The following is a 288,358-nucleotide window of genomic DNA, read 5'->3' on the forward strand; positions in this document are numbered from 1 at the left end:
CGGTCCTGCAGTTGGCATGGCGGGAGCTTGCTGCAAAGTGTAGCCCGTTGGCTTTGGAAATTTGGTCAGGCAACCCTGCAGGTCATGTCAAAACTTAATATATTGGTGTGTAATTGCGCTTTGTTGGCCAACGGGGACTCAAGTATTATTTTTTAAGTGATCGCTTCCCAAAGGATCACAATAAGAGACTGAACTATTCCGTTAAACTCCAGCTGGACTCCCACGTTCCTTTTAAACATAACCTTTTGCTCACTGATGTCTATTGGCCACCAGTTAAGAAACTCCTCAATTTTGAAATTTCTAAGCTTGTTTTTGAATCCCTCCATAGTCTTGCTCACCCCCTATCTTTGTAATCTCTCTTAGCGTCTGCAACATATCTGTGCCCCTCCAACAATTCTGTGGATCGATCCTGATTTTAATTGTTCCACCAATGATGGTCACGCTTTCAGCTGATTAGGTGCTAAATGTTGAAATTCCCTCCCTAAATCTCTTCACCTTTCTCTTTTTCCACCTTTAAGATAGTTCTTAAATCTAACTTCTTTTAAGAAAGTTTTTACAATTTGCCCTAATGTCATCTTTTCTAGCTCATTGTCAAATTTTGCTTGCCAGCACACCTGTGAATCAGTCTGGGATGTTTCATGACATCAGAGGTGCTATATAAATGCAAGTTGGTGTTTTCATTTTTGTTACAGTGTTTCTATTTTTAGCACTACAGCTTATCTCTTTAAAAATGAGTGCTAACACAATAATTTGCATGAAACATCTTCACTTTCTGAAGGTTTGATTGTAGTTAACTTTGTACCAGGTTCAGTTTTGGTTAGCCCTTTGTAAAATCAGACTTTGTATGAGGTTTTGTTTAACTAACACTGGCCTTCCTGATTCAGATAGTTCCAGATCTAGTGAAGGCTGCTTGAAGCATCACCCAAAACATTTAACCTGAACAAGAAAGGAAATGATTCACAAAATTACAGATATTTTGTCAGAGCTTCATTTTGTTTTAAAGTAATGCATGTGGTGGAGCACTGAACAGCTGAGTGTATTTTCTGCTTTAATTTCATTAATGATTGTTTAACTTCACGTAACAATTTAGTTCTTTTAAAAAAACAATGTATTTTAAGGAAGAACAGACCAGGATAAGCCAGCAATAACAGGCCAATCAATTTAATCTTGATGGCATGAATTTGGGAGAAAATTAACAGTCAGTTGGGAAAACGCAAATTGGTTGAACAAAATCAGCAGAGATTTACCAAGGGCAAATCATATCTACCTAATTTGTTTGAGTTTTTGATGAAGTAACAGAAGGATTAAGGAGGGTAACGTTGTTGGTGTGGTGGATGTGAACTTGCGAAGGCATTTGACACATTTGTTGCGTAGCAGACAGACTGCAGAGTATTGGCTGGATGACAGGAAACTCAAAGTACTGGTTAACAGATGTGTCTTCGACAGGAGAAAGGTTTATCACGGAGTTCCCTCAGGGCCAGTGTTAAGACAACTTCTTTTGTTCTATATTAATAACTTTGATTCTTGTTACAATGCACAATGCCAAAATGATACAAAATTAGTTTGTATTGTGAACTGTGAGAAGAGTCTAGATGAACTAGATAGGGAGGATCGAACAACAGTGGATAGCAATTTAAATGATCATGCAACGTATAACGACATGAGGAAAGATCTTTGTGTACTGTAAGTGGTTAGGATCTGAAATGCATTACTTTGAAGTGTAGGGAAAACAAATTCAATGGATGCTTTCAAGACAGATTTGGAAGGACCATACGATCGTAAGGTATTGGAACAGAATTACGCCATTCGGCCCATTGGGTCTACTCCACTATTTGATAATGTCTAATATGTTTCTCAATTCCACTCTCCCCTTAGCCCATAGTCCCTTTCCTAATCAAAAACCTATCCATCTCTCTCTTAAATACACACAGTGGCTTGGCCTCCACAGCCCTCTGTGGCAATGAGTTCCACAGATTCACCACCATCTGGCTAAAGGACTTCCTCCTCATCTCAGTTCTAAAGGGTCATCTCTTCATTCTCCTTGTCTACTCTATCCAGGCCTCTCAGTATTCTGTACAGTTCAATGAGAACCCCTTCATCTTTCTATATTCCATCAAGTACAGACCCAGATTCGTCGACTTCTCTCAGATGACTAGGCTTTCATTTTCGGGATCATTCTTCTCAACCTCCTCTAGACCTCTCCAATGCCAGCACATTCTTCCTTAGTTACTGGGCCCAAAACTGTTCATGATATTCCAAATGCAGTCTGACCAGAGCCTTTTACAGCCTCGGTAGTACATCTCTGCTCTTGTATTCTAGCCATCTTGAAAGAAATGCTGACATTGCATTTGCATTCCTAACTGCCAAATGAATCTGCATGTTAACCTTAAGAAGAATCTTGAACTCAGACTCCTTAGTCCCTTTATGCTTCAGATTTCTGCAACCTTCACCATTTAGAAAATAGTCTACATCTCTAATCTTTCTACCAAGGTGCATAATCTCACTTTCCCGTATTGTTTTCCATCTGCCACACTTTTGCCCATTTTCCTAGGCTGAAGAGGAAATGAAGCTGCAGACCTATGGGGAAAAGGCAGGGAATGGGCATTGGGAGAAATACTCTTACATAGAACTGTCACAGAGATGACAAGCCAATGGCCTTTTTCTGCCCCATGATTTGTGCAGAACATTGGAAGAAGTCGTAACGAGGATGCTACAAGAATTGAAACATTTAGTGCGGCATCCTATCAGACACAGTGACTTTCAATGTTGACAAATAAAACTTATGTCAACTTCATGCAAGTGTAAACAAAGAATGAAAATGCCATTCAGCTAAATGAAGCCCAGCTGTCAGTAACCAATATCATGATAGGCCAATAAAAGTATACAGCAGAGAAGGTGACTTTTCAAAGCAAGTTGGATCAATCCAGACAAACATACTATCTGGATGTGAGTTTGCTCGCTGAGCTGGAAGGTTAGTTTTCAGACGTTGCGTCACCATTCTAGGTAACATCATCATTGAGCCTCTGACGAAGCGCTGGTGTTATGTCCCGCTTTCTATTTATCTGGTTAGGTTTCCATGGGTTGGTGATGTCATTTCCTGTTCTTTTTCTCAGGGGATGGTAGATTGAAGTAGATCTACAGGAAAACAACACATACGGACCAAATACTGAACTACAGGAGCAACCATCCCGACACCCACAAACAAAGCTGCATTAGAACATTATTCCAACGAGGCACCACTCACTGCAGCACAGAGGAACTACGCAGAGCAGAGGAAAATCACCTATACAGCGTATTCAAAAAGAATGGGTACCCTATGAACACAGTCCGCCGATTTCTCAGCAACAAACCCAAACACACAGACAAAACGGGCTCAGAAACCATAACCACTCTCCCCTACATCAAAGACATTTCCGAAATGACTGCCAGACTATTCAGACCCCTTGGCATCAGGGTAGCCCACAAACTCACCAACACACTAAAACAGCAGCTAATGAACTTAAAAGACCCTATACAGACAACAAATAAAACGAACGTCATCTACAAAATACCTTGCAAGAACTGTGACAAACACTACATTGGACAAACTGGCAGGAAGCTAGCCACCAGGATACATGAACATCAACTAGCCACAAAACGACATGACCCACTATCGCTGGTATCCTTACATACAGATAAGGAAGGACACCACTTTGATTGGGACAACACATCCATCCTAGGACAAGCCAAACAGAGACATGCACGAGAATTCCTAGAAGCATGGCATTCCAACCGGAATTCCATCAACAAACACATTGACTTGGAGCCAATCTACCATCCCCTGAGAAAAAGAACAGGAAATGACATCACCAACCCAAGGAAACCTAACCAGATGAATAGAAAGTGGGACATAACACCAGCGCTTCGTCGGAGGCTCACTGATGATGTTACCTAGAATGGTGACGAAACGTCTGAAAACTAACCTTCCAGCTCAGCAGGCAAACTCACATCCAGAACCTTAACCTGAGCTACAAATCTTCTCAAAACTCGCAAACATACTATCGTTGAGTCTCAGTCATTAGCTGCACCTTTGAGACATAGACTTGGGTACAAAACCCTATGCTGTCGCTCCAATGCAGCACTGCCAGCGATGTTGTATTATGGATGTGACCTTAATCAGAGGCTTGTCAGCCTCTAAGGTGATGTAAAAGATCCTGTAGCCACATTTGGAAGAAAGAAGTGTAATTTTTGGTGCAAAAGCAGAAATTACTGGAGAAACTCAACAGGTCTGGCAGACTTTTTTTAATGTTCATTCAGCAGTGCTAGCCAGGCCAGCATTTATTGCCCATCCCTAACTGCCCAGATGGTAGTTAAGAGTCAACTACATTGCTATGAGTCTAGAGTCACATGCAGCCCAGACCAGGTAAGGATAGTAGTTTCCTTCCCTAAAGGACATTAGTGAATCAGATGGGTTTTTCTCTTGACAATCAATTCATGGTCATCATTATATTCTTAATTCCAGATTTTTATTGATTTCAAATTCCACCATCTGTAGCTGTGGGATTTAAACCCAGGTCCCAAAAACATTACCTGGGTCTCTGGATTAACAGTGCAGCAACAATATCTCTAGGCCATTGCCTCCCCCTCGGAAGACAAGCTGCAGGGCTCTCTAGGATATGATCTTGGGACGTCTCACATGTCTGCAATTAGCAGGCCCCTAAATGAGAATCACACCCCTAGACCCATGAGCCATTGCTGCATTTGTGGAGACAGTTAACATTTCAGGTGCAGTGATCCTTCTTCAGAAATAATTTTAGGTGTCCTGGTCAACATTTCATTCCTCACTTCAAAGATGTTGGAGTTCCAGCTTTCTGGCTTTGATCTGCTCAATTTATTCTCAACCCACGCATGGGCAGGATGTCCTACGAGGTGGTGGGATCTGCAGTGTAGGCTTGGCTTGCTTTTACTTCCTTCTCTGCTGCCACTCTAACTCATCATGAAGGCATTTTGACTCATTAAAAACAGGTTATTTGGTCATTGGTGCGTTGTTTCTTTTAGGAGTTTGCTGGGTGCAAATTGATACCATGTTTCCTATGTTTCAAAAGTGATTACAGATCAAAAGTATTTCTTTAGTTGCAAAACATTTGGCATGTCATGAAAGATGTTATATAAATCTAAAGACTTTTATTCTTTTAAACAAGGATGTAGTGTGTTGATAATGCTATGCGCGCTGGGATTTTGAATGGGAGGTAGTACTTGAAACAGATCATGTAAGTTGTCCTCTGCTTGAATTTGCACTTGATAGAAAGTAAATAGCCAGGTCAGATATAATAGATGATTTATTCAATACCATCTATTTTGCACTATTGCTTAAGATTGAAGTTACTCCTCCTCCCACCCACCATGTCCTGCTTCTAAAGACTTTTGGTGGATGGGCAAATTAAGGGCTGATCTCTTTCTGGCTTCTGACTTCTGATGGCAAACCACAAAGATCTTTTCAGGGGTGTTGCCTGGGACGATGCAGTGTGAGGTGTCAAATTTCAAATTCCCGAGATCTCCTTGTCTTAACCCTTATTTCACAGATTCCTTTTGAATCCTTTGTGTGGATACAAACCTCAGTAGTGAACACATGAACAGATTTACAGTAGAGAAAGAGGCCGTTTAGCCCATCCTCTCTGCCCTAGCACTTCGAAACAGCAACTCACTTTGTGTCATTCTTCCACGTTCTCCCCATGACCCTGCGCATTCTTCCTTTTCAACTGAACCTGCCTCCACCATTATTGCCAGGAAGTGTGCTCCAGACCTCAACTACTTGTTCCAAGCGGATGTTTTCCTTCTTGTTGTTTTTTTGCTTCTTTTACCAATTATTTCCTATCTGTGTACATTTGTTTGCAATCCTTTCATGAATCAGAATATTTTCGTCTACTTCCTCTGCCCAAACCTGCATGAAGTTATGGGGAGGTGGTGGCATAGTGTTAATATCAGTGGGCTAGTAATCCAAAACCCTAGCTCTAGAAGAGTCTTCATGAGAGGTGGTAAAATTTGAATTTAATTCAATTGAAAAAAATCTGAAATTAAAAACCAGCATTAAGTTGACTATATAACCATTGCCAATTGTTATGCCTTTTCTAAAAAAGAAATTGCTCTTTGGGAGGGAATATGTGTCATTCTTACCTGGCCTGGCCTACATCTGACTCAGACAGCAACTTTCTGACTATTCAGTTCAAGGGGTGATTGGAAATGGGTAATAAACACAGGCACAGCCAGAGAAGCCCACATCCCCTCCACAAATAGCAATAAAATCTGAATACTTCAATCAAGTTTCTTCTCAACCTTCTCATATCCAAGGAAGATATTGAATAAAATAATTGTAAAGGCTTCTGCTGTGTGATGTGCTTTGCAGTGGAGAGAATGATAATGAGATTGAAAGAGGGTGTTTCCTTGACACGCAACATACAGCAAAATGCCAGCATCAACCAAAACAAAGATTTAAAATTTTACATACATAGAGCAGAATAAATCTCCTACCTTTATGTTGTTAAATGCTATGCATTGGCAACAACACTATGCTGGATAAAATGAGTGACAACAAATTACTTCTTTAACAATTAGTAAGATGGTGTAACCTCTTAAAGACACAGAATAGCCATGTTGGCAGTGTCAGAGAGCCATTCAGATAGCCATTACCTCCCTGTGATGATGGGTAGAAAAATGGACAATGACTGAACAATTTGGCTGTCATTAATACTTGGACATCAACGTTATTATATCCACCTGGCTTTAGTATGTAAATGAATTTGTAAGCGCTTTACTTTTCCTGATGGTTATTAACAAAATAAAAATAACCAATTAGTGTATTTCTGTCTGCTGAAAGCATTTAGAATGAAGGACTGCCAGACAGCAGAATTACTGGAAACATCAGATAATGAACAACTACCAGTAAGGATGTAATTTAATCAAACCATTCTGATTATGTCATAGACTGTGAGAGAAAAGCCCTTTCCCATACAAAGTTTGAAACTCAATGTGACTACTTTATGCACAATACAATGCATTCTAAACAGCGTATTCGTTTTGCAGTAGTTTCAGGTTTGACTTAGAATTGTATGGTACGCTTACATCTAAGCAGATATATACAGGAGGAGTGATTTGAAAAGTTAAGAACTTGACCAGGGCTATAGAAGCTTTCGCTAGTTGGCTCGGGAGGGGAAGATGGGGCAGACATTAGGAATAACTGAAAGGGAAAGATAGAGCAAGAGATCAGATGAAACATCAAGAATTGAAAAGTGAGAAATGGGGTTGAGACTGTGAGAGTAGTAAATGGTAAAACAATTGAGATGGAGCGTAACTATGAAACTTTAGCTGTTGGTGCCATGACTGAACACCCTGTACATTGTAAACACATTATGTTCTTCTGTCAAGCAGGTCTTCACCTTGATGGTGGAATCTTGCATTTTTTGATTTATACAGTTTTAGTTGCCTTGGTAGGAATACAGATGCATTTAAAATGGGCTCAGAGGTCGGTGATAAACGAACTGTAGAAACCCTAAAATGCAAATAGAGCCCATTCAGTCTGCACCAACCCTCCTAATAGCATCCCAGCACACTGCCCCATCATCTCACTTACCGTGTAAAATTCAATTAGCCTGTACATCCCTGGACCCTGTGGACCAATCCACCTGAGCTATGCATCTTTGGATGTGGGAGGAAATCAGAGCACCCAGTGGGAACCTTCAGATTTCAGACTCTGAGATAATGTGCAAACTCCACACAGACAATTATGTGAGGGTAGAATTGAACCTGGGTCCCTGGCGCTGTGAGGTAGCAGTGCAGGATTCCAAAAACTAGATGGACTAAATTCTTGGAATCATTTACACTTATTTCAGTGGCTGACCATTAGGTTAAGTAAACTAAAGTCTTTATTTGTTGAAAAGTAGGATTGAAGGTGCTAATGATATATTCAGCAACAGTACATCATTACTTTCTACTTATGGAAGGAAACGAATGTCCCTTAAAATAGAAAAGTGTTATATGAAAGAAGAACACAATAAAATAATTGTACATATATTTGGGATGCAGCAAGTTTCAACAAATTTTGTTGCTGACAAAAGCTTGATGTCACAATCTCACTGTAGTTATAATCTTTTTCTTTGAAGTCAACAGAAAATTCTGATTGATGGGGAGTGTGTTAACTGTATATCTAACTTTAATAATAACTATTGCAGGCATTTGGACAGTGTCATGATCCTTGAAGTATGAACCTGAAATAGGTTCAGAACATCTTCTGGACTGACTAATATGGTTTCAGTCCACAGTCATATAGAAAGATGGTTAAAAATATATAATTATTGTACAGATGGAAGATCTTTAGAATCTATTTTCAGTCTTGAGATGACAGTTAAGGTTGGGATCTGTTAATAGTATATTTTTGAATATCATCACCAAGTATGAGCACTTTTTTTGCTGTTTGTGTTATTTCATGCAACCATGCTTTGTTCTTTAAATAGGTTTTAACGTCACATGACAATTTTACTTACCTAGATTTTACTGTGAAAATAGCAATGAGACTGATGGTCCTTGCTGTTACTTATGTGCAAATGTTACAAGTTCAGGCAAGGAGCAGATATCCAGTTAAAAAGAGAAATTTTAAATTTGCTGTCTTGCCCTTATTCTCTCATGGGCAGTGGACATCACTGGTTGGGCCAATGTTTATTGCCCATCTCTAGTTGCCCTTGAGAAGGTGGTGGTGAGTTGCCTTGTACCACTTGAGGTTCATGTGCTTTAGGTAAATGCACAATGTCATTAGGAAGGGAATTCTGAGCCGCAACACTTTGCTGTTTACACCATGAATGTGGCATCTCACTGTTTGCTTCACAATTAAAATGCATTGAACGCCATACATTTATTGTATTTGCTCATCAAATATGTATTAGACTCCCCAGAGAAAATTCAGACTTTTCTCTGCCACACGGTTTAACTACTAGATCAACGTTAATTACTAGAATTCAACTTCTCTGGCACTAAGAGTTGACTATTATCCCAATATGAAGTGTCGCACTTTTAGGTTTATCAGAACAACTGGAAGTTTTTAAAATGCACTTTCTTTTCTTTTCCTTTTTTACCCTCCTATTTTTCTTTTTTAATCTAAGCCTTTTGCTCTTTCAATTTGACATCAAATTCACATGCTCAAATTCTTACCTTTCTTCTGCACTTTTATTTCACAATCCTTCCATCTGATTTCAGAAATGAGTAGTTACTTGCTCTGAGATAATAAAATGTGAGGCTGGATGAACACAGCAGGCCAAGCAGCATCTCAGGAGCACAAAAGCTGACGTTTCGGGCCTAGGCCCTTTATCAGAAAGGGGGATGGGGAGAGGGAACTGGAATAAATAGGGAGAGAGGGGGAGGCCGACCGAAGATGGAGAGTAAAGAAGATAGGTGGAGAGAGTGTAGGTGGGGAGGTAGGGAGGGGATAGGTCAGTCCAGGGAAGACGGACAGGTCAAGGAGGTGGGATGAGGTTAGTAGGTAGATGGGGGTGCGGCTTGGGGTGGGAGGAAGGGATGGGTGAGAGGAAGAACCGATTAGGGAGGCAGAGACAGGTTGGACTGGTTTTGGGATGCAGTGGGTTGGGGGGAAGAGCTGGGCTTGTTGTGTGGTGCAGTGGGGGGAGGGGACGAACTGGGCTGGTTTAGGGATGCAGTAGGGGAAGGGGAGATTTTGAAACTGGTGAAGTCCACATTGATACCATATGGCTGCAGGGTTCCCAGGCGGAATATGAGTTGCTGTTCCTGCAACCTTCGGGTGGCATCATTGTGGCAGTGCAGGAGGCCCATGATGGACATGTCATCTAGAGAATGGGAGGGGGAGTGGAAATGGTTTGCGACTGGGAGGTGCAGTTGTTTGTTGCGAACTGAGCGGAGGTGTTCTGCAAGCGGTCTCCAAGCCTCCGCTTGGTTTCCCCAATGTAGAGGAAGCCGCACCGGGTACAATGGATGCAGTATACCACATTGGCAGATGTGCAGGTGAACCTCTGCTTAATGTGGAATGTCATCTTGGGGCCTGGGATGGGGGTGAGGGAGGAGGTGTGGGGGCAAGTGTAGCACTTCCTGCGGTTGCAGGGGAAGGTGCCGGGTGTGGTGGGGTTGGAGGGCAGTGTGGAGCGAACAAGGGAGTCACGGAGAGAGTGGTCTCTCCGGAAAGCAGACAGGGGTGGGGATGGAAAAATGTCTTGGGTGGTGGGGTCGGATTGTAAATGGCGAAAGTGTCGGAGGATGATGCGTTGTATCCGGAGGTTGGTAGGGTGGTGTGTGAGAACGAGGGGAATCCTCTTAGGGCGGTTGTGGCGGGGGCGGGGTGTGAGGGATGTGTTGCGGGAAATATGGGAGACGCAGTCAAGGGCGTTCTCGATCACTGTGGGGGGAAAGTTGCGATCCTTAAAGAACTTGGACATCTGGGATGTGCGGGAGTGGAATGTCTTATCGTGGGAGCAGATGCGGCGGAGGCGGAGGAATTGGGAATAGGGGATGGAATTTTTGCAGGAGGGTGGGTGGGAGGAGGTGTATTCTCGGTAGCTGTGAGAGTTGGTGGGCTTGAAATGGACATCAGTGACAAGCTGGTTGCCTGAGCCTCCTGCACTGCCACAATGATGCCACCCGAAGGTTGCAGGAACAGCAACTCATATTCCGCCTGGGAACCCTGCAGCCTAATGGTATCAATGTGGACTTCACCAGTTTCAAAATCTCCCCTTCCCCTACTGCATCCCTAAACCAGCCCAGTTCGTCCCCTCCCCCCACTGCACCACACAACAAGCCCAGCTCTTCCCCCCCACCCACTGCATCCCAAAACCAGTCCAACCTGTCTCTGCCTCCCTAACCGGTTCTTCCTCTCACCCATCCCTTCTTCCCACCCCAAGCCGCACCCCCATCTACCTACTAACCTCATCCCACCTCCTTGACCTGTCCGTCTTCCCTGGACTGACCTATCCCCTCCCTACCTCCCCACCTATACTCTCTCCACCTGTCTTCTTTACTCTCCATCTTCGGTCCGCCTCCCCCTCTCTCCCTATTTATTCCAGTTCCCTCTCCCCATCCCCCTTTCTGATGAAGGGTCTAGGCCCGAAACGTCAGCTTTTGTGCTCCTGAGATGCTGCTTGGCCTGCTGTGCTCATCCAGCCTCACATTTTATTATCTTGGAATTCTCCAGCATCTGCAGTTCCCATTATCTCTTAGTTACTTGCTCTTTTCATTTAGATCAGAAGTGCCTTATAGGGCTCATTATGCCATTACCAGTTCACATTTTTAGCAACTTGCCGCACAGAAAAATTAAAACCTGATCAGGTGACTTCTAGTCTAATTCAGGACAGAAACAATTAGGAACCCTGTTATGGCTCGGTATCACCTGGCTGGGTGATATAATTAAGAAGAGCTAATTTGACTGATCCTACCTTTGTTTCACAGACTGGATGCTTCTGTCTTATCACAAGTTCTACCAAACTATCCAACATACAGATGGAGTCAAACCAGATTAGGTTAAAGTTACAGATAAATCTCCTTGAACATTGCATTCAACAAATTCTTCTGGGTAATTGAATAAACTCCAGGACACCATAGTAACATGTTAGCTTTAAACTATTCAACCCAGACCAGTTGCATTCCTTGCATGACATTTCTGTAGCATTCATTACGCAGAATAAATCTTGTCCCAAAATATATGATAACACAATGCCTTTGGAAATGTCAATCCCATTGTTAGTCAAATGGTTCAATTCAGCATATAAAAGACTTTGATTTGCATAACACTCTTCATACCTCCATTGTATCCCAAAATACTGCATGTCTAATTAATTACTTTTGAAGTTTAGATTCTATTCTTTTGTGAGCAATGAAAACAGAAAATTTTATCTGCTTCCAGATCATGTTGATTGAGGGATAAATGTTAGCAAGCACCTGATACCGCCCTTCTTCAAATGATGCCATGGGATTTGTTTTACAACTATCTGAACACTTCAGTTTAACTTCCTCATGCCCAAGCTTAAGCAAAGTGTATAAAATGTGAGGCTGGATGAACACAGCAGGCCAAGCAGCATCTCAGGAGCTTTTGTGCTCCTGAGATGCTGCTTGGCCTGCTGTGTTCATCCAGCCTCACATTTTATTATCTTGGAATCTCCAGCATCTGCAGTTCCCATTATCTCTTAAGCAAAGTGTGTTGCATTTAAATAGAAATTGAAACAGAACGACAGGCCATTCAGCTCTTCCAGGTCATGCTAAAGTTTATCTTCAATGTCGGTAGTAGGCCTGTTCCAAAGAGCTTACTTTAGGAATTTGAGTGCAAACTCGTGAAATTCTCAGACCTGGAGACAAAACCTTTCGTGTAAATGTCATTCTAAACATTGAGCTCCTCTTGCACTCCGTTAAATGTGAAAGTAACTTCCAGTTGTTCCAGATTTAGGAAGCTAGGTAGGAAATTAGAGAGCAGGACCACAAAAATTATAATCTCAGGATTACTCCCACTATCATTGGAGAGTATAGAAAGAGGAAGCCAAAACAGAATGGTGGTGTTGAGGAGAGCGTTTTGGACAATAGGACTGGCGTAGGGGGAGATTGAACCCCACAGGCTAATTGCACCTCAATAGAGTGGGACTAAGTTCATGGCAGGTTGTTTTGTGAGTGCTATTGGGAAGGCTTTAAGGTAATTTGGCAGGGGTGAGAGAATCTGGAAATAGTATGACAAAGAAATATCACAATAAACAAATTCAAATACATAGCATTAGGACAGAGAATAAGAAGTGAATCAGTGGGGTCAGGGTAAGGAAGTAAGGTAACTGTGCATGTGAATGTGTGAATGCAATGTATATATCAACATTTTTCTAGCTACCATCAGATCTGAGGAAGGGTCACTCGACCCAAAACGTTAAATCTGATTCTCACTCCACAAAAGCTGCTAGTCCTCCTGTGTTTTTCTAGCAATTTCTATTTTTATGTGAATGCAGAGAGTGTGACAAATAAAATTAGTTAACGGTCAAAAGTTTCCATCATGTTCAGGAAAATGGCCCACAGCAATAGACCAATCAGAAAGGAATGAGGTGTCAATGAGCTGTACCAAATCACTCAAATGCCAATGGAAGAACATTGAGGCAATAGTGATAATTTAGACATAATCTTTAGGCTGCCTATGGAAAAGAACAAAAAAAAACATTATGAGTAAAACATAATTAACTGGAGAAAGGGCAACATCAATGGGATAAGAACAGGTCTGGTTTGATTAAATTAAAGTCAAAGTTTGATAGGAAAATGGCAGCTCGACCTTAAAAGAAGTGACAATTTAAGTCAGCAACTCATATTCCGCTTGGGAACCCTGCAGCCCAATGGTATCAATGTGGACTTCACAAGCTTCCAAATCTCCCCTCCCCACCACCGCATCCCAAAACCAGCCCAGTTCTTCCCCTCCCCCCACTGCATCACAAAACTAGCCCAGCTCATCCCCTCCCCCCACTGCATCCCAAAACCAGCCCAGCCTGTCTCTGCCTCCCTAACCTGTTCTTCCTCTCACCCATCCCTTCCTCCCACCTCAAGCCCCACCTCCATTTCTGATTTACCACCTCATCCCGCCTCCTTGATCTGTCCGTCTTCCCTGGACTGACCTATCCCCTCCCTACCTCCTCATCTATACTCTCCTTTCCACCTATCTTCTTTTATCTCCATCTTCGGTCCGCCTCCCCCTCTCTCCCTATTTATTCCAGTTCCCTCTCCCCATCCCTCTCTCTGATGAAGGGTCTAGGCCCGAAACGTCAGCTTTTGTGCTCCTGAGGTGCTACTTGGCCTGCTGTGTTCATCCAGCTCCACACTTTGTTATCTTGGATTCTCCAGCATCTGCAGTTCCCATTATCACTGAGACAAGTTAAGTACAGTTAAGGAATGATCTTTCAAAGGAAAGGTAGCTTAAAACAATCCAGACTTCCCTGGATTGCAAAAGAGGCAGAAAGTGAGAAATAGAAGAAAAACTACTTGTGACAGATATCAAATAGAGATTCAATTGAGGACCAGGCTGAATACAGAAAATGCAGGGGAGATATGGAAAAAAAGCAAGAGAGGATCAAAGAGAGATTATGAGAAGCGACTGGGAATCAACATAACAGTGAATTCCAGAGTCTACTATCGCTATATAAGTAGTAAAAAGACGTGGTTAAAAAGAAGAGGATAGCCAATTAGAGCTCTAAACAGGGATATTGAAATGGAGGTGGAAGGCATAGCTGAGGTATTAAATGAATAGTTTACATCTGTGTTTCCCAAGGAAGAATGTACTGCCCAAACAATGGATCAAGCGGCAAGCCAGATACCTTTCTCTGATTCCCATTTTGGGTTTTCTTGACATCTAGCTTGTTAGGTGAGATTATTGGAATAACAAGCTGAATATTAATGAGGCATGTTGGACCATTAACAAGGTGTATAACAATCAAGGGTAGCAGGAACAACAGATGCTGGAGATTCTGAAATAACAAGGTATCGAGCTGCATGAACATAGCAGGCCAAGCAGCATCAGAGGAGCAGGAAAGCTGACGTTTCAGGCCTGGACCTTTCTGAATAAGGGTCCAAGGTGGAAATGTCAGCTTTCCTGCTCCTCCGATGCTACTTAGCCTGCTGTGTTCATCCAGCTCTGCACCTTGTTATCTATGTATAATAATCAATACTGCCTCTTAACTGGCAATACTTCTTGGTCTATCAAAAAATTTGCTGTACCACTTCTGAAAAGCTAAAATGATGGAACGAGAAGATCTCGATGTCAGGATCATCCTCACTAGACACCTCACCTCAATCTGCCATGATTCTCACCATAGCACACAGCACTCAGGCTCTGCCCTTGGTGTCCAGCCTCAAATTGCTGTATCTCTGCATACCATCCAAATATACAAATAAATGGTGACATGCTGAGATTTAAACATATATGTCAAATATTGTTTTTATGTTTATAGGGAGGTTATTGTTTTACCTGCAATCATAATAGAATAGAGCATTACTGCATGTTACAATTATCTGTTTATTTGTTTAATTATTTATTTTTGGCACAGTACAGCCAATTATCCAAGTACATGCTGCTGGCATGGAGCCTGGCTAATTAGCCACACATATCAGAAAATTACCAACGTGCTGTTTGGAATTTTCCCAAGATAGGCAAGTGGCCATTTGGGCTCCCTAACTGTGATGCATACTCAGAAAATCAACACTTGCATTTACTCTGCTTGTCTCAGTAACATTGGTTCTCAGGGATATTGAGTCAGTTTGTGTACAAGGGTTGTTACTGCTGAAAAATGAAGCATTTTTCTACTCCGACTGCACAATATTAGCATCAAGCAGCAGCAAGCCAAGCATACTGTGATATAATAGAGATGGAGATAGAGATTAAAGCTCTCACCAGCCGGTCCTGTGTTGCACCTTATGTGAGATTAAGGTGGTGAAACTAATTTTAAATAAGTTCTTTCCAGAGTCAGCTTAGTGGTAGCATTCTTAAATCTGAGTTCAACATCTGTCAACCCAAGTCCCATGTCAGGGCCATCAGCGCATAATCTGAACTGACACCTCTCTGCAGTATTAAGGGGATGCTTCATTATCAGAAGTGTTGACTTTTGCTTGAGACCTTAACCATAGCTCCATCTGCCTATTCCAGAAGTCACTAAAATCCCGATGATACAATTTTAAGATGAATAGGTGAGTTATCCCACTGTCATGAACAATATTAATTTCCTCAACCAATACCATTAACAAAGAGATTAAACTGATATTTATCACATTTCCGTTCCGAACCAGATAGGGTCTAGCATGTTAGCCTAATAAAAGTGCAGCAACACTTCAAACATAATGCATTGCCTTTGCTTTGGGTCACCCTGAGGTGCGAAAGACGTTGTAGAAATGCAAGTTCTGTCCTTCTTCGGGGCAGGGTGCAATTGGCCAAGCCTGCAATTTTGTTGACAATGTAATCAGCTCATCATCAAAACTCTCAAAAGATGTCTGGTGCAACTTCAGTTCAAATGCCACTGGATCAATGAATCTAATCACCAATGTCATTAGATTTTACGTGACATAGTGCTGGAGTAATCTATAGCAAAGGCATGTTCAAGTCTATGGCCAAACATTGAGACCCTGAGAAACAGATGTGGTTTCTATATGATTTAAAATCTTTGAAGTGGAAACTTTGACAACAATAAAGTTGATGAAGGGCCAGGGAAGTTTGAATCTCATAGCAGTTTTTTTTTCTTTCATTTCCTCTTTTCACTTACTTTCTCTCTATTAGAATTTCTGACACCAGTGTCCTTATTTTTCTCTGTTATTGGGAAAACTGGACATCTTCCCAACAGATGTTTCTTTCCATTGTGTGGAGAAATCGACACATTCACAGAAGGCCAAGTATGGGCTGTCTGCATACATCCTTATTCATGAAATACATGTGAACGTAAGCGTCTTTATACGGATGTTGTTTTTTAAGGTATTGACAAAAATGCAGGCCAAAGTCAATTTCCAGTTTGGAAATAAATAAATGAATGAACCAATAGGTCAGCACAGCCGTGTCAAGAGATTGGACTGAAGACAGGAAGTTAGATCCCACATTATACCAGAATTACCATTGGATTTGATTGTTGCTCTTGGAAACGCACAACTCTGTCTACTATCCACATTTGAAAGTTCAATTTGAGGATAGTCAGGCCCATAGAGGTTACCCACATTAACTACATGAATTTCAGTCAATATCTTAAATAAAAAAAACCCCAAGGAACTGAGGATGCTGGAAATCAGAAACAAAAACAGATTGCTGGGAAAAAAAACTCTACAGACCTGGCAGCATTTGTGCAGAGAAATCAGAATTAACGTTCCGAGTGCAGTGACCCTTCTTAAGAACACTGAACGGCACAGATAAACAAATCATCTTCTTCAGTGCCTCATTTATAAATGGAACAATCTCTGTTACTAACCAGTTGAGTTCTTCCTCAGCCACTGTTTAAAGCCAGGAATTCATGATAGCTTCACAAACAACATTGGCCATCATCTGATGTAAAATACACAGAGTGGAGCGGAGGCCTCTTCAATGGAGACTGAATCCTCACCATCCCCACTGGTCCTCACTGTGATAAAACCTGCCAGATTAAGCACAAATGAGGCATTCAAGTACTGACCAAGTGCCTATCAGGTGCCTCATGCGTGACATCATCTCCTCCCCTACTTGAAGCTACCAGCCAACCATTGGCCGTAGCCATCAGGAGCTGGACAGCATCAGTGGAGGCCCAGGATAGAAATCTATGGAGGTTTGTACTGGTGAGAAGGCAGGTGACTTTTGGGGAGAGGTGGAGATGGGGGGAGAGGAGTCACAGGTTGGAACCATGGGGGCATTCAGGTGGTCCGAAGCAAGAGCAGGATGTGGCTTTCTGCAGCCATACCCTGGCCTTCATCTATGACCCTAATTGCCTATAGGTTGAGCCGTGGGGAGATCCTCCATCGCCCAGCAAAGAAAGCAAGTAATCAGGTTGGTCGTGGGCCGGAAATGGCTGTTATTGACATTTTTTACTTCCAGAAGTGCTCTTATACACAACTGAATAACCCTGGTCCCCAACCACCCAATTATCTGTGGTATTTTTATTTTCATCTGTTAACAACCATCAGTAAATTATCCTTGTTTTCTAATTGATTAATTTACATACAAAGCCCATTTAGGGACATGCATGCCATCAAAGGTAATGAGGAGGTTGGGAGACAGGTAGGGGCTAAATTGAAATGGAATTGGAGGGGAGATAAAGCACTGTGCCTCCTATGGTGCCCACCTCTCTACGGGCCTTGAGAACATTTATGGGCAATGTTTGCTACATCTCCAAGGACACCCCAGGCAGGAATTTAGATATGAAAGAGGGGCATTAGCTAATAGTTATCAGCTCTGGCCCTCTCAACAGCCTACTGCTTGGAAATTAGTCAATCACTCAGGCACGTAATTGGCCAGAAGGTGTTCCATGGACCTTTCCAACCTGAACAGTACTGTTAAGGTGGCAGGAAGTAGCTGAAGACATCTCCAATACCAACCCACTGCACTTTTGCCCATCTCTCAACTTATACCAACATTTCCAGGAAAGGGAGAATTCTACTCAATGTCTTGTTAAGTGAATAGGTTTACATTAGAATTTCCATTTATTTTTAACTGTTTTTCATGTCACATAAATCTAACAGGTTATAATGGATGATGACCTAATATTGAATGTATCCAATCAGAGCACATCTTGTCACAGATCACAGAGTCAAGAGTTTTATGGCAGAGAGGAGACTATTTGGCCCATTGTATCCCCAATGGCTTTCCAAGTGGGCATTTTCATTTAGTGTTACTCTCCTACCTTTTCCTTATAATTTTCCACATTGGTTCTGGAAAACAATTGACCAATGCACTCTTGAATACCTCAATTTCTCACATCACGTTTGCTAGTTTTGCAAATCACTTTCAATCTGCGCTCTCTCATTCTCGATCTTCTAATGAGCGGGAATAGTTTCTGCCTATCTATTCTAAAATTTCAGTTTTTATTATAAATGAAACTATCTATTGGCAACTGAATGAAAGCACATTCAAAACAGCATTAATATGAAAATTAAAACATATCCCTGTACAAGTTAGCATAGAATTTGTAATATTTTATTGACCGCTTTACCCTTTTTAAAGGCATTAATAGTGTCTGTAAAACAATAAGTAAATTTTATTATGAGTGTAACAACTCCTTTGTAATTTCATACAATCCAGCAGACTCTAGTCTTAAAACCTCAGAATTAACTTCATTGCTTACCTAAATCTTTTCACCATATTTTGGTGAAGTATATAGTTTATATACCTATAAATATGTATAGGTTTATACAGATTTAAAGAAACAAGTTTTGCTAAGCTATTAAATTATTCAAATTGCATCTTAATTAGGAACAAAATCAGAAGTTGCTGATAAAGCTCATCAGGTCTGACAGCACCCATAAGGAAAAAATCAGAGTTAACATTTCATATCCAGTGACCCTTCCTCAGAATTGTTCTGAGCTTTTCCAGCAATTTCTGTGACTGTTCCTGACTTACAGGATCTGCAGTTCTTTCCGATTATATTTTGCATCTTAATTAGGCTCAGTTCTAAACAACTCACCATAAAACCAAGTTTATTATCAATAAACAGTTACCTCATCAAAATCAGATCTGTCTTCTTTCTCTAATTTGTACAGTTCGCACATAGCTTCTGAATCCTGGTTCCATCACTCTTTTCCAAGCGTCAGAAAGTACTTGCATTTACAGAATGTGTTTGATGACCTCAGTGTAACATGGGATTTGAATGAATGGATGGCCCAAAGACCATGAAGCAGGGCTTCTTTTTTACATTGGAATAAGGTTAAATAGGGAAGACATTATGTTTATATGGAATTAAGCCTGTGGTTTACATCTGATGAAGAAACCTTTTGTATCTCAGATCCCTTTTCCCATGAGGCCATCTTCTCCCAAAGACACCCTTTTCTCTGGGGGAACAGTCAGATCAACTGCTCCACCAGTTCCTGATTGGTGCCCTCCCACACTGTAGCTACCTTTTGCAAGATGCCCCAATATATCAAGATGTCCTAATGCACTTTTCAGTTAATTAAATAATTTTGAAGTGTTGTCAGTCATGCACAGCAAGATCCCAAAACTAGGATTAACACAGATGATCAGATCCTCAGTTTTATCTGTTGGTTGAGGGCTTTTGGTGAGGACATTGCATCCCTGCTCTTCAAATTGTGCACTGATATCTTTTACATCCATCTAAGGGTGCAAACTGAGCCCCACTCTAACACCATTCACTCAGGACTGCACTGAAGTGCCAGCCATGGTTAAGTCGTTAAGTCTCTGCAATGTGATTTCAGTCAACATCTTTCTGGCCTAGCTGAGTATATTACCACCGAGCCAAGGATGCACATACGTTATCCACTTTTAAAGACATATGTCATTCCTTAGAGTCATAATTTGTGGAGATTCCTCTGGGTGTAGTAACATATGTACTTTGGTGCTGAGCTAAACTAAACCCATGGGCTTGGTTTCTGTTAGCTCTGATCCAATACTCATAATCTCAGTGCATTACCTTGGGCGCTGGAGGTGTAATTCTGGCTGATTTTAAAGATTTCACACTCTATTAGCCAGAATAACTGAGATTTTAGGCAGAATGCTTAAAGCGGCTGTGGGAATTAAATTCCTTATTAAAAATATAAAGCAATCTCTGTTAAATGGATAATTTTGACCTCAAAATTCAGGATAATTGTTGGAAGGTCTTCAGAATTGCAGAGGTCTGAGTAGTTTCTGTGGGCAGCAATTTGCAGAATAATCAAATAGGCTTGAATAGAAGAGGCCATTTGATACCGAATAAAGAAGTTATTACCCTTGCACCACTTCCTCCCCATATCCCTGCAATACGTTTCCTTCAAATGTTCATCCAGGCCTGACTTGAAGGTTATCATTGAAACTATATTCTCCTTTAAAGAAGTGCATTTCAAATCCTAACTATGTAAATATATTTATTTCCTCATGTTGTGTCTAGTTTTTTTGCCAGCTCCTTAAATCTGTGCAGAACGATTGTCAAACCTTCAGCTATTGGAAACAACTTCACTTTATTCACATTAAGTATTTCATGATTTGATACATCAGTGTCAGCTTTCTTGTAAGTAATCTCCTCTCCTTGCAGAGAAGTAAGACTAACTTCTCCAGACTACTGATAGAATTGTGATCCCTCAAAACCTGGAAGAATCCTAGTTATTTTTGTGTCATCCCCAAAGGCTTCACATCCTTCCCAAGAGTGGTCCCAGAATTGGACACAGTAATTCAGCTACAACAGAACTAAATCTTTTACGTGTTTTGCAAAGCTTCCTGGCTATTGTATTTAATGGCTCTAATCATTAAGCCCTGATTATTTGTTAACCTATCTTGTCATCTTCAAGGATTTGTGTACAAACCTTCTCCAGGTCTCTCTTCCTGCGTCCCTTAAAAAAATTGTACTTCATATACATTATCTCAAAAAGAAGAAGCTATTTCAGCTACCCATTAGACTTCTGAATGATCCTCTCAAATTTCAAATCTAATGTTGATTTTGCTTTTTGTGCATCTTCTTTGCAGCCATAACTTCACTTTGTTCAATCACCCGATTGAATCATCTGAACTTTATATGGTATGATCTGCCTGTACTGCATGCAAAACAAAACTTTACGCTGTAACTAGATGCATGTGACAATAATAACTCAAATAATGACCCAGTGATTTTCCTTTTCATAGAATCCCTACAATGTGGAAGCTGGCCATTCAGCCCACTGAGTCCACACCAACCCTCTGAAGGGCAGCCCAGCCCCTATCCTATCCCTGCAATCCCCATAGCTAACCCACCCAGCCTGCTCATCCCTGGCCACTATGGTCAACTTAATGTCGCGAATACACCTAATCTGCACATCTATGGACCGTGGGAGGAAACCAGAGCACCCAGAGGAAACCCTTGCAGACATGGGGAGAATGTATTAACTCCACACAGACAGTTGTCTGAGTGGGTGGAATTGAACCTGGTTTCCTGGCATAGTAGTATTAATCATTGTGCTAGCGTTTTGCCCAAATGTCTTTTAAATACAAGTTCCCTTAATTCCTTAGTGCAAATGATCCTAATTGGAAATGCTCAAGAGGAATTACATAAACTGCAAAGATGAGCAAAATAAATAGAGTATAACTCTGGCATATAGAAACAACCAATAAAACTTTCTCCTGGATAGACAGAATTAACAGAAGCCTAGAGGAACTTGTAACTGTCTTTGAAGCATACACTATGTCTGATGGTAAACTGAAAGGCAAAAAAGTCATATATAGTCTTGCTTTGAACAAATTTCCATGAGGCTTGTCAAGATCCCTTGCTACCTCTTACAAAAATTACGGGAATAACCATTTATGTCATTACCTCGAGCCAATCTTCTGGTAAAGTTGCATCAGGAAAATGAGACAGCCCCTGCAGAAATTTATGGTGAATGTTTTTGTTCTGAAGCTGCTTGTAATTCACCATTCAAACATTACTGCATTGATTGTAAAAGTAGCTAATGATACCGTAGGTTAATAAGACCACTCTACTGAAATGAAGAAAAAGAGTCTCAATTGTGATGACAGGGTGATTGAATGCATTTTGTTGTTGCAGTGAATGATACCATCAGGAATTGGGGTCTTTACCCTGCTGTCCTTTGTAACAAAGCCAGAAAACATTGTATGTATTATGGATGGGCTCTGATAGGATTTAAATCATCCTCTGCATGGATTTATTACTAGGATAATGACTTACTTTTGCACAACATCCCATGAGAAATCATGGAAAGTTCTACACTTAACTGTGTCTAGATCAGATCACTGAATATTACCAATTTGCAGAATTTGCAGCGAGAAAAGGCAGCTTGAGTGGATTATAGCAATCCAGAAAACAAAGACCACAGTACCTTTTACTATTGTGGTAGTCGAATACGGCAATAGCTGAGCTGTTGACTAATCATGACAAATGATTAGAACAGAAACAGAAATTGCCGGGAAAGCTCAACGGTCTTGCAGCATCTGTCAAGAGAAATCAGAGTTAACATTTCATGGCTAGTGACCCTTCTTCAAAACAAGTCATTAATCTACAACAAGCTAGAAGTGGCACAGGAGAAACACCACTGATGAGAACTTCAGGAATCGTAAAAACCAAAGTGAGCTTGTTCTTCACAAGCATATGTAACATTTTACATTACTTGTATATCGAATTTCAATATGTTCTTTTCTGAGAGACTGCATCTAATTTCATTTGCTCCTACCAGCTCTTAAGGAGTATGTTCCATCAATAGACAACTCGCTCACTGAGTATTTCCAACTGTTGGTTTTTAAGTAATTCCCTCATTAAATGAAAGCTGTGTCTTGAGGTTCTTCTATTTTGCACAAGGTGGAACATCTAGTCCTGTTGACATCAGACATTTCAGAACTTAAAAAATAGTAATCACCTGTACCTTTCAAACACCTTATTTTTAATTTGCTCACAGAAGTACTGCAGAAGACAATATTTTGCAACTTGTGATCAGAGATAATGGGAACTACAGATGCTGGAGACGCCAAGATAATAAAGTGTGGAGCTGGATGAACACAGCAGGCCAAGCAGCATCTCAAGAGCACAAAAGCTGATGTTTCGGGCCTAGACCATTCATCAGAGTCTGGCCTGCTGTGTTCATCCAGCTACACACTTTGTTACTTTGCAACTTGACCCTTTTGTCCTATTCAGTACAGACAGTTATTTTTAGCTATTGGTAAGGAAAAAGGGCTTGAACATATGAGGGCTGATTTAGCAATTGACTGTGGTAGCAAATTGCAGCAGCACATTAATTGCTTATCACATGTGGAAATCAATGGAATGGGGCAGCATGAACAACTTTCTCCTCCTTGATCTAAGGCATGCTGAATCACTTGGCATCAGTCTACTTCACAAATTGCCATGCTTTAAAAACCAAGATTAACTTATAAGGAAGGAGGAAGCCATACCTATACCTATCCAATTAGGGCTGTGTGTTGTTGAGGTATAGTGTTGTCATTTTTCCTCCAGATACAACTTAGATTTAGCTTTCCAAGCATGATAAAAACTTCCAACAATACAGGATTTCCTCAATGCTGAATGCAGCTGTCAACCTGACTTATGTGCTATGAGGCTTGGATTCATATTCAGAAGTGAGAAAACTGGAAACTGAGCCAAGCTGACATATGAGGGGGATATAATCCTTTAGCTCTGTTGATGCTTCATCACTCTATTGTAACACCCTGTGTGCAACAGGGGCACAGCAGGCTGTGGACAACCACTCTCGAGAATTTGGGGAACCAGGTTCTGGATTCCTGGAACATAGGAATGGAATGTTGGCCCATTAAAGACATAAGAGAACTATTTAAGCATTGAAGGCAGCATAGAGTCGAGCGATGGGGCTGCTTTCTATGTTGATTTTTGCGGAAGACTGGGAGAAACCTGGGCCTTTCAGCTTGGAAGGAGGATAACTGAGAGATGATCTCATCCATATATGGAAGCTAGAATACCAAATAAAAAGAGTTTAATCTAGAATTTGTTTTAACTTTTTTCATTGCTGGCATGCTAATTGTTCTTGAACGGAATGGCTTTAAAAGAGCAGATAAGGGACACCCACATTGCTGTGGGTTTGAAGTCACATGTAGATCAGACAAGGTAAATATAATAGATGTCTTTCTCTAAAGGGCATCTCTAAATTATCAAGCTGTGGATCTAGATATAATAGGTTGTGAGCTTTTTCTGGTTGCTATAGAGCGCCAGTGTCCTCATTTTAAAAGATTTGACATGCAGGTTCTGAACAAGAGTTGTCACCATTCTGAGAGATACCACACTGTTAAGAACATATAAAATATGCTTCTAATACTTGAAAACTTGAGCTCTAAAGGGGAAGAAAATGGGTTAAACCTTCTCATTTTTGTGAAGATTACATTTTAGAATGATCAGAAAGTCGTTGTGAGCATTTAGCATTTTGGGAATTTACAAGAAGTGATGTGATTTCAGCTAAATGATCAGTGAGTGACCCGGGGAGTTAGTTGCTAAGATGTTTGCTGACTTGAGTTTTACAACTACCAGAGAGAAAGTGAGAGGAGACACAGGAGACAAAAGCAGGATCACACAGAAGGAGGTGGCCCAGAACAGCACAGCTGCTCTTATTAGCAGTCACCAAGCAGTCAGGGCTTAGGAGGAGTCCTGAAAAGCTAAGAAGCCAGTGAGGAGAAAACAAAAGGCTATGGAGATGTCGGAAAGAAAGACAACCCACAAGGCTGTTGAGGTCATGTGTTTTGGGAACACATGTTGCATAGCAACATTGGAATTGGAATAGGCCATTCAGCCCATTGAGCAATTTACTTAGATCTGACTGATGTCCTACCTCAAAGCCACTCTCCCACATTTCCCCTTTATGTTCAGAAACCTTTTGATTTCTGTTTTGAACATGATCAATGATTGTGCTTCCACAGCTCTCTAGATTGCAAAGATTTACCACCCTCTGAGTTAAGAAAATACTCCTCATGTCAATCTTAACATGCACTCCTTTTAACCTGAGATTATGTTCCCTTGGATCTAAAGTCACTTTCCGGAGAAAACATCCTAACCTCCACCCTGCCACACCTTGTAAAAACATTACAAGTTTCAAAGTGTGATCAGAGATAATGAGAACTGCAGATGCTGGAGAATCCAAGATAACAAAGTGTGAAGCTGGATGAACACAGCAGGACAAGCGGGTCTAGGCACAAAACATCAGCTTTTGTGCTCCTAAGATGCTGCTTGGCCTGCTATGCTCATCCAGCTTCAAAGTGATTATTTCTCATTTTTCAAAACCCTAGGGAATACAGATCCAACTTCCACAACCTTCCATATGAAATAGTCCTATCATCCCATGGTGAACTTCCCTGAACTTCATCTATGGCAGGTATATCATTCCTTCAGTAAGGAGAACAAAACAGTACAATAGATGTGGTCCCAGGTATGGTGCATCTAATGCTCTAAACAACAGCATCAAGACATTGAGTCATTGAGATGTACAGCATGAAAACAGACTCTTCGGTCTATGCTGACCAGAAATCCTAAATTAATCTAGTCCCATTTGCCCATTTCCCTCTAAATCCTTCCTATTCATATACTCATCCAGATGCCCAATGTTGTAATTGTACCCGCCTCTGCCAATATCCCTGTCAACACATTCTTTACTTTTATACTCAAATCATTTTGAGAGGCATGACATAGCATAACATTTGACTTCCAAATGGGTTGCTGCATCTGCAGGGCAGCTTTCAGTGACTCATGGATAGGAACACCCTTTGGAGCTTTTGGAGATCTGCACTTCCCAGCATTTTCACCAGACAAGAAAGATTTTTCTTTTTTTTGCCCAACATAACTAATGTCACACTTATTCACAGATTCCATTTGCTGTGGTCTAGATGATTCACTCAGCCCGACCAAATCCTCTTGAAGCTGTCTTGCATCTTCTTCGCAACTTGTGTTCCTAAACAGTTTGGTGTCATCAGCAAATTTGAAAATATTATATTTGGTCCCCAATCCAAGTGATTGATATTCACTGTGAATATTCATGCACCTAGCACTAACCATTACAATTCCATGCTAGAAAGACTGTCCTCTTGGGAATGCTACATCATTCCTATTGTCTGCTTTCTGTCTGTTAGCTGATTCTCAATCCATACTAGCATACTCCCTCCAACCTCATGAACTCTAATTTTATTTACTAAGTTAGCACTGCTGCCTCACAGCGCCAGGGACCCAGGTTCGATTCCAGCCCGGGGCAACTGTCTCTGTGGAGTTTGCACATTCTCCCCAGGTCTGCGTGGATTTCCTCTGGGTGCTCTGGTTTCCTCCCAAGGTCCAAAGATGTGCAGGGTAGGTGCATTGGCCATGCTAAATTGCCCATAGCGTTCAGGGTGGTGCAGATTAGATGGGTGATAGGGGGATGGGTCTGAGTGGGATGCTCTGAGGTTTAGTGTGGATTTGTTGGGCCAAAGGGCCTGCTTCCACACTACAGGGATTCTATGATTCTATGAGCCTGTTGCGTGGGATCTTATTAAAATCCTTCTGAATGGTTATACACCCAGCCATTTACCACCCCATTAGTCTACTCTAGGCCATCAGTAAAGTGATAGAAGGTGTCATGAACAGAGCTATCAAACAGCACCTGCTCTGCAATAACCTACTCAATGGCACTCAGTGTGGGCTCTACCAGGGCCATTCAGCACCTGACCTCATTACAGCTTTGGTTCAAACAGGGACAAAAGAGCTGAATTCCAGAGGTGAAGTGAAAGCGACAGCCCATGACATCAACCGAATTTGGGAATAACGAGCCCTAGCAAAATTTAAATCAAGCGTCTGGTCCAAATGGAGTCCCCAGCTTTGCACACAGATCCTGCATGGACCAGCTGATAGGAGTATTCGCAAACATCTTTAATCTTTCCTTACTCCGATCAGTGGTTTTCACCTGCTTCAAGAAGATCACTATCATCCCTGTGTCAAAGAAAAATCAGGCAAACGTGACCACTGTCTGGGGTCTCTGACATTCATCTATGAATTCCTTCAAGAGGTTAGTAATGGCACACATCAACTCCAGCCTATCAGGTTGCCATAATCTGTTACAATTCGCCTACCGTTGCAGTAGGTCCATGGATAATGCCATCTTCCCAGCTTTACATTCATCCCTGAAGCATCTGGAGAACAAGGGTGCCTATGTCAGACTCCTATTTATTGACTGTAGCTCTACCTTCAACATTGTAATTCCATCCAAACTCTGAGACCCAGGACTCTCCTCCACCCTCTGCAACTGGATCCTTGACCTACTGATCTACAGACTACAATCAGTAGGGATTGGCAACAGCATTGCCTCGACGATAATCCTTGACACTGGAGCCCCACGAGGCTGCACTCTCAGCTGCTTACTATTCTCATATGTCCGCAACTGTGTGGCTAAATTCAGCTCTAACTCGATTTAAAAGTTTGCTGATGACACCACCGTGGTGGGTCAGGTCTCAAACAACAATGAAACGGAGTACAGGGAAGAGGAGAGAGCTTAGTGACTTGGTATAAAGACAACAATCTCCCCCTTAGTGTCAGCAAAATGAAGGAGCTGCTCACTGACATCAGGAAGCAGAGTGACGGATACATCCCTGTGTGCATCAATGGTGCTGAGTTGGAGATGATTCTGAGTTGGAGATGATTCAGAGCTTCAAGTGCCTACAAGTAAACATCATTAACAATCTGTCCTGTTCCACCCCCATTGACGTTATGGTCAAGAAAACACACTAATAATTCCACTTCCTCAGAAGGCTAAGGAAATTCAGCACGTAGACAATGAATCTTACCAACTTTCATAGATGAACAATAGAAAGTATCCTAACGAGATGCATCACAGTATGGCAACTGCTTTGTCCAAAACTGCACGAAATTAAAGACAGTCATGAATGTAACTCAGACCATCACACATACCAGCCTTCTATCCACGATTCCAGCTACATTTCCCATTGCTTCAGGAAAGCAGCCAACATAATTAAATACACCTCCCACAACAGTTAGAACATAGAACATAGAACTGTACAGCACAGTACATGCCCTTTGGCCCACAATGTTGTGCCGAACTTTTACCCTACACCTAAGGTCTATCTAAACCCAACCCCTATCTTATACTATCATCCATATGCCTATCTAATAGCTGCTTAAATGCCCTGAATGAGGCCAACCCCACTACCCTCACCAGCAATGCATTCCACGCCCTGAGCACTCTCTGAGTAAAGAACCTACCTCTGTCGTCTCCCCTATATCTACCTGCATTCACTTGAAAACTATGTCTCCTTGTAATAGCTACCTCCACCCTGGGAAATAGTCTCTGGTTATCCATTCTATCTATATCTCTGATCATTTTGTACACCTCTATCAAGTCACCTCTTATCCTTCGTCGTTCTAAAGAGAAAAGCCCTAGCTCTCTCAATCTTTCCTTGTAAGACCCTCCCTCCATCCCAGGCAATATCCTGGTAAATCTCCTGTGTACTTTTTCCAATGCTTCCACATCTTTCCTGTAATGAGGTGACCAGAACTGGACACAATATTCCAGATGTGGCTGAACCAGGCTTGAACTAAATCCCTCTATTAATGACAGCTATCACACTATATGCATTCTTAACAACTCTATCCAGCTGGGTGGCAACTTTCAGGGAACTGTGGACATGAACCCTAAGATCCCCTGCTCCTCCATACTGCCAAGAACCTTTCTGTTATCCCTATATTCTGCTTTCAATTTTGTCCTTCCAAAATAAATAACCGCACACTTTTCAGGGTTAAACTCCATCTGTCACTTCTCAGCCCAGCTCTGTATCCTATCAATGTCTCTTTGTGACCTAGAACAGCCCTCCGCACTGTCCACAATTTGACCCAACTTCATATCGTCCATGAACTCTTCCACTCCTTCATCCAAATCATTTACAAAAATTACAAATAGAAGAGGACCCAGAACAGATCCTTGTGGTAGGCCACTCGTAACTGAGCACCACGTTGAATATTTTCCATCCACTACCACCCTCTGTCTTCTAAGGGTCAGCCAATTCTGAATCCAACCACATTTCTCCCTATCCCAGGCCTCCTTACTTTCTGCATGAGTCCATCATTGGGAACCTTATCAAGCGCCTTACTTAAATCCATGTATATCACATCCACTGCTCTACCTTCATCCACGTGTTTGGTCACCTCTTCAAATAATTCAATAAGATTTGGGAGGCATGATCGACCCCTCATAAATCCATGCTGACTATCACAAATCAAACTGTGCCTATCCAAGTGATCATAAATCCTATCTCTGAGAGCCCTTTCTGATAATTTGCCCACCACTAATGTAAGACTAATTGGCCTGTAACCTCTGGGGTTATCCCTATTCCCTTTTTTAAACAAGGGAATGATGTTTGCCACTCTCCAACCTTCTGGCACTATACCCATGGACAGTGAGGATGAAAAGATCATTGCCAAAGGCCCTGCAATCTCTTCTCCCACTTCCCATAGAATCCTTGGATAAATCCCATCAGGCCTGGGGGACTTATCTATCTTCAAGTTCCTCAAAATTCCTAGAACATCTTCCTTACTAACATCCACCTCCTCTAGCCTACCAGCCTTTTTCACACTATCCTCCCCTAAAGCTAAGTCCCTCTCAGTTGTGAATAACAACTTATAATCTCTTCTATCCTCTTCCATTGGGCAGAAGATACAAAAGTTTGAAAACTTATATCAGATTCAAGAACAGCTTCTTCCTCATAATGATCATACTTTTCGCTGGACATCTCATACATTAAAGTTGATCTTTCACTGTCGTTGTAACATTGTAGGCATTTTGCTCTCTTACCCTGATGTATTTTTATATAAGGTATGACTTGCTTGTATAGCATGCAAAACAATACTTTTCACTGTATCTCTGTACATTTGACAGTAATAAATCAAATCAAATCAAATCAATGGGTATCAGGGTGCCGGCTCTCTGCTGATTGAAGCCATATCTGACACATAGGAAGATGGTTGTCGTTGTTGGAGGCCAGTCATCTGGACTCCAGGAAAATTCAGGCCATCTTTGGCTTTTTCATCAATGACCTCTCTTTGTACAAATAGAAAAGGGCATGTTTGCCAATGATTGCACAATATTCAGCACCATTTGTGACTGCTCAGATACTAAATCAGTCCATGTTCAAATACGACAAGATCTGGACAATAGCGAGGCATCGGCTGACGAGTGGAAAGTAACATTCATGCCACATAAATGCCTGGCAATGACGACCTTCAATAAGAGACAATCTAGCCACCACCCCTTAATATTCAGTAGTGTTCCCATCAGTAAATCCCCCACTATCAACATCCTGGGGGGGGGGCACTTACTATTGACCAGAAACTCAACAGAACTCACCATATAAACACAATGGCTCCAAAAGCAGGCCAGAGGTTAGGAATACTGTTGCAAGTAACTCACTTCCTGACTTCCCAAAGCTTATCCACCATCAAAAAGGCACAAGTCAGGATTATGATGGAATACTCCCCACTTGCCTGGATGAGTGCAGGCCCAATAACTTTCAAGAAGCTTGACACCGTCTAGGAAAAAAAATGCATTTGATTGGTAACACATCCATAAGCATCCATTCCATCCACCACCAAGACTCAGTAGCAGCGGTGTGTACTATCTACAAGATGCACTTTAGAAATTCACCAAAAACTTTAGATAGCAATTTTCATACCTATGACCACTTCCCTCTAGAAGGTCAAGGGCTGCAGTCACTTTGGAATACCATCACCTGCAAGTTCCCTTCTAAGCCACTCATCATTTTGGCTCAGAAATATATCACTGTTTCTTCAGTGTTGCTGGGTCAAAATCCTGGAATTCCCTCACTAATGGCATTGTAGGACTACCTACCGCACATAGACTGAACAGTTCAAGAAGGCAGCTTACCCCACTTTCTCAAGGGCAACTTGGGACAGGCAATAAATGACAGCCAGCCAGCGATGCTCATGTCCCATGAGGGAATAAAAATAGCACTACTCCCAACGCTTCTCTTTTAACAATGCTTCAAGTTATATTCTCAAAGGAATCCAAGAAATTTGTGAAACATTATAAAACAACATAGGAATATAGGAGTGTAGGAACAGGAGTAGGGTATTTGTCCCATTGAACCTGCCCTGCTATTCAAAATGATCATGTCTGATTAAATACTTCAATTCCTTTTACCCAACCATCCCCAAAACCTTTTAGGCCATTGATAATCATCAGCCCATAAGATATAGGAGCAGAATATAAGACCATTTGGCCAAAATAGTCTGCTCTGCCTTTTGATCATGGCTGATAAGTTTCTTTACCCTGTTCTCCTGTCATCTCCCTGTAGTTCTTGATCCCCTTTGATAGAAAGAATAAAGCAAAGAATATTTTCTAAATAAGTTTAGACCAATCAAGAACTGTTCTACGTCTGTCTTGAAGACAGTCAATGACTTGTTCTGCATAGCCCTCTATGCAGTGAGTTCTGCAGATACACCACCCAATCAATGAAGAAATTTTACCTCATCTCAGTTCTAAAGGGTTGTCCCCTTTATTTGAGGCTAATGCTTTTGGGTCTTAGTCTCTCCTACTCATGGAAGTATCTTCTCCCATGTCCATTCTGCCCAGGTCTTTCAGTATTTTGTAAGTTTCAATCAGATTCCCCCTCATCCTTCTAAACTCCATCAAGTACAGACCCAGAATCCTCATGTCCTCATGTGACAAGCCCTTCTTTCCTGGGATCATCCTTGTAAACTTCCTCTGAATTTCCTCCAAAGACAACCCATCATTCTGTAGGCACCGGCCCAAAACAGCTCACAACATTCCAAATATAGTCTGAACAGAGCCTTCTACAGCCTCAATATATCTCTGCTCTTGTATTCTAGCCCTCTTCAAATGAATGTTGAAATTGCATTTGCTTTTCTAACTGCTAACTGACCCTAGGTGTTAACCTTAAGAGAATGCTGAATAAGGACTCCTTAGTCCATTTATGCTTCAAATTTCTTAAGTCTAAACTCATTTAGAAAATATTCTATGCCCTATTCTTTCTATCAAAGTGCAAAACTCACATGTTCTCACTTTGTATTCCACCAGCTACTTGTTTGCCCAATCTTCTAGCCTGTCCAAGTCCTTCTGCAGCCTCCCTGCCTTGTCAACATTACCCGTTCCTCCACCTATCTGTGTCATCTGCAGCTTTAGCAACAATGTTCTTAGTTCCTTCATCCAGATCATTAATGTATCATGTGAACAGTTGTGATCCCAACACTGACTCCTGCGGAACTCCACTAGTCACTGGCTGTCATCCTGAAAAAGACCCATTTATCACCACTCCATGCCTTCTGTCAGTCAGCTAATCCTCTATCCATGCCAGTACCTTGCCCTCAACAGTATGGATTCTTATTTTATTTAACAACCTCCTGTGCATCACCTTATCAAAGGCCTTTGGGATTTCCAAACAGATCATGTCCACTGGTTCAGAGATAGTAGGAATTGCAGATGCTGGAGAATCTGAGATAACAAGGTGTAGAGCTGAATGAACACAGCAGGCCAAGCAGCATCAGCGGAGCAGGAAAGGCTGATGTTTCAGACCTAGACCCTTAGGCCCGAAATGTCAGCTTTCCTGCTCCTCTGATTCTGCTTGGCCTGCTATGTTCATCCAGATCTACTCCTTGTTATCTCATGTCCACTGGTTCTCCTTTGTCTAACTTGCTCATTACCTCTTCAAAAACTTCTATCAGATTTGTCAGGTATGATAGTCACTTGACGAAGCTGTGATGACTCAGCCCTATTTTACTACAATTACCAGGTAATCCACAAACTCAGCCTTAATAATGGGCTCTACAATCTCACCAATGACCGAGGTCAGGCTAACCAGCCTACAGTTTCCTGTGTTCTGCCTCCTTCCCTTCTTAAACAGAAGTGTTACAATTACCATTTTCCAGTTGCTTGGGACCCTCCCTGAGTTCAGTCATTCCTGAAAGATCACCACCAGTGCTTTCATAATCTCCTCAGCTATTCCCTTCAGAACTCTGGGATGTAGTCCATCTGGTCTGGGTGACTTATCCAACTTCAGCCTTTTCAATTTCCCCAGCACTTTCTACTTAGTGATCACCAGTACACTCACTTCTGCCCCTGACTTTCTTCAGTTCTGGTATGAATGCTGGTGCTTTCCACTGTGAAAACTGAATACCTAGACAGCTCTTTCCCCATTTCTTTGTTCCCCATTATTACTTCTTCACCCTCATTTTCCAAAGATCCAATGTCCACTCCTTCCTCTCTGTTATCTTTTATGTATGTAAAAAAAACTCGTGTAATCTACTTTTATGTTATTAGGTAGCCTACTCTCATAGTTCACCTTCTTCACCCCTACATTGATTTTTTTGGTGGCCATCTGCTGGTTTTTAAAGGTTTCCCAATCCGTTGGCTTTTCCCTAATGTTCAGTCTGTTATATGCTTTTTTTTACTCTTATGCTATTCCTGACTTCCCTTGTCAGCCCTGGATGCTTGTCCTCCCCTGAGTATGTTTGTTCTTCCTTAGGATGAATTTCTGCTGTGCCTTCCAAGTTAGCCACAGAAACTCCTGCCATCGCTGTTGACCACCTTGACCATCTAGGATTCTCTTCCAATCAACTCTGGCCAGCTCCACCCTTATGTTTTTGTAGTTATCTTTATTCAATTGTAATACTGTTCCATCTGATACTAGCTTTTCCCTCTCAATCTACAAGGTGAGTTTTATCATCTTATGGTCACAGCCTCATAGGGGTTCCTTCATCTTATTTCCCTGATCAAATCTGGCTCATTATACATCAACAAATCCAGGACTGCCTCTTCCCCATTGGACTCTCCCACAAGCTGCTACAAAATAATTATCTCGTAGACGCTACACAAACTCCTTTCCTTGGGATCTGCTACCAGCGTGATTTTACCAGTCCAGTTCCACATTGAGGTCCCTCATGATCATTGCAACAGTATGTTTCTTACATGCCTTCTCTACCTCTTGATCTATTTCCTGCTCCACAGCCTGACTGCTACTCGGAGGCTGTACATAATTTCCATCAGTGTTTTATTTTTCTTTTGCAGTTCTTCAACTCAACTCACACAGGTTCTGTGCCTTCTGACTCTATATCACTTCCTGCTTTCCATTTAATTTTATTTCTCACTAGTTAGAACGTCAATCCTTGGATGGTTAGTTCCCAGCCCTGTTCTCCTTGCAGCCATATCTCTGTGATGTCAGAGATAACAGGAACTGCAGATGCTGTAGAATCCGAGATAACAAAGTATGGAACTGGACAAACACAGCAGGCCAAGCAGCATCTCAGGAGCACAAGAGCTGATGTTTTAGGCCTGGACCTTTCATCAGGTCTACTGCTTTGTACCTACCAAATTGAAACTGCTCTACCTTATTTTGTGTGCTGCACATATTTCAGTACAGCACTCTCAGCTCTGCGTTGAGTGCCCCTTCTCTGTGCCTAAAGTTTGATTGCTGACCCATTCCATAACCTTTGTCCTATTACTTACTTATTCTGGAAACTTTAATAACATTTCCTGACCCCCACCTTTAAATAGTTTAAAGTCCTTGTGACCACCCTATTTAGCCTTTCCATTAGGCCCCTGCTCCCAGACCAGTGAGATGGTACATTTCCTTCCAGTCCCAATACTGATGCTGGAGCCCCATGAAATGACCTCTCTCTTTCCCACACAATTCTGTTAGCTACAAATTTACTTCCCTAATTTTCCTATCTCTTTGCAAATTTGCACGTGGCTCAGGTCATACTCAGAGACTACAATCTTTGTGAGGCCCTTGTTTTTAATTTTGTTCCTGATTCCTGATGTTTCCCAAACAGGACCTACTCTCACCATGTTATTTGTCCCAACGTGGACGACAAAGCCTCGATCCGCCCCGTCCCACACCAATATCCTTTAAACTGGTTCAAAATGTCCCTTATCCGGGCACCAGGCAGGCAACACACCATATGAGATTCTCGATCCTGCTTACAGAGAATGCTACCTGTACCTCTAATTATAGAATTCCCTACCACCACCACTTTTCACTTTGCTCCCACTCCCCGCTGTTTTAGTGGCCTCCTGTACCACGGTGCAATGGCCAGTTTTTCCATACTCCCCGCTATCTTTCCTCTCACCCACATAGGGAGCCAGAATCTGGTACCTTTTGGACAAGGTCAAGACTAGAGACATCTCCAAAACTAAGTTCAAGATTCCTCTACCTGCCCTGCTTGTAGTCGCATCCTCCTGCCCCAGACCACTGGCCAAAGTTAAAAATTGCATTAGATCAAAGAAAGTGGCTTATACAAATGCCAGAAAATGTGGGAAACCAAAGGATTGGGAGCAATTTAGGACACAACAAAGGAGAGCCAAGAAACTGGTAAGGAAAGAGAAAATAAAATATGAATGCAATCTATTGAGAAATATGAAGTCAATGTGTAAATGTTTTTATTGATGTGTTAAAGGGAAAGATTAGCATGGGCAAATAACAGCCCATTATAGGTGGGACAGGACAACGCAGAAAAGATTAAAAAACTACTCAATTCATGGAATCATAGAATCCTTACAGTGGGAAATCAGGCCATTTGGCCCATTGAGTTCATACCAACCCTCCAAAGAACTTCCCACCCAGACCCACTCCCCTACCCTATGCATTTCCCATGTCTAATCCAGCTAGCTTGCACATCTCTGGACACTACGGGTAATTTAACATGGCCAATCCATCTCATCTGCACATCTTAGGACTGTGGGCGGAAACCAGAGCACCCGGAGGAAACCCACGCAGACACAGTGAGAATGTGCAAACTCCACGCAGGCAATCACCCGAGGGTGGAATCAAGCCCAGGTCCCTGGCGCTGTGAGGCTGCAGTGCTAACCACTGAGCCACCGTGCTGCCCCTTACTTTGTACATTTCTTCACAGAAGGTAGGGAAAATTTCTTGGAAACACTCCCTACACAAGTTCTTGTGAAATAAGGAACTAAGCAAAATTAGTAAGACTAAAGAAGGGGTACTTGTAAACTTAGCTGGATTGTTGATAAGTTTTCTGAATGAGCTGAGCTTCATTCCAAAGTTTGGAAGGGAACAGCTTCAGTGAATGTGTGGTTGGTTATCTTCATAATCCAGTCAATTTTAGAAAGTTTCCTATTGATTGAAAGGCAGCAAGTGTAATCTCATTAGATGAAAGTGGAAAGATTGAAAACTACAAATCTCTTTGTTTGACATCATTTGTAGGGAAAATATTAGAGGTTATTATAAAGGATGTTTCCAAAAAATGGCAAAATTGAACAGAGTCAACATGGATTCATGAAAGGGAAATTTTCCAGACTTTTCCCAGATGATGGGTCTGTCCTATGAAGAGAAGTTGGGAAAATTGGGTCCGTAATTTCTAGGATTTCAAAGAATGAGAGGTGATCTCATTGAACTTACAAAATACGTAAAAAGATAAACAGGGTAAATGCAGATAAGATGTCTCTCTGGTCAGAAATCTAGAACCAGGTGGCACAATTTCAAAATAAAGAGGAAGTCACTGAGGTCTGAGATGAGGAACTTTTTTGTGAACCTTTGGAACTCCTTACTACAGAGAACAGCGGAGACTCAGTCTTGGAGTATGTTTAAGGTTTCTGAATTCTGGGGTGCTTCTTTGTTGCATTAGATTATGACTGGAATTTGGTGAAACAGATGAAATAACCACACAGAGGTCAGCATTCCGTCTCCAAGTCACCCTTATTTATATGTGAACAGTATGTGACTAGCCAACTCTGATTCAGTCCCTGAAATGAGGAGATTCTGAATCCCCTGTTTATATCTGTGAGCCAGGGCTCCCTGATTAGCCCAGGTTAACAAACCCAATTGAGGTTCCAATCACTACTATAGAGGTGATCTGTCCATCCTCTTCTCTCAATGGTGAGTACTTTTATTCATTAATATCCAAATGAGGTCTTAGGGAATTAGTGACAGATGGGGATCAAGGAGCCAGTGGGAGAGGACACTCAGACTGAACAGGAAATAATAATCAAGACCAAGGCTCAAAGCTGGGAACCCGGAGGAAGAGAGAGAAAGAAAAGAAGAAGAGCCAGCAGTGGAGGAGACTGAGGCATCAGAAACAGTTAAAAAAAAGAGTGACATCACAGAAAAAGCCCTAAGTTTGTTAACAATGATTGATTGACCCCCCACCCTTCAGGTGTTTGTCGTAGGTGTTGCAGAAATCTTTTAAATACTGGCCATTACCTGCAAAGGCCAAATATTTTAGTGCCCTTTGCCAATTTACAATCGACAACTTAGCCCGTATATTCTTACAGTTTTGGTTTTTTGGATTTAAAACCCTAGTTCCAGAACTATGTCATATTCAAACTATATGTGAAATCCTACCATTCTATATATTATGTCTCTAAGATTTTGGAGTAGATCTGTACTCAGGTTGCAGGTGTTGAGGTTGGTTAGCTCACCGAGCTGGTTTGTTGTTCCACAGATGTTTCGTTACCGTGCTTGGTAACATCCTCAGTACAGCCTCTGATGAAGCATCGGTGTGTTTTCCTGTCTGGTTTTTAAACTCTGGGGTACATTGAGATAGATTGTCTCACTTCCAGTTTTCCTTCACTGTGGTGTTTATATGATGTTGAGTTCTATGTGTTTATTGATGGCTTTTTTCGTGGAGTGCCAGGCTTCTAGGGATTCCCGTGCCTGTCTCTGCTTAGCTTGTCCCAGGATTTTGGTGTTCATGACCAATACTCACTCGTCTCTATCCTCACGACCACCAATTCGACTGGGACAGCACCAAAATCTAGTTATAACTCAATAAACACATAGAACTCAACCCCATATACACTCCACTATGGAGGCAATCCATCTCAACGGACCCCAGAGTTTAAAAACCAGGCGGGAAAACACACTGACGCTTCATCGGGGGCTGCACTGAGGATGTTACCTAGCACAGTAACGAAACGTCTGCAAAACAACAAACCAGCTCGGCGAGCTTAAGTTACCTGTTATTACTGGATTACTAACATTATACACGTACCTCTAATTTTCTAATTTATTATGTGCCCAACATGAGCACTACCAATTGGTGTTATAAACAATTCCCAACAATATTTGCTTCCCCTTGCTGATTCTTAACTCCACCCAAAACTGATTCTACATCCTTTGATCTAATTTCCTCTCCTATTAACGTACTGATTTTATCCCTTTTTATGACAGATACCCCAACTCCTTTTGCTTTTTGCCTGGCCCTTTTAAACATGGACTGTCCTTACAAATTCAATTACCAATTCTCTTCACTCTGTAGCCACATCAGTGAAATAGCATCGACTCCACTTACTTCAATTTGTGATTCTAAATCATTCACCTTTTTATAAATGCAATGTGCATTAAGATAGAGTGCTTTAATTCTGTCTTTTTGAAATCATTTTCCATTTTGATTTTGTTTAATGCTTCTCATTGCTTTGTATATATTCAATTTTTCCTTATGACTCTTCTACTTGCATGTAATAGCTTTGCTTCCCTTGAATGTGAGCTTCTTATTAGGGTCCCATTCCACTGGCAGTATAGTTTACCTGCTTCCACCCTCCTCCCACCTTTCCCCCAACTCTACCGTCCCTCCTAGCCATAGCACGTACTAAGTCTCCCTTAAGAATGTTTGTCCCAATGTTGCTAAGATACAGCCCATGCATCTTGTACAGGCCCCACTTGCCCCAGAGCTGCCCCCAGTGCCTCCGAAATCTGATGACCCCCCTGTCACATCAGTTTTCCAGACACATATTCAATCACTGAATTCTCTGATTGCTGTGTTCACCAGCATAGGAGATGATGTCTTCAGTGAGATTGTCTCTTTCAATCTCCTTCCAGGCTCCCTCAAGCCTGGCTTCAGGATGTCATCCCACATCCTACACAAGCCATTGACACTGACATAGACCGCAACCTCTGACTGTTCACCCTACCCTAGAAAACTGTCCTGCAGCTGCTCTGTGATGCCCTTGAACCCGGTACTAGGGACCAATCTCTAATCTATGTAGCTGGGCAGCCGCACTGACATTCCTCTGAGTCTCTATGCTCGCTAATCGACATAATGATGCATTGAGAGATAATGGGAACTGCAGATGCTGGAGATTCCAAGATAATAAAATGTGAGGCTGGATGAACACAGCAGGCCAAGCAGCATCTCAGGAGCACAAAAGCTGATGTTTCGGGCCTAGACCCTTCATCAGATGAAGGGTCTAGGCCCGAAACGTCAGCTTTTGTGCTCCTGAGATGCTGCTTGGCCTGCTGTGTTCATCCAGCCTCACATTTTATTATAATGATGCATTGACTCCAGTTTTGGAAGCCACAGCTACATGCAGACCTCAGAAGTCCAAGCGTGGAAAAAAAAATTGGGAATATGACAAGGGAGACACAATACCATCTTGGAATCACGTATACAGTCACAGACACTCTGGCCTGTTGAATGGAAACTGATTACAGCCATTCTGACTGAGCAAGAAGTTTTAGTGTAGAGTTAAGGGTGACTATTCACAGAGGTACAAGTGTCTGGAAGAACATTATTGGGGCTAAAGGGATGTATTTTTTTTCTGACGGTCGTAATGAAAACCTTCCAATAGTTCATGTTGAGTGCTTAAGTTAGTCTCTTGGGTAATAAACTTTTATGTTCTTTTGTCAAGAGTACTTCAGCAGCCTCTAATGAATACATTCAGTGACTGACCTCCACATAAGCAAACAAAACAATAAAACTTACGTTCTGTCAAAATTTCACTCTGGGATCTGGATTGTCCTTGAGAAACTAAGGCGCTAGGTTTGTAACACCATACACAAAAAATGATCCACATGGGGAATTAACTTCAGGTTTGGACAAAGGAAATAAAATCTGTGCTTTTTTTAAATTAAATGCTTCAAAGATATTATGGTAGTCTACTTACTTTCACTCCTGCAGTATTGCACACTTCCATTCCATCTCTGATCCATAATCATCTCTAACCTCAACTATGATAATGTTCTCCTCGCTAATCTCCTGGTTTCACTTTCTACAAACTCACCTTGTGCAAGATCTGGTGTTTTTGTCCTTGTATCTTGTCCTTTTTTTGCCATCTGTTTGAGAGATGTGGGCATCACTGGCATGGCTAGTGTTCACTGTCCATCCCTAATTGTTCTTCAGAAGGTGTGATGAGATGCATTCTGCAGAACAGCTGCAGTCCTTGAGTGATAGGAATGTTCACAGTGTTGTTACCTTTTCTTCACTAATGGGATGTGGGCATTACTGGTCTGACTAGCATATATTACCCATTTCTAGCTGTCCTTGAGAAAGTGATGGTGAACTGCCTTCTTGAAACACTGCAGTCAATATGCTGAAGATAGATGGGATTTCCAGGATTTGAATCCAGAAATCACGAAGGAATGACAGTACAATTTGCAGTCAGGATATTCTGAGACTGGGATGGGGACTCGTAGGTGGCTGTGTTCACATGTACCTGCTTGCCTTTGTTTCTTGTGGTAAATGTTGCATGTTTAGGATGTGCTGTCAAAGCAGTTTTGGTGGGTTGTGGCAATGCGTCTTGTAGATTGTCAATGTGTTTCATGGTGAAGGGAGTGACTGTTGAAAGTGAGATAGAATGCCCAACAAGTGCGCTGCTTTGTCCTGTTTGGTGTTGCATTTCTTAACTTTTGTTGGAGCTACACATTCAGGGGGAGCATTTGCAGGTGACGTGCAGACTTTAAGGAGATAGGAGGTGAGTTGGTTGCTGAGAATTTCTAGCAACTGACCGCAGTTTGTGCAATGTTGTGGCTGTGATGGCAGGAATGCACTGGTAGTCAAATCCCAATAGTCCACAAATCACACCATTCGTACAAGCGTTTTGATTCTATCATCAAAGTGGCCAATTATTTCACCAGAGATAACACGGTGTGAAGCTGGATGAATACAGTGGGCCAAGCAGCGTCAAAGGAGTAGGAAAGCTTGATGTTTTGGGTCGGGACCCTTCTTCAGAAATGGGGAGGGGGGGATTGGGGAAGGGGATTCTGAAATAAATAGGGAGATGGGAGTGGCGGAGAGAAGCTGGATAAAGGAGAAGATAGGGTGAGAGGAGACAGACAGGTCAAAGAGGCGGGGTTAGAGCCAGTGAAGGTGAATGTAGGTGGGGAGTTGGGGGGAGATAGGTTAGTCCAGGGAGGGCGGACAGGTTGGGGGGGGCAGGATGAAGTTAGTGGGTAGGGAATGGGGGTGGGGCTTGAGGTGGGAGGAATGGTTAGGGAGGCAGGGACTAGCTGGGCTGGTTTTGGCATGTGGTCGGGGGAGGGGAGATTTTGAAGCTTGTGAAGCCCACACTGATACCCTTGGGCTGCAGAGTTCCCAAGCGAGATATGTGATGCTGTTTCTGCCATCTTTCGGGTGGCGTCATTGTGGCAATGCAGGAGGCCCAGGATGGGTACGTCGTCCGAGGAGTGGGGAGGTGGAATTGAAATGGTTCGCAACAAACAACTACACCTCCCAGTCGTGAACCATTTCAATTACATCCCCCGCCACTCCTCGGACGACATGTCCATCCTGGGCATCCTGCATTGCCACAATGACACCACCCGAAACCTGCAGGATTAGCACCACATATTTTGCTTGGGAACCCTGCAGCCCAAGGGTGTCAATGTGGACTTCACAAGCTTCAAAATCTCCCCTCCCCCGACCACATACCAAAACCAGCCCAGCTAGTCCCCGCCTCCCTAACCATTCCTCCCACCTCAAGCACCACCCCCATCCACTACCCACTAACCTCATCCTGCCCCCCTGACCTGTCCATCCTCCCTGGACTGACCTTCCTCCCCAACTCCCCGCCTACATTCACCTTCAATGACTCTACTCCCTCCTCTTTGACCTGTCTGTCTCCTCTCACCCTATCTTCTCCTTTATCTATCTTCTATCCCCCTCCCCCTGTCTCCCTATTTATTTCAGAATCCCCTTCACCTCCCCCATTTCTGAAGAAAGGTCCCGGCCCAAAGCGTCAAGCTTTCCTACTCCTCTGATGCTGCTTGGCCCACTGTGTTCATCCAGCTTCACACCGTGTTATCTCAGATTCTCCAGCATCGGCAGTTCCTGCTATCTTTGTGACAATTGTTTCACCAGGCTTCTTTAGCAAATGCAATAATTCCGTAGACAGATTTTTAAACTGTAAGGAAATCAAGGAAGGAAAGTCAAGTTAAAGGTGATCAGATCTGCCATGATCTTAATGAGCAGGCTCATTGAACTCAATGGTCTACTTCTGCTCATATAGCTTATGATCACAGGATCTTACTCATTATAACTTAAACATCACTAGTGAAAACAAGTGGCAAAGGTGGTTAATGTTTAAGACATTATCCATAATTAGAACTGTATCACTTTTTAACCGCAAAATAGATGTATTCACATAGCACAAAAAACTTTGAAAAAAGTGTAACAAACTTCAGTTTCGATGGAATTCTAGTTTATTCCACATCTTTGGACAGTGATCACAATTCAGACTTTATAAAGTAATCAGTATACTGAACTGTGGAAACTTTATTAGCATCCCAAGTATTGACTTGGTTATGAGGGGCTAGAGGTACAGTTGCCACAATTTCTGATGGTACAAAGACAGGTTGGAAAGCAATTTGTGAAGACAACATAAGGAGTATACAAGAAAAAACATTAAATTGTACAGGGCAAAAGTTGTGGCAAATGAAGCATAATGTGGGAAAATGACAAATTGTCCATTTTGGCAAGAAGAATAAAAAAAGAGCATATTATCTGGATGGTGAGAGATGCTCTGAGATGCACTGAAATCTGCGTGTCCTAGGGTAGGAATCACACAAGGTTGCTTTGTGCTGGATGGTGTCGAGTTTTTTGAGTGTTGTTGGGGCTGCACTCATCCAGCGAAATGGGGAGTATTCCATCATACTCCTGACTTGTGCCTTGTAGATGGTGGGCGGGATTTGAGGAGTCAGGAGATGAGTTACTTGCTGCAGTATTCCTAGCTTCTGAACTGCTCTTGTAGCCACTGCATTTATATGGTGAGTTCAGTTGAGTTTCTGATCAATAATAACTCCGAGGATGTTGTAAATGGGGGATTCAGTGATGGCAACACTAATGAATGTCAAGGGGCGCTGGTTAGATTGATTCTTACTGGTGATGGTCATAACCTGGCATTTGTGTGGCACGAATGTTACTTGCCACTTGTCAGCCCAAACCTGGATATTGTCCAGATCTGTTTGCATTTGGACATGGGCTGCTTCAGTGCCTGAGGAGTCGCAAACGGTGCTGACCCACTGTGCAATCATCGGCGAACATCCCCACTTCGGACCTTATGATAGAGGAAAGGTCATTGATGAAGTATCTGAAGATGGTTGGGCCTAGGACACTATCCTGAGGAACTCCTGGAGCAATGTCCTAGAGCTGAGTTGACTGAGCTGTAACAACCATGACCATTTTTCTATGTTTCAGGTATGACTCCAACCACTGGAAATTTTGTCTCCTGATGCCCATTGATTCCAATTTTGTTTGGGCTCCTTGATGCCACATTTGATCGGATGTAGCCTTGACATCAAGGACTGCCACTCTCACCTCACCTCTGGAATTCAGCTCTTTTGTCCATGTTTGAACCAAGGCTTTAATGAGATCAGGAACTGAGTGGCCCTGGTAGAACCCAAACTGGGTGTCACTGAGCAGGTTATTTCTGAGTAGGTGCTGCTTAATAGCACCATTGATGGATCTTCCATCACTTTACTGATGATCGAGAGTAGACTCTTGGGGCAGTGATTGGCTGGTTTGGATTTGTCCTGCAGTTTATGCACAGGACATACTTGGGCAATTTTCCACATTCTTGGGAAGATACCAGTGTTGTAACTGTATTGGAACAGCTTGGCTAGGGGAGCGGCAAGTTCTGGGGCACAAGTCTTCAGTACTATTGCCGGGATGTGGTCAGGGTCCATAGCCTTTGTAGTATCCAGTGTCTCCAACCTTTCCTTGATACCATGTGCAGTGAATCAAATTGGCTGAAGACTGGTATCTCTAAGGCTGGGGACCACTGGAGGAGGCCAAGATGGATCATCCAATCAGCACTTCTGGCTGAAGATTGCTGTGAATGAATCAGCCTTATCTTTTTCACTGATGTGCTGGGCTCTTCCATCATTGTGGATGGGAATATTTGTGGTGCCTCCTCCTGCAGTGAGTTGTTTAATTGTCCACCACCGTTCACAATTGGATGTAACAGGACTGCAGAGCTTAGACCTGATCTGTTGGTTGTGGGATCGCTTAGCTCTGTCTATCACTTGCTGCTTTCGCTGTTTGGCATGCAGGTAGTCCTGTTTGGTGGCCTCACCAGGTTGATACTTCATCTTCAGGTATGTCTGGTGTTGCTCCTGGCATGATCTCCTGCACTCTCCATTGAACCAGGGATGATCCCCTGGCCTGATGGTAATGATTGAGTGGGGGATATGCCGGGCCATGAGGTTACAGATTGTGCTGGAGTACAATACTGCAGCTGTTGATGGCCCAAGTGCCTATGGATGCCCAGTCTTGAGTTGTTAGATCTGTGCAAAGTCTGACTCACTTAGCACAGTGATAGCGCCTCACAACACGTTGGAGGTTGTTCTCAATGTGAACGCAGGACTTCATCTCCACGAGGGCTGTACGATGGTGACCCTTACTGATACTGTCATGGACAGATGCAACTGCAGCTGGCAGATTAGTAAGGATTCCTTCTTGTTGGTTCCCTCACCACCTGCTACAGACCCAGTCTAGCAACTACATCCTTTTGGGCCTGACCAGCTGGATTAGTACTGTTGCTGCTGACATACTCTTGGTGGCAGATGTTGGAACCCCCCACCCAGAGTACATTTTGTGCCCTTGACATCCTCAGTGCTTCCAAGAAGTGTTGTTCAACATTGAGGAGTACTGATTCATCAGCTGGGGGAGGACAGTATGTGGTAATCAACAGGAGGTTTCCTTGCCCATGTTCACCCTGAAGCCATGAGAATTCATGGAATCCTGGATTCAATGTTGAGGACTCCTACAGCAACACCCTCCTCACTGTATACCACTGCACCGCCCCCTCTGCTCAGTTTGTCCTGCTGGTAGGACAGAACCAGGGATGGTGATGGTTGCATCTGGGACATTGTCTGCAAGGGATGATTCTGAGTATGACTATATCTGGCTGTTGCTTGACTTGTCTATCAGGCAGCTCTCCCAATTTTGGACTAACCCCCAGATGTCAGTGAGGAGGAATTTACAGGGTCAAATAGGCTGTTTCTACCTTTGTCTTTTCCAGTGCCTAGATTGAGGCCAGATGATCCTCCAGTTATGCGTTTCCTGTTATAGGAGGATCTAGAATTAGGGGTTGTAGCTTCAAAATGAGGAGATGCATTGTTAAAACAGGTGAGGGGAATTTCTTTCCTCCCAGAGGTCATGAGTCTTTAAAACACTTCCCAGAAAGATGGTGGAAGCAGAGTCTTTAAATATTTTTCAGGTGGGGGAGAGAGATTCTTGGCAACATTATCAGAGATCGGTGCAAATGTGGATTAGTGGCTGCAGACAACTCTGCCAATGACATCATTATATAGTGGAGAAGGCTCGAAGTGCCTCCTCCTCGCTTGAATGTTGGTATTTTGGGGCTTCAAGGTGCCACGTCCAACAAATGCTGTCTTGACGACAAGAACAGGGACCCTCATTTTTCCACCTTTGCCTATACTTGGGCCAAGGCTGGAATGAAGTTGGGGTGGAGTGGCTCTGGCAAAACCCAAACTGAGTATCAGTGAGCAGGTTGTTTCTGAGTCAGTGCTGCTTGCTAACTCTGCAGTTAACCCCTTCTCTTGCTGCAGATCGAGAGTAAACTGATAGGGTGGTAATTGGCTAGATTGGATTTGTCCTGCTTCTTCTGTACAGGATATACCTGGGCAATGTTCCTCTTGTCAGGTAGCTGATGACGTTGTAATGGTTCTTGAACAGTTTGGTGAGTTGGAGCGCAGCAAATCTTGGAGCACTAGCTTTCAGTACGATTGTCAAACTGTTGTCAGTGTGTATCCGAGATAATAGGAACTGCAGATGCTGGAGAATCCGAGATAACAAGGTGTGGAGCTGGATGAACACAGCAGGCCAAGCAGCATCTCAGGAGCAGGAAAGCTGACCCTTCATCATTATCTCTGTTGTCAGAGTGTACCACCTCTGCAGTCTCCAGAGCATTCAGCCATTTCTTGGTTTCATGTAAAGCAGTAAAACTGGCAGAAGGGTCGTGACAGTGATAGTGAGGACCTCAGGAGGAGGCTGGGATGGATTAATGGCGCAGAATGTCTGTTTGATGGTGGATGCAAAAACTTCAGCCTTGCCTTTTGTACTCATGTGATGGGCTCTCCCCTCAATAAGGATGATGTCATTTGTGAAGCCATCCCCCACTGGTGGGTTACTACTGCCTATTGTCTCACTGAATATAGCAGGACTGCAGATGTTAGATTTGATCCATATGTTGTAAATCACTTATTCCTGTCTATGACTTGTTGTTTACGCTGTTTGGCAAGTCCTGTCTTGTAGTTTCATCAAATTGATCTCATATTTTTAAGAACGCTCGATGCTGTTGCTGACGTCCTCCTGCACTCTTTATTGATCCAAGGGTGATCTCTGGTTTGGTGATAATAGTGGAATGAGGGATATTCAGGGCCATGGGGTTACAGAATGTCTTTGAATGCATTTCTGCCATCAATAGCCCTGCATGAATATCCAGCTTTGTTTGAAATCGATCCTATTTAGCATAGTGGTAGTGGCACACAAAACAATGGAATGCATCCTCAATGCAAAGCTGACACTTGGTCTCCACAAGGACAATGTGGTGTTCACTCCTAGTAATACTATCATGAACAGATGCATCCACACCTGGCAGATTGGTTAGAACAAGGTCAAATATGGATCTTCCTCTTGTTAGTTCCCGCACCACCTACCCCAGGCCTGTTCTTACAGTTATGTCTCAGCTATATTAGTCAGCGCTAGTGCTGCCGAATCACTATTGGTGACCATTTGAAGACCCCACCCCCACCCAAACTATATAAATTCTGTGCCCTCATCACCCTCAGTGCCTCCCGCAGTTGGTTTTCAATGCAAACGAAAGGTAATTTATCAGCTGGGTGAAGGTGGGGGGTGAAGTAGGGTGAAGGGCACAAATAGTAGCAATCAGCAGAAGATTTCTTGACCACACTTAACTGATGCTTGAAACTTTATGAGTGACTTCAGTATCATTACTGAGTGTTCTCAGGTCAACTCCATCTTGATTGTAAACCAGTGTGCTACCATTTCTAGTGGGTCTGCCTGTCTCTGAGGCAGGACGTATCCAGGGATTGCGATGGTGGTACCTGGGAGGTCAGGTGCAAAATATAAGTCCTTGAGTATGACTACATCAGGCTGTTACTTCACCAGTCTTTGGGACTATAATTAAATAGTTGGCTTGGTTACATCAGAGGGCAGTAAGCAGTAAACATCAGTGCTGTGTGTGTGGAGTTCACATCTAGGTTAGGCTGGCTAAGGTTAACAGTTTTTGTCTCTGAGAGGGCATTAATGAACTAAATGGGTTTTTATAATGATACTGTAACGTAAGAATTACTATAACTGATGTTGCTTTTTGTTACAGATTTATTTGGTTAACCTAATTTAAATTCCCAGGCACGTGGTGGGATTTGAACTCCTGCTTCTGGAATGTCAGTCCTGGGGCCTCTGAACTATTAGTCTACTAATGTAACCATAATGTTCTAATAATGACAAATTGCATCAATCCAATATGGGATTTTGATCAGTTTAGGCCTTTTTACATTGATGCTGCTCGTAGAAATGGCAGCTATGATAAGGGAGCTGTATGGACTGAAAACTGTTCTTCACAAGCTTGTGATTTCAGAATCCTAGAATTAGAATTTAGAATAGTGACTGGAATTTCATCCAGCTACCATTGTTCATGCACCACACTCAATATTTCAGATTAACACACTATTTACTGAGAACAGGGCAATGGTTGACAGCTTTATTTTTCTCTGGCAGAACTGTTATTCAATTCTTGCACAAATCCAACTGCAGCAAGTTCACTGTCAGATGCCACTTTTTTTGGTGACCATGACTATAGGAAGAAGATACCTAAACACATTAAACTATTTCACTAGATTACAGGATAATGTAAGGGCATTGTTGTATAAGCAGCTAATTTTTCTGCTCTTTTGCTGGACAATCTGGCAAATTAGATATTTGTTAGCTGGGATTAATCCCTGAATAGTCCAGGAAAAGTCCTTAATTTAGTTTACTTGCTAATTGCTTTTGAGATTTTCAGGATGGGTGTAGAAATAAAAGAAATAAAAAGCGGGGAAGCCATTGTGAAAACCCTTCTCTTTAATACACAGCATAGAAATATATACATATCACAGATCTTCCTTTGATAAAATACAAACAAATATGAAAATTACAAAGAAAGAGAGGACGTTCAACTTCTCTTTAAGGTGGTTTCACTGTCTTAAATCCAAACTTTCTCAGGGGTCTCTATTATTTTCATTTAAGACCTCCAGACATTATTGCCCAAACTTGAGCAGGAAAGGCTTACGGTGACAAGACAGCATTTTTATTGTTGCTTTTTTTACATTATGGAACATTATTTCAAAAGTCCTTGTTGGAATATCTAGTACTATTCGAAGGGCAATGGTTTTACATTTTCAATCCAATTTGTCATTCCAGGTGACAATAAGTGCCTTCCATTTCCAAACTTTATTGTCCAATTTTTTTGAGATTGCTGTTCCAAACAAAACGTTAATGATACTCAATGTTTGGAATATCAATGGAAATTCTTGGAGCCATTCCCTGTCCACTCACATAATGGATTTTCTCATTAACTCAATGCTCCTTGCTACCTTTCTGTTCTTCACATGTATTTCAGGTAGGGTTTTTTTTACCAAGGGCTACTTTTGAGCCTCACAGTCTGTTCTCCTCATGCTGCATTTTAGTTACACCTTTCTAGGCAATTAAAATGGCAACGAAGCACCTTCCCACAGGGACCCTTTTGACTACGTTATGGAGACTAGGTTAGCTCTGTCTCCTAATTGTATTTCGTTGATTTCACTTACTGAACTGCAAGAGAGGGAGAGACAGAGAGGAAACATTCATCACTCTCAACATTCATCAGTCAGTAAAGTCATCAATGGTGGGCCGCATATCCTGGACAGCAAGTTTTAACATGTTCCATATGCATTACTAAACAGTTTTACAAATCCAACAGAATGCTATTTGAATACTGTTTCCAGTCATAAATAATACATTATTTTCTCCATATCATTTTTTTTATTTCCCCCCTATATCTTACTTTGGATCATGCCTTTCACCCATTAAGTTAACAGTATACAGTGACATATAATGTTAAAAACCTTCCTCAGCAATACAGCAGGAATTTCAGTATAGATTCCTGTTGCAAGAATGCTGTTTGCAATCACACAAGACAAAGTGACAAATTAGTAGTTTGAATCTGCAGTGTTCCATAATAACTTGTTGAAAAAAAAGTGTTTGTTCCAGATCCTTTTAGCATCCAGTCATGTTTTAAAATTTGAAAAGATTTAAATACTGATTTGTGGCACTATTAATGGCCTCATTGTTTACTGACAATTAATATAGCAACATTTCCCACTGCTCATCGGTTTTGGAGTGACTCAGTGTTACTGTTACATATCATGAACTCTGACCCTGCTGAATGCCAGGAATAGCTAGTATGGAGATTAGCATGGTCTTAATGGTCAATTTATAGAAATTAGAGGACACTGCAGCTCACGAGTCGACTGGGCTCTGAGGTCCCACTACAACAAACCACAAATAGAGTACTGTAGGAAAAGATTAAATTTAATTGAATCTTTGGAAGGCAGTAGTCATAGATTTAAGTACAAGATACAACACAACAGTGTGAATTGTCTAGGCTTTCTGTGTGTCAAGAATACAAACATTTTCAGTTAAGGCTTTTTCTTCTCTTCAGTTTCAAAGCAACGATTTACTCAAGCAATAATGCCAATAAAATGTGTTTTTTTATAGGAAAAACAATCCAGAAGAGAAACTTTCACAGCGATACAAAACGTGAAACAATACCATACAAGAAACATGTCAACCGTATAATTATAGATATCTTTAATAACTTTTCAATAACAAAACCTTTTTTCTTTTTTTTGTTTAAACTAATATTGCATAAACAGAAACAATGTCGAATCAATCTGTCTCTAACACCGTTCTTTTAGCACACTCTCCTAACCGAGAAGGAAAAAAAAATCAACCTTGTGGCATGTATTTCAGTGCAAGCAATTGTAAATCCAGGCCACTGGCCCGAAGCCAATCACAATGTTATCAGCACACAGACAGTTGCCCTGTGTAGCATGTCACCAAATCATATCATTTACTCTTGTTATAAAGGTCACGGCCCCCTCAGTGTCCAATGAGGCTTTATGCTAATTTTTCTCAAAGTAGGAAGAGGGTGGGAAAAATCAATATACTGTATACTCAAAGTATAAAATCTGGACTAATATACAAAAACATAGGTTTTTAAAGCCCTTTGGAAACATATTTTATGAAGCTAAGTCATTATACAAATAGAATGATACAAATTTATAACTCTTTACAGAAAACGATAAATACTTGTAAAATGATCTCACTTGGTCTCAACACCAGCATTTGTTTATTTAAAACTTTAATTTAAAAATTAAAAAGCCGACTGTACATAATTCATTTTTTTTTACATAGCATCCCGTTTGATTGCTTTATCAGTTGCTCCTGAGAAAAGCTTGGCTCAGTCACAGACCAGCATTATCCAGAGCTCTTCTTGTCTTTCCTAAGACAAACAATTGTACAAATAAAAACTCAAAGAATTCCACAGTTTCAGACATTCTTCCGCAGCCACTTTAAAGCCCTCGAGTGCTTCTTTTTCACGCCTCTGAGTATGAGTTCTGTGAGTTTAGCTTATCCTTTTTCAGTTTCACTCCATCCACCAGTTCGAAATTGTAGCTCTCGAGAGCAGATAGATTCCTTTCAGCCAGAGCACTGTGCCAACAGGCACAGTATAGGACAACTCCGCAGATAGCTCCCAGAATCACACCCAGTGCACTCATAGCTATGATTGTAATAAGGATAGGGTCAAGAGTCTTCAGTACATTTCCAGAATTCTCAAAAAAGGTTTTGTCAGTGGGATCCTCAGGGTTCACAGCTGAAATTTTTAAAAGAAGTACATTAATAACAGTTCAAAAACCTAGTCTTTTGGGCTATTCGTAGAAACAGAGAAAATAGGAGCATGACTAGGCCATTCAGCCCATCATTCCTTTGCCACCATCCAACATGGTTTTATCTGATCCCCTATCTCTGCACGACCTGCTTAAGAACTATAATGCTGAACTTTTCTTTTTTTTAACTTATTCCTAAGATTTTGTACCTAGGTATCCTGTACCTAAGATGGTGTGAAAGACTTAATGCTGAACATTTTATTTCATTATTTTTCAAATTTATTCCTAAGATCCTGTACCAAGGTACTGTTTTACCAAAGACGGCACTGTAAGTGGTGACTGTGTAAACTTGTCACTACACTGATGTGAGTACATGTGACAATAAACCTCATTCCCATCCTACTCATGTTGTTTCCTCATATTCCTTACAGCCGTTAGGGAGTGGAAATCTATCTATTACTTTGTTGAATATAGTCTGTTACTTGGCCTCCAGAGCTTTATGTGATGGAGAATTCTACGTGGTCACCTTACTTCAGTCCTAAATGGTCTACCTTGTATCCTGATAATGGGATCTCTTGTTCTAAATACAGCACCCTCGCTAAGGAAAACATCATCCCTGCATTCACCCCTGTCAGAACTGTACGTGTTTCAATCTGGTCCCTCTCAAACTTCTAAACTCTAGAGAATAGAGGGAAAATTGACTGTATCTTTCATCGTACAACAAAGCTGCCACTCCAGTAATGAACGTGAATTTTCACTGAACTCCTCAAATGACAAATATGTCTTTTCTTGGGTAACAAGGCCAAATCCCCACACAGAAAATCAAAACTATGTGAGAGATACAGAACAGGAATGGCAGAGGGGGAAGGGACGGCATGAGGAGTGGCGAATGAGACGATGGAATAGGCTAAATGTACAGATTTCACTCTAACGTTTTGTGGGTATCAGCTAGTGATAGTAAATTACATGACTACATTTTTGGAGACCAGTTAAGTACAGCAAATCCTCAGGGATGTGTTTCCCTATTTGTTGTGTATGTGTGTTTTTTTTTGTAGGGATAAAGAGAAAGGATGATACTGTTGCAACCTGGACCACAACTCCTGTTCGAGCACCCAGTGTCAAGATCATACTCTTCTGGGTCAACTGTGGTACACGTTCAATGTAATGCTCCTTTTGCTCCAGAAATGTGCTTTAAATTCCAATCACAAGCAAGACACCCAATATTGCATCATTGAAATTGTTTTAATTTCCCACTCCAACCTCACTTTTTGAGTGAGATATATAATAAAGCTGATTTTTTTCAGTGACAGTCCACACCCACTAAGTTGGGGCATTCAAAGATCATTTCCTGTATGGTTATACAGCCAGCACAGGCTAAATTCCATAAACACAGTGATCACAATCAATGTCTAACTGATTACTCTAGGCTGAATTTGAAACTCATGAGAATGATTTTGCCCAGTCACTGGACATAGTCACACTGTAAGCATAGGAACCAGACAAAGCTATTAAAACCTACCCAAGTCTGTTCCATCTCTTCATTAACAATGGAAACTCTATCTTTTCCCATCATCAAACAATGTTCAAAGGGAAAGCATTAAAAATAAATACTCAAGTAAATCTGCCGATCTTTGTTTATAATGCTCATTACACATCGCAATCAGATAAAAATCCTCCCACAGTTCCCAGAAGTGTTAGAATGATGTCTAACTGCGGCATTCAAACACTCTCCAAAGAATGGTTCATTTTGTTTTAAAACATTTTAATGCAGAGCTTAACCTCAAACATTTTTCACAGTGTTTTTTCTTAAAACAGCAACATCTTAAGAGGATCAGCTGAGCTGCCTTTAAAAGAAGTTGGGAAGAATGGTGTTATGCTACAGACTCCGTATGGTTGAATTGATCAGCAGAACAGGGACCGAAGGGTCTGTTCCTGTTCCTATGACTATTCAGATGACTGATTGAGCATGTCCTTCTCTTTAACCATTGAGGACTGCTCTAATTATTGCTTCCCTGGCCAACATTGGAAAAGCTACGTTTGGGAAAAGTGTGGGAACATTAAGTGGCGAGAGTATTTGTACATACCTAATATAAATCCTAATAAAACCTGAAAGAAACAAAGTTGCTGGAAAAGCTCAGCAGATCTGGCAACATCTGTGAAGAAAAAATCTGAGTTAACGTTTCGGGTCCAGTGAACCTTCCACGGAACTGATGGTGGATGGGAAAATGTCAGTTTCCTAATTATTTTCCTTTTATCTTCTGAGCACAAATGATTTTTTTAATTTCCCTATCCGATTGACTAACTTGCCTGAAGGTCTAAAATGTATCGTTGAATGTTTTTCAGATTAATTTCTTACAACTAATGTAAAGGTTGACAAGCTAAAGAAAATGTAACTGGCCGTGCGTTCAGAAGCATTTAAAACAATTTTTTAAGCATCAGTACTGATCTTCATCTTGCAATGTCTGTGCTTTGGGTAATAAACATGTTAAAGTTCTGTTTCATTTGCTACATTCACTGTTAAAGAAACTTACCAGTGGGAAAGATTGCTACAGAACCATCCGAACCTGGAAAGACATCCCTGGGAGCTATAGAAATTTAAAACATTCCATCAGCATCAGCAATGTTTCCTGAAAGTTTCATGCTTTAAATTTCTCCTCTGCAGAGCCACCTTGTAAACATCTCTAATTAAATCTCATTTTAAATTAGATGGTACCCATTAGTGCAGATTGCTGGTTTCACAGCCAATTCTGTGCCAGTGAAGGTACAACATGTTATTCTTTATGCAGTCGAAACTGCCTACTCATGGAGTCAACTCCATTAGTTTAATCTCCAGTGTAAATACTCCCCAATCTACAAAGATTGGCCTTCAAGAATTCTCAATACTCATCCAGCCTCACATTTAAATTATTCAAGTCAGGCTTACTGTTCCCCAGACTTGCATTCTTCCACCTAATAGCTGAGAATTGCTAGATTTCAAACAACATTCAATCTCTATAACCATTTCTGATCTCAGCCAAATAACTTGGAGAGGTTAATCAACAACATCATGTTTTTGTTGGGAGTCTGTTGTACTTGAATGGAGCACATAATTTTCAGGGTCCAAGTAGTGTACTTTTTTCTTATTAAGTCAAACATTATGTTTTGTTTTTACCAATGTTTCACACAACAAATGTCATTCTTGAAGTATGGTGGGCTTGGTACATGGTTACTATATACAGTTCTATTTCTGAACATCCCCTCTTCACGTGAACATGGTGATTCTCAGGTCGAACCACCACCAGTCATCGCTCTCTATAATGAGAGAGCAGCCCTATTGTCTGGGAAGACTTTACTTTTTTATATGACAAACTTCAGATTAATCAGGAATAAAAGTCAAAATGGAACTACTCTTCTCACTATCTACGAACAACAGTGAAGGCTACTGTTGACAAATAAGAAAGTTACAAGTTGCAAGGTTACACTTAATGAAGGCTAGATATGCTGAGAATCTACTCTGACTCTGACCCTCTCATGCAGCGGGCAGCTTATTGGAAAATCACAGATTTGCTGCCCACCATTTTATTTTCCTATTGCAATTAATGAATAGACGATTGAAGGCTAAGCACACCTGTTATTGGCTACACTTACCCAATGAGTATAAGACTATGTCAGTAGTGCACAGCCTGGCAGAGGTTTTGTCTGAGTGCCTCGGTCTGTATATAAATCAGAAAGGCACATTTTGCAGAACACTTACCCATGCAATCGATCGCATTCCGGCTGCTCATTATCTCCACATCATGCACTGCCACACCTCCCTGGATTCCTCTTCCAACCATTACTTCCAGGCCCACCTTTGAAAAAAAAGTGCTTTAACCACCTGAACAAAGCATTTACCACAGCCATTTCACATAAATTAATGATTCTTTCAAAAGTCAAAAGTTCAGAGTCAAACTGAAGTGTAGATAATAATGGAAAACTTCTGCAAAATTTGTCAAGTTGATGAAGTCAAAAACATCTGGACAGCAATTCCAAATTCCACTCTACATATTCAAATCCTACTGGTGGTTTTCTAACAGTCTGACAATGGGAACCATTTTGTTGGAAATCTCCCACTTCTCTACATTTTTTTGCCCATGCCTTTTAACCTCATTCTTTTGTTCACTTGTTTCTTTTGTTAGAAAAGTTATCAAAATCATACTGAGTTAGGCATTTGTCCCACCTATCCAGTGCTCTAATCAAACAGCTACACTTCTGCTAATCCATGTTAATTTGCCACCTCAAAGTCACATTTTGACAAAATGAACTCTGATATCTGTACTCCAATGTTTAATGTGGACCATGCTTTCTCACAATTCTATTTGTACTGAATGGACCAGACCAGACCCCCTCAAAATATTTAAGAAGGAAGCCTGGACCCTAACTCCTTATTTTTAAGGCACATGTAATGTGCCATATTCCAGTTGCGTTGCGACTGGTCAAACTAAAAACACAATTTATTTAAACAATGTAGTTAAAATACAACTAAAGGAAGAAGAATTTAGAATAGCTGAACTCTATTGAGAACTTAACAGAATAACAGATGTTGTAACTTTTACTAATTGAGTGTTCAAATATAGGAATATTCCATAAACACAGCCTTTGGCAAAAAGGCAAAGTCAGACATAAGCAGATTTTGTCTCACATATAATCTGGCAGCCTAGGAAGAGAAAACCCCACCTTTTGGCTATAATAGAGAGGGTAGAAAATGACTTTCATTTCTTTAAGCTTACAGCAGCAACCGCCTAAAGTTAAACCTAAAAACTAAGGAAAAATAGAAATCCTGGTCTGAGAGAGCTGGCCACACCCAGCCAGGCTGCTTCTATTGTTCTGACTTTAAAAAAACTCACAAGCTGTTTACTCTAGTGATTTTGGTAGATGCTTGCCTGACAACCTCTCTTCAAAAAAAAGAACAAAATAACTTCTTGAAGCCATAGCACTGTCACAACGAAAGTGACAACGTCTCTGATTTTCTCCTTATGTGTGTGAAGAGATTTGAACTCATGGTAGATATATGACTGAACTAGGTGCTACTTTGGCATGTTGAAAACAGTTAAATTTCATAAACAGTTTCAGAAGGTGTGTAATGTTGTTACAAACTCTCAAAGTTACCTGAGAGTTGTCTAGCGATCGAGGAAGGAGCACCCGACCTTCTTGCCAATGGTTTCCCTGTGATCCTCTCATGGTCCAAAGGACCTCAGGCTTGACATCAACTGATAGTTTTCTCTGGATCACATTTAAACTGCTGCCATGCATTCCATGGATTTGGTACCAAAAGACCAAACAACGTCCTGAATGGATGGGTAATAATTGAGGGCTCCAGAGTCGGGCAACTTGTCCTTCTTTCTGTCCAATTGTTTCAGTATAAATAAAGTGGTCTTTCCCTGCAAGGACAAGTAAACATCAAATATTTCAAACAGCTTTCAGTTACAATGCAGAAGAATGTATAGGATGAGAGAAAATCAATTCCACTGCCTCTACTTGTATGCATTACATCTCCCATTAACTACCAGTCAATGTCTTAATCAGAAGTTCCACCTGCTCCCTGATCTCCAGATCTCCATGACTCTGAATGGTTATCAATTTCTAGTTGCTCACTGCTCAAACCTCGATCTGTTGCTTTTCACAGGGAACATTCCCGCCCTCTCCACTTCAGTTGTACAGATTGTGAAGCATTTGATCATCTCAATCAGTAACTATTTCTGGAACTATCACAGCTGCTCCTGATGAGATAGCTTGTATGGTGTTGATCTGCATTTGAGTTAAACCTCACCCAAGATCTACAAAGCCTGCTTTTCCAGGGACACTGCTGGTTGGTAATGAGCAATTTCATTCATGAACTAGGGACACTGTATGTTCCAATTACTTCCCCAAGTAAGATAGCTAACTCAGCACAGAGTTGTGGATTAAACCTGACAGCTTCATCTGTATGAACCAGCCAGTCATTTAACCAGTTGAAACACTAAAATAATTACTTTGCAGTTCAATGCTGATCTTTTTTTCCTTAAAAAAAGGAAACTTCACCTTGCAGCAAATAGCCAGTTGGAAATCTGCAGTCATCCCAATTTGGATTTTTTGAACGTGAACATTCCCATTATAAGATAGAGCATAATGTGTCCCAGGTTATTATAAATTCTGATTGATCAAGAGAAACATAAGTGTCTGATCACAAACAAAAGCAAGTACTGTGGCTATGGAGATTCAATGTAAGAACAGAAACTGCTGGAGAAACCCAGAGGGTCCTGCAACCTCTATAGAGATGGAAACAGAGTTAAGGGCTCAAGTCCAATTTAGCTCTACTTCATAACGTTTCACACTTGCTGCTAGAACTGCTCTGTTTCTCCAAAGCTTTCAGTTTTTAATTAAAGTATCTCATAGATTCTCCCAACAACATTTCATACTCAATCATCGCTTTTGTCTAAGCAATGGGCAACAACTTGAACAAGGCACTTCACAGGAAAATTACTAAACAAAATTTGATACAGTGTCACTAAGGATGATATTGGAACCAAAAGCTTGGTCAACAAGAATTTCTTAAATGAAGGAGGTGAGGTGGAGAGATGACGAGATTTACAGTGGAATTCCAAGAGTCTATAGTGCTGAAGACTCACTGTCAATGGCATACTGATGAAAATCCAGAATGTGCGAAAGGTCAGATTTGAAGTAGCACCAATATTTGGCAAAGTTGTTGGGTTGGAGGAGATGGCAGAGATAGGGAGAGGCCAGGACATGGAGGGATCAGTACATAAGGGTGAGAATTTTGCAATTGAGCTATTGCTGGATTGACAGCCAATGTAGATGAACCTGCACCACACGGACTGCGGCTTTTCAAAGGTAGCTCACCATCGCCTTCTCAAGGGAAGTCAGGGATGGGGCAAGAAATGCTGGTTTTACCAGTAAAGTTCAGATCCAACCAATAACAAAAACACAAGGAAATGGCTGAACAGAACTTAGTGCAAGTGAGGACATGGACAGGAGAAGTATGGAAGAATTCAAGTTTATACAGGATGGAAAGTGAGAAGCCAGCCAGGAGAGCATTAGAGCAATCAAGTCAGAGGTGTCAAGTACGTGGATGAGACTTTCAGCAGCAGAAGAACTGAGACAGCACTGAGGACAGTTATCTTAAGACAGTTTTCCAGTAGCGAAATAAATTGATATTGAATGGATCACGAAATGCAGAACATCACCTCGCAAGTCTTACCCATTGTATAATTCCCTGTGGGTGCTGTATTAGTGGATTCTCCTTTCCCTGAATGTACTTTCCATAGAAAGTCTGCAGATTTATCGAGGTGCCAATCACAGAAACTCTTCAGGGCTATGCTCCCAAACTTGCAGTTGAATCCGGGCACCTCATCAAAGGGGGAGAAGACTGCTGCAATACAAACAGAACATACAGTAGGAGTGGGTAGGTACACACCACTGTATATGGTGAAGCAGTGAGGAGAACCTTGGGTTAGCTCATTCTTCATCTATGTTCAATATTACATGGTCTCCTCAGGATCCAGCAATCATCAACCCGATTTTATAAATACAATTCAGTCAAGACATACAAAATTTCTGCCTACTCACAGAGAGAAGGCTGCATTGACTTTAATGTCAAGTGTAACCATGGCAACTACAAATAACTCTGCTGCACCAATTCAGTGTTATAGATTTTCAGTGCTACTGTGTTGTTTTTCTCATGAAAGTTTCAACCTGCCTTGTCCTTTTAATTACAGAATGATTACATTGCAGGGGGAGGCCATTTTGTCCATCATGTCTGTACCAGCTCTATTATCTAGTGCTAATCTCTTGCTTTTTTCCCCCATTATTATCCCAAAAAACAGCCAATGCTCTCTTGAAAAACTCAACTGAGCATGCCTCCACCACATTTCCAGGCATGTGGTACCATCTTTCAATGATGTGAGTGGGGTATTTTTAACAGTACCTTCTTCTCCCTATACCTGCGTGAATTTCCTCCAGTTGCTCTGGTTTCCTCCCACGGTTGAAAAATGTGCAGGACTGGTTATGCTAAATTGCCCACAGTGTCTTAGTGTGGAAAATGCAGGGATAGGGCAGGGGGTGGGTCTGGTTGGGATGCTTTTCGAAGGGCTGCTGTGGACTCGATGCGCTGAATGGCCTGCTTCCACGCTGTAGGGATTCTATGTTTCTGACAGGACAGGCTGGACAGCTTAATCATAATCATGAGAACATGGAGGGCTCGTTGTTATTGGCACGGTTTGAGCCAAGTGCTGCATTGTCATGTGACCAAAAACATCCACATTCAACTGAGGATAGCGTGGGAGCCATTTAAAAAGCACAATTTACGCGTTGCATACAGTGATAAATTAAAAATGTGAGGGCAGGAAGAACAACAAGAGGCTATACCAGGAAAATAATACAATTTTGAAGAGGGTGGGAAGGGCAAGTACAGAGACTGGAACTGCTTATCAACCAATAGTTGATGATGGGAGAGATAGCAGGAAGTGCAGATGCAGGAGAATCTGAGATAACAAGGTGTAGAGCTAGATGAACACAGCAGGCCAAGCAGCATCAGAGGAGCAGGAAGGCTAACGTTTCAGGCCTAGACCCTACTTCAGAAAATGGTTGAAGAAGGGTCTAGGCCCGAAACGTTGATGATGGGAGAATGGTTTAATAAGCAGTTAATAAACCATGTGGAATCTTGGCCATTATTAATAGAGGAGATGGTTAAATCTTAACTTCCGAAAATGGTGGTGTTTGGTTCAGAAGCAGAGTTAAAATTCAGAAAACCTGAAACAGAAACTGAATCCAACTACTTCCAAGTTTAATGGAGGTGAGATGATGGCAAGTGACCAAACAGCTCATGATAAGGGCGATTGGTCACTTAAATGTTAGAACATAGAACATTAAATATAGAACAGTACAGCACAGAACAGGCCCTTCAGCCCACGATGTTGTGCCGACCATTGATCCTCATGTATGCACCCTCAAATTTCTATGACCATATGCATGTCCAGCAGTTTCTTAAATGTCCCCAATGACCTTGCTTCCACAACTGCTGCTGGCAACGCATTGCATGCTCTCACAACTCTCTGTGTAAAGAACCCGCCTCTGACATCCCCTCTATACTTTCCTCCAACCAGCTTAAAACTATGACCCCTCGTGTTAGCCATTTCTGCCCTGGGAAATAGTCTCTGGCTGTCAACTCTATCTATGCCTCTCATTATCTTGTATACCTCAATTAGGTCCCCCCTCCTCCTCCTTTTCTCCAATAAAAAAAGTCCGAGCTCAGTCAACCTCTCTTCATAAGATAAGCCCTCCCGTCCAGGCAGCATCCTGATAAACCTCCTCTGAATCCTCTTCAAAGCATCCACATCTTTCCTATAACAGGGCGACCAGAACTGGATGCAGTATTCCAAGTGCGGTCTAACCAAAGCTTTATAGAGCTGCAACAAGATCTCATGACTCTTAAACTCAATCCCCCTGTTAATGAAAGCCAAAACACCATATGCTTTCTTAACAACCCTGTCCACTTGGGTGGCCATTTGAAGGGATCTATGTATCTGCACACCAAGATCCCTCTGTTCCTCCACACTGCCAAGAATCCTATCCTTAATCCTGTACTCAGTTTTCAAATTCGACCTTCCAAAATGCATCACCTCGCATTTATCCAGGTGAACTCCATCTGCCACCTCTCAGCCCATCTCTGCATCCTGTCAATGTCCCGCTGCAGCCTACGACAGCCCTCTATACTGTCAACGACACCTCCAACCTTTGTGTCATCCGCAAACTTGCTGGCCCATCCTTCAATCCCCTCATCCAAGTCATTAGTAAAAATTACAAACAGTAGAGGCCCAAGGACAGAGTCCTGTGGAACACCACTCACCACTGACTTCCAGGCAGAATATTTTCCTTCTACTACCACACGCTGTCTTCTGTTGGCCAGCCAATTCTGTATCCAGACAGCTAAGTTCCCCTGTATCCCATTCCTCCTGACCTTCTGAATGAGCCTACCATGGGGAACCTTATCAAATGCCTTGCTGAAGTCCATATACACCACATCCACAGCTCGACCCTCATCAACTTTTCTAGTCACATCATCAAAGAACTCGATAAGGTTTGTGAGGCATGACCTGCCCCTCACAAAGCCGTATTGACTGCATTTAATCAAGCCATGCTCTTCCAGATGGTCATAAATCCTATCCCTCAGAATCCTTTCTAACACCTTGCAGACGACCAGACGTCAGACTTACTGGTCTGTAATTGCCGGGGATTTCCCTATTTCCTTTCTTGAAGAGAGGAATTACATTTGCCTCTCTCCAGTCCTCAGGTACGACTCCATTGGAGAGCGAGGATGCAAAGATCTTCGCAAGTGGCGAAGCAATTGCATTTCTCGTTTCCCAAAGCAGCCGAGGACAAATCTGGTCCGGGCCTGGCGACTTGTCAATCTTAATGTTTGACAAAATTTTCAGCACATCAGCTTCCTCTATCTCTATCCATTCCACCATGCACACCTGCTCTTCAAAGGTTTCATTCACTACAAAGTTTGTTTCTTTCGTAAAGACAGAAGCAAAAAACTCATTTAGGGCTTCCCCTACCTCCTCAGACTCCACACACAAGTTCCCTATGCTATCCCTGATTGGCCCTACTCTTTCTTTGGCCATTCTCTTATTCCTCATATAAGTGTAAAATGCCTTTGTGTTCTCCCTAATCCGTTCTGCCAAGCCTTTCTCGTGCCCCCTCCTGGCTCTCCTCAGACCATTTTTGAGCTCCTTCCTCACCTGCCTGTAATCCTCTAGAGCTGAGCTTGACCCTAGCTTCCTCCACCTTATGTAAGCTACCTTCTTCCTTTTGACGAGAAGCTCCACCGCTGTCATCATCCGAGGTTCCTTTATCTTTACCCCTTCTTGCCTGTCTCAGAGGGACATATTTATTCATCACTCGCAACAACTGTTCCTTAAACAGTCTCCACATGTCTATAGTGCCTTTACCATGGAACAATTGCTCCCAGTCCATGCTTCCTAACTCATGTCTAATTGCATCATAGTTTCCTCTTCCCCAATTAAATATCGTCCCATTTTGCCTAATCCTCTCCTTCTCCATAGCTATGTAGAATGTGAGGCAGTTATGGTCACTATCATCAAAATGCTCTCCCACCACAAGATCTGTAACCTGCCCCGGCTCGTTTCCTAGCACCAAGTCTAGAATGGCCTCCCCCCTCGTCGGCCTGTCAACGTACTGAGTTAGGAAACCCTCCTGAACACACCTTACAAAAACAGCTCCATTCAAATCTTCTGCTCGAAGGAGGTTCCAACCAATATTGGGAAAGTTAAAGTCACCCATTACAACAACCCTACTACGGCGGCACGTTTCCAAAATCTGCCGACCTATGCTTTCTTCAATCTCCCTGCTGCTATTGGGGGGCCTGTAGTAAACCCCTAACGAGGTCACTACTCCCTTGCTGTTCCTAATTTCCACCCATACTGACTCAGTAGGCAGATCTTCCTCGACAATGGAAGCTTCTGTAGCTGTGATACCCTCTCTGATTAGTAGTGCTACACCCCCTCCTCTTTTTCCCCCCTCCCTATTCTTTTTAAATGCTCTAAACCCTGGAACATGTTGTAATGCAAGTGTGTAAGAAAATAAAGTGTGGAGCTGGATGAACACAGCAGGCCAGGCAGCATCTTAGGAGCACAAAAGCTGACGTTTCGGGCCTAGATCCTTCATCAGAGAGGGGGATGGGGAGAGGGAACTGGAATAAATAGGGAGAGAGGGGGAGGCGGACCGAAGATGGAGAGAGAACAAGGTAGGTGGAGAGGAGAGGATAGGTGAGGAGGTAGGGAGGGGATAGGTCAGTCCAGAGAAGACGGACAGGTGAAGGAGGCAAAATGAGGTGGTAGGTAGGAAATGGAGGTGCGGCTTGACATGGGAGGAAGGGATGGGTGAGAGGAAGAACAGGTTAGGGAAGCAGAGACAGGCTGAGCTGGTTTTGGGATGCAGTGGGGGGAGGGGACGAGCTGGGCTGGTTTTGGGATGCATTGGGGGAAAGGGAGATTTGGAAGCTTGTGAAGTCCACATTGATACCATTGGGCTGCAGGGTTCCCAAGCGGAATATGAGTTGCTGTTCCTGCAACCTTCAGGTGGCATCATTGTGGCACTGCAGGAGGCCCATGATGGACATGTTGTCTGAGGAATGGGAGGGGGAGTTGAAATGGTTCGCGACATATTCCGCTTGGGAACCCTGCAGCCCGGTGGTATCAATGTGGACTTCACACGCTTCAAAATCTCCCCTTCCCCCACTGCATCCCAAAACCAGCTCAGTTCTTCCCCTCCCCCCACTGCATCACAAAACCAGCCCAACCTGTCTCTGCTTCCCTAACCTGTTCTTCCTCTCACCCATCCCTTCCTCCCACATCAAGCCACACCTCAATTTCCTACCTACCACCTCATCCCACCTCCTTGCCCTGTCCATCTTCTCTGGACTGACCTATCCCCTCCCTACCTCCTCACCTGTACTCTCCTCTCTACCTATCTTGTTTTCTCTCCATCTTCGGTCCACCTCCCCCTCTCTCCCTATTTATTCCAGTTCCCTCTCCCCATACCCCTCTCTGATGAAGGGTATAGGCCCGAAACGTCAGCTTTTGTGCTCCTGAGATGCTGCTTGGCCTGCTGTGTTCATCCAGCTTCACACTTTATTCTCTTGGATTTTCCAGCATCTGCAGTTCCCATTATCACTAATGCAAGTGTGTACCCTTCTTTCAACCATCATTTTAAGTGTCCCACGAAACGTGGCAGATGAAAGGAGGTGAGAGGGCTACATTTGTGAGGTAAGTGAAATGGGAGAAGGTATGTTTGTCTCAGACCCAGGATCTAGCTGCTTCCCTTGTCCCTGCACATGGGACACTATTCTCATCACTGAACTATCTCTAACTCGCCTCTCATGGCAAAGCATCCTTGCAAATGGATTGCCCCTTGACCACTATCCCTGCTGTGATTGGGTTTCTGCCCTATCCAATGTGAACACACACTCCCTACACTCAATGCTGTGATTGGGCCATTCTCCAAACATCAATGCCACTGCTCCCACCCACCCTGCTACTAAACCTTCAGTTTCCAGGACAACTGAATCAAAGCCTCGTGATGTAGAATCTCTCACCTGACCAGCCTGCAGGCAGAAAAGTGACAGTGAAAAATGGCACAATATTTAAGAAAACCACACTTCTCAGTTTTCTAATCTCAGAACTGCCACCCTGCACCACCTTGGGCCCTGACTCTCATACCTGCTTCCTCCCATATTCAAGGCCACAGAAGGCAGGAAGCTACACTATAAAACTCCAATTCGAACCCAGATAGAATACCGTGTCTCAATCTGGGCTCCAGGTGTCAGTAAGGATGAGAAAGCTTAGGACGAGATTGTAAAAGAGATTTACTAGAATGGTTCCAGAGCTGTGGAGTTATAGTTACATGGATAGAATAGAGCAGCAGCTAAAGTCATTCTCCGTCTAGCAAAGAATTGCGAAGAGGAGACTTGGTAAGATTTGCTAAATTCATGAAACTTTTAGTAAATAAAATGAAATTGGTTTCAGTGACTGAGAAGATGATGACCCAGTTTAGGGAAGCAGAGAGAGCCCCAAAGAATCTAACGTAACCTGAAAACAAAACCCTGTCTAAGCAACAAGTATTTAGGATTTAGAATACACTGCCTGTTGGATGGTGGATATAAATTCAATTGCCACCTTAAAAAGTAAATGATAAATACCGGAAGGAGAAAAAAAAAATGAAGGGGTCTGAAGGCAGTGGGACTTACTGGGTTTGTCTTTGACAAAGCCAGCACAAACTTAATGGGGCCGAATGGCTTCCTTGTATGTGACACTATTTTATCAATCCACACTGCACAATCAATAAAATTCTTATATTATAATTTTAAAAACCTGTAATGAGGCCAGGGAGTAACTATTTTCATCAACTGTTTATCAAAGTGCCTCTTAAAAGGTGATGACTGACTCGTTTTCAATTTCACTGACATTCCAGGTTCTAATAACCAGTTGTATGAAACAAGAAAAAATATATACAAACCTCTCCCTTAAAGCCTTTAGCAGTAATTCTGATTTATGTCCCCACATTACTGATTTACTGATCAGTGGGAGAAAAGCTTTCACTTTTTATGTTCAGATGCTGTCAAAACTTTGATTAGATCTCCCTTGACTTTCTCTCCTGTGGTGATTGCAGCACCTCGCAGTCTCTCAGGGCTGTCAATAGTACAGTTAAAGGATGGCTTGACAGTTTCCTTTAGCATAGACCCATAAATCTAAACCAATTTGCCGAGGGACCACCAGGAAAATGGTACCTGTAAAGACTGCGACGCGAATTCTTTTGGTTAGCCTGTGTTGCAATGTTGTACACGTTGCTGAGGAGGAATTCCATTGTTCAGTGTTACTTGCACAATTACAGCCACATTCTTTGAGATTTAGAAATCGGATTACTGACAGGAAGGACTCTTTTTTTGAATTCATTTATGGAATGAGGGTGTCACTAGCTAAGCCAGCATTTATTGCCTACCCCTAATTGCCCAGATCGCAGTTAAGAGTCAACCACATTGCTGTGTGTTGGGAATCGCATGTAGGCCAGAACAGATATGGATGGCAATTCCCTTCCCTAAAGGACATTAGTGAACCAGACGGGTTTATTTTCCAGACAATCGACAATGGATTCATAGTAATCGTTAGACTCTTAATTCCAGTCTTTTGAATTCAAATTCCACCATCTGCCGAGGTGGGATTTGAACCTGCGTCCCTACAACCTTACTTGGGTCTCTGGATTAATTGTCCAGCGATAATACCACTAAGGTGATCGCCTCTCCCCTCAGGGTAGAAATGAAAATCTCAAGATTTACTCAACTATCGATTTGCAGCATCCTGCCATGCCACAAATTCTACTGAGGTATTCTTGTGACTGGAAGCTGGTTAGGCCCGATGAGTGAATTGGGACTGGGGACAACTGGACCAATTTGAGGCCCGTATCTCATGGAAATAGAACTGGCGGCCAGCCTGCCCCACACGGGCATCTTGGTGTGGCTCACTGAATTTGTGCCAGTGCAACATTATGTGACCTTGAATAGCAAAGCAGGTGGGATCTGGGGAAATTGAGAGGGATGTAGTGAGGGACGAATGTTGATCACAATCATGATGTGGTGGGAGGGTAGTGCTCAGTGATGAATGGAGCTGGAATGGTGGTGACCCAGCTTTTTTTCTTATGATCTTATTCACCATCATCCCTCAAAAATAATTATTAATAACTTAACATTGAGGCCCACCACATATTAGCTAGCAAAGCAAATGATATTCCCAGTAAACTGCAAAATAGAATTAAAGGTCATCAGCAGTAGGTAGTGTGGTGGCTCGGTGGTTGGCACTGCTTCCTCACAGCGCCAGGGACCTGAGTTCAATTCCAACCTCAGGCAAATGTCTGTGTGGAGTCTGCATGTTCTCCCTGTGTCTGTGTGAGTTTCCTCCCACAGTTCAAAGACGTACAAGTTAGGCGAGTTGGCCATGCTAAATTGTCTGCAGTGTCCAGGGGTATGCAGTCTAGGGGGAGTGGCCGTGGTAAATTCGGGATTGTGGGGATAGGATTGGGATCTGGGGGGGTGGGGGGTAATGCTGTTCAGGGCACTGGTGTGGACTCAAGGGGCCAATTGGCTTGTTTCCACCTGTAGAGGTTCTATGAGTCACTGAGCTCCTCCAGGAGATAGGACAACGCTGCACCTGTCTACTAAACCAGAGACACAATGGGTGGTGATGGGGCAGAAATCAGCATTGGGTTTATCTCATTAACACCATGCCTTGGACCAATCCTCTCACCTATACCCCAACGCATGGTATCCTGACTGGCAACTATATTATCATTCCTTCACTGTCACTGGGTCAAGAGCCTAGAATTCTCTCTGGAACAGTAGTGTGAGTCTACCTACAGAACATGGGCTGTGGTGGTTCAAGACAACAGCTCACCACCATCTTCTGAAGGGTAACTAGGAATGGGTAATAGATGCTCGCCAGCGAGTAACACCCATGTCCCTTGAATGAATGAAGAAAGAGCTCTCTCAATTCTGGCTGCGTGAAAGGAGTAATTCGCAACCAGCCCCCTGTCTTTCCTTACACTGCTTACCAGTCAGACTGTCTCCATAATCTCAAGATGATTAATTTATTTCACTCAATGAAATCTTACTCCTCCAGAAAGCTGCTGGTAAAAATTACCAGAAATTTCTGGAAACATATGTAATATTAGAGATGTATTCAACTTAAAAGGCATTAAATAAATTTCCATCAGAAGCTCTCAACTGCAAAGCTATTTAGTGTTCATTCACCTCCCACTTCAAGCTGCTAAAAAGTGAAGAAGAATCTTTGGCATTGTCTATATTTTAATAGATTTTTCCTTAAACATGTAATAGATTATTTTAATGCACTGTTAATATAATATTAAGGCTAACCTATATAAAAATCAATTTGAAAGTTAGATGTTTTTAAGCATTTTACATTTAACTTCATTTACTACTAGTCAATATATACTTCAGTGAAATACCTATCACTATATTCGTAAATCTATTACGCAGTATCTCTTCAGGACATGGTAGAACAATTAGAAAGGATTCTCTTGGACAACTAGGCTTGTTACTTCAGCCAGGAATTCTTCTCACGTGGCTACAGATTACATGGTGAACTCCTGGGCCAGGCAGTCCTTGATGGGCAAGTTGTGGGAATCTTTGTGATATCCTTTGTGTTTTGGATGATAAAGTGCACATTACCCGTAGTCACCAGATCACAGATATTGCCTAACATCATCAAATATCTTGGGGCTAAGAAACAATGGAAATTCTCTTAGGGTCCTTTGACGGTACTTTCCAAACCCATGACCACTTCCATCTGGAAGGGCAAAGGCAGCAGATACATGGGAACACCACCGCTTTCAAGCTCCCCTCATAGTCACTCACCATCCAGACTTGGAAATACATCACTGTTGCTGGGTCAAAATCTGGGAATTACTTCCCCAATAACATTGAGTGTCTACTTACACCAAGTGGAGAGCAGCAGATAGAGAAACCAGTTTCCCCAGGGTAATTAAGAACGGGCAGTGGCTGCCCCATATTCCTGACTGAATGTGAAAAGGTTTGGGACATCACATTCCCAAACAACTTGCCTTTGAAACATTGTTGGGTGGGGATCCCCTAGAAGTGTTGACACATTCCTGACTGTGCCCTGGCCTAGCTTCCAAAGGACAACATTAGCTACGCAAAAGATAACAATGCTGTCAGGGCAAATATTGTAAGATTGTAAAATGTATGATTTTCTCACTTGTTTGATTTGGAGTTTCTTAACAAACTAGTGCCTTTCTGTGAGCCAAAGAAAATAAAGTGAACTGTGAAATATATTACGCTGTTCAATGCATCAACAGTTCAGGGCTCAAGATTTTTCTTAACTTGTAACCAAAGTCTTCGGTACATCTGCCCATCTTTGATACTTAGGAACTGCCAATCTTCCTTGTGGGACACACCACTCAGTGGAATTGCAGCACTATTTAAAATGTTTCTCCCTGCTTTAAATAGAAGGCAGGAGTACATCACACATATCTGTGAATTGGGTGCCTGCTAGTATCATAGACGCTAATTTCTAGGTTTACATATATTGGCACAAAGGATATTTTCAACTCTCAATTATGATCATCATCAACACTTTTGAAGAAAATTACCATGATAATTGGGTAATTTATATTCAAAAACAGCCACTAATTGAAGGCTTGATATTCTTCTATTCGCAATGCGCTGAGAATTGCTTATATTTTGTTTAAGCCAACCCTTGTCCTTGGGGAATGGAGTCCCTCCCTCTCTTTTTCTCTCTCTCTCTCTGTACACTTGGGGGCAGTGGAGAGCTGAAATACAGGTCACTGTCCTAGTTCCTGTTGACACAATGTGAATTGACTTGAGGTCGCACTGACACATTTCACTAAGCGAATGTTTCTCCAAGTGAAACAAGAAATAAGACATATGGGGCAGCCTATTTTGCATCACTGGTAAGCTTTATTGAAATCTGAAAGTGCCTTGAGTGATGCTTTTACCTCACCAATCACAGAGCTGCTGCTTCTGGTGCAACAGATTTTAAAAAATAACTTGCAAAACATTGTACTGCACTGAAAATTAGCTCCTTGAAATACCGTGATACATTGACCTGCTGATATTCAGATTGTCACTTCACAAAGTGCAGTTCAGGCAGTCACTGGCCTCCTGTCACAAGCAAAGCCTCTGTATTTGTTGGTCCAAGCAGCTTTCAGAGGCCGCGATGCCTCCTGACCATGACCTGACCCAACATTTGAAGCCAAGACCTTAGTTCACATTGCAGCACTTTGAAAATAACTCACCACCCCCACCCAACCCATCAAAAGGTCACTTCTGGACAACATTGGGGTCATCAGCTGCATACATTTTCAGTGAATGACTTGCTTTCAGGCTGAGTCTCTGATTTTGCAGGCGATTGAAAGAACTGTTTAAAGTTGGTCAGTCATTATTTTGTCGCATTTGTGGGGAGAAGCACACAATGGGTGATGTGCTGAAAAATATATCATCCCCACGTTGTGACAGTGCATTCAGCAGCAGGCTCTGTGCATACTGTTGAATGAGGTCTTTCAGCACCCATGTAATAACTGCAATCACATTTTGCACTGGACTGCCATAGGATTAAAGCTGAAACTCCCTCATGGCTCACTGATACCCCTTTCATAAGCTGGCTTCAATTATCAAGGGAGTATTGGATACTCGGGCTTTCAAGCACATTGTCAATATTAAAGTCACAAAAAAAACAGAAATTGCTGGGAAAATTCAGCAGGTGTGGCAGCATTTGCAGAGAGAAATCAGAGTTAATGTTTTCGGTCCATTGATCATTCTTCCGACCTGTTCTGAGGAGGGGCTACTAGACCCAAAATGTTAACTCTGATTTTTTTCCACAGATACTGCCAGACCTGCTGAGTTTTACTGGCAATTTCTGCCTTTGTTTCTGATTTCCAGAATCTGCAGTTCTTTCAGTCTTTTGCTCACTGTCATGGTACTATTTTAGTAAAATGGACAAAGATTTACATTATAAAGGAGTTAACACAGGCTTTAGGATGGACAATTTGTTCCATCCTCTGTACACTTTAGGGCTGAAAGGACCAGGCTAACCAATGAATAAATATACACATTTAATTGCTCGCATGTAAAAACACACTAATCTACTAGAAGGCACTTATTACTAATACTGTGTAGCACAGTCTCAACTGATAGGTGCTAAGATCTATACATGTCTTTTATAAAGCTTTTCAATGAATTTTCATCAGCAGCTCAGAGAACATCAGATGCCTAGCCATCAGCTCAGCGTGGACCTTGACCTTATCATGTTCCCTATTAGGCTTTAAACTCTCAAAACAAATGTAGGGAATGTACTTATTAAACTTTTCACGTAACAAGAGAAACATGACATTTTAAACTTGATTGAATCTGCTGATAGAACTTTGAAGTAAATGGAATAATATAAAGCACGATCCCTCTTTCCCAGATGGAAACTTGTATCTCTGAGCACAATACAGCAGCGCAGCTTCTTGGCACAGTGTATGTGAGGTGCTCACATCAGTCTTTCAAAGACACACCTCTGCCAAGAGAGAGGTAAATTGGTCCTCTTGTGTATAGTAGATGGGGAATAAAGTATATTTATTTATCATGTCTCTTTATTGCTTTGAGAAATACAGCATCCGTTGCTCACACTTGCCTAGTATTCTCATCGAATTTTATACTGTATAAGGAGACTATTCTGCTTGTCACAGCTGTACAAGTCCCTTTTAAAAATTATTTCTGGAATCGACATTCACCATCTTTTTCAAGTATAGAGTTTCAGATCCTGATAGTGCTGAATTAGAAAGATTCTTTTTATCATCTCTTCAGGTCTTTTCTAAGTCTGGGTTTTAACACATCCAGAGGAAATAGCTTTTCTCTATCTATTCCATCTACTTTAAGACCTCTACCTTGTCACTTCTTCATCTTCTGTGGTGAAAACAGAATATTCTGTACCTTCCCAATGTCCCCTCAACACTACAAACTTCTTCCTTGGCTTTTACATGTGTTCTGACGTGCACTGTTCGGAATTGTTCACAATACTCTAGCTGAGACCTAACCAGGGACTCATAAGGTTGGAAGATTATCACTGAAATATCCCACCAAATGCCATGAGGTCTTACCTTGTGAGACACCTTATCAAATATCTTTTGGAAATCTAAATACACTATGTGTTTTGGTTCCCCTTGATCCACTTAAAATTAAGTTAAAACTGAGTTTTCTGGACCCTTTCCCTTCCTCTCTGTCAGTACAGCTTTGTTTCCAATCTTGTCCATGGACGCAAAAGTACATTGCATTGATTTTAATGACAAACTTCCAGTGCAAGCCTATTAAAAAAATAACATGCTGGTATCACACAACTTTAGGTAAATAGAATAAAATTATTAAATTTACAACTCGGATTAGGCACCAGCACCATTTTAAATGAAAACTTTAAAGAAAGCTCATTTCTTCAAATTGGCAAAACTGGTTCTAATTCTGAAGGGAATTTGGAAGACATAGGAAACAGGTGCAAAATGTAAAACAAAGCTGAATGTCTTTAAAAGAAAGGGGACATCTGTACTTACCATTTTTAAAGTAAATAGGAACAGTCATAAAACAGGGTGTTCTTTCAGTTATATTATGGGTATCAATAATTGGGTCAGGTGGCATTTAATATATTAATATTGATTTATAATGCTGATCAAGAAAGCGGCAACACTGAGGCACATCATAGATAAAATCTGTCACAAGAGCCACTTTTAAACCAGTTAGTGGGACTGACTCATTGTGAAGTGCATTCTTTTGAGTGTTCTACTATTACTGTGTCAATGTTTACTTTTCATCCCAAGGTCACCTGCGCTACCCTTGCCAGACCTTCGTAAAAAAATACTTCAGCAATGAACTGAATTGGATCGAATTACTGGCTGCATTCCGTCATGCGGCCTAGAAACGTGAGCAACAGTCACCATGAAAGGACCCGTTAGAGGAGCTTATGTAAATCATTCAAACCGCATTTAAAATGTCACAGAAAGAAAACACAGGCAGGCACTTAGGCAGCACTGTAAAACCAGACTTGTGCCTTTGCTGGTTTCTGTTCATTCATGAGCCATATTTAATGGAGCACCACCTGTCATCATTGTGTGAGATATACAAATACAGGATTGCAAAAGGAAATGATTACTTGATGTTTTATGTCTGGGGAGGTAGAGGCATAGTGGTAATATGACTGGTATAGTCATCTAGACCCCAGCCACATTCTGCAGATGGATTTGAATCCTGCTACGGTACACAGTGAAATATTTCTAAAAGGTGAGGCTATCCCAATTATTTTAAGTAATAAGTTGAGTACCACTAGGCCAGATCATATTCAAGTTTTCGAGAAGGAAATGGATATAGCTCTTCTGGCTGAAGGGATCAAAGGGTACAGGGAACAGGGGACTGAGGTGAATGTTCAGTCATGATCCTACTGAATGGTGCAGCAGGCTTGAAGGGCCAAATGGCCTACTCCTTGTCCTACTTCCTACGTTTATTTATCCAGGTGTAAGGGAGAAGATAATGGGGAGAATAATGGGACTTATTCAAATTAAGTCTCTGCCTTTGCCCTGCTGAGCTGAAATTTCCTGTGGTATTCCCTGCTAGTGTGAGGGATATAACAGACTCACTGCTGACTGGTCCAACCTCCAGGAATTTGTGACCTTCCACCTGGTCCAACCTCCAGGTATGATAGTTTGGAGGGATGGCTGAAGAAATTTGACACAATGGGTTCCTAGGCCTCGAAGCAGGACCACTAGCAGGTGAAGGAACAAACAACTGCACAAGTCATTTTCTGTACCACTTCCTCAATGAAATGTGTGAGGAGTCCTGAGACATTCTGATGGTCATTGTCCAGTTCTGTGCTGGATGTATGCTATTGCCATGAAACTGTTGTGGATGTGTCCCCTCAGAATCAGCCCATGCCCTCTTCTCTTGATCAAGGACACAACATTTTCCTGCTACGTCAGATTACCTCTACTCCTACCTTCGCTTTTGCTTTTCCTGGCTGTGTCCAGGGGAAAGAAAGCCCAAAGACACAGATGGGTATTTTACACAGGATCCTTGGATCCAGCACATGGATCAGAAGGATTCAGTTAAGATGACACACTCAACCATTTCAGTGCTGCTGCCTATTAATTGGTAGGAATGACAACCATATTGATTGATTAGCAGTAAATGTAGTCTCTTTATTTTTAAGTCAAAGCTAATTGCATCTGTCTTTCCACTTAATATGGATTTGGCAGGAAGTAACTATTAACTCACAAAAGTTGAGGAGCTTTTTTTCAATCAATGGAGTCAATATAAAGTTGGTTGAATTCTAAAGCAGACAGACAGATTTGATCCTGTTAGTTCCCATCTGAGATGGTAGCTTGCCATTAGTAAAGAAAAGCTAAGTGGGGGCAGAGGATGGATGTATGAAAGCATTTCTTTCAATTCATTCACAGGGTGTGGGTGTCACTGGCTGGGTCAGCATTTCTTGCTCATCCCTCATTGCCCAGTGGGCAGTTCAGAATCAAAAGCGAGGCAATGGCCCAGTGGTATTATCGCTGTGACTGTTACTCCAGAGACCCAGATAATGTTCTGGGACCCAGGTTCAAATCCCACCATGGCAGATGGTGGAATCTGAATTCAATAAATATCTGGAATTAAGAATTTAATGATGACCGTGAATCGTTTGCCATAAAAGCCGATCTGGTTCACTAATGCCCTTCAGGGAAGGAAACTGCCATCCTTTCCAGATCCACAGCAGTGTGGTTGACTCTTAACTGCCCTTTGGACAACTAAGGATGGGCAATAAATGCTTCCTAGCAGTGACAGCCTCATCCTGTGAATGAATAAAGAAGAATAAACCACATTGTTGTGGGTTTGGAGTCACATGTAAGGCGGACCAGAAAAGGATGGCAGATTTCCTTTCCTAAAGGGCATCAGTGAATCAAACGGATTCTTTATGACAATTAATTAACAATGGCTAATTTTTCATTCCAGATTTCTGAAAAATTCTATACAGATTTCACCATCAGCCATAATGGGATTCAAACTCATGTCCCCAGAATATTAACCTAGGCACAGTGCTTACTAGTCTAGTGACACGACTACTAAAAGCCCAACCTCCTCAAACTAGAGTGCATGTGCTTCAAGATGGTCTTCCCTTTGCCTGTGCTTAACACAGATGGGCTGACGGAATGTGTGGTGTTGAAGGAATATTATGGGCAGAATGTAACGTAGGTGAAGATAGTCTCAGCCAGAAGCTGGAGCGCTTTGCATCACCTCTTTTCGGGAAGGACTTCTGCATTGCAGAACAGCGCCTGGTCTCCCCTGGGATCAAGGACCCCAGCAACTGAGGTACCGGCCACGAGGAGACACCCTTCACCTAGTCATTGCTCTGCAGGAATACTGGCCGGGGAGCAGGGTGGGGGGCTGGCTTCCACTGTTAACTCTACCCCCACATCGTCCCCATTACCTGAGGCCCAAGATCACTGAAGGTGAGGGAGGATAGATGGAGGGAGGCTCACTGTGGGTGCTAGGGATTGGCAACAACGGCTCTCAGCAGTAACCCTGGGATTAATGTCTTTGCTAACACAGTGAAGACAGTAGCGTAGTACAAGATCAGGAAGTGTTTATGTAATCACCTCCCTGTTAGCAACCTCGACCCTTCTGTCTCTGAGTAGCCCTTTGCATCATGAAAGCACAGAAAAAAAATCATGAGGAAGTTGCTGAAGAAAATGTTGCCATGCAAGCGGACCATTGCTGGGTAGGAGATTGCCTTTATATTAGCCCAAAGAATCGGACTGCAAGTGATGTGATTTAAATTTCTACCACAAAAAGTACATCACCTTCATGCCATTTGACATAACTAAGCAGGGATCAAGATGCAGAGTTGCTGTAATAGCCAAGCTAATGGCAGAATTGTAAATTTCTTGATCTTCCCCATTTAATTGCACATCACCCACTTGGCTAAAGCTCTAGTGGTGGGCGCTATGAGTCTGGCTGCCAAGATTTCTGGGCCTAGTGGTGCTGTCAGGGTCCTGCTGCACAGCATGGAGCACCGCAACCCCCCAGGCATACTGGCAGACTCTAGCAGACCCCTGCTGCTGGAAAGACTTCTCTGATGAAGGGTCTGGGCCCGAAACGTCAGCTTTTGTGCTCCTGGGATGCTGCTTGGCCTGCTGTGTTCATCCAGCCTCACATTTTATTACCTTGGAATTCTCCAGCATCTGCAGTTCCCATTATCTCTGCTGGAAAGACTTCCTGCTTTTCAAAGAAAAAGAGATCTTCTCTGGCAGGGACTGTAAGCCGCTGGGTTTGAACAGGCTACAGGAGATCTTGTGCTGATGACCAGTGCAGTACAAAACCAACATAGTAGAAGCTAATGGAGCGCAGACCATTGTCCCATTTACATGCAATGAATTAAAGACATAGGAGTGGCTAATAAGACACTCCACATACAAGAATGTGCGATTCCACAAGTACATTGAGGAGCTTTTTCCTTTGTACAAAACCTGCTGAAGTGTAAGCCCACAGCTACTTTCTTAACATTTGTAAAATGCAGGATATTTCTTTTTCTTATTTTTCTCTGTTCTATTATGCATGCACCTCACTTCACTAACACTCAGCATCATTAGGCAGACAGGAAACTGTGTCACAGGCCTTTTCACAGCATTTCAGTTCACAGATAAACCCAGACTTATCATAGGAAACAGCCTCACTTTGATACACAGCAAATTAACGAAGCATTGTTTGGCTGTGGCTAATTTTGGATATATTCAGGAATGTTTATGCACGTAGGTATTAGATAAGTCAGTCAGACCAGCATGAAATGAAATTATTGTACGGTTAAACTCAATGCTCTTCCCTGCTCCTAAAGCAAGTCACATTTGGTTGAGCCAACATGATTTAAAGTCCACGTATCTCCTGGATGTAAATGTGGCAATTGGCAGCATGCAGGGAGCCTGACACGTTCCTGTTTGACAAACAGGAGGTGTGATTGCAAGCAATAAGAACAGAGAGGGTTTAGTTTTCCATAATTTCCCTCCTAGAAGCCTGGCTAAGGATGAGTGAAAGTCATATAATATTTTATTTTCTAAGTTTGAGTCTCCAACAACAGTTGAATCTGTTGCCTTGGTAACAAGAATCTCCTTATTCCACCAGCAGAGCACTTCAGGTCTTCTGCTCTTTCTGGTAACTATAAATAGATCTACGAAGCTGAATCACCAATCTAGTCCTTCAGGAATTGTTTTCCTGTGATTGGCATTAAGTTCGTTATTGAAGGACAGCAAGGAGAACTTAGCTCAGATCTGACCTATACTGTACCTACGCTTCAAGTGTTCAGTGCTGACAGCCAGTGCCCCTTAACTGAAAGAAATGACCCCACACTTGCACCACTTGGACTAAATTTTCCATGTTCCTCTCCCACACCGATTCTATAATCCCCACTGAAGATCAGCATGTGCACATTTTTAAACTGGCTTGGATGCGTTGGTGACAGTGGAGCGGGAGAATGACCAAGAAAATTCAACCACGTTCTTGGGGATTTTTACCTCTAAATGGTAAGGCGGAGATTTTGCTACTGAATCTTTCTTCAATCTCAAGAGGCGTTTTTGGAGCTTGTTGTTTCTGCTGTGCCCTTCCACGTTTGCTGTAATGTCCTTCAAACCATCAACATGTTTCCCCACATGCCAGCATTAACTTTGAGCAAACGTGCTCCTTACCTGGGTACCCGGGTATTTCAGGTAACGTCGGTTCTTCTGTTCCTAGGGCTGTGTTGCCACCTGTGAAAGAGGAATGAGATCAGAAATCGGTGAAGAGCATGAATATTGATGGGGTGTCACACTGTCCAGGCCTTTGTCTCCAAGCTAGTTCTAATGAACACACCATTCCCACAGCACAGAATGTGGATAAACATTGCTCTGTTTGGATAAATATCACTGCAGAATTGAGCTTTTGCAATCTCCATTTGATTACACAATAATGACCGGTATAGGTACCTATTTTGATAGGCCAGGCTCTTTGCTAGAAATAAATGCTGGCTGTTGAGAGAATAGAGGCCAGAGAGGGGAGTAAGTGAGTGCAGCGAAGATAGTAGGGAGGTGCTCTTCTGGGAGTTCAAAATGTACTTTTTAGAACCCGTAGAGACATTATTTATTGCATTGGATTACGTAAGAAGACCAAAGAAAAGGGAACATCTTTTAAATGCCTCCAGCTTCTTTATTTTACTGTTTACTTTAATACAAAGTTGGGGATAGATATTTCCAAAATTCGGTACACGTGTAGAAAAAATGCAAAACCCCTATTAGGGGCTAAAATGTCAACAGGTCACTCGCACATGATACAAAATAGCAGTTTCTCAGAGATTTCCATCTCCTACAAACATCAGCGATCCCACTGAAGAATTTTAAAATGCTCCCTTTGTTATACTGCCTTCCGTCAAAAAGAATTGATAAGAAATTTTTAAAGTGCTGGACCTTCTCAAGCAAAACAGTAACTTGTATGAATATATCTGCATAAAGAGGAATATTTATTGAACATAGAATTGCTCTGCAGTTGACTGGAGGTTATTTATCTGTAAAGCTGCCACAATAATGCCAATAAGCAGCTTCAATGGCTTGCTCTGGCTTTCACACAATACTGTTGTAAGCTGTCAGCTTGCCAACAATACAACAGCAACACTACCCCTTCAAAACTGCAGTGCTAAATAAAAATAAGTCCACCTCAGTTACTGTCACTCTGCATTTCACAGATGAAAACAATTTTTAAATCAAGAGCAGGAAAATCGCTTAAATAAAGTTGGTGCTTATTGACAAGAAGGGGGGTCATTGGGTCGATTGGAGGCACCACTGAAGGAGGGAGAAAACAGATCAGCCAGGGTTCTCACTCCTGATTTTCATCCACAAACCGCTAGCCTTTCTTTAAAAACCTGTCTGCACCCGACAGCAATAAAACAAAGACAACTTGCAGTTGCCATTCTGTAAATTCTGGAAACAGGGTACAGTCAAAGGCAACTGTAACCATGACAGATAAGATGAAAGTCTTAAGAGTTAACACGTATCCTCAGTAGGGGCACAAGCTTGGAAATGGAAAAAGAACGATCTTGTTGGTGTTAGTTAAGCTCCATGGTCGTTACTAGCTGATTCAAATCGAGATTACTTGTTGCCACAGTGGCTCAGTGGAGGGTGGCAATTAACACTGCTGCCTCACAGTGCCAGGAACCCGATTTCGATTCCACCTTCGAGTGACTCTCTGTGTGGAGTTTGCACATTCTCCCTTTGTCTGTGCAGGCTCCCTCTGGTTCATGGCTTCCTCCCACAGTCCAAAGGCATGCAGGTTAGGTGGACTGACTATGCTAAATTGCCCCATAGTGTCCGGAAATGTGTAGGCTAGGTGGGTTAGCCACGGGAAATGCAGGGTTATAGGCACAGGTTGGGGGTGGGTCTGGATGGGATGTTCTTGGGAGGATTGGTATAGGCTGAATGGCCTGCACCTGCACCAGGGATACTATGTTATCCCAAACTGGCCTTGAGAAGGAGGGCATGGTGGCTCAGTGGTTAGCACTGCTGCCTTATAGCACCAGGGATCCAGGTTCAAATTCACCCTTGGGCGACTGTGCGGAGTTTGCACATTCGCCTTGTTTCTGCTGGGTGCTCTGGTTTCCTCCCACATTCCACAGATATGCAAGCTAAGACTGGCCATGCTAAATTGCATAAAGTATTCAGGGACATGTAGGTTAGGTGTGTGAGTCAGAGGAAATGCAGGGTTACAGGAAAATGGTAATGGATGGGTCTGGGTGGGATGGTCTTTGAAGGGTCAGTGTGGACATGTTGGGCTGAATGGCCTGTTTCCATATTGTAGGGATTCTCAGAAGTTAGCGAGTTTTGAGAAGATTTGTAGCTCAGGTTGAGGTTCTGGATGTGAGTTTGCTCGCTGAGCTGGAAGGTTAGTTTTCTAACTAAAAAACTAACCTTCCAGCTCAGTGAGCAAACTCACATCCAGAATTCTAAGAAGTTGTTGCTGTGCTGCTGAAGCTCTGTAGTCTGTCACTGCAAATTAGTGTGGGATTATTCTACAACTCTTGCATTTCAAAGGAGCTTATGATTTGTTTTGGACGTGGAGGTGGGGAGTTTCGCTGTGGGGAAGCAGGTGGGATTGGGTGTGGGTTGTGGGAGTATTCACTGTCTGACTGGAAGCCAAGTCTTTCAGTCAGGCTGACCTCTGGCTGGGGACCTCCCACTGATGCCACACACACACAGGCACAGAAGTGATGGAGTTAAAGCACTCCAGTGTGTGGCGAATCCTGACTTCCAACTTTCCCGTGTGCATGCCGACCCTCCCGTGCAGCACTCCTGCCAGCTCTAAAATAAACAGTTTCCCTAAGGAGGCTGACCATGTAGGTTTCGAACAGCGATCTGAAACACAATGCTCCAAATGAGAATTTGGACTCATTCAGAAGTATTTCCTTTCCCTGAGTGTTAACAATAATTCAAGCCATACATTGATTATAAGCTTGCACCAAATGCTTCATTGCCAGTTTGTTGCTTGTTTATTTATTCTTCCGAAGTGATGCCATGGTTTCTAATAAGGAAGAATGTACACTGAAGGATTAGTGCCAATTAGTAGATGGAAAGTGTTGATAGCGACAGATTTGTAAGGATAAGCTGTTTATTAGTTGGATGAGCCACATGTGTTTTTCAGGTTTTAGGCTCATTAACAGCGGCGCACAGAGGAAGCGAGCAAGAAAGGTTACAGTGGTGGTGTGCGGAAAAGTTATGCACCTGTAAAGTCGAAGCCATCACCTGTTCCACTGTGGCAGTTCCCAAATTCTTCGTCACACTCATCTGAATCCAACGTTGGTGGGGAGGTTGGGACTGTGATTAGGAGACAAAAACATTAAGAGTTTGCAACTCTTATTTATAACTCTAAAAGTACGCATTGACCATCGTATTTGTAAACTCAAGCAACATTGGCAGGCTCTTGTGATGCAGTGGTGGTGACCACATTTCTGGACGAAGAGGTCCAGGTTCAAGTCCTACCTGCTCCACAGGTATGTAATGACATCTCTGAACAGCTTGACTGGAAATACCTGTTGGTGATGTCCTTTCTTTTGGCACAATTTTGAAAAAGAGCAGGACAGCTCTCCCCAATGTCTTGAACAATATATACTCTTCAACAAACATCACTAAATAAGCAATGATAATGGGAACTGCAGATACTGGAGAATCCAAGTTAACAAAGTGTAGAGCTGGATGAACACAGCAGGCCGAGCAGCATCTCAGGAGCACAAAAGCTGACGTTTTGGGCCTAGACCCTTCATCAGAGAGGGGGATGGGGTGAGGGAACTGGAATAAATAGGGAGAGAGGGGGAGGCGTTGTATCCGGATACAATGTATCATCCTTTGACACTTCCGCCATCTACAATCCGGCCCCACCACCCAAGCTATTTTTCCATCCCCACCCTTGTCTGCCCTCCGGAGAGACCACTCTCTCCGCGACTCCCTTGTCCGCTCCACACTCCCCTCCAACCCCACCACACCCGGCACCTTCCCCTGCAACCGCAGGAAGTGCTACACTTGCCCCCACACCTCCTCTCTCACCCCCATCCCAGGCCCCAAGATGACCTTCCATATCAAGCAGATGTTCACCTGCACATCTGCCAATGTGGTATATTGTATCCATTGCACCCGGTGTGGCTTCCTCTACATTGGGGAAACCAAGCGGAGGCTTGGGGACCGCTTTGCAGAACACCTCCGCTCGGTTCGCAATAAACACTGCACCTCCCAGTCGCGAACCACTTCAACTCCCCCTCCCATTCCTCAGACGACATGTCCATCATGGGCCTCCTGCAGTGCCACAATGATGTCACCCAAAGGTTGCAGGAATAGCAACTCATATTCCGCTTGGGAACCCTGCAGCCCAATGGTATCAATGTGGACTTCACTAGCTTCAAAATCTCCCCTTCCCCCAATGCATCCCAAAACCAGCCCAGTTCTTCCCTTCCCCCCAATGCATCACAAAACCAGCCCAGCCTGTCTCTGGTTCCCTAACCTGTTCTTCCTCTCACCCATCCCTTCCTCCCACCTCAAGCCGCACCTCCATTTCCTACCTACCACCTCATCCCGCCTCCTTGACCTGTCCATCTTCCCCGGACTGACCTATCCCCTCCCCACCTCCTCACCTATATTCTCCTCTCTACCTATCTTCTTTTCTCTCCATCTTTGGTCCGCCTCCCCCTCTCTCCCTATTTATTCCAGTTCCCACTCCCCATCCCCCTCTCTGATGAAGGGTCTAGGCCCAAAACGTCAGCTTTTGTGCTCCTGAGATGCTGCTTGGCCTGCTGTGTTCATCCAACTCCACACTTTGTTATCATTAAATAAGCAAATTGTCTGGTCATCAGCTCATAAAAGATAATGAGAGCGCATTGATTTAAAGATATACTTATCACTGTATCTCCCGAGACATATGTGACAATAAACCTACTTCTAACACAATAAATCATTGTCTTTAATTCATGAATCATTCATTCATCCATAAAGTGATGTGTAAAGGAAGCAATGGTGATTTGAGAAAAAAATCTTTTCCCCAGTGAATGGTTAGGGCATGGAATGTACTGCCTGGGAATGTGGTAGTAGCAGGTTCAACTGAGGCATTGGATGATTACTAAGAGCATGAAAGGGAAGGAATTTGGCACGAGGTAATAGAACCAGTGCAGTCAGGATGGGCTGATTGGCCTACTTCTGCATTGTAACAATTCTGTGATCATCACGACAATTTTTGCTGACTATATACTAACTGCCTGCCACAGTTCCTCAACGACAATAGGGACTGCATTTACTGGCTGCTGGATGGCCTGCGCATGTGAAAGGTGCTAGATGAATGCAGACATTTTAAAACAATTCCTTTGATGGAATGTGGCATCGCTAGCTGGCCAGCATTTCTTGCCTGCCCCTAGATGCCCTTGAGAAGGTGGTGGTGACCTGCCTTCTTGAACCATTGTAGTCCACCTGCTGTGGGTTGACCCAGAATGCCACTAGGGAGGGAATTCCAGGATTTTGACCCAGTCAGTGAAGGAACTGTGATATATTTCCAAGTCAGGATGGTGAGTGGCATGAGGGGTACTTGAAGAGGGTGGTGTTGCTATATATCTGTTGCTTTTGTCCTTCTAGATGGAAGTGTTCGGAGGCTTGGAAGGTGCTGTCTGAGGATCTTTGGTGAATTTCTGCAGTGCATCTTGTAGATAGTACACACTGCTGCTACTGAGCATTGGTGGCGGAGGGAGTGGATGCTTGTGGATGTGGTGCCTATCAAGTGGGCTGCTTTGTCCTGGATGGTGTCAAGTTTCTTGAGTGTTGTTGGGGCTGCACCCATCCAGGCAAGTGGGGAGTATTCCATCACACTCCTGAATTGTGCCTTGTAGTTGGTGGACATGGTTTGAGGCATCAGGAGGTGAGTTACCTGCCACAGCATTCCGAGCTTCTGGCCTGCTCTTGTAACCACTGCATTTATATGGTGAGTCCAATTGAGTTTTTGATCAATAATAACTCTCAGGATGTTGGTAGTGGGGGATTCAGGGATGTAACACCATTGAATGTCAAGAGGCAATGGTTAGACTGTCTCTTATTCGTGATGTTCATAGCCTGGCATTTGTGTGGCACAAATGTTACTTGCCATTTGTCAGCCCAAGCCTGGATTTTGTTTAGATCTTTGTTGTATGTGAACATGGACTGCTTCAGTGCCTGAGGAGTCGCAAACGGTGCTGAACATTGTGTAATCATTGGCGAACATCCCCACTTCGGATCTTATGATGGAGGGAAGGTCATTGATGAAGCAGCTGAAGATGGTTGGGCCTACGACACTCCCCTGAGGAACTCCTGCAGAGATGTCCCGGAGCTGAGAACACTGACTTCCAACAACCATGACCATCTTCCTATGTGTCAGTTATGACTCTAACCACTGAAGAGTTTGCCTCCGATACCCAATGATTCCAGTTTTGCTAGGGCTCCTTGATGCCACAATTGATCAAATGCAGCCTTGATATCAAGGGCTGTCATTCTCACCTCAGCTCTGGAATTCAGCTCTTTTGTCCATGTTTGAACCAAGGCTATAATGAGGTCAGGAGCTGAGTGGCCCTGGCGGAGCCCAAATGGGCATCACTGAGCAGGTTACTGGTGAGTAAGTGCTGCTTAAGAGCACTGTTGATGACACCTTCCGTCACTTTACTGATCATCGAGAGTAGACTGATTGGGCGGTAATTGGCTGGGTTGGATTTGTTCTGCTTTTTGTGTACAGGACATACTTGGGCAATTTGCCACATTGTCCGGTAGATACCAGTGTTGTAATTGTACTGGCTTGGCTAAAGGAGCAGCAAGTTGTGGAGCACAAGTCTTCAGTACTATTGCTGGAATGCTGGAGTATTCAGTGCCTCCAACCTTTCCTTGATATTATGTGGGGCAAACTGAATTGGCTGAAGACTGGTATCTATAATGCTGGGGACTACTGGAGGAGGCCGAGATACATCATCAACTTGGCACTTCTGGCTGAAGATTGTAGCAAAAGCTTCAGCCTTACTTTCTGTACTATGTGCTAGGCCCTTCCATCATTGAGGATGTGGATATTTGTAGAGTCTCCTCCTCTTCTTTCATTTGAAATGAAGATCCTGACTCACACTGGTTCACTGGAGATCATATAGGGGACCCTCCCAAGTCTCCACGGTACAAATAAATCACTGGATAAACTCTCTAAGCTGTCAGTACAGCTTCTGTGGGAGTTTTTTTCATTAATACTTTCAGTCAGGGTGGTCACCTGAATGTCCCCAAGTTTTAAGCAAATATGTTGTGTGTAAACTTGCTTTCCATTCAGAATGTCATTTCACTGAAGTGCTTGGTACTTCCAAGAATATAAATCTACTGTGGTGGTGCTGGTTAGGAGCAAGAAAACAGCAAATAACATTTGCAGTGTTTATGGATGGATTGGTATAATAGACTGTGCAGCCTAGCCGATAGATTTGACTGTTGAGGGTTAAATTATACCTGCCTGCTGAAATCAGAAATATGTTAACATGCTTTACCGTTCATAAGATTTTAGTGGAATTCACCATATGGTAAACAGATAGAGTAAATGCACTGATATCCTACTGTTATTTTACTGTTTAATGTTTTCATAATTGCCGGTGTTAATATGCTCATTAAATAGGCCAACGAACTGTGCCTGGATGACAGTCACACTATTTTCCCCAACGGACCACATTGCAACTAAACTCTCTGACACTGTTTCACTCGAGTAGGTCTCTAAAGAACAGTATCCTCAAGTGGTTTGAATTACACAATTATTTCAGCAATGCACAGCTCGGTAGAGTGAGCAGTAGAACTAAGGACATACCTCACGTAGCAGTGCGTTCTGATAGCTGATGAAGTTTGAAATGGGGAATTGATTTGTAAAATGGTGTGGATTTCACAATGCAGTATCTATACTGTTGGTGTTGAATCATTAGTGAAGTGGCTGCACCAGTTTGTCAAAATGTCCATTGAAGAGGTGCCAAACTCTCAGGTGCTGAATTTAATTGAATTAGCTTTATTGTCACATGTACTCACGAATGCAGCTTCAAATCGCCTCTTACGGCACCATCTTAGGTACAGATTCTTCAGAATGAGTTCTGATCTACTTTTATTGTTTTCTAATAGAATCGTACTGCATTTTAGCGAATCATGAAATGCTGACAGCTAGATTAATAATACCTAAGTTTAACTATTTTTGGCTCATTACTACCACTCTAGAACTACTTTTAACATTCAAGGGGCTCCAATTTAAATGACTGCCTGATTGAAGTTGCTGATAGGACCAATGTTGGGATGTTCAATTCTAAAAGATCATAATAAGTATAAACTGGACAAATGCATTGCTACAGATCCTGAGGGCTCCCAGCTCTACCCACTGCCACCCCTCTAACCTGTCCCTCACAGAGAACAGCATAAAAACACATTTGGAATTGAATCTGCATCCTATATTCTAATCTTTAAACATGTGGAAAACATTTGGGCAATTGTGGGTTGCAAATCCTAAGTCTTGCACTGACTTAACACTGTTTTCTATTGGGAATTTTGATTATACATTGTTACACTCCTGCTTTTACTTAAAATGAATTTACAAGAAAATGCACAATTTATAGTTCAGTGATATACAATGTGCCTAGTATGGCACACAACTCCTCATTTAAATAAGATCTTAGAGACATGAAGCTGGAGTGAAAATTCACAATAACATTAACATGAATTAAAGTTTAAGGAGTAAAAGAAATAAGAACATACAGGGCTTTTTGTGGCTTTAGGAAGTCCCAAGTTTCTTTATAACCAAATACATACTTCTGCAACGCTGTCACAGTTTTAAAATCAAAACTGCAGCATCTACCTGATGAAATCAATGACCAGATAAGTTGGTGATGTTCACTTAGGAATTAATCTTGACCAGGTCACTGAGAGAATCTCCCTGTTCTTTTTTGAACAGAGCAGTATAATCATCTATACCTACCTGAAGAGCTAGTCATAGACTTACTTTAAGATCTCATTCTAAAGGTAGCGCCTCTGACTGCTCCACTTCTTCAGCGCTTCAGTGCACTGACTTGTCAACCTAATATTGTTTGTTTATGACTGGATTGAGACTTGAAACTGCAGTTCCTGACTCAGGGGTGAGAATGCTATCGCTAAGCCAAGGCTGGCACAATCAAAATAGCTATAAGGGAAGATTACAGTCATCAGAGAAGGCGAAAGGAGATTTTTAAAAAGATTTTCAGAATTTGGAAAGGTTTTAGCAAAATCGTAAAACATTATTTTTGCTGTTGGCCGAAGTGTACTGAGGGGACAAGATCATTAGCAGGAGAATAAACAGTGATGTCAAAGCTTCAGTATCTGATTTTGATTGTGAATGAATAGAATCATGCCATTCATACTTCTTGGTCAGTAACAAGAACTGGAAGCAAAATACAGAAGATAAACATTGATATGTTTTGAATAGTTCTGTTGTTATCTTTTGAAACCTTGGGTCAAATAGCCGGGTTTGTGAGCACAACAACCTCTGTTTAAACCTACTGTCATCGTGCAGTCCAGCGAGGTAGGTAATTGGAATAACTACTATAATTAACTTGAACAGACTGACACTTATGTTGAAACCGCATCCATAGAAATTTCATACAAAATTCATTACCATTTTTCTAAGTTCATATTGCATAAGGGACAATGCTATCCGATACGTGGGGTCACACACAAAGAAAATAGCAATCATGTTTGACTTTACAGTCAACACACCAACATACTTTCATCAATGTTTGATACATTACATCTCCTAGTGCAAATGGGAATTTTTTCTAAAATTGTCTCATTGTTGTAAATGACTGCAGCAGTAAAAAAAGGCAAAAATATTACGTATGTATCAGACACTGCTTTTCAAATACCCCTATTTGTAAAGTTTATACAAGCTTTCGAACATCAATATTTTAACCATTAACATAAATCTACTGAACCATATATCCTCCAGGCAATCTCCTTTACAACCAATGGAACACCTGCGCTAATGAATAATGAAGGGAGATTACAAATTGCCAGCCCTTACTGACACACAAAAGTAAACGAAGATTTAACTGTGAGTGGGACTTTCAATTTCAAGCATTTCATCTTGTTTTAATCTTGCAGCCCACCCCTAAGGGCAGTTCCTGTTGATGGATACACCAAGCAAGCAAGTCATGGAGAATTTTTAGAAGTCTTGGTACCTTCAATATCACAGCCCAGCAGCTCCATACGTAGTCCCAGACCAGCTGCCGATGCTCGCTCAGGGTAGATACGAATGTATCTTGTTAACAATGGTTCAAATTTCCGAATTTCTGGCGTATCATAGTTGGTATTTCCTTCAAATGTCTAGACAATATGAAAAGAAATACATAGACATTAGCTGAATCCATTAACAGAAACACGCACCAGAGATAAAATCTGCTCATTTCTCAGACAAAAATATGAGCTGCATTGGTATTATCTGCATTATATTTTCATAACTTAGCAGCATGTGTCATTACAATGTTGCTCCCAATTTTCAAAAATTGACAGTTTGAATATAAATCTGGAATTACATACAACAGATGTTGAAATTATTCAATGAATCTTATGCAATCTGACAAGGAAACCAACACAAATTGAAAAATAAGTACTGACACTCCGTGGAAAAGCCACACATCAAGCGGTGAGCTTTTCCTGTGTTATTTCTTAACAATAACTGTAAGTCAACAAGTGTGGTCCCAGCAATTTCTCTCAAAAATTCAAACCAAACAAAGATTGCCATGAACTATCACCAACTTAGGAGCAGAACATATATTATCCTACTGTCAATGTGGCATGCATTATGCCCGAAAGAGTGACATGACCCAAAACCTTAACTCTGATGTCTCTATAAACACGCTGCCAGACCTTCTGAGCTTTCGCAGCAATTTCTGTTTTTGTTTCTGCTTTACAGCATCCACAATTCGTTTGGTTTTTATTTGATACATACCAATTTCTACCCTTATTTAAGAAAACTTTCCATGATTCAATAAATTGCCAGAAAAAGTGAACAAGAGATATTTTCACATACAGTGAATTTGGTAGACTACCATGCCTAGTATTTATAATATGGTGTAAATTTTGTTTAAACTGTCAATATTTTATTACATTCTTGGGCGATATTAGGTTACTGCAACTTCTGACTGAAATTTGTACACCTGTCCTGCAACTATTTCTCTTGTGTCATTTTCTCAAGCATTCCCTAAGCATCAATACTACCTCGAGGAAGAGTATTGTGCTCCTGAGATGCTGCTTGGCCTGCTGTGTTCATCCAGCTCCACACTTTGTTATCTAGTATTTTATTGTCATTCCCTTTGACAACTGTATGCAAGAGTCAAGCTGTGAAGCACTGAAAACTGCTCACATGCATAAAAACAAAATAAACCATACCATTTTCCTCTCACTTCAGGTCCTATTCTACCCTGATGTAGCAGTGCTGGTGTTGGACTGGGATAAGACCATAACGCCATAAGACCACAAGACATAGGAGCGGAAATTAGGCCATTCAGCCTATTGTGTCCTCTCCAACATTCAATCATGGCTGATAAGTTTCTCAACCCCATTCTCCTGCTTTCTCCCTGTAACCCTCGATCACCCTTCACAATCAAGAACCTATCTCCCTTTGTCTTAAATATATTCAATGACCTGGCCTCCATAGTCTTCTACGGCAGTGTATTCCTCAGATTTGCTACTCTTTGGCTGAAGGATAGACAAAATGAAAAGACACACAACATCAGGTTACAGACCCTCAGGTTTATGTGAAATCACAAGCTTTCGAAACGTTTCCCCTTTGTCCGGTGAACTAGGTCTGCTCTGTACGTGGTGGTGGTGTTTCCACATGTGGTGGAAAATAACCAAACCTTAAACAGACTATAATTCACAGCAAACTATCCAACCGTCAGGACAACATTGATCACAACACCACACAACCCTGCCAGGGCAGCCTCTGCAAGGTATGCCAGATCACTGATATGCACACTACCAACACACGTGGGAACATCACTCACCACAGACATGGCAGATTCTCATGCAACTCGGCCAGTGTTGCTCATCTCACACACTTCAGGCAAGGATGCCCTGAGGCATGGTACATCAATGAGACCATGCAGATGTTACGACAACAGATAAATGGACACTGCGCAACAATCGCCAGACAGGAATGTTCTCTCTCAGTCAGGGAACACTTCAGCAGTCAAGGACATTCAGCCTCCGATCTTTGGGTAAGTGTCCGCCAAGGCGGCCTTCGAGATACACAACAAAACAGAATCGCTGAGCAGAAACTGACAGCCAATTCTGTACTCATGAAGACGGCCTTAACTGTGAACTTGGGTTCATGTCACATTACATGTAACCCCAACATAGTGTTCTGAATCTGTAAAATTTTTCTTATCGTACTGTTTTGACACCATCACCTGATAATTTGTTATGATCCCTCTACCATAATTAGTTTGTACAGGTTTGGATTACATGCTACTTCGATTAAACCTGCAGCATGCGACTTTTATACCTACCATGACATTCCAGCCATTTGGTTTGTCTCCAACATCAGCTTATTTTTAATGTTTTGTACTTATCTCTTTGCCTTAATTAATTGGATTACAGATCATCCCTTCACTTTTTATTCAGCTGTTGACACTTTACTCACACTGACACTTTTGTTCACCTGCAGAGACTTAATATTCAACTTCTCAACACTCCACTCACACCATTCATACGATCTTTTGATCTTTCTGCTATAAAGTCTGTGCCTATGTGCCTCTGCACTTTACCCGGAAAAGGGGCAGTGCTTCGAAAAATTGTGATTTCAAATATAGTATTTGGATTGTAACCTGGTGTCATGTGACTTCTGACCTACTCCTCCCTAAAATCCGAATTGATACAGAGTCTTCTGTTTAACTAAAGAAGCATTTTGCATTTTCAGGTGTAATGCAAAGAACAAAGTGCTGTCTTTCTGTGGTAGCGATGTTCTGTTGTAGAGAAGTGACCTAACATATACTGAACTGGGAACAGAAAAGGACAGTAATTCTTTATAAGGTACAAAATGTTCACCATTTTATATATTGGAAACATGGCAAATGTGACACAAGGCTCTAGACATAGTGTGGCATATTGTGTCTTTGTGTATTGTATAGTGTGTCTTTATTGTAAAAGCACTTGAGGTCGCACAGTGGCTCAGTGGTTAGCACTGCTGCGTTACAGCACCAGGGACCCAGGTCTGATCCCAACCTTGGGCAACTGTCTGCATGGAGTTTACACATTCTCCCCATGTCTGTGTGGGTTTCCTGTAGGTGCTCCGGTTTCCTCCCACAGTCCAAAGATGTATAGGTTAGGTGGATTGGCCTTGCTAAATTGCTCATAATGTCTAGCGATGTGCTGGCCAGGTGGTTTCGCCATGGGAAATGTAGGGTCAGGGTAGGCGAGCGGGGTGGTGGGTCTGGATGGGATGATCCTTGAAGAGTTGATGTGAACTTAATGGGTCAACTGGGCTGCTGCTATACTCTAAGAATTCTATGTTTATTTTTGAGGCAGCATGATGGCACTCTTTAGAATTCTGTGTCTTGCTTCGACTTCTAAAAGACATATTTGTGTCTAAAGCTATGATCCCAGTTTACTTACCTTTGGTTTGGAGCTGCCAGGATTTGTTACCAACTTCCAGTCTGATCCATTTGTGCTGTAGCCGAGCTTGAACTTCCGCATGAACACCTTATTATCCCTCAGCTTGACACCCTGAATGATCAAGCTGCGCACCTCTTTCTCCATTCCCAGGTCTATCTCGATCCATTCGTTATTGTAAGATGGAAGGCTCTGTTTTAATGCCCAGCCAGCTCGGCTGGTGAGGAGCCGCGCGTGTTCAGGTCCCCAGTATCGGTCCATGGAGGATGAGGCAGTGATCTGGTTATCAGAGATCAGTCCTGAGATCATTCCTAGCATTCCAGAGCAGGGGTAATCTGCAAGACAACAATAATCAGGTATCAGAGAATGATAAGGTAAAATTTTACTATGAAGGTACACGTAGGTATGATCCCAGAATGAACAATTATGATAAAATAAATATCAAATATTTAACTGAAGCTGAGTGCAAAACCTATTAGCAAGGAGAGGAATGGCGAACGCAGCTACAAAATTCTGTGACACTTCATACCAGTTGAATGCCAAATATCAATCTCATTGTAATTGGGCGACTGTATGATTCAGTGAAGAACAAGGCCCTTTAGCCCACCATGCCTGCCCTGGCTTGATGATTCGGTCCAACTATATTGTCTAGTGCCAATGTCCTGCCTTTCACCGTATTCCGGCACATCATGGCTATCCAAAAAAAAGTCTAATGCCCTCTTGAATGCCTCAACTGAACCTGCCTCCACCATATTTCCAGGAACTGCATTTCATAGCCTAACAACTCACTGTGTGAAAAACATTTTTATCAACATCACCCTTGCTTTGTTTGCATATCATGTCAAGTCTATGCCCTTGTGTTTTTTTTATATATGCAAGCAGCTTCACCTATACACTCTGTTCAGCCTGCTCACATGTAATAGTGTTTAAGAAAGAGCCACAGCAAGTATGTTATTTTGATTTTCTTAAAAGCATCTCATCCTTCATTCTATTCTGCTCATGGATAATTTGCTTAACTTCGATGATTCTTTGCATATACACTGACTAATTCACAGCACATCTCAATTATTCAGGCATGCTGGCTGAGGTGCTCTTTTGTTATCTTTTGAGAAGGAGCAGATTCCAATAACAACCCAAGGATTCCAATAATAATAAACGTAATACCCTCCTATCTCCTCACTGTTTAAGGCCCCAAACACAGCCATTTACTTGTACTTCTATCGACTTAATCTATTGTATTCACTGTTCACAAGGGGTCTTCATTACACTGGGGAGACCAAATGCAGATTATATGACCTCTTTGACAGATATGTCAAATGAATTGGTAAGCATGATCTGAGCCTCCGGTTGCTAGCCATTTAAACTCACCACTTTGCTCTCTCTCTCACTCTCTCTCACACACACACACACACACGCACGCACACACTTCTCTAACCTAGGCCTGTTGCAGTGAAACTCAATACAAGTTTGAGTAAAGCCACCTCATCTTCCAATTGGACACTTTGCATAGCCTTCTTGACTCGACATTGAGTTCAGTAATTTGAGACAATGAATCCTCTCCCCGAAATTCATGATTTACTTTGTCACATGGAGAACTTCATTTTGTTTGTCATGATTTTGCTTTCAGACAAAGTTTTCAATTATTCACACACAGTAAAGTTTTGCTTTTCTGCAACTACCATTACCACTTCCTTTGGCCATTTGTTTCACGTCACACCACTTAATATCTCTCAGCCGTTATCCTGTCCCAGGCCTTCCCTACTGTTTCTCTTGCCCCTCAGAACAGTATTAAACATATGACCAGAGGAGTTCAGAGTTGGAGTAGGCCACTTGGGTCCCTCAAGCCAGCTTCACCATTCAATAAGATCACAGCTGACCTGATCATTCAACATTCCTAGCCCTGATTAAATTTTCACACCCTTCGCATTCAAACTGATTATATTGTTACCTTTCTTCAGCTTGTATAAAGACTTGTATGTGACTTGAAATATTAACTCTGTTTCTGTCATCACAGACGCTGTCAGACCTGCTGTGCATTTCCAACATTTTCTGTTTGCATTCCAATGATAACACATTGTTAACAGAAGAGATGCCTTATTATCTGGAGCTGCTTAGATGATTGATTACATTGTAGCTTTGCAATATAAATGGTAATTCATTATACGTCAATTATATCTTAGCCTTTTTGTAGGTATTTTTAGAATTATATATAGTTTTATCACAAACTCACATAATATTATGAGCTGTTCTGCTAATTAATGAGGCTGTACTGAAGGGTGACCATTGATCGTATGTCAGATGTGAAAATGAGAATAATTGTTGCTTGCAGGGCTTCAGTGGAGTCTTGTCTGAGCTGCTTGTCAGAACAGTACTCTTCACAAGTTCTACATCCATGCAAACAATCCAACAAGGTGGGGGGAATGACTTAATGAACACTGGACTCAGCAAAACATTGAAGCCAATCTTTTTCTATTTAATTTAACATTTAACGTTTAACATTCTGAATGGCATCAATTGGGTGGAGCGGGAATCCTGCCCCCTCAGTCAGGAGGAAATCCAGCCACAGACAGTTGATAGCCATCTGATTGGTTGGCAGCTCTGTAGGGTGTGGAAGCTGCTATCAGAGAGGTATATCGACTGCTGGAACTACAAGCCAAGGCACCAGTCTATGTGCTTGGTGGATATAGGGTCTTGCAGTGTGGGCAGGGAGGGAGGCCTGGGCAGGAAGTGGTTGGTGGTGAGGGAAAGTATGGGCTATGACGATCAGACCAGGCAGAGAGAGATAGTATCTCAGAGAGGGTTGGAATATGGGCAATGTTGGGGTATTTTCCAGTCTGAGATCAGAATGGTCTACCAGGCTTATCCACCATCCCTGAACTCCTCCAGCCAACCAAAGCATTGCGCCCTGGTGCGAAGTGCTCATTAAGTGGCTAATAGTTGGTATTTTGGGTAATGGCTATGTATACACATTCTTTGAAGTACATCATTACAACAAGAAGATCAATCATTGTGCACAAGGTTGTCTGGTCCATAAGGAAATGGCTGAAGATTCAAACGTGTCTGTTTGTTCTTTATGTACTCATGGAATGTGGAAATTGCTGGCTGGGTCAACATATATTACCCATTCCTAGCTGCCCTTGAGAAAGGTGAGCTGCCTTCTTGAACCGCCGTAGGCTACATCCTGCAGGTAGACCCACAATGCTGTTAGGGAGTAAGTTCCAGGATTTTGACTCAATATACTGAAGAAATGGTGATATGTCTCCAGGTCAGGATGGTGTGGCTTGGACAGGAACTTCTAGATGGTTGTGTTTCCATGGGTCTGCTTCCCTTATCTTTCTAGATGGAAATGGTTGTGGGTTGGAAGGTTTGGATTCTCTCTTGATGGTGATGGTCATTACCTCACACTTAGGTGGTATGAAACTCAGTCACCATTTATCAGCTCAAGCCTAAATATTGCAGCATTTGAACATGGATTAATTCAGTACCTGAGGAGTTGTGAATGGCGCTGAACATTGTGCAATCATTGGTGAGCATCCCTACTTTTGAGTTTATAATGGAGGGAAGGTCGTTGATGAAGCAACTGAACATGGATGGACCTAGAATACTAGATAACAAAGTGTGGAGCTGGATGAACACAGCAGGCCAGGCAGCATCTTAGGAACACAAAATCTGACGTTTTAGGGCTAGACCCTTCTTCAGAAAAAAGGGCCTAGAATTCTACCCTGAGGAGCTCCTGCAGAGATGACGTGGAATTGAGATGACTGACCTGCAACAACTGCAGCATCGCTTTTGTGCTAGATATGACTCCAACAGCAGAATGTTTCAGCCGTGGTTCCCACAGAGTCTAATTTTTCTCGATCTCCTGATACCATACTTGGCCTAACGTGGCCGTGTTGTCAAAGGCAGTCACTCTCACAGTACATTTAGAATACAGCTCTTTTGTCCATGTTTGAACCAAGGCTGTAATGAGGGCAGGAGCTGAGTGGCCCTGGCGGAACCCAAACTGGCTGTCACTGAGCAGGTTATTGCTGAGCAGGTGCTGCTTGGTAGCACTTTTGATGTCACCTTCCATCACTTTACTGATGATTGAGAGGAGGCTGATGGGGTAGCTATTGGCTGGGTTGGAATTGTCCTGTTTTTCTTGTGTAGAAGGCACGCCTGGACAATCTTTCACATTGTGTTGTAACTCTACTGGAAGAGCTTGGCAATGGGAGCAGCAAGTTCTGGAGCACAGCTCTTTAGTACTATTGCTGGAATTTTGTCAGGACCCATAGCTTTTGCAGTGTGTACTGCCTCCAAATGTTTCCTGACATGGCACAGAGTGAATAGAATTGGCGGAAGACTGGCACTTGTGATGCTACGGACTTCTGGAGGAAGCTCACATCAGTGACCCTGTGAGTGTCTGATAGGATTTCCAATTTGTGCCTGATGATGAGTAGCTTTACTCTGAAACCGACATGGCCCTGAAGCTGATTCAAGGCGGCTAACCCTTCAAGGATGACAACCTTGTGACAACATTTCACACGGACAATCAGTGTTACCTGTGACTTTACCTCTGCTGAGGGGAGCCATTGGGGTTGAAGTGACCTGACCATGCTATTTCTTGTTTTATCCGGTGGAAGTTCAAGGGAACCTCTAATGTCTTTCTTTAATCATGGTAAATCACTCTAGAGTTACTTTGATTCAGTTATGAGTTGTGGGTGCTGCCAGTTGAGCTAGTATTTACTGCCAATCCCAATTTGCCCTGAAACAGGTGGTAGACTGTCTCTCGAATTTGGGGTGTATGGACACCCATCATGTTATTCAGGAGAAACTTGCAGGATTGGACCCAGTGACAATTAAGCAATGGCAACATTTTTCCAAGTCAGGATGGTGTATGGTTTGAAGGGAGACCTGTAAGTTGCGGTGTTACTGTGCATCTGCTGCCCTTCCCCTTTTAGGTGGTACACATCACAGGATCAGAAGGTGTTGTCAGAGAAGCTTTGGTGAATTTCTGTAGTGCATTTTGTAAACGGTACACACTGCCTGTGCTGAGCACTGGCAGTGAATGTTGAAAGAGGTGTTGCAGAACATTACACCTTTGCTAACATTTAGCAATCTGAGGCTTATTTTGACAATTCTTTCTGAATTGCACGATTGTTTCTCTGTCAGAATTTTTTTACAAGTCTGCCAATTTCTTTGAAACTCTTTGCTCAATTTGTTATATTGGCATAGATAAGGCACAATTATAAGTGTCAGCTGGGGAAGTTATGCACACCACCAGACTCGACAGGTTTTACTCATGGAACTGAAGACAGAAACAGATTGGATTTTTACAGCATTTCTAACAGCCTCAGTATTTTACAAAATACTTACTGGCCAATGATGTATTATTGCTGCACAGGCAAGCTGCAATGTAGAGAAACATGGCAGCCAGTTTATACACAGTGAGCTCTCTCAAACAACACGGAGTAAATGTTAACTAGGACATTGGGGGAATGTTCCCCATCTGGTTGTAGATAATTCACCAAACAATCCTCCACCAAATAACTGGTCTTATTTGGACTACAGTGCGAAGTTTACCAGTACATGGCACAACAAGCTGTACATTGTCTAATCTTCCAAACTCCAGCAGTGCCCTGCACATGTTTTGGGTTCAGGCTGGCAGAGTTCTATGGGTGAGATGACAATGTCTCAATGGATTACACGGGGAGGCAGAGCAAGTTTCATCTTGCCAAACTGAAATTCTCCAATTTAGTACTGCTTCCCACACCTTCTTCCCATCATCCTACTGCGCCACGCCTCCAGAGCTGAGAGAATGAGGGAATGGTGAGGGTTGGACACTTAAAACAACAAAGAACAGCAAAGCACAGGAACAGGCCCTTCTGCCCTGCAGGTCTGCACTGACATGACACTTTCCTAAGCTAAAACCATTTTGTTTCTGTGCAGTCCTCCAGGCAATGGCCAAGTGGTGTTACTGGTAGACTTTTAAACCAGAGACCCAGGTAATGTTCTGGGGACCCAGGTTGGAATCCTGCCAAGGCAGCTGGCAGCATATGAATTTGATAATAAAAAAATTCTGGAATTAAGAATCTATTGATGACCATGAAATCATTGTCAATTCTCGGAAAAACCTATTTGGTTCACTAAATGTCCTTCAGGGAAGAAAACAGCTATCCTCACCTGGTCTAGCCTACATGTGTCTGCATACCACAGCAACGTAGTTGATTCTCAACTGTCCTTTGAAGTTCTCCAGCAAGCCACTCAGTTGTATCAATCACTACAAAGTCTCAAAGAAATGAAACCAAACTAGCATCTGGGCCTAGTGCCATATTGGGAGAGCTGACTCATAGACTAGTCAAGCAACAGCCTGACATAGTCATACTCACAGAATGTTACCTTACAGACAATGTCCCAGACAACACCGTCACCATCCTTGGATATGTCCTGTCCCACCGGCGGGGCAGACCCAGCAGAGGTGCAGGGCAGTGGTATACAGTTGAGAGGGTGTTGCTCTAGGAGTCCTCAACATTGACTCCAGATCCCATGAAGTCTCATGGCTTCAGGTTAAACATGGGCAAGGAAACCTCCTGCTGATTACCACATATCGTCCTCCGTCAGCTGATGAATCAGTACTTCTCAATGTTGAACAACACTTAGAGGAAGCACTGTATTTTGGGTGGGGGATTCTAATGATTCTAATGGCTTGGCAGTAGATTGAGTTGGTTGGGTCCTAAAGGATGCAGTGCAGGTGGTGAGGAAACCAACAAGAGGGTAAAGCATACTTGACCCCATCCTTCCAAATCTGCCAGCTGCAGTTGCATCTGTCTATGACAGTGTTGGTAAGAGTGACCATTGCACAGTCCTTGTGGAGGCAAAGTCCCACCTTCACATTCAAAACAACCTCCATCGTGTTGTGTGGCACTATCACCGTGCTAAATGGGACAGACTTCTCACAGATCTAGCAACTCAAGGCTGGGCACCCATGAGGCACCGTGGGATACTGCAAAGGCTATGGGCTCTGACAACATTCCACCAAGAGAACTGAAGACTTGTGCTCCAGAACCTGTCACTCCCTTAGCCAAGCTGTTCCAGTACAGTTACAACACTGTATCTACCTAACAATGTGGAATATTGCCCAAGTATGTCCTGTATATAAAAAGCAGGACAAATCCGACCCAGCCAATTACTGCTCCATCAGTGTACTGTCGATCATCAGTAAAGTGACAAAAACAATGTTATCAAGCAGCATCTACTCAGAAGTAGCCTGCTCAGCAACACCCAGTTTGGGTTCCGCAGGGCCACTCAGCTCCTGATCTCATTACAGCCTCGGTTTAAACATCGACAGGAGAGCTGAATTCCAGAGGTGTGGTGACAGTGGCAGCCCTTGACATTAAAGCTGCATATGACTGAGTGTGGCATTAAGGAACCCTAGCAAACTGGAATCAATGCGTATCAGGGGGCAAGCTTTCCAGTGGTTAGAGTCATACTTGACACATATGAAGATGGTTGTGGTTGTGGGTGGTTAGTCATCTCAGCTCTAGGACATCTCTGCAGGAGTTCCTCAGGGTATTGTCCCAGGCCCAACCATCTTTAGCTGCTTTATCAATGACCTTCCCTCCATCATAAGGTCAGAAGTGCGAATGTTTGCCAATGAGAACAGAATGTTTAGGACGATTTGCAACTCCTCAGATACTGAAGCAATCAATTTTTTTGGGACAGATTTCAGCCCTACAGGATTGAGCAGCTCCTCTGTGACATTGTGAACCCTGGCACTGAGGAGGAAACACACCCTCCTGCAGTCATGTTTCATTGAACTTAAATTCAATTAATAACACTGGTATAAACTGTTAGTCTTGTTAACAATGACTATTGCAAAGGCCCATCTGATTCAGTCAAATCTTTCAGGAAGAGAAATCTCTAACTTCATCCAATCTGGCCTACATTTGACTCCAGCTCCCCACTTCTGTGACTAATTCTTAAATGCCCTCTGAGATGGCCTCACAAGTCACTCAGTTGTAGGCAGCTCATTGCCTCAAGGGCAACTAATGGGGGGACAGTAGATGCTGGCCTAGTCAGTAACACTTACATCTTAAGAGTGATTTTTTTTTGTTTGATTTGCCAGTAACTTGTTTCTGGGATTTCTAAACATGGTGAACACTCCTCCTTCAGTCGAAACTCAACTGGCTAAAAATCAAGTTGTGGAAAAGATGGTTGGTATTGTAGAAAACAGTTAGTTCTTTTGTAAGTAGAGTTTATGATTTGTCTGAGTGAGCAAACTATTATTAACATTCAGATTTCTCATAAGTTGACTCTTTACCTGTAATTTTGCATCCATATAGTTCAAACCGAAGTGCAACACCACCCTGCCATGTCTGTGGCCTTATGCGAACGTATCGCGTCAAGATTGTCTGAGGAAACTGCCTTAAAGCAATGTCTTTGGGATTGGTGTTACCTTGAAATATCTGTAAACATAAAAGAGATCACAGATCAGGCAAGTTGCCTATTCTTCATATTCGTTCCACTCTGCCCCACAGTGACTCAGACTCATGTTAAGGACATGACTCTAAGGGATAGTAAGACTCTGAGCGCACTTCTTCAGCACCCAGCGACCTAGACTGTGGTGGAGTTTTTCAGTCAAATCTGTTCCTACCCGATAGTCATACTTGCCTGTAGGAATCACATGATTATAACCAGGAACAGGAATCCTAGCTGTCTTTGTTCCTCTCTACACCAAAACACGAAAGCCAAACTGCAGCATCCATACCATTGACACTGGAAACCGAGAACAACAGTAAACTGTGTGCTATAAGAACTGTCATTCCATAGGGAATGTGATATGTGACAAGGACTCGATGAGAAGAATGAACCACCCATGGTTAACAAATCAAATCGAAAACTATGACCGACAAAGCTATGAAAACCAATGGTACAGGCCAGAGGATTGGACCATTTTTACAATTATCAACGGATGATGAAAAAGCTAAGAAAAAGAGAAAAACATTGAATATGAAAATAAATCACCAAGAAATATAAAAGTAAGTAGCCAAGAGCTTCTAAGAGTATATAAAAGGAGTAGCTAAAGTGAATGAGGGATCCTTGAGGGATGCAACAGTGGAATTGATAAAGGAAAATAGGGAAATGGCAAATATTTTAAACTAATATTTTACATCAGCCATTGTCGTGAAAGACATGACAGATATCCCAAAGATAACTGATAAACAAGATACTAATGGAAGAGATATTATAACAATCTCTAGCAAGAGGAACCAAGTAGTTGAGAAACTAACAGCACTGAGGACAGACAAGACACCAGGACCTGATGGCCTCATCCAAGAGTTTTAATTTAAGTGTCTGTGGAGATGGTAGAGACATTGATCAAAATATTCCAGAGCTCATTGGATTCCGGGGTGGGAGGGGGGGGTCCACCAGATTGGAAAACTGCAAACGTGTCACCCTGTTCAAAAAGTGAGGGAGACGGAGAACTATTGTCTAGTTAGTTTAACATGTGTCATTAGGAAAATTCTGCAGTCCATTTCTAAGGGAAAAATTGCAAGGCACTTAGAAAAGCTTAACACAATCAAACACAGTCAGCATATTTCTGTGAAAAGGAAATTGTTTATTTGAATTTCTAGAAGACATTCGGTAAGGCACCACATAAAAAGGTTACTGTATCTGATAGGAGCTCCTAATATTGGGGGTAATGTATTTGCAAGAATTGAGGATTGGTCAACACACAAAAGATAGAGGGTCAGGATTAACGGGGTTTTTTCTTTCAGTTTGAAAAGACATAAGCAGTGGTGTCCCACAAGGGTCAGTCCTGGAGCCATAATTATTTATGATGTACATTAATGACTTTGTGGAAGGTCAGACTAACGTAGAGGAATCTGGGTGTTCTTGTAAATGAAACAAAAAAGTCAGTGTGCAGTTGCAGCAAGTAATTAAGAAGGTAAACTGAACTTTGGCCTTTATTGCTAGGACGTTGGAGCTTAAAAGTATGGAAGGTTTGTTACAACTGTACAGGGTGTTTTTGAAGCTGCTCCTGAACTATTGTGTACAGTTCTGTTCCCTGCTTTTAAAATATAGGGAAGTATTGGTATTGGAGGCAGTTCAAAAGAGATTTACTTGGCTAATTCATAGGATAAAGGGTTTGACTTATCAAGAATGGCTAAGGAGGCTAGGTCTTTTTCATCAGAGTTTAGAAGAATGATGGGTAATCTTATTGAGACATGTAGGTATCTAAGGAGCTTGAGAGGGTTGCTGTTGAGAAGATGTTTCCACTGGTGGGGGAGTCTTGAACAAAGGAACATGGTTTTTGAATACGGGGACACTGGTTTAATACTGAGATCATAGATCATCGAATCCCTGCAGTGTGGAAACAGGCCATTTGGCCCAACAAGTCCACACTGCCCCTCCGAAGAGCATCCCACCCCCAGACCCACTCCCCGACATTTTCCATGTTTACCCCACCTAACCTAAATATCCCTGAGCACTATGAGCAATTTAGCATGGCCAATCCACCTAACCTGCACATCTTTGGACTGTGGGAGGATACCGCAGCACCCGGAGGAAACCCACGCAGACATAGGCCTGAGGGTGGAATCGAACCCACTGAGCTACCGTGCCACTCTTGTGAAGGAATTTTTTCTCTCAGAGGGTAATGAATATCTCTACCTGGAGGGCTGTGGGTGCCAGATCACTGCAAGTATAGATAGAGGAGGTAGATAGATATTTGAGATATCAAGGAATTGAGGGCTATGAGGAAATGGCATTAAAGAGGAGTTGTGGCCTGTGGCAGATCAGTTATGGAATGACAGGACATGCTTGAGTAGCTGATTGGCCAATTCCGGCTTCTAGGTCTTGAGTTTTGCTATGTTTATGTGTGACTAAAGCACTCAGGTCTCAGCCAGCAATACTTAGTGATTCCAAACTTTTAATGAGCCAGAAAATGTAGGAGAGTGCTACTTGTAGGCTCACTACCAACAGTCTTATTCGGTGTAGTCAAATATTACCAGAAATGGGAATAAGGAAATGGATCCTCCCTGTGAATGTAAAAGTCTTCCCAAATTGGCCTAACTTTGTGAGAATCATAGTATTTTTAACCTGAGGCATTAAACAGCAACAAAGTTTAGTAGCACAGAACTTGAATATAGTTAAAAACAGAGAAATATTGCCAAAGCTTTTTGCCATCTAATCATCAGGATAAACACAAGAATGCCAAAATTCCAATGTTCATAACAACTGATGCCAAAAGAGAAAAGGGCTGCCAAATGTTTGGCAAATAGACTCTGATTGGTTGAAGCACTGCCATGGAGAAAGCATCAGGAACTACGAGCTTCCAATGCTTCTGGGTAATTACCAAGATGACGGAGTAACTCTGATGTTCTTCTTCAAAATAGCCTCACAGGATATTTTATGTTTACCTGAGAAGGTAAATGGAGGCTTGAATTAACACCTCATCCAAAAGATGGTGTCTCTGGCAGAGCAGCTCTCCTGCATTGGAGTGAGAGCCTTGATCTCTGTGGTCAAATCTCTGGAGTTGAACTTGGAACTCTGTGGCTCAGAGGCAACATGCAGCCAATTGAACCTCAGCTGATACTCACCGGATCTTAAATTATTCAAATTTAAGAGAAAAGGAACAAAAAGAGGGAGAAAACTTAGTGATAGGAAAAATTTAGAGAACATTTTAATTTTAATTTGCTGCCAGTACTAATGATTACTGTCTTTACTGTGAGGTGGTGGTTATGATAGATACTCCCGAAGTCAGTCAACTCGGCAACAGAAGCCCTTCAATGCCCCAAATAACTTTGATAATTTCAACATTTCACTTCTAATGCAGCTCAGAATGCAATTTAGCATTGCAGATAGAGATCTATTGAAGTCTAGCCTGAGGCAAAGAGACTTTTTTTGTTGACGTATTTAACAGTCAGCAGTAAAAATTAGATCTTTATCAGTCACTGCTAAAACTTATTTGGATTTTAGCCTTCAGAGGGAAGAACAGTGTTTAGGGCTAAAAGAGTTTCTTTGTACAATCAGCATTGAGGACTCTCAGCTTTTTCCACGTCTTTCGTGTGTTGTTGAAGTGTGATTACTTCAGGATATATTGTCCACTATCTTGAAGCTTTATCGGCTGTGGCGGAACTCAAATCCCAGGCTGGATAAGGATCTCTATTTATAGTTAACAGTATTGCAGCACATACGTGCACAAAACTCCAGCCGGTCAATGGTGTACTTTTACTTCTCTGTACAGCTGTTCATGGTACTGGAATGGTGAGGTTTTGCATTAATACCACAGAATGTTAGCAGTCACGTCAACAATGAGCGAGTCTTTTTTTCATTATAGCATAGTCCAAATAATCATTTGTCTTTTCTTGACAAGGGAACATTTCAATTAATGAAGTAGTCAAATATAATGTTGAAATGGGTCATTTGAAATTAATTTGAATAGTTTTTTTTTCCACTTGGTAGGACAATAATGGCAGAGTAGAAGTTAATTGACTCAGAATACACAACAACTTACACAGAAATTTTAACAATCAGTTTCTTTACACTAATTTACACCATATGTTTATATATTCCCCCAGTTTAACAGGCCAGCAATAAAACACTGTATCCCAATTTCACAATGTTATGAAATACTGTATATTCCTCTTCACAGTAGAACCTGTGATAATCAAAATCATGACATGCACATTTGACATGCATATTGATGCTGGACCTAATTTTCAATTCTATCCCTTGTTTGAGTTATGATGACAATACTCATAACATACCAACAAGAATAAAAAAAATTGATTTTCTCAATTGTGAGCAACCACAAGTCCAAACACTGAAATAATGCCAAAAGAGTTAATACATGAACAACCCTGGGGACTACATTGTTTCAATGTCAACCACATGAAATTGAAATGGTATCTCAGACTATGATGCTGCTCCTCAACAATTATGGAATAAAATCTTTAAGTGAAAATGCTGGGAAAACTCCACATTCAACTTGAAATATTAACTTGGTTTCTCTCCCCACAGCTGCTACCATATCTGCTGAGCATTTTCAGATCTTGCTGAGTTTTCAGGTCGTATTTCCAGCATCGACATTATTTTGCTTCAAAAACCTTTCACTCTGTTGTACCTTAACATGCTGAATTATAACAGTCTCAATTAGTAGCAGTGGGGTGGCAACGCAATAAATTTTATCGACTTGAACTAGTCCATTGGTCTGGAAACTGAATTCAATGCCCAGCACAGAAGCTCGGAAGTATGAACTCAGTTTAGAAAGGCAATCTGGAAACTAAAATCTGGCATCAGTAGAAGTGACCATAAAGCTATTAAATTATTGAAAATATCCAGTTAATATCTCTTAAGGGACTTGAATTTACCATCCTTTTTTGATTTAGCTAACACCATTCCACATCATCATTGTTCACTTTCAAGTGACTATCAAGCAACCCAGCATCACATTCTCAGTACAACTGGATAATAAATATTCGTCTTGACTTTAATTGACTGAAAAGTGATTACAGGACTGCAGAATGGTTACAGTCCACCAAATTACTGCCAGTGAACTGAAGACAGAAAAGACAGAGTGAGCAGAGAGAACTCATTTGGGCTTTTGCACAAAAAGGGAGGTATGGTTATGTTCGCTCAGTTGGCTGACGCTTACAGCTTGGCTCAGATGATTATATTCTCTTGTTGTAGCCAGCAGGCTGTGGGTTTTTCTCCCCTTGAGCCCTTAATTCAAACTGAAATTGGATCCAGTAGGAAGGAGGTGATTCCCCCACCCCACCCCTCCATGAACTGTCACTTTGAGATGATGGGGAGACTTGTGCACCCTGACTGATGTTGTTGAGAGCCCCTAGTTTCTGGTAGGACCACCCTTGGCAGCAGAGTCAGGGGCTGGTGCACAGTCCTTTTCCCAAAAACAAGCAAACATTGTGGTGTAGACAGGAGCAATACATTGACAAGGTGATTAATGGGGTTTCATATGTCCCTAAAATCATGTGAACCATGATGGGTTCCCAAGGTCCTTTACATTGAGCAAAGTCACGTGCAAACTTTGACCAGAGAGGTAAAGGACGTCATGTAGTGTAAAGAGAATGCCCCAAATCCAAGAATTTGCCGATGATCATGGCAAAGGTGTTTTGTAGCCATCAGGACCATCTTTAAGCAGGATAGTATTTCTCTTCCTGTAGATGGCAATGGCCTTCTTCAACATTGGAAATAACACTTTCAACACCTCTTCAGCCAGGCTATCTATCCCCGTTACCTTAGGCTTTAATCTGTTACTGAATCACCATCAACGGGAAAACTGCAATAAGCAATTAACCAAATGAAGAACAACAAAGCCTGCAGCCCTGATGTGTTCAAGCTGAGGTCTTCAGAGCTAGTGAACTTCTGCTCACATTCAGATTCCACGCATTACTACTACAGATTTCGGAGGAAGAAGAACTCCCCTTCCTACTTCAGAAATGCAACAATAACAAGTACCTTCAAGAAGGAAGATAAATCATTCCGTGGAAACAATCAAATTATTTCCCTCTTCTCTACACCAGGGAAAATCCTGACACACATTCTCCTGAATCACCTCCTTCCTGTGACTGAGGAAATCCTGCCAGAGATGTAGTGTGGCTTCAGATCTTCCAGACCAACCTCTGGTTTTTGTTGTTGGACAAATCCAACAGGAATATTGAGAACAACACCAGGAACTCTTTACAGTATTCATCAATATGCCTAAAACATTTGACCAAGTACATTTACAACCTACTTGTCGCCAATTATTCACGTCCACAATGATCGACTGTCCACTGGCTAGATGTCAGAGAGATAGAAAATGTTTTAACCTCAGGTCACCTCTGTGTGAAAAAGTAAGCTGACCAGCAATGACAACATGACCTACAGTTTGCAGATCACTGCTGAGCCCTTGCTCATCCAGAGCAGAGTTTCAAGCCAACCTCAATCTCTTCAATTCTCCAGGCAATAAACTTGGCCTGGTTTTGAATTTTTTCTTCTTTTCTCATGTAATAGGGGTGTTACTGGCTGGGCCAGCATTTATTGACCATCCCTAATTACCCCTGAAAAGGCATTAGTGAGCTGCCTTCTTGAACCGCTTTTGTCCGTGTGCTGTGGGTTCACCCACAATACCTTTGGGGAGGGAATTCCAGTTTTTTGACCCAGCGACAGAGAAGGAATGGCAGTATATTTCCGAGTCAGGATGGTGAGTGGCTTGGAGGGGACCTTGTGGGTGGTGGTGTTCTCAGGTATCTGCAGCCCACACAATGTTACCAACAGAAAATTTACATCAACACACTCCTGGTTAGTCAAATATTCAACTTGGGAATATGGTGAGCACTTCCTCTGTCTTGCCTCTCTCAAAACTCAACCATGGACAGTGAAATGCCACGGTGGGCCAGATGTGCTTTGATAAACTACTGCAGTGTGTTTGACAACAATGACTTCAGCAAGGCAACAAATGTCATAGTTTATGGACAGTTGTCATCATCACACTCATGTACTGCTGTGAAAACTAGACTGCATATCAGCGAACGATAAGAGTGCTGGTAAAGTGCCACCAGCAATATTATCACCACATTCTCCAGATTTAATGGCAGGATCAAATGCTTGGTCCTTCTTGAATCCAGCTCCATTCAGGCAAAGCTCTTGTAAAATCAACAATAATGGACTGGTTAGTGAGTCTGCCTAGTCAAAACGTTTCTTCCCCCGCTGAGTCCTCCTTTTTGAACTCTCAAATGGACTGTGTTCCAATGGGGGAATGAAGAAAACACTTCAATGATTCTCTGCAGCTCTCCTTGATGGTGGCAGCGTTGCCATTAATGACTGGAAATAATTCGCCAACAGTCTTTCAAAATGGTGACTTGTTCATCTAACTACCTCACGTTTGGAGTCACAGCATCTTAACTATAGGGCAGAGTGGTATCACAGGGCAACTACTGCACTCTAGATCCCAATACCTTGTGGGAAACCTTGGCCCACATTTCCAAAGATCTGCAGTTTGAGAATGGGCCAATGTAGTCTATTTAGTAAACTCATGACTAGGTGTAATCCTCGAATCAAAGGACAGTCACTGCTGCTGCTAATGAAGCAAGTGTTAAGTTGGTACATCCTTTGGATGACCTATTAAAATAAGGCTCAAATTGTTTCCTCTGCAGACTAAGGGAGATCCAAATATTCAACATTCAAAGAGACAATCAGCGAGTTCTTCAGCTGCCCTTTTGCCTTTGAGGTGCTCTTTCTCTGCTAACATCAATATGACAGAAGCATTTTCATATTTCACTACAGATAGAGTGAACTTCCGAAAGAGGTACTGACTCCAAACTTCGTAATTTTATAGGGATTGTTTGAAACAATTACCATTGCATAATGATTTGTTTGAAAACATTCCAAATTGATTAAAACTATTACCTTGAATCTTTCTGCACAATAAAGTGGTCCTGAAATTCCCATGAAAGCTTTCAATATCCAAGATGATACTACCAGAATTTTTAAACGATTTTAAGGCACATTTTGGTAATAACTCTTTACTTCACAGAGCAATTCAGTCGAGGCTACCCTTCATTTAATTACATCTAATTCAAGGGTTTACAGGTGGCAAGAGTTTATTCAACTGAAAGGGTTTGCAAATGATCTGTTTAATGATTCACATTAGGACTTCAGATTATTTTACATGTTAATGCGTCTGTTAGAACAGCAAACAGAGGGGGCCATGTGAATGTATTAAGCACCTGCTGACTGATATTGGAACTGTCATTTCCAAGATATGTATTGTAGAAGTGTGATCAGTTTTAAATTAGGCCACTTTTCTTCAGCAAATGTTCCTCGTTAATGTTCTCATGTGAGAAATCTGATGGATTCTTGGTTTGCAGAAAGGAAGTGTGAACAACTCTTGTGAATTAAATTGACTGAATGTTCTTTGCTGTAGATCAAAATGATAGAATTCTCTGTCTTAAAAATGAAACCCTTACATGGCCCACCAAATGAGGTAATGTTCCTACAATATACATGTATGTAACACAGTGTAACAAGGCACTGACAATTTAAAGAATTTTGGTGTGAATTCAAGACCTATCTGTACTCTTATCTCTGGAGTATAAGAAATTGTAGCTGCACAAGTCTTGCCAAAATGTATGTTTAAACTTGTTAAATTCTTCCTTGATTGTCTGACATCTGGACTCCATTCCAGGTCCCATGGGTTTGATTTTTGTTCCTTTCATGTCATGTTTGGTCTCCAGAGGCTGGTTTTGAAATCAAGTGGTGTACATGGACACAGAAAGCCTGAAGGTGATGTACTATCACAAACAGAGCAACCTTGTTTGAACTAGTCTCCATGTTAGGGATGAGTTTTGTTAAAATGTGGCTGCTAGTTCTGTGATTACAAATAAAACTGTCTTGCGTTGGCTAATACAGAGGACCAAAAGATCAGAAAATCAGAACTGTCTTTTCCCATTTTGTCTTGCGAGAACTGTTCAATTCTCAATTATTCCCGGCTTCTTAATTTGATTATAAAAGGATATTCTACCGGAGTTCTCATAGTGCAATATATATGATCAGCATTAACTGCCACATTTAATGACCAAGAAGGAGCTGAGAATCAAACCAGCTAGCAAATTCCTGGGGTTGGTTGCATGGGGGCATCAATTCAGATGAATGTGCAGACTTCACCATGGCTAAACTGCATGATTTAAAATAAAATGTTCATGGGATGTGGGCATTGTTGGCTAGGCCAGCATTTATAGCTCATCCCTAATTGTCCAGAGAGCAGTTAAGAGTTGTCTACATTGCTGTGTGTCACATTTAGGCTGGATCAGAGAATGATGGCAGATTTCTTTGACAGAAAATTTGTGAACTAGATGGATTTTAACAACAGTGATTATATAGTCGCTATTAGGCCAACTCTTTATTCCAGATTTTATCGAATTGAAATTTTGCCAATTACCGTTGTGATAATTGAACCCATTGTCTCAAGCATTAGCCTGGGGTTTGGGTAGTCCGTTGACATTACAACGACACCACATCCTCCCTTTTGAGAGTGACATTGATATAAAACTTCAAAAAAAATCTTTAATGACTGGCTAGACATGGCTTCCAACAGAAATGTAGAGCTTTTATCATTGAAGTAGTTTCAACGGAACCCTGACATCACCTAAGAACATATTAATATAGGTGACTAAATGCTTGGCCAACGATGATAAGGGGCATGTTAACAAAAAAAATAGACAGTGGTGGAGAGGATTTGGGAGGGAATTCCACAGTTTAGGACCAAGGCAGGTAAAGGCACGACTACCTGTGGTGAAGAAAACTAAGGATGCAGAAGAGGGGAGAACTGAAGCTCTTTCTTACATTCTTACATAATCAGTCTCCTCATCCTTTTCTAGATAACAACGTATGAAGCTAGATGAACACAGCAGGCCAAGCAGCATCTTCAGAGCACAAAAGCTGACGTTTCGGGGCTAGACCCTTCATCAGAAAAGGGAGATGGGGACTAAGTTACCCTCCTCCCTCCTCTCCTCTATCCATCTTTGGTCCGCCTCCCCCTCTCTCCCTATTTATTTCAGAATCCTCTCCCCATCCCCCTTTTCTGATGAAGGGTCTAGGCCTGAAACGTCAGCTGTTGTGCTCCTGAGATGCTGCTTGGCCTGCTGTGTTCATGCAGCTCCACATTTTGTTATCTTGGATTCTCCAGCATCTGCAGTTCCCATTATCTCTCCTCATCCTTTTCTAATTAGTTTATTCCAAAAATATTGGCAAAATCCAACACATAAACCCATGATCTGATGAGAGAGACCGAAAAGACTTTGCTGCAGTTTCCATGGATTTAGAGTTAGGGCTTAAGGTGAGTTAGGATTTATGATTAACATTTTCACTTGAATATTAAAGTAACAACAATTACTGATTACCTTACAGGCTGATGATTTGCGTGATTGATATTTGTTGCATATGCAAGTTTAAATATGACTGACCTTCACAAATGGAAAGAATCAAATTTAACGATGGTTTTGTGAGCAGGGGAGTGCCGAGGGGGTAACCATTGCAGATTATGGGAACGGGGGATCGTTTACCAATTGTACAAAAATTTATATGGGCCTAACATATGTACACTGACGACAAGCAGCCTGACCTCACAAACACCTCTCTCGACTACCTTTCTCTACTGAATTATTAGACTGCTTGTCTGACAACCAGAACTAGACAAAAAGGAATTTCCAACAATCAAATGTTGTGAAGCTATTGGGCAGAATTTTCCCATTTTCAGGTCAGCGTTTTGTCGAATAGGATTCATCATGCCCAGTCCGCCATGTTTTGAAGCAAATCTTCCAAACAACCTTCCACTCCTCACCTCATTTATTATGCAACATGGTACCTTTCCTGGGAATCATGAGGCTGGAGGGCCAGAAGTATTCACCGCTGTTCAGATCTTACTGGCTTTCAGGCCTCTGCTGCCATAGTTACAATCCCAGCTTCAGATTTAGCAAGGCAGGAAATGATCCTCTCGCTGTGTTGCTCAAACATCACAGAGGGCATGGCCCAGGGCTTAGGGAAGCTCAGTCCCTGCTTGGCAGACAAGGACCAAAATGTGTTGGTGGCTGGGGTGGGGAAGGGTTGGCGGGGGAGTGGTGCTCTCCTGTTTCCACCCAACTGCCACGGGAGGCCATACCACAAGTCACAGCCAGACTAGACCCAAAACAGGCTGCCTCTCGATTAAAGTGCCATGTAAATACCTGGCACTTTTAAAAGAAATTCCTTCATGAGACATAGGCATCATTGTCCAGACCAGCATTTCTCACCCATTCCAACTGCCCAGAGGTCAGCAAAAAGTGAATCACATTGCTGTGGGTCAGCAGCACACGGTTAAGATCTATGGCCTGCAAGTTTAAGTGCCACCATCTTTTCACACTCACAGGGTCAGCACTCCCTCAGATTCCGCCACGGCACACACATCCCAGCAACTCTCAAGGGCTATAGCTACCACTATGCTGCACGTCTGCTCACCACATATCCCCATACTCCTAACTCTTCCTCATCTCTGTGCTTCTACTCACTCACTTTGGCACCTCTCCTGCACATGCATCACCACAACCATGCATCTTCATCCTACTCAATTCCTTTCTTTATCTCATTTCAGGAAAAGTATCCCACCCCCAAGACTGACGTCTCAACAGTACACAAGGCACCAAAATATAATCCTCAGGCTGCTTGCACTTGACCTGCAGGACTTAACACAGACGATTTTCTAGACTGCAAGGTCTCTGATCCTTGGACTCTGGGCAGGACCAAGTCCCTGACTGATTGTGTATATAATCAGATGAGTCCTTGACTGATTGTGACGGTTGCCCTCATTAACTGTAGTCACCTTCAGCCCATGAGGAAATGCTCCCCACTAATTTTCATGTCACCATTTTCTTGAATTACATGCAGTGTATCTGCCATGTAAATACCTGGCACTTTTAAAAGAAATCCCTTCACGGGGCATAGGCACCACTGACCAGGACAGCATTTCTCGCCCAGAGGTCAGTTAAGAGTGAATCACATTGCTGTGGGTTTGGAATTAGCTGTAGGACACACTGGATAAAGACAAAAGATTTCCTTCCCTGAAAGGCCATTAGTGAACTGGGTAGGTTTTTATAACAATCAACAGCAGCCACATGGTCATCATTAAACCAACTTCTTACTCCAGATTTTATTGAATTCAAATTTCATCATCTACCATGGTGGGATTTGAACCCATGAACCCAGAACATTGGCCTCCTCTGGTGATATTACCATTAGTGGTGTGGGGAGAGAGTTGGTCCAAGAGTAGGCATGGTAAGGCTGGTGGTTTGTCAATGCCAGCTTGCCCAGAAGAAGAGTTGGTCAGATGGCGAGCATGGACCATGAAGCAGTGTTGTGGTGAAGCCACAGTTGGATGGTGAACTCCAGCGGCATTGGCAAGCTGCCACTCCAACTTATATCTCGGTACCCTCCTGTTTCTTGGTGAAGGGCAAGAGAATTGGAGGTTGGTGTATAAGTAAAACAAGGTAGGATGTTAATGAGATACAAAATGCAAGGAAATTAGCTAGGTTCATTTTATTATTTATTTTTATTCCTTTATGTAACAAAATTCTGTTTTATTAGAGAGAAGCTGCAGCTTTGAGTGCCTGTTTTTCAGGGGATGTTTCAACATTAAATTAAAAAAAAGCAGATTTTATTCTGGGATCTGATGTATCTGGTAGCAAGATCAGCTGGGATCATAGCTAGCAGCATTGGAGAAGAATGAGCTCTTATTCCTTCACCCAGAAATTGGTGACACTGTGGAATTCTCTGCTACAGGAAGCCGTTGAGTTCAACACACTGAACGCTTTCAAGAAGGGAGTCAGCTACAGTTTGTAGTGTTAGAGGGATCAAAGGGTATTGTGTGAAAGCAGGAACAGAGTACTAGATTGAATGATCAGCCATGATCATAATGAATAGGAGAGCAGGCCCGAAGGGCTGAATAGCCTACTCCTGTTCCTATTTTCTACGTTGCTACTTAGGCTGTTGTCTAATGTTATAAGGGGTGTTTTTGCGATAATTTTATGGCTAATATTTACATTTTCACGTATCTTCTATCTTAAAGTCCATACTGTAAAAGAATACAGCCACCATAAATCATAAAAATGGAGTCCATTCAACTGTGGATAATTGTGCTTAGACATTAGGCCTGCGCCGTCAGGGGATGGACTGGTGACGAAACCTAATTCACCTGCTTCATGCAAGTCCCTTATTCATATGCCATTAGCTCAAAAAAAGCCTGCATATTTGAATGATCTTTTCTGCTTGTTTAGCTCCAATATATGATCCTTTCTAACATGGGAGTCTGGAGAATCTTAGCTTTGTAGGTCAAATTTATTGGACTTTTCTAACTCTGGCAGATAACTTTAATTCAGGCCTTAAAGGAGCCACAACTCTCGCTCCCTTCAGACAAGAATCAAAAATTAGTTGTGTCTGCTAAAATTAAAGGATGTCACGTAACAAAGAGATCAAATAGCAACTTTTTAAGCATGTTGTTAATTCCCAAAAGAGCACTTTTGTTGACATATTCGCAACGTACGTTTGTTTGAAACAAAATACCTTTTGTTTACCCCTTTCTTTCACAGTTATCCAGTCTTCACCATTGGAGCTCACATCCACTTTGTACGTTTTGATGAAGTACTCCCGCTGAGTTTCTCTGGAGACAGCACCTTGCGTTGCTATGGCAGAAACGTGCTGCAAGAAACCCAGGTCCACCTGCAGCATTGAAATGCAGTCAGTCAGAGCTTGTTAGGGAGATTAATATAATGTGTTACATCACACAACAGTACTCGTCATCTGGTGAAGAAACATATTAATAAGGTGCCAGTTCTCATTAATATTTCAAGTGAAATTTTAAATATTAAAACAGAACTGTCTGGCGGTTCAGAAATAAGAATTAATTCTTTATGTATGCTTGCTGCAGCATGTGTATAACGGTCAAATATGCAGTGAACTGCTGTGCAAAGTGTATTTGTAGTTTATGTTTCTGTAATGGTATGGCTTATTCACCGGAACCCCAGGTTTATTTGTTCATGAATTCACCGTTCCCTTGTTTGTCAATTCTGAGGGTGCTCCAAGAATTTTTTTTGAATGGACATCAATGTCCCGTGGGTTAAGCCTTCTCCCAATTACATAACCAGTGAGAAGCTCCCTTCTTAACCTGTTGTCTTGCTCATCTATTGATGCAAAAGTTCATGAACTCAAAAGGGAAGGCACATTCCAACAATTTAGCTAGAAATCCCACTATTAAAGTAAACTCGTTTCATGTCTGTCTTGTTTAAATTAAAAGACTTATTTCAGTAGATGAGCAAATAAGCTCCATAATAACAACAGCTACAGAGAAGCCTAGTTCTAATCAGCCCTCCCCTTCAGTTAGGGAAGAACGATAAAGTGGATCGTGGCCATAGGGAACTCAAGAAAAGGGGATGGAAAACAAAAATGTGACATTCATATTACAGTGCAGCTACAAGTATACCAACGTGTTTACAGAGGTGCACTGTAAAGTTTTTATTTGCTTTCAGTCACTGTTCTACACTTCATCTGCCTTTCACATAACTGAAACTTATGATTCAACATAAAATTCCCATAAAAATAGTGTTAGGAAAATGCAGATTGAATTTGGCCTGTGAAGGAGTTTAGTGGGAGTCTTCGCTTCTAGCTAAGTTGTACAAGTCACACATCTGGTCATCATTTAGATTCACATACAAGGGAAATGAAACATAAATGCTACTGATTCCTTTCCTTTGCAGGGTTCAAGTTGCGACATACTGTTGACCAACTGGATTGCAAAAGGGCACGCAGCCCAAACAACAAATGCAAAAGGATGCAAGGTTTTCTTTGGAGTTCAACTTTTGTAAAGCAAAGGAACAGAAAAGTAAGTGCAGTACAATACGAACTAATAAAGATATTTATGGTTAAGCCAAGTGGATAATCCATCACTTTGACACAGTAGATACTGCGGCAAAAGCTTTTTTATATAGTGGCGCCACACGGCAGTTAAATTTTATGTAGTCACTCAGGTATGAGCAGGGGTCCGTTTTGTATTTTAATTTTTGGAATATTTCCTTCTTGCATGCTGAATTTTCTTGGTGTGGTTTGACTTTAGAGCTTTCACCTGTTCAAAAGCAGGTCACAAAATTAAAAAGAGGAAGTTCATACAAGACAATTAAATTTAAGAAGGAACGTGCTGCTTCACGTATTGTCACTGACATTGTTAACTGTTAACAACTGCATCAAAATATACAACTGCATTATTTTTTCAGCTGGGTGGGTGGACGAATAGGTCACAGGCTCTGCTTTGACTCCTGACCCGTTTTTGCCAATCCAAAATGCGATGAATTGGAGTTGCATTTACAAAACAATTTGTCCTCAAGGCCTCTTTCTATTTATTGACCAAATTATGAAGAACTTAGTGAACAGCCAGTGGGTGGATGAAAGTGGAGTTAACACCTCAGCAGGGAATCACCGACAGCGTTTGTTCTGCTTGAAGTCTCTAATGATGCACTGAAGTCTTGGAAACCATGACATCTTTTTGTTTCAAAGCATGCGCTGTATCTTCTGCACTATTTGCAACATGGTATGTCAATCTCTATTTGTGACCTTTGAAAAAGGTATTTTTCTTTTGATCTTATGAAGTTAGATCTCGCCATCTGAGCTGAACTTCAAGACCATAACTCCATACTCTTGGGTGGCTAGTGATGGACCATCACAAGGAATTGTGACAAATCCTTGTGCCAATGCTGCTACCAACCTAGGGAATTCCGGGGACGAGATCTGATGATGTTGAAGGGCTGGCAATTACGTGTTCGAGACATGATGGTGTTTTTATAGAGAGGGATACACAGCTAACGTGTTACCAGGAGCCTGACTCTCTTGCTCCTTTCAATGGTAGATGGCTTTGGACTGGGAGCTGCTGTGGAACTAATCTTTGCAAATCATTCTATTACATTCTGTAGATAGTACAGCTGCAGTATGTTGATCATGAAGTGACTGGAGTTGAAATATAACACTGAAAAGTGATCAATATATCAGGGGAGGCAATAGCTTAGTGGACTAGAAATCAAGAGACCCAGGTAACGTTCTGGGGGCCGAGGTTCAAATCCTGCTACAACACATAGTGGAATTTAATTTTAAAAATCAGGAATTGACAGTCGAATGAAAAATGTCCCAGACTATCCAGCCTCTCCCTATAACACAAAGCTTCTAGTCCCAGCAACGTCCTGAGAAATATTTTCTGACCCCTCTCCATTTAAATAATATCCGACTTATTACAGGGCAATCAGAACTGTACACAGCACTCCAATGTCCTGCATGACCTCAACATGATGTCCCAACTCCTATACTTAACAGTCTGAGCAATAAAGGTAAGTGTGCTAAATACCTTCCTAACCACCCTGTCTACCTGTGATGTAACGTTCAAACAGCATAGAACATAGAACATTACAGCACAGTACAGGCCCTTCGGCCCTCGATGTTGTGCCAACCTGTCATACCGATCTCAAGCCCATCTAACCTACACTATTCCATGTACGTCCATATGCTTATCCAATGACGACTTAAATGTACCTAAAGTTGGCAAATCTACCACCGTTGCAGGCAAAGCGTTCCATTCCCTTACTACTCTCTGAGTAAAGAAACTACCTCTGACATCTGTCCTATATCTTTCACCCCTCAATTTAAAGCTATGCCCCCTCGTGCTCGCCATCACCATCCTAGGGAAAAGGCTCTCCCTATCCACCCTATCTAACCCTCTGATTATTTTATATGTTTTAATTAAGTCACTTCTCAACCTTCTTCTCTCTAATGAAAACAACCTCAAGTCCCTCAGCCTTTCCTCGTAAGACCTTCCCTCCATACCAGGCAACATCCTAGTAAATCTCCTCTGCACCCTTTCCAAAGCTTCCACACCCTTCCTAAATGCGGTGACCAGAACTGTACGCAATACTCCAAGTGCAGCCGCACCAGAGTTTTGTACAGCTGCAGCATAACCTCTTGGTTCCGGAACTCGATCCCTCTATTAATAAAAGCTAAAACACTGTATGCCTTCTTAACAGCCCTGTCAACCTGGGTGGCAACTTTCAAGGATCTGTGTACATGGACACCGAGATCTTTCTGCTCATCTACACTACCAAGAATCTTACCATTAGCCCAGTACTTTGCCTTCCGGTTACGCCTACCAAGGTGCATCACCTCACACTTGTCTGCATTAAACTCCATTTGCCACCTCTCAGCCCAGCTCTGCAGCTTATCTATGTCTCTCTGCAACCTACAGCATCCTTCACCACTATCCACAACTCCACCGACCTTAGTGTCGTCTGCAAATTTACTAACGCATCCTTCTACGCCCTCATCCAGGTCATTTATAAAAATGACAAACAGCAGTGGACCCAACACCGACCCTTGCGGTACACCACTAGTAACTGGTCTCCAGGATGAACATTTCCCATCAACTACCACCCTCTGTCATCTTTCAGCAAGCCAATTTCCGATCCAAACTGCTATATCTCCCACAATTCCATTCCTCCGCAATTTGTACAACAGCCTACTGTGGGGAACCTTATCGAACGCCTTGCTGAAATCCATATACACCACATCAACCGGTTTACTCTCATAACTATGTACCTGAACCTCTGGACCTTTCTGTTTGACAACACTACTCAGGGCCCTACCATTAGCTGTACAAGTCCTGCCCTTGTTCGCTTTATCAAAATGCAATATCTTGTATTTATCCAAATTAAACTCTATCTGACACTCATCAGCCCATTAACCCAATTGATGACAATCCTTTTGTAATGTTAGACAACGTTCTTCATTGTCCACTATGCCATCAATTTTGGTTTCAACTGCAAACATACTAACCATGGTCTCCTACATTCCCATTCAACTTATTCATATAAATGACAAACCACAGGTGGCCCAGCACCAATGCCTGCATGCTGCATGAGAATTGCTTGCAAAATATGAAAAGCTATAATGTGCTGTAGCGAAAAGAAATAACTGGGAAAGTTTATTTCTTCCAAAATTCCACTGTTGTAGGAAACAAGATTCATCTGGATGTCAGAATATATCAGCTTGGGATTTCCTCAAACATCCAGCATCCTGCTGTCTGAAAGCATTCCAGCTGTATCAAATTCCTGCACATGTCGGGTTCACAATCCTTGAAGATATGGTGTTCCTTATGTGCAGCCTAGTTATAGAAGCTATTGGATAGCAAATTCTTAACATTGGTCTTTATCTTTCATTTATCATGAGTGGCCGCTGATGTTTGAATTTGTTTGAATAAATTCAGCCAAAGAATTCCAAAGAGATCCAATCAAAAGAGCCTTTGCACGTTATCCCAAATAATTTAGCAATTGTCTACTTCAAAAGAAAGGGATCTAAATATATTGGGTTAGCAACTGGACCTATTGCTGGGAAGAAAGCTAAAGAAAAAAAGACAATTGTAGAGAAGTTAAGTTTCAGATTCTATCAGCACTGAAGGCTCTGTGAGATCAATGCGGGTAGCCTAGCAGGCGTCTCAGGGGGCTATCAAAAATAGGTGTTAGGTCCCTGTCTTATTCTAAGTAGAGTTCCCTCTAAATGGATTTATTATCAATGCAACAGGTACCAAAGCCTGTCCTCCTCATAAGCTTTCCACGGCCCCCAAATGCCAATGGAAGGCATGCTTTATTTTATAGTTAACACAGTGTGGAGCTGAATGAACGCAGCAGGCCAGGCAGCACCAGAGGAGCAGGAAAACTGATATTTCAGGTCAGGACCCTTCTTCAGAAATTGGCTTTTAACAATGCTCAAACTAAATGCTAAATTACAGCAGATAATGGCCAAATCTAAATGCACACAGGTGCCAGGTAGGCATTAAGGAAGTTGGAAGATTTTAAATTTCTTTGTGTAAAACCTCTCTAAGATGATGTCTTGACTCCAGTGGCACCGTTATTACTAGAAGATCATATTGTTTTTGATCAATGCACAACCACCATTCTTCACCTCACAGCACCAGCTTACTTCTTTGAAGCTCCACAGCATTGATGCATTTCTAAAAAAACACTCCTTGAAATAGAAAATTTGTCACAGACATTTAGAGATATTCTTTATTCAAAGCTGTGGCGCAGACAGGCTGATAAAAGGAAAGTGATCTCTTTTAAGATCTTTTCAGATGAAAGGAAGTACATTGGATACACTGTTTTATATTTATTGATTACTTACATTAAAAGGCCACAATGCTCACGAAGAAGTGTTTGAATAACCGGAAGGGTGAGGAGCTTTAGAAGATGTTTCTAGATGATGTTACATTGTCTCTGGGTCAAAATTTTACTCTCAAACAGCATTAACGTATATATTCAGCCAATTACAGAAGTTCTAGAAGGTAGCCTCAGCCCATCTTCCCCGGGGCACCACACGCTGGTCTTTCTTGTAATACTCACAACTACCCAAGAAATATTTTATCATGTATTTGCATGTGATCTGTGTGATTGCATCAGTGGGTTTATCTGCAGTGATCATTAAAGGCAGCAGGGCAGACTGCTCAGAGGGGATTCTGGGCTTTGAGAATCAAGGCACAGACCACAAAAAGGCAAGGAAGGAGCAAGGACAAACATTTGTGAAACTCTTCAACGGTCAACATCTCAGAGCCACCACACCTGAAGACAGCCATGATGGTTTTGGAGATGGTCCCCAAAAGATTTATCAAAATGGTTCCAGGAATGAGAGACTGAGGTTACACCACAGCTTGGAGAGGCTGGCCCTGTTCACTTGGAGAAGATTGTGATGAGATTTGATGGAGGCACTCAAAATCACGATGATCTAAGCTGTGCAGACTGGGAAAATGGCTTCTATTGGCAGGGGCAGCGAGAATCAGGTGATACAGATTTGAGGTGGTTGTCGAAAGAACAGAAGCTGGCACAGGAATACTTTTCCACCCAGATGAATAAGATCTGAAATGCGAAGCCTGATACGATGATGGAGGCAAGAAATATATTTCAAGAAAGTAGTGGATGAGCATCTAACGTTAAAATGTTTTGGGGAAAATGGTGGGAGGGGGTGACACTGGCTGAGTTACACTTGCCGAGAGCTGGCATGAATGGGTCTGGCCCGATGACCTCCATCTGTGCTGTAACCATTATACAATTACCTGTGCATCTGTAGACAAATTTTAGAAAGAGATGACAAATAGTTTTTCATCAAGGCAGTATCCCTTTAAACAGTGTTGGTGCAGATGGTAAACTGTAGTCCCATAACTGCATGTTTTGCACATGTGGGAAATGAGAAAAGGCGTTACAAATTAAAAAGTGAGTTTAATGGAACACTGCATCCTTTTTTTTGCAAAGAAATGATAATCCTCTGGCATATCAAATACAGCTTCAAATTAAAATTAATGTACAATGATTCTATAATGAATTTTATGTTTAGCTTTCCTTGGGCCTCCAGTAAAGGATTAATAATAATGGTGCTTTAAATTATAAATTCAATAGAAAAAGCAGAATTGCACCTTAGAGTAAAACCAGATGTCGAACCTCTTACCCCGGCAGATGATTTGTTTTGGGCATTAGACCTGGCTGCGACATTATGACTATTATGATTCTTTGAGATATTTATATATTAAAAATACATCTATTTTTCTCTATGACATTACTTAGAGCAATGTAAAAAATAACCAATCTATTCATGGGGAGAGTAGTTGTGAGAATTGCACTATTTATGACAACAAAGCTGTTTCAGAGGGATTTAAGGGTCTGCTGCTACCCAAGATTCAGGCTGGATTTCAGGATCAGTCCAACAGCAACTTCGAACAAAACCCTCACTTCTGGACTGCCACACTGAACGCAAGATTGTTAAAAACTGACACAATCCTTTTCTCAAATATGTACAATTTCAACGGTTATTAAAATATAAATGAAGCCAGGCTATAATATCGAAAGTGATGGCGTCACTAGTTCTTGCTATGGCAGCTATAAAGGAGATTCCCTGTGCCCACGCATGTTAGATGTGAATTTTCAGAACTGTTCTCTTGATTAAGCAACATCATCTCAGCGCAGAAACTGAACGAACCCTCAGGAAAATGGCCGTATAAGACTGTCAACACCATTTTTCTGAAATTGTGTGACAATGCCATCAAGTTAGGGCAGATAATAGGAAGAACACCGCGCCCCCCCCCCCCACACTGCATCCCCCCCCACCCCCAGTAAGGAACTTCATCCTCTGAGAAAGGGCCACCAGAGCCAAAATGTTCATTCTGATTTCTCTTCACAGATACTGAGAGACCTGCTGAGCTTTTCCTGCAACTTCTGTTTCTGTTTCACCCTCACTGTGCTGTGATACTGATACCTGGAAACTTCACAGCAGCATATTGGCTTTTCTCTTTCAATCGTAAGAACTTTCACATAAAAAATTCCCAGTGGAAATAATTTCTGTTCTTCAGCAAAGGCAAAAAGTTATTATGTTATTGCCCATTATCTTTTGGATCCCTCTTCACTGCACAATTTATTAAAAGAAACTATTTAATCCTCTAACTGTGCTTGTCATGTACGTATAATCACATTTAAATCTAAGCAGTGAAACTTGTTAATTCACCTCAGGCCTCAAGCTCATTACAGCTGCTGTTCACTAATATGTGTCACTGCAAAATAGTCTCAGAAAACTACACTGTCGCCAAGTGTTGCCTTTGAAGTCAGTGTTAGTTGACAATTTACATTGCTTTGCACTTGAAGTTATAACCTAGGCATAATTGGCCGGCTAGTTTGAAAGGTGTTTACCTTGTACACCAGTCAATGATCTTATTTATTTACTCAACCTATTCTCATATCCTTTCAGCTGCTCTTCTGTTAACAAGAAATCTATCTAAGCTATCTGATTTGGACTGTAAATACCACTAACCATGGAAAGAACCTACTTAACAGAATCACACAGCACAGAAACAGGCCCTATGATCCAGATCATCAATGTCAATCAGGTTTCCCAAACTAAATTAATCCCATTTGTTTGCGTTTGGCCCATATCCCTCTAAATGTTTCCTACCTGAGTACCTGTCCAAATGTATTTGAATTATCGTAACTGTACCAGCATCTACCACTTCCTCTGGCAGCTCATTTGTGTATGTACCAACCTCTATGTGGAAAAGTCGCCCCTCAGGTCCCTTTAAACCTTACCCATGTCACCTCAAAACTATGGCCTCTAGTTTTGGACACCCCTGCCCTAGGGAAAAGATCTTTGCTATTAACCTCATCTATGCCCCCTCTGTAAGGTTTAAAAGGGGACCAAAGGGGCAATTTTTTTCATGCAGAGGATGGTGCGTGTATGGAATGAGCTGCCAGAGGAAGTGGAGGAGGCTGGTACAATTACAGCATTAAACGGCATCTGGGTGAGTATATGAATAGGAAAGGTTTGGAGGGATGTGGGCCAAATGCTAGCATATGGGACTAGATTAATTTAGGATATCTGGTCAGCCTGGACACGTTGAGCCGAAAGGTCTGTTTCTGAACTGTAAAGCTCTACGATTCTGAGGCTGCAGAAGTTGTGTTCATACAGTGACAAAAGGATTGATTCACAAAATGAGGATGGGTGGCTGCCTCCAATGCACACAGGCCAACCTGCAAACTATGTGACCCCTTTTTCAAAAGCATATTTAAAAGCTGCCTTCCCACGCTTGCCTACATGTTCATGCCTGTTGCATTGTGCCTTACCTCTCAAACGTTTTGTCTCTCTTTTTGCATTTGTCCTTTGGAGCTCCATATCCTGCCATACCATGCCACATCCCACACCACATCCCACATGCCCCCTGACCCTCACACTCCCCATCCCCAAGCAAAAAGCTTTTATTGCCCTCCCGACCCAAAACCTCAGACTTACTTCTTTCCAATAGCCATGCCCTCCTCAACAAGGGATTTCTTGCAGTCCCAATAACAGCCACTATTGAAACCAGGTGCTGCTGGGACGGTTAGAGCAGCCAGTCAGTTAGAGGGGCTGAAATCCCACTCTCACTGCCCAAGTTATTGCTACCATTCTTTAAGTCAGTCTGGTCATCAATGACTTTTGTAACAGGACTGATGAGCGGAGCAATAAAATTCCCCACAAAATTCTGCATTATATTCGTGGCAATTACCCGCGCCCCTGGCTTCATGTCTGATGCAGAAAGAAAACAACCAGCTGATTGGTTTGATGTTCAGACTGAAGAAATGTAATTTGGTCTGCAGTCAAACACTGAACATTCTCCTCGGTCACAAGCTTTCAAGTTTGAGCATAAGGGCAATGGCAATAATTTACTGAATGCCAGTGGAAAATGCAACCCCACCACTGTGTTTACCTGTATCCATTCCTTGCTGGAGTCAGAAGACGGTGTCCATGCATTTTCAGGGTAATTTAGTCTTGATCTATCTGGGGACCAGTTGAAATTATAATTGCTGGAACTCAAAATTTGATCTGCGTGAATCTTGCCCGATTCCATGCCAAGTGATTCATTACAGTAAACATCTGTATTAACGAAAAAAGTACAATAGTATGAAATATTTAATTGCATCGTCCAAGTGGAATAAATAAGATATCAATTTTAAAGAGCCAGCAAAGTCATAGCAGGTACCTTGAGATGACTTATCCTTGTTTAGATCAGGGACACAAAGAAGTCAATGGTATCACATTTATTACTGACTGAGCTAACACCAAATGTTGGAGATACTCAACAGGTCTGGCGGCATCTAAGGAACCTGGAACCAGGAGTCATTTGAAAGTTGGCCTGACTTCACAATGGGGTCAGCCAGTTGGAGTGTCTGCTGTGGATCTGGCCTTGCACCCGAAAACGCATTTGCGGTAATCAGAAAATCCAGGCATGGAATTCAGGTTCAAGGAATCAGGTCCTGCTTATTGTTAAAGGGCTCCAATATCATTCTGACTCAACAAAAATCCATGCTGTCAACTCCGTCTCTGTCTCTCTCTCTCCCCACTACAAATTCTGCCAGACCTGCCAAATATCTCAAGCATTTTCTGTTTCTCTTCCAGCCAACACGTACCGGAGACTGAACTCAAATCCTTTTGAATCAATGCTTTACAAACTGAGCCTTCAGATTTTTTTTTAAACACTACTTAATCCCTTTAGAAGTTCAGTAATATTTTCCTCAGAAATAATGAACAAGGCCCAGATGTTGGCTTAAGTGTCAGAAAAAATGCTCTTTTCTTCATGCATATATCAAATCTTTGTTTACAGAGATTATTGTCTGCCCTGGCATATCTGAGATTACCTCTGAAACTGACAGCAGCTCCTTAGAAAAGGGATATTGCAGCTTTAAGCTGTGAACTAGGTACACACAATATTGCGAGCAGTGATGTCAGCTTTTAGTCTCTTAGTCTTTTCACTTCCCCAGAAACATTCTTTCCTGATTTTATTGCAAATTGCCAAAAATTCTTTCTGTGCCTTTCTCCACCCTGAGACAGAGAAGTGTTTTACGGCGAATAACAGAATGACAGAAACAGATGGCGTTCATATTGCACAGTAGCCACACGTGGTAAAATGCTCTTTGTTCTGATCAGTAAAGTGCCAAAGAAATCAAACAGAAAGAATTAAAGGATAAATGTTAAAATGCTCCACATGATGCTGTAACACAAACCTTCTAATGCTATTGAGAATGACTCAGCTCAAGGTACATGTTTAAATTGTCATTCCCAAACGTATGTAATTTCAAAGAGCTGACTTGTCAGATAATTGGACTTGCACATCAGAAATGGTTGTTCGTACAATCTGCACCATTTCTGTCATTTCAGCATGATCCAATATGTCGCTGGTGGTCAGAAAAGAAACAGTTCTTCCTGGTCGATGGTGTTAAAAGCTTTCACTTTAATTTTTGGTCAATAAAAGTCATAATTAACACTGTCAGAATCTGAAACTTCATCTGCTTCTGCCTGTAAAATTCTGCTTCGAATCCTGGCCTTTGCTGTCAAATCTGGCCTACATTAAGAGGCTTTTCGTCAATTTTCCCCTGGGACACTCGACAGAGAACAGCAGGACAAAAGCAAGGAAAGCAGGCAGTTACTATGTTGCTGTAATGAACCATGACTGTTGTTGCAAACATCACTGCAATAATAACAAATGGCCCTCATACAGCACCTTTATAGTGGTAAAATGCTCCAAGATGGAATGCTGTGGCTTTATCACAGGAGGTGATATCTTACAGATGAGGCATTAAACCAAGGCCCTTACTGCAAATTCCAGTAGATTCAAAGTACTTCACTGCAGGGGAGGAAAGCAGGTCGACATTTTCTCTCAACAAGTATCAGCAAAAACAGAGTAATTGGCCATTCATCTCATGCAGGGCTTATGGAAGCTTACTACTTGCTAATTAATTGCGATGCTTTCCTGCAAGACTACAATACTGGATTCTGTCTTTAAAAATTAATTTGCATTGCCCTTAGAATATGGCAAGATGTGATATAGTTGCCAGTTCACTATTACAGTATGCACCAAACACAAGGAGGAAATGTTACCTACCATGGGCTTCCACTCCCAAACACATGGTGACAAATATATTATAATCCACATCACAGCAGACCCTGACAGTACTCCCTGCAATTTAATATCCAGTATTGCTCTTGCATGGACACTCCTAAATACAACCATGAAAAGGGCAGTAATAAAAACTCTCTCTCTTGTATATACACTACTTCCCAAGCAATCTGGAAACGCAAAATCATATACCAAGACATCCAACGGGTTTCCAAGGGTGGGGTTAAGATTGCTGTTAGTATTGAACGCTTCTCTGCCTCTCCCTATCTCTGATTTCCTTTAGGATCCTCCTTATAAGCAGCCTTTGGACAATGTTTTTGCCCACTTTTCTAATTTTACCTTCATTGTTTCATAGAAACATATAGAATAAGATGAGTTAAGCCATTTGGCCCCTTCAAGCCTGCACTCTCATTTAATATGATCATGGTTGATCATCCAACTCAGTACACTGTTCCCACTTTCTCCTCTTTGATCTCTTTCAGCCTAACAACTATATCTAACTCCTTCTTGTAAACTATCAATGTTTTGACCTCATCACCTTTCTGTGGCTAGCTTCAAATTCTGACTGATTACACTACTGTACTTGGGCATTTTACAACAGTAAAGGTGCCAAATAAAAACAGATTGTTGTTCAACATCATTTCATTTTATTTTACCTTGATGTTTGGTAACAGTTTAGTGTGGTCTGAGATGAACACTGTATGTACACTTCAACTTGTACAAGGGGGCATAGCTATAAATAGAGGGGTGATAGATTTAAGACAGATGTCAAAGACAGGCTCTTTACTCAGAGAGTGGTAAGGCCGTGGAATGCCCTGCCTGCCAATGTAGTTAACTCGGCCACATTAGGGGCATTTAAACAATCCTTGGATAAGCATATGGATGATGGTGGGTTAGTGTAGGGGGAGGGGCTTAGATTAGTTCACACATCGGCGCAACATTGAGGGCCGAAGGGCCTGTTCTGCGCTGTATTGTTCTAATTTCCGAGGATAAATGGCACATTTTTCGTGCAACTTTACTCATCATGCCAATACAGTGAACGTCAGATTTAAACTCCACCCAGAGAGATTGTGTTGGGAAGGCGATTCTTACTCACTTTCAGATAAATTCCTCTGGACAATGGAATAGTTTGCAGAAAAACCATCCCTGGCGATTGCAGTATCTGTGTGCAGCGTTAAAGACAGAATTCCAGTGCGTGACCGAATACGATCAGGAATATAAGGTCCACAGAAACGTCCTATGTGAAGGCCAACTGAAAGACAGAGGGAAAACATTACATATACGGGTATTCTCATTCTGATTTATACTTGCGAGCTTTGATTGCAACAATTAGGCATTTAATATAAACTTCCATTTGCACAGTTAATAATCTTTCCTTGATGGCTTCATTGCAAGAGAGAATTAAAACTGATTCCAGACTAAAAAAAGTCAAGGCCCGAAACGTCAGCTTTTGTGCTCCTAAGATGCTGCTTGGCCTGTTGTATTCATCCAGCTCCACACTTTGTTTATTCAGCCCAACAAGTCCACATCAGCATTAATATTCCACAAATGCTTTTTCTCATCCTTTGCAGCTAACTACATCCTGCCCTCTTTTCTTCCTAATGCACTTCTCTAGCTTCACCTTACACATTTCTATGCAACTCTGGCCTAGTGGTATTGACAGGAGCATGTTAATCCAGAGGCCCAGCTAATTTTCCAGAGACCAACGTTCAAATCCCACCACAGCAGATGGGAAAATTTGAATTAAAAAATCTGGACTTGAGTCTCTCATGATGATCATGATTCAACTGCTGATTGGCGGAAAAATCTATCTGGTTCACTAATGTTGTTTTGTGAAGGAGACTACCATTCTTACCTAGTCTGGCCTACATGTGACTTCAGAGCCCATACTGTTCTCTGGGCAACCAGGGATGGGTAGCAAATGTTGAACTAGCCAGTGACACCCTCTCCTGTGAATGAATTAATTAAACACTAGTTCTCCTTGTGGTAGTTTGTGGTAGATTCAATACTCTCTTTGGGGTTAAAGCAATTTCTCCTGAGTACCTGAATGGATATTTTCATTGATAGCAGGAACTGCAGTTGCTGAAGAAGGGTCTAGGCCTGAAATGTCAGCCTTCCTGCTCCTCTGATATTGCTTGGACTGCTGTGTTCATCCAGCTCTACACCTTGTTATCTTGGATATTTTCATTAATTTCTTTATGATCTCTTGTTCTGGTCTCTACCACAAGTAGAAACATCTTCTCCATATGTACTCTATCAAATATTTTTATAATCATAAATAACTCTGTCAAAATCATCTTATAGTTTTCTCTAGGGGACAAAAATAAAACACCCAGTTGAATCTTTCTTAATTGATTCCTAATGCAGAACAGTAGTCTGTAGCACTGTGTTTTCATCATTCAGGATGAATAGTTGAAGTTTTCAAAATATCCTTAAATGGATGGGTTGTCAGATGTAAATGTCAGAGCTAATGTTTTAAAATGAGAAAAACTGAGTGAAAGCATAGACCCATTAACACATCAGCACAGATGAAAAGAGTTAGAGGGACATGATACAAAATATTTGTGAAGTGATTCCAGGCTTGTACTTTAAAAGACTCCAGTTTGTTGGTGGGAAGGTAGATTGAGAAAAGCAAGGTGTTGCGTAGTTTTGCAAAGTAATAATTGAGGGCACTGAGGCATTTTAGAACATTTAGAACAGGAATTGGCTCCAGGCTTCCGAAGGGCCTGTACTGCACTGTAATGTTCTATGTTCTATCTTCTATCTTCAATGTTGTATTTTGGTATTTTTAATTGAGGTTTCCCCTGAACTTGTGACCGCGGAGTGGGGAAGCTTCAAGAAAATCAACACCGTTTTCTCTTCACATCGCGGCCGAAGTAGTGCATTAATAGCACTGTTGGGTGTGAATTTAGGTTCATGTTGCCTCAGTCGACAACCTTCCCATCATTAGTGGGGGCTGGCTGAGTTAAGGTTAGACACATCCCCACAAGAGGAAGAAGCAAAATCCGGTGCCCCCCAACGCACACATAGGAGGCAGTTCAGACTGATGCTGACAGATGACTGAGAGCAGATCATCTCACCGTCATAACCTCCTCCTGAGCAGGAAATACTGCACAAACCAGAGGATCACCACAGCAAGGGAAACAACAATGGTGGAAGGAAGAAAATAATTAACAACATGAAGACGAAATAAATCATTAAATACCTTATAAACAGTCATTTATTTCCAGAACTCCTCCCAAAATTACAAAGAGATCAACAAAAGGCAGGAATTAGAACTTAAAAGCGTCATCCTTATGAGGCTGGCATATAACCCCTGGTGCAATGCTTTTCTAGATAATGTTTTTCCATAATTTGATTTTCCATTTATGGATACAAAAATGACTAAACGACTCTTTTGTTTAGTCTGCTGTGGAGTAGGTAACTAAAAGGCTTGTGGCCTTTGAGATGATTCTCCGTGACCTGCAGGATTATTAAGTGTAATGCTCACTGGAAAGGGCAGCATCAGTACACAGAGTGCGGGTAATTCTTAACACCCAAGAGAAGCTATGTCACATCACAGCCGCCTGCTGAAGACTGCCAAAGAAAAGCTCTGAAGAACAAAGCTGCCTTGGAGATTCAGGGCTGTAGAAAAACAAACACTGATAGTTCTGGTCACGTACTGTTCTGCTTGAAAAGCACTGCCTGAAAGTTTATTAAAACACTTCGCAATCTCTTTGATTTCTAATCCTCCCCCTTTTCTAAAAAAAACCAACAAGATTTAGATTAAAGATTCCTTGGTTATCACTTGATTTCAGGGTAAATCTCATTTGGATAAATCCAATACGGTGTTTTTTTACTTCCTTAAGGCATGCTGAATTACTGAGGAAATACTGAACAATGATGAGGAACGGTAATGTGTAAGATTGTGAACACTTTGCACCTTAAATCAGCTGGGTGCATTTGGTGCAGATGGTAAATGCCAAAGCAGAAACAATGAAACACAGAAATTGCTGTTTGCAAAACCGGCACACGAACACTCTGCATGTTCACGTGACGTTCCTTTGTCCAGGATTTTAATAGTCATTAACTCCATTGATTTTCAAAGTCTCCACAAGCTTAACTTTCAAATCAGCATGATGTCTAACAAGACTGATGTGTGCTATCAATCATCACCATCTCCCAAAGTCAACATTCTCCCCTTAATATTTAACCAGCTTTTACAGTTATCAACTCAGTTGGTCAAACTTGATTATTTCAATATTATTTTCCTTGGGTACTCAGCAGTTTCTGTTTTCTGCACACATGAGGAAGAGAGGGCACACACCACCATGACAGCAACACCATGTTTATAATTAACGCTATCCTGTTTTCAGTGGAGGAGCCAAAACGACATTAAGACTAATGTGACATTCTGATTCAAAACAGAGTTATCCCCAGCCTGTGAATAGCAGTATTTCTGTAAACAACACCAGGAAATCACTGTCGGGAGAACTGCTAGACTAACCAGTAACCAGCTACTGCTGGCATCATTATACATTTGAGGTTTCTACAGCAGTCTGTGGGGAAATCCTACACCACTACTAGCAGAATATAAGTCGCAACTATTTGGTTTTATTACACTCTTGGGCTACATCTGACAAGATTTCTTCAGGCAATACATAGCATTGATTGTCTGCAGCTTTTATTGAAAGACTGCGCGCTGAGCTCAAGATATTACCATAATCATCAGATTTGTTTCAATATTAAAATAACCCAGCTTATCTTGCTTTTTGGAGGTTCTGCTGATTTAGATGATTCTTATTATCTACTTATTTGCATCACTTAGCAACGTGGTTCCATATATTTCTTTTTAATTTCGACTCAATCATTACATGCTCATAGCAACTAAGAATATGCAATTATATTCAAATAATGTAATCCAGCTCCCGCCTCCAGCTTTGACTGCTAACAAACCCCGTTCATTATTGCTCCCTGATACAGACAGGTCCAATCATTGTTCCACAATGGCAAGAATCCACATGATTTTTAAGAACTGCCTTTCACATAAATAAAACATCCCACCTAGTTAACTGAGTGGTGGAAACAAATAGAAGCCTGGAACAAGTACCGAACCAATGAGGGAAAGTCTTAAGAGATGACTGGGACATGAGTGAACTATTGAGGTTCAAGTTTGGTGGCTGCCCCTTTTGTAATCCAACTAATATGCAGCAGCTATTTAACTGCTCATTAAAGCTACAATCCTTACCTGACACGATGGGTGGAATTTCTCAGGGCAGGTTGGGAAGCCTGATGGGATCACAGAGGAGTAGAGGACCATTGCCGAACCAATGCAGTCTAATTCAGTCACGGATGGGGAAGATTGAGATGGTGCTCCTACCTGCATGCCAATTAGGGTCGTGAGGTGGCCAACTAAGGGCCTGAGCTCACTGCTGCTGCTATCCCAGCCAGAAATGGGGAACAGTACGCCATGTGCAAAGGCCACCCAATAAAATTCCATAAGATGTAGGAGCAGAAGTAGGCTGTTCAATCCATCAAGACAGTTCAATGAGATCATGGTTGATCTGATTGTCAACTTCATTCCTGCTTTGTCTCCTTAACACTTACTTCCCTTGCTGATTAAAAATATTTCTATCTTTACATACTTAATGAACCAGCCTTAACAGCACTCCATTGTCAAAAACAATTCACAGATTTACCACATAAATGAAGAGTGGAGAAATTCTGAGAGAACTGAGAGCATTCACCCCTCCTCATCTCTGTCTTAAATGTGTGACCCCCTTAGTCCGAGACTATGCCCTCCGGGCTTAGATCCTCCCACAGAGGAAACAACCTCTCTGCATCAATCCTGTCAAGCCCCCCCAAGAATCAAGCATATTTCAATCAGGTCACTTTTTATTATATTCCAATAAGTACAGGCTCACTCTACTCAACTCTCTTCACAAAGCAGTCCCTCCACACCCAGGATCAGCCTCGTGAACTTTCTCTGGACTGCCTCAAATGTCTGTATGTCTTTCCTTTAAATAAGGAGCCCAAAACTGTGAAAAGTACTCCAGCTGTGGTCTGTCTAGTATCTTGAATAGCTTTCGTGAACCTCCCTACTTGTTATTTTCTAATCCCTTTGAAATAAAAGCCAACATTCCATTTGCCTTCCCTATCACCCTCCAAATGTGGATGCTAGTTTTTCTGTGATCCATGAATGTGGACTTCTAAATCCCTCTGTTCTGTAGCTTTCTGCAGTCTTTCTCTATTTGAATGATATTCAGCTCCTCTATTCTTTCTACCCAAGTACATAGCCTCACTTTTCTCACAAAATAGTCCAACTGCCCACTCAGTTAACCTGTCTATATTCCTCTGCATACTCTTTGTATTGTCTTTCCAACTCTTACATGTCATTTGCAAACTGGAGCATAGTACATTCACATTCTTTGCCTGAGTCATTCAAATATATTGTAAATAATTGTGGTCCTAGCACTGATCCAAAGATGACAGACACCTTGCAGGCTCAGAGGGGATTCTCCATCCTAATTGGGCACCCTGTGGCTCAGGGAGTGTCCCCATTGTGATAAGAGCTATCCCCTCACAAAGACTCTCTCCTGTCCTCAAAGCCACACACAATGTCTGCCTCTCTTTCCATGTGCCTACCTGTTCCCAGCGAGCTCCTGCACACCATGCTGGGATTATCTTTGTTGTTGCTGGTCCAGGTTGAGTGCAGTGGCTGCTACTCCCGGGGATGGTACTGGACCTGAGCAGCTGTCAGCCCACTGTCTGCCTGGCACCTCTTCGAGGTGGTGCCTTTGCCTTTATGGAGACTAAAGCCTCGATGCCAGGCAATTAGCTGCCTGGCGGGCATGAAATTGCAATTGCACAGGGGGCTCCCAGAAATGATGGCCGTATGCTTAACTCCCCCCGAAACCCCAAAGCCCCCTCAGCATCACCTGACTATCCAGTTGGCAAACAGAAACTGGTGCCACGTCCAATAAGTTCAGCACATTATCGATCCATTTATCTTTATAGATTCCATTGTAACAAGCCACTGAGAAAATCTAACACTCGTAACATGTGGATGGATTGACTTGCTCAGTTTGCGGTTGATTGACAGTTCATATATTAATGGCTGGTTATATTTAATTCCAGGAAGTATAATTTTCAGAGATATTAAATGAGTCTGATTTTGAATAAATCAGTTATGATGCTTGTTATGGTGATCTGTGAAGTTCACATGAAAATAGCAGTTACCCAGGCAAGGTATCAGACAGTGCTTCGGACCTGTGAAGCCATACAAAGAATGAGACATTGCCTTCAGGCGAGCTGGGTGGAAATAAGGAGGTGGGCGAATGTTTGCTCAGGGCTACAGTGGCCTTACTGCATACTATGTTTCTTGTCTTATGCTCCAACTATTGCCTTGAGCATTGGTGCGTACTGCAGGTCTGGTTTTAATTCCTATATGTGTTGAATAACATGCCCTGCATTATCAAGTTAAGAGTTTGTAATTAGGAGTGACGGCCTTAACCCACTGTCAGGCAGTGCATGGTGTCAATCCAAGACACCACTGCAGCTCTCAGCTCATGTGTCTCAGGCACTTCTCAGGGGTTCCTTGGGGATTCTATAAACCAGTCCCAGCAACAATAAATCAGGAATGCACTATAAAAGATGTGGGCTTAAAAGTATTACTGAGGAAGCTATCACCCGCAATAAGTGTCAGCACAATTAGACATATGTAATGATGTAAACCCCAGAGAGTGTTCTGTACCAGCAGTGGCCCATAAAAGATGCTTCTATGTTTTTATTATGCAGGAAGCTGCATTCTGGAAAAGGAGAATAGAAAAAGAAGAATCAACAAGGGAGTTTATTCCAATTCCCTTTACACTGGTATCACAGACAGCAGCATAAATCCACTCTTTAATTGCCAATATAAAGTCACTGATCTTGCAAGCATTGTGATCGAAGATGGCACTTGGAACGTGGCAGCCTGGATCTTCCAACTACTAACTCACCCAGTTACTGCTGCTGTTGGAAATCCTAAAAACAAGGCTATTACAATAGGAACCTAGAGTCAAAAGTAGGGCATCCAACTGCTCAAGTTTATTCCATCACTCTGTTAGATTGTGCTTAAACAATACACCATCTGCACTTCCCTGCAGGTTCTGGAACTCTGAGCACACTTGCCTCCAAAACTGTGATGGAGGCGTCTATCCCAAAGGTGCAGCAAAAATTTGTTAAAATAAAAGATGCTTTCAAATGAACAAAGAAGAAAGATGGTGTTTTATTGTTTATCAAGTGAAACAAAGGGATTCTGCTCATAGGTACTTGGTGCTCCAACTGGTGCTGCAACATAGTTGGGGCCACTGGAGATTGATACTTGCCTTCAGTAGACAAGGAATCTGCTGGCCTAAAACAGCATCGCATGGGAACACAGAAAATAGGAACAGGAGTAGGCTATTCAGTCCTTTGAGTCTGTTCTGCTATTCAATGTGATCATGGTTGATTACTAAACAGGACCTTGTTCCTACTTTTGAACCATACCCTTTGATCCCTTTAGCCCCAAGGACTACAGTGTGTCTACCTCCTTCTTGAAAAATTCAACACTTTGGCTTCAGCGACTTTTCTGTGGCAGAGAACTCCATGGGCTCTCCATTCTCTGGGTAAACAAACTTCCCCTCATCTCAGTCCTAAATGACTTACTCTCTATCTTTAGGCAGTGACCCCTGGTTCTGGACTTCTGTGGGGAATTCCTGAGATTGTCCAAGAACAGCATCAGTTATCACTCCTCTCCTCCACGCTTTTTCTTGTTCACTCATTGGATGTGGGCATCTCTGGCTAGGCTACAGCTAGGCTAGGCTACTGCCAATCCCTGACTGCCCAAATGGCAGTTGAGAATCAACCACTGTGCTGCAGGTCTGGCATCACCTCTAGGCCAGACTGGGTAAGGATGCCAGATTTCCTTCCCTAAAGAACAATGGTTTCGCAGTCATCATTAACGCCTTTATTCCAGATTCTTTATTACATTCAAATTCCACCACTTGCTATGGTAAGATTTGAACCCCAGTCCCTAGAAAATTAGCTGAGTTTGTGGATTAATAGACTATCTATAATTCCACTAGTCCATTGTCTTCCCCACAAGGAATTTCATGAAGAACACTGCACAGATTTAAGTTCTGCTCCAAATTCTCAATTTCCTATCTCTCACCCGTACTGAATCCATCCCAAGAACTTCAATTCCATTGGTATCTGCCATCTAAAATTTCATTTGTTTTTAGAGACTAAACCCTGGATCAGAAAATATTTGCCTCTGGCTATATTTCATACAGGAAACAGTTCTAAGGCAATATGATACAAAGCGGTTCTACTATTAAGATAATGCAGGTCAGTTAGCATTCCGAATATTTCGCTTGGCATTTCATCTCCTACAATTACCTGTTTGAGTAGAGGACAAATCTTGTTGCTGGCAATTATATGGATGTGGAATTCCTTGCTTATTTGCCCATATTTTTTAAATAAGTCAATGTGCAAATGCCAATTGTTACATATGTTTTCCATGAGGCATTTTCCTCTTGATTTGTTAAGTCTGATGCGAGTTTTCATCCAGAAATTACTGCTAATAGTTATTTTTGTAATAGCTCTTTTGCAATTACTTTTTTTTCACATGGCTCCCATCTTACCCAATCTGAAACAGATTTACTACAAAGACTTCTTTTTGAACCTTGTCAAACATTTGGGTTTTGTGACCATGCTGCAGGGAAAACAAAAACTATGTTCACATGAAAACACATACCCTGGAACGTGGGTGGAAAGAGCAATAATACCAGGAATGTTTCTGAGTGAGTAAAGGGCATCAACCTTTCAAGTGTTGATAACAGTGCAATGTTTTGTGAAGCAGAAGATTATTGGTCTAACTAAGCCTTGATTCTGTAAATAACACCCTTCTGGAAACATACAAGGAAGATTTACCATCATGATACCAGAACTAAGAGGTAATAGCTGTCAGGAAAGACAAGGACTTTACAGGATGCAAGAGAACCTCATCGAACTCTTTAAAATTAAGAGGGGCTTGAAAGGGCCAGATTAAAAAAAAGTGCACACTTGTGGGCAAATTCAAAGTTAACTTATTGTCAACGTAGGACAGTCACCAATAAATCCCTTAAGAAATTCAGGGGAAATTTCTTTAGCAACACAAGCAAGCGGCACTGACACTGATCTGGGTAACTCAATCTTTGAGCACTTGATCAAATGCTTGATCGAAGGATTAAGTTTAAAAGATTGAGTTAGAGTAGGAATAGGAGCTTGAGAGGGGGAAAGGTTTAGAGAGTGAATTCCAGCACCCAGCATTCAGGCAGCTGAAGGTGTGATTAAATTTGGGACTGCTCAAGAGGCATCAAGGATATCTCAAAGGGGTGTGGGCCTGGAGGAACTTACAGACACAGGGAAGGTTGCTGCCTTGGGGGATTTGAAATCAACTGTCAGAAAGAGATGCTTGACTGGGAATCAATGTTGGTCAGTCAGCACAGAATTGAATGTGAGAGTGTGCTTGGAATGTGCTACTTGCTGCCACATGGAGTAATTGGAGAAAATAGCATGGATACAGTTAATGAGAAGCTACATTCATGGTGGAGAGGAGAATAGATGAGTATGCTGATAAAGTAAGGTGAAGGAGGCACATATGGAACTGGAATAGACCAGTTTGGCTTGTTACTGCGCTCTAAGTTTGATACATGTATTTGAAAACAAATGATGGATACAGGATGGGGAGACAGGGATCAAGCAGTCCTCTACAACTGGAAATGGTAAATGGAGGAATACAGCAGGCATGGCAGCATTGGAGGAGCAGCTCAACACTGTGTTGTCTCTGACTCCAGCATCTGCGGTTCTTGCTATCGCTGAGAATGGGAAATGTTAGGTTTGGATCTCGAGTTGCCTCCTTATTCAGGAACAGTATGTGGCTTTTCCTGGCTGCATGGGAAGTTACTCATAGTTGGAAACCATTTGTGTCTCTGCCAACTCTGTACCAAAAACCAACAAAAAGCATTCCCTTCCCGGCACCCTCCAGCTGATTGGAAAATTGACCTTGAACCACTGAGATCCAGTGCTCGCCCCCCCTTCCTCCCCATCTATGTAGGGGATTTTCTGATCTCTCTGCTGGTAAGCCTGGAGCTGGCAGTGGCACTTAATCTGGCAGCACTATGTTATCCCTGAACCCACCTTCAGCGCAGTCTAGTTCTGTGTGCAAAAACAAAGTTGCTGGAAAAGCTCAGCAAGTCTGGCAGCATCTGTGGAAAGAAAACAGAGTTAAAGTTTCAGGTCTGGTGACCCTTCCTTAGAAGCGTCTGTGTTCTGTGTGGATTGAGCTTTCTGCCCTTTTGCAAACTGAGGCCTTTAATTGGCCAAAGAACAAATACTTAAAGGCCCCTTCACAGTACCACTCACACATGACAGATCAAACTGTACAGGCTGCCTGTTGTCACCTTGTGTGTGTGTGTGTGTGTGTGTGTGTGTGTGTGTGTGTGTGTGTGTGAGCACATGGGGGCAGGGGATGTAACTGGAACTTGGAAAGGGGGGGAACATACACGGAGCGATATGACCTGCCCTTGCTGCTGGCCTCCCCTGCATCCCTCTACCTGTGACCCACAGCCTATGAATCCAGTCCCTCATGCTACGTATTTACCACTGGCCCTGGGTTTCTCTGATCCTGGCGTTCTGGCGCCTGTAATTTCAGCAGCAGCCACAGTCTCCCCAGTGGCGCTGCTGAGCAAAAGAACTGCCTTCTCTGTTTGGGAGGTCAGACTTCTGCCCCTGGGGGTCTTGATTCGAGGAAAAAGCCCACCGTGGCCTCGCCTCAACAAGATTCAACCCGACATCTTCCTTTCTTTACGTGGAACAGTCCCTCTTCCGCACCTACACAGGCCCCAAACCCCACCTCTTCCTCCGGTACATTGATGACTGTATCGGCGCCGCCTCTTGCTCCCCAGAGGAGCTCGAACAGTTCATCCACTTCACCAACACCTTCCACCCCAACCTTCAGTTCACCTGGGCCATCTCCAGCACATCACTCACCTTCCTGGACCTCTCAGTCTCCATCTCAGGCAACCAGCTTGTAACTGATGTCCATTTCAAGCCCACCGACTCCCACAGCTACCTAGAATACACCTCCTCCCACCCACCCTCCTGCAAAAATTCCATCCCCTATTCCCAATTCCTCCGCCTCCGCCGCATCTGCTCCCACGACAAGACATTCCACTCCCGCACATCCCAGATGTCCAAGTTCTTCAAGGACCGCAACTTTCCCCCCACGGTGATCGAGAACGCCCTTGACCGCGTCTCCCGCATTTCCCGCGACACATCCCTCACACCCCGCCCCCGCCACAACCGCCCCAAGAGGATCCCCCTCGTTCTCACACACCACCCTACCAACCTCCGGATACAACGCATTATCCTCCGACACTTCCGCCATTTACAATCCGACCCCACCACCCAAGACATTTTTCCATCCCCTCCCCTGTCTGCTTTCCGGAGAGACCACTCTCTCCGTGACTCCCTTGTTCGCTCCACACTGCCCTCCAACCCCACCACACCCGGCACCTTCCCCTGCAACCGCAGGAAATGCTACACTTGTCCCCACACCTCCTCCCTCACCCCCATCCCAGGCCCCAAGATGACATTCCACATCAAGCAGAGGTTCACCTGCACATCTGCCAATGTGGTATACTGCATCCGCTGTACCCGGTGCGGCTTCCTCTACATTGGGGAAACCAAGCGGAGGCTTGGGGACCGCTTTGCAGAACACCTCCGCTCAGTTCGCAAAAAACAACTGCACCTCCCAGTCGCAAACCATTTCCACTCCCCCTCCCATTCTCTTGATGACATGTCCATCATGGGCCTCCTGCACTGCCACAATGATGCCACCCGAAGGTTGCAGGAACAGCAACTCATATTCCGCCTGGGAACCCTGCAGCCATATGGTATCAATGTGGACTTCACCAGTTTCAAAATCTCCCCTTCCCCTACTGCATCCCTCAACCAGCCCAGTTCGTCCCCTCCCCCCACTGCACCACACAACCAGCCCAGCTCTTCCCCCCCACCCACTGCATCCCAAAACCAGTCCAACCTGTCTCTGCCTCCCTAACCGGTTCTTCCTCTCACCCATCCCTTCCTCCCACCCCAAGCCGCACCCCCCGCTACCTACTAACCTCATCCCACCTCCTTGACCTGTCCGTCTTCCCTGGACTGACCTATCCCCTCCCTACCTCCCCACCTACACTCTCTCCACCTATCTTCTTTACTCTCCATCTTCGGTCCGCCTCCCCCTCTCTCCCTATTTATTCCAGTTCCCTCCCCCCATCCCCCTCTCTGATGAAGGGTCTAGGCCCGAAACGTCAGCTTTTGTGCTCCTGAGATGCTGCTTGGCCTGCTGTGTTCATCCAGCCTCACATTTTATTATCTTCCTTTCCTTCCTATTTTGCCCTCTCCTGCATCCATGAAGAAACAGCGCCCACAGTAAGTGCATGAACGCTTTCATCATTTTCTCTCGTTCCATCTACTTGAGCCGCCTCTCCTGCCCAACCTCTTTATATCCTTTCCCTTCTGTGCACTTTCCTCCAAATACCATCTCACCTCTTCCTGGTTCCAATTATCCTCACAACCTAAATATTAGAATTGATCTCAACTCTAGTGAGAAAATACCAGTTTATATCGATTAGAGATACTTTAAAATTTAGCTTCTGAATTAAAAGTTTCATTGAACAACTTGGGCTTGGTATATATGTATATATACACACACACACAAAGATGCCAGAACAGGTAGAGACAGCTGTTAACGAAATACAGTTTTCGGTGCTTCATTAATAAGGACATACCATATAAGAGAAAGGAGGTTATGTTATACAGGCAACTGGTCGGTCCTCTTCTGGACGACTGCGTATAGTTCTGAGTGCCACACTTTAGAAAGGATGTGGATGCGCAGGACGAGTGCAAAAGAGGTTTACAGGATTGATTTCAAAGATACCAGCTTTGAGAACAGTTTGAAGAAGGTAGGGTGATTTGTTTTACCTTGGACTGGAAAAGGTTAATGGCTCATTGCTTGTACAAACTAGATAGGGAGAAACTGTTCCTGCTTGTAAAAGGATCAGGAACCAGACCAGTAGAGATTTAAAGTGATTTGCTAAAAAAAGCAAGTGTAATGTGAGAAACAACCTTTTCACCCAGTGAACGATTCAGGTTTGGAATGCACTGCCTGGAAATGAGGTTGAGGCAGGTTGAATTGAGGCATTCAAGATAACATTCAATGATTATTCAAATAACAACAACGCGCAGGGTTACGGGAAGAAGGCAGGGGATTGGCCGTAAGTCAAATCGCTCAGAGAGCCAAAACAAACAGAATGGGCCAAATGGCCTCCTTCTACACCATGCCAATTCTGTGATTCTGTAAACCCACACAGTACCTTTTAGTCCTCTATGTGGCGGGCATGGAGAGACAGGAATTAAAAACAACAGGAAAAAGATTTCAGAGATGAGGAAAACAGGGAGCATTTTCTGTGATTACAGATTCACTTGTAGAAAGGAAGTCTGAGATTTGAGCAAAATTGCCTATCAAGATAGTTTTGAAGTCATGTTGTTTTTGAAGTGAATTTTTGTAAACTTGTTTATGTCAGTTATCAGTAATCCATTCATAGCCGCAGGAACCTAAACTGAGAATAGACAACCTTCACGGCTTTCAGTCTTGTATTAATTTTCTTCCATTCCTTGTCATCAGGGATGGAGTACAGGAGGTAAATAGAATTGTAATATTTTTGTTACAAGGAAAGAAAAATAAGCACATACCACCCTAACCCCATTACACAGAAAAAGGATGAAGATTAATATCTAGTCTGGCATTCTCAGCATTCAAGAACAAAATTGTGATTTTTATTCACAAGCAGGTTGAGCCCAAGCAATCTAATTCTTGTCAGTGGTTCTAACATTAGCTCTTTGCATCATCGCAGCAGTGGTTACACTGCAATCAGAAAATAACTCCGTCATTATGTTTGGATCGAACAGTCTATGATTTTACCAAGATTGAGTATGGATTGGAAACACTACCTGTGTTTCCATATGACTTTCACCCTAATGCTACACATCAACTTTGAAGAAAAATCCGGAAGCTTTCAGGTTCTAAGTGAAGGTGGACATTTATTGAGGTGTTCCAGTTCAGCTTTATGACCTGCACAAGAATAATTGGGACCCCACTGTGACTCTCTCTCTCTCTCAAAAGAGAAGCAAAATTTAAGTCATTGTAATTGATGGTTGAAGCCTTCTGGAAGTGGTGACGGACTGCGCAGCAAGGTGCTCCTCAGAGGATGGAAGATCTCCGACTCGCCCTTTTGTTTCCAGAGCCCACTTGCCTCCCGTAAATTGGAAAGGGAGCCCATCTGAGTTCAGGGCTCAACCCCACCTCGGAAATCGAGACTTTAATCAGTTTCCCACCAGAGGCAGATCATCAAAGAACCTCAGACTGCACCTTCCAAACCCACAGCTGCTTCCATCGAGAAGGGCAAGGGCAGCAGGTATGTGGGAACACCACGCCTGCATGCTCTGCCCCGGACTTGGAAATCTATCACTGTTCCTTCGCTGTCACTGGGTCAAATGCTGGAATTCCCTCCCGCACAGCATTGTGGGTCTATTTTAAGCACATGGACTGCAGCGGTTAAAAAAGGCGGCTCAACACCACACTCCCAAGAGCAACTAGGGATGGGTAATAAAATATGCGACACCCAAGTTCCACAAGTAAATAAAACAAATTAGTATCTGATACAGATTAGCTTGCAGCAACAATGAAAGGCCGGCAATCTGGGAGTGGATATGCTACTTACACTTTCTGCTGATATGCCTTATCCAATGATGTGATTCTGTATAATAACTATATCCACACATGTTTAGTACTCAGTTGGCTAAGTAACAATGAGATTCTGATGGAGAAAACTACAAGAATTCACTGCAGTTTTTGCAATGTAATGCTAAAATTTTGCTTATGGAGCTGTTAAATGAACCTGTCCCAGCCAAATGCAAGAAAGATTAAGTTCCAAAGAGGAACATGGGCAAGAAAGCTGAATAAGGAGATGTGATGTATTTCATCTCCTCAATCAGCTCTCATATCATAAGAAAAGACAGTAATTATTAATGACTGGAAAGTGTAATTACAACGAAGAAATGATTGCTGATGAGCTACAGAATGTAGCCTCTGGTTTTTTTGCATGTCTGTAATAATAAAGCTTCTCTACTGTACATTTGTCTAATCTTCAAGTCTGTTGAAAAAGCAGCACCATTTAACCTTGAAAGGTTTGCATGGTACTTAACCTTGTTAGGACTTTTGAAGTCTTTTCATTCTGGTTACATGGATAGATTTTTAATGATTTTCTCCACTATTGCTGTTGACTACTCTATTACCACACTGAAAGACAGCATTCAAGAGGAAACATGGTTAATATCACCTTCTGAAAGACTGGTTTTTTAATATAACAGTCTAAGTAAAGTCCTTCAGCAGTATATGAGGGGAATAATTCAAGCACATTGGATTTGTGTAGCTAGGTGATTTGAACCTGGAGTTTCCTTGGTGAGTTCCTCCTGATCCGCTGTCATATCATCGCTGTATAATCTATTTGCATATTTATTTGGAGTTTCTACCAATCCATTGTAATTACACATACAAAGCTGGAGAAACTGATGCAGTCCCCGGAGGCCATATAAAGTCCACAGATGTTTAGCATCATAATCAATGTTGCTGAATGATATAGATAGGGCTCTTCTGACACAAGTGGTGTCCCTACTTCTAGCCAGGTGATCCAGATTCAAGTCCCACCTGCTCCAAGAGGTGCGTAAGAACATTTCTAAACGGGTTGATTAGAAAATATCTCTAAAGGTACCTATGGCAGTAAATCCACCCTGAAATGAAGAATCAACACGACAGTATTGTAGACCCAGCTTGACCCACTTAGCCCTTCCCAGTGTGGTTCCTCACTGACTGTTCAGAATCTGTGACGTTACATTCCTGTAATGAGCTCCCTGCAGCTAGTCTCAATTCTGAGGGCTAGATTTTAACCACAGATGAGATTGGGTGAGGAAGAAGCACTGACAGGCCTGGAATATATTAACTCCTGGGCCTTATTTAAAAGCCACTGTCCCAACCTTTGTCTCATAAAACCAGCAACAGGATATGGCTGCAGAGGCACATCGAGTAGCGAAGGGTCAGCCACTTGCCAGAGCTTGCAGGAGAAGGGGGTTCCTGGTGGGTCTTATGGGAAGGAAAGGTGTGGAGAGCAGGGCAAAGCAAACTGCTGACTTCCTGGTGACAGCTCGTTGAACGCTCTGGCCCCTCAGCAGAAAGCTTTCCACTTACAAAGAAGGTCTTGCACCTTCCCATTGGGCACTGACCCACTCTATCCCATTAGGGAAAGTCATTACTGTTTGCCCAACAATAACCTCTATTAAAGTACTCCAGATTCCCATTGGCTTCAATAGCAACCCATAGAGCACGGATGCACACAGCATGTTACGGAAGCTGGGGAACATGCATCCACTGTCACAACCAGCAGCATTTAGTTTTATTCCTGCCAAACTTGGAGATGGTTTAAATTGCTTTCTGTTTTATAAATTTTGTGGTGTAGTTGAATATCAAAGAAGCGTATGACATTGTGTCATTGTCCTCCCGAAATATGAGTCCTTCAAACCAATATCACATAAAACAAATGAACTAGCCTTTTTTTGTTCCAATGGTTCAGTTCACTGCATCATCCCTATCAATCTCAATTCATCGATGATCAGCCCGAGTGCAGATCCTATCAAGATTTCCTTGTAAACCTTATTTTGGTACCACTGTGACCACCAGCTCCCAGTCAGCTGCTTGTGAATTTAATTAGTTTGTATTGAGACTGAATGGCCTGTTTTCACACTGTAGGGAATCTATGATTTAAAGTGGTAACACAAGTGGGTCAGGTGGTAAAGAAAGGTGTGGGGGCTTTGGAGAAGGTGCAAAAGAGGTTTACCAGGATGTTGCCTGGATTGGACTATATTAGCTTTAAAGAGAGCTTGAACAAATTTGGCATTGGCAGTTCTTACTATCTATATTGAACAAACTTGGATTGCTTTTGCTAGAGCATTGAGGCTGACGGGTGACTTGATTAAAGTTTATAAACTCATAACAGCCATGGATAGGATGGAGAGTTGGAGTCCTTTTCCAGGGTGGAAGTATCAAATACTAGGAATGTAGGTATAAAGTGAGAGGGGGAACATTTGAAGGAATCTTGTGAGGCATGTTTTTAACACAGAGAGCAGTAAGTGGTTAGATTGTGTTGCAAGGGGAGGTGGTAGAAGCACAGATGATAGCAATACATGAACACGGTGGAAACGGAGGGGTACGGACCAAATGTAGACAGATGGGATTAGTTTAGAATGGCATCATGACTAGGGCAGACATGGTGAGCCATCGGGCCTGTTCCTGTCCTATACTGTTCTGTGTATCTATGATTCTATACACTTCAGCATCACTATAGGCACAATTGTACAGATCAAACTGAGGCTCCTGCTTCTTCAGGTAGGACTGGGATCAGGTACAACAAGATTCAAGGGTTGGAGGGGGAGATCAGTTGGAAGTTGCCAGTGGTCTAGGCCATGAGGTTGAGAGGGTGAGGGAGGGGGGAAAACAGTTTTGTGCATGTAAGGCTCAGTTCAATCGTTACCCAGGACTCCAAGATGGCTCTTAATTCTCTAACCTTTCCTGGGTAAATATTCATTGGGAGTGAGTTAAAACCCTTTGAATTCTCTAAATTTAAGGGACTTTTCCAGAAGGTTCCAAACTGAGGGGAACTGCCCACTGGTATCTTCAATTTCCTGGGCCATTCCTGTGGACTCAGTTGCATTGAGGTTTCTGCAATGTCTCAAGCCGTCTAACTTCGGCCTGCACAGCTGCAGTGGTTACCTCACCGTTGGAAAATGAGCTATTGTCTTCCTTCGCTTTCCCTTGTTTACTTTCTTCTTGCCTTTGGTGCTATATAATTTTTTTTTTGGTTCTTACGTCCAGACTCCCTGCAATAGAAGAACGCTGAGTCAGGAGAGAAGCTCTCAGCGGGGAAGGATCAATTTACCTCACAATATGTTCAGAAGGATCTAGATGCTGAATGGTAGATATTGTAAAGCTGGCAGATATCTCAGACACAACTGGAGAAAACCTTCCTCCTTTCAACTAAATTCAAGTCTTCTTGAAATATTCTGGTACACAACATTTCAATTAATACAAATTCCTACTCCTAGGTCTTTGACCTGCTGGCAATTATTTCCATTCTGTTCCTGTATTAACTTTCCAGTGCTCATTCTTTGGCCGACAAAATATGCACATAAGCGCTCTGAGTTGGCACAAAGCCGCCATAAACTGAGTTTTAAATAAAATGGTCATAAAGTTAACCTTTTCATTCTCTCCAATGATGTGAAATCAGAACTGACGAGCGATTGGATAAGCTACAAAGACTAGCCTTACTCAGCTGCCTGCTGGGCAGTTGCCTACATCCTCCTTAGAAACTTTGCACAGTTTTATAGTTGCTCACGTTACGTGCCAAATGGCAATCATTTTAAGAGGAGGGAATGAATGCTTTGCTTTATTTTTGCAACAATTGTTAATAAACTTTTCATTTTGTCCCAACACTACATTCAATTCTGCCCAGTGATTTTTCTTTCTCTTCATTAAAGTTCATTGATGTTTTTTGTCACAGCATTTGGAGCCTATGTCTCAATTCAGTTCCAACAGCTGCTTCCATTTCACTTTTTACTAAATTTATGTGACTTGGCCAAATCAGCCTATGCAAAATGGAGCAACTATTTACACTGAGAAGGTTTTTGGCAAAAACTAAAATAAGGTTTAAATTATCATCATTTTCAAATTTCTGAAAATAATATTGCATATCTTACAGCATCTTGTTGCTTGACCATGGTACATAGTGATATCATCTCCTTACATAAGTACATCGCAAAGAATATCAAAGACAGCTACTTCAACAATACTGGATGTGTTTACACTGCATGCACTTAGAAGGCATTTCAAAAATGCAATTGGTGCTTGAAAACAGGATCTGTCTTGGCACTTTTGGCAAGCAACCTGCAAAAATAAAACTAAAAAGGAGCTCACATCCTTTTGAGTAAGGTCATCCAAGTAAAATCGCAAACAGTTTTATCAGAAATTAAGAAACTGCCTTCACAAAAACAACCATACCTTCCCGCTTATCAGCTTTCAAAGAAAGAAGGATTATTTTTATCTGGTCAGAAACAGCAAACCAGGTTATGCCACTCCAGCAAGTTTTCTCTACTATTAATGCTGAGTAGACCAAAAGTACAGTTTTGCTGCATTGTACAGTATCATGGGTAACAGCTCATTATTGAAATGTTGTCTTAAAGCACATTGCATATATGGATGTAAGTTTCCTCGCTGAGCTGGAAGGTTCATTTTCAGACATTTCATCACCATTCTAGGTAACATCATCAGTGAGCCTCCAACGAAGCACTGGTGTTATGTCCCGCTTTCTATTTATCTGGTTAGGTTTCCTTGGGTTGGTGATGTCATTTCCTGTGTTGATGTCATTTCCTGCGTTGGTGATGATATTTCCTGTTCTTTTTCTCAGAGGGTGGTAGATGGGCTCCAAATCAATGTGTTTGTTGATGGAGTTCCGGTTGGAATGCCATGCTTCTAGGAATTCTCATGCATGTCTCTGTTTGGCTTGTCCTAGGATGGATGTGTTGTCCCAATCCCAATCCATCCTAGGACAAGCCAAACAGAGACACGCACGAGAATTCCTAGAAGCATGGCATTCCAACCAGAACTCCATCAACAAACACATTGATTTGGAGCCCATCTACCACCCTCTGAGAAAAAGAACAGGAAATGACATCACCAATGCAGGAAATGATAACACAGGAAATGACATCACCAACCCAAGGAAACCTAAACACAAATAGAAAGCGGGACATAACACCAGCGCTTCACTAGAGGCTCACTGATGATGTTACCTAGAATGGTGATGAAACGTCTGAAAATGAACCTTCCTGCTCAGCAAGCAAACTTACATCCAGAACCTCAACCTAAGCTACAAATCTTCTCAAAACTCGCTAACATTGCATATATTTTGAAGAATGATTTAAAGGCTATTATAGAATGAGAAGTTAAACTGGACTACCAGAACTATTACAGTCTTTTTATTTCCTAATGCAAGCTGTCCATGTGAACACTCAAGAAACATGCTGAATATGACCAGGCATGGATCAAAATAAGTTTACACACATATTGTTTGATTACAACCAAAGCACACATTATCATTAAACTTGAAACACTAACGCTTTCTCTGCAGATACTGACAGACCTGCTGGGTGTCATAGAGTTATAGAATTACACAGATGGAAACAGACCCTTCGGTCCAACCAATCCATGCCAACCGTAATCCCAAACTAAACTAGACTGCCTCAACCCTTTCTGTTGCTATGATACACAATTGTTGATTGTTCATGTCCTCTTGGCCCACTCAGCTACAGACACAGTGAGGTCATGTTAAGTTGTAATATACTGCATCATCATTTCTCCTAATTTTCAAATTTCATATTGCACTTATCTTGAATCAATGACAATTAATATACTTCAGGAATACAGAGACGGCAATAGAATTCGAGCCAACACTGAACAAAATAATGAGACAAAAATGACCTTTTCAACCCGTATTAAATAAGGAAAACTGCAGTCTGTTAGCCCACTTTAGAATATGCAGAGTTAAAAGTTGCAGCTGCCATCTCCCGCCCAATTCCAAAGCAGACAACATCAGAGAAAAAAATGGTACTGGTTTGACTTTACATTAATCAACATCTGGAGGTTTTGTCCAAAACACTGATTAAATTATATCTAGGTCATTAAGTGTGAGGTCTGGACAAGGTAGGTGGATCTGGTGATCAGCACTATGGGCAGAATCGTGGAGTTGTACTGCACTAAACTTAAGTGCCTTGAGGAGAGATTGGGAGAAAATGCAGGCAGATGTTTCCAAAGGTATAGAGACCTAATTGTAATGGGGTGAAAAGTAATTTAGTTTTGCTCTGAGCGAAGTGAATCTAAAGGGACACATATATTATGCAGATTGTCCACCCCGCCCTACCCAGAAGAGTGAACAATATGTTCAGATAAGTGAATTAGAGCAACCAGCTGTCTTAACCAGAGCCCAGAAAATGGCCAATAATTGAATGAAGACATGCTCTGCATCATTAGTTAATGCATTAATATGAAAATCCTTTGCCATTTATTTCAAAATGAATTAATTATACAACATACAGATTACTCGGCCTACATGGGTTAACAGCAAATAAAAAGCAATAAAATAAAATCAGAATGTATTAACAGACAGAAGCCATTAGAAGACACTAACCTACCTCACTTGCACTAATTAATTGTGGTCAAGCTGACAGCCTCCTGTACATCCCATAAAACCTATTGGTGCTGTAAATTTAGACTCCATTTTAAAAGCAGGCACCTTGGGCATTGCCTTTTGTTCCATTGACTCAATGGTAACAAAAGTGAGTTATTTCAGACATTAGATCGCACCTTATTATGTGGAGTGAGGATCTTCATGTGATCCAACTTGGAAAATCCTGATTGAATATTTATGAATGTTATGAAAATGCCAATTCACAGCACAGATGTTTGTCAATCAGTCAGACACTATTATAGCTCGGTTTCCTAGCCTAGGGGCCTGAATTTCCTCTCATTTAAAAAGAAGGTTGGAGGGTGGGGAGAACAAAATCAGTGGAAGGCTTTTTCTCTGCAACCAATGATTGGGAAAATTTGAAACATAACTATTCGTGAGAAAAAGTGATTGCACCAACAGGGCATTATTTAAAGAGAAGCAAACCAGAGGTATTATTTTATACTGCTTTTGTTTTGAAAGAAACAAATGCACCACCTTGCCACAATGAGAATTCCTATAGCTGCAAAGGATCAGTAGCAGACCAGCCACTCTGAATACATATGACTGTGAACACTTATTCCTCAGTCAAAACCTCTGCTGACCCAGTCACTTGGTTACAGACAGGATGAGCCTCCTCCACAGTTGGTGCACACTCTTCTTTGATTATCATAAAATATCCCTGTCACACATTGAGTTTATTTCACTGTACCAAGCACAGTGATTAAATTATAAGATAATAAAATGTGAGGCTGGATGAACACAGCAGGCCAAGCAGCATCTCAGGAGCACAAAAGCTGACGTTTCGGGCCTAGACCCTTCATCAGAGAGGGGGATGGGGGGAGGGAACTGGAATAAATAGGGAGAGAGGGGGAGGCGGACCGAAGATGGAGAGTAAAGAAGATAGGTGGAGAGAGTGTAGGTGGGGAGGTAGGGAGGGGATAGGTCAGTCCAGGGAAGACGGACAGGTCAAGGAGGTGGGATGAGGTTAGTAGGTAGCGGGGGGTGCAGCTTGGGGTGGGAGGAAGGGATGGGTGAGAGGAAGAACCGGTTAGGGAGGCAGAGACAGGTTGGACTGGTTTTGGGATGCAGTGGGTGGGGGGGAAGAGCTGGGCTGGTTGTGTGGTGCAGTGGGGGGAGGGGATGAACTGGGCTGGTTTAGGGATGCAGTAGGGGAAGGGGAGATTTTGAAACTGGTGAAGTCCACATTGATACCATATGGCTGCAGGGTTCCCAGGCGGAATATGAGTTGCTGTTCCTGCAACCTTCGGGTGGCATCATTGTGGCAGTGCAGGAGGCCCATGATGGACATGTCATCAAGAGAATGGGAGGGGGAGTGGAAATGGTTTGCGACTGGGAGGTGCAGTTGTTTGTTGCGAACTGAGCGGAGGTGTTCTGCAAAGCGGTCCCCAAGCCTCCGCTTGGTTTCCCCAATGTAGAGGATGCCGCACCGGGTACAGTGGATGCAGTATACCACATTGGCAGATGTGCAGGTGAACCTCTGCTTGATGTGGAATGCCATCTTGGGGCCTGGGATGGGGGTGAGGGAGGAGGTGTGGGGACAAGTGTAGCATTTCCTGCGGTTGCAGGGGAAGGTGCCAGGTGTGGTGGGGTTGGAGGGCAGTGTGGAGCGAACAAGGGAGTCACGGAGAGAGTGGTCTCTCCGGAAAGCAGACAGGGGAGGGGATGGAAAAATGTCTTGGGTGGTGGGGTCGGATTGTAAATGGCGGAAGTGTCGGAGGATAATGCGTTGTATCCGGAGGTTGGTAGGGTGGTGTGTGAGAACGAGGGGGATCCGGAGGTTGGTAGGGTGGTGTGTGAGAACGAGGGGGAACACCTCCGCTCAGTTCGCAACAAACAACTGCACCTCCCAGTCGCAAACCATTTCCACTCCCCCTCCCATTCTCTTGATGACATGTCCATCATGGGCCTCCTGCACTGCCACAATGATGCCACCCGATGGTTGCAGGAACAGCAACTCATATTCCGCCTGGGAACCCTGCAGCCATATGGTATCAATGTGGACTTCACCAGTTTCAAAATCTCCCCTTCCCCTACTGCATCCCTAAACCAGCCCAGTTCATCCCCTCCCCCCACTGCACCACACAACCAGCCCAGCTCTTCCCCCCCACCCACTGAATCCCAAAACCAGTCCAACCTGTCTCTGCCTCCCTAACCGGTTCTTCCTCTCACCCATCCCTTCCTCCCACCCCAAGCCGCACCCCCCGCTACCTACTAACCTCATCCCACCTCCTTGACCTGTCCGTCTTCCCTGGACTGACCTATCCCCTCCCTACCTCCCCACCTACACTCTCTCCACCTATCTTCTTTACTCTCCATCTTCGGTCCGCCTCCCCCTCTCTCCCTATTTATTCCAGTTCCCTCCCCCCATCCCCCTCTCTGATGAAGGGTCTAGGCCCGAAACGTCAGCTTTTGTGCTCCTGAGATGCTGCTTGGCCTGCTGTGTTCATCCAGCCTCACATTTTATTATCTTGGAATCTCCAGCATCTGCAGTTCCCATTATCTCTCACAGTGATTAAATTATTGACCTTTATTTCAGTAATGTTTCAAACTGCTCTCACCACTTCAGCAAATTTTTAAAAAAATAATTTCACTACACTCACCACAGTTCAAAACGCAGCTCTTGAGGAGCCAGCTAGTTGTTCTCCCTCCATGGATGTTGCCTGACCCCCTGCAATTTCTAACATTGTTTGTTTTCAGTATCAGCCATAGGGAATTGGGACATCTCCTTTACCACAATGAGCAATGGATAGGCTGCATCTTAGGATAGCTGAGAAAGTATACACACAAGCGCTATTACAGAATTACATTCGTAATGCCTTTATTATGTACAATTAGAGGGAGTTTGAAAAGAAACAATCTTCATAAGCCACTGCACTGTAACACCACACAATTAACAATGCTTTTCAATAAAACAAAGCAACAGGAGATCTTCACTTGACTCTATAAAGTATCCTGCACTGTCTGGAATACCTCACACCAGGGGCTTCTAGTTTCACTGAGCTACATTAGAAAATAATGGAACATGAGTCAACAACCATTGCTCCTGATTTTAAAATGGAGTCTAAATTTAGTACAGCGTGGAGCTGGAGGAACATAGCAGGCCAGGCAGCATCAGAGGAGCAGGAATGTTGACGTTTCAGTTTAGGACCCTTCTTCCCACTCCCTGGGTGACATGTCCATCGTGGGCCTCCTCCAGCATCACAATGATGCCACCTGGAAACTGGAGGAGCAGCAACTTGTATTTTTCCTCGAGTGCCTACAGCCCGATGGCCTAAAGGTGGACTTTGCCAGTTTCAAAACCTCGCCACTCCCTGGCCTCATCCCACAACCAACCCTCCCTCTCAACCCCTCCTCCTTGACCTGACACAACCTATCCATCTTCTCTCCCACCTATCTGCCTCTCCCAACTCACTGACCAATCCCCACCACACTCTACCTGCACTCATCTATCACTACCCCAACCACCTTCCCCAGACCCAACCCTCCTCTTGCTATCTCTGAGCTCCTTTCCCCCTCCCCATTTCTGAAGAAGGATCTCGACCTGAAACGTCAACTTTCCTGCTCCTCTGATGCTGCCTGGCCTGCTGTGCTCCTCCAGCTCCACACTGTGTTATCTCTGACTCCAGCATTGGCAGTTCTTAGTATCTCTAAATTTAGTACAGCATTAGACTTTCCCAGTTGCAGAGGAAATGGTCAAACTATTGTACTTGAACATGGGAAGCAACATCAATTAAATTTTTAAAATGGGTTCCCTGGAGTCCATTTCTCTCAGTTACATTTCGTAGCTTTCCTAGGGTTTTCTGTCATATTGCCCATCCGCTCTAATCTGTACGTGACACTGCTTATGTTTGCACTGAAGCAATCACTACAAATTCTTCCATTTCCAATCGTGACTATTTGAACATTGGTGCTTCTGTGTCAAGATGGGGAGTTTACATGAACAAATGCCTGTTACCCTTCACTCAGGACTATGTGAAAGAAAAAGAAGCAGCCACTCATTCCATTTTCCTCACCCTCCTGCTCAAATCTTTGTTCTGTCGCCTCCCAACTAACTATCTGTTGAAAATACATTTGTGAAACCCCTGGGTGGATGCTAAAGGCAAATATGAAAAAGTACTTCTTTACACAGCTAGAAGCAGTGGCTCAGAAGGTGGAATAATCCATGTTGGGACACTGAATGTAAATTGAGAAATGTATTTAATACTGTAATGGGAAGATGTACTGCCAGCTGTGCTGAAACCATGGAATCCAATGGGCTCAGGGGCCCTCTTCATCCCAGTGCTGTGTTTCAGAAATAAATGTGCTGAGGTCAACAGGATTTACTTACTCTGTCCATTCATTTGTCTACTCACTAACACTGATGTGTTCACTCAAGTGCAAGGAGCTGTTGCAAATTCTGATGAAACTCACTCTCTACACGATTCAGTTGTCCTGTTAACTCTTCAAATTCCCTTTCTCTGGGCGAACAGGAGGGGCATTTTCACAAGTGAACTGGCCTCCGGCTTCAATGCAACACCCAGACAGGCTGATCCTGAGGGAACTGTCCACTGATAGCAGCAGCAATGGGTATTCACAGGTGATGGAGGTGCAAGAATACTGCCATCCAAAGGCTCAGTTTGCGTCATTTGGTAATTGAGCAGCTCAGGGCAGCCAGCTTTGATGACCATGGAAGCAAGCTGCCATTGGTGGGCAATCTAGGAAGAAACCTGTAACAGCTGAAGGGCACTTCGCAGAATCCCCCAGTCCAAATCTGCATAAAAATAGGAGAATGAATTCAGAGCACCGTTGTCTGACACCCCACAGTAACAGTGCAGTGGAGACCCATAGCCACAAGTGTAGGGCTCCATGATCTGTTGTTTGATGCCACTATATGAGTTTGAGTTCAAGGCACACTGGTGGAGGAGAAGCAGTGTCAAGAACTATTGTCAGGCCTAGACTTCAAAATAACACTGTTTATTGCACATGCTGCTCTGGATAATTACAGATACACCAGGCTCTGATTTTATAGTTACATTAGGTAATGATAGATATATCTTTATGTATTCAAGTTCATGTGTTCTGAAGATTCCTTCTCTGATTTCAGAATATTTTAACTCCACCCACATTATGCTATTTAAAATCACTGATGTGCATCTTCGCAACATCTTCATAAGGTTCTGAAGCACATATAGAGTATTATCCCCTACCTACTTGCTCTGGCTTTCAGATGATATCAGATTCAGAGAAACACAGCCAAGCTTGAGCTGGAGCAGTGGCTGGACGGTGTTACCCCAGTTGGCTGAATGGCCACTTTGGATCATGTTGATGCCAACAGCACAGCTACCAATTCCTATTCTGACTAGTGCAGACTCAAGATCCACCTCCTCAACCGATGCATGGTGGAGGTCACAGAGTTTTATGTCACACTCACCCTCCAGTAGAGAATACAAGAAGAAGAAATATTTGGATCAGTCCTGTATCCAGAATTGTTCCTACTGCTGTCCCCTATGATAACTATAATGAAGAAAGCAAAGACATAAACAAAACTTGTAATGCACTGACAAATATAGTGCAGTGTTTTTCGGCCTAGAATTCTGCAACCAGTGGCATTCTTCAAGGACCATTGCTGGGATCCTGGCTGTTTATAAATTTGGATGAAAATATAGGTGATCTGATTAGTAGATCTGCAGACTACATGAACATTGCTAGAGGTATGAGTAGTGAGGAAGGTCACCAAAAGATAGAGCAGGATATAGACCAATTGGAAAGGTGGACAGAGAAATGGCAGATAGAGTTTAATCAGAACAAGTATGAGCTGCTGCATTTCGGGAGGTCAAGTAGAAGAGGAACCTATACAGTAAATGGCAGGAACCATAGGAGCATTAATATATGGAAGGATCTTGGGGTCCAAGTCCATGGTTCTCTGTAAAGGGCAACACAAGTGGTTAAGGTGGTGAAGAAGGCATGTGGCATGCTTGCCTTGTTCGGTTGGGGCACAGAGTATAAAGGTTGACGAGTCACGTCGCAGCTGTATAAAACATTGGTCAGGCCACATTTGGTATACTGTGTGCAATTATGGCTGCCACACTATAGGGAGGATGTGTAAGCTTTGGTGGTGGTGCAAAAGAGATTTACCAGGACGTTGCCTGGATTGGACTGTTTCAGACATAAGGGCAGGTTGGACAAACATGGATTGTTTTCATGAGAACGTCAGAGGCAGAGGGACAACCTGACAAAAGTATATAAAATTAGCAGAGGTATGGATCGGATGGATAATCAAGGTCTTTTTCCCAAGGTGGAAATGTCAAATACTAGGGAGCATTGGCTTTAGGTGACAGGGGAAAAGTTTAAACAAGATATGCAAGGCACGTTCTTTCTTTATCCAAAGGATGATACATGCTTGAAATGCGTTGCCAGGGGAGGTGGTGGAAGCAGATACACTAGCAAAGTTTAAGAGGCACTTTGGCAGACACATGAACAGACAGGGAAGAGAGGAATATAGCCCATGTACAGGCAGATGAGGTTAGCTTAATAAGGCGTCAAGCTTAGCGCAGACATGGTGAGGCGAAGAGCCTGTTGCTTGCTATACCTATGTCCATGACACCACCCACGCCCTCCACCTCCTCCAGAACTTCCAATTCCCTGGCCCCCAACACCTCATTTTCACCATGGACGTCCAGTCCCTATACACCTGTATTCCGCATGCAGATGGCCTCAAAGCCCTCCGCTTCTTCCTGTTCCGCAGGCCCGACCAGTCCCCCTCCACTGACACCCTCATCCGCCTAGCCGAATTCGTCCTCACCCTCAACAACTTCTCTTTTGATTCCTCCCACTTCCTACAGACAAAGGGGGTGGCCATGGGCACCCGCATGGGCCCCAGCTATGCCTGCCTCTTTGTAGGTTACGTGGAACAGTCCCTCTTCTGCATCTACACAGGGCCCAAACCCCACCTCTTCCTCCGTTACATTGATGACTGTATCAGCGCCGCCTCTTGCTCCCCAGAGGAGCTTGAACAGTTCATCCACTTCACCAACACCCTCCACCCCAACCTCAAGTTCACCTGGGCCATCTCCAACACATCCCTCTCCTTCCTGGACCTCTCAGTCTCCATCTCAGGCAACCAGCTTGTAACTGATGTCCATTTCAAGCCCACCGGCTCCCACAGCTACCTAGAATACACCTCCTCCCACCCACCCTCCTGCAAAATTTCCATCCTCTATTCCCAATTCCTCCGCCTCCGCCACATCTGCTCCCACGATGAGGCATTCCACTCACGCACATCCCAGATGTCCAAGTTCTACAAGGACCGCAACTTTCCCCCATAGTGGTCGAGAACGCCCTTGACCGTGTCTCCCGCATTTCCCGCAACACATCCCTCACACCCCGCCTCCGCCATAACCGCCCAAAGAGGATCCCCCTCGTTCTCTCACACCATCCCACCAACCTCCGGATACAATGCATCATCCTCCGACACTTCCGCCATCGACAATCCGACCCCACCACCCGAGACGTTTTTCCATCTCCACCCTTGTCTGCTTTCCGGAGAGACCACTCTCTCCGTGACTCCCTTGTTCGCTCCACACTGCCCTCCAACCCCACCACACCCGGCACCTTCCCCTGCAACCGCAGGAAATGCTACACTTGCCCCCACACCTCCTCCCTCACCCCTATCCCAGGCCCCAAGATGACTTTCCATATTAAGCAGAGGTTCACCTGCACATCTGCCAATGTGGTATACTGTATCCATTGTACCCGGTGTGGCTTCCTCTACATTGGGGAAACCAAGTGGAGGCTTGGGGACTGCTTTGCAGAACACCTCCGCTCAGTTCGCAATAAACAACTGCACGTCCCAGTCACAAACCATTTCCACTCCCCCTCCCATTCTTTAGATGACATGTCCATCATGGGCCTCCTGCAGTGCCACAATGATGCCACCCGAAGGTTGCACGAACAGCAACTCATATTCTGCCTGTGAACCCTGCAGCCCAATGGTATCAATGTGGACTTCACAAGCTTCAAAATCTCCCCTTGCCCCACTGCATCCCAAAACCAGCCCAGTTCGTCCCCTCCCCCCACTGCATCACACAACCAGCCCAGCTCTTCCCCTCCCCCCACTGCATCCCAAAACCAGCCCAGCCTGTCTCTGCCTCCCTAACCTGTTCTTCCTTTCACCCATCCCTTCCTCCCACCCCAAGCCGCACCTCCATCTCCTACCTACTAACCTCATCCCACCTCCTTGACCTGTCCATCTTCCCTGGACTGACCTATCCCCTCCCTACCTCCCCACCTATACTCTCCTCTCTACCTATCTTGTTTTCTCTCCATCTTCGGTCCGCCTCCCCCCCTCTCCCTATTTATTCCAGAACCCTCACCCCATCCCCCTCCCTAATGAAGGGTCTAAACCCGAAACATCAGCTTTTGTGCTCCTGAGATGCTGCTTGGCCTGCCGTGCTCATCCAGCTCCACAATTTATTATCTTGGATTCTCCAGCATCTGCAGTTCCCATTATCTCTGCTTGCTGTATTGTTCTGTATAAGTCTATGCAATTCCATCTAAGTAGTGCATTCATTAAACTGATGATTGTTCATCCAATGGGAAGCTGAAGGTCTTATTATATCCTTATGTAGGGAAATGTTAGAAGTCTTATGCTTCCATATGTACTTAACAGAATCTCAACATTGAAGGCAGTGGTACCATTCACTATCTTTTCAATACAATTTCACTTATACACAGGTTATCAAAAGGAGTAATGCAGTGTCATAGAAACGTAGAACAAAGGAATAGCAGAAGGCCATTCAGCACTTTGAGCCTCCTCTGCCATTCAATATGATCATGACTGATCATCCAACTCAGTAGCCTGTTCCTGCTTTTGCCTCATTTCCTTTGATACCTTTAGCCCTCAGAACTATAACTAACACCTTCTTGAAAAATTCAGTGCCTCAACTGCTTTCTGTGGCAGGGAATGCCACAGCCTCACCACTTTCTGGGTGAAGAAATTTCTCCTCATCTCAGTCCCAAATGGCCTTCCCCAAATCCTTCAACTGTAACACCTGGTTCTGGATTCCTCTGTCATCAGAAACATTCTTCCTGCATTCACATTGTCTAGTCCTGGTGGAATTTTGTAGAATCCCAACAGTGTGGAAACAGGCCCTTCGGCCCAACAAATTCACACCAACCCTCAGAGCACCCCACCCAGACCCATCCCCCTATAACCCACCTAATGTACACATCCCTGAACACTATGGGCAATCTAGTATGACCAATGCACCTAGCATGCACATCTTTGGTCTCTGGGAGGAATCCGGAGCACCCAGAGGAAAGCCACACAGACACGGGGAGAATGTGCAAACTCCGCACAGACAGTTGCCCAAGGGTGGAATCAAACCCGGGTGCCTGGTGCCGTGAGGCTGCAGTGCTAACCACTGAGCCACCGCACCGCCCTGCTCTGTCTGAGATACCTTGTCATCATTTGAAACTCCAGTAAATATAGTCTAAAACAGTCTCAATTCATTTGTCAGTCCTGCCGTCCCAGGAATCAATCTGTAAAATCTTTGCTACATTCCCTCCTTCCTCAGTTAAGGAGACCAAAACTGCATGCAATATATTTCAGGTGGGGGTCTCATCAAGTCCCTGCACTATTGCAGTACTGTTCCTGTACACAAATCCTCCCACCATGAAGGTCCATGTGCTGTTTGCCTTCTTCACTGCCTGCTGCACCTGCATGCTTAATTTCCCTGATTGGTATACAAGGACATCCAGGTCTTGTTGCACCTCCCCCTTTCCCAATCCATCCAATTCAGTTAATAATCCGCCTTCCTGTTCATGGCAAGGCCAAAGTGGATAATCTCACAGTTAACTACATTATACTTTATCTGCCATGCATCTGCCCACTCACTCAACTTGTCCAAATCACAATGAATCATTTCTTCATCCTCCTCACAGCTTACTTTCCCACCCAGTTTTGTCATCTGCAACCTTGAAGACATTACAGTAGGTTCCCTCATCTAAATCATTGATACATATCGTGAATAGCTGGTGAATATCCAAGCACTGGCCCCTGCAGAACACCACTAGCCACTGCCAATTGGAAAATGGCAACAGTGTAGGTTCATTTCCCACAATGGTTGAGGTTACCATGAAGATCCTCCATCTACCCTCACCTAAGGTGTGGTGAGCCTCAAGTTAAACTCACTACCAACTGTGTCTCTCTAAAGAGAGCTGGACTATAACAATCTTACTTTGCCTTTTATTAGCAGCTCCACAAAAAAAGTATATACTTTAAGCAGTGAAAGGTGTGAGCAATATTTGACGTACAGTGCCAATCAAGTTAGTAGAGATAAGGCAGGTACCATGCTGTGGGATATCAGAAAGGGTAAGCTAGAGAAATCCGCTTTGATAGGCTGGCTAACGATTTCAGGTTACCGATTGTTCTTCTGCAACTTTTTAGCAGTTCTCACCCATTCCAAGTCCTTCCTGTATTTCCTTCTCCTTTTAATTACTGTTGTTTGAAAGTCTGGTTTCTTACTGTACCAATATCCTTTCTGTCTTGCTGTCCATTTGTTGCAATGTCTCATTTTTTTTTATTATTCTGTTCATCACCTTTCCTTCGCTGCCTGTTCTTGGAGAGGGATCTCACTGAAATGGGGCAGCTCCAGGAACGTTCCTGTGGCTAAAACACTTTTCCGTGCTGATGTTAGCCATCAGTGTTCCCACCCCCTCCACAGCCCCAGAACTTTAAATCATTTTGATGGAGGACAAGGAGTGTTCATGGAATATATTTGATTCCATCATAAGCAACATTAAACACAAAGGGCCATCTAGCTCCACACTCAGTTCTGTCACAGACCATATACAATTTGTTCTGTCATGGATTCTTTATATCATCTTCTCAGAAAAGACTCTCTGTGTTGCTTTTCTTTGGCTCTGAAAGCAAATGTTAAAAAAAAAAATCGACAGAAAATGCGTTGTGCATCCTACATTATTCATTGTTAATCTGAAACTGCTTGGCTTCCTTAACATGACATTTCCACACTCTCAAATGCACAGAAACAGTTGTGTCTCACAGGGGGTTGCTTTCAGACATCATTTGAGAAAGAAATCTGTGCCGCTTTCCATACTGATTGCTTCAGATACACAGTGCAATGTGGTTTCTAAAAGTAACTATTACTGCAACAGCAAATCCAAATCTGACAAACACATTTTCTACACTTTGTATAATTGATGACTTGGAATGTATTAACAAGGCTGTTGATGTAGCTGCACTGAGGAGTTTGGACTACCTCATAAACTGTGAAAACAATAACTTAAACGCACCTAGTTGCTAAGATTATGTTACACACATGTAAATCCATAATCTAAACCAGCTGTTAGTTGGCACAATAAATGCAGTTTCTTTTTGTGAAAATGTAATCAAGCTCCAATAAGAGGTATGGTGAATAAACAGCCTGTACAATGGATATCCATGTTATCGGCCACTCCAAGTGGAGTCTTTATCACGGTCTTGTCATCAGTCTCAAATTGACACAAAAAACATTTATTTGTATAGCTCCTTCAGATAATAAAATGTCACAAAACACTTCAAGGAAACATTTTCACACCAAACTTAATGCCAAGCCACAATGTGTGATTTTTGGGTGGACAGCTAAAAATTTAGACAAAAAGGTAAGGCTTTAAAGAGTGTCTTGATGGGCAAATAACAGGCAGAGGATTAGGGTGGGTATTCCACAACCAAGGCTCACAATAACTGATGGCATGACCAATGATGTTCGAATGATTACAATAAAGATCTTCAAGTGGCCAAAATTATAGGAGCACTGATAGCTTAGAGGACAGTGTACCTGGAGAAGATTATAGTACTAAGGAATGATGAAGCTACAGTAGGATTTAAAATTATGAATGTAAGGTTTAAAATTGTTTTTTTTTTAGAACAAGTTGCCAAGGAAGGTCAGTGAGCACCAGTCAAACAGAACATGATGCAATGAACAGAATCCCTACAGTGTGGAAGCAGGCCATTCAGCCTTTCAAGTCCACACTGCCCCTATGAACAGCATTCCGCCCAGGCCCAAGCCCCTAGCGCATCCCTGTAACCCTGCATTTTTTGTGGCCAATCCACCTAACCTGCTCGTCTTTGGACTGGGGGAGGAAACCCATGCAGACACAGAGAGAATGTGCAAATTCAACACAGACAGTCACGCAAGGCTGGAAAAGAACCCTGTGCCCTGGCACTATGAGGCAGTAGCATTAACCATTGAGCCACCATACTGCCCCATAACATGTATGGCGGGTTTTTGGATGTCCTTAAGCTCTTGGACAGTTGGTCAGGAGTGCATTGGAACAGTTAAGTTTTGAGGCAACAAACTGAGAAACAACTGAGTTGAGGCACAGGAAGAAATGGACGATTTTACAGAAGTTGAAAATAGACAGTCTTAGTGACTGCACGGATCTGTGGTCAAATATGATACAAATACTATGAACAGTATCATTCAGCTGCAGAAAATTAGAAGCGATTGATTCATGGCTATAAAGAGCACTGATTCTGTCAGGGACTGAAGACAATGGCTTCTATCCTCCCAATAAATGTGAGGAAATGTCTGCTCAACCACTACAGGAGATCAGAAAATTTAGAGATAGGTGAGGACAGGAGAGTTGATGTTAAACTAGAGGAAAACTCTCAACAAAAAAAACATTATATTTGCTGTTAATCAAAGATGTTTCTGTTAAGTCGAGTTAAATTGCCACCTTTTCTTCAATGCAATAATGCGATAATATCTTGGCAAGTAGTTAAAAGTTCTGAGACAAATCAATCTGTTTTAGTGCCAGGATGTGTCAAGTAAGAAAAGAGAATGAAGTTCAAAATATTTGCATTTAGGAATGCCAATCAGGTAACATTTCCTACACAAGGTGTGGAGCTGCATGAACACAGCAGGCCAAGCAGCATCAGAGGAGCAGGAAAGCTGACGTTTCGGGCCTAGACCCTTCATTAGAAATGGGGGCGGGGAAGAGGGTTCTGAAATAAATAGGGAGAGAGGGGGACGTGGATCAAAGATGAATAGAGGAGAAAACAGATGGAGAGGAGACATACAAGTCAAAGAGGCAGGGATGGAGCAGCAAAGGTGAGTGTAGGTGGGGAGGTAGGGAGGAGATAGGTCAGTCCAGGGAGGACAGACAGGGCAAGGAGGCGGGATGAGGTTATTAAGTAGGAAATGGAGGTGGGACTTGAGGTGGGAGGAGGGGATAGGTGAGAGGAAGAACAGGTTAGGGAGGCGGGGACGAGCTGGGCTGGTTTTGGGATGCTGTAGGGGGAGGGGAGATTTTGAAATCTGATGAGTCCCCCTCCACTGACACCCTCAACCGCCTAGCCGAACTCATCCTCACCCTCAACAACTTCTCTTTCAATTCCTCCAACTTCCTACAGACAAAGGGGATGGCCATGGGCACCTGTATGGGCCCAAGCTATGCCTGCCTCTTTGTGGGTTGCATGAAACAATCCCTCTTCCATACCTAAACTGGCCCTAAACCCACCTCTTCCTCCGTTACACTGATGGCTTTATCGGCGCCACCTCATGCTCCCATGAGGAGCTCGAACAGTTCATTCACTTCACCAACACCTTCCACCCCAACCTTAAGTTCACCTGGACCATCATTAACACCTCTCTCACCTTCCTGGACCTCTCTGTCTCCATCTCGGGCAGCCACCTAGAAACCGATATCCATTTCAAGCCCACCGACTCCCACAGCTACCTAAAATACACCTACCCCCCCACCCACTTTCCTGCAAAAATGCCATCCCCTATTCCCAATTCCGCCGCATCAGCTCCCAGGATGAGGCATTCCACTCCCATACATCTCAGAGGTTCTCGTTTTTCAAGGACCACAACATCCCCCTGCAGTGGTCGAGAACGCCCTCGACCGTGTCTCCCACATTTCCCGCAACTCAACCTTCACACCCCCTCTCCGCAATAATAAATAAAGCCAAAACAGAATCCTCCTCGACCTCACGAACCACCCTACCAACCTCCGGATCCAACGTATCATCCTCCAACACTTCCGCCATCTGCAATCTGACCCCACCACTAAAGACATTTTTGCCTTGCCACCCCTGTCTGCCTTCCAGAGAGATTACTCTCTCTGCGACTCCCTTGTCTGTTCCACACTCCCCTCCAGCCTCACTACAGCCGGCACTTTTCCCTGAAACCGCAGGAAGTGCTACACCTGCCCCCACACCTCCTCCCTCACCTCCATCCCAGGCCCCAAGAAGACTTTCCACATCAAGCAGAGGTTCACCTGCACATCCGCCAATGTGGTATAATGCTGTACCCATTTTGGCCTCCGCTACATCGGAGAAACCAAGAGGAGGCTTGGGGACCACTTTGCAGGACACCTCCGCTAGGTTCGCAATAAACAACTGCACCTCCCAGTCGCGAACCATTTTAACTCCCCCTCCCATTCCCCAGACGACATGTGCATCCTGGGCCTCCTGCAGTGCCACAATGATGCCACCCGAAGGTTGCAGGAACAGCAACTCATATCCCGCTTGGGAACCCTGCAGCCCAAAGGTATCAATGTGGATTTCACAAGCTTCAAAATATCCCCTCCTCCTGCCGCATCCCAACATCAGCCCAGCTCGTCCCCGCCTCCTTAGCCTGTTCTTCCTCTCAGCTATCCTCTCCTCCCACCTCAAGCCGTACCCCCATTTCCTACCTACTAACCTCATCCCGCCCCCTTGACCTGTCCGTCCTTCCTGGACTGACTTCTCCCCTCCCCACCTCCACTCACCTTTACTGGCTCCATCCCTGCCTCTTTGACTTGTCTGTTTCCTCTTCATTTATCTTCTCCGCTATCCATCTTTGATCCGCCTCCCCCTCTCTCACTATTTATTTCAGAACCCCCTTCCACTCCCCTATTTCTGACGAAGGGTCTACGCCCGAAACGTCAGCTTTCCTGCTGCTAAGATGCTGCTTGGCCTGCTGTTCATCTAGGTCTACACCTTCTTATTTCAGATTCTCCAGCATCTGCAGTTCCTATTATCTCTGATAACATTTCCTGAATATATTTCTAGGGTAACTAGGATTTCAACAAACATGTCACACACAACAAACGCAGCAATGAATCAAATACTTTTGTAAAATCACTAAATTCAGACAATTATCAAAATGCAAATTCTGATTGGCTCTTCAAAAGAGAATCAAATGATAATTTTCGTCATAATTAGCTTTCCTTAGCCTAACATGAGACACAATTTGTGCAGGACTGTGCAACAAGCTGCTCTGGAAGTCCTGTGGCCAGCTGATGTGAAACAAGTAACTTGGAAGTGTCCCACTAATGGTCAAACTGCTGTTGATTCCATTCCACATAGAAGTCAAGTGGGTCATAATTAAATAGATGACTGGGTCTAATGTTATCAAACGTTGCCTTGTATTGCAATTTACTCAGCTCAATTTGGAAGCTAATTACCCTGCCTAAACACAGGCACATTTTACGATGTTTCCTAACATTTCATTTCTGACTTATGAGAAATCAATTCTTTTACTGTCAATGCTGCAGATCCTGGCACCTTCAGATAGATACATTTTCATAATTTAATAACAACAAATAATTGTCATAAGAACAATAAATTCTTTCACAGCTATTTTTAGAAAGGCCAATTTTACAAAATTGTTTGATTCATTGCTTATCTCCTGCAATGAATCATGTGCTCATTGCAATTGTGGTAACCCCAGAAATGTCCTCAAAATAGCTTCTGGAAAAACATGTCTGATGGGCATCCCTGATTAATGACACTATGGCGTTCATCTTCTTCGCTCTCTTTCAAAGTTATTGCTGTTAGTCATTTTAGATGGTAAGCTTTGATTGCAACTTGGAAAGCAGAAAATTGGGGGTGAATGAGCATTTCTCAGATTGGTAGCATTAGAGCTTTGCCCTATGGATTTCTCTTTAGTTTTCCATTTTTATAAATGATCTGAACATAGGTACAAGAGGAAGGAGTTGCTAATTAAGGGCCATAACAAACTGTGAGGAAGAATTCAGGAGGACTAGGCGGAATGATACATGTAGTTGAATGTAATGACACAGACAGTTACACATTTTGGGGAAAAGCATAGCAAAAGTGAAATGTCTGACAAAGTGAGAAAACTGAGTAACCCAGAGGTACATGTGTCTGGATCTTTATATTTTACGCAAGTAGTAATGTCATAAAAAGCATTTAGATATCTAGACTTGTTCCGTACAGGCACTGCGTATCAAAGTAAGGAAGTGATGTTGTCTATGGCTAGATCATTTTCAATTATTGTGTGCAGTCCTAGCTATTCCATTATAGCTAACATATTGGAACCATATCAAGAGAAAGTGATGACTGACTAGAATTATATCAGGAATGAAAAGTTACAATTATGGAAAAGACTTGAAATATAGTGCCTCTCTCATCAGCCAGGAAAGTTATGGGGGAAGGTGTTCAAAATAATGAAACATTTTAAATAGTAAATAATTTGAAAACAATTTCCATTATTGGGTGAAATAGTAACAAAGTCTTCCACGAGAGGGACAACAAAGGAAGTTAGAAGCGGTTTCACAGAGAGGATTATTCAAAGATGCAGAAGTGGCTGTTGAAGCTTAGATACCAACGTTATTTAAAGGGCAATTGGATACTTTCTTGAAAGGGAAGTTAAAGAGGGGAGCGGACAGAGGAATGGTAGGTTGTTTAGTTTCAGATGAAGAGACAGTTGCAGCACAGGACTGGAGAGTCAAATTCTTCTTGTAATTTCTGTGGCATTTGAGATTTGAAATGACTGTGTGAGAGACTCAAGAAAACCTGTAATTTTAAAGTTAATGAACTGCCTGCAACTCATGATATCATCTTAAAATGCTCCACTTTATCAAGAGTAATGTCTCCCAAACTGAATTTACCTTCTTAAAATCCCCTCCCCTTCCCTACAGACTCACTATGTTAAAAGACTCATTTTTTAAGACTCAAACATATCTGTGGGGCACTTATCCTGGTTGCCCATTGTAAACTTTGATAGAACAGCACTGAAAACTCATTCACTTTTAACTGTTTTTAAAACAAATGATGGTTTCTCTGCAGAGATTCACACCCACAGTCTTGCTTTAATTCTTTTGTGGGAACTCATAATTAAGAAACAACTGAATTTTCCCTACTCCCACCCTTCACCTTTTCCATGTTAGAATCTTCGGTTTTCAAACCAAATTTGGTCACTCCACTTTCTTTTAATTCTGGCCTCTTGTATACGCTCTTACGTCCTGCTTTTGGTCAGAGTCTGGCCTCTCCTTTGAGGCTCCACTTAAAAATTCTCATTAACCTCGCAGAAAAATTTGTCCTAACCTCTCCTATGTTGCCTTTCTGTCAATTTTTGTTTTATTCGCTCCTTCGTAGACTTGGGATCTCTTAGTGATTCCAATAGGTTATGTAAATGGGAATTCTTGTTGTTGTAACCTTGTCATGTCTTGGCCTCTCAACTGGTTCTCTTATACATCAAAATCCAGACAGTTTAGAGGCAACGAGTTTACAGCATTATTGACGGAAAGAACAGTTGATTTTAATGTCAGATAATTGTTGCCACTATTCAAAATTTCCAAGCACCTTAACAAGCATTAGAGTTCTGTGCAGTTTAAAACTGTAACCAAAGCTCCAACAGATTAACAAAGGAATAATTAGTAACAAGTTTTTCCTTATAACAACTTGTCAGATTAAAACAATATCTCAAGTGTAGTGAATTTTCCAGTCTAAATGTCTTCTCAAATTATGAATGAGTTCTGACATATTCCACATTATATTCTGTGATATTGTCCTTAATATTTCCTTCAAATCAATAGTTTAAAATTACTAAATTATCAAAATGGTTTCACCTGATTCTCAAACAAAAACTGCAAAGAAACATGCAACTTCAGCAAAAAAAACACTGTTCCTTTCTTACCTCCTGGAAAACCATCCCAGGCTTCCAGCCTGTCAAAGCGACATAGCATTCCATCCCGAGCGTTATCATCGGGTTCCAGGTCAAAACTTGAAAAATCCAGGTGGATCTCTGCCATCGCTGGTGCGAAGATCATGTAGGTGCATTCCAAATTATTTGGATATTTATCAGGGAATCCAGGTGATTTTATCTCCGCACTTTGTGCAGTGAAATTTTTGGAACATTCTGGTCCTGAAAACACATAACAATGGATAAATAAGCAATCAATTGATTATGCAATGGTAGGAACTGAATATTTAGTAGGCTGCATTGTAGGCATCCAACCAGGACAGGTCTCTGTCCAATAGTCTCACCTGTCTTTTGGGATTCACAAACTGAGGTGTCACATTCTGTTTCCCCTCCCCTTAGAAAGAGTACATTATACCAATTTTTGTGGCTCTTGCTATGGAGATGGTATTCCTTGCTGTGGCAAAGCCCTATCTCTGGGGCATTCATCATTAGGAGCAAATGGAGCATTATCTTAGAAAAGGAATGAGCAGCCTGGACTTTCCTGGGCCAGGCCTAATTTGCTGACCAGTGTAAATGTTCTGGAAGGGCCTTGGAATTCCAACCTTGTGAACTAAGAGGCTATGGGAGGCAGCTGGGGGGAATGGGATTGCATCATTTGTGATAAGTACGTATATCAGCTGGAGTTGTCTTTCAGTTGAAATGCGATCACTCAATACACATGTATTGTACTCCTAGAAATCCTACAGTGCAGGAAGATGCCATTTGGCCCATGGAGTCTGGGTTGACCTTCCAAGAAGCATCCCACCCAGTCCTAAACCTCCACCCTATCCCCATAACCTTGCATTTCCCATGACCAATCCATATAACCAGCACATGTTTGGCCTGTAGAAAGAAACTCACACAGACATGGAGCGAATGAGCAAACTTCTCGCAGTCAATCCGCTGAGGGTCGCACTGTGAGGCAGCAGTGCTAACCACTGGGCCACGGTGCCATGCTTATATGTCTGCACATTTACTTCTTTGTCCTTCATGTTGCACAGTTACAACCCTGGAGACCCTTGATGTTCTTAACAATGTTATATATTTTTAAAAAAACTTCTGGTAGGGTTGTCATTCATAAAACTGTTGCCAGGTGTAAACATTGACAACACACAGTAAATGATGACCTGTGGCACTTTATCTGTAGGTAGAGGTTTTAAAATTAGGTGTGACAGGAGACTAGTGCAGCTAGCACTGGCCTAGTGCAGGTTCATAGGGTGAACATAATAAGCCACTGCTGATACTTAGACCAGCTTTCATTAATTGGAGTACATTATGATCAAGCAGAGACCTATACAATCTTCTTGCTGAACAATAATTGTGGCCTTTGACATAAAAGCCTGCTTCTTAAGGTTTAATAGCTTGGCCTTATGTGACTTGCAGCACTAAACAGAATGGCATTCCTAATGTTGCACAGGCGAAGAAATAGGTAAGTGCAGAGTCTAGGAATTTCAGCTGCCCACCAGAGAAATAGTAATTGTACCTTTCCTGTTGTTAATTTAAATCTTAAAGAAGGTTTTATATGGAGAATGCAGTATTTTACTAACACCAGAGGGATGTACAAGTCTCAATGAGCTGAGGGAGTCTTGGCATATGTTTCCACAGGGAGTGATTCTGTTTGCTCGCCAGATGCGACCTATTGTGCACTGACACACAGGGTAGAAGAGTTAATGCATACAGCATGTGCCTGTCATTGGGATACAGGGCGAACAGTGTTGACACAGGTGTTGCTATAAAGTGTTGTAATGAAATGAACTGATAAATTGCAGTAGTTAGTGTAAGGTTTGCACACATACATGTATTTTTCCTCTTCATTCTGAGCAGCACTGAATATGAAGAACCACACATTTATATAATGCCTCATCTCTTCTTGCAGAAATAGCTGAAAGATTCATTAAGTCTCTGAGGCTTGAAAGGAGGCTGTTAAATAAAAGCATTCCAGAGATTTACATCAAGCATTTCAAGTTAAAAAAGTGCAGCAGCAATAAAATGGAGTTGGAGAATATTTGCAAGTGTACACACCAGCAACCCTAACTAAATGCGAGTCTTTCGCATTAACCAAGCAATGGGCATGGCACAGGATTTTATTTATCACATGGGTTTACATTTGCTTTTGCTTTGAACATCAACAGCCTTCATGGGAAGGATGGATGTCACTGCTGAACATGCCTGAGCTCTCATTCATGTTATACCTTCGTTGATGTAATGTGATATACTCCCATTGCAGGCAGTTCGCATCAGGCTCACTAGACGGAATCTAGGGATGAGGAAAGGTTAGCTGATTGTGCCTACAGTCATTGGTGTTCGGCCAGTATCTTGAAGCAACTGGAGGAGTACCACCAGCAGTGTCTCCCCAAGATCATTCAACACTGGCAGCAAGCAAAATGGTCACAACGGCAGCATCCTCTCCCAAACAAATATGCTGAGTATCAAGAAGCATGGGCAGAATATGTGATAATGGGAACTGCAGATGCTGGAGAATCCAAGATAATGAAATGTGAGGCTGGATGAACACAGCAGATGAAGGGTCTTGGCCCGAAACGTCAGCTTTTGTGCTCCTGAGATGCTGCTGGGCCTGCTGTGTTCATCCAGCCTCACATTTCATTATCTTGGGCAGTATATGTTATTTGTTTCTGCCTAACAGCAGACTCCCAGGTCACCTGCAAGCTTGGAACTTATCTGTGGTATAACACTTCCAGGAGGGCAGCAGAAACACTTTCAGGAGGTCTTTAAACCATTCCTGAAGAGGTCCAAACATCCTTACTAACTCCTGGGAGCCCGTGACCAACCAAAATGGAGAGGTGTGCTAGGTAAGGCATTGAACATATTGTCAAGAATCCACAGAGGAGATGCCAAGGTGTCAGAGGAAACACACATATCTCCAAACATCTCATCCACACAGCCCTCCAAGCACCCTGCTCATGGAAGAGTCTGCAAATTACGTGAGTCATCACAAAACCCACTGAACTGAAGCAAGACATCCACTATCCTGACTAAGAATTGTCTCAGATTGTCAAAGGAGGCATTTAAAAGCAGGAATCTTATTGATCTTATTGAAACACAGGATGTTCTGAGGAGCCGTGACAGTGCAGATGCTAAGGATTGTGGGAAAATCAAGTACTCAGGGGAACAGTTTCAGATTAAAGAGTTGCCCTTTTAAGATTGATAATAGGAGCAATTTCTTCCCTCAAATCTTTGGAATTCTCTTCAGAGAAAAGTAAAGGCTGGGTCACTGAATATATTCAAGGCTATGTTAGAGAGAACTTTAATTGATAAATAAGTCAAGCATTATGGAGAGATAGGCAGGAAAGGAAAGTTGAGGCCACAATCAGATCAGCTTTGATGGTAATGAATGGGCAGAACAGGCTTGGGAAGCTAAATGGCCTACTCCTGCCTCTATTTCATATGTCCCTACATACACAGACTGGATAGCCATCTGGAACTAGGCAGGAATTCTTTGTAAACTGTTGCCATCTCTGCCCAGTGGCACTGAGGTTGTTTGAAGAGCTCAGTTTGAGCTCAGGGCCTCCTGAGCGTGGATGACACAATTTCATATATGACACTGCATTTGCCAGATTCGTAATCGTCAAGTTGAGATTTGTTTTTAAACATATTTTGGATGCATTGCACAGTGCCAAACATAATGTGTTAATTAAATGCAGTTGGTTATCATTTTTCATTCTTTCTGGAGTTAATTATCATGTTCTGATGCTGTGAAATGAGCAAGAACGCCAATAGAATAAATTACATTATCAAAAAAAAAATCTATCAACATGGGTAAAACCTGAAACCTGTAGAAAATTAGTTTTGTGTGGGGTGACACAGGTCATTAGAGATGTGACACCCTGAGAGACAGAATGAGAAGATATTTGCTAAGCTTCTGCAGTAATCCATATCCATGTCACCAATCTCAGCCACGGGACCAGGAGGAGGCAGTTGAAGAGTGATTTACTGCTTTCTTCCAATGCGGAAGAGATAACCAAAGGTAGGTTCATTACAGGAGAGTCTCGCTCATTTCTTAGGAGCTGCCAATAGGGCAAATACGCTTTTACTTCTGTGAAGTGCCCATCTTATGCCAACCTGTTAGGTCAGTAATTCGAATGTGACACTCACCCCCGGCCAGGATGGAATAGTGTAGGGGGATGGACTTAAATTAGCTCACAGGTCGGCGCAACATCGAGGGCCGAAGGGCCTGTTCTGCGCTGTATTGTTCTATGAGTGCAGCCTCCACAAAAGCTAAGAAGCGCGACTCAGGACAGAACAGTTCAATTGGTCAGCTCCAACATAGAACATAGAACAGTAGAACATAGAACAGTACAGCACAGAACAGGCCCTTCAGCCCACAATGTTGTGCCGACCATTGATCCTCATGTATGCACCCTCAAATTTCTGTGACCATATACATGTCCAGCAGTCTCTTAAATGACCCCAATGACCTTGCTTCCACAACTGCTGCCGGCAACGCATTCCATGCTCTCACAACTCTCTGCGTAAAGAACCTGCCTCTGACATCCCCTCTATACTTTCCACCAACCAGCTTAAAACTATGACCCCTCGTGCTAGCCATTTCTGCCCTGGGAAATAGTCTCTGGCTATCAACTCTATCTATGCCTCTCATTATCTTGTATACCTCAATTAGGTCCCCTCTCCTCCTCCTTTTCTCCAATGAAAAGAGACCGAGCTCAGTCAACCTCTCTTCATAAGATAAGCCCTCCAGTCCAGGCAGCATCCTGGTAAACCTCCTCTGAACCCTCTCCAAAGCATCCACATCTTTCCTATAATACGGCGACCAGAACTGGACGCAGTATTCCAAGTGTGGTCTACCAAAGTTTTATAGAGCTGCAACAAGATCTCACGACTCTTAAACTCAATCCCCCTGTTAATGAAACCCAAAACACCATATGCTTTCTTAACAACCCTGTCCACTTGGGTGGCCATTTTAAGGGATCTATGTATCTGCACACCAAGAACCCTCTGTTCCTCCACGCTGCCAAGAATCCTATCCTTAATCCTGTACTCAGCTTTCAAATTCGACCTTCCAAAATGCATCACCTCGCATTTATCCAGGTTGAACTCCATCTGCCACCTCTCAGCCCATCTCTGCATCCTGTCAATGTCCCGCTGCGGCCTACAACAGCCCTCTACACTGTCAACGACACCTCCGACCTTTGTGTCGTCTGCAAACTTGCTGACCCATCCTTCAATCCCCTCATCCAAGTCATTAATAAAAATTACAAACAGTAGAGGCCCAAGGACAGAGCCCTGTGGAACCCCACTCACCACTGACTTCCAGGCAGAATATTTTCCTTCTACTACCACTCGCTGTCTTCTGTTGGCCAGCCAATTCTGTATCCAAGCAGCTAAGTTCCCCTGTACCCCATTCCTCCTGACCTTCTGAATGAGCCTACCATGGGGAACCTTATCAAATGCCTTACTGAAGTCCATATACACCACATCCACAGCTCGACCCTCATCAACTTTTCTAGTCACATCCTCAAAAAACTCGATAAGGTTTGTAAGGCATGACCTACCCCTCACAAAGCCGTGTTGACTGTATTTGATCAAGCCATGCTCTTCCAGATGGTCATAAATCTTATCCCTCAGAATCCCTTCTAACACCTTGCAGACGACAGACGTCAGGCTTACTGGTCTGTAATTGCCGGGGATTTCCCTATTTCCTTTCTTGAAGAGAGGAATTACATTTGCCTCTCTCCAGTCCTCAGGTACAACTCAGTGGACAGCGAGGATGCAAAGATCTTCGCAAGTGGCGAAGCAATTGCATTTCTCGCTTCCCAAAGCAGCCGAGGACAAATCTGATCCGGGCCTGGCGACTTGTCAATCTTAATGTTTGACAAAATTTTCAGCACATCAGCTTCCTCTATCTCTATCCATTCCAGCATGCACACCTGCTCTTCAAAGGTTTCATTCACTACAAAGTTCGTTTCTTTCGTAAAGACAGAAGCAAAAAACTCATTTAGGGCTTCCCCTACCTCCTCAGGCTCCACACACAAGTTCCCTATGCTATCCCTGATCGGCCCTAGTCTTTCTTTGACCATTCTCTTATTCCTCACATAAGTGTAAAATGCCTTTGTGTTTTCCCGGATTCCTTCTGCCAAGCCTTTCTTGTGCCCCCTCCTGGCTCTCCTCAGACCATTTTTGAGCTCCTTCCTTGCCTGCATGTAATCCTCACTAGCTGAACTTGACCCTAGCTTCCTCCACCTTATGTAAGCTACCTTCTTCCTTTTCACAAGAAGCTCCACCGCTCTCGTCATCCAAGGTTCCTTTATCTTACCCCTTCTTGCCTGTCTCAGAGGAACATATTTACTCATCACTCCCAACAACTGTTCCTTAAACAGTTTCCACATGTCTATAGTTCCCTTACCATGGAACAACTGCTCCCAGTCCATGCTTCCTAACTCATGTCTAATCGCATCATAGTTTCCTCTTCCCCAATTAAATATCCTCCCATTTTGCCTAATCCTCTCCTTCTCCATAGCTATGTAGAATGTGAGGCAGTTATGGTCACTATCACCAAAATGCTCTCCCACCACAAGATCTGATACCTGCCCCGGCTCGTTTCCGAGCACCAAGTCTAGAATGGCCTCTCCCCTCGTCGGCCTGTCAACGTACTGCGTTAGGAAACCCTCCTGAACACACCTTACAAAAACAGCTCCATTCAAATCTTCTGCTCGAAGGAGGTTCCAATCAATATTAGGAAAGTTAAAGTCACCCATTACAACAACCCTACTGCGTCCACACTTTTCCAAAATCTGTCGACCTATGATTTCTTCAATCTCCCTGCTGCTATTGGGGGGCCTGTAGTAAACCCCTAACGAGGTGACTACTCCCTTGCTGTTCCTAATTTCCACCCATACTGACTCAGTAGGCAGATCTTCCTCGACAATGGAAGCTTCTGTAGCTGTGATACCATCTCTGATTAGTAGTGCTACACCCCCTCCTCTTTTTCTCCCCTCCCTATTCTTTTTAAATGTTCTAAACCCTGGAAGATCCAGCAACCATTCCTGCCCATGAGAAACCCATGTCTCTGTTATGGCCACAACATCATAGCACCAGGTACTGATCCATGCTCTAAGTTCATCACTTTTATTCCTGATACTCCTTGCATTAAAGCAAACACACTTTAACCGATCCCTTGGTTCCTTCCCAGGAAAATCCTTCCCACTAGCTGGTCTACCTCTTGCTACTGCCTCACCTGCATCAACGCTCACCTCTGGTATACAGCTCAGGTTCCCACCCCCCTGCCATACTAGTTTAAACCCTCTCGAACTACTCGAGCAAACCTTCCACCCAGGACATTGGTCCCCTTCCAGTTCAGATGCAACCCGTCCTTCATGTACAGGTCCCACCTTCCCCAGAAGGCATCCCAATTGTCTACGTATCTGAAGCCCTCCCTCCTACACCAGCTGCGCAGGCACATGTTAAGCTGCGCCCGCTCCCTGTTCCTCGCCTCGCTATCTCGTGGCACCGGTAGTAAACCAGAGAACACTACATGAGCAGATTCAGTCTCCAGCAGCTCTACCTCCAACACACAGTGGCCATCTATTCGCTAACATAGCTCAGCTACTCACTAAGCTTACTTTGACTTTCCCTCCATTGTAACCTCCGCCATCAGGCAGGGCAAACAGTAATGCCACGGAAAACACTATCAAGCTCTCCTCTGGATCATTAGCTATATCCTAGAGTTTCATGTGAATATAATTACTGGGGGGCTGTTGTTACAAAGAACATAGCAGCAGGAGTAGGCCATTCAGCCCTTTGAGAATGTTCTGTTATTCAACATCATCTGGTCATCTACCTTCACGCCATCTTATCGCACTGACCCTATGTTCCTTGATGTCATTAGTAACTAAAAATCTCTCCATTTCTGTCTTGACTGCCAGCCATCTGGGATACAGAATTGAAAAGTTTCATCACCCTCTGAGTGAAGAAGTTCCTGCTCGTCTTAATCCCGGATGGTTTACCTTTTACTTTGAGCCTGTGGCCCTGGTCCAAACCCACAGTCAGGGGACGCACCCTTTGTGCATCTCCTCTGTCTATCCCTTTAAGAATTCAATCTTTCAGGACTCTCAGGACAATCCCAACATCTCAGATCAACGTGATGAACCTCCAAGTAAAGCCTTCCTTAGTCAAGGGGCCCAGAACTGCATAGAATACACCAGCCACAGTCGCACTGGTATCCTATAAAACTGAAGCAAGTCATCTTTACAGTTGTTGACTTGCACACCGAGCTGACTTGTTTTCATTCATATGTTTTGTCACCGTGCCAGGTAACATCATCCATGGGCACTCTGGTGAAGCGACGCTGTTCTACTCCGCTTGAAACTGATACCGTCCAGTACATTCTGGTGAGTACTGTCATTTCCAGTTTTGCTCTGTATGTGTTTGTATATGGGGTCTAATTCTATAATGTTTGTTAGTAGCATTATAGGCTGAGAACCATGCCTCTTGGAATTCCCATGTGTGTCTATGTTTGGCTTGGGCTACTATAGTTAGCTTGTCCCAGTTAAACTGATGGCCTTCTTTGTCTGAGTGTACTGATGTTAAGGAGCGTTCGTTGTGCTGTTTTGCTGCTAGCTGATGTTCAGGTGTTCTGATGGCTAGTTTCCTTCCTGTCCGTCCAATGCAATGTTTGTGGCAGTCATTGCAGGGTATTTTGTAAACCATATTGGTTCTGTATGTTGTGGGAATGGGGGTCTTCAATCCTTGTGGGAGTTTGTTGTAGAGTGGCTGTGGGCTTGTGTGCCACTGTGATTCCCTGTGGTTCTAGGAGTCTCGTTGTCAGTTCCAATATGTTCTTGATGTAGGGCAGTGTGGCCAGTGTGTTAGGGCGTACTGTGTCCTGATGTTGTCTGTTTAGTAGGCATCTGCGGATGAAGTTGCAGGGATATTCATTCATAGCGAGGATTTTGTTTCCATGCTCCTCCTCTTTCCTGCGTAGTTCCAGAGTGTTGCAGTGTATCATGGCCCATTTAAATAGTGTCCTCATGCAGCTTTGTTTGTGGACATTGGGCTGGTTGCTGTGGAAGTTGAGGATTTGATCAGTGGTGGGTTGCTTTTCTGCTTACAGAGGTTTAGAACTCCCCTTTGACCATACGCTCAACTTTAATGTCCAGAAACGGAAGGTAAGTTTTGTTCTCTTCTTCCCTTGTGAATTTAATCCCAGTGAATACGCCACTGATGAGGTGGTGGGTCTCTTCAAATTTGTTGCAATCAATAATGACAAATGTGTCACCTACATAGCGGATGCACAGTTTAGGTTGAATATGGGGGAGGGTGATGTGTTCCAGTCTTTGCATGACTGCTTCTCAATGAGTCCTGAGATGAATGACCCCCATTGGTGTACCATTGATCTGTTTGTATACTTGACCATTAAAGACGAAGTGTGTGGTGAGGCACAAGTCTAGTAGTTCGAGTATATTGTCATTGTTGATGGAGCTGCAGGTCTGCATTGCTGCTTCCTTTAGTAATGTGGCCACTGTCTCTTTGGCCAGTGGGATGTCAACTGATGTGAATAAAGCTGAGACGTCAAAGGATACCATAAACACCCCGTCACTGGTTTTCATGTTCTTGAGGGTATTGAGGAATTCTTGGGTTGAGTGGATGGAATGGGGTGATCCGTCAACTAGGTGTTTCAGTCTCTGTTGTAAGTCCTTGGCCAGTTTATGTGAAGGTGTGCCTGCCTGGGAAACAACGGGTCTGAGGGGGATTTTCTGAAGAAGGGTTCAGGCCCAAAACGTCAGCTTTCCTGCTCCTCTGAAGCTGCTTGGCCTGCTGTGTTCATCCAGCTTCACACCTTGTTATGTCAGATTCTCCAGCATCGGCAGTCTGGTTTGTGTACTTTAGGAAGTTCTTACAAGTGGGGGGTGTTCGTACCTTCTGGTTTCATTCTCATGTAGCCCATCTTCATTATCTGCCCTGCATCCTTGAGTCATTTCAGTGATTGGATGTGCCTTTTTACCGAACTGCGCTGCTGGGTCTATTGCCACCTGTTGATAAGTGGTTGTATCTGCGAGCAATGCTTGTGCTTTCCTAACATAGTCTGGTTTGCTCACAACGACGGTCATGCATTCTTTGTCTGCAGGTAGGATTATAATGTTCTTGTCTTTCTTGAGTTTATCTACTGCTTTTCTCTTGGATGTGTTCAGGTTGACACTTTGTCCTCCTGTGTAATGTGGGGATTATAGTCTGTCGGATGGCTTGTGGTGTTTTGTCCGTGAGTCTATTGTCTGTAAACGTAGCCTCCAGGGCAGCCATGAAGTCTGTTCTGTTCTCATCTTTGTGGTTATTGGTTAGTCCATGTAATAGCACAACTTTCTCCGTTTCTGTGAGTCATCTGCTGGAGAGGTTTCTTATCCATTTGTTTGGTTTGTTGTCCTTGTGTTTGTGGTGGATCAGTTTGGTGAGTTTCTCCTGTAGTTCATATCACTTCTTAGTTTTGGTTTTGTGTTGATGGTGATGGCCTGTTGTAGGGTTGAAGTCCATTGCTGGTCATCAGTGAGGCCTCCGATGAGGTGGAATTTATACTGTCCAATTTGTTATGGTGAGTTCTGTCATTTTCGGTTTTGATCTGTATGGGTTTGTGTATGGGTCCAATTCTACAAGTTTGTCGATGTCACTGATGATGTTACCTAGCACAGTGTTGAAACATCTGAACGAAAACAAGCCAGCTCAGCGAGCAAGTCAACAGCCTCACCCACAGCCCGAGCCACAAATCTTTGCTAAAACTTTAAGTCTTCTTTGCTCCTGTACTCAAATGTTCCTGTGATAAGGACTTCCATGTTTTAATGCAAAACCTTAGCGGCTTCTCAGGGCAGCCAAGGTGGGAAATGAACATGACCTAAATAGCACTGCCCACACATAAGTATATCACACCATAACAAAAAAGGGTATATGCGTAGGAAGCTGAAGAAAGCAACTTGGCCTGTTTAGCCTGCTCTGGCCTTCAATAATGTCATTGTTGATCTGATTACTCCATCTTCCTGCCTATCCACAATAATCATTCAACCGCTCTTGCTTAAGGGTCATCTATCTACCTCTATCTTCAAAATAGTCAGGGCTCTGTTTCTGTGAAATAAATGATTTATCTACTTATTCTCATATAATTTATTTTAAATTTGAGACTTGAATGATTGACTATAGATTTTGTATGGGCTTGAAGTTAACTTTTCAGTATTTTGGTAGCTGTGGTGATTTATTTTGAAACAGTTTATGAAGGCTAGTTTGACAACCTAATTGTTTTATCTTTATGATTTCACAATTTAGCAGGTGAACCATTGTGCTTGAAGATCTGTTGAAAAATTCTAGACTTAACGTGTTTTTTAAAGCTTAAAAGAAACACCCCTAGCTCAGATGGAAAGGTTTTTGGTTCAGTTTTAACTTTGTTTTGGGCAGTTCTATGAAGTCCTTGCAAGGAAATACATCTGTACAGCAGTGTTCTTGAGAAAGGAATATTATAGTAAACTAGATTTTCTTAGAGTAAGGAGTTAGTAATAGTCCCAAACCAGATATGTTTTGATAAAACCCTAAAATGTTACTTGAAGCTGAGTACCTGAGGGTCCAGGTGTATTACACCTCCAGGAATAAGCTATCAGAACTTCCAGTCTCGGAGTTACATGCACAGTTACTTTAAGTCTATTGAGTTGATAGAAAAAATGGATTCTGGTGTGAATACTCTACAAACGTTTATGTTGGGTACTGTACATGGGACTTTTTTTGAGAATAGGTAAAGGAGTGTTTTGGGATTAATATCATTATATTTTTATGGCGTGTTTAAAACTCTTTGAATATGTGTTACAGGCAAATAGTTGGTTTATTCCATTTCATCTGCATTTCCTTTGCTTAATAAACTTCTGCTTTCTTGTTAAAACATCTGCAACATTGTGTCCTTGTCCTTCAGTGGGAAACCACCTCATTATACCAAATCAAAACAAAAAGTGATCTGTCGAGCCACATTTCAGTCTGAGGTCTGATTTGTCCAGTAATAACATCAGCCAGAATCAAACAGCTTCCAACAACTTTTGAGGAAGGGAATTTTGAAGACTCACAATGCTCTACGGGCAAAACAAAATCTCCTCATCTCTGTTTTAAATGGACAACCATTTACTTTGAAACAACAACTGTTGGTTCTACACTCTTCAAAAAAGGAACCATCCTATATCCATCCTTTAAGACCTCTGACTAGCTTATAAGTTATAACAAAGCTGCCTCCTACTCCTCCAAACTCCAGCAAATACAAACCTAGTCTGTCCAAACCTTTCCCATAAGTCAACTCACCCATTTCACCAATGCATCTGATAAACCTTGTCTGAACTATTTCCAGCACATTTACATTCTTCATTAAATAATAAGACTGGTGCTATATAGATTACTCAAGATATGGTTTCACCAATTCCTGAGTACAAGTTATAGCTTCCCTAATTTTGTATTCAATTCCCCTCACAATAAATAATACCATGCTGTTCATTTTCCTAACTATTAATTGCATGTGCATCTTTTGTGATTCAAGCAGCAGGGCATGCCCTCTACATCTCACAACTCCAAAATCTCTCACCATTTAGGTAGTATGCTTCTTATCTGACTCTTCCTGCTAAAATGGACAGTTGCACATTACCTACAACTTTCTTGCTGACCTATCTTTGTGTCATCAGCAAAAAGTTTGGAACAAAAATGAGAACAAATAAAGCCAAATAGAGCATCTGATTTCCCATTGAAATGACAAACTCTTTCAGCCCTGAATATTAACTAGTTTATTCTTTTGCAAATGTTATCTAATATCTTTATGCCATTTCTGTTTCAAACTTTTCTTGTTGACTAAGTGAAATGAGGTACGAATATAAACAGAGAAGAGCGGCACACACTTGTTGCTTGCCTTGTACCTGATTCCTCACATCCTGAAAAGCTGTCCTCAACAATCACAATAACAAGGAGCAGCCCAACTTCTTGTTTGCCTGTTCTTTTCTCCAGGAATAGCGTCTCTCAATAATAAAACAGTGAGGGGCAGTGAGAGAATCAAAAAAGGTCTCACCCTGGAATAAAACTGTTGCCTCATTAGCTAAAGAGGTAAGTCAATCTGTGTTACTATACAGTTGTTCAATAATACTTCTTAAAAAAACACAAAATAACTCAGTGCCACGTTCATCACCTTCTGTATACATTAAGAAAGTTTTCATTTTCTTTCAATTTCAATGTTAAATGCAACTCCAAGTCAAGGGGGTGGGCAAATGGAAGATTATTTAGTCTGCACTACGTCAACAACTTTACAATAGCTATTTGAACATTGGGCACGTGATGAGTGAAAAATTTACAGAGCACATCTTGATACGGTTCTGTTAAATGTCACAGGAAAGGTGTAGAAAGAATTAGGGAGAAAATTGATCCCATGGGCAGAAGGATTGTGAACAGGAGATCATCACAGAACATAGAACATAGAACATTACAGCACAGTACAGGCCCTTCGGCCCTCGATGTTGTGCTGACCTGTCATACCGATCTCAAGCCCATCTAACCTACACTATTCCATGTACGTCCATATGCTTATCCAATGACGACTTAAATGTACCTAAAGTTGGCAAATCTACTACCGTTGCAGGCAAAGCATTCCATTCCCTTACTACTCTCTGAGTAAAGAAACTACCTCTGACATCTGTCCTATATCTTTCACCCCTCAATTTAAAGCTATGCCCCCTCGTGCTCACCATCACCATCCTAGGAAAAAGGCTCTCCCTATTCACCCTATCTAACACTCTGATTATTTTATATGTCTCAATTAAGTCACCTCTCAACCTTCTTCTCTCTAATGAAAACAGCCTCAAGTCCCTCTGCCTTTCCTCGTAAGACCTTCCCTCCATACCAGGCAACATCCTAGTAAATCTCCTCTGCACCCTTTCCACAGCTTCCACATCCTTCTTATAATGCGGTGACCAGAACGGTATGCAATACTCCAAGTGCAGCCGCACCAGGGTTTTGTACAGCTGCAGCATAACCTCTTGGTTCCGGAACTCGATTCCTCTATTAATAAAAGCTAAAACACTGTATGCCTTCTTAACAGCCCTGTCAACCTGGGTGGCAACTTTCAAGGATCTGTGTACATGGACACCGAGATCTCTCTGCTCATCTACACTACTAAGAATCTTACCATCAGCCCTGTACTTTGCCTTCCGGTTACTCCTATCAAAGTGCATCACCTCACACTTATCTGCATTAAACTCTATTTGCCACCTCTCAGCCCACGACTGGAGGATAGCAAATGTGGTTCCCCTGTTTAATTACCAGGGTTGTCTCTGCTCCCCTTCTTAAACAGGGGAACCACATTTGCTATCCTCCAGTCGTCTGGCGCTATTCCTGTAGACAATGGCGAGTTAAAGATCAATGCCAAAGGCTCGGCAATCTCCTCCCTGGCTTCCCAGAGGATCCAAGGATAAATCCCATTTGGCCCAGGGGACTTATCTGTCTTCACCCTCTGTAGGATTTCTAATACCTCCTCCTTGTGAACCTCAATCCCACCTAATCTAGTAGCCTGTATCTCAGTATTTTCCTCGACAACATTGTCATTTTCTAGAGTGAATACTGTTGAAAAATATTCATTCTTCAATTCTTTTTATTCTTTCATAGGGTGAAGGCATCACTAGATAGGCAACATTTGTTGCCCATCCTGAATTGCCCAGAGGACTGTTCAGAGTCAACCACATTGTTGTGGGTCTGGAGTCACACGAAGGCCAGACCAGGTAAGGATAGCAGTTTCCTTCCCTAAAGGACATTAGTGAATCAACACAATCAACACTGGATTCAGGGTCATTACTAGATTCTTAATTCCAGATATTTATTGAATTCAAATTCCACCACCTGCCGTGGTGGGATTTGAACCCGGGTCTCCAGAACATTATCTGTGTCTCTGGATTAACAGTCCAGAGATAATATCACTAGGCCATCGCCACCCCTAAAACTGGCAAATTTAAGGTGACTGGTAAGAAAATGGTGACATGAGGAAAAATAAATTGTGAAGAAAATGTTTGGGATATTGAATATATTGTTGTGAATGTGTTGGGCCAAATCCAATCACAGCTTTCTAAACAGAATCCGACCAGAACCTGTGGAGAAACTATTTTCAGATTGACAGGGAAAGGGCTTCCCAATGAAAATCTGGTATGGCTGAATGGCCTCCTTTTGTACTCTTACCTTTGTATAAGATTTCAAACCTATACTGCATATGTCAATATGCACATAGGTGATGTATGCATGGGCGCAATTTTCATTGAGAATGTGTTTAAATTATATCTTTTGATCAGGTAAAGGAAGCACATTTATACATACAGGATGTCAATGTATAAGTTACATTACAATTAGGAGGTTTATTAGATTACTGTGTTTTGGACTACGTCTTTAAACTTATGTTGAAATGAAAGCGGTCGTGTGATCTTTCTAAGTTCAGCTTGACAACAAGCCTGGTTCAGTGAGCAAAATGGACCAGCTGAGCAAAATGTGAATTTCTCAAACCTGGGTATAAAGGACAGATGCAACTGAATTTACAGCGAATAAACCTCCCAGTTCCATGCTTTTGGGGAAGACAAAGAAATCAAGGAAGTAGAAGAGCTGCAGTTGGTGCAGTCAGAAAAGAGAGGAGACAACAAGTCCTCCACTACCAAAGCGGATCTAGGGTGGAAGCAATCTCCAGTCAAAGAACAACATTCAACAGCTATTTAAAAAATCCATGAAATTCTTCCTGGCACAGCCATGGGGAAGAAGAATCATCAAAGCAAGTTTAATTGCTGATAACTGATTTGGAAATTCTCTGAAAACTGAGGGAGAGAGTCCTGAGTCTGCAGAGTCTGTTAAAATTACTACTCAGCAAAACAGAAAAACACATTGGAGGCTGGAAGTGACTGAATTGTTCACTATAAGGACTGTAACACCAGGGAAAGTACCGTGAGTTTAAACATAAAGGAGAAATGATTTCTGTAGTCTTAAGTTACTTACAAAAATAGTGTACAGTCAATGGTGTTTCTCAGCATTTCTCATAATATGTTGTAAAACATGAAATTTTGTTGTGCCATCTTTCTCAGTTAGTAACTGGTATTTGGATTTGTTTTTAAATGTTATCAATGCTATTTCTCTACAGCAATCAGAACAGTTGTAATATGTAGCTGTGAAATAGGTAAAGGTAAGGTACATTTGTAATTATAAAGCGAAGTTGTAAACTAAAGGGCTCTTGTGGTGCAGTGTTAGCATCTCTACTCCTGAGCCAGAAGGCTTGGGTTCAAGACTCACCTGCTCTGAGATGTGTATGAACATCTCTTAACAGGTTGACTAAAAAATATCTCACACTGTACTGACTGTCTGGTTTTATGTAGGCTCTGTACATACAGGTTCCAGTACATTCATAGATCACGTAAGTGTAAATGATATATAATGATTAAATAAATGAAGTAAATATAAGTGATGACTACTATATTGGTGGATTTTCAAACTATCTGGCGTAATTCCACAAGCAAGTAAATTACATTCAGAACTACTGACCAATAATTGTAGATAATTGAGAAGAAATTATAGAGATTAGCTGCACAGAACAAATGTGATTTGTTTTAATTGACAATATTCAAAGAGAAAGCTTGTATTATTATTAAATTGTTATTAAACTTTCAACTTTTATGCTGATTAAATGAATCTTGACATGTAATATTCATTGACAGTATTCTCTCTGCATTGTTATTGCAGCAGCAGTAATCATATCTTCAGGTGTCATAAAATCAAATTAGGACTAAAATTAACTTTTAGCAGTTTAAGGGCTACTTTTTCATTGAGCCTTCAAAAACTTGACAGTCAATCTTGCACTTTGAACTCTTACCATCCTGACAAAAGGAGCTTTTGTCTAGATGTTAAGTGTGTACAATCGCTGTGACTTCCAAAATGTGACTGCCTCCTTTACACTTAACCCATCGCCCTCTTTCAATAGAATGGCATTCAGCTGAAGGCTGTAATTTGTCACCCTGCTCTGTGTGGCTGAGGTCATTTAATAATGAACACCTCAGTCAGTCATTCATCAGAAAATTGCCCTAGCCGTTATCTAATTTTCGAATGCACATCAAGTATTCAATGTGAGCAAGCTAGCATGGCTGTCCATGTGTCTCCCCTTCCCCTACTGCATCCCTAAACCAGCCCAGTTCGTCCCCTCCCCGCACTGCACCACACAACCAGCCCAGCTCTTCCCCCCCCCACCCACTGCATCCCAAAACCAGTCCAACCTGTCTCTGCCTCCCTAACCGGTTCTTCCTCTCACCCATCCCTTCCTCCCACCCCAAGCCGCACCCCCATCTACCTACTAACCTCATCCCACCTCCTTGACCTGTCCGTCTTCCCTGGACTGACCTATCCCCTCCCTACCTCCCCACCTATACTCTCTCCACCTATCTTCTTTACTCTCCATCTTCGGTCCGCCTCCCCCTCTCTCCCTATTTATTCCAGTTCCCTCTCCCCATCCCCCTCTCTGATGAAGGGTCTAGGCCCGAAACGTCAGCTTTTGTGCTCCTGAGATGCTGCTTGGCCTGCTGTGTTCATCCAGCCTCACATTTTATTATCTTGGCTGTCCTTGTGTCTGTAGCAAAGGGAGGAGAACAGTCATGTGTGACTGACGGTGCAATAAACAGATAACTAAGGCCAAAGCATGTAAGAAAACAGGTTTTCTGCATGATTAGTATTTAGCAGTTGATCAGTCAAGAAACAAATGTTTCCCTCACTCACTCAAAAATGTGAAAAATTTGGAGAAGTCTTGATTGAGCATGCGAGAAGAAACAACAAAACTATTGAGTCTTAAGAAAACAGCACAAGCACAAGTGACCAGTATACCCAGTGAGGTCACAGGTTTGATCCCTGGTCTCTGCTATTGAGTCATTTCAGAAGGTCAAAAAATAGAGAGCTCCAAAGATATTCAGTTCTTATCGATAACGTTATGGTCTGGGTTGATGGAAAAGTCAGATCCCAGAATGAAACTTACCTTGACAGATTATTTGTTTAATTGTTGCAGTTGGTTAACATGATGCATCTAAGGCTGCAGGTGTTCGTTAATAACAGAACATAACTTTATAACAGAAAATCCAATAAAAAGCTGTAAAACAGTTACAACGATCTTAACAGAAACAGCAAAGCTAAATTTCAACCTAAACCAAAAGAAAAGAACTGCAGACTCTGGAAATCAGAGATTGCAGGGAAAACTCAGCAGGTCAGGCAGTATCTCTGGAGAGAAAGCAGGTTTAATGTTTCGGGTTAAGTGACCCATCTTCAGAGTTGCTGAGCTTTCCCAGCAATTTCTGCTTTCGTTCCAAATTTCAACCTGTTGCTCAATATGATGCTTTCACAGATACTCATTGGAGTATCATTCCTATTCCTGCTCTTCCTTAACTGACTGTTCCCAATTTCCTTTCCTTGGACTGCTGGGGTAATTTTACTATTCTTTTCTCAGTCTACCAGCATTAATCATTTGCAATTCTGTTCACATAAACTTTGACAGTGTTAGCAACTTGAAAACTTCTGCATAAGCCCTCCCATTTGGAAGCACCACAAATTAAAACCACTTAGGCTGGTGAACTGTGCAGAACTGAAGTCTGAAGGTGTGGTGCACAGTCCCTAATATTTGCCCTGGACATGGCAAACAGTGGGCAAATTGGCACTTTGCTTTGCAGATAGGGACATGGAGCTCCTGCTGTTAGGGGTTAGTGTAGACGCAGGACATCCTCTTCCCCTCAGAACTAATCATATGGGGATTTGACACCAAACCATTACAACCAGGTCTGAGATTGCCACTTGGGTAACTACAGTCTCAGCCATCTACAGGAATGCCCAGCACTGGAGGAAGGAGGTCAATGAACTCATCCACAGTGCCAGCATTAAGTACCACCATCTTCTCTCTGATACTTCCTACTCACTCACTGTTACAGCACCCAGCTCATCCCAAAGCCCATGCTTCACCACTCTCACTGCAACATCTCCTATCACATGCTTTTGTTTTCCTGTCCACACCAAGTAAACTATATGCCTTCTGCACTACTCACTCTCTTGGGACATTTCCCCACCTGCCCCACAAGTAACAGCTTTGCCACCTACTTTCATCTCCCTTAATAGCTTGTCTCTTTTTCATTCCAGGAGGAAAGCAGCTCCCAATAAGACAGAAAGAGTCAAGATGAGAGGTGGACTGCTTTCTGCGGCTGATTCTCCTGCTATATGTGACATGCATCCTGACTGTACCTGCCCTAAGAGGCTAATTGATCATATCCAAGCCTCTGGACTGGTATCAGATGCTACGCTTGACTTTCTGTGCCAGTAATCCCCCCTCAGTGAGTGCTATGCTCCTCAACTTGAATGAGGCTTGCTTACAAATATGACCAAGTTTCCTGGCTTTGTGCCTGGACAAATCGCACAGCAAGAAAGAAATTAGTTGAGCCTGATATCTCTGGCTGAGGGGGCATAAGGTAAAATGTCAAGTCAAGACAAGGCAGAGATGCAGTTAGTATCCAAGTAGCCTCAGAGTAAGCAAATACAACTAACAGCAAGTGAAGAGCCTAGGGGTGCAGCCTAGTCCAGGTCCTGAGTCCTTGCTGTAGCATTATAATGATAGCTGCTGTTTCCCCCTAAGGTGTAGCACTGAAGATCCTGCAAGTAGTTCGGAAACATGCGATGAGGGTTCTTAGAGGCTGGCACGTACTGGATGCCAACGTCCGTGGATATGGAGTGAATGTAGCCAGTGCCCATGGAGCATGCACTGAGATGTTGGTGCCCCATGTCCAACATGGAGGTCCTTCAGAGCGAGTGGCAAGCTGAAATTACCAAGTACCCGCTCTGATTCCCGTTTCAAGATTTCTTGAAGTCTAGCTTGTTTGGTGCGCGTAGTAAGATGAGAATCTGAATATTAATGAGGCGAGTTGTAACATTAATAAGTTATTTAACAAACTATTCCGGGGCAGGCATCTCATTGCTGTCTAGTGAGATACTTGCCACACGGCCCCAAAAAACATACAAGATGAGAGATGCTCCCAACATGAAGATGGGCCTCAATGGATTTTTCATCTACACACCTCATTGCAGCTCACGTCACTCAGACCCCTACAAGATTTCATCGTATTGACTATACATCTTTTACCACAAGGGAAATCAATCAGGTTCTCAATGTTGATCATTATGAAGAGATACTTTATAGTGTCAGCAACAGCTTAGTTTTAGCATTGTTGCATCTGAGTCAGGACCAACTCAATGTATAATTGAGGCTGACACTCGAGTGCAGTACTGAGGGATCGCTACACTGTCAGAGTACTTTGGTTAAAATAGCAAACCAAGCCCTTGTCTCAGGTAGATCTAAAAATCCAACGGGACTATTTTGAAGAACAGAAAAATTTTTCCTCGTTTTAACAATCAGTCAACATCGTTGGAACAGATCCTCTGGTCATTTGTGGAGCCTAAAATCTGCTGCCATGTTTCCTACATTATAACACTTAAAGTGCCTACGAACTGCACTGGCTCTGAAGCTCAGTGGGATATCCTGAGGTTTTGGAAATGTGCTGTATAAATGCAAATTCCTTTTCTTTTGTGGACCCTTCTTAAAAGAACATGTTTGGACATTAGAAACGAACAGGACTGGGGTCAGTTCTATGCTCATGACCTTGAAATGTGAAGAACAGCCATTTGGATGAACTATTGATGTATCAATGCCAATGTATTGCTACATGAGGCAAAGTGTGCTCTTGATTACGGGAGGAAATTAGAGGAATCAAAATAGAAAAGTGGAGTATAATGACAACTTTGTTGATTGAACTGGATTAAGGTTAGTTAATTCGAATTCTTCTGAATAAACTACACAACTTCCAATGTAAGGTCCTTCTTATAGGATAATCGAATGGATAAGACACAGGAAGAGGTTATTCGGTCCATTAAATCCAGTACAACATGCTGCAAAAGAAATTTAGCTTGTCACATTCCCCTGCCCTTTCCTAACAGATCTGCAATTGTTTGTCTACATCCAATGTCAAAGGTTTTATGCATTTTCTTTCCAGTTCCAATCGAGATTCTTACTTCTGTGTGTTCCTGAACTAGATATAACCATTCAAGGGGTTGACGCCCAGGAAATCAAGATAAAATTATCCATCTTCAGCTGAAAAATATTTAGCTCAAACTGGGTAGAGACTAGTAGTTGCAAAAGTGTGGGACAGCTGTTATTGGAACAAAATTTAAAAAATGGCTGAAGAAGGGAGGAGATAAGGGAAGGAAAGGGAGTTGTGAGATAAGGTGGGGTAAAAAGGAGAGGCAGTGGAGAGTAAGAGAGGAGTGTTGAAAAGTGGTAAGGAGGCAAAAATTTTGAAAAATTCCAGGGTTACAGATTGGCATATTGGAAATACAACAGGACAGCCATGTGGGCATCACTAATGTGAAAATCCTTCCAAGGAGTGTTAACAAGTGATAGCATGTTATCAGTGCACAGATAAATAAATTTTGCGTTATTCAACTCTTCCCCTGCCCCCACCAGCAAAGAGCCGATAAAACTCTGCTTCTATTTAGACAGTGACTACCATGAGGAAATGGCTGTCGTTTATAATTTTGATGAATTACACCATACAAACCCATACAGAGTGCCTGTCTTTGACAACTGTCATCATTCTCTGAGCTAAATAAGCACAAGACGGGGTGGTTTTTGATCCACATGCTGTATGTATGCAGCTTCTGTACAGTGCACAGTTATACAGTAACAAAGAAACAGAATTAAATTCCTAGGAAAGACTGATTCTTGTCATTGAGCAGAATGTTTGATGTTCCAGCACAGCCATGACTAACTGTGAGATCTGTGAAACGGCGAAGTGCTTCAACTTGCTTACTAATCAACTAATTTACGACACAATGGCCTAATGGTACCATACCAGAGACCCAGCTAACATTCTGAGGACCTGGGTTCAAATACCACTACAGCAGATAGTGGAATTTGAATTCAATAAATATCTGGACTTAAGAATCTAATGATGACTATGAATCTGTTGTCAATTATTGGAAAAACCCATGTGGTTCACTATTGTCCTTTAGGGAAGGAAACTGCCAACTTTACCTGATCTGCCCTACATGTGACTCCAGACACGTAGTAATATGCTTGATTCTTAACCGCCCTCTGGGCAACAGATGCTGCCTAGCCAGCAATGCCCTTATCCCATGAATGAATAAAAAAAAATCCACATTTTAAATCTGTATTTGTCAAGCCCTTTAAAACTACCAGAGTTATCTCACAGCAATGCAACATGTACCTTTTTTTAGTTCATTCACAGAGTGTGGGCATCGTTGGGCAAACCAGCATTTATTGCCCATCTCTAATCGACCAGAAGACAGCTAAGAATGTATCATGTTGCTGTGGGTCTGGTGTCATATTTAGGCCAGACCAGGTAAGGATAGCAGTTTCCTGCCCTAAATGACACTGGTGGGTTTAGCTCAGTTGGCTGGATGGCTAGTTTGTGATGTAGCGTGATGCTAGGAGTGTGGGGTCAGTTTCCACACCAACTGAGGCTACCATGAAAGAACATCCTTCTCAATCTCTTCCCTTTCTGAGATGTGATAACACTCCGGTTTAAGCCTCCACCTCTCACGAGACAACAGCCCTATGGCCTGGTAAAACAATGGTTGCCTGACACAATACTAATCCCTGGAGCTTAAGAGGTTGAGAGATGATCTTACAGGCATTTATAAAATCATGAGGGGTGTAGATGAGGTGAACAGGAAAGAACTTTTCCCTCGGGCAGCATATTTTTAACCAGGAGGCATATTTTTAAGTTGAGAAGAGAAAGATTTAAAAGGGACCTGAGGGGCAACTTTTTCACACACAGGGTGGTACGTATATGGAAGGAACTGTCAGAGGAAGTGGTGGAAGCAGGTGCATTTACAACATTTAAAAGACATGGTTTAAAGGAATACGGACCAAATGCAAGCAAGAGGGACTAATGTAGTTTGGGAAACTTGGTTGGCATGGACAAGCTGGACCAAAGGGTCCATCTTGTATGACTCTGACTCTAAACACCTTTGTGTGGCCTGAGGATATAACATATGGTCACATGACTGAAAGTTCTTCTCTCTTTATGACTCCCCGCATTCCTTGGCTCTTCAGCAAGAAAAATTAAGGAATGACCAGTAAACTAGTTTGCCCCTTCCCAACTGACAGACCAGAATTTGAAAAGCATTTGGACACGGGACCAGACAGACATTCACAAGTATGTTTGGACTCTGAAGTAGATTACAGGTGAAAATTGGATTCTTATCCACAAGGTTGACTGTCCTGCAATCACATTTTGACTCAATCTATTTTTCCAAAGGATGAGCTGCCAAAGGAAGTGGTAAAGACTGGCATAATTAACAACATTTAAAAGACATCTGGATGGGTATATGAATAGGAAGGGTTTAGAGGGAAATGGGCCAAATGCTGGCAAATAAGACTTAATTGAACTAGGATATCTGGTCAGCATAGACAAGTTACAGAAAAGGGTCTGTTTCCATGCCATATATCTCTACGATCCTATGATTTCAGACCCTGTGATCATTCCCTATTGCCTATTAAATGGCAGTGATTTGCAAATCCAACTAAGACATAAGAAAGGGAAAGGCATAACAGAAGCATTGTATCCAGAAGCCACTTTCAACCACCACATATTCACTTGCAGCATTCTAAGTTAATTTAAAGGAGACAGTAAAACTGGCTGGAGTTAGGCTTTACATTTACCATTTTCAATGTGCCTTTAACAGACTGTGTAGCACAGTCCTCCTATGGGGCCACCTCCACAGTAACCAAAACAGTGCTTTTATCCAAATGATCCTATTAGGCAAACCATTCAAGTATGTCTGCACTAAACACAATTTTCAGAAACTGTCCTTCAAATGTCCTGGAATTAAAGTCATTAACCCATTACTGACAGCAATGGGTTTATGCAAGGAATATAACAGTTCTGTTGAACTCATTAATACCGAAAATACTTTATATCAACTGGAGCAGCAAAACCTTATCAAAGACCATGCAGACATCTACATCTGTTCATGAGAAACTCCAGAACACAGAATCGTGAGGTTAATGATCTGCAAATAGAAATTAAACTATTGTTTTTCAGGTTAGAGTTAATCGAGCAGCGATTAGCTTCTGCTAACAGTGGACAAACCTTATACTAAAAGCAGCAATTGAATTCATGCCCTACATTTTTTGTCATTTTGTACACTTTGAGGCTTGGCCAGATTTCAGAAGATGGTTTAGTGCTTCAGGAAGTGAACAAAAAGAATATTGAGTCATTTCACTTGTTTGTGCTGTACATAATATGATACAACAAGCATCTTAAATATTTCCAGCAAACCAGCAGTGTCCCCTCATATGAAAAGAATTAATCTGTCTTTAAAGTACATGTTCTTTTAATCAAATACTGTTATGTACTGCATATTGATTAACTAGCATGTACCACAGACCAAGAAATTGCTTGTTGTGTTGGCAAATTTTCTCTATCTTTCCAACACAAGCTCTATGTCGTATTGAATTAATTCCCTAGGAATAGTGGGGGTAGTGTGGGGGACTATTGTAAATGCATCATTGGTACTCCTTCCATATTAAACCTGATAGTCATTGACATTATGTCATTTCTGACATTGGGTTCAGCTTCAGTATTTGCATACAAATTTAAAGTAAGTTTCAAAATACCATAAGGAGTAATCTATGTTTGACTTAACAGAATGGTAAACTGTAATGGCAACCTTTGACTAATTATGATCTTAAAGATCAAGTTATGGTACAGTTTGTCAAAGTTGCAAGGATTACATTACAAGATTGCATGATTTGTGAAGAATAATTGTGAACATTATCATTTATCAGAACGAGCTCTTGTCCTACAGGAAATGGCAGCAGTTTCTTCAGGCCTGTCAAGGTGAAGGAGAAAACTGAAAAGGGAACTGCGCCAAGACATGAAGGTTTAGCTGCATGAGTGCCCATTAAAATTCCGTGGACATTTTTGATCAATCACAGATGTAGCATGAATGGGTAAAAGCCATGGATTTGAGGCTGTTGCACATGGGGCCCACTACGAGTAATCTCATTTTGCGCTCGCTCTGCCAACAAAGCACATTACTGATTGAACAGACTGAGAATTGACCAAAAAATGACTGGAAGTTAGACTGAAAGCCAAGTCCATTAGTTTGCATTTTAATTTAGCATTTATCAGTGGAAATAGATGCCTGTCAAAAGAGACTCTTCTGGAATTAGATTTACATGCTGAAATGCACACTGCGCATGATTGTTTTCAACAATATTACAACAGTACTAATTTTGGGATAACTTTGAATCATTTAGCTCAAATGAATTGAAAACACTCAATATATCTTGCAAAACCAATGGGAATACCGCAGCAAAATCAGTGTGACCAACCTGTTTTGAAAATTTCATAACGGATGGAGAAGCCAGCTCCATGTGTTTCATAGTCGGACACAAACTTTACATATAGCAGTGGTCCTGTGGAGATTTGTGGAGAAGGGGCAATCTTCCCACAGAATTTTCCCAGGGATGGTGCTTTCTCATCTCCCCCATCTCGTACCTCCACATAGTCATATCTGAGGGAAAACACAGAGAATTGAATTAGAAGTGTCCCATAATTAATATATTCAATAATAATTCATTCTTTTTCTTGTTTTCATGCATCTAAAATAACTTGACCAAAACTGCAAAGATCCGGAAGGGTAACCCCATGTCTTTCCTCCCTTAATGCAACCTGCTAAAAGCTAAATTTATGAAGCACCAATGCTAAGTGAGATAGATTTTGAATAGTCTAAGCACCGTAACTTAAACTATACCTGACATTTTTTTTTAGCACACATTCTAGTGAGGGAAATGCCCTGTGTATTTGAATATTGAGTCATACTGAGGTTTGCAAGGTCACTGATTCCTTCAGCTGTTCTAAGTTGGGCAATAAGAGTACGTTAACAAGCCACGTCACTTGAAGTTAATGTGGAGCAGGAAGCTTGTTTAGTTTTATTTTCTTCTCTGGCCCAGAATCACTGAAGATTAAAATTTGAACATTTCACTGGCTGAGACTGGTTGTCTCTGTACAGATCAAGGTCCTGGTCTCTACAGTTCAGAATGCCAGAAAGTAGAGTCCAAGTGACAAATTTTCATATAGATTTCCATGTCACTGATTGAGATAATCTAATTAGGCCATATATAACACCAGCTATCTGTGCTCCTGCCTCAGATCATCTGCTGCAAAAACTTTCACCACCAGATTTCAATAATCCAATGCTCTGTGGCTCAGCCTCTATCCTCCATCATTCATATGCGTCATTACAAACAAAATACTGCTGTCCATATCCTTCCTCACACCATCCCATTTACCCATCTCTCTGTGCTCACTAACCTTCAGTGGCTCCTGGTCATCCAATGTCTTAGTTATAACATGTTCATCACTGCATTCAAATTCCATCATGGCTAAGCCCTTTGTGATATCTAGAATGTTCTTATGAGAATGTTGCACTCAAGTCTCATATATTCCTCATTTCCTTTGTTTCACCATTATTTGTTAAGATCACAAGAAATAGGGGCCCTCAAAATATCCCCTTTTCTCCTTTAATGTCTTCCTTAAAATATACTCCTTTAAAGAAATCATTTAGGCTTTAAATAGAAGTTTTGTTGTTATCTTAATGCATTAGGTAGGCAATTGCTTCAAAGTTATTAATTATGAAATACTTTCTGTAATTAAATTCCCAGCCATCAACTCACCAACGATGACAGGCTTATTGGGGTCACTTTGGCACTAAATTTTCAATGTTAACAGTAATAATTAAAGTAAAATTTTACAAGTCCAAATTTGACAACTGACTATAAAAGCCCTGCCTGTCTTTATTCTCACTCTGCAAAACTATGTTTTCTAAAACAGATCAATTAATAAGCACCTACATTCAGATAAGCTAAGCTCATTAAGTGTGTGTGTGTGTGTGTGTGTGTGTATTTATGTGTGGGTGTGCCTCAGTGTGATTTGTGTCTGTCTCTATATTTGCACATCCGTGAGTATTGTTTATGTATAGGTATTTGTGTGTATTTGTGCCGAATGATGGCAATAATGGGGGTCTCAGCCACCAGCTATAGAGCTGACAAGAGGCACTTCTTCCAGGAAGGGCAGCTGCATTACTCACACGCATGACAGACCAGCCATTGACCCTTCCCCAGATCAAGGACCTGGGAAGGCTGTAGTTGCTGCCAGAATCACATCCACCCAAGGTCTAGGATCCCAGGCCATAGTTGAGTTGGGTCATGGGTTGGGGATGGGAGGCATTGACAGTAAGGCCAGGGTGTGGTTCTCAGCAGACACCCTCCCTCCCCAATGCTAAGTCTCTGGATCAGACATCAAGCATCTTTAGGTGAGGGGCAGCCTGGCAGCTTACAAGCTGTCCTACACAGCTTGTGTGCTGCCCCATGGTAAGTCTTCGGTCATTCTGGGTTCATGCCAGTACCAGCACACTGGAATCTCTAAGCTGGCACTAACTGGCCACATAAGGACTGTCACAGGTGGCAGAGAATCACCAGTGACTTGAAGACAGGAATGTGGCCTGCTACCTTCCCCACCTGATCAAATACACCCCTGCCGCTGAACTGGTGTGCATATCTACTGATGTGGGTGTGTGTCTACCAGTGCAGATGTATGTCTACTGGTGTGGGTGTATATCTACTGATGTGGGTGTGTGTCTACCAGTGCAGATGTATGTCCACTGGTGTTGGGTATCTATCTACTGGCGTGAATGTGTGTCTATTGATGTAGGTCTGTGTCTACTCGTACAAGTGTGTGTCTGCTGGTGTGGGTGTGTGTTGACTGGTGTGGGTATGTGTCTCCTAGTATGACTATGTGTGTATTGGAGTAGCTATGTGTCTGCTGGTGTGGGTATGCATCTCCTAGTGTGTGACTATGTGCCAGTTGGTGTGGGTGTGTTTCTGCTGGTGCAGCTATGTGTGAGTGTGTGTGTGTATTTGTGTGTTTGTGCATTTGTATGCAAATATGAGCATTTCAACATTACTGTGCCTGTCTACATTTGTGGATTTCTGTGAATATATGTATGCTTAAGAAAAGGAACCGTTATTATCATGTTGAATTGTGAAAGACAGCTTACAAAACTGAACTCTAGGAATGCAGCCTCACCTACTGGGAGTGCTTTTTCGGCATTTGGAAATGTTTGTTCTGATCATGGTGAGTAAATGATGTGAGGGGTGCCCAAATTCCTGATATGCATTGCTGGTGGTGTGGTTCCTTGCCAGCAGCAAAATCTTCCACAAGCAACCCTCAAATATGCATGAGGGAAACAGTGCCTTTTGTAGCTTGATTATAGCGGAGTGTTGAAATTAAGCTGATGTTTTCAAGTCACATACTAACAGCTCTGAGCAATTATTGTAGTGTATTGACAGAAGGAATGGCAATGTATATACAACAGAACTGCCTGATATCACACCTGAAAAAATAGTGAAGTAGCATCCTAATGACTGTCACTTGGTACTATCTAATGTGATTAGTTTTGGTGCTATTTAGTGTCTCAGAACATTGGTGACTATTTAAAAGTCAACAACATAGTGTTAAACTGCAACACGGTGCACACTTAAACATGACCTCAGACAAATGGAGGAACATATTCAGATCTCTGCAATCATCTTCTTGGCAATTTTCAGGTATGAAAATAGAAGTACAATGTGAGAAAGATTGGAATTGAGCTGCATGGATGAGTGCTGCCCCTCTTTACTACACGGTAGTACACTAAATTGAACATAATGTAAAATGACATCAAAACGGGTTCAGTACACTAAAATAAGTAGGTGAGCACTGTCATCTTTAGAGATCATACAAAAGGCATGTGTGTCAAGGAGTGCAAGGACTGAGCTATGGAGTGCTAGATGTGGTTTCCTATGATGAAGGGAAGTCATTATATCAGATATTAAGGTATATCAGAGGGTGTGAGAATGAAATTTTATTGTTCTATATACAATGATGGATCCATGAAATTCTACCCCAAGCCTAATACACTACCCCAGGGCTCCAATGACTGGTAAACTGCACAAAATGCTTTCTCACAAAAATCTGCAAACCCTCAACCACATCAAAAACCTGTGATAGGTACTGGGTAAATAATATGTACATGATCAAAACTATTTTGGATAACACCTTTTTTTAAAAAAACTTTCTAATTAAGCTGTCCCAGGATTATTTGCTGAGACACTCGTTTAATTCCAATGCTGTAAGCAAATAGGCACATCCTGTCACATGACGTCAGATATATCAAAGCAAGTCAGTTACAGCAATTGGAAATGAAGATAAGTCAAATCAACTGAAACATGGGATATTAGCTGTCAGTGCAGTGACTGACAGTGGCAATGAGAGATGAGACTCATGCTGCAGAATACTTTGTATTAGAAGAGAGACTGGCATTTCCACAGCACCTTTTACGACCTCAGAGTATCTCAATGAACTTTACAGCCAAACAAGTGCTTTGAAGTCTAGTCACTTATAATTTAGGAAACATGTAACTCCTTAGGCTACTGCGAGGTGCCACACAGATCATTGTTATAATTGGTCAGATAATCTAATTTTGTGATATTGAGTGAGAGTTAAATATATGCCAGAATATGAAGCGTGACCCCTGCTCCGCTTCTCAAAGGGTTGTTTTATGGGAAGATTTGGCCACAGTTAAACATCATATCAGAAGAACAGACCCTCTGATGAAGCAGGATTCCCTTGTTGCTCGAGTGACGAATCAGACTTGATTTCTGTGCTCAGTTCCTCAAGTGAGACCGGACTCCAGAACCTTCTGACTCAGAGGCGGAAGTGCTACAAACAGTTGTGGTAAATGTGATGGAAGGTAAATATATAAAGTTAAACTTTCATTGGCAGAAACAGGTGATAGACGGAAGCATGTCAAATGTTGAAAACTATGAAATGTATAAATACCGGACTAATGTTTACACAAATTTGCTGCAGAGATAAATTTTAAGACTATCATATGACACTAACAATGGAATTTTATCCTTCGTTGCTGAAGGGATTGAGTTTATAAACAGGAAGGTCATGCTGCAGCTGTTTACAGTGCTGGTGAGGCCACACCTAGTGTACTCCATACAATTTTGGTCTCCTTATTTGAGAAAGGATGTACTGGCACTGGAAGGGCTGCTGAGGAGATTCACTAGGTCGAATCCAGAGTTAAGAAGGTTGGCTTATGAGGAGAGTCTGAACAGACTGGGATTACATTCATTGAAATTTAGAAGAACGAGGGAAGATCTTATGGAAATATACACAATTATGAAGGGAATAAATAAGATAGAAACAGGGAGGTTGTTTCCACTGCTAGGTGAGACTAGAACAAGAAGGCATAGCCTTAAAATTAGGGGGAGCAGATTTAAGACTGAATTGAAGAGGAAGGTCTTCACCCAAAGGGTTGTGAAACGGTGGAATTCCCTGCCTAATGAAGTGGTTGAGGCTTCCTCTTTGAAAGTTTTCAAAGCTAAGACAGATTTTTTTTTGAACAATAAAGGAATTAAGGGTTATGGAGAGAGGGTGGGTAGGTGGAACCAAGGCCATGAAAAGATCAGCATTGATCTTATAGAATGGCACAGTGTGCTCGAAGGGCCAGATGGCCTACTCCTGCTCCTGGTTCTTATGTTCTTATGTTCTGAACCCATACAAACACTTACATTAGAACCTTTGCACCATTATCAGCCATTTCTGATCTAACTTCAATAAACAATATACACCTTCACAGTACTGAGGAATAAAGTATGAACACAATGTCACATAATGAGGTGAGCAGAGATCTGGGAAAGAATTTTAGACCACCAAAGTGACAGCTTCAGATTGGATGGAATGTTAACCTAGACAAATTCTCAATCCTGGCTCCAGTCTGTCAGTTCTGGTTTTAACAAGTGATGCAAAGACAGTACCTTGTGATATTGTTACTGCAAGAAGTCCAGGTTAACGTTCTTGTGATATGGGTTCCAATCTAATAAGTGTTACAACTGAAATGGAAATTCAGTTAATCAATCAAAACACAGATCTTGACTCCTCAGATACTGAAGCAGCCCATGTCCAAATACAACCAGACCTGCACAATATCCACGTTTGGGCTGGAAAGTAGCAAGTAACATTCATAGCACAAATGTGCCATCTCTAACAAGACAGAATCTAACCATCGCTCCTTGATATTTAATTGGATTACCATCTCTAAATACCCACTTTCAACGTTGTGGGCGTTACAATCAACCAGAAACTCAAATGGATAAGCTAACACAAATACTGTGGCTACAAAAGCGACCAGAGGCTCGGCATCCTGCAGTGAATGACTCACCTTCTGTCCCCACAGGCCCTGTCCATTATCTACAAAGCACAGGTCAGGAGATGATAGAATACTCCTCACTTGCCTAGACAAGTGCAACTCCAACAACACTCAAGAAGTTTGACTGCTTTCAGGACAAAGCTGCCCAACTGATTGGCACCATGTCTACAAATATTCATTCCTCCACCACTTAGGTACAGTAGCAGCAGTGTGTACCCACCTACAAGATGCACTGTAGAAATGCACCGAAGATCCTCAGATAGCACCTTCCAAATTCACAACCACTTCCATCTAGAAGGACAAGGGCAGCAGACACATGGGAGTACCACCACCTCTCCTCCAAGTCACTCAACATCCTGACTTGGAAATATATCGCCACTCCTTTTACTGTTGCTGAGTCAAAATCCTGGAACTCTCCACCTGATATCATCATGGGTATACCTACACCGAATAAACTTCAGTAGTTCAAGTCGGAAGCTCACCACCACCTTCATAAAAATACCTAGGGATGGGTAATAAATGCTGGCCCAGGCAGTGTCACCCATATTCCATTAATGAGCAAATAAAACCTGAAAACAAGTCATACAGTCATTGAGTCATAGAGCACGGAAGCAGACCATTCAATCCAATTAGTCCCCACCGACCATGCTCCCAAACTAACCCAATCCCACCTGCCTGTGCTTGGTCCATATGCCTCCAAACCTTTCTTTTTCATCTACTTATCCGAATGTCTTTTAACCATTGTAATTGTACCTGCATCCATCACTTCCTCATTCCACACACATGAACCACTCTCTATGTGAAAAAGTTTCCCCCATGTCCTTTTTTAGTAATTCTCCTCATCTTAAAAATATGCCCCCTAGTTTTAAAATCACCCACCATAGGCGAAAAGACAACTTCCAACCACCTTTTCTATATCCTTCATAATTCTTAAAAAAAACCTCCATAAAATCAGCCCTCAACCTCCTATGCTCCCGTGAAAAATGTCCCAGCCTATCCAGTCTCTCCCAATAACTCAAACCTTCCATTCCCAGCAACATCCTGGTAAATCTTTTCTGAACCCTCTCCTTCCACAGTGCTCCAGAAGAGGTCTCACCAATGTCCTCGACATGATTTCCAACCCTATGCTCAGAGGTCTGAGCAATGAAGGCAAGCATGCCAAATGCCTTCTCAACCATCCCGTCTACACGTGATGCCAGCTTCATGTGATGAGCCTGAACCCCATGATAGCTTTAATCAATTGCCATAAGATCCATCTGGTCCATCAATGTTCTTTAGGAAAGGAAATCTGCCATCATTACCAGGGCTGGCCTACACGTGATTTGATGCCCACCGCAATATGGCTGACTCTGAACTGACCTCTGAAATGAACTAGCAAACCACTCATTCAATAGTGATTAGAGATCTGCAACAAACTCCGGCCTTGGCAGTGATGCCCACGTCCCACAGAAGAATTAAGGAACCTGTTTGCATCAACACGCTCCATACTTAACCACAATTTGAAATTTAACACTAGCCAGGTTTTCTAAGCCCCAGCACCTGATCTTCCCACCACCAGCCCCCAGGACCTGCACCTGTCACCATCTCCTTCACAAGGCCTCCTCAATCTGCCTCTGGCCTTTTATCCCTCTTGAGCTTCCCTGACAGTGCCAGCTCAACAACATAACTGCACTCTCCTGCCCTCCTCATCCCACCTCTCCATCACTTGCACCGCAACACCAGTCTCCTTGATCTTCACTGGCCTTACTCTGTTTGGCATTACCTTTGACCCAACCATCTCCCCTGCTGATGTTTCTCCCACATTTGCTAACTGCAGACATTAATCTTCCTATCCATCTCCATTCCCAGCTGCCATGATGTGTCATTAAATTCAGCTGGAACTTTGGAAAACCTGCTTCTCTGGATTTTCTGCTGTAAAACCAGCTCAGTGTTCACCTTCTGCCTCTGAGTTCATATCTAGCCCCTCATCCAGTCCTGCTCAATTTCTGATCCATGTCCTGGAGAAGCACTCATTAATTTTATTACCCAACAGAAGTGAGGATTTGTGGGGCAGATAGGAATCCGAAGGGAGACAGATCTTCCTGATTAATGTGCCCTGGTAGCTAACCACAGGGGCATTGATGACAGTAGCCTGGGAGTAGGCTGCTTGAATGCTTTTTCAGCAGGCAAGGTGTGAAGGACAAATATGCAGAAAGATTGGGAATGATATATAATGCAAACAAAGCTCCTTTTTCAGAAACACTTTCTCAGACCATTTTATAAGTGGTATAACTATGCCAGTCTTGAAGAAAATGTTTGATAATATTTACAACCCAGTTAAAAGCAACAATGGTGGTATCTCCCAATTTAAAACAGCAAAATTTATTTTGACAAAATTCGCTTCCACGATGATAATAGATAACTATTGTTCAGAAATACAAAATGTAAATGTTCCTATCCTGCAAATAGCAAAGGTCATGGACAAAGCTATATTATTTTTGATAATGATTCCACGGTGGTCAATTTACTCAGTGTGCAGGCTGTTTTTTGATTAATGAGAGTTCTTTGCCTTTGGTGCACTTACAAGAATATACAAGGTGACTCCAAGAACATAGTTAGAGGTCACAAGCATTACGTCCAATGCAACAGTGAATGGTTGTTTAGAGTACATCTGCAATAATGGCACTGAAGCACTTGATAATTATCATAATGGACGACTAAGTGTGCCTGTCAGTTATGGAGCGCACGTGTTGGAGTGCTGGTTGAAGGAATCGGGTGTAGGAATACTGGCAAATCACTTCATGTGATTATTGATAGTTGCAGTGAAATGCACAGATGCCTTCTACACTTCTGAAGGGGTGACTCCATACAGGCAACCGGTCCAACAGACATGACAGACGATTGCAAGAAACAGAGTTCCATGCCAGGCAATGAAGATGAGTGTCAGTTCTCTTACATGGCTTTTCAAGGTCTGTCAATTATCTTGCAATGTTTCAGATGGTTAACCATGGAGGCTGCAAGTGTCAGCATATTTGAATACTTGCACAAAATAAAAGCAAGCCCAATTTCAGCCATGAACATGCTGAAAATGGAGCATGAAACGACAGGTAATGAGAATATATCGTAATGTTACAACAGGTTACACAATCACACACCCAAAGTGACAGCAGGGAAATAAATTTCATGAAGCTTCCTTAATATCCTTGAATCATTAATATTCTTAAACTTTAAAATGCTTGCTCTGAATTTTCTCATTGCAGCTAGCAAGGTATTTGGCCTCTTATTTTGTTATGCCAGCAAGGTTTAGACTGAGTGGCCTTCCATTCTCCATGTAAAAGAACGTTACCATTTCTTTTCTTCATGGAGAATGACATTCAGCAGATTCCAATGGGAAAGAGCTGCTTGCAGTATGCGGTATCTGAAAATGTGGACCTAAATAGAGACCACAAGCTGGGAAGCCGAGCAGGAATTGGGAATGCCGAAGATACTAAGATTGCATTACTTCGGGTATATGCACAGATTATTACACATGACTAAATTCAAAGCTTATGATTTGTCGTCATGGCAATAATATTTATTAACACTGCTCTTCAGCTGATTCTGTGCTGTACCTCATCAGTCGCCTGTTACATGCTCCACACAATATTCAGCTCCATTGGGTTCAATTGAATTGAATATCAGGTGGAGCATATAATGGCCAGCAAAAGCAATTTTGCTTGCATTACATCCCCCACCAAGTCTAATTTCACACCACAGAAATCCATAGGAATGAACTTATTTCTTCAGTAATGAGACACTTATTACAGCACTTTACCTCAGCCACACCAGTTGAAGCAAGCACTGGACTGATATTATGCATGACTTTGAGGAGGAAACTAATCATGGATGAGGCAAATTAACTTATGAAGAAAAGCTATTGACTGTGTGAGTAGAGGTTTTATGCATATCCTGCTGAATTAACTTCATGGATTTGACCTGAAGGAGTCACTGATGAAAGAGCGAGTACAACTTGATTGGCAACTTGTGAACAAACGCACTTACCTCAACAAATAACAGAAGCTATTCTGAGACAAATGCAGACTATGAGTGAGCTACACACAATGCTATGAAATCTCAAGGTTGGCAACTGAGCTTCAAACCCCAAATCCATCAAGACTACCATTATTACTAAGGGCAAAGTGCCCTCCTCATTGTACTTATCTCAGTCTCTATCACTAACAGTGGACCCTAAACTTAACTATTCCAATGCCCTACTTCCCCAATACCACTTGCCACAAACAGTGAAGTCAATATACCAATGTATGATTTGATTGGCCATCACCTTCTCGAAGTCAATAGCAGTAAATGCTGGTCCTGCATCTCACATCTCTGGAATCAAGAAAGCCCTTAGATCATGTCAATTAGCTTAGGCTTTCCTTAAGGTATGATACAGCGCACAGTATCAACTTATTAATAGGACATATAGTACAGGAGCAAGGAAGTCATGTTCAGCTTCTATATAACACCTATTAGACCTTAGCTGGCCTTAGTTTGTGTCTAGTTCTGGGTGCCGCATTGTAGGAAAGATGCAAATGCAATTTGAGACAGTGCAGAAGCAGTTTACAAGGATAGTTCCAGGAATGAAAAATGTCAGTTGTGAGCAAAGTGAGGAAAAGCTTTTTCACTCAGATTAGACTATGGAGTGCACTTCCTGGAAGTGTGCTGAAGGCAGCTTCAATTGACATTGAAGAAGGTATTGGGTGATTATATGGATGAAAATAACATGCTAAAATATAGGGGGAAAGCAGGAGATTGTTACACGGTACTTATGCTCATCTAATGAGCTGGTACAGGCATGATGGACTGAATAGCCTCTTTCTGCATCATAACGTTTCTGTGGTTCTTTGATATTTGATTGAATCTTCCAAGAGTGTTAAGGACAGCAACACTAGCCACTTTTCTGGTATTCAGCCCTTGTATTCATACCTGGATTAGAGCAGTCTGGAGGTCTGATTCTGGCAGTCATCACACAGATTGCGAGAGAACAGGTTCTTAATGAGTAGGTGTCACTTGATAACAGCTCCGAGGATTCTATTATTTCACTGAAGACTTGAATGCATCTAAGAGGTCAGCTATTGGCTGATGGCATTTACCCTTTTTTTCATAAATTGGTTATACTCAGGCAATTCTTCATTTTATTGTATAAGTGCCAATTTCACAGTATTACTGAAATAACTCCGGAAGCAGGAAACTGCGGAACACTGACCTTCAGCACCACTAACACAATATTGTTGGAATTCATACCCTTGTTGATGCCAATACCACTTTTACTGCGGAGCAAGCTAAATGAGTGAAATGCTGGGATGACAGTAGGTTTATCCACTCTGCATTTTTGACTGAAAACTCTTGCAAATGCTTTCAGCTCGACAGGCTTCAATGTAGCTAAGATGTGGAGTATTCATGGATTCTTCAGTGGTCATCCGTGACAAATTTTCCCAAAATGCAACCATTGTACCTGATCTTGCACTTATCTTAATTTCTCACCACTCAATCCTTGGCTCCCTGTATTCTGCCATAAACTTGCCATTTCCTTTTCATCTCTACACAGCCGTCAGTCTCCTCCTTGCACCTTTCAGCATCTGAGGGTGGATTTCTGTATCGTCTCCATTCCCTCCTATCTTTCAAATGCCTTAAGTCTTCTATTACCTTGGCTCCATTCACTGGGTCCTAATTCATACTGGAAATAGAATAAATACACTACTTAACAGAATGTGCAAGTTTCAGTGACAGTGACCTTAAACTAATGCTGAACAGACTGCAGCATTGCACATCTGTTATTAATCCTCAGAATGCAATGTCAAATCTTTATGCTGTACCCTCACTGACAGATGTTTACAAAACATGTACTTATTTGAATAAAAACTTATGTAGAATAACATGTGAATATGAAGCTGCTTAAATAACTTGCTATTCATCTCCTCTTCTAAAAATAATCTTTGAATATCTTACTTGTGATAGCAAACCTTCTCAACAACATAATACCAGCTTTATTCCCTTTCAACCACAGCAGTATGACTATCACTTGACAACAAAAGAAGTTTTTAAACAAACAGAACATAAAGCTAATGGATTAATTGTAGTTGATGAAATGAAACAGAACTGGTACGTGAAGGTTGTTACCCAACTTCAGTAAAAATGCGAGTGATTTCTATGCTGGCTAATTTCAGCCCTACGTAAAAAGAACTACAACCCAAAAGTTTTGTTACTAAAATCAACTCACTATTTGTTCTGTATGATAACAAGTAGCTTCTGGTCTGTTTAAGGTTGTAATTCAATCTCTGCCTTTTTGCTGACCTTCATAAAATTGCTTGAGCTTTGCTCTCAGGGTTTATGATGTCATCGGAACTGCTTGATTGAATTACTGTCTTGTAACTCAGTGCCAGCCATCTATTATCCTGTGTGTAACAGTGGGGTGACTGTGCACACTTTCTGATTCCAACAGTTTAGTTTATTAAGTGCTCAAAACTAGCCATAGTAAAGAATGCACTTTCGACAGTCTGGAATTCTAAAACAAGAATGCAGTTTCCCTCTAACTGAAGTTTTAAACAATAGCTTACAGCTACTTTACTCATTGCTGATGATTAATCGCACTTAATAGAACAATAACAACCCAATTATACACAGTCATGTTAGATACCTGCTGAGTTGCTATGGAGAATGTTTCTTCACTTTTCACAAAGATACTGCCATACAAATCAAAATTTAGATACAAGAATAGACTAACACAATAAAGTGCTGTGTATAAAGATAACATTTCAGAAACTGAACAATACTCATTCATGACACTGAATACACAATGAACTCCCAACGTTAGCCATTCAAGGGAACTTTCTTGTCAGGAGAGAAGGAACATGACAAAGTGAAACTTAGTGTCCTAATTTATGTTATTCTTTCAATGTTTTCCAAAGACTGGCCATGTAAGAAAAAGTATTCATCTCGCCTTTGCTTCTTTTCCCAATTACTTTAAATCTGAGCTCCCTCATTCTTGGTCTTTTCACAATGGAGAACAGTTTCTCCCCAACTGCTCTACCCCAACTCTTCATGATTTCCATTATCTCTTCAAATGTCATCACAGTCCTTTCTCCAAGGAAAGCAGTCCCAATTTCTCCAAGCTCTCTTCATTACTGAAGTTACTCATTTTTGTATTTCTTTCATGGGACATGGGCATCACTTGCTCTGCCAAGACTTATTATCCATCCTGCAAAAAGTCCCAGTGAATTGAGTCCTTAAACTGCTACAGTCCTGGGTGTAGGGACAAGCATAGTGCTATCAAAAAGGGAATTTCAGGATTTTGAACCAACAGCAGTGAAGATATGGTGAAATTCATGTCAGTATGGTGTGTGGCTTGAAAAATAACTTACAGCTGATGGGGAATCCCACGCATCTGCTGACAGTGACATTCTAGGTGGTAGAAGTCACAGGTTTGAAAGGTGCTGTTGAAGGTGTTTTTGAGAGTTACTGCACGCAACTGTGCATCTTATAACTACAACACGCACTACCACAATGCATAGGTTATGAAGGTAATGAATATTGATGGTGATGGATGGGGTGAGCACCAAGTGGGATGTTTGTCTTGAACAGTATTAATTTCTTAAGAATTGTTAGAGTTGCACCTCTCCTGACAAGTGAAGATTATTCCATCACAACCCTGACTTATGCCTTTAAATGATGGACAGTCTATGGGAAACACAGGGAGTGAGTTCCTTGCTTCAGGATTACTAGTCTCTGAACTGATATTATAGCACAATAATTATATGGCTAGTCCAATTTAGTTTCTGGCCAATGGTAACCATGACAATGTTGGTAGTGAGTGATCCAGCAATGGAAATGCCATGCATGTCAGGGGGTGATGGTTGTTTTCCCTCTTGGCAGAGACAGCCATTGTTTGGCACTTTTGTGAATAATACTTATCACTTGTCAGCTCAAGCTATGATGTTCTCCAAGTAATACTGTATTTGGATATGAACTCCTTCAATATCTGAGGATTTGCAAATGGTGCTGAACTTTGTTCAATCATCAGTGAGTATCTTCATTTCTGATCTTCTTGATGGAGCAGCTTAAGATAGTTGGGTCTAGAACACTACCCTGAGGTACTCCTGCAGAGATATTCTGGAGCTGAGGTGACTGCCCTCCAACAAATGCAATCTTCTTCCTACTTGTCAGGCATAACACCATCCAGAAGAGAGTTTTTGCCTGATTCTCAGGGACTCCGGTTTTGCTACGCTCCTTGATGCCAAGCCCGGTCAAATGCAGCCTTGATTCAAGGACAGTCACTTTTGACTCATCTCTTGAAATCAGCTCCCTTCTCCATGTGTGAATCAAGACTTTGATGAAGTCGGGAGTTGAGTGGCCCTAAAAGAATCCAAACTGAACATCAATGAACAGATTGTTCCTTTACATGTGCCATTTGTCACTGTACCGAAGACTTGCACTCCAGAACTGACCATATACTGAGCCAAGCTCTTCCAGTCCAGCGACAAGACAGGCATCTTCCTGACCATGTGGAATGTTGTTCAGGGATACTCTATGCACAAGAAGCAGGACAAATCCAACCTGACTACTATTGAGGGCCCCTTCCAACGCTTTGCTCTTGATCAAGAGCAAACTAAAAGAATAATAATTAGCTGGTTGGATATTTCCTGCCATTTGTGGAGAGGACATACCCAGGCAATTTTAGTACATTGTTCAGTAGATCATTGTTCAGTAGCTTAGCTAGAAGCACAGCTAATTCTGAAGCATACATTTTTCGTACTATTACCAGAATGTTGTCAGGGCTCATACCCATTTCCTGATATTGTGTGGAGTGAAGGCTGACATCTATGATGCTGGGGGCCTTATGGAAGGCCTAGTCAATTAATACTTCTAAGGCTAAGGTAAAAAGATTCTTGACTAACACAATAGGTGGAGGTTATCGGGATAGGTGGAATTGAAGCTACAGTCAAATAAGGCATAATCTATTGGGAGTGACACAAAGAGCTCAAAGGGTGAAATGGCCTACTCCTGCTCCTAATTCATATGCTTGTAAGAAAACAGCTCACTCCCATCTCAATATTCGAATTTCCCTTCAGTCCATCTCCCTATCCCTCTCTCCTAACCCTTCCTCCACACCTTAGTGTTTCCCTCTACCCCCTCCTAACTGTGTCCTTCCAGTTCTCTTTTCCTATCTGTCTGTCTTGCTCCAATTATGCACTCTGTTGCCTAAATCCACCAGAACTGAATACTGCACTCAGGCCTGACTCCACATGTTGACAACCACAGGAGACTGAAACATGTTATGAGTATATATGTCATTCTCCCTGTATACATCATGCTTGTGCTATATTCTGAGTATCTGATGGCAAGATGTTGAAAGACTTATTGAAAAATTGATGTACTATTCATTATCGTCAGTAACTAAACAAATTGGAATAGCCTTGGTTTCACTGATGAGAGCAAAGTTTCATAATCCATGGGTGTGATTCTCCCATTTTTAGTCAAACGATGGGAGTGAGCATATTAGGTAGCAACTGCCAGGCCACCCACACTCTGAGATAACTCACCCAATCCCACAGCAATCAGCTTATTAATACAGAATGACAGGCAGGCATAGGCATATTTCCATATGAGCTTCCTACTCTTCAGGGTGAGAAGGGGCATGATTTTTAACCTTTTTGTTGTGGGGCAGGGTCCTGTCCAGGATGGGGGGTGATCAGAGACAAAGGCAGGAGGTGACTTTCCGACACCAAGCTGGGGCGATGCAAAGCCTCCCCAGCCACCAAGCCAACAGGTAAGTCAGCTTTGTTTCGCAGTCATGGAACAAACCACTTTTCTAACGGCAGCAACAAAAACAAAGTTTGCTGGAAAAGCTCAGCAGGTCTGGCAGCATATGTGAAGGGAAAAAAGAGAGTTAAAGTTTCGGGTCCGGTGACCCTTCCTCAGAATTGATGGTAACTGGGAAAATGTCAATTTATATGGAGAAAACAGGGAGCTGGGTGGGGTAGGGAGTAAACAATAAGATGGAGCTCAAAGAGAGAGAAAGACAGTTGGACAGACAAAGGAGTTGCTAACGATCAGGCTGGGAGGGTGAATAGTTGTTAATGGGGACTGTTAGTGACTGACAGCAGAAGGTGTGTAATGGCAGGCTCTGTGGTAACAAGACCTGTTGTGTGGGGTGGGGAGAGCTGGGATATGGGAGAGTTTAGGCCCTAAAATTATGGAACTCAATATTGAGTCCAGAGGGCTGTAGGGTCCCCAAGCAGCTTGCGTTGGGCTTCGTTGGAACACAGCAACAAGCCACAGACAGAGATATTGGTCAGGAGCAGGGTGGTGCATTAAAGTGGCTTTTCTAACCTGCCAGCAGGAAAACTAATTGGGGAGGTAGTGAGGAGAAGCCCTCGACTGGCCATTATTTGACCACTTCAGGACCTCAAACGGTAGCAGGCACAGAAAGTCCTCAGAGCCACTTCTCACCTAGAAACGAATTGGTGAGTTGGTGAGAAGAAAGCCCAGAACCCACTAGCACCACATTACCCCTTCTGGGCACCTCCTTGGCTATGTCTGGAGGGGAATGTCCACCATGGACTTCTCACTCTGCATTGCCCACAAAGAATGAAAAAAAATTAAGTGCCAGAATTGAGAAATACTTTTATACGGTACCTGAATTGCTGTAAATATCACCAAATTGTTTCAAAAAACACAGGCAGAGCAGGAACATTTATTGGCCTATCCTGCCTCGAAAGGCAACGGACAGCGTCACTTAATAATTCAACTGTGGTCCACTCACTTGACATTTTACTACTTTTTTGATCTTATTCTTTTCTATTTTTTGCGCTATTTGCCTCCACAGGGTGCCCTGCCCTGCAGGGTAAAGGTCAGGCATTGCTGCTAATAGTTTTTAAACCCGCACAACAGCATTCAAATGAAAAGTCAGTAGGGGACCCAGGTGCTGACGGAAATACAAAGGGTATGGAAAACTTCTTTAATTGATGTGGTCTAATCCATAAAGTCAGGCCAAGAAGTCAAAAGGCTTTCAGAATCCTATTGGAACATATTTCTGATCTGTCACCATTGCACAATAGCAATGCAGCTAATCATTAAAACAGCGAGCAACAGTTAAATTGGCAATGTGGATTTCACTGCAAAGCCAGACTATATATTCCAGTTATGCTACAGTTAAAATTCCATGCTGGAGTGGCAAAAATATCTTGACGAATACCTACAGAGAATAAAAATAGGAAAACCCTCAAAATAAAAAATCTACTCATCTAAAAACTAACCTGAGTTGTAAGATCACCCACAACCCCAGCTTCAATGTTACCATAAAAGTACTGCCTGACACTTTGCTATTGCAGCATATTTTTCATTCATTGATGTTAGCTTTGCAAAAGAAGTAAGTTTCCTGGAGTATTTTTTTTTGCTTTGAATGCCAGAAAGTTGGATTAATTATATCTGCTCACAATACAGCCTTTTTGCAATATCACTGTTTCCACATCTAGATTAGTCCAGGAATGCAATTCTCAAGGTCCGTGAAGATTGGTCGTGTATTGGATTTTCACATCATCCCTTCTACCAGAATGAATGTACAAGTGACACAAAACAGAAACTGCTGGAGAAACTCAGCAGGTCTGACAGCATCTGTGGAGAGAAAGCACAGTTAATTTTTGAGTCATGTGACCTTTCCAGTGACACAGTTCTGAAGAAAGGTCACTGGACTCAAAATGTTGACTCTGCTTTCTCTCCACAGACGCTGCCCAACCTGCCGAATTTCTCCAGCAACTTCTTTTAAATTCAGATCTCGAGCTCCGCAGTTCTTTGTTTCATTTTAGCAATTTAAGTTGGGAGGACAAGAAATAGATTGTGGGGCTTGGAGGAGTGCAGTTGTGATGGTGGCAGACAGGTTACAAATGAAGTCAATATGATAATAAAGGTATTGCCATTCAGCAGTGCTGTATTTAATTACTGCTGATATGTAGACTGAAGATTCACAAAAAGTAATCTGACACTGTTAGCAATTCCTAACTGCCATCATCAGCAATATAAATGGGATGATTAAATAAATAATAGTTTAATAGTACTGCAATTATCATCTGGTAAAAAGCATTGGTTTAGCTTGATGGAAGATTAATTTTGAGAGAAAGTCAAGTATAACAACAGATTGCATACCTAAGCTAAGTACTTACAGGAGAGCAATGATTCTTCATAGATATTTCCTTAAGTGGATGAGATAAATTTATACAGAACATAAGAAATAGGAGCAGGAGTAAATTATTTAGTCCAATGCGTCTGCTCTGCCATTGCATGAGATCATGGTTCAACTTATTGTAGTTTTAATTCCACTTTCCTGTCTGCCTCCCATGGCCCTGACACTCCTAGAGATGAGAAATCTGTTTAACTCAGTGTTGAATATATTCAATAACTATATTCCAGCCTACACTGTGCTCTGGGAAGGAGGATACCAAAGTCTAATGATCCTTAGAGAAAAAATTCCTTCACACCTCCATCCTTAATGAGGAAATTTTCGACTAATATTTCAAAACTTATCAAATGGTGCCCCCTTAATCTCTAGTCCCTTCATATCCTCTCGGTATATATCCTGTCAGCCCTCTCAGAATCTTCTATGTTTCTTTTAGATCAACTTTCATTCTTTTAAACTACCATGTGCAGAGAACTAAACCTGCTTAATGTTTCCTTTTTTTCCAGAAGATCATCTCAAAAGTAAAGTTTTGTCAGACAGCAAAAAGAAGCCACTAGAAAATAACTGAAATACAATTATTTTATTACCCATCCCTTTCTGAAAACTTCAAACACCAGTACTCCAATACATTCCATTATTTTACTGTTGTAATCAGTAGTTTTCTGCTTCTTCTACCAGTGCACTGATTACATAGCAGGTCTGTTGAGCCAGTTATTAATTCTCCCTAACATTCCTGTTCATGATTACAGCTACTGCACACACAATACAATATTAATATCCTTACCTCAAAAAGAAAAAACATTTATAAAGCACATGTGGATACAACCTTTTACATCTCCCTTAAATAAATTATTCCAAGGCACTTCATGGTGGTGAGAGGATTAAAATGGACTCTGAGCCAAAGAAGGTTACCCAAAAGCAAGTAAAGAACTGGGCTTTAGGGGAGGTGCTGCAATGAAGACGTTTAGAGTGAGTACAGTAGTTCTTGAGTTTGGATAACTGAAGGCACAGCTACCAGCGGTGGTGAGACGGGAGGAAGCGGAGGATTCACAACGAGCATAAATTGGAAGAACAGGATGCTTGAAATGAGATTTGTAAGATGCACAGAAAGGGAGTGACAAACAAAGTGATAGTGGAACATAAATCTTGATCCTACCAACCTATTTATGCTTTTGACTTTTCAAACTCAACGTGTCAAACATCCTCCTGACTAATCCCAATCCTACATGAACTCCAATTTGTCTAAATTATTTAAAGGTGACTTTTCATTGGAATTCCTGGTCATGAAATGTTAACTCTGTTTCTCCCTGAAAGTGGGAGTAATTTTCATAAACTTTCTTTCTGATTTCCAGAATTCACAGTACTATGTTTTTCCAAATTATTTACTTTATGGAGAGGACCAAATGGAAAATAAGAAAGCGTACACACAATGTGAATCATTCGGCATTGATCATGGAACAGAAAAATAAAAGCTTCATGTCACAGCGGAATTAGAAACAGAAAAGGCAGGAGATTGGCATTGGGTAATGATGTTCAGGTGAACAGCCAATGCAAACACAATTGGCTACAATGTCTCCTTCTGCATTTTAAGACTTTTATATTTCTGTGATTAAGTTGAAAAAAGTAACAGCCATTCTTATACAGAAACCAAGACCTCATGCACATTTATTAAAGGCATTAATGCATTTACCTGAAGAAAAGATTTTAGTATTAGAAATATCATTGAATCACAGGGTCAGAGAATCACACAATACAGATAAGGCCCTTTGGCCCCATCAAGTCTGCACTGATTCAGTCGCTCTAAACCAACACTAGTCCCACTTTCCAGAACTTGGCCCATAACCTTGAATGTTATGATATTTCAAGTTTCCATCATTTTTAAACATTGTGACAATTTGCACCTCCACTCCCCTCCCACGTAGTTCATTCCAGATTCCTGCCATCCTCTGGGTGAATTTTCTTTTCCTCAAAACCCCTCTAAACCTCCGGCCTTTCAACTTAAAAGTGTGCCCCTTTGTTATTGACCTCTCATCTAAGAGGGACAGCTGCTTGCTATCCATCTTGTCCATGCCCCTCATAATTTCATACACCTCAATCAGATCTCCTCTCAGCCCTCTCTGCCCTAAAGAAAACAACCTGAGCTTATCCAGCTGTTTTCACAGCTAAACCGATTCATCTCAGGTTACATTCTGGTGAATCTCCTCCAGTGCAATCATGTCCTTACAATAGTGCAGTGACCAGAACTCCACATCTCTTTCATGACCTTCCCGCTCTTATGGTGAAATACTGAAGTTGCTACGATGGTCCAAAATGCTGAAAGATATTTATCTCCCCTCCCAGTGCACGGAAACACAAAAACAAAAATGAGGAAAAGTTAGTCAGCCTAGGAACTCAGCCTTTCTGTCAATCCATGCACAAGCATACACTCATTCATTCTCTACTGTAATGTCCTGCAGGAGATCAAAGGTATAGCTATCATTTCCGGGACAAGAAAAGTGTAAGGCTCATTGTGCCACCAATGAGCATAGGGCAAAACCTCTAGCATTAGAGTCGACTCTATTCACTTGTTCAGTGCCATTCCACCGGTAGCAGTCCCACAGCAATGCTCCTAGCAAACAGAGCTCAAATGCCATTACAACAGTGCTATCACTTGTGTGCTTTTCTCTGATTTGGCTCATACTACCTCCTGTCTTCATTCTAATGCTCATCAGTTTATAATAAACTCCTAAAACAGTATATACAGAAATGAGTTCACCTTTTTCACTGTACTTCTATGTCATCCTTACACTCATGTGTTGCAATTGGATTATTGTTGATACTGTCACATTTCTTTCCTCTCCACTCTGTCGCACTTTAAAATTTACAGTTTTAACAAAGTTCTTAGTTACCTATACTCCTTTGGTTTGGTGCCAATTCTTTTTGGGTTTCACTCCAGTTGAAGTGCCCTGAGACATTTTGCTATTAAAAATGGTGTATACAGGCAAGTTGCTGTTGTTGTCTTTGAATAATTAATTGTGAGTTTCAATTGTATATCATTTATAAACAAAGCTGCTTGAAAGTTTCTGGAAAACTATGTCAAAAAAAAAGTTAGATGCCTCCCTCTTTCTGCATCAAGTCATGAGTTTTACCCCTTTACAATGCACAAGTGCTGCAGGATTTGTTAGTTTTTAGTGATTTTCAGAACCAAGGACATAATCCCCAAATACTTTTCTGTTTCAACAAGTTGATACTGTTTAAAAGGCAAAATATTCTCTCTGCTTCATTCTATTGCTGGAATACCCTCGATGCTTTCTTTCATTGTTTGCAGACTTCTACCAGAAAGCCCTGACAGAAAGTGAAATAATTTAATCAGGAGGATTTTTTGACAGATTTTAGCACATAAAGACTTGGAAATGTTTAGAGCTACATTTCCTTACATGTGACAGTGCTCGCATAGAGCAGCCAGCTGTTTGCATTTTTTTCTGTGCAGGTTGATAGCTTGCAATAATGATTATCATCAATATCATTAAGAGCCAATTCAACTGATGAAAAAAAAGGCTGAGACAATTTGAAAATCAGCCAAATCCCAAATTGATACTGAAGGTAATTTTGAATGGGTAGCATTGGTGCTGGCTTCCACAAGAAACACTTGCGTCTGTTGCTATAGTGTGGAGCTGGAAGAACACAGCAGGCCAGGCTGCATCAGAGGAGCAGGAAAGCTGACCTATCAGGTTGAGACCTTTTTGAAGAAGGTCCCACCCCGAAACATTAGCTTTTCTGCTCCTCTGATGCTGCCTGGCCTGCTGTGTTCTTCTAGCTCCGCACTGCTTAGTCTCTGACTCCAGCATCAGCAGTTCTTACTACTTCTTGCATCTGTTGAAATGCTTTCCAGTGTAGTATTGATTATATCTATAAGCAACGTTTAAAACACAACAGTTGAAAAACTGGAGAAGACATTACAACTGCACAAACAATACAACTGTATCAGATAATAATCAATTATCTTCACCTCTCTTTAAGTGCAACATCTGAAATTTCTCCCTAACATATGCACGTAATTATGTACACAATCAGTAACTGGCTCCATTGTACCACTAGACATTAGGCTGACAATGTCACTTACTTTAAAATACTATCTTTTCCAAATACCTCCTTCAACAGTGTAGGAATGGACAACAGCTAGAGGACTGTATGCACTTCTGGTCACCGCCCTGTTGGAAGTCTGTCGTTGCACTGGAGAGAGTGCAGAGGAGATTCATCAGGATGTTGCTGGGATGGAGCTATGAAGGCAGGCTGGATAAATTTGGGATAACAAAGTGTGGAGCTAGATGAACACAGCAGGCCAAGCAGCATCTCAGGAACACAAAAGCTGACATTTCAGGCCTAGATCATGATGGGTCTAGGTCCGAAACGTCAACTTTTGTGCTCCTGAGATGCTGCTTGGCCTGCTGTGTTCATCCAGCTTCACACTTTGTTATCTTGGATTCTCCAGCATCTGCAGTTCCCATCGTCACTGGATAAATTTGGGTTGTTTTCTTTGGAGCAGAGAAGGTTGATTTAGGATTATGTAGGGCATTGACAGGGCAAATAGAAAGCAGTTGTTCCCCTTAGCTGAAGAGTCAATAGGAAGCGGAAGTAATTTTAAATTAAAAGGCAGGAGGTTTACAGACGAATTGAGTAAAATCGTTTTCACTCAGAGTGTGGTAGGGACCTGAAATGCACTGCCTGGGAGGGGAGTTGAGCTAGGAAGCCTCATAATCTTTAAAAAGAATTTGGATGAGCATGTGAAATGTCACAACACTCAAGACTATGGCTTTTATGCAGGAAAGCAGGACTAGTACAGATAGTAGTAAATTTCTGGCCATGCAGATGTGATGGGCCAAAGGGCCTTTTCTCTACTTATGGTTCTATGAAAAATTGTGTACTCAATCAGCACTGCTCGAAAAAAACATATCCACAGTAGATTCTCAGAGACACTCTCACTTCACGGTCGTAGATTTATCAACAGTATGGCCTGAAGACGTTTCTTGTATTTCTAATAAAGTAATGGCTGTGGAATACAAGCAATTCTGAGGAAATGCCTGGCTGTTTCCTTAATATAGAGTTGCCATAAGCAGCGGTGCAGCGTTATATGACATTGTGCATTACCAAGTGGACGAGACGCTTTCAGAGAGCTGCTGGATAACATATAACTCTTCCAGATAGCTTGTCTTATTCTGCAGTTTGTTAAGGTTGAACTTGATTGACCTTTCTCCCCCCATAATGAAAGTTCTTTTATACAAAGGAGTATGCTTGCAACAGCATCACAAATTTCTTTGTGAAGATTTTCTAGATTCACTGCTGCTAGCGAACTTTCAAATACACTCTAAAGGCTGTGTGTACTGAACAGCTGTACGCCTATTGACTGCAGAGTTCTTAATATTTAGACAACAGTAATTGTTGCTCAAGTGTGAAACTTAACAATATGTAGGCTCAAATGCCAGATGAGCACCAGCTAGGAACCAGTTAATTGGCCTTTTCTCAAATGGTGCACCTAAGAAACGATGCAAATGTTTTGTACTTTGACAAAATCTATGTCATTCCCAACAACTTGAAGTCTAGTATCTCCGCCCCATTGTGCTGCCTGTCTGGAAGACCTCTAACATCATTTTTGAAACACATTACAGCCATTACCGGTACTGAAATGTTTATTATGGGTCTGATGAGTAGTAATAACACCCTTAGGGATGGAAACGCCTTAATGACCAAAGTAGATGATGTTATTTATTATCCTCCTCAATACTATCTTTGTTATTTTCTCTACTCTATGATTTTATTGGGGAGGTGTGCAAGATTATTTGGAAGCATTCACCTTGTCACAGTCGAACTTTGCTGCATTTTGTTTCACTGCCTTTCCCCCATATTTCACACAAATTAGATCTTTCGATCTCTCGAAGCAGATCGCTGATCAATTGTGCATAGTTAAGTTAATTACTGACCCTGGCATGATTTATGAATGCATCAGTCCAAATTATTCTTTGACCACATAATCTAGTTAAAAGTAATTTCTACTCAACTCATTGGCAAATCAAGAAATTTCAGACAACTTCTAAGTGGGAGATAATGAAAAATAAATGGCAGCCCAGCAGAATATTGGATGGCAGACTGTTAGCTCTTCCAAGGGATGCTGCCATAGATTTCATTACTAGCTGATCTGCTGTTCAATTTTACCATCCAAAAAATGTTATACCATTTTCTAAAATGATTCATTTAAAAGAATCATCTTCACATTAGCCAAAACAAATCAACAGTTATTCAGCCTCATCTTTATTTATCAAAGTTATGTTAATTGAAACGCAAGATAATATTAGCATTGGAAGCTCGAGTTCATCCAAAACTCGGCTCTTCATATCATAACGCATATCAATTCCATTCATCCACCACCCTTGGTGCTCACTAACTTGTATCAACTCCTGGTCTGGTAAGGCTTCAACTTTAAAGATCTCACTTGTGTTTTCAAATCCCTCCGTCACCTCACCCCACCGTATCATTGTAGTTTTCCTCAGGCCTATAACCCTGCAAGATCTCTGAGCTCCTCCATCCTAGCCTCTTATGTATTCTCAATTTGTGGCATCTCACTTTGAGTGGTTATGTCCTTAGCTACCTACCCAATAAGCTCCAGAATTCCCTCAAGTCCTTCAGCTTCTCTCAACCTCTTGCTTATGTAAGATTCTATTTACAAGGTACATATACAAGTGTGTTTTTTTCTGGACAACTCTATTAAAGTCTTCTATTGTGATTTAGCATCAACTTTTGTTTGATAACGCAAAGTGTTACATAAATTCAAGGTATTACTGTTGCAATTATGTTTCAGCCTCTGATTTGAGGCAATGGATGGGACATTCACATAAAAGGTAAACAAAAAGTAGGAAATAGCTGGATAGTTGTGATGGGAGAAAAGAAGAAGAGTGATTGTGTGTCCATGAGTGTGTACAGGAAGATGTAACCAACAAAACAAATAGCCTAATCTTTGATATATTCTTTCTAAACAGCCTGGCTATAAATAAAATGAGAGTTCTCACTAAGTTAATTGGATCTCCCAATAACACAAAACATTAGAGGAAAATGATTTGTGATTGTACAGTTTTTGGTTAAATTATTTGTTTGTCGAAGGTCAAAGCTGCCTTGTTAATGATTTATTCGACAGTATGAACCTGGTGAAATTTGTCCTTCACCTAATGATCCTTTTAGGTCCACATGTTCAGTCCTGGCCTTCAGTACTATTTTGACGAATTTGGTTCAAGGAGACAACATCATCAAATTCTAAATGCAGCATTTATAAATTATTAGCTTCAGGTGAATGCGGCAGGCTTCTTCAAGGATGTGCAGTCTTGCATCCATTCACTTTTAAGAGGCCAACTCCCCTAACAAAACTTACAGATTGCTGACTTCATATGATTTGTGACTAAATCCTATGTCACACCCAATTAGCAAACCCGAGAAAGCCTGTTTGCTGGAAAGACTGAGTCCTTAGTAAACCTTAATGATTAACACAGTAACTTTTGTTCTGATGTATCAGACAGTAACTTATCTAAAGAAGATTGTTCTTTAAAAATTAAAATTCTTATGAGTATAATGACATAGTGACATTTTTATTTCAATGTATTACATTAAGTAATAGTTACCTTTCAGTGTTTTTCAAAAGACATTAGTCTTTAAACACAGACAAACTTAAATCATTTTTAGATTAAGAAATACAAGTCAAAGTCATAATTTGGGATGTTGGTATACAATTGTCTGAAACTCTTCACTCTTCTACTTTAAAGGAAGTTGATCTATTTTATACAAAAATAGTCCAATGTGATATAATTTTGACATGTATGCCATTTGTTTTATTTGCTTGTTTTAGAAACAGAATATTCAGGGCGCTTTTGAAGAAAATCAAATGCAGAAACAGTTGAATTGCCTGTGAAAGAAGCTGAATTAATATATTCAGTTGAGAGTGAGGCACTCCAGTTTAATGACTCTATTACCCCATGCTGTATTCTAAACGCATATTGGATTTGCATGATAACGACGCTAAATCCAATGTCAACTTGGAATATTAAATTCAATAGCTCTGTTTGTATTTTGAGGTTAAAGGAGTAGCTGTCAAGACTGACTCTCAACTAGACTGCAGAGTACAAATAACTCCCATTCTACTACCTTGAGAGAGCACCAGTCTCATTTTTACACACATGCACTGAATGAAGCTCATGACTAATAAGTTTTTAAAACACTCTGACAGTGCAGTCAAGCCTCAGCAACGTAACATGATTTTATTAGCGATACTGCACTCCTGACTCAGATCAGGACATGCATCTCAGTAACTTACTCTGATTCAAAACCAGCTCTGCACTCAGACTCCATTTCTGAAATCAGATTGTGGATGAAACAAATGAAAAGGCTTAACTGAACATCAAGAAATTCTGAGACAGCCATTTCTGGTCCCCACCATGAATTCTGTTTTCTTCAAATGAATTCCATCTGCCTCCTTGACCACTCAGGCAAAATCACTGTTTTACCAAATGTTGGACTTAAGAGATTATATCTTATCTCACCAAGATTCCTTATTTGGACCTCAAAAATATTTTGTTCTTCTTCCTCTATCCCTACCTACATCTTTAGACATAATACTAAGTTCACCAGGCTCATTTCAATTCATCTCCTCCTCCTTTTGTCTCAATATGGATAGGAAAAGAACATTTACTTCAATCCTACACTCTGGAATGCCCTTCTAAATCCCATTGTCCTGTCAATTGTTCTCCATAACGTCCTTAAAAGCTGCACTATTAATCAAGGTTTTGGCTCTCAGGCTCTCTAAACTCTTGTGATATTACGCCCCATTTGCTGCCTTGCTCTTTTATCCATTATTTTCTTTTCCTTTTTAAGACATTTGAGATATTTGACTGGCCTGACTCCTTAATGTTTTATGCTGTCAAGATCGCCTTCCTGACTATTTTGGCCTCCTGTTGCTAGACCATGCTCCTACGCATTCTTTCTGCTTACCTTCACCACAATGTCAGGGGTCAGCCAAAACTATGTGACTGAAAGAACATGTAAGAAGGAGAAGAAAAGCATTAAATTTAAGTATCCAACCTTTCTGCACCACAAGTGTATTGAACAGAATCTAGCTCCTTGGCACTGCTGCCTTTAGGCACTCCACTGATTTTGTTCCTCAGATAACTCACAGGTTAAAAAAAGTTCCAAAAACTTAATGTAAACATATACAGTATTCAGAATTAGCAACCATTTTTCCAAGACACTGAAACTTTCTTTAGAAATAAAATTAGTTTACATCCTGTGATCAACTGCACCCATTGCAGGGTATTCACTGCTTTGATATAAATTTAGAATGAATACATGTAACTGTCCCGACCCTTGTCACTATTCCTTACATTTACACTGAGATCCCCAATGAATTTTTGCCTTGACATTATTTATCACTCCCTGACTGAAGATATTCGATCCCAATTGTAACATAGCGTCTTGGTTTCTAGAGTTACCTTGTTCTGAGCCATTGGATATCACAATATTTATGGTAGGTGCATGTCAAAGTCAAGGGGAGTCTGATACAAATTGGCAAGGCAGATCGAACAGTTTAGTGATAACACAGTGTGGAGCTGGATGAACACGGCAGGCCAAGCAGCATCAGAGGAGCAGGAAAGTTGACATTTCGGGTCGAGACCCTTCTTCAGATATTCTGATATTCTGAAGAAGGGTCTCGACCCGAAATGTCAACGTTCATCCAGCTTCACACCATGTTATCTCAGATTCTCCAGCATCGGCAGTTCCTACCATCTCGCGCTGTTTAGTCCTGTGCTGTTTAGTTTTGCTCAGTATTTTAAATCTGTGAGGCTTGGCTAAAAGGCAAAACCTTGCATTTGTATAGCGCCTTTCATAACCTTGTAAGTCTCAGAACGTTTTGCAGTCATTGAAGTACTTTTGAAATGTACTCACTATTCGGATGTAGGTAATACAGAAGTCAATTTGCACACAGCAGGGTTCAATAAACAGCAATGTGATAATCACCTGACAATCTTTTCTTTAATGCAGTTGATAAAACAAGAAATATTGAGCAGGGCACCAGGCAAAATACTCCTGGTCTTCCACAAAATAAATTTCTGCAACCTCTTACATCCCCTTGAGAGAGTAAACAGTGCATAGTTTCAACATTGTCATTTGAAAGACGGCACAATTCAATACTGTCTGGAGAACCAGTCAAAGCCTTTATTTTCACATCCCTGAAGTGGGATTTGAACCCATAACCTTTTGACTCAGAGTAAAAAATTCCACCACCTGAACCACAACAGATACAATGAGATGAATTATTTTTTGAGGTGGGAAATGTCTTTTCACTGGGGCTGCAAGCAGGTGGCAAGTCTAACCTTTGTACAGATTGTGACGGTGTGATGGTGTGAGATGTGAAGAGGACAGAAAGGCAGAAAATTATTTACAAGGAGAGAGAGAGGCAAGAAAAACAGAACCGTCTGGATGTACTTTTTTACGAATCACATAGACAGGAGGCACGACAAATAATTAGGAAGGCGAATGGAATTTTTGTACTCCATCCTGGTTGTTTATTGCAGTGGCAGGATGGAAAATAAAAATAGGAATGTACTGCTACAGCTGTTCAGGGCATTGTTGACACTGTACCGTTTTTCTCTTTATTCACAGCATGTGGACGTTGCTGACTAGGCCAACTTTTATTGCCCATTGCTAATTGCCCAGACAGCAGTTTAGAGTTAACCACATTTCTGTGGCTCTGGAGTCTCATGTAGGGCAGACAGGCTAGCATGGCAGATTTCCTTCTCAAAGGACATCAGTAAACCAGATGGATTTTTACAACAATCGGCAAGAGTTACATGGTCACCATTATCTAGCTGTTTATTTTTAATTTCCTGGAGTACTGTGTACAGTTTTGGACTCCTTACTTAAGGAGAACTATACCTGCACTGGAAACAGATCAGACAAGGTTCCCTCAGCTGATTCCTCGCTGCAGGAATTATTTTATAAGGTACATTGAGCAGTTTGGGCCTATATTCATTGGAGTTCAGAAAAATGAGAGGTGATCTGAATGAAACTGTTAAAATTCTCAGGGAGTTTTACAGGAGGCTTGGAGGGTGTTTCCTCTTGTGGTGATATCTAGATCTGGGTTGACAGTTTAAAAGATGAGGATAGGAACAAATTTCTTCTTTCAGAGGTCACCTGTCCTTGGAATTCTCTTCCACGAAGAGCAATGGTACAATTAACCAACAGGCAGGCGGCCAATTTTGAGGCAAAAATATCCTTAGATATCACATTGACCAATTTGCCAGACCTCCCAACCAACCAACTATTCCCATGTTCTCATGAATCACCACATCTATGAACTATGTCCACTAATAATTTCTTTTTAAAAAAGTGTTTCATTTAAGCTGTTACCTAACAACAGGTTTAGAGAAGAACATAGTGCAACATTTACACAGCATTGGAAGGGATGCAACTGACAGAACAGAGAATATAACAAACAGGGAGAGGACGAACTTGGGCATAATGAAAGATTACGCTAGTATATATTAAAGTTGGCACGAGTTTAAAACTAGCCTCTGAGGCAAACTTGACCACTAACAGCACCAATTGGCATCACATCAGTTATTCCAAGTATATCGTGACTAGATGCTTGATTTTGGTGTATTAGAGTGAAACTTTCGATCTAATTCAGCTTCTGAACTGAAATCTAACTTAGGTATTACAAACATTGCACACAGTAATGGAGCTCAAAACAGACAAATTATTCAGGACGGTTTTGAGAACTGACTGCAGATCTAGGCAACTTTCAATCAAAGTATTGTGCAATTTGCTGGTAACATTTCAAAATGCACATTACATTCTATTCCCTGCTGCAACATCTGGAAAACTTGCAGACAGCTGTAGTATCTTTCATTCCTGTCCGACAAACAAGAATTAAAATTGGAGGTGGAATTGACAGACAACATAGAAGTAATGGAAAACAATAATGCCAGTGGGTCAGGCCATCTCAGGTACAAGACACTTTGTGACTGACTCCACCAGAATCCTCTCTTTCTTTGTGACTGTAAATATTAAACTCATTTCGGTAAGGCTACTTATCAAAACATCCATTCAGCCTTTTGATGTTTCCCTGAGTGAGACTTTTTGCTAAGTTTTTTTCTGACTGAACAAAAGATTCTGGTCAATAGAATGTCTAGACCTCCATTAACCAGCAATGTCAAAAGACACTTAATTGATAACATTGTTGACGGTGGATCTTCCTGTGCATTTTGGGACAAAATGAGAGCCTGAAGGGCACTACATTAACGCAAGATCCTTCTACACTCTGTCCTTTCTAACTTTTAGGTGATCTGGTAAATATCTTCCACTCAAGAGTTTCAAAATGTGCTTCAGATTCCAAATAGTCATTGATGGGCTTGCTTCAAACAATGTATTCCAGGACAAATCTGTAAACTAGATTTGTAGCAAGCAAAGAATATAAATGAGTGTGGGGTTTGGCCACAGTCTTCCAAAAAAATGGGCACTGAAGGGTCTCCAGTAGTTTAATGAGGCAGTTCACCACTATCCTCCTGACAGCAATTAGGGATGGACAATATATGCTGGCCGAGCCAGCAAATCATACATCCCCTTAATGCTTAAAGAGAAGGTTGCAGAAACTCAAGCAACTGCAGGTAGACCTTGATATCTTAAACATAAAACATACAGTACAGAACAGTGATAATGGGAACTGCAGATGCTGGAGAATTCGAGATAACAAAATGTGGAGCTGGATGAACACAGCAGGCCAAGCAGCATCTCAGGAGCACAAAAGCTGACATTTCGGGCCTAGACACCTCATCAGAAAACAGTTTCTCCTCCTAAGACCATCCCTCCATTCCAGGCAACATCCTGGTAAATCTCCTCTGCACCTTTTGCAATGCTTGCACATCTCTCCTGTAATGACGTGACCAGAACTGGGCATAATACTCCAGACATGGCCGAACCTGGCTTTTGTCTAGCTGGAGCATAACGTCACGGTTCTTGAACTCAATCCCTCTATTAATGAAAGCTAACACACCATATGCCTTCTTAACAACTCTATCCACCTGGGTGGCAGCTTTCAGGAAACTGTGGACATGAACCCCAAGATCCCTCTGCTCCTCTACACTGCCAAAAATCTTTCCGTTAACCCTGTATTCTGCTTTCAAGTTTGTCCTTCCAAAATGAATCACCTCACATTTTTCAGGGTTAAACTCCATCTGCCACTTCTCAGCCCAGCTCTGCATTCTATCAATGTCCCTTTGTAGCCTAGAACAGCCCTCCGCACTGTCCACAACTCGATCCACCTTCGTATCGTCCGCGAACGTGCCAATCCACCCTTCCGCTCCTTCATCCAAATTATTTACAAAAATCACAAATAGAAGAGGATCCAGAACAGATCCTTGTGGTACACCACTCGTAACTGAGCACCATGTTGAATATTTTCCGTCCACTACCACCGTTTGTCTTCTAAAAGTCAGCCAATTCTGAATCCAATCTGCCACCTTTCCCCCATCCCATGACTCCTTACCTTCTGCATAAGCCTACCATGGGAAACCTTATCAAATGCCTTACTTAAACCCATGTATACCACATCCACTGCTCCACCTTCATCCATGTGTTTGGTCACCTCTTCAAAGAATTCAGTAAGGTTTGTGAGGCATGATCTACCCCTTACAAATCCATGCTGACTATCACAAATCAAACTGTGCTATTCCAAGTGATCATAAATCCTATCTCAGAGCTCTTTCCAATAATTTGCCCACCACTAATGTAAGACTAACTGGCCTGTAATTTCCAGGGTTATCCCTATCTCCTTTTTTGAACAAGGGAATGGCATTTGCCTCTCTCCAATCTTCCGGCACTATACGCGTAGACAGTGAGGACGAAAAGATCATCACCAAAGGCCCTGCAATCTCTTCCCTCGCTTCCCATAGAATCCTTGGGTCAATCCCATCAGGCCCGGGGGACTTATCTATCTTCAAGTTCCTCAAAATTCCTACAACATCTTCCTTACTGACATCGACCTCTTCTCGCCTACCGGCCTGTTTCACACTGTCCTCCTCTACAACTAGGTCTGTCTCAGTTGTATCAGAGATAATGGGAAATGCAGATGCTGGAGAATCCGAGATAACAAAGTGTGGAGCTGGATGAACACAGTAGGCCAAGCTGCTCCTAAGATGCTCCTAAGTTCGCAACAAGCAACTGCACCTCCCAGTCGCAAACCATTTCCACTCCCCCTCCCATTCTCTAGATGACATGTCCATCATGGGTCTCCTGCACTGCCACAATGATGCCACCCGAAGGTTGCAGGAACAGCAACTCATATTCCGCCTGGGAACCCTGCAGCCTAATGGTATCAATGTGGACTTCACCAGTTTCAAAATCTCCCCTTCCCCTACTGCATCCCTAAACCAGCACAGTTCGTCCCCTCCCCCCACTGCACCACACAACCAGCCCAGCTCTTCCCCCCCACCCACTGCATCCCAAAACCAGTCCAACCTGTCTCTGCCTCCCTAACCGGTTCTTCCTCTCACCCATCCCTTCCTCCCACCCCAAGCCGCACCCCCATCTACCTACTAACCTTATCCCACCTCCTTGACCTGTCCATCTTCCCTGGACTGACCTATCCCCTCCCTACCTCCCCACCTATACTCTCTCCACTTATCTTCTTTACTCTCCATCTTCGGTCCGCCTCCCCCTCTCTCCCTATTTATTCCAGTTCTCTCTCCCCATCCCCCTCTCTGATGAAGGGTCTAGGCCCGAAATGTCAGCTTTTGTGCTCCTGAGATGCTGCTTGGCCTGCTGTGTTCATCCAGCCTCACATTTTATTATCTCTGCTCCTAAGATGTTGCCTGGCCTGCTGTGTTCATCCAGCTCCACACTTTCAGTTGTGAATACCAAAGATAAGTATTCATTAAGGTCGTCTCCTATCTCTTTAGGCTCCGTGCACAAATTCCCTTTACAATCCTTGATTGGCCCTACCCTTTCTCTGGTCATTCTCTTGTTCCTCACGTATGTGTGAAAAGCCTTGGAATTTTCCTTGATCCAAGGTTTTCTCATTCCCCCTTATAGCTCTCCTAAGACCTTTCTTCAGCTCCTTCCTGGATAACGTGTATCCCTCTAAAGCCTTTTCTGATCCTTGTTTCCTCAACCTTACATAAGCATACTTCTTCCTCTTAACCAGTCATTCGACCTCTCTTAAGAACCCAGGCTCCCATATTGGACCGCAGCTTCCCTGCTGTTAGGGACAAACATATCGAGCACACGCAGTATGCATTCCTTAAACAATCTCCACATTTCTGTTGTGCTCTTCCCTGACAGCATCTGTTCCCATTTTCTGTTACCCAGTTCTTGCCTAACAGAATTGTAATTACCCTTCCCCCAATTATAAACCCTACCCAGCTGTGTGCACCGATCCTTTTCCATGACTATTGTAAAAGTAATAGAGTTATGATTGCTACCGCCAAAATGCTCTCCTATCAACATGTCTAACACTTGGCTCGGTTCATTGCCAAGCACCAAATCCAAAGTGGCCTCGCCTCATGTTGGTCTATACACATACTGTGTCAGGAATCGTTCCTGAATGCACTAGACAAAATCCGCTCGATCTAAACCATTACAACTAAAATGTTTCCAATCAATATTTGGAAAGTTGCAGTCACCCGTGACTACAACCCTGTGACTTCTGCACCTTTCCAGTATCTGCCTCCCAATCCGCTACTCCACATCTTTGCAACTATGAGGGAGTCTGTCAAAAAAACCCCAACAAGATGACTGCTTCTTTCTTGTTCCTGACCTCAACCCAAACTGACGCTGTAGACATATCATTCTCAAACTGCTTTTCAGTAGCTATTATACTAGCCCTGACTAGCAATGCCTCTCCCCCGTCTCTTTTTCCACCCTCCCTCTTTCTTTTAAAGCATCTAAATGGTATGATATGTCTTTACTGTGGTCAGCAGGAATTCACCAAAGAATCCATGTTTTTAATGGAGAGTTATTCAGTTTATGAGGAATTCATACTGTCTGCCTAGCGAAACCTCAAACTTCCCTTGCTACTTCTTTTGTGGTCAACTGCAAGCGAACTTCTTTAGGGAGATTAACAGTCATTTAGGCAAAAGTGGGCTTCTATCCCAAAACAGAATGCTGAAATTATGCCAATGTCCTTGTCAGAAAGCAGACAGCTGAGTCACAAAGACTTACAGCTCTCCAGGGCACTGCTCATGATTGGCCAGCTGGTTGTATCATCAGTGGCAAGTGGGGGGATAGTCTTTTCCTGAAGATGGGGAAGGTGCGTTCAGATAATCTTGCTGGCAAATAAATGCCCTAATGGGTTGGGTGGTTCTAGTTACATAAGCAGCTTGAGGCTTATCAGTGCATTGTATTGATAAGCAATGCTATTTTATCTGACTAGATTCAACAATACCCTGTCCACATACTTAATATTTTCCATGTACTGGTTGGTGTAACCTTTCCTTAGCTTTCAGCAAACACACTGAACATTCACACTGCAGCAGTAGTTAGCATAGATGTGATTTTCCAGTTGGGTTGTTTTTGAGAAGCTTAATTCTTTTCTACAAAACTAAAATGCAATGATATCCGACTGACCTGACAGCTCAATATGCTTTAATCTCAAATTATTCACTGATCCGATAAGCTATTGCAACAAAGTATGTTTTCCGATCACCTTTCCCAAATTTTCTGGCCTCAGTAAATTATACTACTAACCGCTGTGAATATTAGAGCATTTGATACAGATTTCAGACTAGTTGTGCTTTTCAGGCATTTCCTTCTGACTTTGTGCAAGATATTTTCTATATGTAACATGGGAGGGATGTCCTTTATAGTTTTGTAGAAGCTGTCAACTTTGACAAGACAAAGGAATGCCACTCCAGTTTGACTTTGAGTGATCTTCCCATGCTCATATAAACTAATAGTTGTTTTCATTAGAAACCAGAGTCAATAACAAAGTCTTGCAGAGTATCACAAAGACTAAACGAATAAAATAGAAAATTAGGTCAATCATGAGACAGTATTTAGGATGGCAAGATTGGATTTTAAAAGCCTGCAGACTGTGGTATGAGGAAATATTAGGAGATAGAGTAAGGATAGGGGTGTGGATATTTTGGGGAGGGTACAGAGATGTGAAGACCCATGAAAGAACAGCAGCAAAAGACTGTGTAATAACATGTAATTTCAAGATCATTAAGATACATGCACAGAGCAAAATTACGTAGATAGTTTAGAAGGCATACAAAACATGAGAAAGTGGCAGTATTAGGCCATTCACCTTTCTCCTAATTCTTGACTGTTCAATAATAAATACATGACCTAAAAAAACTTTAATCTTTTTTGTTCAAAGCCAGTAAAATTCCTTTCAGTCAGTTTCTTTGGAAAGCAAACAGAATAAATAGTATTGCAACACTAATTTTATGATTTGCCTTCTGACAACACAGTACATTTTATGACTGATCACCTTGAAAAATGTATAATTGCTTCTATCGGCAATATACGTAATACATACTACCAAAAGCAAGAAAATCAATTGAACTAAATTTTCTTAAAGGCTTTTCAGTTAAATTGGAAAACATTGTTCTGACAGGAGCACTCTGCCTCAAAAAATGAGAAGGAACAGTGATATAAAACCTGACTGTTATGATTTCAAATTTGCATTCTCAGGATTTAGAAAAATGCAACTGGAATAATTTTTACAAATAATATTTTTCCATGATATTAAATGTATAAACTTAGTTTGAAGATTGATTTTAAACTGTTATGATTGGAGAAGGCACGCATATTTCAATGAAGTATAGTTTGAAATAGAACAAAGGCAGTGGGACTGGAGGAAGGTAGCAATGTGGATGCTAACCAACAAACATTACAACAAAGGACCTAAATAAAGAATGAATAGCAAAATGACTAAATCGCAAAATATCTCAGACAACAATCATTAAGCGACAAGCGGCAGGAAAAATCAAAACACTTCTTTGCAGGTTGTAAGCTTCTGGAATGGCCCATTATGCAATATATTTTCCAGATGTATTGAATGCATTAAGATGGCATTTAATGGTATTCAAACTTAAAAGCAAAGACTGTCAAAATGTTATTTTCAACCTCTGCTAATCTATTACCCAAAAATACAGCTTGTCACAAATCTCTAGACCCATATGCTGTGCTACTGAAACATGCACCTTCTCTGTACGACAACCGTACTGATCAAGGTTTGAAAACTTCTACAGAGGTAGACGTTAGCTATTCTCAGGGCATCACAGTTTTGTATACATCCATTTTGGAACTTCCTTTTGCGTCATGAGTAGAGGTAGCACCCTAATATAAGTCACATGGTGGCACTGTTATCTCACAATGTCACAGGCCTGGATTCAATCCCAGCCTTGGGTGACTGTCTGGTTGCAGTTTGCAAGTTCTCCCTGGGTCTGTGTGGGTTTCCCCTGGACACTCTACTTTCCACCCACAGTCCAAAGATGTGCTGGCTAGGTGGATTGGCTATGCTAAATGCAGTGTTACAGGGATAGGATAGGATACAGAGGGTCAGTGCAGACTGAATGGGCCAAATGGCCTCTTCTGCACTATTGGGTTCTACATGGAAATGGTTTCCAACATTTTATGCAAACTTTGGTGAAATGAATTGATCTCAGAAGTGTATTATTTGTGTTTTGTAATGCATGATATGAAGATAGAAGATTATTATTAAGAAATAGCAAGAATTGCAGATGCTGGAGTCAGAGACAACAGGGTGGAACTGGAGGTACACAGGCAGTATCAGAGGAGCGGGAAAGTTGACATTTCTGATCAGGGCCCTTCTTCTGAAATGGGGAGGGGGAAAGGAGCGATGAAGGGTCTAGGCCTGAAACGTCAGCTTTTGAGCTCGGTAAGATGCTGCTTGGCCTGCTGTTATCTGGGAAATATATAGAGGAAAGGGGGCGGGCTGGGGAAGGATGGTGATAGGTGAGTGTAGGTAGGGATTGGCCAGTAGGATGAGTAGGAGAGATGTCATTATTGGTTGTTATATTTCAAGTAGCTAAACATCCAACTTGCATCTAACAAAGTGAAAACAGTAGTTCTCTTCACATTATGCAGAAACTGGTCTGTGTGTAAAACTTGTAATGATCAATAGTGGTGGGAGTCTTTCCCAAAATCATGTACTGGCTGAATCACAAATAAACCAATTCCAATGACATAATGCACACTCCTGTTGCCTTCCCAGCAAAACACTTCTTTTGCCTAACCACGTGCGTTACATCCATTTCTAAGAGTAACTGGAATGATGAACAATCCTGAGGTTTAACAGAAACTAGCAGAAAATAGCCCAGTACAGGGAAACCGTGAAGCGTCTGACATGTGGGAGCCGGTGTGTTAGTTGTGATGCGTGCATTTTTGATATAGAGAAGGACATTAGCCTGGTCTACACTGCGCAGATAAGCAAATAGGGTCGACGCTCGGTCTCAGCAAGTTCCAGTAAATATTTTGTAACCACTAGAGGTCACTATATCTAAATACGACCCAATCTGGTTTGACTCACTTGCAGTCCCGGTCCTCCAGATCAAAGTGAGGGTTGAAATTGATCATTATCCGTTGGGAAACTTCGGGTGCTCGGATCACCCAGGCACAGCTTTCCCGGGGGTAGTAGGAATTGGGATATCCAGGAGAGTTCAGGTAGTCAGGACTGGTGATCTGTATAGTTTCCCCACACCGATCTACATGAGATAACAGCACATTTATAGAAACCAAACCGACGGAATCTCCAGCCTCCCTTCATATCTCGGACTCGCTAATAAGGATTCACGTTTTCTTCCGCGCAGAATTAGCAGTTCTCTAAACTCACCGGATTCTGTAAAATACTTGGAAAGAATCTTGCCCAGTTGTATAAATTGCTTTGACAGAATCTTTATCTGTTTTCATAAAATACTTAGACTGACTCTTTGCCTTGTTTTACAAAATACTTGGTCAGAATCCTGCCCTGGTTTATAACACGCTTTGCCAGAATATTGATCCAAATGGGACCAGATCAGTTTAGGATAACTAGTCGGCGCGGAAGAGATGGACTGATGGGTCTGTTTCTGTGTTCCAACTCTCTGTTTTCATAAAATACTCGGACTATATCTTGCCTTGTTTCTTAAAAAGACTTGAGCAGAATGCTGCCCTGTTTTGTAAAATATCTGGCAGATTTTGAAACTCCGCACATTTCCCTGTAATTCAGGCGCGAGGTGTGTGTTTTCCACGGGCAATGACCCATCCCTGTGAGCAGGAGGCTATCAGTACCACGGAGAATCCTGATTTACTGAAGGCGGCAGCTCACAGTCAGAACGGATTCTGAGCATGGAAAGTTGTTTATTTTGTTTTAACATTTTATTTCATCCAGAACCAGGTGAAAGACCTGGACCTTCACAAAACGAGGTTTTCTTCCTCGACTTCAAGGTGCTTGGAGGGTTTAGATCTCTGAAGAATCCCGAGAAAGAAAATGTTTTAGATTGTAGCTAGCCCCGGCTTTCCCCAGTGCCGGCCCGAATTGACCACCAACTCTTCCATACACACGCACACACCCACACAGATAGACACACACCCACACAGACATACACAGACACATGCACATAAACACAGACCCCCACACACTGACAGACACACACATACCCATACACATCCACAGATAGATACACACATGCACACAGACACACACCCACACAGATAGACACACACCCACACAGATACACACACAGAAACACAGACACATGCACATAAACACAGACCCACACACAGATACACACATACCCATACACATCCACAGATAGATACACACACCCACACAGATAGACACACACCCACACTGACATACATACACAGAAACACAGACACATGCACATAAACACAGACCCACACACTGATAGACACACACATACCCATACACATCCACAGATAGATACACACATGCACACATACACACACCCACACAGATAGACACACACCCACACTGACATACACACACAGAAACACAGACACATGCACATAAACACAGACCCACTGATAGACATTGATAGACACACACATACCCATACACAGATAGATACACACATGCACACATACACACACCCACACTGACATACATACACATAAACACAGACCCACACAGACTGATAGACACACACATACCCATACACATCCACAGATATATACACATGCGCACACAGACACACACACACATATAGGCACACAGACGCGGACAGACACAAACCCAACCTACAGCCATACATACACACACCTACATAAACATATACACACCACGCTCACACATGGTGACACACTCACCCACACACAAACACAGCCCACACATACACATCGATTGGTGGGAGTCGGACAATGGGAGATTCCACCCTCTTCTCACTCGTCTTCAATCTCAAGGTGGGTGTAGAGGGGATTCACTAAAGGAACAGAGAGCTGGCCCGGGAGAAGTGGACATGAAATTCCTCCGGCATGGAGGAACAGTGCACAGATTGGTCAGCGTTCTGTTTGGAGAGTTCTCCCACTTGGAAAAGGGACCGAAAGACTGTGGTTTTAACATTCGCAACATCCCGTGCACGGCGCTAAACATTCCGCAGTCAAAGTTTGTTCTGAACAACACCGGGTTAGTCATGTCGTGGCATCACTTCAACTCCAGCCCGCTGTAGCTGGCTACCTGTCCTGCTCCCTCCCATCTCCACACTGACCCCCTCCCGTTTGACTGAGAAAGGACTGAGGCTTGTGGCCGGGCTACGCCGGGCTGCGGGAGAGAGCGGGAAGGAGGCGCAAAGCGGCTGGGGAAGCGCCGGGAGGGGGACGGGGAGATCCGCTTTGCTCGTTTATTGCTGCGGCCAGCAGGCTGTGTGTGTGTGTGTGTGTGTGTGAAAGAACCGCTTCGTGACCTGGTTCAGCGTGTCTGTGCAGATAAGAAGGAGCCGGGGTGTCTTCCTCATCTAGCTCACGGCTGTCAGTTCAGCCAAGATTCAAGCTGAAGAGGCGCCGGAGTGTAAGAGCTGGATATAAGATCTGACCCCTCACAGCTTTATTCAGCGACACACACATACACAAAGCAGCTCCAGAAATTCCCCCAAAAGCTCATTCTTATTTTCTGGACAAACATTAGTGCTCAAATCCTAACCTCTCCTGATCACTGCAGGGAGAGTTCGCGTTTATCTCGTCTTAAAAATAGCCTTAACATGCCGAGTCTCAGAACAGGAAGTGCTGGAGGAACGCAGGGAGCCAGAAATGAAATGTTCACCCCCTTTTGCAGCTCAGTGCAGCACACAGCAGTCAGTCGTCTCCAACACTTTTCTGGAGGTTTTGCTTTTGTTTTGTTACACGTTGTTCTGGTTTTCGTTTGGCCATCGCTCGCCTGGGCCCTGCCCGAAAAGAAACCGCTTTCCCGGCAACTGGTGGCAGCGTGAGGCGTGCTCCTGGGGAGGGAGTCACATGGACGGGAGCCCAGTGTGCCAGGCGCTGGGGAAAGCAGACCGAAAGATCTCAGTGAGCTCCCCTCTTAACTCGGGATGAGGGAGAGGACACTGACGGCGTGCTCACTGTCCGCGTCGCTCTCCCTGGGAAGGGGCAGTGTCTGAGAAAGTCACAACAGGTCTCAGAAAGTCATTCTTTGCCCCTAGTCCAGGCTCCTGCCTTCGACTGGGCAGCGTCGCCAGGCTGAGGGTACCTTCAGGTTCTGGCGTCTCCGGATAAACCTGCAAAATGCCACTTGCCTCCACACAGTCCCCCCGCCGCCCCCTCTCCCTGTGTGGGGAGACTTCAGCAGCCTGTTGTAAAACGAAACGAGGAGAAGCGAGCCCCTCCAGATCCTCGCAGTGTACGCTATACTGCGTGCGCCCTGCCGAGTGGACAGAGACCCTACCCATTTGCTGGTCTGTCCTCCCTTTAGTGGTTGTGGTATCGGGGCTCAGGGGGCCGAAACGACAGGGAAAAAGCGGCGCCGTTAATACTCACCGTTTCGGACCGCCCCGGACACACCGATGGCCACGGCCAGTAGGTAGAGGGAGAGTTGATGCTTCCCCATTTGGCAACTGGAGATTGCGAACGAAAACAGCGCGCACACACAGCGACAGGGAGAGAGAGAGAGAGAGGGAGGAAAGCCGAGAAGCGATAACAACAACGAAGGGCGCACTTGAGTTGAATTGGTTACTTTGGGAGAATCTGGGCGATCTGCAACCTCATCCTTTAGCTTCCTCTCGCCGCTTGCGGATACACGGTTCCTGTTGCAATGTCTGGCGTTGCCATTTCCTAAAAAAATCCCGAGCCAATAAAAGCTTTGCACAGACAACCCCCCCCCCCTTCCTTCCCTAACACACACACACACACACACACAGAGGGAGACTCCTCACTGCTGAGCAGATAGGAGAAGCAGCCAGCTGGGAGACAGAAATAAAAACTGTCTAGGAAATATTCTTAAAACAATTAAAAATGTCAAATCCACAAAGATCTGAAACTAGTTCGAGGCAGGAAAAAGAAGCGTTCACATGCTTATCTAATTATAAATGATGCAAGACTGGGTACTTAGCACCGCTAAAGGGAGAAATAAGACCAGCCAGACTTGTCCACACTCCTTCCCCACAGTCTCACAGTCCACCGCCTGAGACACCTCTATTAATGTATTCACAAAGGGAGAGGAAGATTGGCTGTCAGTATAATACAGCAGATCTACAAAGGGATACAGGGTGGGAGAGAGATACAGAAAGACACGGAGAGCTGGGAGATCAGCTCCAAGCCACGCCAAGTCACTGAAAACTCAAAGCGCCTCTCCTGGCCCAACTCAATTGCGAAATAGAAGTCAGACGCTACGGTTCCTTCAGCGGCATTTCTGTGACAGGCCAGCCAGCAAACAGAGAGAGAAAGGAACGCCCATGCTCCGGCAGGCGAACAAACTCTTTTTCAAAAATACTAATGATTTGGTCAATGAGTAAAGGGCGAAGCGCCTGCGGACTCCTCTCCACAGACACAAACAAACACACGCTTGCTCAGCGCCGCGCAACTGCTCCAGGTGATCAACACTTTCAGGGAGAAATACACTACACTGAAAAGGTCGGCAGACTCGGGCTGTTTTTCTTAAGGCAGTCTACGGAGGGAGGTCTGCCAAATGATTTGACTGCATGACTTGCAATTCCCTGTTATATGCAGCTGTAAAAAACAAAACGTTATTGTATTATGTGTCTCGTGAACACCATATACACACCATCAGCAAACACGCTTCACACGCACACAATAATAGTGTGCAAACTTCTCACACTAATACTCTGCACACTCAAGCACTGAATCACTGTGCAAACTTCTCACTGATACTCTGCACACTCAAACACTGAATTCCTGTGCAAACTTCTCACACTAATACTCTACACACTCAAGCACTGAATCACTGTGCAAACTTCACACTAATACTCTGCACACTCAAACACTGAATTCCTGTGCAAACTTCACACTAACACTGCACATTCACAGAATTCCTGTGCAAAATTTTCACACTAAGCTGTGCACACTCAAACACAGAATTCTTGTGCAAACTTTTTACACTAATTCTGTGCACATTCAAACACAAAATTCCTATGCAAATTTTTCACTAATTCTGTGCACATTCAAACACAGAATTCCAGTGCAAATGCTGTGTGCACGCTTCAGAAACGCCCTCATTTGATGCGCATAACAATTTTACCGTATACACTGAAACTGAATTTGTTTGGAGCAAAATCTCTGAAGCATTTGCTCTGGCTGGCAGCCTGTCATTGGTTCGGACGGAACTGTTTTACCTGCCCGGACTCAGGGAGACGAAACTCTTCCAGCTGAAGGGATGGGGCGAAAAGAACAGACATTTCTAAAAACAAAACTTCATTCACCCAGCTGGGAAGGCGAACCGGCTGCAGCAACAAGTGGCAGTCCCATCCCTCTTCGTGAAACTCCGGGCTTACATACCTACCTGAGGAGCAATTTTGTCGACAACAATAAAATGTGGCTGTAAAATAATTTCAAACGATTTCACATTCCCCAACATGCGAACCTGGCCAGATGCCGCGCCCACATATCCGAGCTTGTTGATGTGGGGATAAGGGAACCATCTCCCAAACGCGGCAGAACTTTCCGTACCGGCCAACAGGAGGCGCACGGCTTCAGCGCCAGATAATCTGAATCATGGGCGTCTCAGGCACGCATGTGGCTCACAGTCATTATGGTGGTCCCTCTCAGTCGTGCTCATTGTCAGACTGTCTTCCATGAACCATGTTTGGATGTATGTTGTCTGAAGGTGGGAAAAGTGCGCTACAAATGCCATTGACCATCCTTGATTGGCGAACTGTTCATTCTCAGCGCAGAAAGTTGTCATTGCCTCGGGCCATATTTAGTGGACATTTGTTAATTTCACACCTTGTCAATCATTTCTTGTCATCAAATGTCCAAAACGCATATTTTTTCACATCTTTTTATTTAAAACCACACAAATGCCTCCGGCATTTTCTCCCAGATCTTCCCTAGCACTCTTGCCGATCATACTGCTATGGAAACGGGCAAATTATTATGTCAGACATTTGGACATGGCGGAATCTTGTTGGAATACAGTTCCTCGAGCTGCTCCCAGGGTTTGGGATGGGTGACTGTTTGCCGAAGTGGTTCGGACCGTGTCACACCGAGAAAACAAAGATTCCTGCATAGTCGAAAGCTGAGCTTACTGTTCCCAGTTAAGGTAGCAGCAGAAGGAAGTGGGTACATTCGGCCTCGATATCTCTATCGTTGGCAGGACAAGATCAGTCAGAGCCTCCCGCTTTGGTCACTCTCTACCTATGCTTGCTGGAAAGCGTATACTTGCTGAGGTCCTACCTCGGCTATACATCCATCTTGTGGATGATACAGCTACACACCACAGGGCAGCTGAGGACAGGAGATGGGAGCACAGCGGTAACATCACATGACGAGCAACCTAATACCTAATCAAGCACTGTAGCGTCCACATCCCAGCATAGGAATTGGTGAAAATGTAAGATGATAACAGAGCAGGGAGGTTATGTAGGAGCCGTATAGGACTTTAAGATAATAAAATGTGAGGCTGGATGAACACAGCAGGCCCAGCAGCATCTCAGGAGCACAAAAGCTGACGTTTCAGGCCTCGACCCTTCATCAGAGAGGGGGATGGGGTGAGGGTTCTGGAATAAATAGGGAGAGAGGGGGAGGCGGACCGAAGATGGAGAGAAAAGAAGATAGGTGGAGAGGAGAGTATAGATGGGTAGGTAGTGAGGGGATAGGTCAGTCCAGGGAAGACGGACAGGTGAAGGAGGTGGGATGAGGTTAGTAGGTAGGAGATGGAGGTGCGACTTGGGGTGGGAGGAAGGGATGGGTGAGAGGAAGAACAGGTGAGGGAGGCAGAGACAGGCTGGACTGGTTTTGGGATGCAGTGGGTGGAGGGGAAGAGCTGGGCTGGTTGTGTGGTGCAGTGGGGGGAGGGGACGAGCGGGCTGGTTTTGGAATGCGGTGGGGGAAGGGGAGATTTTGAAGCTGGTGAAGTCCACATTGATACCATTGGGCTGCAGGGTTCCCAAGCAGAATATGAGTTGCTGTTCGGTGCAACCTTTGGGTAGCATCATTGTGGCACTGCAGGAGGCCCATGATGGACATGTCATCTAGAGAATGGGAGGGCGTGTGGAAATGGTTCGCGACTGGGAGGTGCAGTTGTATATTTCCGGAGAGACCACTCTCTCCGTGACTCCCTTGTTCGCTCCACACTGTCCTCCAACCCCACCACACCCGGCACCTTCCCCTGCAACCGCAGGAAATGCTACACTTGCCCCCACACCTCCTCCCTCACCCCTATCCCAGGCCCCAAGATGACTTTACACATTAAGCAGAGGTTCACCTGCACATCTGCCCATGTGGTATACTGTATCCATTGTACCCGGTGTGGCTTCCTCTACATTGGGGAAACCAAGCGGAGGCTTGGGGACCGCTTTGCAGAACACCTCCGCTCAGTTCGCAATAAACAACTGCACCTCCCAGTCACGAACCATTTCCACTCCCCCTCCCATTCTTTAGATGACGTGTCCATCATGGGCCTCTTGCAGTGCCACAATGATGCCACCCGAAGGTTGCAGGAACAGCAACTCATATTCCGCTAGGGAACCCTGCAGCCCAATGGTATCAATGTGGACTTCACCAGCTTCAAAATCTCCCCTTCCCCCACCGCATCCCAAAACCAGCCCAATTCGTCCCATCCCCCCACTGCACCACACAACCAGCCCAGCTCGTCCCCTCCACCCACTGCACCCCAAAATCAGTCTAGCCTGTCTCTGCCTCCCTAACTTGTTCTTCCTCTCACCCATCCCTTCCTCCCACCCCAAGCCGCACCTCCATTTCCTACCTACTAACCTCATCCCACCTCCTTGACCTGTCCGTCTTCCCTGGACTGACCTATCCCCTCCCTACCTCCCCACCTATACTGTCCTCTCTACCTGTCTTCTTTTCTCTCCATCTTCGGTCCGCCTCCCCCTCTTTCCCTATTTATTCCAGAACCCTCTCCCCATCCCCCTCTCTGATGAAGGGTCTAGGCCCGAAACGTCAGCTTTTGTGCTCCTGAGATGCTGCTTGGCCTGCTGTGTTCATCCAGCCTCACATTTTATTATCTTGGATTCTCCAGCATCTGCAGTTCCCATTATCACTGTATAGGACTTTAGCCAGGCCGTAGCTGGAGTAGTGAAGTAGATACACTAGGATGGAACAATTCAGCTTTGGAGAAAGGCTGGATTGCTTTTTTTGGAACAAAAGATATTGATGGGGAACCTGTTAGAGAACTATAGGGTTATGGGGGCATGGTCAGGGGACTAGACAGCAGATGTTCTCCTTAGTCGAAGGATCAATGACAAGAGCTTCATTTTAATGTGCAAGGCAGGAGGTTTCAAGAGCGGATTTGAGGAAAATCTATCTCACCCAGAGGGTGGTGAGAATCTGGAATACACTGCCGGCAGGCTCTTTGAGGTGGAAAACCTCACAATCTTTAAAAAGTATTTGAATGAACACTTGATCTGGCATAACATTCAAGGGTATGGGTTTTACATTTGTAAGCGAGACTAGTGTAGGTAGTAGTGTCTTTTTGGTGGTGCAGACCCAACGGGCCAAAGAGCCTGTTCTGTGCTGCATAATTCCATGACTCTACGAATGAGTTCTTGACTGAGCTTTGAGGATGTAAACAAGGCAAATAAAACCTGTCTTCACATGTCAGGATCTTCAAGAGGGAAGTCTTTGTTATTTGCTGTGGTCTTTGCTGGCAAAGCTGCCATTTAATGCCCACGCCTTGAGAAGACAGTGATGAACCTTCTTCTTGAAACACTGCAGGATTCCCAGGATTTTATCCCAGTGATAATTAAAGGATGCCAACATATCACCAGGGTGTATGATGTGTAGGTGATGTTGTTCCTAGCACCTACTGCGCTTGATCTTCCAGATGGCAGAAAACGAAGGAGTAAGAGTAATAATGCAGCCACTGTAAAGGCAGTAGATTTTTAAGCCTGTGGGTGGGATGTTAATTAAGCAGACTGAATGACCTATGCAGGCGATTGGAGTCTATTCCTTCGCGTTTTCAGCTTTCACCTTATAGACAGTACAGAGGCTTTGAGGAGTCAGGAGCTACATCATATGCTGCAGCATATCCAACCTCTAACAGATAAATAAATTTCTAAGTGTACTTCCACTTTCCATTACCTGTTAACACATGAGTACTAAAAGCAAACCACCAATTTTTAACCATGCAGTGATTGTTAACATTAAAAAACTCAAAATTTTTCAAAATAGATGAAATATCTCAAAATATGACATCTACACACCATGTGGGAATGTTGCTTTACTGAAAAACTAGCTAATGTACTAACACTTCTTCTATGTGAAAATTATATTTTTTTATGTGCCGGTTGCATGGTGAGAGCAAGTAGATCTGAATGCAACTTGCTTGTTAATACTTGATGTTCAGGATTTGGAACAAGCTCCTAAGGTTGATAAGTAACATAGCTGTCAACGAAACAAAATGGAATTTCTGTCCTTGCCTAAAGGAAGTGGTAACTGGTGAAGGTTGCCATGTCGCCAGAGATAGTGACAAATTTAATTTGCCTTTCTTGTCAATTTCAAAGGAAATGCCACATGAAAATTCTGCTAATTATTTAGCATTCAATAGGAAGCCAATGAGCTGTCAATATATTTTTGACCCTTCTATAACATCTCCATTCATGACTCTCCCTGTCTTCACATTTAGAAGGCAGCATCAGCTATTATCATTTAAATTGAAATAATAATGTCAAATTACACTTTAAGTCTATAAAATTAATTTTGATTGTCCTTACATTTACTCTAGTTAGTTTAGTTAATCGGTGATTTGAAATGACCATTGAACATTACTGTCTAAAGCTTTTCTCCCGAGATGTACAAGTTAGTATATCACAGCATTGTTCCTTCTTTACCCACAATATAGCAATAAACAGGCACTGATTTTATTGAGCATTTACTGTAATGAGGATTACCATTATATGAATTATAAATTATACCAGCAGTACACTGGTACCTTAAGAACTTGCAAGAAAATTGACCATGTTCATGGAAACTGTTTAAAAAATTATGTTCGGGTCTCATAGGCAAATCATAGGCGTGCCATAGTCTAATGGTGTAGGTGTGTCATAGTACATTTCGACAACTTATTCAAGAAATTAATGATTTACTCCACATTTATTTTTCTGTGGATGGAGATCAAAGGCGAGATAAGAGCATGTAAGTTTATTACTAACAATATTGTGGAATGTTGGATTGAAGTACAATCTGGAATTGTAAGTGTTCTTTGCAATGAAATATAGGCCTATTTTAAGCTACAGCAACTCTTGCCAAGATGTTAAAGAAATATTCTCATGGAGGATGACAATGATTCTTCTTTGATGTTATAGGAGCAGGAAGTGAAAAACCTCAAACCTTTCTTATCTGTGTGGGTTTAAGCTGTACAGAATTTAGGAATATTTAACTCTGCACTCTGCCAACCAATGTTCAGTGCTCATTCCATCAGAAATGATTACTGATGGCAGCCAAAATAATAAAATTATTTGATAGGTGGTAGAAGATAGAGCTGCCAAAAATATTTGGAGTTTTGCCCCTCGCTAGAGTGATGAGTACTAAATCTTGGTGCAGGTGTTTCATTCATAAAATTGCTTTTATTTTACAAAATTGCAGTGTTAACATTTATTTGCATGAGAAGCACTGTTTAGTGTCATCATAAAGAATATAAACTGACAGCCTGTTCCTTTCATGCTTCATTCTTTACAAGAATTCAACAACTACCATTTGTGAAGAACGGTCACTAGATCTGAAACATATCTCTGCTTTCTCTCCACAGATACTGATTTGTTTTGTTACTGTTCAGTGCATTGAGTATAGCAGGTCATATTGCGGCTGTACAGGACATTGATTAGGCCACTTTTGGAATACTGCGTGCAGTTTTGGTCGCCTGCCACCGGAAGGATGGTGTGAAACTTGAAAGGGTTCTGAAAAGATTTACAAGCATGTTGCCTGGCTTGGAAAGTTTGAGCTGTGGGGAGAAGTTCAATAGGCTGGGACTATTTTCCCTGGAGTGTTGGTGGCTGAGGGGTGACCTTACAGAGGTTTATAAAATTATGAGGGGTGTGGATAGGGTAAATAGACAAAGTCTTTTCTCTGGGGTGGGGGAGTACAAAACTAGAGGGTGTAGGTGAAAGTGAGAGGGGGAAAATTTTAAAGGGACCTAAGGAACAACATTTTCATGGAGAGGGTGGTGCATTAATGGAATGAGCTTCCAGAGGAATTGATGGAGGCTGGTAGAATTACAACATTTAAAATGTATCTAGATAGGTATATAAATAGGAAGGATTTAGAGGGATGTGGGACAAATGGCAAGTGGCACTAGATTAATTTAGGATATCTGGTCACCATGGATGATTTCGACTGAAGGGTCTGTTTCTGTGCGATACATTTCTATGATTCTATGCTGAGTTTTTCCAGCAATTTCTGTTTTTGTTTCAGATTTCAAGCATCCTCAGTTTTTTGTTTTATATTTGGGAAGAATAATTTGGATATCATCCGCGACCACAATTCTTGTTCAATGAATGTTTGCAGTTAGAACTGTATTTCGTCGAAAGCAACCAAGCACAGTCAACAAAAATAAATGACAATTATGACCACCTTACAGTTAAGAATGGTTACCTTCAACTTGCATAATCGATGCACATGCAACCTACTTCCAATTACAATCGATTCAATACTCATTACTTTAGATAAGCTGCTATTTCCACACTGACTTCACAATACCATGTGCTCTTAGTACAGAATCAATACAGATAATAGTTAAACACTTTCTTATAAACTCTCTTGTCAATTTTGACTTTCTTAGGGATAATGCTTTTAGCTTGTTGTTCATTAAAAGATTTGTAATTTGCTTTTGCTAGAAATCCATTAAGAAAAGTGTCCATTCGTAACAGGTTCTAAATTAAGCCTTGTAAATGCTAAAACAGCCAAATCTCAATTGCCTTTTTATTTTGTTTATTCTTGTGGATAGAGTTGCAGTGCCAACATGTATTCATATAGCATCTTTAATGTAGCAAAATGCTCCAAGTTGTCTCATCGGAGCATTATCATTTGCATCAAAAATATTGTCTAATATAATCATAAAATATAAAATCACAGCTTGTTTTGTTTTTGCTTCACTTTTTGCAAATATTCAACAACTAGCATTTGTAAAAGTGACAATTTAACACTAAGGCACAGAAGGAGATATCAGGAGAGATGACCAAAGAGGCTTGGACAAAGTGACATGATTTATAAACCATCTGAGAAGTGTCGAGGGACATTGGCAATGGGGAGAGGTGGGTTGGCAGTGGAGGTTAGGATAGGAAGCTTCGGAGCTGGGGGATATGGTAGCCAGTGGTGGACTGATAAAAATCAGAGATTAACAAACTACATGAATTAGATGAATTCAAGCCAATAGAGGTAATGGGTGAGTTGGACCTGCTATGAGTGAGGATGAGCTAACACAGGTTTTGGTGAACTCAAATATTAAAGGGTGACACATGAGTGTCCAGACCTGAGAGCAATGGAAAGATCATCTTATTTTTAAGACAAGTACCACTTTTTGTTAAACTCAGTAATGGTTTATGTACTACTGCTGATAAATAGATAGGCCCTTAGCCACAGCATAGAAAGGAGGATTGGGAGCAGAACTTTGGTCCAACTTCTATGACATGGTGGCAGTGATCAGATTATTTTATGAATACTTCTAGGTCACAGTAATATATAAAATAAATTTGACTCAAGCGAATGTCTTTTCAGACTAATAACGAGTTTACTAATTTAAAAACATACCACATTAAGGAGACACAGAAGCCAGTAGCTTCAAGGAGGGGAGGGTGCTATGCAGACAAGCCGTCAGCAACATGCATGGAAGCAGCAGCACGTCAGAAGAAAACATTCACCTCTAAAATGGTAAGAGGAGCTGGAGAAAAAGAAACAGTGTGGGCTGGAAATAAAGTAATTAAAATTCATCACAGTGGGAAGTTAGAGTCCTTACTGAGCGAGCAGCTGTGGGAGCAGTTCAGAGTGCGGTGAGGAAAGTTGACAAACCCCAGCTGGATGAGAAATCTGGACATACAGAATCAAATGTGAAATTTGCATGAATGAAGGGTACAGATCTGGGAAGTTCAACATTTTCTGACTCTTTATAGGAAAAGGAATTTGGAGATAGGTGGTAAGTTGTAGGGTCTAAATGGAGAAGAGTGTATTTTCTGGTAAGAAGGGTAGCAATGGCATATTTGAAGGATTTAGAGAGTTTAAGGTGGATTACACTGACACCATTGTTTTGACAAAAATCAAGTTGAGGGGAACTGACACCTCCTTAGTTAATTAAGCCTCCTCCCATGGCTACAATTTCTCGAACAGGTTTCATTCAATCGAACTCATTCCACTCTAGTTCTCACCAATAAATCATACCCTGATCTCCCTATCTATTCCTCTGGAATACCTCCTTCGCTGAGCCTGCTACATTGTTCCATCCCTCATGACACCAAGTTAAAAGAATCTAATCTTTGCCCCTCATCCATCGTAACATTTCTGCAGCTACTAATCTATTCAGTCTCGATCCCACTACTAGATCTGATGACCTAGTCTTGATTAAAACCATGACTCTTTCTCACTTTAGCCAGTCCCAGTATTGTCTCATTCCTCTACCATCCAAAAGACATAGCCATGAAGATCTTTGATAATTGCTTCAAACATTTCGTTGCCAGATCAGTCCGGACCATATAAATCATTATTCGGTCTTGTTCTCCTTTACCAGAAGTACTCACTATATGTGGATCATTCAGGAATACAAAGCCAGCGTCTCTTCTGCGCAGAAAGCTATCTTTTTAGACATTCCTTCCATTGTGCTCCATTCTCAACACCAAAAGTAAGTGTGAAGAGTTTATGGTTTTTGTTGGCATGAAGACTGAGACCATTCATTCAGCTGTCTCTGCTGTTTCCTTTCCCTCCCGTTGCCCACCATGTTAATCTTCCCCGTTGGCTCTTTGAGCCTCATCTGATCTTGTGTATTGGCTAAATTCAATCCCATCATGCATTAGGCTGTCCTGGAATTCACGAGGCCTCCTCGAAAATCTGACTCATGAGATCTGCTGCTGCTTCTTTGACTTTATTCTCAGCAAAGAGCTGAGCAACAATTTCCTGGTTCCATGTTAGCTGCCACGGTTAACAGTTCAGTCTTGTCAGCTCCCATATCCTTCACTTTAAATGATTATATGGATAAATGTGGACAAAAGTAATCAAATAAATACTCCATAGAATGATTGTTTCTGTGCTGCTTTTAAAAAAATACGGATACCTTTAACCATGCTGCTGTCGTCACTAGCCAGGATTAAAGGGCAACGATACGGGTATTACTAGAAATTTTAAAGAGTTTTTTTATGCCACTTAAAGATGATGAAAGAGCTTTTCCAGATCTTTCCTGTTGGATCTTAAATTAGTTGGCTACAGTCCTTATTAGAGCTACTATTTGCTCATGGTCAAAAAGGTCACTTCTCAATTTGTGCTTTTTAAAAGCTCTGATGGTTCAGCGTAATGTTCTTTTGAATTTACAGTTTCCAATCAGAGAATAGCTACTACTCAATTATCTACTGCCTTCAGAGTCTGGGATAAACCATTTAGCATCATTGAGTCATCAGGTAGAATTTACTGTCCACTGATTGGAGAACTGGTGGGAAGCTGGTGTTGTTTCTGAAGAGGAGACCTGCCTGAATTTGGTATTGTCAGGCACATTACTGCCCAGCATGGGGTCCTTCCTGGACCTTAGGTCCCCAGTGATGGAACCCCACCCGCTGGAAGCTGGCAGCCAGTCAAAGGGTGACAGTTGTCCCTTGGCACCCATGCCACTGGGAGAATTGTCTGCTTCTGGTACTGTTCAGTGACTGATCAGCAATCTCCAGGATTCAGGTGATGGGGGCTGTGTTGAATGGGTTGCGGGAGGGTCACAGGTAAGAGTCCAGGGGGTGGCTTCCAATGGCTATCTCCTTTCCTAGTGACCTGTGCCTTCATGGGCTTTTGGAAGAAGTATGTCTCCTAGAAAGGACCAATCTATGACCTTCTGAAGGTAAAGAAGAACGGTTCCACTTGCATGATACCCCTGACCAGTGGGCTCAGAGGTAAGTAGTGACAATCCAATCCATAATCAACCTAGATGATATTCTTCCCCAACTCCCAGTCGCGAACCATTTTAATTCCCCCTCCCATTCCTTAGATGACATGTCCATCATGGGCCTCCTGCAGTGCCACAATGATGCCACCTGAAGGTTGCAGGAACAGCAATTCATATTCCGCTTGGGAACCCTGCAGCCCGATGGTATCAAAGTGGACTTCACAAGCTTCAAAGTCTCCCCTTCCCCCACTGCATCCCAAAACCAGCCCAGCTCTTCCCCTCCCCCCACTGCATCCCAAAACCAGCCCAGCCTGTGTCCGCCTCCCTAACCTGTTCTTCCTCTCACCCATCCCTTCCTCCCACCCCAAGCCGCACCTCTATTTCCCACCTACTAACCTCATCCCACCCCCTTGACCTGTCCGTCCTGCCCGGACTGACCTATCCCCTCCCCACCTCCCCACCTATACTCTCCTCTCCACCTATCTTCTTTACTCTCCATCTTCGGTCCGCCTCCCCCTCTCTCCCTATTTATTCCAGAACCCTCTCCCCATCCCCCTCTCTGATGAAGGGTCTAGGCCCGAAACGTCAGCTTTTGTGCTCCTGAGATGCTGCTTGGCCTGCTGTGTTCATCCAGCTCAACACTTTGTTATCCTGATATTCTTCCCTCACCTACTTCTACGAGACCATTCCTGCTGATAAGCTTAATTGCGGCTGTTCTCCCACTGGGAAACTGACATATCATCTCTCTCAGAATGAAGTGCATTGCAACAAAAGAGGCCAGTGGGCCCATCAGGTCCACACTGACTCTCTTTAGAGCAATCACTGTAGACCAGTCCCTTGCCCTCACTGAATTCCTTCAAGTTTATTTCTCTCAAGTGTACATCCAAAAGATTTTCGAAAATCATTAATCGCCTGAGCTCCCATCAGCTTCGTGGGCAGTGGGTCCCTGGCCTCAGTGTTGCACAAAGCTACAAAGCACACGATTAATATCAGGCTCATATACCTCATTTGAATCTCTTTTATTTTGGGCAAGACAGCAATATTTGGTTCACATGTCAAGCTGTTAATCTGATATCACTGGTGCTTGAAATGAACCTCGGTAACCATCAATAAATACCTAGCAGATAATGAGTAGTACTGATTCAAGTTGATGCCAATATCACTGTAAATGACATACTAATTCAAAGAAATTCCACTTTGAACAAATCATCACAGTTCTATTTTTGTTAAAAGATCTGAATAAGTTTATTGTTCACACTTCCCAATTTAATTAAGCATAAAACTTCCAGTAAAAATATTTCAGATCATTTCACCCCAATAAATGTAATGAATGTGGTGGGCAATTAGCCTTGCACCACATCTGCTGGCGGTTTTCTCTTGTTTGTTTACTTTAACGTTATACTTCTGTGTGTTACCTTTTCTCACATGGGACAGTCTCTTTCTTTGCTCCAACTCCTACAGCCCTTTTTATGTGAAAGCCAAGAAGATAGCTTGCACTATTTGGACTTTGGTAATGAAAACTAGTTTTTGCTGATTGAAAAAAAAAGCCAGACCAAACTAGTGAAATTTCAAAAGCTGGCTACACTTTTGATCTGAAGGAAAAGTTGATTAGGCATGCAGAATTTATAAGAGTAGTATAATTAATTAACATAAGCAACATTCCTCATTTGGATCATGAATTGAATCTCCCAGCCTCTGCACATATATTAAAGACTGAGCAGGCCTGAAAGAAAAAAAACAAGCAGCAGTTTAAGAAGTTTTGATTCTTAAGCAGCAATCGATGCTTCTGCCAACCAATTTTGACATTACTGATGCATGCAATGAATTCTTTGATGATCTGACTTTAAAGTGACGTGGAAACGAAACGTTTTCACACAGTGGAGTAGTTAGGGCATGGAATGCAATGTCTGGAAATGTGGTGGAGGCAGGTTCAAGTGAGGCATTCAAGAAGGCACTAGATGATTATTTGGATAGAAGTAGGGTGCAGGGATATAGGGACTAGGCAGAAGATTGGTGCTAAGCAATAGAGTTGTTGTGGGCCTGATAGGCTGAGTAGTCTCCTTTGCACTGTAACCGTTCTGTTCCTGATCTGAAGACAGTACATAATAGTACGTTTAATTATTATTTCTAATGGGATGTATAAATGTAAACCCTTTCCAGTAAATGTATAAAAGCATGGAACTTTATATTTTCCCGCTTCATTTGTCATTGTAGACACTTTTGAAGAATCCAAATCGGCTTCAACACTTCTGTTCCCTGAAGTGCAATTTTCAGCCAAGATATCACTCTTTCAAATGAAACAGAAAATGGGCAAATATTCAGCTGAATATTTGCATTAAAATGAAAGATCAACCTCAGACTTTTTTGCACCCACCTGGTGCAGTCACAACTTTTGTCAGGATACATTGTATTTAAAATAAGTATATTAACACCAGCCCTAAAATAGTGTGAGGGACACCAAGCACCAATTTAGCATTCATCTGCTAAACCACCAACAATAATGTCTAAATGACTATGTCACACTGAGTGCAAAAATACTTGATTGAATTCCCCAGCAGTGATAAGAGAGCATTAGCAACATATGTATAACAGCAATCACTGAAACTACATTTCTCTTACAAATTATACTGGTCGTTTATTTATTCAACAGCAGAGCTGTAACACCAAGCTGTCTACCATTTATTTAAGGCTTTAGGCTGTACTTTGTATATCCATCTTAATAATAACTCTCCCGTCTCTTTCTCAGTCTCACTTCTATATAGATTTCATTTTAACATACAAGTCATTGACTATCATTTATTCCCTGCCTTATCTCTCAGTTGGCCTTGATAATATTATTATATTAAGTGCATAACTGATTTTTCTTAGATATTTATCAACAGTGCATACTTAAAAAGAACATTCTATTTTTAAAAAAAGCTATGAATTCAGATGTATGCTCACAGACTCCCTATGGCATAGGACAAAGACATTCAGCCTATTAAGTTCACACTAAGCATACAAGGCGTATCCTATCCAGACCCTACTGTATCCCTGTAACTTCTCATTTACTGTGGCTAATCCACCTAGCCTGCACATCCCTGAACATTACAGATAATTTGAGCATGGCCAATGCAACTAATCTGCACATCTTTGTGGGAGGAAACCAGAACACATGAGGGAAACCCAAACGCATGCAAGGGAGAAACGTGAAAACTCCACCAGCAATCACCCAAGACTAGAATCGAACCTGCACCCTAGGTCTTGTAGGACAGCAGTACTAACTCCTGAGCTACTGTACTGCCCTATTAGTTTTCTTTATTCATTCATGAGGATGAGGGTGTTGCTGGCTAGGCAGCATTTATTGCCCGGCCCTAATTGCCCACAGGGTACTTAAGAGTCAACCACATTACTGTGTGTCTGGAGTCACATGTAGGATAGACCAGGTAAGGCTGGCAATTTCCTTCCATAAAAGATATTAGTGAACCAGATGTATTTTTCCGACAATTGACAATGAGTTCACAGACATCATTAGATTCTTAATTCCAGAAACTTATTGAACTTAAATTCCACCATCTGCTGTGGCAGGATTCAAACCCAGGCACCCAGAACATTGTCTGGTTTCTGGATTAATAGCCCAGTGATAATATAACCAGGCCATTGCCTCCAACCCATTATTGCTTTATATTTAAAGACAATACTATTCAAGGAAATGATTGATGCAGATACTTTCTAAGCAACCTGTTCAGAGATGTTAAGGCACACATCTCTGGAATAGGTCAGACTTTAACCTAGGTCTCTTGGTCAAGAGATAAGGACATGACCATTGCACTACCAGAGCCCCGTTTTTGGGAGTTGACAGAGATATATTTGGAATAATGACCTCTTCTAGGAACACAGAGGTTTATTCACAAGTGTAGATTGGAAACTGGAGTCTTTGGCATATTAATAGTTAACAGATTGTTAGCCTAATTGTGAGGATAAGCCAATGGACTACAAGAATACACTGAGAAACATAGAAGATAGGAGCAAGAGGAGGTCATTCAGCCTTTCGAGCCAAGTCTCAATGAGATCCCCCCTCATTTGTCTGGACTCTGGCGAAAACAATCTCAACCAAGTCAACCTCTCCTCATACATCAGACCTGATATCCCCAGAAGCAGCCTGGTAAACCTTCGCTGCTCTCCCTCAAGAATCCTTCCTCAGAAAAGGAGACCAAAACTGCACACAATATTCCAGGCGTGGCCTCACCAAGATCCTGTACAATTGCAACAACACATCTCTGCTCCTGTACATTATGCACCTTATTATTGCATAGTGTAATAGGTTCCATTGAAGGTGAACAAGTGGTTGGTATTCAAAAGGCTATTGGTTAAACTCTGATCTTTGGGAGCTACAATTGAATAGGAGACCAGCTCAGGAGTATTTTCTTGTTGGTTTATTTTTGACCCACAATCTTTTCACCCAGTGCTTTCCTCAGAACATAAGAAACTAGTGCGATATTCAGTAAGACCTACAGTAAGACTCAGTGCCCTATGCAAATATTTGCACACAGACATCTAATATGTTTTGATGTGATTTCTTTGCCTGCTGTTGTAATAAATGCCTTAATACTTAAGTTAAAATGGGAAGAAAATTAGACGTAAATGAACACGTTAAGCATCTGTGAGCTATTATGTCCGCAGTGACTATTAAGGCATGAAATTCAGATGTGAAGCACCACTGGAGGTATGGTCTGCACAGCAATTCAACTTGAGAAAGGCATTCACATTGGCTTTCCTTACAAACACTGGAAGCAATGAAACCGGTCATATCACCGTGTCACATAGTCTGCAAGTTGATGAGATGCCGATTTTCCAAAAATGCAGGTCCACTGAACAAATTCCTGTGTTACTCAATAAAAGTCAAGTGTTCTATTGCATTACTTTTCTGTACCAGGGCTACTTATAAGGCCAGTCAACAAATTGCAAGTGCTTTTGACTTGATTATACTGAGTTTGTGGAAACACTGCGCTGAGTGTTTGAAATTGATTTTTGAGAGTTGGTGCTTACAGTCACAGAAAACAAAGGAATAACATGGCATGGGTACAACGTTTGTGTTAACAGCGCCTCATGGTCTGCCAGGAATTGCAGCAGAGGATTCAGAGAGGCAAGGGCAGAGGTAGAGGGAGCATGAGCCATGCTTGACCCTGAGCATTAAGGGCTTTTCAGGAGTTTTTACAAAGGTACTCCTCCAAGCTATGCCTGACACAGGAGCAGTATCTGCAGCAATTCATGCTCACTGAAGATGTTGTCACTGAACTGTACCAGCTCCTTCAGTTTAAGTTAGAGTCTCACACCAGGGCAAGGGGGTGCCAGTAATTGGTTATGAAAACCTCTTACATCCACAATTTTTACATCTCCAATCCTATTCAGGCAAAAGTGGGAATCATCAATATTGATCTCAGATGTCCTCGTTTCTCAAGGACGGCAACTTCCCCACCTCAGTGGTCGAGAATGCCCTCAACCGTGTCTCCCGTATTTCCTGCAACTCTTCCCTCACACTTATCCCCACAATAACAACCAAAACAGAATCCCCCTTGTCCTCACACACCACCCCACCAACCTCCGGATCCAACGCATCATCCTCCGACACTTCTGCCATCTACAATCCGACCTCACCACCAAAGACATTTTTCCCTCCCTCCCCTGTCTGCTTTCCGGAGAGACCACTCTCTCCGTGACTCCCTTGTCCACTCCACACTCCCCTCCAGCCCCACCACACCCGGCACCTTCCCCTGCGACCGCAGGAAGTGCTACACCTGCCCCCACACCTCCCCCCTCACTCCCATCTCAGGCCCCAAGAAGACTTTCCACATCATGGGGTGGCACGGTGGCTCAGTGGTTAGCACTGCAGCCTCACAGCGCCAGGGACCCAGGTTCAAATCCAGCCTCGGATAACTGTCTGTGTGGAGTTTGCACATTCTCCCCGTGTCTGCGTGGGTTTCCTTCGGGTGCTCCGGTTTCCTCCCACAGTCCAAAGATGTGCGGGCGAGGTGGATCGGCCATGTTAAATTGTCTGTAGTGCTCAGGGGTGTGTGGATTATAGGGGGATGGGTCTGGGTGGGATGCTTCAATGGGCGGTGTGAACTTGTTGGGCTGAAGGGCCTGTTTCCACACTGTAGGGAATCTAATCTAATCAAGCAGAGGTTCACCTGCACATCTGCCAATGAGGTATACTGTATCTGCTGTTCCCGTTGTGGCCTCCTCTACATCGGGAAACCAAGCGGAGGCTTGGGGACCACTTTGCAGAACACCCACGCTCGGTTCACAATAAACATCTGCACCTCCCAGTCACAAACCATTTCAACCCCACCCTCCCATTCCTCAGATGACATGTCCATCCTGGGCCTCCTGCAGTGCCACAATGATGCTACCCGAAGGTTGCAGAAACAGCAACTCATATTCCACTTGGGAGCCCTGCAGCCCAATGGCATCAATGTGGACTTCCCAAGCTTCAAAATCTCCCCTCCCCCCATCGCATCCCAAAACCAGCCCAGTTCGTCCCTGCCTCCCTACCCTGTCCTACTTCCATTTCTTACCTACTAACTTCATCCCGCCCCCTTGACCTGTCTGTCCTCCCTGGACTGATCTATCTCCTCCCCACCTACACTCACCTTTACTGGATCCGTCCCCACCTCTTTGACCAGACTGTCTCCTCTCCTCTATCGTCTCCCCCTCTCTCCCTATTTATTTCAGATCCCCCTTCCCCTCCCCCATTTCTGAAGAAGGGTCTAGGCGCGAAACGTCAGCTTTCTTGCTCCTCTGATGCTGTTTGGCCTGCTGTGTTCATCCAGCTCCACACCTTGTTATCTCAGATTCTCCAGCATCTGCAGTTCCTACTATCTCTCTCATCGATATTGCCATCTTTTGCAGGGGGTAATGGAGGCATCTGCTCCTTCCAAGTGAGGTTTTTCTTTTACTCAGGAGTTACATACAGGATGAAAGAGCTATGAGTTTACAGGGATACTGTTTAAAGTGATCATCTCTGCTGCCTCACAGTGGCAGGGCCCCAGTTCCAACTCCACCCTTGGGTGACTGTCTGTGTGGAGTTTGGGTATTCTCCCTCTGTCTGTGTGGGTTTCCTCCCACGGTCGAAAAATGTGCAGTTTAGGTGGATTGGCCATACCAAACTGCCCAAGGATGTGTAGGTTAGGTAGATCAGTCATGGGAAATGCAGGATCTCAGGGAATAGGGTTGAGAGGCGATTTTGGGGTCAGATGATGTTTGGAGGGTCTGTGTGGACTTGATGGGCTAATTCTATGACTCTTGTTATCATCTCATAGAGACTTATGACATTTAAAAGGAAACTCAAACTTCTGGTTGATGGCTGATAGAATGACCTAAACTTTTAAAATTTTTACTGTAACAAGTGACAAAAAGCTCTATTGACTATAGAGAGGAACATTCCCTATTTATTGTTAATCACCTGCCATAATCTCCATGGAATTACACGGTCTGCAGATGCTATGGCTTGCAATGGATTTCAATATCCCTGTTTCATTGAGTAGAAACTTCAAGTAACTATCTCCAGGCATGTTCAGCAGTTTTTTGAGAATTTCTGAAATCCATCAGTAGAAGTAAAGCTTAGGTCATCTTCTCTGTACCCCTTCTATACCCAGCAACATTATCTCGCAGAATCAAGCAGCATTTTCTCTCTGCTAACATGCGGAACCTCTGCTTTATGTCTGTGATACTGCATTCATAGGGAAATCTTTAACCCAGTCTCAGAATGACATCCTCTGTTCACTTCTGTATGGCAACTTGAAACATGTTAACTATGTATCTTAGAAGAATTAGCTATTCTTAGCAAAAAATAGCAAATTAGCTATTTTTGATCCGAAATTCCTTTCATCTGCAAAATAAGTGGATTAGAACATAGAACGTAGAAAGGTACAGCACAATACAGGCCCTTCAGCCCACGATGTTCTTCTGTGGAATAATCCTAAGCCAAAAATAAAATAACCTAACCTACATTCCCCTCAATTCACTGCTGTCCATGTGCATGTCCAGCAGTCGCTTAAATGTCACTAATGACTCTGCTTCTACGACTACCACTGGCAAAGTATTCCAAGCACTCACAACTCTCTGGGTGAAGAACCTCGCTCTGACGTCTCCTCTATACCTTCCTCCTAACACCTTAAAACTATGACCCCTCGTGGCCGTCAGTCCTGCCCTGGGGAAAAGTCTCTGGCTATCGACTCTATCCATGCTTCTCATTACCTTGTAGACCTCGATCAGGTCACCTCTCTTCCTCCTTCTCTCCAAAGAGAAAAGTCCGAGCTCAGTCAACCTCTCCTTGTAAGACAAGCCCTCCAGTCCAGGCAGCATCCTGGTAAACCTCCTTTGCACTTTCTCCAAAGCCGCCACATCTTTCCTATAATAGGGCGACCAGAACTGGATACAATATTCCAAGTGTGGTCTCACCAGGGTTTTGTAGAGCTGCAGCATAACGTCGCGGCTCTTAAACTCGATCCCCCGTTAATGAAAGCCAAAACACCATATGCTTTCTTAACAACCTTATCCACTTGAGTGGCAACACTTGGATTGTTTACAGCAGGTACATTCTGTAAGGTTGGAAGACTTAGGCATACTCTTTATAAACTCACAGATGCTGTTATTATCTCTAAGTGTAAATAGCCTGGACTTTCTTCTTAGTAAAACAATTTAAGTCTTCCTTTTAGTTAATAATCAAACTGTCAGGCAGACCACTGAATAAGTCACATGACCATCTTCATTTACAATAGATGTAAAGCTAAAGTTGCAAAATATAATGGCTTTACTAACCCCATACTTATAACGCTCTAAGGCTCCCATGCTGAAAGAAGAAGGTACATAAACCTCTGGCGTATATACATTGGAGTACTACCTCTACCACGATGGTCACTGTCTGCCAACATTGTAGTTACAACATATTCATAATGTGCCAGTCGGCACAACTCATCATCTTTGGAACCAGAGACTAGCAGCTCAGGAACAAGGTCGAACATCTCCTGGAAGTAACAAAAGATCCTCCTCTACCATCTGACTGCAGGAGTGGTACAACCCGACAACAACTGCCATGGAGCTTCCCGCTACAATTTCAAACAGGCAAGTTGGATCTGCTCCATTAACAGATTAAATGTCTTGAATTTGTGGGAAGATCTGTAGGACATGTCAGAGCAGCTCTCAAAGTTCATGGTGATTTACTGTGTCCTCCACAAAGCTTCTATCATACAGGTACAGCCATTATTCCAGGGAATTCCTAGGGCAACTCAGGAAGAGGAGAAGGAGGAGGAGGTAGAACTGTGAGAACCTGGGAGTTGGCATCCTGAAGCCTGTTTGGTCAGTTGGGATTGTAGTGATTAGAACCAGGTAGATCTCATTGACCACAAGATCCTTGACTGAGCTTGTTAACCTGGGCCGATCAGGAAGCCGTGGTTTACCAATATAAAGAGGGGATTTAAAATTTCCTCAGTTCGAGGGACTGACTCTGAGCTGACTGGCCACAGCCAGTGTACTATGCACAAGTAAATGAAAGAGTGACTGGGTGATAGGATACCCATCTCTGTGCAGTCATTTCAAGGCTGTGAGTGGGTGGACTATCGGTCTCTGATTTCTGTGATATAAATTCCCCATTACTAAATGGCCCTCTACTGCCCACCAATCCTTAACACTTTCAGCCAACAACACACCCATTTGTATAAACAGAAACAAACTAATCAGCTCTGCAAAAAATAAAACAAAGAACTCTAGATGCTGGAAATGTGAACCAAAATTAGAAATTGCTGGAGAAACTCGACAGGTCTGACGGCACCTGTGGAGAAAGGCAGAGCTAATGTTTTGAGTCAAGTGACCCTTCCACAGAGCTGATAGTACCTAGGAAAATGTGTTGAACATGCTAAAGAGTAGGGGGTTGGGGGTGGGGGATTGCTGTATGGACAGGGGTTGTTGAATGAAGAGTGGAGGTGGGGGCGGGGGAGTGCTACATTGACAGAGTTTGTGGAAAGTGGAGGTGAGGGCAAGGAAGTGAGGATATAGAAAGGGATGGAACCCTGAGACACACAGAGCATGACAGTTAGACAGACAAGGGGATAGATAATGGTGAGCCAGGGAGAAAGAAAAGCTGATAGTGGGGACCATAAATCGGTGAAAATGGGTTGGATGTGCTGAAAGCAGCCCATGGCATGGCAGGGCCTAGGATGTGGGGTGGATAAAGGAGATAGAAGGCAGTATTTAAGTTCCAAAGTTATTGAACTCTTAAACACCTTTGTGCATTCTTTGAGCTGCAGTCTGGTGCATGCTTTAGCCTGGCCCAGTGTCCTATGCAGCGAGGCAGCTGGAAAGGTGCTAACCTTCACTGGAGAAGACTTCATGTGGACATTGTAGGGCAGCTTCAACAACCTAAGACAGAAAGGCCTGGCTTTTGTCCTGTGCCACCTTGATATGAAAAGGCAGCAGTGTGGGTTGGCTGGCTGAGAGACAACAGTAAGGACACTGGTGGACTGGCAGGGTTGGTGTGGAATGATGAGTGCTGTTATCTTGAGATTGGGGAGCACTATTCCACCAAATGCTTCACCAATGTGGCAAAGCCTCAGCAATCCGAGTTAGAGGGCCAATTGCTAGATCCAGCCTGAGCACTGAGATCCACACCTATGACGGCAGCAAGCTTAAATATTGTGATCTCTGTTTGACTTTCTACCACACTGTGTAGTATTTCCTGCCTATGTTGCAATGGAAGCTGAGTCAGCACTCTCCAGCCACTCCAATAGACTGGGGTTTATTAGTGTAGCTAATGGAATTGGCCACCATTTCTAGAGTGGAAGGGGTCTGTGCCAAGCTCTGTATCATGTTCTGCCACATGTTGGAGATGGGCACCTCTTTTACAGTGACAAGACGTTGTCTAGCTGGCCTTTGAAAGCCCAAGGCATCTTGGCGTGCTCACTTTTCAGCAAACCCCAATACACCACCCCATTGAAGCCCTTAGCTGAGGGTCCTTAAGCAGAACTTGTCAATGTCTTTGCCATCTAATGAGTTGTCACAGGAGCAATCCCTTCCACTTGAGCTAGCTGCAGCTCACCTCAGATGAGCAACTTGTCAATCTACACTAACCTCTAATGTACATGTAGTACTAATGGCTGCGCTGGTGGATTGCACACGTCAGATCAAGACACCAGTGGCTGTTCTGGGCTGATCTCAGTCTAACATTTGTGGAGGAAAAATTGCTGGAAGTTATTATCGAGGATAGGGTAACAGGTCATCTTAAAAATGTTCAGTTATTCAGGGAGAGTCAGTGTGGATTCATGATAAGTCAGTCATTCTTGACAAAACTCACAAAATTTTTGAAGAGATAATGGGAACTGCAGATGCTGGAGAATTCCAAGATAATAAAATGTGAGGCTGGATGAGCACAGCAGGCCAAGCAGCATCTCAGAAGCACAAAAGCTGATGTTTCGGGCCTGGACCCTTCATCAGAGAGAGGGATGGGGTGAGGGAACTGGAATAAATAGGGAGAGAGGGGGAGGCGGACCGAAGATGGAGAGTAAAGAAGATAGGTGGAGAGAGTATAGGTGAGGAGGTAGGGAGGGGATAGGTCAGTCCAGGGAAGACGGACAGGTCAAGGAGGTGGGATGAGGTTAGTAGGTAGATGGGGGTGCGGCTTGGGGCGGGAGGAAGGGATGGGTGAGAGGAAGAACCGGTTAGGGAGGCAGAGACAGGTTGGACTGGTTTTGGGATGCAGTGGGTGGGGGGGAAGAGCTGGGCTGGTTGTGTGGTGCAGTGGGGGGAGGGGACGAACTGGGCTGGTTAAGGGATGTAGTAGGGGAAGGGGAGATTTTGAAACTGGTGAAGTCCACATTGATACCATTAGGCTGCCGGGTTCCCAGGCGGAATATGAGTTGCTGTTCCTGCAACCTTCGGGTGGCATCACAAAATTTTTGAAGAGATAATGGGAACTGCAGATGCTGGAGAATTCCAAGATAATAAAATGTGAGGCTGGATGAACACAGCAGGCCAAGCAGCATCTCAGGAGCACAAAAGCTGACGTTTCGAGTCTGGACCCTTCACCACACAACCAGCCCAGCTCTTCCCCCCCACCCACTGCATCCCAAAACCAGTCCAACCTGTCTCTGCCTCCCTAACCGGTTCTTCCTCTCACCCATCCCTTCCTCCCACCCCAAGCCGCACCCCCATCTACCTACTAACCTCATCCCACCTCCTTGAACTGTCCGTCTTCCCTGGACTGACCTATCCCCTCCCTACCTCCTCACCTATACTCTCTCCACCTATCTTCTTTACTCTCCATCTTCGGTCCACCTCCCCCTCTCTCCCTATTTATTCCAGTTCCCTCTCCCCATCCCCCTCTCTGATGAAGGGTCCAGGCCCGAAACATCAGCTTTTGTGCTCCTGAGATGCTGCTTGGCCTGCTGTGTTCATCCAGCCTCACATTTTATTACCTTAAAATTTTTGAAGAGGTGACTTTGGTAGTGGATAGAGGAGCGTCTATAGATATTGTTCATATGGGCTTGCTAAAGATCCACACACAAGACTGTTCATTAAAACAGACACCCACGGAATTGAAAGCAAAATACTGACAAGGCTATGAAGTTGGTTGAATGGCAGGCAACAGAAGGTTGAGATAATGGGTAGATACTCAAATTAGCAGGATGTCACCAGTTGTGTCCCAAAAGGATCTGTGTTAGGGCCACAATTATTCACATTACTTATTAACCACTTGGATAATGGCATAGAAAATCATACATCCAATTTTACTGATGATATAAAGTTAGGTAGCATTGTAGACAGTGAAGATGATAGCAGAAAATTATAGAACTACAGATTCTACAAATGGCAGTGAATGCTACATCATTTGTTAACTCTAAATCTGAATAGATATACTTTTGTTATGCAAATGTATTAAGGGATTGGGCCAAAAGCAGGTAAATGAAGTTAGGCCACAGATCAGCACTGAGGTCAAATTATTATGGCTGGAAAATTGATTAAGTTGCAGGTGACAGAAACTAGAGAAAATGGGTAGCTACTCAATTAAGATCAAGTAAATAATCATTCTTCATAATTCAGACCATTAAATACATAACCTAACTTCTGAATAACTATACAACTGACCCTATATTTGCCTGAAACACCCCTAATAGCACTTTTCACTGATCTCTGTCACCCCTACACTCCAATACCATGATTAGATACACCCCACTCACCCCTCCACCTGGACCTGACACCCTCTTCTCACGACAGACCTGACGCCCCCTCACTCCCTAATCCATGCCTGTCTCTGAACCCAATCTGATTCTAATCCTCCCGCCCCCCAACACCTGCTTCCTTTCCTCCACAATGGAGTCACTAATGCCCCTTCAACTTCTGCAGACCTGATCTGCCTCCGCTGGGGATCCTTCCTTATCTGCTTTTTTGAAGAGGTGTATAAGGTAGTGGACAGGGGAATGTCTATTAATGTTTGTAGCACTTTCATCCCTGAGTCCAAGGATATCAGGTTGAATGCCTATTTCAGGACCTGTGTTCAAGAATGAAGGCTGACACTTCAGTGTACTACTGATGGGGTGTGATGGTATTGAAGGTGCTACTTTCCAGATGCAATGTTAAATCAAGGCTACTTCTAATGCAGTAGTAGATACAGAAGATCTCATGGCACATTTTCTACTATGAGAAACGGAGTTAGTCATCCCTGGTATCCTGACCAATATTTATCCTTGAATTAACATCAGATTATCTGGTCATTATCACTCTGCAGTTTGTAGGGTTTGCTGTGCACAGATTAGCTGCTGTTTTTCTTGAACTAAAACAGTGACGACACACCAAAACTATTTCATTGGCTGTAAAGTACTTTGATGTGGCTGGTGGTCATGAACAGTGCAATATAATTGGAAATTTTTTTAACGTTATTTTTCAGGCTTTATTCGATGTGAGATTAAGGCCTGCTTTTGAGATGATTCACTTAACCAAGCAAATGAACCAGACCTGTTGAACCCATTTCTATTTTAACAGATGTGTGTCCTACAACTTTCAAAGAAGCTGTACTACCGTGTAATTTTATCTTAAGCCTTTGTTCATTTTTTAAGTCTGCATACCAGATCTGTTTCCAGTTTGTTTCAATCTGTCTTTAAATTCTGCCATACTGGAGCAGAAAGTGAAGAACTTTCATTGCATTTGGTCAAGTAGATGTGACTTGAATTTAATATTTAGCCATCAAAGTAATCTAAATTCATATAAGTTTTATGAACAGTATGAGCTTTTCTGCATTTACACACATTGATGCCTGATTACATCCTACTTCCAGTCAGTTTGAGTTCAAATAATGAAGAAGGATTTATAAATGGTCATATTAAGCATTTTAAGCACATACGTGCACAATGAATTTAACAAGTATGCACTGGAGCATATTTTATTGTCTCTCTTGCCTTTTAAACCATAAAACTTAATTTTCGCTTATTTCTCATTCCTTGCAACCTATCTTGTTTTCCTTTTCTATAATTTCATAGTAACGCTGACCATCAAATTTACAACTAGAAAGTGAGATTTAACCAGACAGCAATGTGTGTAGATGCTGGAAAACTCACACAGTTCACAAGAGCTATATGAATCTGGCCTTTTTTTGATAGCTATAGTTTAAATTTAAATAGCATCTGTCTGGCATGATGTGATAAAAGTTCTTCATTTTATATTGCTTTCTGTTTTTCAACTCATCCTGTTCCACTCAGCCTATTAAAAATTCAAGCGCAAATTTATGGTATAGTATGTTCAAACTTATTGTTTTTTTTTAACCTATTTCTGTTTTTTCTTTGGTTTACAATTGCGTTTTTTCTTTTCTGCCATTTTATAGAAATACCATTCATCTGTCTAAATCAGGCTGATGTCTGTTGCCGACCATTTTACATTCTCATAAAATAATCCCTACCATGCATTATAAATGAATACAGAAACAATTAGTGCTCTCATGAAGCCAAGAATTCATGTGGTACATTTTTTTTCAAATGTTGTCTCTAGGTCTGATATTGATTCATTGGGCTAATTAGGGACAAAACAGATGATAAATGGTTTGTTAGTTCAACACATACTTTATAAAATCACTTTGGATATTTGTCAGGTTAAAAGTCATCTGTAAGGCACACACTATATACAGATTGAACTTTAACGGGGAAGTGGAGTTGAAATGCCCATCAGCCATGATTTAATGGCGGAGTGGACTTGATGGGCCGAATGGCCTTACTTCCACTCCTACGTCTTATGGTCTTATGGTCTTAACAAGATGGGTGTTTGCAGTTTAATAATATCAATGTTGTATCAAAGTGACTATCTCACTGTGACAACACACTTTTGAAATACAGACATATGTGTATTTATAAACAGGTGAGTGCTGGTGAATGCAGTTCCAGCAATGGTCAAGGAGATTGACACCATCCAAGACAAAGCAGCCGACTGGATTAGCACTGATTCTGTAAGCATCCACTCCCTCCACCTCCGACACTCAGATGCACTGCAGAAATTCACCAAACATCTTAGACAGCACCTTCCAAAGCCATGCCCACTTCCATCTGGAAGGATAAGGGCATTAGATACATGAGAACAACACTACCTGCAAGTTCCCCTACAAGTCACTCACCATCCTGACTTGTAAATTTATTGCCAATCTTTAGTGTCATTGGGTCAAAGTCCTGGAATTCCCTCCCTAAGGGCATTATACCTATAGCTCATGGACTGCAGCAGTTCAAGAAAGCAGCTCATCAACACCTTCTCAAGGGATTGGGCTATAAACACTGGTCCTGTGAGTGACATGCATGAAAAATGCTTTTAAAAAGATCTATTTCAAATGGAGCATCTTCATATGTCGCACCAATCCTGACGGCTGAGGAGACCAATTCCAGAGAGGCAGGTTCTGCTACAGTTGCCAACATGAATCCATCAAGTAGTATTGTGGGGACTTATTATTTGTGGTGTTGGGATCTGCAACTAAGACCTGCAGCCACTAATCATTTTGTTGGTGTCACCAGCTGACAAGAGGCGTCACCAGATTCCTCTTCTATCAATAAGTTACCCTAGGCACAATCCTTAACATTTAGGACTTCCTCATCATGATTGAAACACAGCTGTGGGTGTCCTACTGCTCATCTAAAACTGGCTACGTCCCCATACAGAATCGTCATGACCACAGAGAGGAACACAACAAAGCGGGGGACAGAACATCGCTTTATTTCATTCTGTTGAAGTCACTAGCAGCAAACGTAAACAAATGTCTCCCTGGCTGAACAGTTCTGCTGTCTCATGTGAGATGGATCCCTCCTAGCCCTCAATGGCTCACTCACAGGCTTTTATAACGGATACATTTGATAATGAGTCCTCACCACTTGCATCTGGAAAGGTTGCAGACCACCAAGCAAACAACAAGGCCACCTGGCAAGATTAGACTTCTAACTGAACTGCTGAAGCACAAAAACCTTCTTCTATTGCCACACCTTCATGAACCACTTCTCCTTTTCTACTGGTGGGTAGGCTCCGTAAGACTATAAGGGGTAGATGCAGAAGTAGCCCATTCAACCTATCAAGCCTGCTCTGCCATTCAATGAAATGATGGCTGATCTGGTAATCGCTCTTTTTGCAGTTCTGCTTTTTTTCCAGGACCCTTGATTCCCTACAGATTAAAATCTTGACTATCTCAATCTTGAATATGTTCAATGACCCAGCCTTGACAGCACTCTATAGTAAATAATTCCACAAATTCATTACTCTCTGAGAAAAAAAATCCTTCTCACATCTTAAATGGAGAAGATGTAGAGCTGGATGAACACAGCAGGCCAAGCAGCATCATAGGAGCAGGAAAGCTGATGTTTTGGGCCTAGACCCTTCTTCAGAAAGATTTCTGTTCCGTTTCTGAAGAAGGGTCTAGGTCTGAAACGTCATCTTCCCTGCTCCTATGATGCCGATTGGCCTGCTGTGTTCATCCAGCTCCACACCTTGTTACCTCAGATTCTCCAGCATCTGCAGTTCCTACTATCTCTTAAATGGAGAAGGCCCTTATTCTGAGCTTACACCCTCTGGTTGTAGACTCTCTGACAATGGGGACACAACCGTTCTGCACCTACATTGTCAAGCCCCCTAAGAACTTGATGTGTTTCAATAAAGCGACTCCTCATTTGCCTAACCTCCGTTGAGATAGGCCCAATGAGTTCCATTCCACAAGGGATGCATGATGTCATCGCCATCTTACTGTACAGAAACTAAAGCAACAGAGGAGAGCTGCAAAAACTAGGGTACCTCACTCCGAATGTCACAGGGGTAGGCCTTCTCCAGGGTCATACTTGAAAGACTCCATCTTTTTGAAAGTATCCAAGAGTGCAGTGCAATTTCCATGACAACAAAACCACTGTGGGCATGCTCCTCTTCAGTCTCCAGCTGCATAAGAATTGTAGGAAACAGTTACTTCATACTTTCCCTTACTTTCATAGACCTCACCAATACATTCATCACTGTTGAACGATACAGGGCATTATAAGAATGTGGAGAAATCTGGCTGTCAAACTGACTGGTGGGAGTCATACCTCGCACAAAAGAAGATGGTTGTGATTGTTGGAGGCCAGATATCTCAGCTTCAAGACATCTCTGCAGGAGTTCCTCAACACAGTGGCCTTGGTCCAACTACCTTCAAAGGTTTCATCAATGACCTTCCCTCCATCATAATCATAGAATCCCTACAGTGTGGAAACAGGCCCTTCGGCCCAACAAGCCCATGCCGACATTCAATGAATTCCACCCAGACCTGTCCCCCTATAACCCACCTAACCTACACATCTCTGAACATTACGGGTAATTTAGCATGGCCAATCCCCTTAGCCCGCACATCTGTGGACTGTGGGAGGAAACCAGAGCACCCAGAGGAAATCCTCGCCTACACGGGGAGAATGTGCAAACTCCACACAGACAGTCACCTGAAGCTGGAATTAAACTCGGGTCCCTGGGGCTGTGAGGCAGCAGTGCTAACCACAGTCAGAAGTGGCAAAGTTCAGTGAAGATTGCATAATATTCAGAACTGCGACTCTTCAGATACTGGTGCTGTCCGTGCCCAAATGCAGCAAGACAATAACCAGGCCTGGGCTGATAAGTGGCAAATAATTAAGACTTTTACAGATATTGGACCAGTTTGTAAAATTTTTCTCCTTTTCTAAAACTAAACAGCTTATTTTAAATTTTCTATTTCTTCCTCATTTACTCTGGCTTACACCAACCATCAGACATAGAATTATAAGCAGGATTTTGCTAGGCAGCAATGTATGTCAAAGGGCCTGTACTGTGCTGTACTGTTCTATGTTCTTTGTATGTGAATCCTGGAAAACTCACACAGTTCACCCACACAAGTGCCAAGGAATGGCCATCTCCAGCAAGGGTGAACCTAACCATCATACCTTGACATTCAATGGCATTACCATCACTGGATGCTCAAATGTCAACATCCTGAGATTTATCATTAACCAGAAACTGAACTTGACCAGCCAAATAAATGCAGCAACTGCAAGAGCAGGTTACAGACTAGGAATCACATAGTGGATAGCTCACCTCCTGACTCCCTGAAGGCTGTCCATCATCTATAAGGTACAATTCAGGAGTGTGATAGAACTGCCTGGATGGGTGCAGCTCCAATAAGCTTGACTCAACATTCAAGAAGCTTGACTCCACCCAGGACAAAGCAGCCTATTTGACAGGTGCTACATCCACAAACATTCACTGTTTCTGACACACAATGGCAGCTATGTGTACCATTTACAAAATGTACTGCTGAAATTCAATAGAGATCCTTAGACAGAAAATTCCAAACTGACACCGCTACCATCTAGATGGACAGGCGCAGCAGATGCATGGGATACCACCTCCATGCCCACGTCCAAGCCACTCACCATCCTGACTTGGAAATATACCACCGTTCTTTCTGATGCTGGATCAAAATCCTGGCTGTTCCTCCCTAATAGAATTGTGGGTCTATCTATCACCCAATAAGCTTCAGCAGGTCAAGAAAGCAGCTCGCTTCTTAAGGTCAAGTAGGGATGGGAGACAAATGTTGGCCCATCTAGCGATACCCACATCCAATGAATGAATGAAAAAACCAAAGCTTTTGAGTGTCATACTGGTGTTTACGTCATTTACCTCTTCCTTGAACTATTCTAGTTTAATGCTTAACTCTAATAAATGGCTCACATGAGTTTATTTCAAACAGTGTCCTTTATTTTCAGGTCTGCTAAAGAGCTTGGGAGACCAGAGTGAAAGTTAAAATAGACAAATTATGGAGAACTGTAGATTTTTAGATGCAGCCTTGAACACATAATTCCTCAAATTTGAGTTTAAATTCCTAATAAGCTCAACGGCAAGTCTTAAAATGAAAATTATGTGACGAAGAAATTTTATTACACTGAGCTGGTCATATTCTACTTAAATTTAAATTTTGAACACTGAAAATAACCTGATTTGTCAGATTGATATAAACTGTATGAGTTTTCCAACATTTACACACATTGCTGCTGAACTAAATCCCACTTTATCATCACAAATTTGATGCATGATGTAGCTATAACTTTGTGGAAACAGAAAACAGTATAAACTTCAGAAAGTAAGGAAGAAACCAAAAAAAAAGCTATAAACTGTTTAGTTTTAGCAAGAGAGAAAAATTACACAATCTGTTTCAATATCTGTTACAGGCTTAGAGCTAAAAATATTTGATTGTACAAGTTTTCTGACCAGCTGCAGCATACCCACGAGGAATATGGGAACAGAGGAACAGATGTAGGCCATTCAGCGTCTTCAGCCTGTTCCACTATTCAATGAGATCATGACTGATCTGTGGCCTCACTCCATAGACCTGCCTTTGTCCCATGTCCCTTAATATCTTTGCTGAACAGAAAATTATCTATCTCACATTTAAAATGAACAACTGATCTAGCATTTGCTGTCATTTGTTAAAGACAGCTCCAAACATCTACCACCCTTTGTGTATAGAAGTGCTTCCTAACATCAGTCACAGCGTGCCTCATTGTACCAGGGACCTGGGTTTGATTCCACCCTTCAGCGACAGTCTATGTGGAGTTTGCACATTCTCCATGTGTCTTAAGTGGGTTTCATCTCGGTGGTCCAGTTTCCTCAACAGTCTAAAGATATGCAGGTTAGGTCGATTGCTCATGCTGAATTGCCTCTCATCTCCAGGGATATGTATGCTAGGTGGATTAGCCATGAGAATTACAGGGATAATGTGAGTGGAGTTGTGTGGGACACTCTTTGGAGGGTCAGTGTGGACTCAATGTACTGAATGGCCTGCTTCTGTACTTTAGAGATTCTATGATTCTTGTAAATCTATGTTGTACCCCCTTCAAGATTAGTACATCCTTCCTAAAGTGTGGTGCCAAATCTGCCTTCAGTATTCCAAATGGGGTCTAACCAAGGTTTTGTTTCGCATAAATTTTGCATCCTGTCACTCCCTCTAGATATAAAGGCCAGCATTCCATTAGCACCTATGATTATGTTGTGTGCCTGACTATGGCATTTTTAAGGCCTATGCACCTGAACCCCTAGGTCTCTTTGAACACTGTACTGTATTTAACTTAATACCATGTAGAAAGTACCTGATCTATCCTTCTTCAGTCCAAAATGGATACCGTCATACTTGCCTATGCTGAACTCCATTTGCCACAGTCTTGTCCTTTCATCTAGTCAATCAGTGTCCCCTTTGTAATTTTATGCTATCATCCACACTGTTTATAATGCTTTATATTTTTATATCATCTGCAAATTTCAATATATGATTTTCTATGCTATTATCTAAATCATGGCTAAATAATGTAAATAATTGAGGGCCTAACAAGATCCTTGTGGGACACTGAACAAAAAACCAAAAGAACTGTGAATGTTTTGAAATCAGAATCAGAAACAAAAACAGAAATTGCTGGAAAACTCAGCGTGTCTGAGGAAGGGTCACTGGACCCAAAACATTTACTCTGATTTCTCTCCACAGATGCTGCCAGACCTGCTGAGCTTTTCCAGCAATTTCTGTTTCTGTTTTTGTCTTTGTGGGACAACACTGGTCACATGCTGCCAATTTGAGTGCCCACCCATTATTCCTGGTTTCTGTTGCCTGCCACTCAGCCAGTTTTCTAGCTATTCCAGTAACTTGGCCCCAGTTCCATGGGCCTCTATCTCAGGGAACATTCTCTTATCTGCACTTTTATCAAGTGCCTTCTGGAAACCATATAAACAACTTCTTTTGACATACATCTGTCTACTATCTTAGTAGGGTATGATGCCAGGAGAAGAGTACCAGGTGGGTAGGGGGTAGGTAGGTGATGCACTGTTTAGCATTGTCTGGTGTGGATGACCAATATCACATTTGGTGTGGATTTGGGTCCAATACTGTGGAAAAGGTGTGAGTTGGGACCTGACTGGGTAATGGAGGAGGATTAAGCCTGAAGTGGGAGAAAGTTGGGGTTGGGAGAAAGAACCCTAGCAGAGACATTTAGAGTCAGGAGAAGGTGAAGGGGGTTGTGGGTGGTCAATGAGCCCATTGTACCGGAAGGCGGGCAGGTCCCAACAGAGGATCAGAGGCATATCGGGCCAGAAGGTGAATGGGGTATGTGGAGAATGGGGATGTCATGTCTGTGGTGGGAAAGTATGGGAAGGGTCATGGTGTAAGGGGGAAGAGGTGTAAAGGATTTGGGAAAAGTGCCATTAGGGATGTGTGAGAATAGTTACTCAAGAGTTAGACCAAGCATCGAATTGTCTAACTTTTTCTGAATGATTACTTCTTTCATGCCATAGCAATCTTCAATTAGATGGATGCTTTTGGAGGATTGCAAGTTTAGAGTGACGGGCCAACATAGTTTTCATTTGTCCAGGCAAATCCTTCAATACATGGTCCTCAGACGCAGTTCCTATCTACATTGGAATCAGTTTGTTAAGCCATCAGCAAATCCAGACATTGTTCTTGGCAGACTTGAATTGCCATTGATGGAAGCTGTAAAAAAAGCATGACAGTTCTTATCAAATTAAATTTTTCATTGCCCCTTTGATTTTAATTGGGCAGGCCAAAAATTGGCAGATACTAGAGATGGTAAAATTCTGTTGACTTTCAGGGATTATTTAATAGTTTGGGAAGAAATTCATAATGAGTGTATGGGCTACCATGGGATGTCTGCAACGTCGTCAATATTCTGCATAAGGATTCATTGTGAATGATGGGAATAGACAATGAGCTCTCTGCTGGCTCAATATCATAAATGGTGTCAGACGAGGCTGCATCTTGTCCTTGATGGTTTTTAGCATTGTGGTATAAGTTGTGATCAGACATTTATTGAGCAAATTAGACATTGCACGGACCAGTGGAGAAGTTGGGAACCTTGACTTTGCAGGTAAACATGCCTCATAAATAAAGAAAATCAATGACATGCAAAGAAAGACAAGCAACCTCTCAGCCAGAAATGTAGGATTATGCATCAATGATTCAAAAGCCCAGGTTATGAAAGATAATGTTGAGTCTGATGAATAAATAAATCCAGAAGGTACACAACTGGAAACCGTATCTTTTTAACTATTTAGCCAGTGCAATGCAAAACTCCTAGGCTGAAATCAAAGCTGTCATTAACAAAGTTGACAGAGCTTTTCAAGCAATCCATTTCAAACTGCACATCTGAATATGATTGGAGAATACAATAACATTAAGAAAGTTGAGGATCAATGTTCTGGCTGTGTCCCTGTTGGACCAGAAACGTACCAGTCTTAAACAACTGTCTAGTAGCTTCCAGTTTATTCCTGTGTTGGATCTGTAATACCAGGTATTTTAACAAAGTAAGGAATGGTGAATTTCAGAAAGCCTTATTTAAATGCTGACTCCAATTTTCTGGAAAGGAGTTGGACATATTGTCTGAGATATAACTTTCTTAGAGATAAGATTTACGCACATTTGGAAAAGCATGGTCTAACTAGAGACAGTCAGCATGGCTTTGTGAACTAACTTATTTAATTTTTCGAGGAGGCGACAAAGGTGATTGATGCGGGTAGAGCAGTGGATGTTGTTTACATGGATTTTAGTAAAGCTTTCAACAAGGTCCCTCATGGTAGGCTCATCCAGAGGATTAAGATACATGTGATGCATGGTGACTTGGTCACGTGGATTCAGAATTGCCTTGCCCATAGAACACGGAAGGTAGTGGTGAAAGTGTGATTTTCTGGCTGGAGACCTGTGACTAGTGGTGTTCTGCAGGGATCCGTACTGGGACCTCTGCTGCTTGTGATATATATAAAATCCCTGGATGAAAATGTAAGTGGGTGAGTTAGTAAGCTTGCAGATGACACAAACATTGGTGGAGCTGTGAATAGTGTAGAAGGCTGTCAAAGGATACAGCAGGATATAGATCAGTTGCAGGTGTGAGCGGAGAAATGACAGATGGGTAGGTGCAAAGTGCTGCACTTTGGGAGATCAAAAATTAAGGAAAAGTATACAGTTCATGGCAGGACCCTGAACAGCATTAATGTATGGGAGGATCTTGCAGGTCAAGTCCATTGCTCCCTGAAAGTGGCAACACAAGTAGATAGGATGGTAAAGAAGACAAATGGTATACTTGCCTTTATTGGTCAAACAATGTTGTACAAGAGTCAGGATGGCATGTTGCAGCTTTACAAGACTTTGGTTAGGCAACACTTGCAGCATTGCATTCAATTCTGGTCACCACATTGGAGGGAGGATGTGCAAGCTTTGGCAAGGGTGCGGAGGAGGTTTTCCAGGTTGCTGCCTGGAGTAAAGGGAATGAGCTATAAAGAGAGGCTAGCAAACCTTGAGATGTTTTCCCTTGAGCAGTGAATGCTGAAGGAAAACTTGATAGATGCCTATAAAATTGTGAGCTGCATAGATAGGTTGACAGTCAAAATCTTTTCTCCAGAGTTGAAATATCTAATGTTAGGGTACATGCATTTAAGGTAAGAAGGAGAAAGTTTAAAAAAGGTGTGAGGGGCAGGTTTTTTTTACACAGAGAGTGGTAGGAGTCTGGAATACACTGCCAGGAGTTGTGGTAGAGGCGGATACAATAGGGGCATTTAAGGGACTTTTAGATAAGCAAATGAAAATGTAAGGAACTGAGGGATATGTACCAAGGGCAGGCAGAAGAGATTAGTTTCTTTTGTTGTCATGTTCAGCCCAAGTTTGTGGGCCGAAGAGCCAGTTCCTGTGTTATGCTGTTCTACGTTCTATGAGAATACCTGACACAAGGATTCCTGAGGAAATGTGGAATCGAGAACCACGAATGAAGACAGAACAAGTCCAATCAAGAGGAGCGGTATGTATCAAGATAACAATGGATGCAGGTGAAGTGCACTTTGAGTCATGTGATCTCTAAGAATGTACCCAAGGTAGAATGGAATGATGTTGCATGTTTACTGCCTTATGTATCTCAATAGCACAATAAGAACAATCAAGAAGGCTAGTGACCCTGTTTTACCCCTTAGGTTTATATACCCTATCCAATTTAGAAACAGTTTAGAGTTGCTTCAAGCTTGCTGGTAGTCATGATTTATAAGCGGTCGTCTGTGTGGTAATTGTTCATCTGATTTAGGTTTTTGCCTCTCTTTTGGGAAATTTTGCCGTAAACTCTTAACCAAACACTACGAGAAGCTTACAGGAGCCTGAATATGCCACACCTACATGACACCTACTTGTTTTCCTTTGTTAATCTGATTCCTTGCCTATTGCTACATTTCCAATCTAGCTTTCTAACTATTTTACTTCTGTATTTTTAACTTACAGCTAATATTGATTTCTCATTTTCCCTTCCCCATTTGTTTTCCCTAATGGCCCTTTTTGCTTTTCTCTTCACATTGTCTTTCGAAGTTCTGTAATTTTTGTTTCACTTTCTGATTCTCCTTTCACTACTCTGTCATTGTCCACATTTCAGAGGAAGAGAAATGAGCAAAGAGTCAGAGGTGGGAAAAACTGTGGGTGGCTCGAAAATCAAAGCAGAATGTCCAAATTGTACGATAAGTGGATGCTACGATCCTTGTTGAGAGCAATTGAACAGCATCTGAGGCTGCATGAACAGCAATTATACAGCTTGGGATAAAATAATCTGGACATGGTATGGAAACACAAGTCCAGTTTGAATGTCTGATTATAGCTGTTTTTATTTTTCTTGTCTTACTATTTTTTAATTCTAAACTTATGACTGAAACCTAGTCAGACAATTGTATTGACCCCAGCTATAGCTTTTCCTTGGACCATCCAAATGTCCATTGTCTTCTGGAAACTTATTCCTCAATGTCAATAAATATAGAAACATGGAAAACGGGAGCTGGCTAGGCCATTGGGCATTTGAGCCTGCTCTGCCTGTTTTTCTATTCATTTCTAGGGTGTGAGTTTTGCTGGCTGGTCAGCATCTATTGCCTAATCTTAGCTGTCCTCAAGAAGGTGGTGGTGAGCTGCCTTCTTGAACCACTGCAGTCCATGTTCTATAGGTTAACCCACAATGCTGTTAGGGAGGGAATTCATTGTGATCTTGACCTATCAGCCAATCCAATAACGTGTTCCTGCTTTTTCTTCATATCCTTTTATCCCTTTCATCTCAAGTGCTATATCCAACGCCTTCTTGTTATCACACAATGTCTAGCCCTGACTATTCGCTGTGGTAGCAAATTCCACAGGCTGACCACCCTCTGGATGAAGAAACTTCTCATCTCAGTCCTAAATGGACAAGTGCTGGGCTCACTTCTTTTTTGTCGTTTGGGCAAATGATTTGGAAGTGAATGTTGGAGGTATGGGCTAGTAAGTTTGCCGATGACTCCAAAATTGGAGGCATAGTGGACCTAGAAAGGTTACCTCTGAGTGCAATGGGGCCTTGGTCAGATGGGCTGATAGGAGCAGAATTGGCAGATGGGGCTTAATTTAGAAAAATGTGAGTTGCGACATTTTGGAAAGGCAAATCAAGGCAGGACTTAAACACTAAATGGTAAGGTCCTGGAGAGTTTTGCCAAACAAAGAAATCTCGGGTGCAGATTCATAGTTCTTTAGAAGTGGAATCCCAAGTAAACAGGGTAGTGAAGAAGGCATTTAGTATGCTTGCCTTTATTGGTCAGTGCATTGAAAATAGGTGTTAGGAGGCCATTTTGTGGTTGTACAGGACATTGGCTAAGCAACTTTTGGAATACTGCATTTAATTCTGGTCTCCCTCCTAGAGAAAAAATGTTGTTAAACGTGAAAGAGCTCAGAAAAGATCTAGAAGGATGTTGCCAGGGTTGGAGGTTTGAGCTATAGGGAGAGGTTGAATAGACTGGAGCTATTTTCCCTGGAGAGTCAAAGGCTGGGGCATGACCTTACAGAGGTTTATAAAATCATGAGGGGTGTGGGATAGGGTGAATAGACGAATAGGGTCTTTTCCCCAGTGTAGGTGAGTCCACAATGAGAGGGCATAGAATTAAGGTGAGAGGGAAAAGATTTAAAAAGAGACCTAAGGGCTAACTTTTTTCACGCAGAGGGTGGTGTGTGTATGGAATGAGCTGCCAGAGGACGTGGTGGAGGCTGGTACAATTACAACATGTAAAAGGCATCTGGATGGGTACATGAATAGGAAGGGTTTAGAGGGATATGGGTCAAATGCTGGCAAACAACCTTGATTAATTTAGGATATCTGGTCATGGATGAGTTGGACTGAAGGGTTTGTTTCCATGCTGTCCATCTCTATGACTCTAAATCGTTCACCTCATACCCTTTGACTGTAACTCCTAGATTCTGGACTCCCTCATCATCAGGAACACCCCTCCTCTGTCTTGGAGTACTCTCTAAGCTCTCTTGTCTTGTTAGCTTCACTGATCTCAACTGGTGCAGGCATTTGAAGAAAATTTGACTTTAATGTGTTCCTTGGTTCATGTAAAGAATGGTAGTCAGTCATGACAAGTGTTGTCATTTTAAATAAAAGCAAGAAAGTCCTACATTTGTACAGAATCTTTCATAACATCAAACATACTTAACTGCCAATTAAACAGCTAATTTGTGCGCACCAAGCTCCCACAAAGAGACATGACATAAAGTACAAGATCAGCTGTTTTAGTTGGTAGTTGATGAAATAGCATTGGCCGGCATGATGTCTACTGCAAGTATTTTCATACTATTCATAGAATCATAGAATCCCTATATTGCAGAAGCAGGCCATTCAGCCCATTGGGTCTGCACTCATCCTTGGATCAGCAGCCCATTCACACCCACTCCATCTCCATAACTCTGCATTTCCCATGGCTAATCTATGTAGCCTGCATATCCCTGCACAGTATGGGCAATTTAACATGGTCAACCCACTTTACCTGTACATCTTTGGACTGTGGGAGGAAGCCAGAGTAACCAAAGGAGATGTACCCATGTAGACATGGGGAGAACATACAAACTACACACAGATGGTCACCCAAGGCTGGATTTGAGCCCGGGTCCCTGGCACTTTGAGGCATCAATGCTAACTGCTGAGCCACCGTGCTACCCCACTGTGCTGCCCCATGCTCCATGTTGTGGGACCTTCAGTGCTCTGATAGAGCAAATGCAACCTCAGTCTAATATCCCATTGACACTGTGGCACAGAGCAAATTGGAAATCCTCATGCATATATCAGAAAAAACTAGCATGTAAGTTCAGCATGCAATGGGGAAGGCAATTGAAAAATTAGCTGTCATTTCAAAAGTAATGGAGTGTAAGAATCAGGAAAATCCATACACGGCACTAGTTAGATCACAGCTAGAGTTCTATGAAGAGTTTTGGTCCCCTCATCTAAGGAATGGTATAGTGGCATTGGAGGCAGTTCAGAGAAGGTTGACCAGGTTGATCTGGGTTGTAGAGGGATTTTCTTATGAGAAGAGGTTGGATACTTTGCATCTGTGCTCATTGGAATTTAGAAGAATGAGAAGCAACTTTATTGAAAGATTCTTAGAGGGAAATGCTGGAAAATGTTGGAAATCACAGTGGGTCAGGCAGCACCTGTAGACAGAGATTAAGCTAATGTTTTGAGTCTAAATAACTCTTTATCAGAGCTGAAGTGAAGTGTGGAGGGGGCAACATTTATGCAATAATTGGAGTTCTTAGGGAGCTTAGTAGAGCCGATGGGAAGACAGTCCTTTTCTCAGATAGGAGTGAATCTGTTGAATTCCTTACTGCAGAGGTCTGTCAAGACTGAGTTGTTCGGGATATTCAAGGTTGAAATAGACAGAATTTTAATCTGTAAGGGACTCCTAGTTCTGGATGTAGGGTACAAGATAGGTTACAGCACTGCACCCATTTCTTCCTGGTGCTGGGTGCCTGCTCAATTCTGACAAGAATTTACTGAGCAGCCTTCCTTACACCCATGAAAGGAGTCCAACTCCATTCAAGCCCTGAGCCACTGTGGAATTTCGGTGGGGTCAGTAATAATTTCAATTGGATCATTTAATGAGCCTAATTGATACCCTGCTGTATGTGTTTCTTGCGCAAGCCCCTTCCCGTCACCAGGTTAATTGCCAGACATTTTCCAGCCACCAGGAAACTAAATGCATGTCCTCACCCAAGACAGGATTACATGCCATCTATCCAAACTGACCCACCTTAAACAATTACTGAAGCTATTTTTGGTTTCCACACAAAGGCACAGGATTCTCATGAAAACCTGGAGCATTCATTATAAAATACTACAGCAGTCATTCACAGAGGAACTCAGAATGTGCTGTCTGCCCCAGGTTGCAACCTAGCAGTATCTATCCTTTACCACTTCTGAGTTTGCCTCTGAGCATCAAATAAATAATTAAAAGAATGTATCATTTGGATACAGCAGTAACGATTGCAATTGCAAAAGAATTCCAAGCTGTGTAAGCCAGCTGTTCCGGAAGTATAATAGTGGAAATATCCACCCAAAATATGTGCCTTTAATTGTTTTTCATAAGAAAAGAATATGAGATGTTGAATATAGGCAGATGTCATCCTGACCTCTGAAAATGCAGACTGAGCTAATAATTGAGCTTTGCTATTTGAATTGCTGTGGGCCTCGGTATGAAAGGATCAGATTCATGGGAAGCAGAGGTTTTCTGTGTAACTTGTTGTTGCTATACCTACGGACTGGAGGATAAGACTAACATTTTGTTCTATGCTGCATCAGACCTTATTCGTTAAGTTTCTCAGGAAATATTAGTTTCTCCATAAAATGGAAACAGTTTGTAAAGGAACATAAAGCTGATTTAGACCTTTTTTTTACATAAAATTCTTTGATTCCTAAGTGTCAACATGTTATAGCATGAAATTTTGTGGAATATGATCATTTGACTCTGTTCATAGATACACAGATAGATTGAGTAACTGTGGAGTCTTGTTTCCAAAATGTCTTTGGGGGCTCTACTATATACTATAATTATGAAAAAGGGATAATACTTAAGAATACAGAGTGTCTTTCATCAATTTTTGGTTACCTGGCCAATCTGAGGCAATAGTTATTACTGAATTCCAGTAGACAAGCATAACCTGGTATCAAAGAGTTAGTGTGTGTGGGAATGTGGTTTCACTGGGGTGGTCCAGTAATATCATTACTGTGGCATCATGGATAGATCTGGGAATAAGGAAAATGTGTAGAACACCTCCCCTGTGTTCCGTGCCTAGGTCAGGCCATGAAGAATCAACATGAGATGGTTCAGCTGTGGATTATTCAGTATTTCTTGAAAGGAACTGCAATTGATTTAATTTTCTGAACATTTCTTTCTTCCTTGGGGAGTGTAACAGTGATTCAGATTCTTCAGGCAAAGACCCTGCCTCTGTTATCAGAATATTTATCATGTTAGGAAGCAGAACAAAAATAAATTTGTTATTATTCCATTAAGATTCACATGTCCTAATGGTGAATTTTTAAAAAATACTTAACAGGAGGAATAGGCCTGATAAATTCATTCAATCAATAGGCCAATGTAACAAAAGCCAAAGCTTAACAACAAAGGTGTTATTTTAATGGTGGTCCATTATCTGTGTGCAGCGTGCTAGTTAGAAGCTCAGCTTGTACATTTTCTATATAATGTAATGTCTCTGATGTCAAAATCGCATTTCCATTTAGAACGCTTTACACCAAAAGCAGACTTACAAAAAAAATTCACCTCAGGCACGTAGTCATGGCCAGTGTTCATCCAACATTACCAAGTCTGTGTGAATCCAGTTGAAGGAGGTACAAGATAGACATGAGCGAAGTAGATCACTCAGTCAATTCTCGCATCCAAATATTTTCTCAGGGTTTGCCATCCTTACCTAACCCGGAGATCTGGTCTACAAGTTAATCCTTTTACTTTACAACAGCTATAGATGTGCCATAAATCTGCCATTCATAGAGATGTACAGCATGAAAACAGACCCTTTGGTCCAACTCATCCATGTTGACTAGATTTCTTAAATAAATCTAGCGCCATTTGCCAGCATTTGGCCTATATCCCTGTAAACCCTTCCTATTCACAAACTGATCCACATGCCCTTCAAATGTTATAGATGTACCAGCCTCCACCACTTTCTCTGGTGGCTCATTCCACCCTCTGCATGAAAACATTGCCCCCTAGGTGCCTTTTAAATCTTTCTCCCCTCTCCTTAAACCTATGCCCTCTGTTTTTTTTATTCACCCACAATGGGGAAAACGCCTTGTCTATTTATCCTATCTCAGTCCTTCATGATTTTATAAACCTCTATAAGGTCACCCCTCACGGTCCAGGGAAAACAGCCCCAGCCTATTCAGCCCTTCCCTACAGCTCAAACTCTCCAACCTGGCAACATGCGTGTAAATATTTTCTGAACCCTTTCAAGTTTCATAACATCCTTCCTATAGCGTGGAGACCAGAGTTGCACACAGTATTCCAAAAGTGGCCTGACCAACGTCCTACACAGCCACAGCATGATGTCCCAACTCTTATATTCAATGTTCAGTAAAGGCAAGCTTACCGAATGCCTTATTCACTATCTTGTTTACTTGTGACTCCACTTTGATTGAACTATGAACCCACACTCCAAGGTCCCTTTGTTCAGCAAACCACCCTGAGATCTTACCATGAAGTGTATGAGTCCTGTTCTGATTTGCCTTTGCAAAATTCAGCATCTCACATTTATCTAAATTAAACTCCATCCACCACTCCTCAGTCCATCGGTTCATCCAGTCCAGGTCCCATTGTTCTCTGAGGTAGCCTTCTTCGCTGTCCACTACAGCTACAATTTCGGTGTCATCTACAGTAACCATACCTAATATGTTCACATCACATTAGTGTGCATGACAGAAACAGCGGACCTGGCTCCAATCCTTGTGGCACACCACTGGCCGCAAGCTTCCAGTCTGAAAAGCAATTCTCCACCACCACCCTCTATCTTCTACCTTTGATTCAGTTCTCTAACCAAATGACTAGTTCTCCCTATATTCCATGTGATCTAACTGTTCTAACCAGTCTACCATGAAGAACCGTGTCAAATGCCTTACTGAAGTTCATATAGATCATGCCCATCACTCTGCCGTCATCAGTTCTCTTTGCTACTTCTTCAAAAAGCTCAAACCAAGTTAGTGAGGCATGATTTCCCATGCACAATTCCATGTTAACTATCCCTAAGCAGTCCTTGCCTTTCCAAATACATGTAAATCCTGCCCCTCAGGATTCCCTCCAACAACCTGCATACCAGTAATGTCAGTCTCAGCGGTCTATAGTTCCCTGGCTTTTCCTTACCACCTTTCCTAAGTATTGGCACCACATTAGCCAACCTCCTGTCTTCCAGCACCTCACCTGTGGCTATTGATGATGAAATTATCTCAGCGAGGGTCCTAGCAATCACTTCCCTTGCTTCCCACAGAGTTCTAGGGTAAACCTGATCAGGTCCCAGGGATTTATCCATCTTTCTGCGTTTTAAGCCATCCACCACCATCTTCTTTGTAATATGGACATTTTTCAAGATATTGCTATTCATTTCCCTGCATTCTATATCTTCCATATCCTTCTCAGTAAACACTGATGTAAAATGCTCACTTTGTATTCCCCCCATCTCCTGCAGTTTCACACATATGCACCCTTGCTGATCTTTAAGGGGGCCACTTCTCTCCTTAATTACCCTTTTGTCTTTAATGTATTTGTAGATTTCCTTTGGATTCTTCTTTACCTTATTTGCCAAAACTATTTCATGTTCCCCTTTTGCCCTCCTTACTTGCCTCTTAAGTTTACACCTACTGCCTTTCTGCACTACTAGGGAATCACTTGATCTTTGCTGTCTATACCCGACATATGCTCCCATCTTATTCTTAACGATAACCTCAATTTCTCTAGTCATCCAGCATTCCCTACACCTACCAACCTTGCCCCTCACTGTCACAGGAACATACTGTCTCAAGACGCTCGTTATCTAATTTTTGAGGCTTTTCATTTTCTAGCCATTCCTTTACATGCAAACATCTGTTTTCAATCAACGTTTGGAATGTTGACTTGTAAATCCGGTCTATGCTTTTCCATTGCTACTTTAAAACTAATAGAAATATGGTGGCTGGCCCCAAAGTGCTCCCCTCAGTCACATGTCCAGCCTTATTTCCCAACAGAACGTCAAGCTTTGCACCTTCTCTGGGACATACATCCACATACTAAATCGGAAAACTTTCTTGTACAAACTTAAGAATTTCCTCTCCATCCAAGTTCCATCTATGTTTGGAAAGTTAAAATCCCTTACCATAACCAGCCATTATTCTTTCAGATAAACTGAGATCTCCTTTCAAATTTGTTTCTCAATTTCCCATTGTCTACTGGGCGTGTCTGTAGTACAATCCCAGTAAGGTGATTGTCCCTTACTTATTTCTCAGTTCTATTCAAATATCCCAAGAATATCCACCCCAAGCACAGCCATAATCTTATCCCTAATCAAAAACGCCACTCCCCCTCCTCTCTTGCCCCCATTTTCTGTCTTTCCTATAGCATCGATATGGGAACATTAGGCTGCCAGTCCTGTCCATCCCTGAGCCACGTCTCTGTAATAGCTATGATATTCCAGTCCCACGTTTGCAACCATGCTCTGAGTTCATCCGCCTTACCTGTTAGACCTCTTGCATTGTAATAAATGCGGTTTAATTTATCAGTCCTACCTTGTTCTCTACTTTGTTCCTGCCTGCCCTGACTGTTTGACTTATCCTTTCCCCAACTGTACCAATCTCAAACTGATTTCTTTCTTCACTATCTCCCTGGGGTCCCATCTGGCCCCCTTACTAGTTTAAATCCTCCTGAGCAGCTACTGCAAATCTCCCCGCCAGTATATTATTCCCCTTCCAATTCAGGTGCAATCTGTCCCTCTTATTCAAGTCAGTTCTACCACCAGAAGAGATTCCAATGACTCAAAAATGTGAATCCTCTCCTCTGCTCCAGCTCCTCAACCAACCACTCATCTGCTCTATCCTCCTATTCCCACCCTCACGAGGTTGTGGCACTGGGAGTAATCCAGTTATTACTACTCTTGACGACTTCCTTTTTAAAATCCTGTCTGAACTCTTATATTCTCTCCTCAGAATTGTGTCCTTTTCTCTTGAGAATATTCTGTATCCTCCCTGAGATATCCTTGATCCTGGCACTAGGGAGAAAACACACCATTCTGGAGTCTTGCTGTCAGCTGCAGAAATGACTGTCTGTGTCTCTGACTAGACAGTCCCCTATCACAATCAATCTCTTGGAACCATTGTTCCTCTTGTTACATTAGAGCCAATCTTGGTACCAGAAACCTGGTAGTCAGTGCTACATTCCCCTGAGAGTCCATCACTCCTTATATCTTCCAGAACAGCATATTTGTTTGAGATGGAGATAGCCACAGAAGACTCCTGCATGTCCTGCCCCTTCTCCTACCCTTTCTGGAGGTACCTGCCTGTATTATGCACTGCATTCGTTTTACTTTTATTCTACACTGTTGTATTAAATACCTCGAGTTGTCTTAATAGATTCAGAGAAGATGACATTGGTTTTGTTAACCGTTATTCTTGTGATCGTATTTGCTTTGACATATTTAGATAGATATCAAAAATTATGAACCGCGCCGTTGGGGGAGAACTAAATCAGAAAATTTGCTTGCAAATTACCAGAGAGAGTTGTGATGAAGATTTCTGAGGACCAGCCACTGGACTTGAAACATTAACTCAGTTTTCTCTCCTCAGATGCTGTCAGACCTGCTGAGTTTCGCTAGTGATTTCTGCTTTTGTTATCAGGGAGACACTCAATTTTGACCAGTCCATATTAGGTTTAAGTAGTGTGGTTGCTATGGTGAGTTGTATAAAGGTGTAACAAGTACTGAGGCTTGTGAAACCCACAGATCCACATAACTCAATCTGTGTCAATTTAATGCTCTGTACAGTACAATTTTCTCAGCAAGCTTTTAGCTGGCTGAAAATGGTTGTCTCAAAAATGAGTCACAATTTCAGCTAAACACGGAAATGCATTCAAACTGAAGCTCGACACAGGTTGCTAGTCCGACACGATAAAATGATATGGAGGGGGAGTGGTCCCTTCATACATAAGAGGAAGTGTAAGAAAAGACTTACATTTGCCATTTTAAAAGAACCAAAGGAAGATAGCTATTATTAAAAGAAAATCTAGTTTTATTGTTTGCTTAAATATTGTTAGTTTGATTTATTTTGATTAACATTTCATGGAAGAAATGCAATCTCCTTTAAAAACTTATTGTGTGATGTTTGTCGGTAAAATGTTTTATTTGGAATTCAAATTAAGCTGAGGTGTTTGCTAATCTATAAGAAAGCTGACGATAGTTGAAGGCTTTGCAAGATTTCTTCACAAAAGCAAGAATTGAAGAAAGAGCAATTTGAATAAGGAGATGAGAAAGTATAAATGGTGGATCAAGGAACCAGGGCTAGAATCAGTTTTAAACAAGGCAGGACATGTCTTCTGGGGAAAGAATTCAGTCTGGTCTCAGGTATAGCCTGCTTGTTGGTACAGGCCTTGCTTTGGTTCTGAAGCTATTAGCTCCACTAAAGTGGCCATTTCTTATATGTGAGCTTAAATAGGATCATTTAGCCAAATGCTTGCACCCAAGTATGTTATAATTAAATCCTAAAAGAGAAGCAAAATGATCCTGATGATTGGGCATCTGAAACAAAAATAAAAGGTTCTGGAAAATACTCAGCAGGTGTCAACAATACTCAACAATGATCTGAGGAGAGAGGAAAGTTGGGCTAATTTTTCTGAACTTATGGACCTTTGTTTGTAAAGCTTGATCCTATCATCACCTTTTCCCCCATCAGTTTGGATTCTCTGGTAGACACACCTAGATAAAATTCAAGTGGGAAAACATTGGCTGATTGCTTCACTCTCCTGTGCACGGGGTTGTAGTCCATTGGTGGTGTACTTAAACACGTCCATGCTTGTTTCTCATGAGTTAATTATATTTTTCAGTTATAAACAGCAAGCTTTCTCACCCACTGTGTCCAAGTTTTAACACATTTATGCTTTGTAATGTCATCACTCGAAGTCCAATTTGATATCTTCTGTTGCAGTTCATGTCCATCATTTTGTTGTGATGGTCTAAGTTATTTAGCTGGTCTATTTATGAGTAGAATTTGATGCACTATTGAATAGTGTGACGGAGCACTAAGTCTAGGAGCAAGTTAATAAAGAGTTAATCGAACAAAGATTTGGACAAGACCCTTTGAATCCTTTTCAATTTTGAATTTGAGATGAAGCACTTCCCAGAAAGAAAATGGGACTGATTGAAAACAGAATATCATTTTTGTAAGATTTACATAAACATACGCTGCTGAGCTTAATTCATACCATGCATCATGCTAAGACAAACAGAACTGAGTGAGAATCGCCAGATCAATAACATTTATCTTCAGAGTTCCACTTTGATCTTAAAGCAGTTTCCCTTTAGGTAACTCCTGACAGCCCATTCTGCTGACATTATGAAGTGAATAAAGCATTTACAGAATAATCGACAAGTTTGGGTCTGGAAAATCCAATCCACAGCTCACATAAATAGTTAACAGGAAGAATTCTTATAGAATTAAAGACCCTTTGATTTAAATAGCACAGAAGGAGGCCTCTCAGAAAGAGCTATCCACTTAAGCTCATTTCCCCAGCTTTTCTTCATGCTCTTTCATGATATTCTTCTCAAAATATTTATCTATTTCCCTTTTAAAAGCTGTTATGGATTTTGTTTCCATTACTATTTTTAGTAGGTTATTCACTGCCTTAATAACCCCCCGTATAAAAACATTTATCTTACTCTCCCCTTCTTTCTTTCAATGGTGATCTTAACTTCAAGCCCATTAGTTACTGCTGGGTGAAAAGAATATGTATTTCCTATTTCACAGATCAAAACCTCTCATAAATTTGAACACATTTATCATAGCTGCTCTTAAACTTCTTGCTTTGAATGATACAAAAGGCAAGAGATTGGGCTCTTTTTGGGTGTTATAAGTTCCCTTAAGCACTTTCGAGGCAGCAACATGCTGGTGAGGGAGTTGTTGTATAGACAGTGAACACCCAGCAGAGATATGCAGAGCCAGGCTGCTTATTATGCCAATCACTGTGCAACACTGATTGAGCCAGCAGTGACATTTTACAGCTCAGTCCTCCATCCCAATGTGCTCTTGTATCTCACTCACAAAGGAGAGGCTGAGAGGGCATAGATTTAAAGTGATGTGCAAACAAACCAAGGGTGATATGAGAAAAACCTTTCTTGCACCAGAGTAGATACTGTGTGGAGTGCACTGTCTGTAAAAGTAGCAAAAGCAGATTCAGCTGAGGCATTCAAGGGGGGCATTGGATGATTACTTGGATGTAAATGTGTGCAGGGATATGGGGAAAAAGGTCAAGAATGGCACTGGGTAACAGACCTGGTTCAGGCACAATGGCCTCCTTCTGTGCGATTATGATCTTGTGCTTGCCCCAGCAGATGGTGGAATTTGAAATCAGTAAAAGTCTGGAACTGGGAAATTAATCCATTGTCAATTGCCAAGAAATACCCATTTAGTTCACTAATGCCTTTTTTAGGGAAGAAAACTGTTATCCTTATCTGGCTCACATGTGACTCCAGACACACTGCAATGTGATTGACTCCTACCTGCCCTCTGGGATAGCCAATAAATGCTGGCCTAGCCAGCAATGCTCTCATCCCATGAATGAATTAACAGAAGTATAAACCTTAAGTCACTGCACACAGAGTTGCATTGACAGTGGTTTTATTGAAGGTTCTTGCCTGCCCCCTCAGATGGGATCATGTGTGGAGGGTTCCCAAGGATAGCACTTGGAAGAACAAGTGGTGAAGACACTTGTAATTAATGTCACTGGTTATGGAGATCTATCTACTTCATATCACCAGGCACATTCATAGGGACTCTTCCACGATGAACTGAGGTTTTCTGTGGCACAAGCAAGGTAACAAGCTTCTCCAACCAGATCAATTATAAAAACACACACAGGCTTTGACTTTGTGGTGCCGCAGCTGCAACATCATCCAAGAAAAGTTGTTCTAGTTGTTAAGTATCCTGCCTTACAAATTGAATAAGAGGGGTTCTTGTGGCACAGTGATAGCATGGTTGTAGTCATGCTTGCTGAGCCAGTGGGTTTGGTTGCATGCCAACTTGGTGAGCATGTCTCCAATGTCATCCACAACCCGAGCTGCAAATCTTCTCAAAAACCTAAACAGTGATAATGCCCCTACCTTTGGGCCAGGTAGCCTAGGTTCAAGCCCCACCTGCTCCAGAGGTGTCTGGTAGCAACTTTGAACACGGTTGATTAGAAAATTTTAAAAATAAAGTAAGTTATTTGCTAAAATGTGTACAGTTTCACTCATTGACCTGAGAACGGCTGAATGTCAAGACTCTGATTGTCTAACTATTTATTAGCAGAGTCACAGAGTTTTGAGCAGACATGTTGATCCCCCATTCTGTAGAGAGCGTGAACAAATGCCCAACTCCATAGAGGAGGGGGACCTGATGTCCAACAGATTTTTAGTCAGTGAGGGAATGAAGGATTTGAGGGAATGAGGCATGAAAGTGGAGTTGAGAATTATCAGCTCGGTCATGATCTGATTGATTAATGAAGTAGACCTGATGGACTGAATGGCCTGCTTCTGCTCCTACATCTTATGGTTAGGGTTATAGTATCCAATATTCACCTCCTAACCCTAGGGCTCTCTTTCTGTCAGGAAGCTTTATGGATACAGTCAGAAACAGTTTCACTCCTCCTGAACCGTAAGCGGTGATCTAAAGGTGCTTCCCTTATTTCTGAGTGTGCCCCACATCTCTTAAGATGTCAGGTCTCTGAGGACTGCATTAGTCATTGCCCACTGTAATACCTGAAAAGTAGGTAAATTAGAGATAACCAAGACTCATTAAAATAATTAAATTGCCACGCTATCGTGGGGGCAGAAGTCAGTGGATGGGAACCTGATTGGGACTAGATTGCAGATTTTTCAAACTTCAGCATCTGAACTCACCCTAGCCCATCCACTTTTGGATGCTAAAATTGATCCTATTGTGCCTATATCACTAAATTCTGTTGGCTCTGCCCACATTGAACATCACGGCCCATGTTGTTTGATAATAGACCAAAAGGAACCATGATTCAGGCAGAAGAGTACCCATTCTTCCTCCACCTCATAGTGTGCTCTGTAACTGCCTGGCTTTAAATTGATAAATTGCATTTAACTAAAGCAACACAACTTGAATGACAGGCAGTCAAAGGGCATGAACCAGTGACATTTTAGTTCAGCGCTAAGTGCTCAATTGTATTGCGGTAGTAATATGCTGCTTTGTTTCTTAAAACACAGAAACCTTTGATTAGTAATCAATAAAGTCTAAATACAGAGCATAGAATGAAGCTCCTTCACGCGAAGCTGAAATATTGTTCGTTGATATTTCTGACTGAACCATTGCATAACAATTGAAAAAAGCAACAATGGTTGCTTGATTGTTCCATCTTAATGATATGTTTTGAAAAGTCATTGTCAAACCTGTATTAAGAAGTTTACCTGGTACTAAAGGATGGATATTATTTCAGACATATATTAATAGTGACAACCTAATTGATATTTATTATATTGTATTGCAGCCAGCTATAAATACTTTTGTAAATACCGGATTGGGAAAAACCAAACATCAGAATGAGGAATGAATCATCAAAATTATACTGCTCAGTTATGAATGCTAGAAAGCAAATATAAAGTTTTAGAAACTTGTAATCAATTAACTCAGTTTAGGAGACAATGTTGCACGGTACTTTTATACACAGGACAGTCCATTAAAATCAACCCCAATCTTAGTTCCACAGCCCTGCTCCCACTCTCAAACAGTAAACTAATAAAAACATTTCAATTCTATCATGTAATTCACAACTTCAGGCATACCGCACCACTGCATACCCCCGCCCACTCCCCATTACAGCTATTGATGTACTTTAGAATTTTGGTCTCTGTTATAACACAAGAAATACAGCAGCAAATTTGTGCACAGTTGGGACCCACAAACAGCATTGCAATCACCTGTTTTTGTAATGACAATTGAGGGATAAATATTGGCCCGGATACAGAGGCAATGCACGACAACCAAAAGATGACACCTCTGAGTGTGCGGCCCTCCCTCATGACTACATCGATGTGACAGTCTAGATTTTGTGATCAAGTCCAACCTTCTGACTCAGGGGCGAGAGCGCTACCAACTGAGACACAGCTGACACCTAGTTAATTTCGTAGCTCACTGATTACTCCAGTTAATAACAAACACAATGAGCTCTATATTACTGAAGGCAGAATCGATTTAAAAATCCACTACCAGAGTGTCACATGAATGTACTTGCCAATATTTGTGAATGGCAGTGTATGTTAATGTGTTGGCGAGCTGCTGACTAGCCTTTGTATTGATCACCTATGGAGCTACCTGCTGCAATAAATTTAATCATTTCCAAATGTGTTCAAAGCGTTCCAGTTGTGAATGTGTCCTATTCAAAGCCAAAAGTACTGAATAGTTCAATTTCTGTCAATAACAGAAGAACTGTTTCGAGGAACTCTTAGACAGGATGAATAAGATTTATATTGATAAAGTCAAAGATTTGGCTGATCAGTAGTTGGTGCTTGAGTGTTGTGGAACTCATCTAATCATTGCACCTATTTGCACTGTCATCTCTAGGTGGGCATTATCCTTTCTTTGAGTAAACTCGTTTGTTTTTCATCCTGAGTGTTTTACTACAGGCACAAAAGAAGTTTGAGTTTTCCATTTGTGACTGAAGTTTTCGTGTTATTTTGTGCTTGCACACATGTAACTGTATACGTTTGGAAAGTTGCGGAGTAAAATTGTGGATCTGGAATTTACTGACAAAAAAACTAAGATGATATTTGTCTGCCAACTCTGCATTACTTCTGGATGGTTAAATCAGGAAGCAGTAGGCTGCCTGCTGAGAAATACATTATTAATGTTTGATGGATTTTATTTCGTGCCACTTCAGAGCTCATATTCAACAATGTAGCTATCTAAGAGACATGTTTTTTTGTTGCAGTTTAAATGATCATCAATTTATAAGGTTGCAAAATGCCATTGTTAGATTTTTCATCTTCAGTGCAAATATCCTTTATTATAAATTTCATACACATTATCTTTGAACAAATAAAATAATTTGAAATTAGTCTACTGGTGAGGAATGATGCATTATCATTGTGGACTGGTATTCAAGATGATCTGAGATTTGTATATCTTTCTGTAAAATATTATTATATATGGGCTTCAAAGGAAATTGCTTCTAACTAGAATTTTTTTATTAATTCATTATTTTCGACTGCTGCAGACAATATTCATGCTACACGTTCTGCAGTTGCTAATATCAAGAAAAAGTAAAAGTGTAGACAAAGGTTCACCATTTTATACCATAATCAGGATTGGCCCACAACTGAGCAAACAATTAAAAATATAGCATTCTTCTCAATCACCTCTCATTCAGGAAAGTATGTTTCCATATAAGACCTATAGCAATCGTCATACCATAAGGTAGGTTTGGAGGAAGAAGAACCATATCTCAGAGCACCTACCCTATCATCATCACACCACAGCATCAGGCTGTTACTGAAACAAATCCAGTATCCTGACCTCAGTCTTCCTTCCTGGCAGCCTGTTCCAGCTGTTGATCACCCTCTGTGTAAAGAATCACCCTCTGTATAAAAAAGGGTAATAATTTACAGCTGTTAAGTCTGTGTCCGTGCTCCACTGTGCAACTTTATTTTCTCCTCAGCAGTCTACACCACAAGAACTGATTCTCTGCGCACATGCAAATAAAGCTGTTTCCTCCAAAGAGATTTGGGCCTTCAATTAACAACATAAGAGCATAGGAGTGAGACAAGGGCATTCAGGTCACTCAGCTTGCTCTGTCATTCAAAGTCTCACACCAAGCCACAACTGGTTAAGATCTTCTTTCAGTGAAAACCGAGAATAATGCCTGTGCAATTAATAACTTGCCCGTAAAAACACCAGGTAGTATGTATTTACCAAAACCGTGATCCATTAGGAATGTCAAAAAAAATTGATCATGGAACATCTAACATGAGAATTACTAACAATAAATCAACAGCTGACCAGCCACCTAACATAAATGTGAAAAAAATGAATTTTAGTTTATGGAGCAAAACTTGAAAAAAAATTAAAATCCAATTTACCAAAAAAGCCCTGCATTTTGTTCGACTCAGGCAAATTGGTTTGTGAGGTAGCTGTTGTCATGCACAATTGGAGTCAGAATTTTTGACATTAACTAATGTGAAAGATCTAAACATGACTGCCTTGAAATCAATTACATTATGAAATGGTTTTTCTTCAATTTCTTTATTTTTTTCTTCTTAAGTTTTTGCATAGCCTCTCAAGTTAGCCTAATATATGTTTAGAACCATGCCTTCAAATAATCCTATCACAAGCTAAAGAAAGCAAGTATACACTGCTTTAGTAACTCATCACATCCATTAATTTTAATGGAGAATAATCATAGCTTTTTCAGTTCAGTGGCAATTGGTTTTTTACATTGTTCCTACATAAAGCCATCACTGGCATCACTGAATAATAACCCTTCTGAAGGTGTGATAAGCCACCTTCTTGAGCTTTTGCAGTCTATGTTTTCCAGCTATTTCCATGTGTTTTCAGTGAGCAAGATCCATTTTGCCAGCAATGATTAAGGAATTGTAATATATTTCTAAATCAGGATCAAGGGTTAGCACTTCCATGTGCCTTTTGCCAATATTTTGTTTGGTTTTGTTTATTTCTCTTGCTGAGATACAACACACTGTGAGGGATTAGTATCTTTGTGGTCAAAAAACTTTAAATATTAGAACTTGGAATGTGAGAACACTTATGAATAATCTCCAGTGTGGCAGTCAGAAAGAATGGTGATCATTTTAGATTTGCTGTCAAGACTCCAAAATTGACATTGTTGCCCTTTGAGACACACCTTTCTGGTGAGGGGAGCTGAAAAACAAGCAAAGTGATATAACCATCTATTGGAAAAGAAATATTGCATGCACTGAGTAAGTTTTACCATCCAGAATAGGATCTTGGATGCACTGCCAGAAATCCCCATTATATACATGAAGGACTTCTGATATTTCACCTAAAACTCAGCATTTACCATTGAGCCACAGTCATCATTTATCATGTTCTCATTCTTGGCCCCAGTGAAGATGTTAAAGGAAAGTTCTGTTCTGGCCTTGATGAAATCCTCACCACCATCCTGAAAAGAATAAAATGTCATCTTTTTGGAAGACTTTAATTCCAAGTTTGACCATGGCTGTGCTGTCTGGTGAAGAACCACTGGAAAGAGGAGTGGAAGAAGTCAATATAAATGGTGTCAGGATAATAAAATGTGAGGCTGGATGAACACAGCAGGCCCAGCAGCATCTCAGGAGCACAAAAGCTGACGTTTCGGGCCTAAACCCTTCATCATCATAAATGGTGTCACCCTGCTGATGGCGTATGCTCAGCGTGGCCTCGTTAGAACAAATATCCCTTTCCACGAGTAGGACAGCACAAAACTACATGATACGTCCTCGACCAAAGAACTGGAATGTACCCTCTGCTCCCTGGGTTATATTATTGTTCAAGTCAAAGATCTAAATGATATCTGTATTCCTCAATCCATTGGGATTGGCGCCAACAGGACAGATCACAGACATGTTTAAGCAGTGATAAGCATCCATCTTGCACCATATCAATGTTCAAACGTCCGGGGGCAAGAAAATCAACATGTCAGTCCTCTAGCAGCTCAGTCAAAGAGAAGAATTCCAATCTGTAAAGTTATCATGCATCCAATATAGTTCTAAAATGCTGGAATCAAAATATTTAGCCATAACAAACTCCTCTACACACTCCATTGGTTCTGAGCGTGATTGTTGCCAGGACTAGATTGATGAAAATGAGGCTGAATAAGTGACCCCCAGATGAAAAATGCCTTAATTGCCTGGTGCAACAGCCCAAGGGTTACAACTCAGTGAGGGAATATTCTAAAATGCTAATGCTGAAAGATAAATCTAAAAGATAAAGAACGTGTGGTAGAAAGAGAAAGCTTGAGACATTCAGCAACAGGCAGACCATTGTGACAAGCAAAGCTTTTGTGAAGCCAGCAGAGAAACCTATAGAACAAGATCAGAAGGGCAAAGTCCTCCTTGATCACAAGATGTTGGTGTTAGAGTCATAGAGGTCTACAGCATAGAGAAAGGTCCTTTGGCCCATTAAGTCTGGGTCAGTCAAAAGCAACCACTTAACTATTCTAAGAGATAGTAGGAACTGCAAATGCTGGAGAATCTGAGATAACAAGGAGTAGAGCTGGATGAACACAGTAGGCCAAGCAGCATCAGAGGAGCAGGAAGGCTGACATTTCGGGCCTTTTCTGAGGAAGGGTCTAGGCCCAAAACATCAGCCTTCCTGTTCCTCTAAGGCTGCTTGGCCTGCTGTGTTTTTCCAGCTCTACACCTTGTTATCTCATCTAACAATTCTAGTCCTATTTTCTGGCACATGTATGCAAGTATTTTTCTGTGTGTCAAATTGTGTAACATGTAAATAGCTTTATTTATTTTGTTTTATCTTTGCTTTTTCTGTAGTAAGCTTCTGTTTTATTATTAACCTTGTGTGCAAGTGCACATTATAATAAATCTTACATGTAATGAGTGTTTCTGCATCTACCACACTTACAGCCAGTGAGGCCCAGATCTCCATGATCCGCTCGGTGAAAAATATTTCCTCGCATCTCCTCTAAACTTCCTGTCCCTTATGTTAAATCTGTGCCCCAATCATTTTGGTCGTCCCACGCAGCAGAGAAGTTTCTTCTTGTCTACACCATCCTTGTCTCTCATGATTTCGTACACAAATGTCATTGTTGAAGGGTCTAGACCCGAAACATCAGCTTTTGTGCTCCTGAGATGCTGCTTGGCCTGCTGTGTTTATCCAGCTCCACACTTTGTTATCTTGGATTCTCTAGCATCTGCAGTTCCCATTATCTCTGTCATTGTTGTTATTGTTTTTGGTAATCCCTTGAAGTCAGGAGGATCCTGGCCAATGAGTCCAGTCCATGGCAAGTACATGTCCGTGGAATTTTTTGATGTGGGTAGATTGTTGCCTTGTAGCAACCACACAATTGTGGCTGACTCAGATACTCTCCCACTCTAACTGCGTGCTAGGCATTGTGGTAATGTTTACAGGTCACATGTCAGCTTGGTTGAGCACCTCATGAATGGCAATTTCTCACAGAATTGTGTGTCTCTTCTCAGGGATGACAATGCTATCTATCAAGGATGGAAAGAACATTTTCAACAATTTTTTAGCTGTGAAACCACAATGGCATTTGATAAACCAGCTTTAAACTTTCTATGACAGAATCTATGGTTCAAACTGCATCAATATGAGAGTTGTTCTAGTACTAGGTGATGTTACTAAAAGGACAAGCCAGATCCCAGACTGAAATCTAGTTTGATAGATTTATTTTAATGGGGTGGTCTTTCACTGAAACACAAACACAGAATGCTGCATGTCTGGTTTTAGTAATAAAGCAGAAGTTTATTACAGAAAAAGAAAAGATGAAACAAAATGAGCTGAGCTATTTACATGTTACACAATTTGACACACAGTAAA

The 288,358-nt window shown here is 42.3% G+C and overlaps 1 protein-coding gene across 4 annotated transcripts; it reads right to left on the bottom strand.

Annotated features, from left to right (window-relative positions):
• Nucleotides 1-48,407: 48,407 nt before the first annotated feature.
• On the bottom strand, nt 48,408-232,657 carry nrp1a (neuropilin 1a). 4 transcript variants are annotated; one of them, XM_048554486.2, is made up of 17 exons: nt 231,524-232,657; nt 228,081-228,255; nt 190,397-190,578; nt 164,929-165,156; nt 125,665-125,820; nt 122,382-122,548; nt 112,646-112,801; nt 98,868-99,012; nt 90,572-90,903; nt 87,136-87,280; nt 80,177-80,248; nt 77,099-77,158; nt 58,488-58,655; nt 56,399-56,670; nt 55,005-55,101; nt 53,803-53,856; nt 48,408-51,258 (listed from the first exon to the last, which is right to left on the bottom strand). In XM_048554486.2, exons 1-17 carry the CDS (start codon nt 231,591-231,593, stop codon nt 50,981-50,983), a joined length of 2,757 nt encoding a protein of 918 aa, XP_048410443.1. In that variant the 5' UTR covers nt 231,594-232,657; the 3' UTR covers nt 48,408-50,980. The 4 variants fall into 4 exon arrangements, with proteins under 4 accessions (XP_048410443.1, XP_048410433.1, XP_048410423.1 ...); XM_048554476.2 differs by having other exon boundaries at nt 58,488-58,658; nt 231,524-232,656; XM_048554466.2 differs by having other exon boundaries at nt 80,156-80,248; nt 231,524-232,656.
• Nucleotides 232,658-288,358: the final 55,701 nt, after the last annotated feature.

Source organism: Stegostoma tigrinum, chromosome 2 (genome assembly GCF_030684315.1).
Source record: "Stegostoma tigrinum isolate sSteTig4 chromosome 2, sSteTig4.hap1, whole genome shotgun sequence".
In the NCBI taxonomy this organism is placed as follows: Eukaryota; Metazoa; Chordata; class Chondrichthyes; order Orectolobiformes; family Stegostomatidae; genus Stegostoma; species Stegostoma tigrinum.

Excerpts from the sequence above, each read along its gene's own strand:
- nrp1a (XM_048554458.2), bottom strand. The coding sequence starts at position 231,593 with ATGGGGAAGCATCAACTCTCCCTCTACCTACTGGCCGTGGCCATCGGT. Across the intron at positions 90,904-98,867 it reads ATATGGATGCAAAATTACAG|ATTACCCCTGCTCTGGAATG; the intron begins GTAAAGAGTCAA and ends GTTGTCTTGCAG. Across the intron at positions 51,259-53,802 it reads TGTAGCAATCTTTCCCACTG|CTGTGAACCCTGAGGATCCC; the intron begins GTAAGTTTCTTT and ends TAAAAATTTCAG.